This window comes from Pleurodeles waltl, chromosome 11, assembly GCF_031143425.1.
Source record: "Pleurodeles waltl isolate 20211129_DDA chromosome 11, aPleWal1.hap1.20221129, whole genome shotgun sequence".
Lineage (NCBI taxonomy): Eukaryota > Metazoa > Chordata > Amphibia > Caudata > Salamandridae > Pleurodeles > Pleurodeles waltl.
In genome coordinates this window covers 189,435,469-189,723,826 of record NC_090450.1, presented here as the reverse complement: position 1 = coordinate 189,723,826, position 288,358 = coordinate 189,435,469, and positions in this window count along the sequence as shown.

Below are 288,358 nucleotides of genomic sequence, written 5' to 3'. Positions count from 1 at the left end.
CATATCACTCAACTAAATGTATATTAACCTGCCTCCTGTTTTAAAAGGCTGGAATTATGTACAGTGGGACATTGTTAGAGAACAAAAATCAGACCCATGCCCAGGTCAACAACATGGGATCACCGAATAAGGGTCGACGCATATTAGGTAGAAGCCCATTAAAAAAATGAATGCATTGTACATTGAAAATAGATGAATGTGAAATTCCCCTTGTCAGTTTCATGGAGACATACTGTGGCTCAGTCCCTTCTCACATATAAATGTACAAGTGCCAGTCTCACCAGAGAGCAGTAAGGAGGTTCAAACTAAGTGATAGCCTCTGCCATCCACACGAGCCACATCAGCATTCACAAGGGTTTCATCTTCCTACCCAGGTTAAAGGCCCATCGTCACTGGTCCTCAAACACTTATTTATGCGTTTTCACTCCCACTAACAAACACACCTGTTGGGCCCACTGCAGCGTGTCCTTGAAGGCCCCATTGACTCCCCCAGGAGGTGCATTGGAACTGGAGCTGGGTGATGGAATGGTAGAATAGTCAGCCATAGCAAGAGATTTGCTCCTTCCTCTCTCACTGTTTCAAATATAGAAGGAAATTGGCTGATGCTAGCCCCCCTACACATCCCAACGAGACGACATGAACCAATCTTGTGAAGCGGCACAGAAATACCACATGATGTGTACTACCTATTCACTACCCCTTTGGTGTAATACATAGCCTTTGGTGTAATACATAGCAAAGAAAGAATACTGCGTTGTCTTGTGTTGAAATAGAGAGAGGACAATAGATCAGATGCAATAAATAGAAACAATAGTTTGTTAGACCCATAGGGACTGGGTAGGGGGTGGTTCAAAGGGGAAGTCACATGAAGAAACAGTGGGTGGGAGGGCAAATCAGTAACATTTCAAACATCAGCTGCACAAGTTTGCTGAGAACGTGAGCCAAGGCAATGTAAAACAAGGATGAGGAAGGGGGTGGTGGGAAGGGGACAGCACAGGGAGAAACAGTGAGTGGGAGGCTGAAAGCAGTAATGATGCAAATATCAGCTGCACGCGCTAGGAGGTAATCCCCAAAAATAGTGGGGGGAGCCAGAGAGGGGGCATGGAGGAGGAAGTAATGGAATGCACAGCAAATGTGACAAGATAAGCGTTACAACTCTGTTTACGGGAGAGCTTGGAATGACAAGCACTCCTCTCCAGTGCTCCAGAATGAAGGTCAAAGTAGTCCCTGAAAAATCTTAAAATAGTAAGCAGGGTATTTAGATAGTATTTGGTTTGATCTCCTGGGAGGAGTAAAAAAAAGAAAAAGAGTAAGATTACCCAGAGGCAAGCAAGGATCTAAAAGGTCACTTGTATACACAAATCACAATGACTGGGTGGAGCTGAACCTCACAAACCATCTACAACAGGTCTCTAAGTGACAGTGCAAGTGCTGTCTATGCTTAACCTATAAATTCAAGTTTAAGAATATTTTCTCAGTAGAACATTAATCAGGCAAGCATGTAAGTGGTTGTGCACATTTTCTGTAAAGGTAAACTATGCTGTGTACTGGACCTTAAGATTGTTTATCAAACAATGTAATAAATTCTTCTTTTTTATGGAAACGTGGTGCAACATTAAATCTCACTAATATTTAAGCCACAATGCTCTGGACCAATAAGCAATCAAATATGACACAAACAAGCACCTGAGTCCATCTAGGTTTTTTGTCATGTCAGTCAGACCTAAAAAAGAAAAGATTAATGATCTGTTGTTCCAAGGGACAATAAGTCTCATCTGAAGAAAGAATGTATATTTGTTCAGATATCCCCTACAAACTCTCAAGAAGATAATAAATGAAACCCCTCTACCACATCACAGAGGCTATAGTGCTGGTATGGCAACATGGACAAATATGTTTTTTATATTTCATGACATAAGGGCGCTCTACCTGAAAGAATGTTTCCTTTTATAATGCCTCTTAGATCTCTTCTAACTTTCAAGTGGTTGAGCCAGAAGATGAGGAAGGGAACAAAAACATGATGTTTTAGCAGCTGATAGTAGCTCTGTTGTGGTTATTTGGAGTGAGATGTACTTTTGAAAAAATACCACAATTTGGTATTTGTGTTACTGCTTGGCATTATACTGTTTGATTGTACCAGATATATATGGTTATCCAGATATTAAAATGTGGAAATGTATTCCCACTTGTCTTTCAGTATTTAAAGTTTGTGAAGGGTGGACAGGCTGCAACAACATTTTGCAGGTGCTAGCAGCCATTGATTTTCCTTTAATGCAGTTTAACACTTCACTCTAATTAGAAAATCCAACTGAAGGCTCAAATATCTTATTAGAACAGCCTAGCACACTGTTCTTACAAGAAAACCTGCTCAGGATTAAGACTCTAGGGGCCAAATTTACACGTTTAACGATGGCTAACGCCATTTCCTTGCATCAAATTTATATTTTGACGCTCCGTGGCGCAAACCATGGATTATGGTCATTTTTTTTTTTACTCAAACCATTGCGCTACGTCGGAAAGCAAAACAATGTTCACGCAGGGCAAATGACTTTAATCCGGTTTACGACGCTACAAACCGGATACGTGCCATTTTTCCCTGCAATAGCGACAGAAATCGGCGCAAACACAGCAAAATGTGCAAAGGAGCCCCAAAATGCATCCCAGAAGCCAGGAGAGACCCCAGGAAGACCCCAATCGACCAGGAACCAGCCAGGAGGACCCAGACAAGACCCAGGGGAGGGAGAAGGAAAGTGTTGTTTCAGTGCAGAGGAGCAGGAAATACTGGTGAAAGAGGTGACAGAACACCAGCATCAACTTTTTGTCACCTCAAAATTGCCAATTGGGAGGAGACAGGCAATTTGGCAACAAATTGTGGACAAGATCAACAGTGTGGCAGAAGCACAGAGAACAATCACTGAGTGCAAGCAACGCTGGCATGACTGCAAGTGCAGGACCAAGGAAAAAATGTCAAGGAACAGGAAGGCAACACTGCAGACTGGAGGTGGAAGTCCAGCACCGCAGGAGGCCCCGGACAAGATGGAGGAGATGGTGGCAGCCATCATCCCAGAGGATATCGTCACAGGGATTCAAGGAAAGGACAGAGCAGACTACCAGGAAACAACACAGATGCAGGGTAAGTTGCGTGGGGGCCAAAAATGCACAAATGTTACCTGCAAGCAGGGGGGGACATACCTACTACACAATGCATGTCATCCATGGAAATCAGGTACTAGAATGTGCAAAGGGGCACAGCACGGGTGCATGGGCTGTGTAGGGAAACCAGGGGCACAGCACAACACAAAACCAACAACCTTTGCATGGGGGTATTTCTGCCATGCCAAGGCTGTTGGAAAGGCCAATCCAGTCCAGGAGGGTAGGGTACAACGTAAAACTGGCCTGCTGTCACACAACAGCTGGTATTGTCACAACATGAACTAGGGCTCAATTGCCATTCTCAGGCCATATCCGCAAGTGGTATTTAACATTGACAACAGTTGCCACTACCACCTGTGCTGTGTGTGCGTGTCAAGTAGCTAATGGCAGTTAGGTGCCCATGGATCAAACACACCCAAAATAGAGGGTTCAGGAAGACAACATTATCAATCCCCTGTAATTCCTAACAAAGTGTAAATCCTGTCAAATGTTCATGTCTATATGCGCAATAAACATCAGGTATTGTTACTTACTTTATGAAATACACAGCAGTAATGTCATACCCATGCTGCCCATTCCAGGGTCCACCCTGTGTCTGTATTACAATAGCTGCAATGCCACCTTGCAACATCCCAACTGTCATACTGCTAAGACAACAGCATTGAGGGGGAGGACATATGTGTCTAGCTAGTTAAACACACCCGCACAGTCATAAGAGGAAATGGAACACTGCCAGGCCCATCAGTGCAATCCAATGTAGCACACATTCCCCAACATCAACATGACACACTACCAATGCTGACACCAGTATCATGCCATGCCAATGCTATACATAGTATGTGCTTGGTCTCAGCAACATATAGGTGTATGTGAAATATCCAAGACTGGGTCAGTTTCCCAAACTGCCCACACTACATATGACATGCAGGTGAGGCTTTGGCCTGTGAGAATGCTAATATTAATGACAGAAACAATGAACAGGAACCAAGATTACAATGTATCACTAATTGAAAGTCAGTGATGTCACATTACAACTGCCACAACACAGACACACTAATTGTACAATATCTCTTTGCAGAGGATGATGGCTCTCCTGTGGATATGCCTGTCCTGGACTTCCCTGATGACTTGGATGACGAGCTGACAAACATTAGCCAGCAGACTCTCCAATATGTCCTTGGAACCCTCCAGACCCCACCTTCAGTCGCAAGGAGGAGTACTGATGCAGCCATCACAGAGGACCCACCCACCACCCCAATAGTACGACCTGCCAACTCAAATCCGGCTGAGGACTCTGAGGACACTGGCGCCACCTTTGAGAGCACAGTAGTGGAAGTACAGTGAGAACTGGCGGCCAAGGAGGTGCTGGTGGGGATGCAAAATATGGCAGCCAGCCTTGAGGGGATGCACATGTGCATGATGTCATCTGCAGAACAGGCAGCAGCCATGCAAGCGCTACCAACCCTTCTGCAAGGTCTACAACAATGTGTGAGGGATTTCACCACACCAGTTAGGGAGTTGCAACATCACCTGGCATTCCAAACCTTTCACTGCATGCACGAATGCAATCATGACCCCCTCAGGGTCGAACTGGCTGCCTAGCACAGTGATGTAGTTGCTATACTCAAGAACCAGCAGCTCCTCCTTGCTGCAGTAATGCCCTTAATAGCCCCACAGTTGGAAGCTACTGGGAATTCTGAGTCCACGTCTTCAAACACTGAAGTGTGTGTTGCCCCTTCAAACCCACCACCACCAAGGGCAGAGGAGACGGCACACACATCAGAAGATGAAGACGTGGAACATACCACCTTCACCTGTAGTAGTACCCGGTACCACAAGTCCATGCCACATGGCCACTGATTTCCTAGGTCCTGTGCTTGTTGGCAATTCATGTACCTCTGCACTGAATGACACTTCACCCCAGCATGTCCAAGGGCATGTCCCTCATCATTGCACTTGTGTTGCATCACAATAGAAGGTGTCACACTAATGGACTTACAATCCTGGACTATGTAAATATTGCACTACAGCACTTTAAAATTAATAGCACTTACACAACCACTTTGTCTCTGTGTAATGTGACACTTCAACTGTGTAGGAGATTTGGGATGTATGTAACATGTCAATGGCCATAGCATGTCAATACAACAGTGTGGAAAGAATGTGGACTTGTAACTATGCACTGGGGTCTGGATTTTATCATCATCTGTGCTTCCTTAGGCTTATTTCTGAAGTGAAATGAGAACAAACAGTATAATGCTGTGTAGAACTGAAAAAGTCAGATCCAAAGTATGTGTAAGATGAAACTCAATGTGGCCAACATTCCCTTCAAGACAATCTTTATGTATGTGACTATAAACTTTAATCACACACGCACACCATGCAGCAGGAATGGATGTGTATGAGTGTATGGACAATTATGCAACCTGGGAGTACAATGTAAGAAATTATAGGTGTGAGTTATGTTTACAGAACTTCATAGGATCATAACAACACTCAGCTTATCAGGGTTCACACAAACATCAGGCTGCAGGCAGACGTCCCACAGTGCCCAACATTCCAATACAGGACTCAAACAATGACAGATTTAAAAACACACCAAAGTTTACAGTAAATTGGGAACCATAGCAACCGTGAGTGGTGGGTGCAATGGATGGCAGATGCATAGAGAAGTAGCTTTGTTGTACCTGCCAATGTGACAGCTCATTAGGAATAGGGAATAACCATGTCAATAATAGGATTCTGATACAGGATGGAACACAAATGCAAATACTAAATTGACACTGTACACCCATGCCAAGGCCCTGATCCCCAAACATGTGACACATACTGTAAAGGAGTACCTAAAACTTTATTTGACAGTAATAAAGGAAACTTAAACTAAGGAAACACCTTAACTAACCTAACCTATCCTACATATACATTACCCACAACTGGCCCTAACTACCCTAAGCTAAACTTACTTACCACATTTAACTAAACACTCTAAACATCAACCCCCCACCCCTCTTATATGACGGGACACATGTAGGACAACATTAAGTAACCTAAACACATACTAACTTATCCTAAACAAATATATATATATTTTTTATTTTTTTATTTTTTTGTATTTTTTTATATACACATAAATCCCAAAATCATCCCCCACCCACAAAAAACATGTACAAATATAACACCCTCCACCCACCACCCTTATACTAACTAACTCTAACCTAACACTGAGCCCCCTAAACTCACTAAAGAAAAGAACAAGGAAAGAGGAGGGAGGGGACGGAATCATGGGTGAGGATGCAACATTTACAAATTGACCCTCCGCAGAATCTTTTTGATACTCCACAGTCTCCTGCCATTGCAGGACACCTCCTGCTGCAGCCTGTCCATCCTGCGCAACATTCGTTGCATGTCACGTTTCAGTGTCTGCAAGTCCTGATTGTCTATCACAGCAGCTGGGGTTGTCTGGGTACCACTTGTAGATGGCATTGCTGCTGCCGGTGCCGCGGTTGGAGGGGGAGGTGCAGGAGGTGCTGCTTGTGGGGCCGGAGTAGATGAAGTCGAGGGACCTGCTACAGTGGCTGTCATCCTTGGGGCCACTGTGGTCTGTGCTGTGGTGGTGGTGGCTGTTGTGGGCAATGCTGGCCCCCCTTGGGCAAATGCCCTCCATGCCCCTGTGGCTCTCTCATGGCGATATCAACGTGCCATATTGCGGAACCCAGGCTCCACATCTAGTATGTGGTGGTAACGCACTGCCAGCCTCTGGAATTCTCTTATCTCCTGGGCATTCATGTTGGCAGCTGTAAAAATAGAGAAGGTCAAACATTATTGACATCATTGTGTGATACATCTACAGATGATATTCTAACACTTAATAAAAAATAGCACATACAGTCCAAATCACAGTACAGATGATAGAATGTCCCTAAGGAATGACATGCCAACACAGCCTACTCATCAACTATCTAACAGCACATCAATGCACAACAAGGTGATTCAGAAAATGGCAGCTTCTAAGCAGTTCCAGCCAGCAGCAAGGGCAGGTCAGCATGGAAGTGCTCACAGGTGTGTGCACCTTCAGTCTCTCACAAGTCCTGGAGTTGAGAATCAAGTTCAAAGGGCCAACTGGGCCTTTCACATGGGAAGCAATGAACAGCTGATTACAGGTCCTACCGACTACCAGGCAGTGCATTATCGGACCTGAAGTCCATGCAGACTGATGAACTATGACTATGGCATGCCATACTGAAGAGGGAAGCACACAGGAGTCAGAATGGGAGTCTGGGTGTGTGTAGATGAAGATTCTCAAAATACAGATAGTCCATTTACAGGTCCCCCTAGAGAAGGGTAGACTGAGACTGAAAACTTGGCAGTGGCAGGACTTACAACCTGGGATGGAGTGCGCAGGGCATGTCTTGTGAGCAATGCTTGTCATACCTGGGGAACTCGTGCTACCCATTTTCAGCTTAGATGGACATCTTGTCACACATGCTCCTTGCAGAGATTGCTGATGTCACAGTTACTGCTGTAAAGGGTCTGGTCATACATTCCTGTTACCAAACAGTAGCACATCCACTGCCTCATGTATGACACACTTTTTTACCTTATGATTGATGGTGTCTTAGTTGTGTGTCATTTACTGCAATGGACCATGTTGGCAACATGGAGGTGTCACATAGCTGTGGTCCTCGGATATTGCCCTTCAAATGTGAAATAGACAGGATATATGTCATTCCCACTGTGTGTGTTATTTGCTGTACATTCATACCCATCAAAAGTGATGTGGCTTTTTCAGTATCCTAATCTGTATTTCTGCAATGCTCCATGAGGCTAAACTCTGATTATGATTCCTAGGGATCATGTGATGCATTAATAATTACCTAGAGCATGTTTGAGTGATGAAGTGAGGTCTTTAGTTAGATATGATAACAAAATGGTGATGGTGACTACAGTTAGAAGAAGTTTTGTACGATGTGTTGTCTCCTACGCAATCCTGCAGCTGTGTTTGGATGTTCCCCCTCATTTTCACGGATAGCCTCCTCCTCTTCAGGCATTTGTGGATCTGGTTCATAGAGGGGAATGTTCCTCCTCACACAAATGTTGTACAGGATGACACAGGTCAAAATGATCTTGCAGACCATTTCAGGGGAATATAGGAGGCTGCCTCCGTTGATGTCCAGGCACCTGAATCTGGACTTCAGGATGCCAAATGTCCTCTCAACTATGGTTCGTGTCCTACGATGTGCCTTATAATAGGCACGCTCTGCTGCTGTGCTTGGGTTGGCAATTGGGGTCATGATCCTTGGCTGGATCCCGTAACCCTGATCAGCTAAAAGAGAAAATGAGGGTAAGTATTTTGTTGTTGGTTGCACCATGACTGTCACTTTGCATGGCAGTTGTTATCTTGTGTCGTCTGTGACTCATCAGTGTTTGTGGTATTGTGTGGGGTCCTAGTCTTCTGTGATGTTCTTTCTTCATTGGCTTGTTTAACTATCAAAACTTGTGTTTGGCTGATTGACATGATATCAGTGGTATATTTAGAAACTTGCAGTTCAGTGTGTATCTCCAATGCGTTATGTAATGTGAAAGAAGTGTCCGTTTGCCTTCACTGGAGGTGACATGATACTTCCACACCCACAATCAATTCCACTGTGGTGGTAATATGGTTGCCTTATATGGCATGAACAACCCATCCAATTTGACATTTATGATTGCAGGTGAAATGCAACAGTGAGGCCCTTTGATTTGGTTAGGTGACAATGCACAACACATCTCCATAAGTTGGCAGCACTGAAGTGTTCACAATTGACAATGCACAATTATCCCATGTGTGACAAGTTCTATGCCAACCTATTTTTGTGGCCTCACCAAGTTGGCTCATGTGCAAACGTGTACCTACACTACTGAACCTGCTCCAGGTAAGCTGGCTAACTTGGTTGTAGGGGTGAAAGTTTTAGTGTTGGAAGGTCCATCTTCCTGTACATCTGTTATGTATATGGGGGATTGTCTCAATCTGTATGTGTAGCAGTGTGCACTTTGCATTAGTGTCACATCCACATGTTTACATAGCACAGTCCACTTCCTTATTGCTAGCTGGCAATGTCACCCCAGGATTGATGTGAGATGTTGTTACTGCCTCAATGATTCCATGTCACCTTCATTAGAGTCAGCATCATCATGCTATGTGTCTCATGGTGTTTGACCAGGAGCAACACACACAACACACCCCTTACACAGGACATATTGATTGGAAGGGTGTGGGATTGAGTGTTATTGATGTGATATTGAAAGGTTCATCTTCCAACTTGTACTGCCAGTTAAGGCCATGTCATTATCACTGTGTGGTTTTAAATTGGTCCCGTGTGGCTCTAGAGTGGCATCTGTTGTTAGTTGCATCTGTCATTTGTCCATAGGTGTGAATCCCATTGTGTCAGGATATCAAACATGACTACCAGTGTCACAACCTCAGTGCCTTCCTGGCCACGTGTCAATGTAGTGGTGTATGTGTTGTGTGTCCTACAAGGTTGCTGTGCTGTGTGTAAATAACTAGGTTTCTGTACTTACCAACAAGTAGGCCATTGCCATATCGTCCATCCTGGAAGTGCTGATTGATGGTGCTGTGGGGGAAGATGAATGAATCATGTACACTCCCAGGATACTTTGCCATGATGTTGGTGAACAATCCACGGTGATCCACAATGGCCTTCAGATTGATGGAGTGTGTGTGCTTCCTGTTGCGGTACAGATGCTCCATTGCAGCAGGTGGCACATTGTACAGTCAATGGCACCAAGGATGTGTGGGAAGCCATGAATTTGATAAAACCCCTGTTTGGTCTCCTGCTGCTTCTGCTGTGTGTTGGGGAAGCTGATGTGGCGGGGTGTGAGGGAGATGATGGCATCCAGTACCTTGGGAAGGAAGGCAGAGAATGAGGGCTGTGAGTTCCCGGCAACCAGGGCACCAGTGGTTTGAAAAGAGCCACTTGCTAACATGTGCAGGACAGCTAGCAGCTTAGTCTCCGTTGGAATGATGTGGAGTGTCTGCAAGCTGGGTGCCAACTGTGGCTCAATGTGGCACAGCAGCTGCTGTATGGCTTGCCAGTTTAGTCTGTACCTCTGGATGATGTCATGTTCCCTGAGGCCCTGAAGGGTTGTCCTGATCCTGCATATCCTCTCCTGCCTTCTGCATTGCCTTTGGGGTCCCTGTTGGTGTGGTGGTAGCTTCTGCTGTTGCTCCAGTGCTCTGCGTCTTCGTGCATGCTGGATGAATAGCACCTCCATGTCTTCCTTTTTGAGCTCTGATGTTGCTTCTGTGTGTTATCCTTAAGTAGTGGTGTGTTTTCCCCATTTTAATGCCTGCCCTGACCCAGGCGTTAAATTTTGGCGCAAATCGGGATTTGTGCCATTTTTCGGCCCGCCTACAAGACGTGCGCCTTTTTTGTACCTTTGGATAAATATGGTGCACGGGTGTTTAAGACATTTTTTAGACGGGAACTCCTACCTTGCATCTACGCATCCAGAAAATGGCGCACACTGGGATATTTTGACGTTAGACGGGTCTAGCGTCAAAGTATAAATATGGTGTTAAGTTTGCGCTGAATTTGCGTAAAAAAATGACACAAATCTGGCGCAAAGGGAGTATAAATACGGGCCTAGAACTCTTTGTAGTATATTGGCAATTGACATAGACATCCATTTGCATTAGCAATGCCTATTGGCTCATTTGCTTCTTAACTGCATTATAAGCAATATTTTACCTAACATGTCTACCACTGTTTCAGGTGGCTAGTGGATGGGTAAGAACACTAGTCAGCTTCAGTATTCTTATGTTGCAGTGAATCCAGTATGGACCAGAAAGGTGATTAGCAGTTTCTGGACAGGGCCTGCTTTAGAGTTAGAGGTGCCTGGTGTGATAATCGTTTTTGGTGCTCCTGTCCCAAATAACCTCTATCTCCACTGATTCCCTCACTACTACCTTCCAGTAGTGTCACTCATCTCTTCACAGCCCCTTTCTTACTTGCATTTCTTTTATTTTATAGACCTACCGATACCAATCCTAGGGTGTCAGAGCACTTTACATCACGCACACGTTTTACAGAGGCAATGAATCTTATGTCTGTGAACCATTCTATAGGAAATATTACAGAAAACACTGTGGAATATCGTTCTGTGATCTCGTGATACACGTCCTTCGATGCAGGCACATTAACCCTCTGCACTGCATTATGATGAGTCAAAACTGCCACACTCTCCAGCAGAAACATTAATCACCAGCGTTATCTTGACATTTTTATTGCTGCCCAAAAACTGCTGGATGCAAGGAACCAGCAGGTGCTATTAAAAGCGAAAGTTATTTCTGAACACAGAGCCTCGCCCCACGACAGCACCAGAAGTGGCTGCGCCATTTGCACAGCCCCAAAGCCAGCCCTGCTGCTGAATTAATAGTTATCACTCCAAATTGTACTGCAGTTCACATACCTAGACATCAGGGTGTTTGTTATCTGGCCACAGTTGGTAACTACATAGTGAAAAATAAATGTATAAATTGCTGCAAGAGTCTTCTTTAAATGTGAGGCTTGCATCAAAGATTTATCAAATAATAAAGAAAAGCAAACAAATCTTTCAAGAAAGATTCTGAATAAAAACAATTAAATTAAACCAATCAACTCAAAATACGTTCCTAGGAGAATACTCTGGGTTTGCGCTTGAAAGCCTCCAGATCAAAAAGACCAGTCTGTGGTATGAAATTAAATAGGCATCTACTGGCCCGAATGTGTGTCAATCCGCTGCAATTCCAAATAAGTCAATAATATGATGGCCTGATTCTTGCCCTTTGTGTATACGAATCAGCAAGAAACCCAGTTATCGCCTGTTCTTTTTTGGTATTGCTCAAATGAATCAACAGTCTTAACTCAAAGCCCAAACTATGGCCATGATTACGACCCTGGCGGTGGGTGATAATGTGGTGTTAATACCGCCAACAATTTGGCGGTAAGTACTGCCAAATTATGACCATGGCGGTGATATCTCCCAAAGACAGCCAATGTACCATCCCAAGCGCCAGGGCAGAAACAACAGCCACTACGGTGGTAGCCGCCAACAGCCAGACAGAAGTCAAAGTTCCGCCCACCATATTTTGACCCTGCAAACCACCACCCTTTCCGGGGTGGTACCAATGCCAACAAAAGCCTGGCGGAAACAGAGCACAAAAGTGAAAGGACTCACCATTGGAGACACAGGGAAGAACCATGCCGCCATGGAACCAGAACTGCAAGTTTTCCCGATGATCTTCTACGTCATGCTCCACCACGAACACCAACGTCGACGAAGACGACTATGCTGAGTACAGCCTCCTAGCACACAAGGGAGTGTGGGAGGAAAACTAGAGTGACACGCATACAAGCACCACACACACCATTCACACACACACCATACACACAACTAGCTGCACTACAAAAAGAATTTGACCCTGAAAATCAGCAGAATAATGCAAGGAGAACAGGAATTGATGAAAGTGACTGTAATCAGTTCAACATCAAAATTAATAATCCAATTTGGCAATTAAACAGATATGTTCAGATGTATAAAAAAGGGACACTGCCCAGTCCAAAGTTCAAACTGCCCACATGGCCACAGGGCACAGCTGAAGGCCCAACTCGAATCCTGACCACATCCGGATAGAACACTGCAGGGGCATCAGTTTGCAAATAGACAGGCACCTCAGGGGGGGGGAGCACCTCAGCCGGATGCGAGAACAAGCCCACTGGTTCTGGAGGGGGCAACATGCCCATTGCTTTGTCCTGGGGATTCCAAGGCCACAGTCTCTCGAGTGGGTGTCTTGCCCACTGGTTCGGGAGGGGGCAACATGCCTATTGCTTTGTACTGGGGAGTGCAAGGCCACAGTCTCTCAAGTGGGTGTCTTGCCACTGGTTCTGGAGGGGTCAATATGCCCATTGCTTTGTCCTGGGGAGTGCAAGGACCCAGTCTCTCGAGTGGTGACTTGCCCACTGCTTCTGGAGGGGCAGCCTGCACAATAGCCCCTGGAGGGTGGACTACATGGCATTCACTGATGATGGCTGCATGCTGGTGGTGGTTGGGGGAGGCTCCTGGGCATCCCCTTCACTCAAGGATGGCTGCATGCTGGTGGTGGTTGGGGGAGGCTCCTGGGCAGCCCCTGCACTCATTGATGGTTGCACGCTGGTGGTGGTTGGGGGAGGCTCCTGGACAGTCCCTGCACTCACTGATGGCTGCACATCCACGGCTGGCGGTGGGGGCCCCGTGACAGCTGCTGGTGGTGGCGGTGTTTGCCTGACAGCTTCTGCTGGTGAAGAGTGCCTCTTGTCCTCCTGATCATGGGTTGGGGATCCCTTACCCTTCCCAGAAGGGGTGTATGGGCTCTTCCCCTCTCTGCCTGGTGGTGCAGGCTCATTCCCCTTCCTCAGAGCTGGTGCCGGACTCTTCCCTTTCATCCCAGGTGGTGCTGGTTCTTTCCCCTTCAGTGTTGTTGGTCTTGTATCTCTACCACCATGAGTAGGTGGTGCATCCGCTGTCCCCGTTGACTGTTTGGCTGAAGTGCTGGGCTGTGTCATGGCTACCCTGTCTATACATGCACGACGGGGGGGTAGGGAAGTGGTCTATCTGGGAAAGGAAAAGCTCTCTAGGGACGCTGGGGTGGGAGTAGGGAGGAGTAATGGGAGTGGAGGATGAGGGAATGGTTGTTGGAGGAGTATGTCTACTGGATTTGGGTGCAGGTGCATGGGCTGTATGCTGTTGTGAGGTGGATGGCTGTTGGGTGTCTGAGTGCTTACATTTGTGTCCTTTAGGAGGGGGGACAGACACGTTGGGAGAGGACACAGGGGACATGTGCATGGATGTTGTGGAGGTGTCTGCCAGTGAGGTGTGTGTTCTGGTTGGTGTGAAGATGATGCTAGTAGTTGATATTGATGCAGTGCATGCAGGTGTGAGTGTGGATGTAACTGGGTGGGAGGTGGAGGAGGAGGAGGAGGGGAGACTGTGGATGTTGTTGTGTCTGCAACTGCATGGTGTCTGTGTGTGTGCCTTTGGGATGAAGCGTGGTGCTTGTGTTTGCCTGTGCCACTCTTGTGTGTTGTCTTGTGTGCACGCTCGTCTGCCTGTGTGCTTAGAATGGGTTGGGGTTGAGGAGAATGGGACTGAGAAGTGGAAGTTGGTGCAGGGACGGTTGAAACATGGATAATGGCTGCATCAGAGAGGAGGCCAGAGCCTAAATCGATCTCTGTTGGGCCGCCAATCCATTGAATGCATTGCATTGCTGCATCTGGGATGCCAGCCCCTGGATGGCATTCACAATGGTTGATTGTCCTAGAGAGATGGATCTCAGGAGGTCAATAGCCTTCTCACTCAGGGCAGCAGGGCTCACTGGGGCAGGGCCTGAGGTGCCTGGGCCAAAAGAGATGCCCACGCTCCTGGGTGAGCGGGCACGGGCAACTCACTGAGGGGCTAATGGGAGGGCGGTGCTGGTACGGGGGATGGCTGCTGTACCTGCAGCTGATGTGGTCACAGAGGTGTCTGCCACCACCCAGGTGCTCCCATCTGAGAAGGTATCAGAGTCTGTGTTGTCTCTTCCAGTCTCTGCCGTGGTGCTCCCCTCGCCCTCAGTCCCACTGGTTCACTCGGTGTCGGTGGACTCTGCCTCCAGGGTCCTGTGGGATGCAGCTCCGTCTGTCACCAGTGCCTCTGCCCTTCTACCAGATTATGCTAATGCACATAAGGACAGGATGAAAAAACAAGAAAGGGGGTAGAGAGTCAAAGGATATACTGGGTCAGTGACTGCACCAACACCACGGTTGACGTACACAGCACCCTCACACACAAGGAACAGGCCTACGCACTATGAATTGCACTATCAGTGAAATGGCTAGTCACCAAGGCATGAGGAGGGACACACATTGCCAACTGCAGCACACCTGGGACCCATGCAGCCCTGCCTAGAAGTGAATACTAACAAGCTAGGTAGCCAGTATTTTCTATTCAACCCTTAGCCTCCAGAGGACCTAAGCTGCTATGTCTGGCCTGGCCCTAGGGTCACCCACTAACACACAACCACCACCCGGATACCACAGCACCAGCCATAAGTTGTAATGATAGCCACTGTACACACACTCTTGAGGCTGCTGTAATGCCCCTCCAGCTCAGGGTAGGCCACCGCCAGAATGCGGGCCATCAGGGGGGTCAGGGTCCAACGGGCACCCCTTCCTCGTTGGGAGGCCTTCCCCAGCTGGGCCTCGGCGGTCTTCCTTGCCCAGCATCTCAGGTCCTCCCACCGTTTCTGACAGTGGGTACTACGCCTGCCATAGACCCCCAAGGTCCGCACCTCCTTGGCGATGGCACACCATATTTCCTTCTTTTGATGGGCACTGACCTGAAGATGCAATACAGACAGAAAAACACCATTAGACACACAGTCTAGCCTGTCACACAAATGGCCAACCATACCTGTTTCCATCACCATTGGCACACACATAGCCCAACGCACACTATGGGGGTCATTCTGACCTCGGCGGTAAAAGGCCCTTACCGCCGGTCAGAACTCCGCCATACTACCGCTGCGGCCGCGGTAAACCGCCACGGTCATTCTGACCACCAACTGTGAATCCGCCAAAAACCCGACATCCAAGGAAGGCCGCCTCATCAGCGGGCCGCAGAAAACTGGAGATGACCAAACCTCCACCGCCACGCCAACACAAACACGCCCATGCCATTCTGACCCACAAATCCACGCGGCGGTCTTTCAACCGCGGTATTCCATTGGCGGTACACACCGCCGCGGTCAAAATACACACACAGCTCCAAAACACAGCCACATTGGACAATTTGAAATACACACACTTGACACACATACAAACAACACTCCCACACATCCAATCAACTATAAAACACACACGCACATCACCCACAAACCCCTACGACCGAAGATCAGAGACGAAGGAGAGAGAGACACATCACAGAATAGAGAGCTACATCACACAGAGGCACACTACACCATCACACACACCACATAGAAGCACAAAGCACCACACACCAACACACTCTTCACCATATACACCACCCCACACCTCATCCACACCACCCCATGGCACCCCAAAGGCACCCACGCTTTTCGGACCAAGAACTCCGGGTCATGGTGGAGGAAATCATAAGAGTTGAACCCCAGCTCTTCGGCTCACAGGTGCAGCACACCACTATAGCCAGGAAGGCGGAGCTATGGCAGCGGATCGTGGACAGGGTAAACGCGGTGGGACAGCATCCCAGAAATCGAGACGTCATCCGCAAACGCTGGAACGACTTACGGGGAAAGGTGCGCTCGATGGTCTCGCGACACAACATCGCAGTGCAGAAGACTGGTGGGGGACCCCCACCCACTCCACCCGAATTCACAGCATGGGAGCAAGAGGTACTAAACATCATGCATCCTGATGGCCTCGCTGGAGTACACGGAGGAATGGACTCTGGTAAGTACAATCTCAACTACTTCACCCCCCCCCAGCATGCTAACCCCCACCACCACCCTCACCCCCAACCCCCCATCACACATCCTCCCTGAGAATGTCTCTCCAGCACAACCCACCCAACACCAACCCCTGCATGCCACCACAAACTATGGACACCCATCACCTAAGCATGACCACTGCACATACCCCCCCCCAAACACCCCCACAACACCTCCCCCAAGGGAATGACAGCACTGGGGGACAAGGGCACACATAAATCGCACACAATAGCACACACAGAAACAATAACCATACTCTCTTACCCCATGCAGGACCCGAACGCCAACACACCGGCCAGGAGGGTCCAGAAATGTCCATCCCCCCCCGGAAGAGGCCCCCAGTGATGACAGCAGCTCTGTCGACCTGGAACCTGATGACCAGCCCGGACCATCGGGGACCTCTGGACAGTCGGTTCCCCACACACAGGCCACAGCAGACCCAACCCCCTCTGGGAACAACAGCACAGCTCCCACCCAGCGGGCCCATGCCTCTGTCTCTAGGACAGGTCAATCAGCGGTGTGTCTGCCACTACAGGGCACCCAGGCTAACCCACCACCCCAACAATAACAGGGACCTGGGGGCAGTGGTAGTGGGCACACCGTCCAGGGGACAGAGGCCGGGGGAAACAGGGCAACTCGGAGGGCTGCTGTGCGACAGGGGGGGGAGGAGAGGCCCAGGGAGCCGACTCTCCAAGAGGCCCTCACCACCATCATGGCAGCCTACCACCACTCCCAAGAGACGATGGCGACGGTACTGGCCAGGTTCCAGGAGATCCAGGTACAGCAGGAGGAACGCTACATGGGGTTCACCAATCATCTCACCAACATCTCTACCGCTATGGGGAGCTTAGTCCAGGCCCTCAACCGGATAGAAGACACGTTGCGGGACCATGTGGCACCACACAGGGCCCCTGTCACTAGCCCGGACCAGGAACAGCCTACCACCTCCGCCGGCGCTAGTGGACAGGAGGCCCCACCACAACGACAGGCCACCAGAACCCCACCTCCTGCTGAAGAACAACCACCCCGCAAGAGGAGCCTGAGATCCAAAAAAAAGACAGAGTAGGATGTCAAGACCCCCGCCAGCATGAGATACCCCCTGAAGTCATCCCACTGTCCCACATTGCCACCCTGTCCAACCTTGAACTGCCCCTGCTCCATCCTTCCACAGGCATATGGACAATGCACCTGTGAGACTGAGAACTGGACTCTGTCATGGACATTACTCCACCCCCACCCATCACCGTGTTAATATCATGTACCATTATCTAGCACCAAAAATAAATCACTCAATGCACTGAAATCATGCTGGAGTCAGGCTGTATTATTTACAATGTACACATTACCGATCAATTATGTTCTGTTAACTTTGTGCTGAACACATACCAAGATCAATAAGCATTAGTCCATGGGCTAACCAAGCAGAAGTCACGCAGTGGGTCATACAGCACTGAAAAGGGAAGGGAAAATCAAACATCAGTTTTAAAGAACTGGGGGGTCATAGACAAAGTTGAGAAGCTGGAGGCTTTCAGGAAAATTAAAATGGCGTGTGTGATTCTTACCTGTGTGCTACTGAAAATACTGTTGGATAACTCTGTCCCTGTTGTCTGTGTCGTCCTCTGAGTCTTCCTACTCTTCACTCTCCACAGGCTCCACAGCTGCTTCAACACCACCATCTGGACCATCCTCCTGCAGGAAAGGCACCTGACGTCGCAATGCCAGATTGTGAAGCATACAGCAGGCCACGATGATCTGGCACACCTTCTTTGGTGAGTACATCAGGGATCCCCCTGTCATATGCAGGCACCTAAACCTGGCCTTCAGGAGGCCAAAGGTCCTTTCTATGATCCTCCTGGTTCGCCCATGGGCCTCATTGTACCGTTCCTCAGCCCTGGTCCGGGGATTCCTAACTGGGGTCAATAGCCAAGGCAGGTTGGGATAACCAGAGTCACCTATTAGCCACACACGTTGTCTCTGTAGCTGTTCCATCACATAAGGGATGCTGCTATTACGCATCACATACGCGTCATGCACTGAACCAGGGAACATGGCATTAACATGGGAGATGTACTGGTCAGCCAAACAGACCACCTGGACGTTCATAGAATGGTAACTTTTCCTGTTTCTGTACACCTGCTCATCATCTTTTGGGGGGAATAAGGCTACATGGGTCCCATCAATGGCACCAATTATGTTGGGAATATGTCCAAGGGCATAAAAATCACCCTTCACAGTGGGCAAATCAACCTCCTCAGGGAATATAATGTAACTCCGCATGTGTTTCGTCAGGGCAGACAACACTCTAGACAAAACTTTTGAAAACATTGGCTGAGACATTGCTGATGACATGGCCACTGTTGTCTGGAATGAGCCACTTGCAAGAAAATGGAGGACTGACAGCACCTGCACCAGAGGGGGAATTCCTGTGGGTTGGCGGATGGGGGACATCAGGGCTGGCTCCAGCTGGGCACACAGTTCATGGATAGTGGCACGGTCAAGTCGGTATCGTAGTATGATGTGGCGTTCTTCCATTGTCGACAGGTCCACCAGCGGTCGGTACACGCGAGGATTCATCCTTCTCCTCGCAAGTCCCAGCGGACGGTGCCTAGGAATGACAACATGGAGCACAGAGTCAAGCCAATCACTGGTACGTTCACCACAGCTTGCATAGCACACGGTTATCTATGTATTGAAAGGCGTGTATGTGTGGCAATGCAAGGCCTAGGCCTGTGTGTCGCAGTAGAAATTATGCCATGTGGGCCCTTGAAATGGCGGCTGCCTGACCTGTGAAGTGGGACAATGGGATGTGAGGTCAATGCGCTGGCGGAGCACACCGTGGTGGTAGGCGGTCGAAGACCGCTATACGGAGCCGCATTGGATAACATTGAAGCCTATGGGTTTCAGGAGCCAATGACGATGTGCGCCGGCGGTCGCGGTACGCACCGCCGCGGTACGCACCGCCGCGGGCGTGACCGCCATTTTATATCTGCTTAATCACTCAAGACCTGATCATCCACAGGAGAGGACCTATACTGCAAGTGCTGCTGTGAACTCGGTCTGGAAGAGACAATGGCTGCTGCGACTGGGGAAAGGGCCCCTGCCTTCACGTCTGAAGAGTTGGAGAAGCTCGTGGATGGTGTCCTCCCCCAGTATGCGTTACTCTACGGTCCTCCAGACCAACAGGTGAGTACACCGGGTGCACATGGAATGGGCGATGCCTGTGTGGAGTGGGGTGGATGTAAGTTGGTGGGGTGGGGGGCGAATGAGGAGTGCAACGCACGACAGATGAGAGCATGTGCTATATTGCAAGGTTGGGGAGGGGGGGCCAATCACATCCAACATGCAGTAAGTTGATTAATGTTTCCTTTCCACCCTGTACATGTCACATAGGTCAGCGCCCATCAGAAAGTCGAGATTTGGCGTGCCATCGCCAAGGAAGTCCGGGCCCTGGGGGTCCACGTCAGACGGGGCACCCACTGCCGCAAGAGTTGGGAGGACATCCGCCGCAGAATCAGGAAGACCGCCGAGTCACTGCTGGGGATGGCCTCCCAACCTAGGAGGGGTGCCAGTCGTACCCTGACCCCCCTGATGTCCCGGATCCTGGCGGTGGCCTACCCTGATTTGGATGGGCGCTAGAGAGCATCACAGCAGACACAAGGGGGTGAGTATCAGCACATTCTGCTATCTTTCTGCGCAGTGGAGGTGTCTGGGTGGGGGAGGAGGGTTGTGGGTGACATTAGGCCAGGGCGCTTTCTGTAGTGTAGTCCTCTCCCTTAGGCATGGCCCTGTGCTCCCGGCCCCCACCTCTGTAGGGTGACAAGTACAGCTATTGATGGTCCAGCCTCACACATGTGCGCGTTTGTCGTCTCTTGACCTGTTGTCCTAGTCAGAAGTACTGAGTAGTGTACCCCGAATGCGCGGCTTAGTGCATGCGGCTCCTGTGTCTGTCCTCTCCGCCAACGGTGTTGACCTTGCATGCACTCAACCAGGTCTTCTTTTTCTCCCCCCACCCATCTTCTTCATCTTCTTGTGCATGTGTGCATTAGCATCATCAGGCGGAGGAGATTTGGCATCGGAGCACGAGGGAGCTGCAAGCCACAAGGCCCCGGTGGGCCCAGGAACAGACACCGAGGGCACCAGTGAGCCGGAAGGCGAGGGGAGCACCACAACGGGGACCGGTGGTGAGAGCAGCGACACAGACACGTCCTCGGATGGGTGCTCCCTAGCGGTGGCGGCAACATCCGTGCCCCCCGCCTCTACAGGTACAGCCGCCACCCAGTGCACCAGCCCCGCCCTCCCTGCAGCCCATCAGCCTACGCTCCGTGCCCGCTCGCCCAGGAAGGCGGGCGTCTCTTTCGCCCCAGGCACCTCAGCCCCTGCCCCTGTCACCCCTGCTGCCCTCAGTGCGGAGCTCATTGACCTTGTGAGGACGCTCATTGTTGGGCAGACTACCCTTTTGAATGCCATCCAGGGGGTAGAAAGGGAGGTGCATCGGAGCAATGCCTACCTGGAGGGCATTCATTCGGGTCAGGCTGCCCATCAACGATCGTTCACTGCTCTGGCCTCAGCACTGACGGCAGCCATTGTCCCTGTTTCCAGCCTCCCTCTTCTGACTGCCTCCACCCTGTCTCTGTCTCCTGTTCCTCAGCCTATCCCATCCACACCATCTGACCAGCCTGCACACACCTCAACACCCAAGGGCAGCTCATCCAGACACAAGCACCACAGATCCCACAAACACTCACCCAAGCAACACCCAGATGCAGACATTCCAACAGTCACTACCACCTCTGTGTCCCCCTCCTCCTCGTCTCCCTCCTCCCTCCCTGTGACGTCTACACTCACACCTGCATGCACACCAACATCAGCCAGTGCTTCCATCACCACCACACCCTCCTGTACAGTCCGCACGCGTGCAGTCACCACCCCCACTGCCATTTACACGTCCCCTGTGTCCTCTCCCACTGTGTCTGTCACCACCTCTTCCAAGACACACAAACGCAGGCAGCCACCCACCCAACAGACATCCACCTCACGACAGCCTACAGCACCAGCACCTTCACCCAATGACAGCACACCTGACTCTCCTACAACCACATCCTCTTCCTCCACTCCCATCACCACTTCTCCTACCCTTTACCTTGGCCCTAAAAAACTTTTCCTGGCTAATCTTGACCTCTTTCCCTCCGATGACCTACCCCCTCCATCTGCAAAGAGTCCCAAGAGCACCACAGCCACCACCAGCCCAGCTTCGGGTGTCACTGTTGTGCATGGGTTCTGGAGTCCACCCTTTGCCAGCAGTGACACCTCCATCAGCAGCAAGGACACATCCAGCCCCCCCCGGCAAGAGGACCAGGAAACACAAGGGCCGCCGTGCGAGGACTGACACGGCTGCCCCCAAGGAGCAGAGTTCGCCCACTTCACCAGCCACAACATCTAGGGGAGGCAAGGGCCCGAGAGCCCCATCTAAGGAGCGTAAGGGCAGCAGGGCGGAGAAGTCAGCCAGCAGGAGCGCGGAGCAGGTGGGCCCCACATGCCACATCCCAGCTGTAAAGGAGGACACCAAAGGGCCCAGGACTCCGTCACCGAAGGGTCCTGAAACATCACGGTCGGAGGGCGACTGAGCAGGGAGTCCAGCCCAGGTCTGGCTCCCTTGAACCTACTGGATGTGCACCGCTGAACAGGGCCCGCCGTGCAGAAGAGCACCGCTGAACAGGGCCCCGCCGTGCAGAAGAGCACCGCTGAACAGGGCCCGCCGTGCAGAAGAGCACCGCTGAACAGGGCCCGCCGTGAAGATAGGCACCGCTGAACAGGGCCCGCCATGTAGAAGAGCACCGCTGAACAGGGCCCGCCGTGAAGATAGGCACCGCTGAACAGGGACCGCCGTGCAGAAGAGCACCACTGAACAGGGCCCCCCGTGCAGAAGAGCAACGCTGAACAGGGCCCGCCGTGAAGATAGGCACCGCTGAACAGGGCCCGCCGTGCAGAAGAGCACCGCTGAACAGGGCCCGCCGTGAAGATAGGCACCGCTGAACAGGGCCCGCCGTGCAGAAGAGCACCGCTGAACAGGGCCCCGCCGTGCAGAAGAGCACCGCTGAACAGGGCCCGCCGTGAAGATAGGCACCGCTGAACAGGGCCCGCCGTGCAGAAGAGCACCGCTGAACAGGGCCCGCCGTGAAGATAGGCACCGCTGAACAGGGCCCGCCGTGCAGAAGAGCACCGCTGAACAGGGCCCGGCGTGAAGATAGGCACCGCTGAACAGGGCCCGCCGTGCAGAAGAGCACCGCTCCGCTGGGCCCCGCCGTCTCAAGCACCGCTCCGCTGGGCCCCGCCGTCTCAAGCACCGCTCCGCTGGGCCCCGCCGTCTCAAGCACCGCTCCGCTGGGCCCCGCCGTCTCAAGCACCGCTCCGCTGGGCCCTTCCTGTCATGCACCGCTCCGCTGGGCCCTTCCTGTCAAGCACCGCTCCGCTGGGCCCCGCCGTCTCAAGCACCGCTCCGCTGGGCCCTTCATGTCATGCACCGCTCCGCTGGGCCCTTCCTGTCAAGCACCGCTCCGCTGGGCCCCGCCGTCTCAAGCACCGCTCCGCTGGGCCCTTCATGTCATGCACCGCTCCGCTGGGCCCTTCCTGTCAAGCCCCGCTCCGCTGGGCCCCGCAGTCTCAAGCACCGCTCCGCTGGGCCCCGCCGTCTCAAGCACCGCTCCGCTGGGCCCTTCCTGTCATGCACCGCTCCGCTGGGCCCTTCCTGTCAAGCACCGCTCCGCTGGGCCCCGCCGTCTCAAGCACCGCTCCGCTGGGCCCTTCCTGTCATGCACCGCTCCGCTGGGCCCTTCCTGTCAAGCACCGCTCCGCTGGGCCCTGCCGTCTCAAGCACCGCTCCGCTGGGCCCCGCCGTCTCAAGCACCGCTCCGCTGGGCCCTTCCTGTCATGCACCGCTCCGCTGGGCCCTTCCTGTCAAGCACCGCTCCGCTGGGCCCCGCCGTCTCAAGCACCGCTCCGCTGGGCCCTTCCTGTCATGCACCGCTCCGCTGGGCCCTTCCTGTCAAGCCCCGTTCCGCTGGGCCCCGCCGTCTCAAGCACCGCTCCGCTGGGCCCCGCCATCTCAAGCACCGCTCCGCTGGGCCCCGCCGTCTCAAGCACCGCTCCGCTGGGCCCTTCCTGTCATGCACCACTCCGCTGGGCCCTTCCTGTCAAGCACCGCTCCGCTGGGCCCCGCCGTCTCAAGCACCGCTCCGCTGGGCCCTTCCTGTCATGCACCGCTCCGCTGGGCCCTTCCTGTCAAGCACCGCTCCGCTGGGCCCCGCCGTCTCAAGCACCGCTCCGCTGGGCCCTTCCTGTCAAGCACCGCTCCGCTGGGCCCCGCTGTCTCAAGCACCGCTCCGCCCCGCCGTCTCAAGCACCGCTCCGCTGGGCCCTTCCTGTCATGCACCGCTCCGCTGGGCCCTTCCTGTCAAGCACTGTTTATGGTTCACTGTGCCCACCATGCCTCCTCCTTGACCAGTGGAGACTGTCATCCATCTGATGGACTGTGGCTTTGCACTCGCCAGGATGGCAGAGTGGGCAAGCCACCCACTGTAGAGACTTGAGAGACTGTGGCTTTGCACTCCCCAGGATGGCAGAGTGGGCAAGCCACCCACTGTAGAGACTTGAGAGACTGTGGCTTTGCACTTCCCAGGATGGCAGAGTGGGCAAGCCACCCACTGTAGAGACTTGAGAGACTGTGGCTTTGCACTCCCCAGGATGGCAGAGTGGGCAAGCCACCCACTGTAGAGACTTGAGAGACTGTGGCTTTGCACTCCCCAGGATGGCAGAGTGGGCAACCCACCCACTGTAGAGACTTGAGAGACTGTGGCTTTGCACTCCCCAGGTTGGCACAGTGGGCAACCCACCCACTGTAGAGACTTGAGAGACTGTGGCTTTGCACTCCCCAGGTTGGCACAGTGGGCATGGTGGCCCCTTCGTGGATCTGGCGTCGTGGACTCATGTGGCTGTGGTGCCCCCCCCTTCCCTTCCCCCTGAGGTGCCTGTAGTTTTTTCATCAGATGCCCCTGCAGTGTTCTCTCCAAAGGACTCAGGTCTCCTGTGTGGGCTTTGCCCTTGTGTCGCTACACTGTAGCCCACGGGCAGTTCTATTTAACTTGGATGTAGAGGACTAATTGCCTCGGTTCTCCATGGCAGTGTGTATAGTTTTATTTTGTTATGGATATTTTGCATAGTTGACCGATACATATCAGAGTCTATTTTTTATATAAATTTTTCTTCACCATTTAATTATGTCTTTGCATTTTTCAGGGGGGTTTGGGTGGTGTCACTGTGCATTGTTGCTCTGCATTGGTGTGTACATAGTTTGGGGGGGTGGGGGTCGCATATGTGTGTGCCCGTAACCTTTCCTCCTCCCCCCTCCCGTGTGTCGTAGGTGCAGTACTCACCGTTGTCGTCTGCGCCGGCGTTCGTACTCGTGGTAGATGAGAAGGTAGACGAGAGCAGGTAGGATGTTTAATTCGGGTTCCATGCTGTCCTCCGTACTCGTGGAGTGTGTTTTGGTGAACGTTTTCCCGTCCGTAGTCTGTTTCCGCCGTGTTTTTTTCGGCGGGGCTCCCGCCCCGGAAAAGGTGGCGGATTGGTGAGTTGTAATACTGTGGGCGGTACATTGTCTGCCGCCTGCCTGTTGGCGGTGACCGCTGCGCTGTTTGTCTGTACCGCCGTGGCGGTCGGAGTGTTAATGTGGCAGGCTGTGTTGGCGGTTGCCGCCAGGGTCAGAATTCCATTTTTTGGACCGCCGGCCTGTTGGCGGGTTGGCCGCCGCTTTATCACCGACCGCCAGGGTTAGAATCACCCCCTATGACTGTTGCCAAGAGGAAATCCACCCCCCCTTACACGGTGCCTTTACACACAACTCCATGCATTCATGCCACATGCATCGTGCCCACAGTATACTTACCTGTTGGACTGGAGGCCCATACAGCTGTCCATACTGGGGTAGGAGCCCATCCACCAATCGCTCCAACTCCTCGGAAGTGAAGGGTGGGGCCCTTTCCCCGATCACACAGGCAGGGTACGTTCTCTCCTTTAGAAGGTCAGGAAACAAGTGAGGAATGTGAAATAAAATGGCAGTCACATCCGCGGCGGTGTATACCGTCACCGTCGGCATAGATCCCCTTTGGCCACTGTACCCCATAGGGACCAATATAAACCAATCAGGAATTGCACAGCGGTTTACACCACGGCGCGCAACGTCGGAAGCATTACTTCACTTCTACCTTCCCTCCACACAGGACAGGCGGTTGCCATTTCAGGGATGGTGAACAGGCCTATCGATAATTTCTGCGTCACAGGATATATGGTACATACTTTTAAATTACACTGTCCCAAAACATGGTTGCACAATGTGGACTACTGTTGTAGTATAGTCGTTCAAATTGTGACAGCCTACTCACTCTTGTGTCCATTAGATACCTACCACTGCGGATGAATAGGAGATGGAGACATACCCCCGTGCACAGACCCCTGGTGGACTTGGCCACACTGGAGGACAGGCACATTATACTCACCTAAAGACTGGACAAGGCCACAATCACAGAGCTGTGTGACCAGTGGAACCTGACCTGATCTCAGCTACCTGTCATCTGACTGGGATCCCCCCTCTTGTGCAAGTTCTGTCAGTGCTCTATTTCCTGGCAACTGGTTCTTTCCAAGTGGCAGTGGGCTTGGCAGCAGGTATGTCAATAGTGCTGGCAAGAATCTTGTCTGCCCTGATAAAAAACGTGTGCAGCTACATTGCTTTCCCCCATGTGGAGGATTTGGCCACTATGAAGGCCGGGTTTTATGCTATGGGACATTTCCCCAATATAATTGGGGCGATTGACAGAACAAATATTGGGTTTGTTCCCCCTGGCAAAATGAACAGGTGTACAGGAATCATAGGAGTTTCCACTCCATGAATGTGCCGATAGTTTGCCCGGTGGACCAGTACTTCTCCTACATCCATGTTAAGTATCCTGGGTCGGTGCATGATGCCTTTATCCTACGGAATAGCAGCATCCCAAATGTGATGTCCCAACTACAGAGGCACAGGGTGTGGCTAATAAGTGAGCCTTGGTCCCCACCCAGTGTATGTTGGTGTATGCCTATGCTGTTGGCCAAACAGGATAGTGTGTGGCTAAATGTTGTCCCTCAATATTTGCAGGTGACTCTGGTTACCTAAACCTTTCGTGGCTGCTGACCCCTGTGACGAATGCCAGGACAAGGGCAGAAGAACGTTATAATGAGGCACATGGGTGAACCAGAAGGATAATTGAGAGAACCTTTGGCCTCCTGAAGGCCAGGTTCAGGTGCCTCCATCTGACAGGTGGATTCCTGTGCTACTCACCCGAGAAGGTCTGCCAGATAGTAGTGGCATGCTGCATGTTGCACAACCTTGCCCTCAGAAGCCATGTACGTTTTCTGCAGGAGGAGGAGGCTGGAGATGCCCCTGTGACAACAGTGGATCCTGCGGACAGTGAGGATGAGGAGACAGATGATGAGGATGTGGACAACAGAACCTTAGTAATCAGTCAGTACTTCCAATGACACACAGGTGAGACAGTACAACTTCACATTTCTATGACTATCGGTGTATTCTGTGTGGCTCTGGCATGATGGCATTACCCACTTCTTTCCCATACTTACTGTTACCTATGGATATTCAGTTTGCAGATGTTGGTGATATGAGAACAATGTCCTGATGTGATCAAAACACAAAAGGTAATTCATTCTATGCTCACACTATGTACAGTTGATGCTGCAATGGTTGTAGCTGTTTCAATCAATACAAATTTGCAATACATGTGATACTAGTAGACGAGTTTTATACAAGGGTGTTTATTGTTGTGCTAAAATATAGAGGGGACAGTGCAATGGAATGGGGTGATGATGGAGGAACGTCCAGGGTATTGTTCCAGTCTGTTTGTAGCACAGGTGCAATGTCAATGGTGACATAGGAAGGGGAGCAATGGCAGTTCAAGGTGGACAAGGTGGCTAAGTGGGACACAAGGGGGACAATTTGGAGAGTCCCATTTCCTGGTGGTGGTCTTGGCAAGTGTCTCTGGCTTCTGTCTGGTTGGCAGGGAACGTTTGCTGGGTGGTTCACCTTCTGCAGGGCGAGGGATGATGGTGGCCTGTGGGTCCTGTGGCTGGGCCTTCTGACCACTAGTGGCAGCAGAAGTGGAGGGCTGTTCAGATGACTAGCTAGTGGTAGGGACTCACTGGTGTGCTGTTGTCTCCCTCATGATGTTGGCCATATCCGCCAGCACCCCTGCTATGGAGATCAGGGTGGTGTTGATGGCCTGCAAGTCCTCCCTGATCTAATACTACTGTCCCTCCTGCAGCCGCCTGTTCTCCTGCACATTGTCTAGGATCTGGCCCATCATGTCCTGGAAATGTTGGTAGGATCCCAGGATCTTGGTGAGTGCCTCCTGGAGAGTCGGTTCCCTGGGCCTGTCCTCCCCCTGGTGCACAGCAGTCCTCCCAGTGTCCTTGTTGGCCTGTGCCTCTGTCCCCTGAACAGTGTGCCCACTGCCACTGACCCAGGTCCCTGATTGTCTTGTGGGTGAGGTGTGGCCTGGGGTCCCTGTACAGATGGGCACACTGCTGATTGACGTGTCCTGGGCACACAGGCGTGGGTTCTCTTGGTGGGCGCTGTGGTGTTGGTTTCTGATGGGGGAGGCTCTGTGGTGGTCTGTGAATGGGCTTGGGTGACTGGCTGTCCAGTGGTCCCTGATGGGCCAAGTAGGTCCTCAAGATCCAGAAGTCCAGAGTTACTGACATCATTGGGGGCCTCTTCTGTTGGGGGACTTGATTGTGATGGCACCTCCTCCACACTGACATTGGTTGGGCACCTGTGGGGATGTAAATGATGTATTATGCTTCAAGTGTATGACATTTGTGCTTCCACAGCTTCCCCTCTATGGTTGGTGTTACCCTGCCAGCTTTTGTGTTTGTATGTTGGTGTATTGTGGGATTGTTAGTTTCTCTATGCTGTGCATGCATTAGTGATGGGTGTCCATGCGTGGCTGGGAGGGGTGCCTTTGCATTGGTAGCGCATGCAGGGCCTGGCTTTGGGATTAGTGAGATGTGTTGGTGGAGTGTGTGGGATGTAGTGGAGTGATGGGAGTGAGGGTGAGGGTGTGTGATGGCATGCAGGTATGGGGATGATAATTGTTAAATGTTGGCTTACCAGTGTCCAGTCCTCCAGCAACTCCTGCGAGTCCCTCAGGATGCAGTAATGCCAAGACTTTCTCCTCCCATTCTGTGAGCTGTGGGGGAGGAGGTGGGGGTACACCGCCAGTCCTCTGTATGGCGAGCTGGGGTCTTGCTGCTATGGAACGTACCTACCCCTGTAGGTCGTTCCACCTCTTCCTGATGTCGTCCCTTGTTCTTGGGTGCTGTCCCATGGCGTTGACCCTGTCACGATTCTCAGCCATAGCTACAACTTCCTTGCTATATATATTTGCTGTACCTGTGCTCCAAAGAGCTGTGGCTCTACCCTGACGATTTTCTCCACCATGACCCTTAACTCCTCCTCAGTGAAACGGGGGTACCTTTGTGGTGCCATGGGTGTTGTGTGATGTGTGTTGGTGAGGGTGTGTTGTGTAATGTGGTGGGGTGTGTTATGTGGAGTACGTAAGGGGTGTATGGATGTATGTGGTGTGTGTGTCTAGTTGTCTCTCTGCTCTTCTTCTCAGCCTCCTAGTGGCAAATGTTGCTCATAAGGGGTTATGGGTAATGTGGATGTGTATTTTATAGTGGTATGGGTGTGTGGGTGTGGTTTGTGTAGAATGTCAGGTGTGTGTATTTGGTATTGGCCAATTTAGTCTTGTTTTGTATGTGGGTGTCCATTCTGAGCGCGGCCGTGTTTACCACCAATGGTTTACCGCCGTTGAATGTCCGCCGTGGTGATTTGTGGGTCATAATGTGATGGGCGTTGTTTTGTTGGCATAACAGTATTGGTTTTGAGACCACCACTTTATCACTGACCTTTGGTATGGCGGATTTGTGAATGTGGCTGTCGGACTGGTGTGTGTGTGTGTGTGTGTCATAATATGGTGAATGGATATTTGCCAGTGCGGCGGTAAGTTGGCAGCTGTCAGCATGGCAGTAAGCGGGATTTACAGCCAATGTCAGAATGAGGTCCTACATCTCCTGGAAATACAAGTTGAGTGGACTGGTATTCAAATACCACACAGAGGAAATCATTAATATTTTGAAGAAATAAGGCATTGGTAGTACCCCAATTAAAAATATAGGTAGTAAAGTACAAAAACGTTTCTGAAAATTCATTAGTTACAGATACTGGATTTACTCTGGAAAAACTGATTCCCGCTATCAAAAAATTCCTTTTGGCCTGCACTTAATATTTTGAGGAGAAAAGGTGTTTGGAGAAAAATAAAAAACACAAAAATGTATGAATTGTTTAAGAGATGGCCACTTTTTTCTTTCTGATCACTTTTTCTACTTCTAACCAAAGCAATGGGGTTAACAAGGAAACAGGATCAGGAGCAAAATTTCTCCATATACATCTACAGGGGCATAGATTACACACAAGCCGAGAAATCAAAACTCCAACAAACACAAAGTGATGCCCAGATTAAATTGAAGGTCTGGCAGATAAAGATAAAGATTAGAAATCACATGATGCAAAATAGCTCGTGCTCTCAAGGACCAACGTTCACTTAGATGTCTAAATAAACATCTACTCTGAATAATCTCATGTAGACTCAATGATATCCGGATTTGATACTTCTTCCCTGAACTACTGCTTACTTCATTCCCTTTCTGTAATAGACACTGAGGCCCGTATTTATACTTTTTGACGCTAAACTGCGCTAACGCAGTTTAGCGTCAAAAAAATTTGCGCCGGCTAACGCCATTCTGAAGCATCATGCGGGTGCCGTATTTATTGAATGGCGTTAGCCGGCGCAAGCAGACCGGCGCTGCCTGGTGTGCGTGGAAAAAAACCACGTACACCAGGCAGCGCCGGCGTAGGGAAAAATGGCGTTAGGGCGTCTTAAAAATGGTGCAAGTCAGGTTGACGCTAAAAAATCGCCTCCACCCGATTTGCGCCATTTTTAACGACGCCCAGACGCCATTTACATGACTCCTGTCTTAGTAAAGACAGGAGTCATGCCCCCTTGCCCAATGGCCATGCCCAGGGGACTTATGTCCCCTGGGCATGGTCATTGGGCATTGTGGCATGTAGGGGGGCACAAATCAGGCCCCCCTATGCCAAAAAAAATGATACAAAAAAAAAAAATTATACTTACCTGAACTTACCTGAATGTCCCTGGGATGGGTCCCTCCATCCTTGGGTGTCCTCCTGGGGTGGGCAAGGGTGGCAGGGGGGGTCCCTGGGGGCATGGGAGGGCAGCTGTGGGCTCATTTTGAGCCCACAGGTCCCTTAACGCCTGCCCTGACCCAGGCGTTAAAAAGCGGCGCAAATGCGGGTTTTTTTGACCCGGCCACTCCCGGGCGTGATTTTTGCCCGGGAGTATAAATACGACGCATTTGCGGCGCAGTCATTTTTTTGAACGGGAACGCCTACCTTGCATCTCATTAACGCAAGGAAGGCGTTCACGCAAAAAAATGACGCTCTTTCCTCCTACTTTGGCGCTAGACGCGTCTAACGCCAAAGTATAAATATGGAGTTAGTTTTGCGCCGAATTTGCGTCGAAAAAAAAGACGCTAATTCGGCGCAAACGGAGTATAAATATGGCCCTGAATGCCACATCCCCACTCCTGCTTTCCCCATGTCTTTTGTTATTAATTTCATTTTTCTTTAAAGTTTTTATTTCTGTGAATTGTGATGGTGAATAAACAGATTGAAAACCATACGATAGATCCTCACGTAAAGTCTATAGCAGCACCAAGTTTGTAAGATTTTCAATATCTCATAGAGGGAATTAACAAATGATAACATTCATAAAAATAAAATATTCAAATGACCAAAGCAGAAGAGCCTTTTAAAAACACAGAATTTTCCATAAGAATTATCTCAATGTAAAGGTTCAGCGACTGCTCATTGGATGTTGTTCTAGACAGGCTAACATGTTATATAAGGTCATGAGCTTAGACACCAAATACACAACAGCTACAGGTATTCATCGTATGGCGTCAAAGTGTTAAAAAGGTACCAGAGTGTAAGAGTGACCTGGGTTTTTATCGTAAGGCCAGATGGAATGTGGTTGAGGAACAGTTAGAGGTTCCTCGCAGCTGGATGGTTGTTGAGCTGCCTGGTTCCTGTAATAAATTTATGCCTGAACCTTTGTTGGAGCCTTCTGCATCTCTTAGGATACCACAAATTTTTGCGACGATCAGGGCAAGTGTGTGTGGGCAGTGTTCGCTTATCACGAGCATTGCTGTTGTACTGCAAGCTGGTCCCAGCTGGTCCCTTGCTGGATTGCACGCGCTGACACTGGTGAGTGTCACCACTGTACCTACATTGCTGATTGCGTACTTCATGAGAGCATTTTTCTACCCATTACTGGGTCTGGAGGTAGTTGTTCAACACAGTGTGCAAGTGCTCCCACGAACAACCAGCCATTTCACTGGGCAACTGCGATCGAGCCATTTTGGAGCTTGTGGGCTCATGACAACAAGCATTCCCATAAATCATAGCATGTGTGACATCACACATGCGTTGCTATTTTGGAATGGGCTCATCTTTTTTGGAAGTGCAGTGAGGTCAAACACAAGCCATTTGTGAGCCCTGTATGTCTAGATTACTATTTTTGGCACCATCTTGATCTTACTGTGTGCATTTAGCTGTTAAATGAACTAGCTTCAGAAAACATTTAAAAATAATAATAATTTATACAACCAACATGTCCAACATTTCGTCTCCATCTCTGCTTCTGCAAACGGTTGGTGAATGGGAACTGTGGTTGCCCATGTTTTAAGTGTTTAAGAAGAAGAATTGTTTTTTTGAGCAAACAAAATTGGCTGTGTTAATCTGAGGAATGGTTTTAAAGGATATTTCACAGTCTACCTCTTTTGGAAACAAGCGGTGATTTGTATGTTATTAAGCAAGTGATGAAAAGATTGAGTATCAGATTTGTAAAGGCAATAAAGATGGTGATAGAAAGATTCAATTTTATTTCTGTGCTCAGAAAGATGATGAATCTATAGAAGACTATGTTTCAGCTTTGAGAACTTTACCTGGGTTTTGTGAATTTGAAACGAAAACATACAAACAAATGTTATGTGATTAGATAATGATGAAAACAAAAAAGTAAACAAAATACAAGAAAGGCTATGGGTGAAAACTGAAACTTCTTTGCTATTATAAATATTTGCAAAGGGGATGGAACAGTCTGAGAAATTTGTAAACAAAATAAAAGGTCAACAAATAATATCTGTTGAAATAGGCACTGAGGTTTGTTGATGGTGTGTCAGACCTTATTTGTTGTTATATTATTATGATAAGGTGTCACATATAGGGTAAGTCATCTATTACCCTTAGAGATTGACTCAAACCTTTTGACTCAGACAGGAGTGTGAAATCATTTAATCAGACAGTGTGAACCAATAGACATTGCAATGTAACAGCAAATAACCAATATAATCAATTGGAGTCAGTAATTTAAACACACCATGACCTATGTGGTCATGAACCACCATACCAATTTAGTAAAGTTTATACATGTATTGCCCTTTCGATTAACAATGCTAAGATCACCTAAATCATGTGCAAGACCAAATGATAGAAATACAGAAACATCACAGGTGGTCCAAAACACCTTAAGAATCTAAATCTAATTAAGAAATTTAACATTAGACACTCCAAAAGAACACTACAGAATAGCAACAGAATCAAGTGAAAAATAGAAACAGAATACATTTATTTTGTGCAGTTGAATACACAATAATTAATCAACAGTCAAATTTAATCACTAGGTCAGTCATCCCTAACTAGCACTCTAATTAGAAAAGCATCTGTGGGATCCATGCAAAAAGAAAAATGAGATAAATTAATTTGGCAAACATCTAACTATGGGGCTAACCAAAATAAGCGGGTGGATTTTCTAAATAGAAACACAATTTCTAAAAAGAAAACACAAATCCACATTGGTTATACTTCTCCTAAATTGATCAGCAATCAGTAGAATCTTCATCAACAGAGCACAGGAACATCAGGTCTTCAGATAACAGCATCAGGACATGGAAGGGAAACTGTTCAATAAAGTTGGGCCTAACATATCTGAACTGTTAGAATCATAGGCAAAGAGCTAAACAGCATCTTAACAGAACTCAGAAAATTACGAACTAGCAGAATCTCTCTCTAAATGGAACTGAACTTACATCATTTAAAACATTGCTATATTAAAGTCCCAAAAGTTACTGGCTAAGCTTCTATCGGACATGACTATGAGGTGGTTTTGTTTGTGGGCAAAAATCATCACCAGTGCATCAGATGTATCTCTTCACATTTTCTACAGCCAGGATTAGATTATGCTGTCACTGCTATCATTTCCCCTGACATCAGCTTCTGTACAAAAATTACATTCAAACATTAAACATTACATGAGATTCCTGCCAAATATGAAACTCGAACAGGACAAATATGCAACATGAAAAACACCACATTGAGCACTGAGGCTCTTTGTTAAAATAATAGTTTTTATCTCAATGAAATATGTGATACCAGCAGTAAAAGCAAGAGGGAATTTCCACTGTGCAAGTCATACAGGATGTTAGAAGAAACATTATTTTGCAGAGTTAGCACTCTTTTAAACATCGTGCCTCTGGAAAATTACAAAAACATGATCCCTTTTAAACTAGTGCTCAGCAAGAAGAATAAAACATTTCATTTAAAGTTTAAACCATAAATCTTTTAGTACATACTCATAATCATCTCTTTCACTACATTTAATTATATTGAAATGCCATTTTCAGTAGACATTATTTAATTTCATGTCGAACTTCATTGTGGCTGATACCAGAGTGATCACATTTCAAAGCTCACATTTTATGTTTCTGACATACATTTTCAATTAGGACTTCTAATACGCTTTATTTCACATTTTGTTTTAGTGACACAATTTTATTGAAAATGTTTATACTCCAACAATCCCTTCTCTGACGACTATATGTGTCATCACAAAAGAAATACTTATTAATACTTATATTAATACGAACAAGACAATTCAAAACTTAGTTAGTTTAGTATATCTACTATTTCTCGGTTTTCTCCAGATTTCAGAATTTCCTAAATCAGGAAAATATTTGCTTCTCATCCTTTCCATTTTAATTTCTTCTCTCCTCTGTTCATTTTTCAACTTGTGTCTTTGTATGAATCTACATAATTTGTAAAATCTGATTTGCGCATGAAAAGTACAACCACTATTAATAATGATGTCAGTAACATTGCCAAAACAACCTCACCAAGGTTTTACAACCAATTTTTCACTTTAGTAAAACTCTTGCCTATATTGTCTCATACACCTGTTATTTCATGTCTTTTAGATCTGAGTTTAAATCTTCAAATGTTTAATGAAATTTCTAATTTGTTTACTGTTATCAGGGATAAATGTGCAACAATATTTAATTGTAAGCATCCCTCAGACTCTGTCTTCCTTTGTTAAAAGGATGTCTAATGCAAGACGGTTCTGACATGTTCCCACAAACTCAGTATCAGTTCTGGATTGAGGTCGGTATATACAAAGCTTTCCTATATGTTGATAATCTAAAGTAAGCTTCCCTTGTGTGTTAGTTACACTATATGCATAAGCATTCTTGTAAGTGTGTTTCATTAAACTCTATCTTCTCCTTCAATTCATTTCTTCTATCATCAGTCGGATCCAGGAAAGGTTTCTCAACTTGTGAAACTGTATATGTGAGGTTGTTATTATGGGCAAAGGCTGTCCCAGATGTTAGTGTATGCTCAAAGAAACCTCCTACAATGTCAATATTCTTAGCTTTATCAATACTACTCAAATGCTTGTTCATTGGAACAAATGAAAAAACAACATCCATATTGGAACAAAAATATTGGATGTATTCTTGATTATCGAATCTTACTAACAAAGGACTGCAACTAATTCCATATGTTAGTAGTAAGCTACAATATGCAATTCCTTCTTGCACTGATGAAGGAATTTGTGTACACACATAACATTCTTTCACATCCATTGTCTCAACATATTCATACAATATGTGATAGAAAACATCAAAAGAAAGATCTCCCTGTGAGTTGTCTAAGTGTAAGTATTTCTCATCCCTATTAAACTTCCCTAATTTAGAAAGTGTAATAGTCTCTAGAGGAGGTGTATAGTTAGTTTCAGCTTTATTAGAAACACTCATATTTACAATCAACAACAAACATATCAACACAAATACAATATAAACTTGCAACACCGATTGTTTTTAATGCAACTGTGATTCAATCCATGACCTGTAAAGAATCAGAAAGCGAAAGAAAAAGAAAAATGGATTTAACCATGCAGTCAAACAAAATCAAAAATAATCTTTAGTTTTCTTTGTGAATATTTATAGCAGCTTTTGACTTTTCTCCAGAACTTGTCACAAATCGGTTTAGCAGCTTTGTCAAAATCAGTTTCAAATGTCTTTTGTTAGATCATAATCTGTTGATCACTAACTATTACTTTCATTGTATAATATCTTGCTTTTCAATTGGCAATGTGACTTGAAAACTCAGTACAAATGCAATTTCAAGTTCCAAAATGTAGAACTGTATTCTCACTGTCAAAACAAAAAGACATAACATCATGTTCCCATTCATCAGCTGCGAGATATGCCCATTGAGGACCTGTGCATCTTTGACTTTAAACTCTCCTTCTCTTTGATCATCGATTTGCACTTGTTTCTCCTTCACTCAGATCTGTTCCTTCTGTTGTTTCTGCTTCATCATTTATGCTAGACAGTACATCAGGGACCTTTTCAGTTTTATGCAATGTAGGTCACTTGTCTCTTTTCACAGTTTTTCTAGACAATGATGGCAAAACTTGACTTACAATTTTTATTTCAGCAGGATTTTGACATGCACTTCTTTGACTTTCTTCATCTGCACCATTAGCCACTTCAGGTGGAATCAAATCTGCATGATTTTTGTTCAACTCAACTCCACTTTCAGCTTCTTCAGGTACCGAGATCTGCTTTCTCTCTTTTTCTCAATCATCTGCTTCTGGGAGAGTCCTCCTTAGACTTGACTCTCCTGCTACATCCGTTTCTGATTCTACTGATAGATGAATATCACGATTGTCGCCTATTTCATCTGTCAAAGGTGTACCTGGATCTTGACCAGTTTGCACTGTCTTTACTCTTGCAGTCTCCTGCTTTGTCTTTGTCACTTGCTCTTCTTGAGACTGTACAACTTCTGCTGGTGCTCTCAGCAACACTAGATCTTGTTCCACAGGATATGTCACTTTGCGAGTTTGACTCACATGGACCCAGTTCAGAAGCCTAGCTTACTTCACAGCAGTCGTCATCACCAGAATGATCTGGTAAGGGTCTTTCCACCTAGGCTTCAAGCAAGTCTTCCTCACAACATCTGCAAGTCTTGATCACCACCCAATCATCAGCTCGGAGACTATGACAATGGACTTGGGAGGTTGGCACAGCTATTGCTTCCATCTGGTGAGACAAAGAGCGAACCACATCAGCTAGACCCTTGCAGTAATCTAGCACCAAATCATCTGTTATGTTTACCACTGCCTTTGCAGGAACGGCTGGCAATCTCATTGCTCTGCCCATTAAGATATTGTGGGGAGAGAGTTAAGTCTTGCTGTCAGGTGTACTTCTCATGCTCATTAGAACCAATAGTAAAGCATCAGCTCATTTCAGATTTGTGGATGCACACATTTTTGCCAATCAGGCTTTCAAAGTTCCATTCATTTTTTCTACTAAACCAGAAGCTTCAGGCAGTAGCTACAATGCAGCTTCTGCTCAATGTTTATGGCTGAACATAGTAATTTTATCACCTCATTGTTGAAGTGACTTCCTCTGTCTGATTCTAAAGAGGCTGGAAATCCAAAACAACAGATCAACTCTCAAAGTAACAGTATAACTACTGTGAGGCTATCCTTTCTACATGTGGGTAGGCTTCAATCCAGTGAATGAATATACAGACAATCACCAACACGTATCTCAAACCACCACACACAGGAATCTCAATTAAATCCATTTGCATTCTGTTAAATGAACCACCTGCTCTTCCAATGTGCCTCAAAATAACAACAGTTCTTTTTCCCACGTTCATTTCTAGACTTGTAATGCATCTGTGACAAATTGCTTAAGCAACCTGTCTAAACTTTGGATTGAACCAGGATTGCTTAAATGTGCGAATCATTGCATCTTTGCCAATGTGTGTTTGACCATGATGGTATCTAGTATGTGTGCAACCCAATGTTATCCAGCCTTTCTTTTCATCTTCTGGAACCTCATCTTAGAGTCTTTTTATTTCCTGCCAAGTGTCAAATACTGTAATCATTTAACTTTTACTTGTCTCATCAGTTTTCATTGCATCAACATTTTTTTTATTCTTCGTTAAATATCACACTATTCAATGCAGTGAAGTAAGCAACCTGATCCGCATAGGTTTTTCCCATGGAGATTAATTCTCTTGATCACTGGTGTGCGGTACACTTGAGCACTGCAATTCTTTCAGGCAATTGTAGTGCTTGTAACAAATCATGAATTCTATCACAATTTCTAACTTGTGAGCCAGAGGAGGTCATGAAACCTCTCTGGGACCATAATTGCACAAAATCAAGTACTACACCAAATCCATACTGGCTGTCTGCAAAAATCATATTTTTGAGCTGTGCAGAAATACTGCATGCTCTAGTAAGAGCCACCAATTCAGCCACTTGTGCAGAAAATACTCCCTGAAACCATGACGTTTCGAGTATGCTAGAAATAGTGCACAAGCATAGCCAAATCTCAAAGTTCCCGCATTGGCTTTTAAACAGGAACCATTGTCCTTTAAACAGGAACTTCTATAAGTGTATGAGACATGTGGTTGTTGTAACTTGTTTGTTGTGTGGTCAATAGTGCCTGGTTGACAATTATTATTTATAATGTGCATGTTAAGGAAGTGTTAGTTTGAATGATACCTCGTGATCCCTGGAGCATGGAGGGAGAGTGTGGTTTTAGGCAAGGGTGAAATTTGCACAGAAAGATGATGAATCTATGTAAGACTATGTTTCAGCTGTGATAACTTTACCTGGGGTTTGTGAATTTGAAACTATCACATAAAACAAGTGTCATGTGATAAGGTAATGATGAAAACAAAAAACAAACAAAATACAAGAAAGGCTAGGGATGGAATCTGAAACTTCTTTAAGTGCTATTATAAATATTGCAAAGGGGATTGAACAGTCTGAGAAATTTGGAAACAAAATAAAAGGTCAACAAGTAAAATCTATTGAAATCATCACTCAGTTTTATACTATAAAAACAATTCTAAGGCTAAATTTAAAAGAGATTTTGAATATAGAAATTTCAGCAGGAATGGTTGTGGTAGAGTATGTTTCCGCTGTGGAAGTTCTTACCATGTTGGTAATTTCAAAGGGTGAAGAGCGAAGGATAAGGTTTGCATAGAATGTAAAAAGAAAGGACTCTTTGGAAGAGTGTGCAAAACTTATGTGACTAGTAAGATAAATAGGGGGTCATTTTGACCTCGGCGGTCTTTTTTGAAGACCACCGAGGGACCGCCGTGCGGAAGACCGCCATTGGTGGCGGTTTGCCGCTCGGCCTATTATGACCGTTGGCAGCTCTCCGTCCTTTTACAGACGGAGAGCCGCCAACAGCCCTACTGGCGGGAGGCGGGGAAGTGGAGGTTGCTCCACCTCCACCGCCACACCAACAGAACACCGCCCAGCGAATCACGTCCTGTGATTCGCCGTGGCGGTGTTCTGTTGGCGGTGTGGTGTCGGCAGAGCTGCCCCCATGGCTCCCGTCCCCTCCCGGAGGATCGTCGGACCAGGTAAGTCGATCATCCGTGAGGGGAAGGGGGCGGGGGTGTTGTGTGTTGTGTGGGTGCATGGGGGTGTGCATGTGTGTATGTAGAGGGGGTGTGTGAGTGCGTGTATGCCTGCGCGGGTGTTGTGTGTATGGGAATGAGTGCGTGTATGTCTATGGGAATGTCTGTATGGATGTGTGCGTGTATGTTTGAATGTGGGTGTGCGTGTATGACTGTGTGTGTGGATGTAGGCATGTATGTCGGCGTGTGTGCGTGTAAGTATGTAGATGGTGCCTGCGTGCGTGTCGTGTGGGTATGGGTGAATTGATGTTGGGGGTCGGGGTGGGGATGGGGGCCCTGCCACCTTTGAGGGGTGGCAGGGGTGGTGGGGGGGTAGGGGAGGGAGTCGGGGTGGGGGCAGGGGGTGGGGGAGACCCCTATCATTGCCACGGAAGAAATTCCCTGGCACTGATAGTGCTTACCGCCATGGATTTCATGGCGGTTCAAACCGCTGGAAATCCACCGCGGTAAGCCGGGTCCAAATACCGCCGGCGGTATAGTGACGGCCGCCGGGCTGGAGACCCAGGTCTCCAGCCCGGCGGTCGTCTCCGCCCTGGCGGACGGAACGGAGAACAGGCGGATGACCATGGCGGTAACCGCCATGGTCATAATTCCACAAAGTAACACCGCCAGCCTGTTGGCGGTCTTACCGCTGGTTCTCCGCCTTCCGCCAAGGTTGTAATGACCCCCATAGTATTACTAGTAATGAGTAGGAAGAGGAAATGTTGAACACGAATTCCATTCTGACTAAATATGTAAAGGGTTTCCAAAATGTATTCTCATGTTGGATTGGAAACCTGTTTCATTAATGATGGATTCTTGTGCATTGAATGTCATCATTGGTAAAACCATGTTTTGTGAAATGTGGTGTAGACATAACTTGCTACAACCTGATATACAGCCAGGTGGATACTGTGGTCATAAAAGTGATCTGGAAGGTTATTTTGGTATGAAATAGAATTAAATGGGAGGAAAATGTTGGGGAGGGGAAAATGTATATAGCAAAATAAGGGGCCATTACTCGTGGTTGGCCTCATCAGCAGGAGTTAGGCATGAACTTAGATCCTAATGCATCTCCACTTGTATATGTTGTCATGTCTAACATACAGGTGTTGAATTTTATTTCTGACATTACATTTTGTTATCCTAACTTTTCTTAGGAGAAACTCTGATTATTCTAGGGATATAAGCATAGGATAATTTTGAAAAGGGGAGCTGTTCCTGTTAGACACGAGGTTAGGAAAGGACCTTGTGTCTATTGGGATAAAGTAAAGGACTTTTTGAGAGATTTGTGTCATAACAGAATCATTTAATCAAATTAATCCTCACCATGAACATCACCTGTGGTGATTTCTGTGAAGAGTTTGGGTGAGCTACAATTATGTGTTGATTTTCACTGCTTAAATAATGAAAGTTTGATGCACATATATCCTCTTCCTAATCTGCATTAAATAGTTTCAATATTTGCAGGAGCTACTGTCCTTTCAACTTTTGATCTTGCAAATGCATATCACTAAGTCAAATTGGAAGAGGATTTGAGATACCTTACAGCTTTGTGATTCGGAAGGAATGTTCCAATTGTTGAGAATGCCTTTTGGGTTAGTGAGTGTAGGATCAGCGTTTCTGCAACTTAAGAAGCTTATGCTTGAGAATGTTACAGTGCAGTCGCATTTCAGGAAGATATTTAGGAGGACATAGGAAGAGCACAATAAGAGCCTGAGGATAGTATTGGAGAAACGACAAGAAAAAGAGTTGACTGTGATAGTAACAAAATGTTGCTTCTGCAGAGAAGAAGTTGAGTGTTTGGGACATGAAATCTCAACAAGCGGTATTAATCCCAAACAGAATCATGTGGGAGCAATTGTCAATGCTGCTGCTCCAGCTACCAAAGAGCAATTGTTATCATTCATAGGTTTAACAAGATTCTATGAAAAGATTGTACAAGATCATGGTACAAAAGTAGATCCATTAATAATTCTATTGAAGAAAAATATGAAATTTGCATTGGATGAAAAACATCAGAAAGAAGAATGGATTGCGTCATATGCATCTCACTCATTAAAACCTTTAGAAATAAACTATGTGGTGATTGAAAAAGAGGTATTGGCCTGCACTCGGGCTGGTCAGCATTTTAGACATTTTTTCAGGGAACAATATTTCTTTCAAGAACTGACCACAAACCTTTGGTAAATATGTTGTCTGCAGGAGGGCATTGACTGCAATATTAGCCAGTTTGGCAGCTAAATTGCAAGAGTAGCAGTGTGTTGTTCACTACGTTCCTGGTCATGAAAATGGGCATGCTGAATGTATGTCATGTTTTCTTTCAGAGAGTGACAGTGGGTTAAATAAAGAATGTAATAGTGATGTGGCATAGACAGTGATGGATTTGGGAGAAGGATGAGTACATGGGGTTTCATTGTGTTCTGTTCCTGAAAAAGTATGGGAGAAAGCTTTAAAATGTGATAATACTCAAAACGCAAGGTACAGGAATGTCTCATTAAATGGTGGCCTGAAGAGAGAAAATTGAGGGAAGCGTTATGATCATTTTATAAATTTAGATATGAAATAATGTTCAGTGATGGCATTACCATAAGAGGTAACAAAGTTATCTTGGCTCATGTTTTAGAGAAGGAAATCTCTTTGGCGTGAAGCACATCTAGGTATGTCTTCTACTAATTGAAGAATTCAAGAATTCAAGAATGTTATTGGTAGTTTAAAATGGATAGCATGATTGAGAAATGGGTGAGGAAGTGCACACTGTGTGCTGATAGTGACAAGTACACTATGTGACGCCACGCTTAACCGCGGCGTCTCTGTTTCCGACCGCTGTCAGACCGTGACTCTGATTATCAGAGCGCCTTCCTCTGTGTTTTTTGCCCAGCTTTTGCGACGCGTTCCAGGAAGCATTTTTCATGCTCCTGGTCACGTCGTCCTTACCTGTCTTTGTAATATTTTTTATTGCCTGTCGGTGGTGGACTCCTTTTCTTTTCTTTTTCTTTTTCTTCTTTTCTTTTGTTTTCTATGCACTTATCTTTTTTCCTTTTTCCTGGTTTCCATGCTGTCTTCTTGCAGGGTTCCATGTTGTCTTCTTCCTTTCTGTTTTCCCAGCATGCCCTTTTCTCTTATACTGCTACTTTTTTCCCATTCATTTCTATGGGCCTTTCCCAATCCAATATGGTGTTGTTTCTCTTTCCTGTGTTGTCACTTCCAGTCTTCCAGTATATAAGTCACTCAGTCCTGATTTGTCTTGCGTTGCAAACACTTCATCTTGGTGGTGCTCTTCGCTCCTGTTCATCGTGCTTTTTCCAGTTCCTGTTGCTCTGATTGTGATTTTTCCTCTTTTTTCCTTTTTTTATTCCTGTTTTTTTCCCTCTTTTTCAGGAGTTCCTGTTTTTGAGGTTTTTCCCATATTTTGGTTTTTTTCCCTCTGGGATTCCTTCTGGAGGGTATGGTCTGCATAGGTGTTTTCCTGTCAAGCAGCATCGTGGCTACTAGTAAGCATCACCCCTATCTTGGTCTATCCAGAACCAGCAGAAGACTGGGTGCTCTATCAAATCCTGCAGTCAAAGGTGAGAAGCATTGTGCAGACCATGACACATTAAGCCGTGTGTTGTGTCTGAACCGATTGAGCTGCCTTAGCATCCCTGGAGGAAACTTGGTGTCAATATTGTTGCACCTTGTACTGTTCTTCCTAAGAGATCTGCTTTTGCTCTAGTTTTGATAGATTATTATTTTCATGGGTCAGATGTAAGAGTGGTGGAAAGAGTGGACACAAATTGTATAATTGACTTTCTGGTCAAGATTTTTTGCAGAGAAGGTTTACCTGAAAAACGTGTACTGGACAATGGCTCCCAATTCACAAGTAAGGAATTTGATGTATTTTGGACTAGACATGGGGTGGTACATAAAAGTTGCACTGAGACATTATTGTGAGCCTTGTAAATGTGTTACAGAAATCATTAAAACCAAAGTAATGGTGTTCGGTAGCAAAACTGTGAAACATTAATGGTCATTGTAATGTGTGAAACTGGAAAAAGATAACAAATGCACCTTCTTAACTATGATCTTAATTTAGTTCTGGCATTGTGCAAAGCAAATCAAGTTGAATACTTGGCAAGCTTAAATAATGATGGCAGGCCTAAGCTGATTCTATTTTATGGAAGATGGTCGGTCCATCCTTCCACTAAAGAAGGCATTTCTGTCAGGCGTATTTCTAATTAGTTATGTATTTTTACCACATATATTTAGGTGGTACATATACTTATGTGTGCCAACTGTCTGACCATTATAGAAAAGTCATTGGGCTTTCTTTGTTCAGCTGTATTGTAGGCAATAAGGTCAGGGTTTGGCCTGTTGACCCTTTGAACCTCATTTCCAAGAATCTGATGCATCGGCTTCGATGTGTCAGATTTCTTGCTTGCCCTATGACCCCCTAAAGACACCAAGGATGCATTGTATTTACAATACAGAGCTCCATGGCACATGTTTTCACAGATGTGCCAGAAATGCTGATGAATGTGCGGCATTAACTCAGGCATTGCTGGACTAGCGTCCAAAAGAAATTGTTACTCCAGCAATACACCACGAGGCCCCCATTGAGAAAAGCACTGCATCAGTTTTACACCTGCTCTGAGCAGGTGGTAAAATTTCTGATGCAGTAAAGTCGCAGAATGACCCAGTGAAATGTTGAATATTTAATTGCGTCAGTTCTGCAAGGCTTTTTCCGTGGGAACACCTACCCTGCATACATTATAACTGGTGCAGGTAAAATGCAAGGCTGTACAAACTGACGTATTGGGCCCAATGCGTCAGTTTGTAAATGTGGAGCAGAGTAGAGCATTGCTTGCGCCACCATTGGGTAAAAAAAAATATGCAACGGTGGTGCAAAGACTTTGTAAATGAGGCTCTTAGGACCAGATTTATGGTGGACTAGCACCATTTCAATGCCACATTAGCGACATTTTTCTGTACGCTAATGTGGCATTGGAAGGCAAAAAAGTCACACCATATTTACAAAGTGGGGCAATGCTTGCATTGCACCACTTTATAACCCTTTGCACCACAATATACCTGTGCCAGGCATAATGTATGCAAGGGGGGTGTTCCGGCGCTGGGGGGGGGGGGGGAATGTGACAAAGGAATCTATGATATTCCTTTGTGACATTTTAATCTGCATTTTTTAACGCCTTCTAAGTGCAAACTTTAAAAAGAGGCTCTTATTGTGTTCACTGGGCCTCTGGGTGCTTTGCAGAATTAGCGTCAATGTTTTTGACGCTAGTCCTGCAAAGTGCTGGATTAGCGTAAAAAATGATGATGCTAGTCCCCCTAACTACTGCCATGGTGCGCCATATTTTAAATACGGTGCACATATGGTGGCATTTGGGGGCAGTAGGGGGCCAAGAAAAGTGGTGCTGCACTGGGTGCAGTGCCACTTTTCATAAATCTGGGCCTTACTGTTTTAGCTGAAACTCTATATCAAAGTTGTTGGCCAAAATGGAAGGAGAAATATAAAATTCTCAACCAGATTCATGTGCGGGTGAACTGCTAAGTAATGGCAGTGGGTTTACAGCGCGATTTAGACCAACATATTTGTGTGATCTATGTAGAAGAAATTATATTTAAGGTGTTTGTATAGCACAAGAACAGCCAAGCAGAATCTTCAAAGCACAAAAAAGTGGGACTTTGCAGGCAGGGTACAAATGTAACAGCCTTTTGTTGGACCAGGTCCAGAGGCTTGATGGAGTTTTTTTCAGACATATGCCAAACATTTTGGAGTTTTCCAGTCATGGAAGCAGATAGAATGTGTTCCTCATTAAAGAGCCTTGTAAATTAAATGACTGATCTATGAAACGATGGGGCATATGTTTATTTGGTTTCTGGACGTCCTTACATGCAAAGAGGCAAAGGCTAAGCAAGATACTCCTTATTTATAAGAGTTGAATAACAAAGCCTTTTGGGCTCATATATCAGATTTACAAGAGCAAAAGGATGTTTTAGAACTGCACAGGATTAAAAAGAGGCAATGAAAAGCAATTTCATAGCATGACTAGACTTGAGAGTTTTTAAACACTTGAAACCATGTCAGTTTTGTGACCATTTACAAACTCTTTTCTGACATTTTCCTCTCTGGAAACAGTCAAAGTTTTAATCCAGTCAAGGACTGCAATGAATCAGTGGACTGGATGGGAAAGGGTAAAACCCCTACAAGCATCACAGGCCTAGAGACATGGGTTTCTTCACAACAAACCTATTTTCCTTAGGGAAAGCAAGAAAAGGAAAAATGCTTCTTTGTACCAAGGGGATGGCCTTTCAAAATGCACAACTGTACTATTCTAATTGAGTAATATTACAATTTTTGTATAATTAACAATTTCAAAACAGCAAGTGAAAAATACTTAAAACTAACAATGATGCAAAATAGTGTAAAACCAAATAGCTGAGTAAACTATAAACTGAATACCAAATCAGCACATCTCAGCACAGCCCTGCTCTACCATATAAAAAAACGGATTTAGTCAAGAGGTGCATTGAATAAAAAAGTTTACCACTATATTGCTCGTTATATGGTGCAACTCACCTTTTTTACAATATTGTTTTTTCTTGTTGTGGCTTTCCTATTGAAATAAATGCTACTCAGTAACTTTCATAAATTTGACGAACCTAGATGTCAACAGAACATGAATGTTCCATCCAGCAGCTAATACCTGTTTGCTGGAATGCGCCTATGTGTCGGTGCTTTCATTGATCACTGAGCCATCTTTTGTCCTCAAGTAAATGCACAGGGCAGGCACAAAGAATATGCGTCAATAACATATCTTTATGGGTGCTTGATCTACAAGTCTTTCGGGGGTCGGGTTACAGTGCATGTCACTTAAAAATCAAATGTTGGTATTAGGTCAATTTGCAATGTCATCAATTTCACATTAAACCTTGCTGGGAAAGTTGCTTCTGAGTATTGTTGCCCATGATATTGATTGTATGAATGCATGAATACACAGACGTGAGACATTTTACTGTAAGCAACTTTTGCCCATATTTTTACTTTTTTTGCGCCGCATTTGCGCCGCTATTTGACGCAAAACGGCGCAAACATACAAAATACAATGAGCCATATTTATACTTTTTGACGCAAAACTGCACCGACGCAGTTTTGTGTCAAAAATATTACCGCCGGCAAACGCCATTTTGGTGCGCCGTGCGGGCAACATATTTATACTTTGACGCACGGCGGCGCAAACAACAGGTGGGAGTCATTATTTTTGACGCACACCGCGGCGTCAAGTCATAAAGGAAAACGACGTTAACACGGCGGAAATGACTGTGGGTCGATTTACGACACCGCAAACCGGATATGCGCCGTTTTTTTTTTATGCAATAACGTCAAAAACCCCAGCGAACACAGCCATTTCACGAGAGGAGAGCCAAAATGGATCCCAGATGCCACTACAGACCCCAGAAAGATGACAGTAGACCAGGAACCAGCCAGGAGGACCCACACAAGAACCAGGACACTTTTAAGAAGAAAAGAAAGTGTCGCTTCAGTGCAGAGGAGCAGGAAATCCTGGTTAAAGAGGTGACGGAACACCAGCACCAACTGTTTGTCACATCAAAGTTGCCAATCAGTAGGAGAGAGGATATATGGCAACAAATTGTCGACAAGATTAACAGTGTGGCTGAAGTACGCAGAACTGTCATCGAGTGCAAGAAACGCTGGCATGACTGCAAACGCAGGACCAAGGAAAAGATGGCCAGGAACAGGAAGCCAGCACTGCAGACTGGAGGTGGGAGTCCAGCACACCAGGAGGCCCTGGACCACATGGAGGAGATGGTTGCAGCCGTCATCCCTGAGGAGATCGTCACAGGGATTCAAGGACAGGACAGCGCAGACTACCAGGAGACAACGCACATGCAGGATAAGTCGCATGGGGATTTAAAATGCACTAATGTTAACTGCAAGCGGGGGGGGATACCGACCACTAAATGCATGGAAGTCAACATATACATGGAGTGGCATGGGTAAAGGGGCATGGCATTGGGGCATGGTCTGCACAGACATAAGCTGGGACACACCATTACACTACACCAACAACAGTCCCATGGGGGCATGCTGTCATACCAACGATGGAGCAAAGGGAAAGCCACGACAGGAGGGAAGGCCACTACGTCAAAATTACATCCTGGCACTCGTCAGCCAACATACCTCCTACATTAACTAGGGCCCTATTAGCAATCCTCTAGCCAAACCGACAACTGCAATGTAACTGCGACAACAGTTGCCACTACCACCTCTGATCTGTGTGCAGCTCAAGTAGCCAATGGCAGTAACCTCCCCATGGATCATACACACCAAAATTAGGGGCTGAGGATCACATCTGCAACAATCCCCTGAAACAAGACAAAGGCCCCAGTACACTCAAATGTCAATGCCTATAGTTGTCACAAACATCAGCCAAAGTAAACAACAATAGGAGCGACACAGCACTAAGGACACACCCATGCTGCATATGTCAGGGTCCATCCTGTGCCTGGGTAACAAGGCAACATCCCAAATGTCATACTGCTCAGACAACAGCATTGAGGAGGGGACACATGTAACTGGTCACTGAAATACACCTGCACAGTCAGAGGATGAAATAGGACACTGATACGACTATCAGAGCAATCCAATGTAACACACATTACCCAACATCAGCAGGACCCATTAACAATGTCAACATCCATATCAGATCATAACATTGCCATGCATAGGATATGCCACATGTCAATTACATTTAAGTCGATGTGAATGATCAGGGATTGGGGCAGGTCCAGATTGTTAAGTGTGCTGCCAGGGCCATCAGAACACCCACAGCCAGTGAAAGGTCTCACCATGAGAATGGATATACACGGAGGGTCGAGTAGGACAAGAAGGAGGCAATTCTCTCTTTGGCATAAACCAACACCTAGAGGCGATGAGGCTGACAAGTCTGATAACTCAATAACATACATGTGACACACAGGTGGGCCATAGGCCTGAAACAATGCCCATCTGAAGTACTGCAGATATTAATACAAAACAAGATCACAAAGTGAATTCATCAAAAGGCAGGCACGTCACATCAAAATGGTCACAACACAGACACACTAATTGTACCCTGTTTCATTGCAGAGGAAGATGGATCTCCTGCCGATATGCCTGTCCCGGATTTCCCTGATGACATGGATGACGAGCCAATAAACATTCCCCAGGAGACTATCCAATAGGTCCTTGAAACCCTCCAGTTGGGCGCCATGTCGCGTGGGCTCTCATTATTCTAAATGAGACTACTGGATTTCTAGGTAGCAGGATCTATAACGGTGTGGGGGACTGAGTCTGACCCATGTGTAAAGAACTCTGTCACCCTAATCCGGTTTTTGCTCCGGCTAACTAGCAGTGCCTCATTTCTCACAATGTGGAAGGAATGATTCGGCAGCCGAGCGCATAACATCTTTGGAACTTCTCAGGGAAGTCGTGGTTACTCAGATCCAAACCAACTCTCTTATTTCCAATATGATCTCATATAGAAATGACAAAGACAGTATAAGTTTTATATAATGTTTTTTAATAAAACGACTGTATTTTAGATATTAAGGCGTGAGCCGCAATAACCAGAACGATACAACACAGTAGGATTGTAATAGTTACCAGGAGAGTAAAACATAAGAATAAAGCTATCATATTGACAAACAGTTTCTACTCTCCCTCTGCTTGTTCTATCTAGAGCACAGCATGTTAAGCTTCTAGCTTGCCTATTAGAATCACTGTGGAGACACCAGCCCTCATACCTGAGTAAAGACCTGTGATCTTGGTTCAGCATCTGCAACGAGGCAGTCAGCGTCTAGTTGTGGTTCCCTGGTCGGAATCTCCCTCTTGCGTGTATTGGGACAAGGAAGTGATTTTATAACTAACATGTCATCGTGATCACAAAATGTCCCTACGCAGGAATGCCAAGTCTAAACTCCTACCACGTCTATCGGCAATGTACCAGACTGTATCCTTGACTGAAGCACAGAGTAAATATGTTATGGAGAACTCCAGTGCTGAAGTAGGCAAAACAGTGTGATATGAATAAAAAACAACACCGTAGAACTGGCTATTTGAAAAATAACAGTACGAAGCCTAATAAAAAGCATATAGAGCAAAGTGCACAGAGGCTCTAAGCTGTCAGCAAATGAATAAAATATATTCAGGGCAAAGTGCACAAAGGCCTAAAGCCTGAAGCTAAAGCGCAATGAATACGTAAAACTAACCACACTACACCACCTTCTGTCACAAGGAGGAGCACAGAACAAGCAGCCATCACAGAGGAACCACGCGCCACCCCAATTGTAAGACCTGCCAGCTCCAATACAGCTGAGGACTCAGACGACACTGGCACCAGCTTAGAGAGAACTGTAGTTGGAGTACAGCGGGTGCTGGCCAAGGAGGTGCGGGTGGGGATGCAAAATATGGCAGCCAGCCTTGAGGGGGTGCGTTCGTGCATGATGTCATTTGCAGATCAGGCAGCAGCTATGCAAGCCCTAACATCCATCTTGCAGGAACTGCAGAAAACCCAGAAGGAAATCAGAACAGCTTTAATACAGTTGACCCAACACCTACAAAAGCAATCCGGTCAACGCGTGCACGAATGCAACATTGAACCCCTCAGGGCCAACCTGGCAGCCTACCATTGTGATGTGGCTGCTATTCTCAAGAACCAGCAGGTCCTCCTTGCAGCAGTACTGCCCTTAAGACTTTCACAGGGAGCAGCGACCGGGATGTCTGACTCCACGTCTTCTAACACTGAGGTGCGCGTTGCCCCTTCACAACCAACAACAACAAGGACAAAGCAGGCAACACACACATCAGAAGAAGAAGACATGGAACAGATCACATTCACAAGGAAAAGTACCCGGAAGCACTAGTCTCTGCCACATGGCCAACTATTACCAAAGTCCTGCGTTTTGAAACATGACAGTCTTACAACAAATGTACTCAAGCACTGTTCTGCTAACCACTGTATATCTTGTCACCCAGCCCAGTGATTGTCTCTCTCCTACTCATTGGCTAAGTCTGTCCCTCTGCACTGTCTGAAACAGCAACCCCAGCATGACAAAAGCATTTTGGTAAACCCTTGTGTTGGATCACAATGGAAGATATCACTATAATGGACTCACAATCATGGACAATGTACATATAGCACTACAGCACTTTTCAATAAATAGCACTTACACAACAAATCTGTCTCTGGGTAATGTGACATATCAACTGTGCAGTAGATAATTGAAATGTGCCTACTATCATATAACGTAGCTTGTCAATACAACTGTCCAGATATTATGTAGTTAGAGAAATCTGCACAGTGACCATGATTGTATCATACTCTGCCCATCCTGAGGGAATAATCTGATGAAGTGAGAAACCATACACCACCATGCTGTGTAGGACAGAAGAATGCTTCCTCAGGGGATAAGTAAGTCATCAAATAGTGCCCGCTAAATGTTGTCAACATGCAGAAATAACACAATAAACATGCCACACTAATCTAAGTAAATACAAACAAAAAAACTGCACAAATGAAGGTGTCTGAGTGAACACACAAATAGGTAATCATGCCGAACTGTGTCACAAATGATGTATGAGGGTCATGTAGACAAGAATACAAGATTGACAATGAGAACTCATCTTATAAGGGTGTGCATGATCATCACACTGCAGTCAGACCTAAAACTGTTTCGTCACTATCAAGTCTGGAAGCACTGTTAGTGACTTTGAAAACACACTTATCAACAGAAACACATTGGGATCCATATTAGCTGTGATTGGTGGTTGCAACAAAGGGTAGACACTTTGCAAGGTAGCTCTGGGTTAGCTGCCCATCGTACAGCTCAGTTGGGATTTGTTTGTAGCATTGGACACAGATGTTATAGTACAAAAGAGATGTACACTGAATCCAAACCCACGATCAAGTACCATTCAACACATACTATTAAGGGGTGACCAAATATTTATTAAAAGCTAACCATAGATGAGGAAACTGAAGGAAAAATCTTACCTACCCTAATCTACCCTGACTACTCATTACCCACAACTGTCCCTAACTAACCTAAGCTACACTTACTTATCACATGTAACGAAACGTTCTAAACATCTACCCCCACCCCCCTTATGAGACGGGACACATTGAGGACAACACATACTAACCTAAACACATACTATACTATCCTAAACAAATATATATTTTTTTTGTATTTTTTTTTAAATAATTTTTTTAGCTTTTATGGGTATTTTATTTTTTTTTACACACAAGAACCCCAACATAGCCCCCCACCCACCCACCCACACATGTAATAAGTCAAAAAAGAAACAAGCAGGACCCCCTACCCCCCACCCACTAACACTGACTAAACTAACAACCTATACTAACCTAACACTAAGCCCCCTAACTATAAGAACCAGGAAAGAGGAGGGAGGGGAGGGTATCATGTCCATCTATTCAACTGTCTAGAGGTTGGCCCTCTGGAGGGTCCTCTTTATATCCTTGACCCGTCGTTTAATGTGCTGCACGTCCCGGCTCAGGTGGCTCACCTTGCGCAGGACTTTGTCCATCTTGTGTTCAAGTCTATTGAAGGCTTCAGGGTCAACAGCTGGAGTAGTGGCAGTCTGGGTACCGGTGGAGGAGGTCTGTGTGGGCTGTCCTGCACCAGTGGCAATGCTGGGGCAAGGAAGTCCAGCAGATGTTGAATCAACAGAGGCAGCTGTGGGTGGGGCCACCTGGCTCTGATTGGTGGTTGTTTCTGTAGTGGCTGTGGTGGGCACAGTAGGCCCACCCTGTGGGAAGGCTCGCCATGGCCCGGAGGCACGTTCATGGCGATATCGCCGGGCCATCCTCCGGAACCCCGACTCCACCAGCAGGATGTGCTGGTATCGCATGGCCCGACGCTGAAATTCACGGACCTGATCTGTTAGCTGCTGTGAAGACAAATGCTGATATGCCACATTAGTAACTGCATTGTGTGAAACGGCACAGCAAGTTAATCAGACATTACATCTACTGTACTTGTAACAGCTCATATCACGATACAGAGCATCGAATGTCCCTGAGGAAGTATATGGCAGGCCAGACAACAAAGGTGACATTACACAAAGCACATCCATAACCCACAAGATGGGTAACAACTGGCCTTGACTTGCTATCTGAGTTCTGACAGTTAACATCTAAGAATCATGCTGCATATCCTCCACCAAGAGCTGTGCTACAAATGTCAGTGTACGGAAAGCAAAACTAAAGCCACATGGTCTGCAAGTTGTAACTGGACTTTCCAGTATGGTACCAAGTGCCAAACCTGAGTGTGTATATACTACTATGCAACCAAACCGTCACTTATTCACAGGTATGTGTAACATACTGGTAGCATCAATACTAGGTACCCCATTCACAAACCCATGGCTGTGAGGGGGGGCGGTGGATACACAACTATAATTTGACAACAACATGTACACCGAGGAGTGTATAGGCATCTCCACACATGTTTGTCTCTACAGACACACCACAGGTAAGGTCTATCTACAATTTGGAGTCAGCAAACCCTAGAGCACTCATAGGGTCAGACATGTCAGGAAATGCGGAACTTAGTACACAACATATACTTCCAGTGAGGCCTGACTTACATCAGACACAGAGTTGCTAGAACACCCATGATCATGAATTGCATGCACACGTAGGACATTACACTCAGGTTCCACAGACTTGATACACTACATGTGGAAGTACATGCTGCTAGGAGGTTCTACCTACTGTTTCAAACTTACGTAGGTAAATAGTGAAGCAGATGTGTATTGGGAAGCTATTAGCTCCACCAATCTTAGAGAATGTGGGTCTGACAGGCTGACTAAATACGGGCTGACTTCCATTGTGACTCTTGGTGATACAAGTGTCAGACACATGACTATCCCCTGTACTCACAGTGGGGCCTACAGGGATGTCCTACAATCCCTACATGATACCATTGGATACGCATTGGCTAACTCAAAACATTTGAGAACTGCATTCCCACTCATGGAACAAGTGAAAAACTTGCCCAACGCATCACACCTTGCTATGCGTCCAACTCACACGAGTCCATAACCAGCAAACACAACACATAACAGACATATCAACACTTACTGGAGTGGTCGGGGTCCTCAAATATCGCCACCTCGCCCACAGTGTAGGGTGCCGGTCCACCTTTAAGGTATGGAAGGAAGAAATGTGCTCAAAATCTGTGCACAGTGCAACAATTTCAATATCATTTACAATGTGTAGGCTGAATAAGGACATGGCAGCCATTCAGACATGATGGTACCGCATCTGATATTTCACGGCCAACTTGTACATAGCATGGGTCTCCTGTGACAGTTACACACATATCTGCATACATACATTGGCCCTAACTATCATGTGGTTGCAAACTTGCCCCATAATTGGTGAGCACTAAAAAATATGGAGTGTAATCGTCTCATCATGTGCATCCAAGAGAAACATCCAACGCCTGGTTACTTGAGGACTGCATTACCAGTCAAACATGCCTTGTGGCCATGACACATTTATTGCACATAGGCCCAATGTACAGAGGGAGGGGCAGGGACTCCTGTAAGCGATCCTGTTGTTACAGTATAGTCAATTGATGTGGCCCAGCTATGGTGATTTGCACCAACCATGGAGATGTGAAGCCATGTGCATACACTTGGACTGCCATCCATATTTGGATTGTGGCTCAACCGATTCCAACAAACATCTTGAGATGTTAGCTGAGGGCACCTTACACCTTTTGACGATGTTTTCAAATCATTAACTGACATGTATCCAAAAAGATCAAGAAACACAGTAATCCCACACATTCATAGTACTTCTGTGAACGCTTTTCTTCCACATTCACCAGACTAACATGAGACCAATGTTTGAGCCACTTTGCTATTATCATTTGGCGTGAAGGCAGCACTCATTTTCAGCATCATGTAGTGATTCTAAAGTCAGTCTAGCAATTGCATCAACATTGTTGGCCTAAATGTTGGTACATCTGTACTTCTATGTCAATAATACCCTATATAGACATGATTGGCTCCTATTTTGTTAGCTGTGCTGACAAAAAGGCCGCACAAATTTCCTTCATGGTAAAGTTACCTGTAAATTTGCTGAGCACGTGCTATCTGACAGCTAGCAATTGTGATCCTTGCCATAGTGCATCAATGATCCCCTTATATTTCCCCAGCATTACACACAGTCAGCAAGTTAGCTGGCAGACATTGCACTAATCCCCTGATGTCACTACAGAGCATTTAATCGTGCCCAATAACAATAGTCCTACTCACCAACAGTGCCACCAATCATGATTCCCAGGTGGTCCAAGAGATCCTGCTCCCTGGTGATGAGGTCAGCCCACCGGTGCGTCAGCTGGTGGTCACTCCTCTGGCTGGCATACACACACTGCAGGATTCTGCGCACCTCTGTCGGGTACCCCTGTATGACCCTGCCCCCTGCCTGGATCATGAGTGGCAAGAAATGTGTCTCCAGCCAGATGAAGCCCCCCAACTCCTCTTCCCCCATCCTGCCAAGACGTGGCCTACCAGACATACTTATAATTGAAGAGAAGGAATATGGGTAAAAGAAATAGAAAGGGGAAATGGGTGAAAGTAGGGGTAAAAAGACAGAAAAAAAGTAAACCTAAACAATAAAAGAGCCCAACTATCCCCAAACTAACACTACCCACAACAGACTCCCACAAACAAGAAATACACAAGATAAATGGACAAATGTAGACAAAACACAGTACTACATTATATACAAACAATATTTATTTCACAAAAGGACTTTACAGATATCACACAGGACAAATACAGCACAAAATCTCTGGACAACACTCTCTACACAGCCACACAGTCTAGAAGGATCATAGACTGCAAAGTGAAAGTGAAAGTACACCCACTGTACATGATCTGTAAACAGGATATCCTATTGCATCACTTCCTGTATGAAAAGTCCCGCCTTTTTCGCGTTATGCGTAATTTTTTGTTTCCCAAAACTGTATTTGCATCATTTTTTTTGACGCACAGACGTGAATATTAACCCGCATCCACATAATGATACATGGACTGTACAAATATCTGGATGCGGGCTACATTTCACTCCTGTGCGTCAAAAAAAATGACGCAAATACAGTTTTGGTAAACAAAAAATGACGCACACCGCTAGGGACGTCAAAATTACAGTGCACTAACTGGTTTGGGGCATTTTTACATCTTTTTTGGTTCTTTTACATTTGGAACACATCAGAGATTGGTTAATTGAAGACAGTATGGTGTTGATGGTGTATGTTCACATGTGTGACATCACACTGCAGCGGAACATCATCCACTACACCCTTCACAGTATGTTTACAGTTGGCTGACGTCATAGATGGTCATAAGTGTGGCCTACATATATGTATGGCACAAATTGTGCATGTTTGCCATAAGGCGAGGATAGCAATGTGACGCACATATGTACAATACCTAATTGCCTTTGGCTCAAAGTGTGTGCTTTGACAACTAATTTGTTGGTTGACCAAGTGGGGGTGTATATCACATGAAGCATTATTGTGCATTTGGCTGTATGAATGTGATGTCCATGTGTCCAACCCTAAGATGCAAGTCAAAATTGGAATGAGTAAGGGCATGTGTTAGTCATACATGTAACAACACCCGTAAAGTATACTTCCAAGTTTTAGGGTCACGTAGACACCACATGTGACATAGCATGCACCAGATGGATGGCAGACGCATGTTCATGTCAAAGGTCCACATTTTCTACATCCTATGTCCCAGAGTATTGGTAAGAGCTTCCTAGGCACTAGTTGATGAATCCCACAGTGAGTCATACACATGCATTGAGGAAGTGGGTACCATGTTGTTTGCACAGACAGACAAGGGTCAATCTCATATGTATGATGACACCACAGTTGAGGCCATAGAAGTAAGGCCCAACTATCAAGTGGCTGTGGTGGACCAGCATACAAGACAGCACGTGTCCACATATTTCCAGTGATCAATTGCACATGGGTGTCTTGTTCATGTGTGTGGTCCAATGATGATCCTGTAGATTGTTTGGGGTGTAATTTGTCACAGTTCGGACCAGGACTCATCATGAGTCAGTGGCAGCTATTCCTGTAACTACTGAGTATCCTTTGTTGATCAATGTGAGTAAAGTAGATGTGGACATGTGAACCAACATGTGGATGGTCCCACCCTATCACTAAAGACATGTAATGAGACAGTCAACAGGGCAACCTTGGTGTGCTGAGTGAGATAATGTCTCAAATGTCATGTTCCGGCGGTGTCATTGCAACATTTGTACACAGGTTGGCCTCTGCACTTCCCACTGCATCTGGGAACATCATAGCCTCTGTGCTGTTTATTCTCGCAGCTATTCACCACACACAGCCCATCACTAAGTTGTATGCACTGTGATGCTGTGTGTGAACTGTCATGGTTCTGACATTTGTGTATTATTCATGTACATTTTCAGAGGTTGCTGGTTGTGCTGAAAGCCCCGTACCCAATCCCTGCCTATGACCCTGGGACACTGTCACACTTTGTCATTCTTGAATATATGCAACCCAGACAAGGGATGGGCCATGAATTTTGCATTTCCAAGAGGAAGTAACTCAAATGGTACAGTTAAAAGGCAGATGATGCTATACAATGTATTTGTATATGCATGGAAGAAGCCCATGCCCAATGCCCCCTGATGAATGTCAGGTTGGCTAATGCAAGTGTGGTACATATGTAGACACAGGGATACTTTAGTGTGACGCACAGACAGTTGCCAGTCAGGCTGACAGAATGCAAGGTGATTCAGGAGCCAGCTACTGGACAAGTTACATAATCAGTGGTCTGACTGAGACTGTTTGGAGGACAAACTAGACAGTTGACATGTCAATCTGTGTACGTCCTGTGTTTTTGAAGGTGACCAATGAACCCAAAGGCTGTGTTACACGGCTTAATTAGTATCAATGGTTGACGGTGTATTTGACATAATGGCAACTCCTATGCTGTTCCAGGTATCATCAGGGGCAGTGCTTTTTTAAATGGGTGGTGTGCATGGAGGTGGTCACAGGTGTGGGTTGCATCTGTTTCTCACAAGTCCTGTAGGTGAGACTTGCATTCTAAGGGCCAACAGACATTATCACAAGGGGAAGCAATCTACATGTGCTAACAGGGCTTTGAAACTAGAAGACTGTGTATAAATTGACCTGACGTCCATGCAGTCAGATGTTATATGACAATGGCATACCTTAGGAAAGGGTGTAGCACACTGGATTGCTAATGTTGGTCTGTGTGTGTAGAGGAGGTATTATCAGGATACACATCTTAGTATTCCAGGGACCTCTTCCGACAGGTGGGTTGGGACCAGGTGCATGGGTGTGTCAGGAGTTAGGAAATGGGCTGACATGTGCATGGAATGTCATGTGCGCAATGCATGTCATATGTGTGGCACTTGTGCTGTCTGTGTTCTGCTTCTATAGAACTCTAGTCACAGATATTCCTTGCAAATATTGGATGCAGTTGGACTAACTGCTGTCAAGGGTCTTGTCAGACATTCCTGTTAGCGATGCCAAAGCACATTGACTGCCTCATGTATAAGGCTTGTTTTCCCCTTATTGAGTGATGGTGTCATAGTTGTGTGCCATATGCTGCGTTGGAGCTTGATTTCAACATGTATGTGTGAAATAGTTGTGGTCCTCTGCTATTGGCCTTCAAAGGAGATATGTACATGATATATGTCATTAAGAGTGTGTGTGTATGTGACCATTGTATGTTAGGCATCACATAGGCTCTGGGATGTTCCGTGTCCTACTCAGTATCTCAGCAATGCTCTGTGAGGCAACACTCTTATTCTGATAAGAAGAGATGAAGGTGTGTAAAAAGGAATAGCCAGACCATGATATGGTGATTAGAATAGGTGTTTATTTAAATTTGTTAACTAAAGTGGTGAAGGTGATCATATTCAGAAGAAATTATTTACAATCTGTTGCCGCCTGCGTATACCAGCAGCCGTGTTCTGTAGTTCCCCCTCCTGTTGCAGGCCAGCATCCTCCTTTTCCTCCTCTTCAGGCATGTGTGGCTTTGGTTCCAGGAGGGGAATGTTTCTTCTGATGCAAATGTTGTGCAATATTGCACATGTGAGGATGATCCTACAGACCATCTCGGGAGAATATAGGAGGCTACCACCAGTAATGTCGAGGCAGCGGAACCTTGACTTGAGGATGCCGAAGGTCCGCTCGACAATGCTGCGTGTCCTCCTATGGGCCACGTTGTATGCACGCTCTGCAGCTGTACTCGGGTTGCCAAATGGTGTCATAATCCATGGTTGGATGCCATACCCCTGATCAGCTGCAAGAGAAAATGAATGGGATCATGTTGTTGTAGCTGGCACTATTGAAAATACCTTTCATGGCAGTAGTTGTCTTGTGTTGTCTGTGACTCTTTTGTGTACTAATGTGACATCCTATGCTTGTAGGCTATACCATCTGCATTGTGTTGTTTCCTTGGCTGAATGAGTGTTTGTCTGCTAACCGTTTGTCAGCAGTATGTTTTGGGATTTGCAGTACAGTGTGCCCTCCCTAGCATTATGACTTGTGATACAAGTGTCCGTGTGTCTTCACTGGGGGTGAGATGATGGTTCCATGTACAGTTAAATTTGAAAGTGTTGTTAACACATTCATATCAAAGTACCCTGGACATCCCATACCTTTAGACTTATGCAATGTATTAATGTAAAGGTCATTGGGACACTTACAATTTGCAAGGTGACATTTCGGCAACCACACTCATTGACGTCTTCACATTAGGCTGTACAGTAAATTCCGATGTGTGACAGGTTCAATGGTGACTTAAGAAACATGGTTAGTGAAGTCACGACCTCAGTGTGTTCCTGTTGACATGTTGCTGTTGTGGTGTATGTGTTGTGTGTCCTAGAGGGTTGCTGTGCCGTGTACATATAAGTAGGTTTTTGTACTTACCAACAAGTAGTCCATTGCCATAGCGTCCATCCTGGAAGTGTTCATTGATGGTGCAGTGACGGAAGATGAATGAGTCATGGACACTCACAGGATATTTAGCCACGATGTTGGTGATCAATCCCTGGTGATCGACAATGGCCTGCACGTTGATGGAATGTGTGTGCTTCCGGTTGCGGTAGGGGTGTTCAGTTGCAGCAGGTGGCACAAGGCGTACATGTGTGCAGTCGATTGCACCAAGGACGTGTGGGAAGCCACTGATTGCGTAGAACCCCTGTTTAGTTTCCTGCTGCTTCTGCAGTGTGTTAGGGAAGCAGATGTGGCGGGTGTCAGTCGAATGATGGCGTCCAGTACTTTGGGCAAAAAGGCAGAGAATGATGGTTGTGATATTCCGCCAACTAGGGCACCAGTTGTTTAGAAAGAGCCACTTGCCAGCATGTGAAGTACGGCAAGCAGCTTTGTTTCTGTTGGGATGGTGCAGGGTGTCACCAAAGTGGGGGCCAACTGCTGTTCAATGTTTCGCAGCAGCTGCTGAATGGCCTGCCAGTTCAACCGGTACCTCTGTATGATGTCGTGTTTCCTGAGGCCCTGAAGGGTTGTTCTTGGGTGGAATATCCTCTCCTGCCTTCTGCGCTGTCTTTGGGGTCCCTGCTGGTGTTGTTGTAGCTGCTGTTGTTGCTGCTGGGCTCTGCGTCTGCGTGCATGCTGGATTAGAATCACCTCCATGGCTCCCTGTTGCTGCTCTGCTACTCTGCTGTTTGTTCTGTGTGTTCTGATTAAATGCAGGTGTGTTTGCCCCATTTTAACGCTTGCCCTGACCCAGGCGTTAATTTTTGACGCAAATCGGGCTGTGCGTCATTTTCTGGCTCCGCCTCCCAGCCGTGCGTCATTTTTGCCCGAAAGCATAAATACGACGCACGTCCGTTTAAGCCATTTTTTGGACGGGAAAGCCTACCTTGCATATAATTAACGCAAGGCGGGTTGCCGCATCCAAAAAATTACACACACAGCGGAATTTTGTCGTCCGCGGGCTCGGGCGTCAAAGTTTAGATACGGGGCAACGATTGCGCTGATTGTGAGTCAAAAGTTTTGACGCACAATCGGCGCAGAAGGAGTATAAATTTGCCCCAATGTATTTTGCAAGTTAGTGCCGCATTTTGCGTCAAAAAAATTATGCAAATGCGGTGCTAAAAAAGTATAAATATGGGTCTTTATCTTCAATTAAGGAAATGGGTATAAGAGCTTTACTTATTACAAATGGAAGTGTTGAAGATGCCTCTGCTCCAATGATCTATAACTTGAAGAAGATCTAACACAGATTGTAGATAGGTATTGCATGGGTTTTGTCTACCATATCGCCCTAATCATAATATCAATAAAATGCTTCAGGGGCACGTCAGGGGGATTTTTTAGTTTGTGACACATTCTCACATATGCAACTCCTAACAACTGTACTTGTTTGTTCAGACAGTATTCCAACCTTGTTTCCGCTTCCGATGTAGAGTTTGGTAAGTAGGAAAAGGAGAATTCTATCAGTGTTAGATTGGACCAAATCCAGAATCTTCACCACTCTCCCCAATGATTCCTCAGACTCATAGGTCAGAGATGGCAATAATTTACTTTTAACTGCTTTCCGGAGTCTTTTCAATGAAGGGCTGCTAATTGTCTTCACTAAGGTGCAAAAGGAGAAGCCAAAAGAGTTGGATTTATAACAGCAGGCGTTGTTGGCAGAAGCTGACTTTTCCCATCTAACAAAATACCCAAATACTTATAGCATAACACCATCCCAGATTTTCTATTTATGAACCATATTTCTTTTCATCCTATTGATCATCATTTTTATTTATCCAGATGTAGCTCCCTGTAATTATCGCCACAGGTTATACAATTCGTATAATTCAACAGTAGGTGAATGTCAATTTATAAAAAAGGAAATCACATACCTTTTCCAGGATTACACCTGAAAAACAATGAGGGACAGAATACCAAAAGTACTCCTCCAACATTTTTTGACTTCCATAAGACATAGCTATACCTTAGCTAAATTACTAATCTATGGTTGTAATTTAACGACGGTATATTCAGTGAAGAGTAGAAGGATAGAGTTAGGCATGCTAATGATTTGGTTTTTTTGAGTTGCCCAAGAATTCTAAATGAGTTGCTCTGTAAAGGCGTTTGAAAGGAGGAAAGGACAATAAAAGGATTAATGCAGTGGATGTTGAAATGTATTTATTTAAAAATCTGAACGTTAATGATGAATGTAATAGAAGAGTCTCACATTTTAATATTGACACCATGATTATTTGGAACGAACATAATTGAAATGACAATATATTGAGCTATATTTTTGCAATTATTTGTTATCCAATTAAACAACATTATATTATTATTTTTCAAATGTAAAACTTTTTTTAAACAAACGTTCGTCTGTTTCATTGGTTTCACACTAAACCGAACTACTCAAAAGCACTTTCATGTAGGCAAGTTTGGCAAAATAAATGCACTGCGAGGTGTCATGTTTTTCAACTATGTAACTTTATTGATTGCCCAGTGAACACTAACGGCAGGAGCAAGGGGTGGGAATAGGTTATCAATTTATCTTGTGGTGATAAATGGGCTCTGTTTTCTCGTCGAAGACGAAAATGTATCAATCCATGCTGTGGTGACACTGGCAACAATTTCTCCTACCAAGGTTTATGGTGCTGCAGAAAAAAAAAAATTCCTTGACAACATAAACACCAACGCTCGTACAGGGGGCGTCCTAATGATAGAAAATGCATGAATAATTTAGTGAAAAACGAGTATGGGTAGTCAATCAGATTTATCGAGGAAAGAAGAAATACTTCAATTTGTTCAATAAACATGTTGAGCAAAAATAAAATGTTTTTATTGCCAACATTGTCTTCATCTTCATTGATTTCATCTCTAATTCACTGAAATAGTAAGTGAACGAAATAAATTTGCTGTTTACAACTTACCCAAACATACAGATAACTATTATTTGTGTTGTAGTGATTATCTCAGCGCATAAAAAATAGTCTAAAAGAGACTCACTGAACCACAAAGTGCTCTTTTTTAGGACCCGGTAAATAATTGTCATCGCTTCGGATTTTAACAGAAGATTACCCCGTCTCTATTTTAGCAGTATTATTTTTCAGACTCACCCAACATTATTAAAGAGTGAGGGATTTGAAACTACTTGTGCAACTCTAGAGGTCTTCTTTGAAGCTAGAAACTTGTGAACAAACACCTCTTCAGACCAGTTGCATAGGCAAAACGTGCTTATTAATTCAGCCAGGCATTTGATATCAGGAAATCATGTACTCTTGAGATGTACTCTTGACTTCAGAAAATGCCAAAAATACTTATTTCAAGGTTTTCCGCCACTTTTGCAATGAGATCCGTCAATTTGCATCTATAATTCTATAACAGAGTTCCTACTTTGGAAGGCACAGAAATTCGAGACATTATCGATACTGTGTATTTTTTTTTTTACATATTCTGTGCACTATCAATGAACACAGAGTAACTAATCTGGAAATGCAAAGGTCACGAACCGCCTGTGCTACTATAGACTTCATTATGTATGCGTGCGAAAATGATGCTTATTTATGCAAATCTACCCAGTGCTTCACGCAGATAAACATCGGCAGCTACAGCAGCCGAAGTCTGCGTGGGACATGATAGTAATCCCGCCCTTTCTTTTCACGTCTAAATTATCATAGTGAGTCAAGCGCCAGAACAGAACCATGGGCCATAAAATGGACACACTCCTGTTCAGCTACATTAGTATATAACGCTGTTTTACCATTTCTACATGTATTTACAAATATTCTGGGTATATTAATTTCAAAAAGGTCAGGACTGATCCCTCTCCGGTGCACCGTAGGATACTTGAACAGGATTTCCTAATTGAATCCAGGAACATCTGTTAGTCAATATCGATGTTCTGAATCACGCAGAGGGCTTGCTAGAAAGCGTATTTTGTAAATGTTTACATATTTATATGCACAATACAGCTATTTGGAGAGTAAATGTGCATTTATTTTATAGTTGTTTTGACATGGGTACTTTAATGCAATTTTCTACACCTACTGTAAAATGTTTAAACACTCCTACCCCTCCGGCTACCATACTAATTTTTATTTGTGAGCCAAAACCTGCTAAAGCTTGTCAGCAGAGCCTATGTAAAATACACCCTGCTATCAATTTGCAAAAACCCAAACTCCAGCAAAATGATTTCCTCTGCCTGGGGAATAAAAAAAAAGATGAAGCATGCATACATGCATACACCCAAATAATTGAACCACAACCCTAAACAATGAAGTATAACCATACAGCATAGCCTTTTCATCATAAAAACTTACCACACGTGCTCAACAGAGAACTCATTATCAGTATCCACTTACTCCACATTATCCTTCACTCACTCCCCTTAGCAGAGCTAAGGAAATCAAACACGTTAACAATTAAAAGAAGTGGTTTTACCTTATGGGGCATCCCAAAACATTCCCCTTTCTCCTGTAGCATGTGATTTAACCTCATTCATGCATCAAACTTTCATTCACACTATTTGTTCACCATTCACCCTTCCTACTACACTTTGACTTCCATGCCTGAAGTCCACATGCGACTTATAACCCAGTTGTGCCCAGGTCACAGGGAAGCATTCCTTTTTTAATAATACTCCGCCTTTATTCCCTGCAAGCTAGCATACTAGAGATGAAATCTACAGGTTGGTCTAGTTACTCCACGTTTACCTGTGATAAGACTGCCCCCATGACATATTCTGAGGCATTAGTCTGCACAAATAATTCCTGAGAAAAGCCAGGGTCCATGAGTACAGGGTTTCTGACAGGCATCTGTTCAGATCAACTTCTTGGGCTGCTTCTCTTAAGCCAGCTCAGTTAAGGGGAAGCGATAGTGCCATACCCCTTAAGAAACCTCCAGTAGTAACCATTAAGTCCCAGGAAAGCCTTCACTTCTGTCTGGGTTGTGGAGGGCTCCCAAGCCAAGATAGTCTCTATTTAGGCCTGGAGGGCTGCTCATTACCCCCTGCTCACAAGATGTCCTACATACACCACAGAACCCTGCCCTATCTGGCACTTACTGGTCCTGATAGTCAGGCCTTCTTGTTGCAGGGCCTTTTGCACTTCCTGCAGCTGGAACAGGTGGTAATTTGAGCTCCTACTGAAGACCGCTATGTCGTCTTGATAAGTGGCACTGAAGGCCTCCATCTCAGCCAAGACCTTATTCACCAACCTCTGGGCAGTCTTCAATCCAAAGGGAATCATTCTAAATTGAAAGTGGCCCTCTAGGGTAGAGAATGTTGACCTATACTTGCCCCCTCAGTTAGGGCAATCTGCCAGTGTCCAGATGTCAGGTCAACGGTACTCAGGAGCTTGACAGCTCCTAACCGATGGGTATTGGGTGAGCATTAGTGTTAGTGACTGATTTGAGCCCTCTGTAGTCCACATAAATCATGGTTCTTGGGGGGTACCCAATAGGGCAGCTTTCGGTTCCAGCACCACCGGACTGGACCAGGGACTAATGGAATGCTCAATCACTCCCAACTCCAGCATCTTGGAGACCTCCTCTTTGTTACTGGGCCTCACCTTGCCCGACAGCCTGTAGACTTTTTTTGACAGGCAGGCTATCCCAGAATCAATATCATGGATACATAAATGTGTAAGCTTAGAAATCAGGGAAAACAGCAAGGCAACCCATTCCAGCAACTGTTGACAGTCACTCTGCTGTTCCAGGATCATGGAAGGAGAGCTGTTGACAATTTCTACTGACCCATCATTCTCTTTTGATGAGAGGACGTAAGGGAGAGGTTTACTCTATTCTTCTTCTCCATCATTTGTCACCAAAAATATGATGACCTCAGAGTTGTCATAACGAGGTTGGAAGCAATTGAGGTAGAGTACCCTGAAGGGGTTTCTGGAGGTACTGAGGTCCACCAAGTAGGTGACCTCCCCTTTTTCTCAATGATCTCATAGGGCCCAGTCCAATGGTGGTCCCTGGGATCAACAGGATCCATAACCCACACTGTCTGTCAAGGATGAGACTCCACCAGAGTGGCCTTCTGGTCATACCAGAGTTTCATGACTTACTGGCTAGCTCCCATTTACTCAGAAGCTTTCTTCCAGAACTTGGTTATCTTGTTTCTGGGGGTGAGCATGCAACTAACCACATCTTGCAGGGGCTTCTTAGGAGCTTGCTCCCACCCATCCTTGACCAGACTGAGAGACCCCCTACCAGGATGTCCAAAAAGAAGTTTAATAGGCTAAACCCAAAACCCTTGTCTGCAAGTAGGCGTGGCAAGAGAACATCCCACTTCTGCCTCATTGGTTTAGGCGGGTCCATTGTCATGCCATTATTGAACTTTTTCACAAGTCCACTGGTTTGAGGATGGTAGGGTTTGGGCAAATGGTAGGCTACCACATACTTCTCCCACATGGACTTCATGTATGCTGTCATGATGTTGGTAACCCTGTCAGATACTACATCTTTGGGGATCCCTACCCAGGTGATAAATCTCCATCAGAGCCTTCACCAATACCTGTGCAGTCACAGACCTCAGAGGGATTACCTCTAGGTATCTTATGGTATGGTTCATCAACACCAGGATAAACCTGTTACCTAAGGAATATCTTGGATGAAAGGGTCTAACAATGTTGATGCCTTCCCTTTCAAAGCGTGTGCCAACATCAGGTAAGGGATTCAGTGGAGCCTTTAGCTTTTTCCCTGTTTTCCCACTGGCCTGGTAGGTGAGACTGGCATTGAAAAAAGTATCTGTGACTATCTTAATCAGGGGATAATAGAAGTAGGAGACAAGTCTGGCAGAGGTCTTCTCCTGCCCCAGATGTTCTGCCAGGGGAGTCTCATGGGACACACCCAGTTAGAAGGCCCTGTAATATTGGGGAACCACCAATACAAGTTTTGCCCTATGCTCAGGAGCCTTAGGTTCACTATACAAGAGGTCATTCTGCCAATAAATGAGGTGATCTCCAGAGGTATCACCAGCTTCCTTGTCTTCAGCCTAACATCTCATGCCCTCTCAGATAGGGCACTCCTTCTGTGCCTTACCTAACCCCTCCCTGGTTGGCCCACATTCTATTTGCCATCCTGCAAGTTCAGATAGGTCTCTAAGGGAGGCAGTGTCCTCCCTGGTGGGAACTTAGGTGGCCTCCTCTGGCACCCCATCCACCTGTACCATGGGAGTTTCAGGGGCTAGTTTGACACAACCCCTGTCCTTCCCTTTCTTGGCTGCTGCCTGGGCCATTCTTCAAGGCTTCAGGCTTCCTTGACTCCCCTCATGGACAGCATTGTATGTTACGCTGACAAAAGTAACCATAACATTACCAGGTGTGACCTGAGTTCCACTTTCTTTCAGGCAGTGCGCTCAAGGTAATGCCCAAGCAAACCCTTCATGGCAGGTCTCACACCTATCCTAAGAGAACCTGAGACCCCAACCCCCATTCAACAGACATTAGCACCACAGGGTGATGGCACTCCCTGTCTACTATTACAACCTGGTGGAATGTATTGGGTACCACTTGCTCTCAGCACACCACTTTCCATTGATGATAACCCACTGCCTGTACTTGAAAGTATTTGAAGGTATGTGGGCTTTCTGCACTCTCCATCACCCATGGACACTAGGGTAATCTCAGCTATCAGCCCCACACTAACTGGGGCCATCCCTTCCCCAAGTGCAACACTGGCCAAACAAGGGGTGTGCCCACCACTGGGGGCTGTGCCCTCTTGAAAGACATAATTTTCAAAAATGAGGCAAAACCCAATAACCCTTGGAACTGGGTAGATAAACAATTAACACAATATATGGTCAACGGTTGCAATTTGGCATCTTCCTGCGGGTCCTACGGCTATTAATGAAGGTTGAGGACAAAACGTCCATGGCCTTTTTACTACCGTTGCTGTAATTCAAAGAAAGACAGAGTGCTGAGCTGACAGGTAGTCTCTAACCTATGGTGGAGACTTTTAAGATACGGCGTTCCTTTTTTTACAAGATTGCACTTTTAAGACAATTTGATTGATGTTGCTTACCGCCGAAAACGATCAATAATATTGGCAACCACTACCAAGAAATAAATGGAAGGATTAATATAGATACTCTTGGAACAAATAGGTGCTACCAATATAGAGAGATTTCCAGTCCTAATGATGACCCGCTGTTGATTTATATCTGTACAAAGGGTCGAAACGTCAACAAAATATTCAATGTGGATTGATGTAAAATAACATAGTGACTTCAAGACTCCTGGATTGAAGGAGCCTTTAGGAAGTTCACTGTAACCACATTTTTGTATATGTTGTATAGAACACTGGCACTTTATGCATCACGATATTCACTTTCACTGTGTTTTTATTTTAGGAGCACCTAGGGGCATATTTATACTCCGTTTGCGCCGGAATTGCGACGCAATTTCGACGCAAAACTAACTCCATAGTTATACTTTGGCGTTAGACTCGTCTAGCGCCAAAGTCCATGGAGTTAGCGTCATTTTTTTGCGTGGACACCTACTTTGCGTTAATGAGATGCAAGGTAGGCATTCACGTCTAAAAAATCGACTCCGAGGCATGTGCGTCGGATTTATACTCCCGGGCAAAAATCACGCCTGGGAGTGGGCGGGTCAAAAAAAATGACGTACGGCCGCTTTTGCGCCGTTTTTTAGCGCCTGCAAAAGGCAGGCGTTAAGGGACCTGTGGGCTCTGAAGGAGCCCAGAGGTGCCCTCCCATGCCCCCAGGGACCCCCCTGTCACCCTTGCCCACCCCAGGAGGACACCCAAGGCTGGAGGGACCCATCCCAGGGACACTAAGGTAAGTTCAGGTAAGTATTTTTTTTTGTGGCATAGGGGGGCCTGATTTGTGCCCCCCTACCTGCCACTATGCCCAATGACCATGCCCAGGGGACAGAAGTCCCCTGGGCATGGCCATTGGGCAAGGGGGCATGACTCCTGTCTTTGCTAAGACAGGAGTCATTTCTATGGGGGTTGGGAGTGAAAAAACAAATGGCGCAAATCGGGTTGCGGCGCAAAAATTGCCTCAACCTGACTTGCCCCATTTCTTGACGCCCAAGCTCCATTTTCCCCTACGCCGGCGCTGCCTGGTGTACGTCGTTTATTTTAACGCACACCAGACGGCGCCGGCGGCTAACGCCGGCTAACGTCATTCAATAAATACGGCGCCCACATGGCGCTTCAGAATGGCGTTAGCCTGCGCTAATTTTTTTGACGCAAAACTGCGTTAGCGCAGTTTTGCGTCAAAAAGTATAAATATGGGCCCTAGTACTTATCAAAAACTACAAAAAATATTTGTGATTGAACTCAAAGGTTATAGTGAGTGATTTTGTAAAGAAATAAAATACTAATTAATTTAAGGATGCCAGATTGAGTAAATGGGGTTCCTCTCTTTGATAAATTAATTTTGCTGTGGAAATCAAGGCATATACTTCCCTCTTGAAACACTTGGCATCACCCTTGGTTACCCAAACTGGTAACATTCACAACACTTGGGGACAAACCTACTAGAGTTCTTGTCAACAAAACCCTTTTCTGGGTAGATTGGGACTGGGACCCTTTCCCTGAAGAACCTTTTTTGGGTCCTTGAGAGAACTTCCTCATATTTTTATCTCCCCCCACTTCTTCTAGAGGGAAACCTGACCACTCTTCCCAGAGTTCACTCCAGATATCTCTTTGTGGACCCTGGTGCCGGTTCAGTAGTCCGCCTCCTTAGCAAGCACCCTGGGGTCAATGAGCTTGTTACCTACAAGGTGTTGGCATAGCTCTGTAAAAAAAAGACTGAACATGTGCTCTCTAGCAATTAAGTTGTACAGCCCCTCTTGCTCACTCACTTCACTGCCCCCCCCAACCATCCAGTAGCAGAAATCTTGCAGAAATTATCCACACAATCTACCCAGTTCAACTGGGGCTGCTTCTGGCTGTCCCTAAACCTTTGTCTGCATCTTTCCTGGGTGAGCCCATATTTCCTGGTCAGGGCCTCTTTCACAAAGACATACTTTATTCTGCCCTCTTTCCCTAGGGCTAACAGGGTATCCCTCCCTTCATTGGGAATGTGCCTCCAGAGGTTGTCTCCCCAATCCTCTTCAGGTACACTATACATCTCTGGGGCAATCTTATAGGCCCCCAACCAGTTGTCTATGTCATCTCTCACAACACAGTTAGGCACCAGATATTTTGGGATATAGACTCTCTTTCTCCAGTGGACACTGGAGTAATGCTGCCACCAATACTGCTGGACTCTACTCATTGGTTCTAATGTCCAGCTCCTTGAGACTGAGCTCAGGGGCTATCCTCCTTTCCTCCATGTACTGGACATCACCACTGAGCACCAATATGAGAAGTTGGGCTGTTGGTTGAATCGGGAATAAACCTTGTTCAGCATCAGCCACAATTCCTGTCAGGGTGAACCACAAAAGTCCCTAAATTAACCTGTGAATAATCTGTGGCTGCTTGGCATAACAGTAGTCAAACTTAACTTAGAGCCAATTTGCAAAGTATGTATGCATAACACACACAGTAATAAAGTAAAAACACAGCATGTGAAAAATAGAGCAAATTTCAGTACATCATTTAACACCAAAACAACAGAAATACAACCAGTAGAAAAATGGAAATTAAATTTCAGAGATTTAAGGTAAGCATCTATTGATGCTGTAGCACGAAGTTCACCAGAGTTTCACTTTGGCACGCAGCACAGTTGGCAAGTTTCCTGTTGTAAGAACCCAAAACCTCAGGATTTCTACTTTGCTTGGTGAGTGAGCTCCATTGATGCCACATCAATGGTCCAGGATCTGATGGGCAACTCTTGGGAATCAGGAACTCACATAAGCAGACACCAGCAGGGGTCAGGCAGGGCCAGTTGCAGGTCCAATTGCAGGTCCAGGTAGCAGTTCAGCTGGGAAGATGCAGGTAGGCCTTTGGAGCTTGTTATGTCCCTATAGCTAAAAATCGGAGGTCAGTCAGCTGAACCTTGAAGTCTCTTCAGCCGGAGATGAAGGGTGCAGGTCCAGCTTCCTTCGCACAAGAGGGCAGCAAATTAGCAGGGCAGCCAGGTAGTAGTCCTTCTGACAGCAGAGCAGCACAGCAGTTCTTCTGTTGTATCCACAGGTCTAGAGGTGGGTCTGAGAGTCCTACTTTTATACATGGTGCTTTTGAAGTGGGATATTTTTCTAAAGAATTCCCTTTCATCCACCGCCCCCCATCCTGTGAGTTGATAGCCCATCTAGGCACACCTAAAGGCACACCTCTATTGAGTCGCTGTTTGGGAAGAATAAACAAAGTCCAACTGTCAACTACAAGCAGTCATGTGACCCAGTGACAGACTGAAGGCACCAATCACTTATGGCAGAAAAATTTTAACTTTCTAAAAGTGGCATTTTCAAAATTTCAGCTCAAAATCCAACCTTATCATTAAAGGGGATTTTAATTATAATTTTCAGACACCAAACATGAAATGTTCATCTGTTCCCAATCAAACGTTAGCACTTATTAAATGTATTAAAGCAACCCAATGTTATCCTATGAGAGAGGTAGGCCTCACAGTAATGAAAAACGAATTTAGGAGCTTTTCACTACAAGGACATGTAAAACTTACAAATACACGTTTAATCTTTTATTTACAATAGACCTTGCCCTATGGGCTACCTAGGGCCTATCTTAGGGGTGACAAATGCAATAAAAGATTTATTTTGGCTTGGCCGAGGGTCTTTATTGCTAAGTTAAATTGGCAGTTTAAAACTGCATTCAGACTGAAAAGGCAACCCTGGGACATGTTTTAAGGTGCTACCTAAGTGGGTGGCACAATAATTGCTGCAAGCCCACTAGTAGCATTAATTTAGATGCCCTGGGTATATGGTATACCACACTACAAGGAATATATAGGTAAATTTAATATGGCAATCAGGCGCCAGCCAATTGTACCATGTTTAAGAGCAAACGCACTTTAGCACTGGTTAACAGTGAAGTGATGCACATTGACCTTGAGTCAACAAACTTCTTCATTAAATCAGATTTTAAACATCAAATAGAATATAATTTAGAAGCAGTTTCTACCATTTCTCCCGGAAGTGGTAGGAAAAAAATATTTAAGCAGACTAAAGGCTTGTTCGAGGAACACTTGGCAAAGGCCATGCAGTGAAAGAGCTTTTGAATTTTATTTCACTGTGAAAGCATACTAACCCCAATATGTAGCAAGCACAACTTTTATATATTAACAGCCTACCTTGTTGGTTTACAAATCACACTTTATGGGAGGCAGGGGTCCTTTTGTAAAAAAAAATTCTATACAGAAGAGGCACGTTTCCTTGTCCACATGTTACTGCTAGGCATTTGAACTGTAGTGTTCCTGGTAGGCAAATACCTTTGGTATAAAAGTGACACATGTACATAAACACTGCAGCCTGCACATGGGAGTTAATTGTGCATACCATAGATACACTTTAGGCGCCATTTAAATGGGCATATAGGGAACTTAAATAAGCCAAACAGTGCGCTCCAACGTATAGTACATGTTTAGGTGGAAACACAGGTGCTCTGCTGCTGTGTAACAGAGGTAAATTGCAGAGTTCTAAAGCCAGCACAATCACGTAGGGCAAGTGGAGGGATCACAAAAAAATAGCAGTATTCTTTACATGCACTAAGGGGGGCATCTACGTACCATTTTCCCTGTTGCAAACGGCCCGATACGCAGAATGGTTACGTCCTGTGGCACAGTGCTCGTGCTAGCGCTCCCTCTGTGGGCTTCCATCCCACCCCCCCAAGGCAGGGATGGAAGGAGAAGCCCTTCCCCTTCCACCCCCCCTCATCCCCCTGTAATGACGTCAGCGCGCGATCACGCGCTGAGATCATTACAGGGTGCCGGTCGCACTGGAAGCCACACTCAGTGCAGATGAAGGGCCTGTTTTAGAGGAGGACACTGATGTGCCATTAGTGCAGCAACCTGGGGCTGAAAAGATTCCCATTAAAAGACCTGAATTCTGGGTTGCCCCAAACATGGAGCAGCCAGAGTTGCCTGCCTTTACTGGTTTCCCAGGGTGTAGAGTCAATACAGAGAACTTTTTGCCTGTCAATTTCTTTGAGTTATTTGTGGATGATGTGTTTTTGGAAGAGATTGTTGAGCAGACTAATTTGTATGCGGAGCAGTATTTGAGGGACAATGCTGCTAGACTTAGGCCACACTCTAAAGCTGTCCAGTGGATTCCCACAAATTTGGAGGAGATGAAAAGGTTTTGGGGCTTGAATCTTTTGATGGGGTTGATAAGGAAGCCGTCACTGGCTTCTCATTGGTCTACTAGTCCCTTGATGGCAACAGCTATATTTCCTGCAACCATGAGTCGTAATCGGTATTTGCTGCTTCTTACGATGCTGCATTTTGTTGACAATGCATTAGCCTTGCCACGAGATCACCCTGATTCTGACCGTCTTTTTAAGATTAGGTCTGTCCTTGATCATTTTGTAGATTGTTTTTCAGAGATCTATGTTCCAGGCAAAGAAATAGCTGTGGACGAGTCTTTGGTCCTCTTCAAGGGTCGTTTGGTTTTTAGGCAGTTCATTCCTAGCAAGAGGGCACGTTATGGAATTAAATTGTATATGCTGTCTGAAAGTAGTACAGGATATGTGTGTAGTTTCCGTGTCTACACTGGTAGGGATTCCAGTATTGACCCCCCTGGTTGTCCTCCCACTTTTGGAGTTACTGAGAAAATTGTGTGGGAACTTGGTAGACGACTGTTCAACAAAGGTCACCTTTTGTATGTAGATTACTTCTACACTGGAGTGCAGTTGTTCAAGGAATTGTTTAAAGTAGAAACTGTTGCTTGTGGCACAATTCGTTGTAACCGGAAAGGCTAACAAAGGGAGCTTGTCTGTAAAAAACTTGAGAGGGGACAATGCAGTGCCTAGCGGAATTATGAGCTGCTAGCTTTAAAATTTTCAGACAGGAGGGATGTCTATATGCTAAGTACCATCCATGATGAGAGTACTTCCCCCGTGACTGTTTGGGGCCAGGTTACTGAAGTGCGCAAACCTGTGTGCATTTCAGATTATAATAAGCACATGGGAGGTGTAGATAGGGTTGATCAGAGGTTGGAACATTATACTGCTATTCGTAAGTCATACGTTTGGTATAAGAAGTTAGCAATTCACCTCTTCCACTTAGCAACGTTTAATGCTTTCATTGTGTTTAAGGATAGATCTCCAGAGCCAAAGATGACATTTGTGAAATTTCAGGAGTCTGTGATAGAGAGCCTCATTGTGGTGGAACAGGCCAGAGTTCCTAGAGCAGTGGTGGAGGATGTGGCTAGATTGAAAGATCACCACTTTGCTGAGCACATTCCACCCACACCCAAAAAAGACTTTCCAGCTAAGAAATGTAGAGTGTGTTTTCGAATAGGTATCCGGACGGAGACCCGAATGTACTGCCCAGATTGTCCTTCAAAGCCTGGGCTGTGTGTGGGTGGTTGTTTCAAGAATTATCACACCCTGAAGAATTACCGGGAACAACCATGAGGGTAAAATGCCTGTTTTGTATTTCCATGTGTTCAGTTTCATGGTTGGTATTTCTGTCATGTACTTAGTTACAGCTTTTGTGTTTGTAGTTTTGTAATTATTTCTAATTAGTGGTTTCTTTGTTAAAAAAAAAAAAAAGTGATGCCATTGTGTGTGGAGTGGCGCTTGGCTGACGGTGTACATATTGACTTGCTGTTGGCTACTGCAACACACTGCCAGCCAAACACCAGTCCACACACTCCCATCAGCTGGTGTGATTGCTGTATCAGGCATGTGGGCGTATGTAAGTGATGGGCCCTTGAGTGGCGCTGTCTGTTGATGCGAGTGTTGTAATGTGCTAGGCCCGTGGCTGACAGCGTGAATGGTCTTGTGCATGTCATGTATGAAAGGTGTGTGAATGGACTGTAAAGCGGTTGGTGCTTGCCGTGGCTTTAGAGCTCACGAGCTGTGAGTCATTGGTTCAGTTTTTTGGCCTTTCAGTTATGAACAGTGCATTTCATTTTTGTGAAATCTCTTGTTAAGAAAAATTTTATCCACTGAACCATCACTCACCCTCGTGCCAAATCCAACCAGTATGTGTGGTAAAAATGACAAAACCTGCTCCGCTGTAATCAGGCGTCGCAGCACACCTGTGACACGCTAGGTGCCTCGAGTGGGACCCCGATGATGAAGCATGCCACCAACTTAGTTGGTGGGTGAGGAGTCTTTTTAACATAACCTAAGTGCATTTCTTTTCACAATTTTTGAGTTTGGAACATCACATAAGTATGTGGACATACCAAAATGATCTATTGTGAAACTACCTGTGTTTGGGGGGGGCATCTATGGTTTTGGTCCCCGGTGCGGCCTTCATCTAGGGAAACCTACCAAACCCAGACATGTTTTAAAAATAGACACCCCAAGGAGTCCAAGGAGGTGTGGCTTGCCTGTATCACCCAACATTTTCTTACCCAGACCCAAAATTTGCATAAAAAAATCATATTTTCCTCACTTTTCTTTATAAGATCACCGCTGCGGCACAAATTTCCTACCACCCAGCGTTCCCCTCAGTCCCTCAAGTAAAATGATACCTCACTTGCATGGGTCCCCAAAGTAGAGTCAGACTAAAAGATGTATAAAAGAAAAATATGTGCTTATCAACTTGCTGTGCTACCCCCCAATCTCTACAAGTTTTTGGCCTTTTTCTGTTGCAGACACCTAGCCCACCCCCACAAGTGAGGTACCATTTTTATCTGGAGACTTGGGGGAACGCTGGGTGGAAGGAGATTTGTGGCTCCTCTCAGATTCCAGAACTTTCTGTCACCGAAATGAGAGGAAAAAGTGTTTTTTTGGCCAAATGTTGAGGTTTGCAAAGGATTCTGGGTAACATAACCTGGTCAGAGCCCCACAAGTCACCCCATCTTTGATAGGTTTCCCCAGGTGCCGGCTGAGCTACAGGCCAAAATCCACAACTAGGCACTTTGCAAAAAACAGCTCTGGTTTCTTTGTGAAAATTTGATGTGTCCACGTTGTGTTTTGGGGCTTTTCCTGTCACGGGCGCTAGACCTACCCCCACAAGTGAGGTACCATTTTCATCGGGAGACTTGGGGGTACGCTGGGTGGAAGGAAATGTATGGCTCCTCTCAGATTTCAGAACTTTCTGTCACTGAAATAAGAGGAAAAAGTGTTTTTGTTGGCCACCTTTTGAGGTCTGCAAAGGATTCTGGGTAACAGAACCTGGTCAGAGCCCCACAAGTCACCCCATCTTGGATTCCCCTAGGTGTCTAGTTTTCAAAAATGTGCTGGTTAGCTAGTTTTCCCCAGATGCCAGCTGAGCTAGAGGCCAAGATCCACAGGTAGTCACTTTGTAAAAAACACCTCTTTTTTCTGTGAAAAAATTTGATGTGTCCACTTTGTTTATTGGGCCATTTCCTTTCGTGGGCGCTAGGCCTACCCACACAAGTGAGGTACCATTTTCATTGGCAGACTTGGAGGAACGCTGGGTGGAAGGAAATTTGTGGCTCCTCTCAGATTCCAGAACTTTCTGTCACCGAAATAAGAGGAAAAAGTGTTTTTTTGGCCAAATTTTGAGGTTTGCAAAGGATTCTGGGTAACAGAACCTGGCCAGAGCCCCACAAATCACCCCATCTTGGATTCCCCTAGGTGTCTAGTTTTAAAAAATGAGCTGGTTTGCTAGGTTACCCCAGGTGCCTGCTGAGCTAAAGGCCAAAATCCACAGGTAGGCACTTTGTAAAAAACACCTCTGTTTTCTGTGAAAAAATGTGACATGTCCACGTTGTGTTTTGGTCCATTTCCTTTCGTGGGCGCTAGGCCTACCCACACAAGTGAGGTAGCATTTTTATCGGCAGGCTTGGGGGAACGCTGGGTGGAAGGAAATTTGTGGCTCCTCTCAGATTCCAGAACTTTCTGTCACTGAAATGAGAGTAAAAAGTGTTTTTTTGGCCAAATTTTGAGGTTTGCAAAGGATTCTGGGTAACAGAACCTGGTCAGAGCCCCACAAGTCATCCCATCTTGGATTCTCCTAGGTGTCTAGTTTCCAAAAGCGCACTGGTTTGCAAGGTTTCCCCAGGTGCTGGCTGAGCTAGAGGTCAAACTCCACAGGTAGGCAGTTTGTAAAAAACACCTCTGTTTTCTGTGGAAAAATGTGATGTGTCCACGTTGTGTTTTGGGGCATTTGCTTTTGCGGGCGCTAGGCCTACCCCCACAAGTGAGGTACCATTTTTATCTGGAGACTTGGGGGAACGCTGGGTGGAGGGAGATTTGTGGCTCCTCTCAGATTCCAGAACTTTCTGTCACCGAAATGAGAGGAAAAAGTGTTTTTTTGGCCAAATGTTGAGGTTTGCAAAGGATTCTGGGTAACATAACCTGGTCAGAGCCCCACAAGTCACCCCATCTTGAATTCCCCTAGGTGTCTAGATTTCAATACTGCGCAGGTTTGATAGGTTTCCCCAGGTGCCGGCTGAGCTACAGGCCAAAATCCACAACTAGGCACTTTGTAAAAAAACAGCTCTGTTTTCTTTGTGAAAATGTGATGTGTCCACGTTGTGTTTTGGGGCTTTTCCTGTCACGGGCGCTAGGCCTACCCCCACAAGTGAGGTACCATTTTCATCGGGAGACTTGGGGGAACGCTGGGTGGAAGGGAATTTATGGCTCCTCTCAGATTCCAGAACTTTCTGTCACCAAAATGAGAGGAAAAAGTGTTTTTTTGGCAAAATGATGAGGTTTGCAAATTATTCTGGGTAACAGAACCTGGTCAGAGCCCCACAAGTCACCCCATCTTGGACTCCCCTAGCTGTCTAGTTTTAAAAAATGAGCTGGTTAGCTAGGTTTCCCCAGATGCCAGCTGAGCTAGAGGCCAAAATCCACAGGTAGGCACTTTGTAAAAAAAAAACTCTGTTTTCTGTGAAAAAATGTGATGTGTCCACGTTGTGTTTTGAACCATTTCCTTTAGTGGGCGCTAGACCTACACACAAGTGAGGTACCATTTTTATCGGCAGACTTGAGGGAGCGCTGGGTGGAAGGACATTTGTGGCTCCTCTCAGATTCTAGAACTTTCTGTCACCGAAATGAGAGGAAAAAGTGTTTTTTTTGGCCAAATTTTGAGGTTTGCAAAGGATTCTGGGTAACAGAACCTAGTCAGAGACCCACAAGTCACCCCATCTTGGTTTCCCCTAGGTGTCTAGTTTTCAGAACTGCACAGGTTTGATAGGTTTCCCTAGGTGCCGGCTGAGCTACAGGCCAAAATCCACAGCTAGGCACTTTGCAAAAAACAGCTCTGTTTTCTTTGAGAAAAAGTGATGTGTCCACGTTGTGTTTTGGGGCTTTTCATGTCACGGGCGCTAGGCCTACCCCCACAAGTGAGGCACCATTTTTATCAGGAGACGTGGGGGAACACAGAATAGCAAAACAAGTGTTATTGCCCCTTGTCTTTCTCTACATTTTGTCCTTCCAAATGTAAGACAGTGTGTAAGAAGACGTCTAATTGAGAAATGCCCTGTAATTCACATGCTAGTATGGGCACCCCGAAATTCAGAGATGTGCAAATAACCACTGCTTCTCAACACCTTATCTTGTGGCCATTTTGGAAATGCAAAGGTTTTTTTATACCTATTTTTCAGTTTTTTAATTTCAGCAAATGAATTGCTGTATACCCGCTATTGAATGAAAACCCATTGCAAGGTGCAGCTCATTTATTGCCTCTGGGTACCTAGGGTTCTTGATGAACATGCAAGCCCTATATATCCCCGCAATCAGAAGAGTCCAGCTGACGTAATGGTATATTGCTTTCAAAAATCTGACATTGCAGAAAAAAGTTACAGAGTAAAACGTGGAGAAAAATTGCTGTGATTTTCACCTCAATTTCAACATGTTTTTATTTCAGCTGTTATTTTCTATAGGAAACACTTGTAGGATCTACACAAATGTCCCCTTGCTGAATTCATATTTTTGTCTACTTTTCAGAAATGTTTAGCTTTCTGGGATCCAGCATTGGTTTTCCATCCATTTTGGTCACTAACTGGAAGGAGGCTGAAAGCACAAACAATTGTAAAAATGGGGTATGTCCCAGTAAAATGTCAAAATTGTGTTGAAAAATGGGGTTTTCTAATTCAAGTCTGCCTGTTTCTGAAAGCTGGGAAGATGGTGATCTTACCACCGCAAACCCTTTGTTGATGCCATTTTCAGGGAAAAAAACATGAGCCTTCTTCTGCAGCCGTTTTTCCCCATTTTTTTGAAAAAAATGAACTTTTCACTGTATTTTGGCTAATTTCTTGGTCTCCTTCAGGGGAACCCACAAAGTCTGGGTACCACTAGAATCCCTAGGTTGTTGGAAAAAAAGGACACCAATTTGGCGTGGGTAGCTTATGTGAACAAAAAGTTATGAGGGCCTCAGCACAAACTGCCCAAATAGCCAAAAAAAGGCTCGGCACAGGAGGGGAAAAGGCCTGGCAGCGAAGGGGCTAAGGGTCATTTAGGAGTCCATACCTAAATGTTCCAGAAGCTCTGAGTTGCTCCTTGACGGTTAGGACTCCAACTCCCAGAATGCACCTGGCTCAAATCCAAAAATTACCACTAGACAGTGGTCAGATGGGCCATTTCTTCAGGTTCTGATGCAGGGGACTCTGAATAGCTATTTTCTACCTGCATCAAACAGGGAGTCCCTTCTTGAACCAGTTGAAGCCAGGCAAAGTCCTTTTTGTGGTGAAGCCCAAGTGTGCATCTGGTGCAGTCCTTCAGAGTGCAGTGTCCAGGTGCAGGTCAGGGGTCCAGCAGGGCAGTCCTTCGTCTTCTTGTCTCGTTCCTGGTAGGGATCTGAGGTGCGGGTGCAGCTCTACCATATTTAACCTTGGTCTTGGGGTGGAAAGCGGAGGGGGCAACTTGAATGACCACTTCCTGGGAAGTGTGGCAGAAATCAATCCCAGGCAGCAATGTTCCTAAAAAATCCAAAATGGCAGAAATTCTATTTTGGAGGTTTGGTCTGGCTGAGTCCACTGACAGGTGTGGCTAAAATTCTTTACCACACCCCTTTCCTGCCCTCTCCTAATCTAATGAAGTGGGCATCTGGTTGACTGGGTGTGCAAGAATTGCATAAATTGCACTACTTTGTAAACCCTTTGCGCTACATTATTCCTGCGCCAGGCATAATGTATGCAAAGGGAGCGTTCCCCCATTAGCATCTAATAGATTTCCTTGCATCATTCTTACGGCTCTTCTAACACCTTCTCAGAGCAGGCGTTGAAAGGGAGCTTCTATTATTTATAATGGGCCTCTATGTACTCTGCAGGAGTAGCACCAATATTTTGGCTACTCCTGCAGAGTACATCAATAGCATCGCCAACAATGACGCTATTGCCCCCTACCCTGTGCCATGGTGTGCTCTATCTTAGATATGGTGCACACATGGTGGTGGTAGGGGAGTGCTAAGGGGCACCAGGAAAGTGCCGCTGCACTAGGTGCAGCACTGCCACTTTCCTTAAATGTGCACCACAAATCTCAAAAGCCCTGATATCGGACACTCTCCTGAAAGAAATCAACCACAACAACATTGCTAACTTCCAGGCCAATTCCCATACACCTAGATATTTATTTCCTGGCCAACTGTCAAAAAGTTTGAGTACTACATCTACATCCCATAAAGTCTGATACTGAGCCTTTGGTGGCCTTTTTAGCGTAACTCTTTTCATCATTCTGTGTACCAAAGGACATTTTCCAAAGAAATTCCTTCAACCAAAAAATGGCCTGTCGCTATAGCCAACCTACAGCAATTAATAGCCCTGTATAATAATTATTTTTCAAACAACTCTGCTAGAAAATTAACCACTTCTACCTCATCCTCTTGTATGGGATACAAATTCCTTTCCATGCACCAACCTAACCAAACTCTCCAAACTCCTGTGCCCTTCTTTCTTGTTCCAGGTGCCCACATCTTATTGAGCAGTTCTGAAGCTGCTCTTAAAAGGCCTGAGAATCTTCCTGAGTTCCTGATGCCTTCCACACTAGAATGTTGAATAAACTCACCGATACTAAAGGATGTTCCACTTATTCTACTTCTTTCAAAAGACTTTTGCAGAAGAGAATTAAATATGGAATTTCAACTGCCATCTCCAACAAAGTTGGAAACCTAAATTGAGTTTTCCAAAACGGGGTCAACAACACTGTTTGACACTTCTGTTTCCTCACCTGAACAAACACCCTCTGTACCAGCGGAAAACAGGAAAAGTATAACCCTTCTTTCCCCTCCAATCTTGAATGAAAGCATCCACTGCTATCGCGCCTGGATCTGGTCTCCAACTTATGTAATTCTCCTGAATTCTCTGAAACAAATCCTCCCTTAGATTTCCAGTCATTGTAATCTGCCAGATTCCCTGAATTCCAATCTGCTTCTACATAGTATACAGCAGGTAAATGCTCTGCCTTCAGAATAATTTTGTGTTCCAAACAAAATTTCACATTTCCTGAGTTAAATCCGACAACCTCTTTGATTTGATCCCTCCCAATTTGTTGATATAGGTCACTGCTGATATATTGTCTATCCTTGAGAGAACGGAATGACCTTCCAACTGTCTGTTAAAACTCTGCAAAGTAAATAATCCTGCTTTCTTCTCCAGACAATTTATATGACATTAATTTTCTAATGCATTCCATACACTTCATGTTTTCTGACCTGAGGAAAAAGCTCCACATCTAAAATTGCTTGTGCCCGATTCCAAAATGAAATCTGGTTCTATTCCAAATATATTATATTTCCATTCCATGCTTCCAAATTTCCCTTCCACCACTACAAGTCTACTTTTGCATCCTGACTCAAAACTAGCCTGACAATCCCAACGTCGTCAATAGCTGAAATGCTCAGTAATGTAAAGGTCCTGGAAAAGTCATCTGAATTGATGAAGACAACAAACCAATCACCTGAGCTAGCTCCCTCAACATCACCTCATCTTTCTTCAACAAAACATTCACTTCTTGTCTTAAATTTCTCACTTTTTTCTCTGGTAACTGCAACTGACAATTGTGTTCACTGCAAAATCCAGAAACTCTAAACCCGAGTTCTCCTTGTTCAATATGAATCCCAAATTCCCCATGTTTACTATGAATCCCACATTCTCCAACAAATCTTCATTAGACCCAAATGCCTTTTCAAATCCTCCTGACCCTGTACAATCAACAGAATATCATCCAAGTACATTATCATCCAAACACCTCTTTTTCTTAAGTACCCTACTAATGGCTTAAAAACATTTGTAAAACACCAAGGGGCTGTGGACAATCCAAACAGAAGACACTGAAACTGGTACAAAACCCCTTTTCATTTTGAAATGCCTTGACACTACACATTGATTCAAATTCCTTAAATTTATTACTGGCCTCCATCCTCTGTTCTTTTTTTCCCCAAGAAACAGTGTATTCACAAAACCTTTCTTCTCCACTCCTACTTCGACTATTGCTACTTTTGCTAGCATCTGCTTCATTTCCTCCATTAAATATCTTCCAACTCTTTGTTTAACATCAATTCATTGAGTTCTCTTACCTGGTACGGCTGATTGACAAACTCTATCTGATATCCTCTGATATCCTCTAAAATCCAAATATATTTTGCAATTTGTCTCCAAATGATCGTGGAACAATCTGAATTTGCCTTGTCCTGAACTGTTTGCATGCTCTCAACCTCTATTCGACCTTTATCTTCCTCCTCTTCTCCTCTTCTCCTTTAGGGATAGAAACCTCCTAAATTTCCTCCTGATCCATAATTTCCACTTGCTTCGTGACCAGAGTAATGGGTCTTATAACTTGTCCAGCTGAAGGGTTGCTCTCTGCTTCCAGCCCATCCAGAAAAACTACTCCTATTGAAAACTCTATTCATATTGAACTGCACCTTATTCAAACTAGTAAGTGTTTGCACATACTTTTCTTAGGATTTCACCATGCCTTCACCAAATAAAAGACCCTTGGTGTCCTCACTCGTCTCCCTTTTGGCCAAATCACCCAGCTTTGAGTTTATGCGCATCAGTACAGTTTTGCATTTCGTTGCCAGTAGGCCTGCATTTGTGTTGCCTAAAAAACATATTGCACCTTGGCACCAACCCTTTAACACATCAATATTCAGATCCTTTCCTTCAAGATAAGCCTCTTCTACAGGGTCAAACATCCTTGCCAATAGCCCCAGAATATCTAAGAGCCTATCTTGACATTGTTTGAGAGATCTTACCAAACCTTTTCTAGGATCTCACCCCAACTTAAAAAAAAACAATCAGCTACAGATCTAAATTCATAGTTATTGTCACTTTGCCATTGATTACCATCTTGGAACACTCTACCCTCATTATATTGCACTCCTCTTTTCCTAAGGGCCTCCTAATCCAGTGTCAAATGTATGCAGACCCATGTTCCAAATGCCACCAAAGAGAATTTCCCCCATAGGATCTGCTACTTTCTTTTTCTTTCGTGACCTTTCATCCACTTTATCTGCAAATTCCTCACTGAAATTATCATTATTATCCAAGTCCAGTACATATTCATCCACATTAGATGAACCTCCTTTTCACTCCACCACATTCGATGGTACATCACTTGCAGTGCTTTACTGCCACTTCTGTGTGCCACTTTGGGCAACCTCTCCTTCTGAGCCACCTGGGATTTTTTTCTATTTGATGTTACTTCCACGTGTTTTCTCTTTCTTGGGCATTTACCCTCTGGGCCTCTCAACACATCGTCTTCATCTGAGAAAGAAAAATGTCTTGAAGAAATATAAGCGTTGCTTAGATTTTGGCCCTGCTCCTTTAGAAATATTTGCTTGTGCTCCACTGTGCAGGAGTCTCAATACTGGACTTGCTCAGCTGAAGGGCGCCTGTGTGAAGAGAGATGAATCTCTCCCTTGCACTCTGCAAACAAAGGTGCAGTTTCAATGCACCCGAACACACGGAAGCAAAAAAAACAGCACTTCTCGCACTCAAGCCTGCAGGTAAAATGTCAGTTTTCCCTCAGATAACAAAAACTGTCTAAGAATTATTCCTTTCGATACTCAGCATGGGGAAAATAACATAAACCCCATAAAAACACTGCACAAACAGTGCTCTACTCATAACAATACATTTTTTAACAAAAACTCTTCATAATAACAAATAGACAACCTAAACCAAACTAAACACTTCTACCCATAAATTGAGTAAGCTTAACACAAATTTAAACATTCTAATCAATATACATTTCCCAACTACAGTATCCTATTAGGAAAGCCAAACATACTTATCTGCTCAGAAGTAGCAACCAAAAACGGAGAAAATGGAGAACAAGGAGCTTTTATGGGACTGAAAGTTCTATTTTATTGTGATATTTCAAAGTTCTATTTAGGAATCATTTAAAGTGCTGCTCAGAAGAGTAAATAATGGGTTTATGCATAATGCTAGCCTCTTGTTTTGTTATAAAATCCTGCATTCCTCATTCAACCACCTGTGGCTAACCTTTCCTTTCGTGGCATTTCATCTGCAGATGAAAGACACCATAGCTTGAGTACTCTGTTGACCAAACCATGATCCAAGCATGCCGGTGTTTCTGCACTGATAATTTATCTTCCACATAAGATAAATATTTAAGAGATTTGTTGACTGTTTCATATCAATCATTCACCATATTAGAATTCCATTGTTTCTTGATGTCAAAATGTGCAATCACTGCTTGTAAAAATGATTTCTATAGACTGGCATGACTCTCTTTGTTTAATATTATTTCCTTCAAAATGAGAGTTTCTAATGAACCCCAGGTGTAGTGATTTCTTTTTAGGAAGGAAGCTTGTTGTGACTTAGCTTGTTTAGTGATATTGAACTCTACGGATCTGGGATTTCAGGGTGGAAAATCTTTAGCAATTTAGCATCCTATGTTCACTGCATTTTGCCAGTCCCTACAAATTTGAAATATTTTCAAGCATAACTTCAGCACCATAAGATATAGTTGTCATAAATTTGGCTTTGACAACTTGTTGCAGTGGAACTAATGATGGACATCACCATTTTTTACCAGGAAATTTGCTTAAGTTGCAAAGCTAATATAGCTCGCCCAAAGCTTGTTTTTCCTCAAATAATATGCCTAGATACTCATAGATGGAAGGTCGAACATTATTGTTAGAATTAATGATCCATAAGCTAAGTTTCTTGATTTTTCAACCAATGACTACAACATTGTTATTTTCAAGGTTTATTTACATATAATTGTTTGAGGAAAAAAAGGGAAAGTGCATTAATAAGCACCAGCAGACGTTCTGCCAGTGTACTTAATGAAACAATATCATCAGCATATTGGGGAGAGGTAATTATTTGTCTTCTAATTATTTGGTGAATGAGAGGGCACATAGTTCATAATCTTATAAGGATCTCAAATGTATAGCTTAAACAATAATGGCGCAAAGACATCCCTGTTTAAGCCCAATTTGGGTTTTAATTGTACAAGGAACTATGTTGCCCAATCTGAATTTAACCTTTATCGAGATGGAATTTAGTACTTGCATTGTATGTAAGAGGGGAGTCAGACACATAGGAAGGGGGTTGATTACCATCCATCCCTTCGCCTTCCAGATATAAGTTCCATCCATAGGGCAAGGCAACAACTCTACAACACCAAAACAGTGGCAGCTGTAGCACTAGATAAGTACCACATGACAATTAGCTTCATAGTTTTGCCTTTGATACGGTCAAACATGACAGCCTCCTAGACCTACTTGAACGATGGATGGGCCTTCGTCATCCATCCTTAACTGGTTTGCTTCTTTTCTCCACAACAGCACCCAAAGATTCAAGGTAAATATGTCCTTATCTAGGATCCACACTCTTACCCACTCATTTTAATCTGTTCATGAAACCTCTAACTGAATTGTTGAATTTATCTAACATACACTATCACATTTAGGCTGATGACACCCAACTGCCTTTAAAAAATCTCTTCCCCCAAAAACATGAGGTCTCTCAACACAACCTTACAAAAAAACTAAAACTCGCTGACTTATACCCACCTCATATTTAACACTCTCAAAATGGAATTCCCCTTAATCGCCTCACCAAAACATACTCTGGACATCACAGAATGGATGAAACAACTAACAGCTCTTAACTCCATACCTCACGTTATAGATTCAGCGAGATCTCTGAAAATAACTCTTGACAAGCACTTGAACATGCAGGAGCACATCAGCTCTGCCACCAAAAGAGCAAACCTCCACATGAATATCCTAAGAAAAATAAAACCCTTCATACAGCCTGATGACCTCAAGTCAGCTGTTCAAGCCCTAGTGATTCCTAGGCTGGACTATGGAAGTGCAACCCTCAGCGGCCTTCCCAGATCTAAGTTGACACCACTAAAGGCCTATCTTAACTCGGCTGCTCGGCTCGTCACTGAATCTAAAAGAAACAATCATGCCTGATCTGAAATCACTAAATTGGCTCTCATATGAGGTAACGGCTTTGTTTAAAAATTGCCTGCATGACCTACAAAGCCCTACACTTCAACAGTCCAAGGTACCTTGCACAAACACTGGATCTATCTGGTGGCTTTAGAGTATCTAGAGGCACTAGTACACTACTGTTAAAACCACCTAAATTCTATAAAAAGAAAACATATAAACAAGCCTTCTCAGCTATTGCACTGAGAATCTGTGACTCCCTATCCCCTGAAATCAGACTGAACCTCTAAACCGCCTCTTTCAAGAAAGAAGTTAAAATGATACTCATAAAAACATTTATGCTGTATCTCATGAACTCTACTTGTTTGGAATTAGAGGTGGTAATTTTGTAGATTTAGTCTCACCTTGTTTCATCCTTTCTGATGTTTTAGTTCTCTAATACTCGCAAGGGTCATGTTCGTGCTATATGAAACTTTATAAATGAATACAAAAATAAATAGCTGTGCATCTTCCACTTCTTCCTTATTTAAAAAGGTGATGATTTTAAAAATCTACTTCCCATCTTCCTTGCAGCATCAATTGAAACTAGCATTGGCAAAGCCACTTGTTCTCTGTTTGACAATGCTCCTTGTTTTCGCTTATTAGCTTTGCCAGTGCTTGATGCTTTTACAATATGCAGGCATGATGCTTTTACAATATGCAAGAATTGCAAAAGCCAATAGCAGTAACTAGCCATCTTAAAGTAAATAAAACATTGTTATCATTCTTTCAAGATTGCCTGATGCAATGCGATGCTATATTGAAATTATTCAAGACAATATCTTTGTACTTTCAAGAACGTTGCATCATGCAACGTGGCCACACACACGTGTGGCCACGTTGCCTTTAGGGGTATATTTAAGAGCCTTTAGGGGTATATTTAAGAGCCCCTAGCGTAACCAAAACATCACTTTTAAAAGGTGGTGTTAAGCCACTTTTTGTGGCTTAACGCCACCTTGTACATATGGCCCCTTTACATGCAGCCCTTTGCATGGTATGGGTGTGCTATGGGTGTTGCTGTGGGTGTGCTACAGTAACACCCATTGCATTTTGATGCTGCCTCAGATTTAGGAGATTTCATAAACCTGAGGCAGCACCAAAATCTAACGTCACCCCAGGGGTGGCGTTAGCAAGGCACAATGAGGAGGAATACCATTATTCCTTCTCATTTTTTGCTTTTTCTATGTGTGCTGCAATCTGCAGCACGCATAGAAAGAGCAAAATGCCAGAAATGATTGTTTATGTGCAGGAAGGTGTCCCTTCCGGAACATAAACAATCATTCAAAATGGCTCTTTGGCACTTCTGTGTGTGCTGCATTCTGCCAAATTGCCATCAGTGATTGTTTGTGTGCAGGAAGGGATATCTTCCCTCACATAAACAATCAAACCTCTCAACACGGACATCTTTGCACGATGGTGCAACGATCCCTGCAGTGATGCTAGGCAGCTCAATTTAGCGCCAGGGCAGGGGACAACACAGGGGTGAGTCGTATTCAATTAAATATGGCACATCCCTGCAGTGTGAAAATGACGGAGCGTGGCGCTACCAATTTTGGCACAGCACTGTGCTGTGCCATTTTCTGTTAAATGCGGACCTTAATGAATAAAAACATTGTTTTGATACTTTCACAATAACCACCAGGTTACGTCTCCATACTGCTTTACATAAAGTGGCAATTATTTTGAAAGTATAGAAAACATGTTTTTTTATTGAATTAAGGTGGTCAGTTGCCAATATTAGCTTTGCCTTTGCCTCCCCAATTTAAAACCACCCTGCATTGGTAAAGCCAGTAGCAATGAACGCTGTGAAGCAGGAGCCAGGTGAGAGGTATTTAGAGAAGATGAGGGAAAGGAAGCACTGCAAGCCATAGGAAAGTGCTACATAAGTAAATCTGGGGCTTCACTACCCCCAACATCCAATGTTTGGAGCACAACAGAAAAGTAATAGCTGCGAAGGTGGTAGGGACGAGTCAGGATGGGGAAGGTTTGAGGCTGCTTGACTACATCCATAGCATCATCGAACCCACCATCTTGTTCCTGTGGTGCTGCAGAGAAATAGTAAACTAGATGGTAGTAAGGGTGAGTTGGAATAAGTAGGCTGGGATTTGAAGCAAGGAAAGGGCTCAAGAGCACACTGCAATTCTCATGACGTGCTAAACAAGAACTTAAATTTAAAAAAATCAAGTTACTTACATGATGTCAGCAGTTGACGGCTACACCTTATCCAATCCAAATCAAAGGTAAAGAAGAAGCAGCCCACAATCGGAACAAACACATAAGGAAGGAAAGTCAGGCAATAAAGTGCAGGGAACTACGGTAGATAAGAGAGCTATCCACCTATTCTTTGAAGTATTGTATACCATGCTGTCTGTGACAGGCAGCTTAAGCTGAAACTGTCTCGATGAAACTGTAAATAGGCAGGGCAGGTACATTGCTAAGTTCCACCATTAGATACTTTTCTCAAATAGGTCACATTATGACTTGTGAGATCATAGTGTCTGTAGCAGTCATGATTTTTTGTGTTGTAATAGAGGGATGTATTTGGAGACACGGTTTCAATTGCTTTGACAAGATCGTTGTTAGTGTCAAATATTTGAATTAAATGGGAAACTATCCTTGAAGCTAGCTGCACAATTCTGGCACAGTTATATTGCAATTTTTGGACAGGTGGCGGTACTGTACCCAGTAGGAGCAAGTTATTGCAAGTTGATGCTATTTTTTCATGCGTTGAAGCTGAAATTAATTTGCACTTACTACACTAGCATTTAATTCGACTTTTTTTTTCTAGGTTAATATGTAACAGTGAGGGGTTAAACTAGTGTTGCTGGTATTACAGCCTACTTTCTTCCCCTGATAAATGCCATGCACTATTTACCTTTCAATTGATTTTATTCTCCAAATTATATACCAAATTGTCTCATGGGTTTCTTGAATATATGGGCGCTAACAATGAAAAATGTGCATAGTTTTAATGCCAACTTTGTAAATGGCCTTAATAATAGCTTGTGTAATGTAATAGTATTTGCAACCAGTACTTTTAATTTCTAGCTCATAAAGCCTTTTTTCATTGAACCCCAAGGGGCTAGCTATAAAAGTAAGATTTAATTTTGTATATAATGCGGCTTAAATTAGCTTTAAAGCAATAGGAGCAACATGCGGCTCAAAGAGATAAAGTTGAAATTATGACTTAATGAAATTTCCCACAGTCAAAATTAATCATGAATGCTGTTTTAACATAATTGACAAAACTAAAAGTCGGAAGTTGAATTTATCCTAATATAAATTTTCAAGTCTTTCAAAAGTGTGAGCTTCACTGAAAATAAACGAGAGAGCATTAGCGTCCCAGTTGATTATGCATAGCTGTAAATTGCCTTCCATAATGTAAAATAGAGAAAGAGTATTGAACTCACAAGTGAAGGTAGCTGTAAGTGTATCTTCCTTGACCTATTGGAATGCATTTGTAGCCCATGCCAGAATATTTAGTAAATGGTCCCAAGACTTTGTTCTGATAATAGAATGGAAAATTCTGAAAATGTAATTGTTGACAACGTACGTGCACGCGCGCACACACACATGGACGTGCATAGATATATGTCATTCATAATGCACGTGATATTAGGAAAACTCCTTTATTTGGGGCCTTTCTACCTATCCAGCATCCATCCATTTTCCCAGGAAGGTCAATGCATTAATTGAGTCAGTGTCTTTTTAAAGGCGAGGACGTGCCGGAATTCTGACACTGCCACATGCCTTTAAAATGATTGTTCTGTACTCAACTACTGGTCTCATGACATACACAGACATGAACCTTTTGAAGAAAGCTTTGAGGCCTGGTTACTATGAAGTGATTTAAATACGTTCGGGTTGTTTCGTAGTAGTTATAAAACGCCACACTACCGAATTCTGCTGTTTCTTACAATTGCTGCATTGATTAATTGTTCGGGAGCATTCTTTGAATGGAAATAGTGAAGCGTTACCTTTATAATTTGCTCAAATGCAGCCGTAATAGAAATTGCCACAGAGAACGAAAGGTTTAATTTAATAGATACGTAAAAACCAATTGTAGTTGTATTGAAATAATAATGTGGACACTTTAGATAGGCGTTTTGGGGGTGAAAAAAAAAAGAAAACGACCCTGAAATGTGATCTGTGTCTAGTCTTAGACTCCTGCAACTAACTAGCGTCAGGAAATGTTCATTTTCAGCCTTTATTTTATTTTATTTTATTCTGTTCTATTCTGTTACTACGTTAATTCATTTATTCATCCATTTTTAAAGTGCATCTGCTCTCACCGTTGTCAAGGCGCTATATTTTTAAACTGGAGAATAAAGTAAAAACTATTTGCACAAAACAGTGCTAGGCTCCCCACAAATTCCAAGTGCCTTTGTGTAGTGCTGCATGTATGTATGTTGCAGTGGGCAAAAGGTGTTCACACTGCAGGACCTATCACGTACTTATAGAAAGAGGGCATTTCTCTCTGCTTACAGCTCTATGGGCCATATTTGACGCATTGCAGCATTGTGGCAGCAATGCATCAAAAACAGTTACAATGCACAGAAATCCGCTACGACGCCGTGGATGAGCCACATTTACAATATGGGGCACCATGGTGCAAGGACCTATGGTGCATCAGAAATTCCGATGCATCTGTGGGAACTCTGACGTAATGATTCTGCTCAAAATGTGGCGCACCTCTGAAGTTGTTCTCAGAACTGACACAACTTTAACGTTGTTCAGTTTTAAAAGACGCAAGTAGCCTAATCTTTTGCGACCAATATAAAAGACTGAAAAATGGTGGAATGTCACCATCTCAACTTTAACATTGTTCCTGGACATAAGAGGATATGCATGCAGTATTTCTATGTGTCACATTACAGTGGGCATAGTGGACATATGTGTATGTATGTAGAGCAGTGGTTCCCAACCTGTGGTCCGGGGACCCCTGAGGGTCTTTGAAGCCTCCTCAGGGGGTCCACGACTGCTTAGAAAATTAAATAGTATTAACAGATTAGGTCCCGTGCTTTCAGTAGTAATTCAGTGGTGGGTCCCCGGATTCCAATAATGATTCAGTGGGGGTCCCCAGGTTTCAGTACTGATAAAGGGGAGGTCCACAGAAGTCAAAAGGTTGGGAACCACCGATGTAGAGAATTGAGTATGTGTGCCACAGGGAGTGTAATGTAAGTGAATGCAAGTATATTTTGGAATGTGAAGTGGACATAAATGTATTACCTTATGTATGCACTTACCTGTTGTCCTTTCAGAGTACGCAGGCCTGGACTTAGGGACCCCTTCCTCCATATATAAGTGACAATCATGACCTGTCTCTTGAAAACAATACACAACATCACATAGCCTTGCTGCACAAGATGATGGAATCATAGGTGCCATGGTCCCTGCTTGGTCAAGGGGTCCTACACCATGAGTGGCACATGTGTGGACCCTCTACTAATGGAGGGGAAGTGAAATACAGACATATTCTGGTCAGATCACTATTGAATGCCAATACGTTATTTTTACTCCTGTGCTAAGAGGGCATATGAATTTTGATGCATTTTGGACATTTGTCAATGATGCATCACTTTCCTAAAAACTTGCAAATATGGAAGCATCAATACTGCATGGCATTTTAAGAGGGAACGCCTCCCTTGCAAATGACTAGCTTAACCTAACGCAGCCGGTTGTAGCGCAGATAAAAATGATGCACCAGAGACAAAAGTGATGCATTTCACCGAATGCATCCCTTTGTAAATATGGAGCAAAGAAAGTGCCATCTCTGCATCAAAAAAAGTGGTGCAGCAGTGGTGCAAGCCCCTTGCAAATATGGGCTCATGTGATTTGAAGCCTGACTCCAATCCATGTCTAGGGTTGAGTGAATGTTACACTTTGTTCATACTTTCCAGAAAGCCACAACACAGGAAGGGTTGAGTGTGACAGGAGATACATGTACATTCATCTGCATACTGATAGTCTTCCTAGGCTGGGAGATGGAGAGGTAATTCACACCCTACATGTCAATAGGTTGTGTCCTTCCCTCACACAAAGGGCTGATTTACCCCCTTCTGATGTCTGAGCCAGGGCTGGGTTGAAAGGGGTTGGTGTTACAATTCAAAGGGTTCCTTTAAAGTCACCCTGAACATCCAAGACATTTTTGAGTATATGTACATAAATTCAGAGGCTCTTACCTCATGCTTTCAGAGCACCTTTGGAACTGGGACTGAACCTCTGTCAGAAGAGCTGCTGCGCTACTCAAAGGACTCATCAGGACTGTTCTTCTGCTGTTGCTCTGCTGCCTGTTACTTGCCTGGTGGCCTAAAGAACTCACTGGAATGTGTTTCTGCTTGTTGTCTTGCTGCCAACTGTTCCCTCACTTTGTTTGACTAGGACACTGCATCGCTGCCCAGAAAGATCACTATTGGAATCACTGGTTTTGTGTGTTGGTCTGCCAGCCCACTGCTGTTTTCTCATGTCCCCCCAAGTATAATCCCAGGATCCCAGACTGTAGAGAGCACTGGTTGTCACTCTTGGCCTCTGCAATCACAGCGCATGGTGAGTGTCTTATTTGTCACTTTCTGCTGGCCTACGCATGGTGTGCATTTCACTGTCCACCGAGTGTCCTCCAAAGTGCACAGCACACAGGAGGGCACTAGTTATGGCTCCTTGCTTTTCTAGAATTAGCTCATAGTGAGAACTTTAACTTTAATTTTTACAGAACTAGCGGGAGGTGAGGGCTGTCTGCCTTCCCTGATCTCTCTGAGGAGTCAGCCCATGCACCCCCTTTACTGGCACCTTCGGAAATGGTGCAGCGCCAAGTGGCATAATGGCACATTGCCCTGGAAATAAGCGTCTCCCATGAGCTGGGGTAATCCCTTCACCAGTCTGAGGAAGGAACATGTCACACGGGAACCTGCATCCTCTTATTCCAGAGGGAGCACTATTCGACCTACCCCATGCCAAGTGTGAGAAAAGGAACCTGTTGCTTCCATCATGGCCAGCTCCACCTGAGATATGCTGCTCGCCAGGCGGCCAACTTTCTGAGTAGCACTGGCCCCTGCCTATACCTCAGAGTGGGTAAGCCGCTACAGTGTCACTTCTAGACTCTGCATTTTCTGACATATAAGGTACTGTGCCTTTACTGCTACCTCACGAGCAGACAGCAGAATTTGGAACCTTGGAAACTGGGAGAGGTCTCTTGCATGCCGCTAATGTCTAAGTGCCACAACATAGTGAGTAATTATTGTTCACTGATAAGTGCTAGCATTGCTCACCCTTGGCTCACCCCTCTCTTTTGATGACGTGCCCACTCTGCTTAGGAGGACCTGAATCCTCCTTGTGACCCATCTCAGGAGCATTTGTTCTTCAGCGGCATAAAGGGGTGAGACCGCAACGGAGGATCCCGGTTGCCACCAGGAGTCTAGTTGGCTTACGACCCTGGCCAGAAGTATCATAATGTGGGTAGAAGGAGCTCAGGGATTCTTTGACCTACATGTAACTCCTGGATGCAGTATAAAATTTAGGAAGAGCACAGTTGCACTGCTGTCTAGATGTTCCCTTAGTAATGTAGCGATTCATATGCTCTAATCTCATCACTTATGAAGTGTTTACTGATATATATCATCCTTATCTGGCATCGTCCAAGATAGCGAGTACTATGTCAGTAGTTATGTAAAATGCACAATATTTATGATTTATGACATACTTGGTCAATGATATATTTACAATATTAGAAAAATATTTTATACTATCTTGTGTGGAGTTTCTTTTGTGGTGTAATCAGTGTGTTACTGGTGTGCATGTGTTGTGCAAATGTTTTACACTTTGACTCTGAGGATAAACCTGAACGCTCTGGACCAAGCTACCAGTGAGTGAGCATAGTTTATACTTTGTGTGTAACTTACTTGACTTGACTAGAGTGATGGGTTCTGTCTGGCTTAAATGCATACCCTAGCCCACCAGCAACCCCATTTCTAACAGACAGCCTGGGCATAAAGTGTACAAAAGGTGACACAGCTAAAGATAAAAACAGCAAAGCACGATTCAGGTTTGATTCACTAGAAGTACATTTGTGCATTAAAGTATATGTACACATGTTTTTGCATCTACTCTAGGCTAGGTGGGAGTATGCATATTCTTGTATTTAAAGGTGTTTTTCAACTAGTGCTATAAATATGGCTTTGATTTATAGCGATTGTGAATACACCTCTGAGTAGGACAGTGTGTTTTCAGGAAGGCAGTGTCTGGAAACAAAAACTTGTGTATACAGATGTTTGGGTTTAGGTGATTTTGGTGCACTTGATTCGCGAGGGCATTGTCTGGAAACATAAACCTGATATATATATATGTTTGTGTTAGGTGATTTTGGCGCACTTGATCTTGTAGGTGTGTTTACCTACGCAAATGTTATCCTACAAATTTATGTCAGTAGGGCATGTAGGTATGAATTCATGGATGGACTTAAGCACTCCACATACAGGGGTGAATTTCCTTTGTCTGCACTTACTGTTCAATCTGGCTAATCTGTTATCCATTTCTACCTTGAAACTAGCATCCTGTTAGTGGATGAAATAATGAAGAAATGGCGTAGAAGGCAAACACAGTCAGGCACAGTGCTATAAGTAGAAAAATACTCTGGAAACATATACATTGGGGTGGCAAGAATAGGAGAGAAGACATGGGGAGCAATACAGTGAGTACAGAGAATTACAGTCAGTCTGTGAAATAAGTTTGTACCAACTATGATTCCAAAGAATTTGGTAACAATCACAAATGTGATAGCAAAACTGCCTTGGATTACTCAACTGGTCACTATTACACTTATACATGTTAAGCTTGCCTAAGTGATAAAATGACCTCCTCTGGACATACAGCTCGGAACAGCAGGTTTTCAAGTACTCTACTGCTAAAAAATCTCTGGAGGCCAAAATAGCAATGAATCTTCTTCAATCACATGTATTCTTCCTGTAGGGCATAAGATTGAAACCTTAGAGATTTTAACTCAATCTTTCTTCTAAGATTTCTAACATGCATTCCAATTGGCGTCAACCAAAAATCAGTTTTCAGTATCAGCTGTATTAATAATTATTATTAATGTAGTACACACTTAGAAAGACATACCTCATATTTTTACGGGCACTCTACATTCTAATCTACAAATCTTATTTAACACAGAGCATGATAAATTAAAAACACTTTGAACTTTCACTTATGAATTAGTGATCACACACTGCAGAGGGGTCTTTGTTTGACATGATGGGTTTCTTGATATGGTAGTCAAATCTGATGTTCTAGCTGAGTTTAATCTCTAATTGTTCCCAGCAGAATGTTATGTCTTCTTCTCAGCTCAACCTGTAGGTGTAGCATCTTAAAAACGGTAGGTGGATAAATCTTTCATTATTAGTACCCCACCAAATCCATTGTATCCACACCATCTCTCCACCTCTTATTGATGGAACTCATCCTTGGACAATATGCTGGGAAAGATTCAAAATTATATATTTTTCTAGCATATGGTCACTTCACCTTTGCTGTCCGTAAATCCACCCAAAAAGACTTTCCTTCGAAAACTTTAGAAACGTCTTCTGTTAAGCACTGATGACAAATGTTTTGCCCTCTACCTACTGATATAGTTGGGAACTCACTCTGAACTATTTTTTTTTATAACAAACTTTATTTTTTGTGACAATAAACTTCCTCCGCATCCAGCTGTTGTTGGTTTACATTAGAAAAGCAGAACGACATAGTTGCAGACAAGGAATCGAATCCAGTAGAACTAGTCCCCTCAAGAATGTGCTGAGTGTTTTAAACGGAGCACCAAAACTATCTCTATGCAGAGAAGCAGCCCAGGAAATAATTTCCTTAGTGGGAGACTCATACAAACGTACTTCATATAATAGTACGTGAAAGAATATAGCTATAGTAAAATCTATCCTTACATCTGAATTCCAGAATAATGCAGGTCCTTCTTCAATGTGCCATTCAAAACCTATAATTTTACAACGTGCAATGTGAAAAACGTCACAGATTAAACACACCACCCAAAAGGTAAGGTACGTCATTTTGTACCCAGACAAATTAAAAACACCTATCATCACCTTGCATTAGACCACACATAATTTAGAGTGGGGCTCAGTTGGGTACCTCGGCATAGATGACAGGCTGACATACATGTTAAATATTCAACTTAAACATGTTCACATGTATTATGCACAACTTGCTAAAGACCTCATACCCCAGCTTTCTACGGGGCAGGTGACCTTATGCAATTAACTGTGCCTTGGAGGTGCAGCTCAAACCCAATTTTTTAAGAAGCTTTACTGTAAGCACGACTTACTTCGGGTGTCTCAAAGCACAGCCTATGTAAACAAAATAGAGGTCCAAAAGCAAAAATATGTGTGGGTGTAGTTCATTGATAGAATCCATCTCCTACACCAGCAAACGTTTTAATTTCTGTCTAGCAAAGATGGAATGATCATATTGAATTTTTCTTTTTGGGAAAGGCGGGTCGAGTTTGGGAAATGGAAAACAACTTGAAAGTACATGATTTGTAAATATATAGGTAGGACGGTGTTGAGTTCTGTGTTTGTCTGGGCTTTGATGTAGATAACATAGTCTACAAAAACACAAGTAGGCACAATTATTAAATGGGGATTAGTCTGAAAGGTTCTGTATTGACCAGGTCTGTGGTGTGTATTTCTAGGGGAAACTCTGGTGTATGGTAGGATTACTCAGTGAAATGCCAAAACAAGGACTAAGCATGTATAATACACCCATGTGATCTCTCATGGTAGTCGACAGGAAAGGACACAATTCTTTACGAGGAAGCAAGCGCTGTGGCCAAAATGCCCCATTCAATCCATATCTCAATAATATGAGTCAAACAACTGTTTTTTTAGATCTATACTTTTCCAAAACCCCAACCATAGAAATATGAGTACAAGGATTGAAAGTTGAAAATAGTGAATAAGGGTGCAACTGAAAGAAAAAGGGTAAGCACACTTGGTCAGGTCAATAAACGTTTGTATAATGGGAGAGAAGCAGGGAGTAAGGAACTGCATTGAGAACTGGATGAATAAAAGCTTGGTGGAAGGCTGGCATGACAGAGCCATTATATGTGGCAATCATATAAGTAAATTGTACAGACGTTCAAAACGTAAAGGATCTTAGACTGAAGCTGAGACAGATAGGGAACTATGACGAGACCCTCAACAGTGAGCCTATTAGAAGCATTTGCAAGTCTATTATTTTGAAATATGTTTGTTATATATCAGGCAATATTTATATGCATTAAACAACCAAAAAGGGATACATAATCAAGCAATACCTTAAGAGTTCATTATGTAACCACAGTCACAGATAAATACAGGTTAATATCTGCTTAAGTAGACAATAGATAGTAGATAGATACTAGAAAAATATTAGTAATAAGTGATTGCTGGAAAAAATAGAAAAACCATTATTTAATTAGTACAAGAGACATAGGGCCTGATTACGAGTTTGATGGATCATCGACAGCAATGCCGGCGTCGGTGGTCTGACTGCCGTTGGGTTGGAGGTATGGACTACCAGATTACATGTCATGCGGGCCTATGGAGCAAACACCGCCACAGCCCGCCGGCACTGCCAGGCAGCACAGACCATCACGGTCCACTGCAGTACAAACAGGCCAGCAGAGCCTGTGTTTCTGCCAGACACCTTATGAGGTAGCACACCGCCAATGTGACCGTGGCAGTCCAATCACCACATCCAAGCAGGTGGGAAAGGGGGCTATAAAGGGGGATAGTCATGTGCAGCCAGCCTCACACATCTGGTACCGCCATGGAGCCCATCACATATATCTTGCCACTGCTGCTGCTCATTGAAGGTGCCTAAAATCCACGTTGCCATGGATGCAACAAAGAGGCAGGGGAGGCCATGGAGGTGGAAGGGACGGGCAGGGAGGTGGGTGGGGGCCTCTTGAGTTTTGGACAGGGGTGTAGGGAACATGGAAAAGGTTAAGGTAAAGGTCAAATATAAAACATTTCTTAGGGACACGGGCACGGTCATCAGAAAAGGGTCGGGATTTGGAGGTTGAGGGAGTAGTTTTCTGCTGTGTCAGTGTTGATGTTGTGAGTGCCTGCTTTCGGGAGGTATGTTTGTGTTTGGTGGGTGCCTGTTGGTTGGATGAGTGAGTGCGTTTATGTGTCTTGATGGTCTGGGAGGTGGAGGTGCTGGGGATGGAATGGTGGATGTATGTGTGTCTTTTGGGGTGGTGACTAGAGGTATGCTGGATGTGTTGGATGACTGAGTATGGTTGTGATGTCTGCAGCTAAGGTGCTTGTGGTGGATGTCTGGGATCTTTGGGTATGATGGTTGTGGTGGGTGTGCCAGCGACTGTTGGTGTGGCGACTATGGGTACGCAGGATGTTTTGTGTGTATTGCTGTGGGTGGTTGTTGTGTCTGGGGAAGTGGTGACTGTTGCTGTATCTGCAGGTGGCTGTTGTTTGCTTGCATGCCCATGTGCTTTGTAGTGCTTGTGTTTGTGTGCTCTGCTTTTGTGTGTTGATTTGAATGCTTGTGAATCTGTCTGTGTGCTTTTGGTAGGTGGGGAAGGGGGTTAAGATTAGAAGGAGAGAGTTAAAGAGCGGTCCGAAGGTGGGGATGACTGGCTACCATCAGTGGGGAGGCCTGAGCCTGAAAATATCCCTGTAGGTAAGACATTGCAACATGAATGCCTTCCATGAATGCATTGGTCTGTTGTAGCTGAGTTGCCAATCCCTGGATGGAATTCACAATGGCTGGCTGACCCATCCCTCCATTTCAGGAGATCATTAGGCTCCTCACTGAGGGCAGCAGAGGTAACAGGGGCTGCGGCAGAGGTGCCTTGCGGAAAAGGAGACGCCCAGTCTGTTGGGTGGGCGGGCACAGCCAAAAGGTGGGGAGCAACAGGGAAGGCAGCGGTAGAACAGGGGGTAGCGGACAAGATGGTACAGGGGATTTCCCCAATGAGTCCGCCACCACTAGGGAGTGTCCACTGGAAGAAGAATCTGATGATGATGAGGATGTCCTGGTTTCCCACATGGCACTCACATCGCCCTCCTGGTGGGTCCCAACGTATTGGTGTTGTCTTGAGCTGAGTTCCTGTGTCCATATGTTACCCCATTCGACTGTGTCTGTCTCCTTCACTTGCTGGTGCTGATGTTGCAAATACAAAGAGAAATAGCGTCATCACATGTCCTGATCACCCTTGAACATCAGTTGTGATTAGCAAACATCACCAGGATATCAAGTAGGCCCCAGCAAAAAACTCTACTTAAGTGGCCCCTAACCGACTATACCATATGCATGCATGCCATCTGAGCTGTCAACAGATGCCCACCGAAAATTAATGATCTCAGACAACTACGATTGTATGGCTGAAGTTGTGCAATCACAATGATCATTCAACAAGTGGAAGACACCATCCCCCTCAAACCTTTTCCAATGGAGCAGACCTCAGTTACCTGTTGACATATACTAGTAGGCCAATGCCAAATGCATTTCCACAGATCCAACACAAGGTCATGCACCATCAATTTGTCACATACATAATGACCCAACAATAAGAAATGATGACACAAAACCTGCCATGTTGATGACAAAGTACAATAACCTAGAGAAAGTGACATAGAAATACCTGTGTCACACTGAAAACATTTCAACAATGCACACTTCACCAAGTGATAAATGTCCCAATAGGGTCATGGAGGTATCATAAATGTTGCTCACATAGACCACACATGTGGCATGGAAATGGACAGTGTAGACATTAGATGCAATATATCAGGGAGCGTTGTCCTCAAAATCCACAACACAATGAATCAGCAAAGACCCAGGCTAATCACCATTAATGTCTGGCACCCCTTACAATGACATACTCTGAGTGCTTCAGTAGACACCATTAGTCCCTTGGATGTTCGAGATGCCCAGAGATTTGCAAGTAATCATTGAAGTCCCTCAACACTTTGCCCAATTGGAAGCTACATCATTGTCTCTGTTATGGTCATGCGTACCCAGATGTGTGTCTCTTGATGAATACTTGTACCAAGGCACATCTTATTTCAACATAACTGCAAGGCACTCCTTGATGCTGGGTAACAGGGCACAAACCTTACCCATGTTCAGTGCACTTTTCCATGAGATCCCTCATTAAGGGCATAGATATTCACATTGCGGCTCTGAACTCTAGGCCTACCTGTCATGCTCCTCATTGTTACTGCAGCTGTACATGCCAAATGACATGCTATGATGGGTGAGGGTATGTGTCAGCCAATAAACAATGCTGACACACTCATGTCTTTGGCACATGAAATGTGCCCCCATTGTAAATGTACTATTCCAGAAACAGTTTGCCATGCACATATATGTAAGGGAACACAGACATTATCCCAACAACATAGGTAGACCATGCATGAAGGAGAGGTTTACAAATGGTTTTCAAAAGAGAAAAAGACACATGCTGACATGTAGGCACAAGGAAGGTTGGCAACAGTGATGACACATAAGTCATGTCAATGGACATTCCCCACTTACCAAGGGAAGGTAGTGACCTATAGCTTCATCCAAAGAACAATGTAAGCTCTGTCACATGTACGTTGGACATCTTCACATTACAGACTACAGTGAGGCAGCAGTACCCATCATATGCTAAAGACAACTAGCCTCTAGGAGGCATATACCTTTATACACATTTGCCCAGACACATGGCTGAGGACAGTGATCCATTACCTACTTACCTTTGGCCTGTAACATTTAGGAGTAGTAGTCTGTTGCATAGAAATTACACACAGTATAACAAGCAGTAGTTGTTTGATCAATGTACCCAGCCATATGTTGTCCCTGCAGAGCAAGTAGTTTGTGGATTCTACCCAGTTGTGCCCGAATTCTCTGGGCCAACATGCAAGGCACATCATTATGCATCACATGACATGTCTACACAAATAATCACTCATCTACTGTGTGACACATAGCTTATCCCTAACTGTCAGGGGGAGCTGTCAGACCCTAAGTCAATCACTTGGCAATGGGACAGGCAGGAATATGCCCTATACTCATCCCATTGTGGCTTCTGTGCTGCCCTCAACCACCCATCATACTCCAGATAGGTCGCCACCAGAATGTCGGCCATTGGGGGGGGGGGGGTCTTGGTCTGGTGGGCATCCTGCCCACGTTGGGAGGACATCCCCAGCTGGACCTAAGCAATCTTCTGGGCCCAGAGTCTTAGCCCACCTTCTCCTGCAGTGGGCACTCTGCCTTCTGTGGACCCCCAGGGTCCACATCTAATTGACAATGGCTATCCATAATCGCTTCTTTTGATGGGCATTGACCTGCAATGATGCAAAAGACAAATCAAGAGATCATAATCACAAGTTTCATCACAAATGGTTGAGTCACATACATTTCAGTAACATCAATCTCGGATTTTCCTATTTGTCAATACCCCCCATGTGTGCCACATACAAGCCAATAAGTACAGGGACATGACTACAGACATATATTTCTCCATTTGCAAACTAACACACTACACTGCTCAGGCCCTACAATGACTATTCAAGCTTACTGGCATTATATAACCCGTGCTCTAGTAATCTGACTGTGATATGAGCCACTATGGAACACATCACACCTATGTGGCTTCTGATGGGTAAACTCCTTAGGCATTAATGGACCAAAACATCCATACTCTAAGAATGATTCTCTGCATTATGTCCCTACAGGCAACTGCCAGAGTACAAACTCAAACACTGCACATTGGTAATAATGAAAGGACTGGCATGGTGGGTACATAAAGTGTCTTCCCTGTCCATGTGTGGTCATGTGCCATAAATAATCCAGACTCGTGTCACTTTAGGGGAAGAGGTTTGCTGTATATACCTGTACCACAGAACACTCCTTAAGACATATGTGTCCATCCTACGTAGATGGCATCCAACAAACAAAGGCATGCATTGTACAGTTTCTGCTATGTGACCAAGCAACTAAGTCACAAATCATGGACTCCCAGGAATCAGCACACTGTCTCACTGTGGGACTGTCACCTACGCAATCAGCCTGTACAGGACAGATATGACCTATGGGAAGGTGACAACAGGGCTGTGGGAATAAGGGACCTGTCATAAGTCAAAAAGCAGACATAGACAATGATGCTAATTGCACATATGGATTAGATTAATAAATTACCTCAGTACCCATTCCTAATCAAATTAAAGGAATGAGGCATGCAAGGCAGGATTTGCCACCAGAGCCACATATTGGCCACCTGACAGGATCTACTGGGGTTCAGGGACTGGGCACAGTGCCACAGTTGCATAGCCAAAGCGCCTCTACCCCAGCCTAGACTGGTACCTATACTGGGAGATACATTTGACAGGCCCTGGTCTCTGCCGGCTGAGCATACAGAACCTACTTGACATTCCATTCCCATTACTTCCATGCATGACAGTGCATAATATAGCCAACAGCGATTTGACATGTGATGTATGTGCAACCTGAAGGGCAGAGTGAGTCATAACTTGCCTCCAGGCAACAGTTTAGCAAGGGCAGATGTGTCAAGAAATCTCTGTAGCACCATACTCATTGCTCACATTACTCTCAACTAACTCATACACCACACATACTTTACTCATGCTGTCATGCACATACATGTTGTGTGACATTTACAACAATCTTGAGGAAATAGATATTCATTGAGTGGCAGTAATGTCTCCTCCCCTAGTTATGTTCATCCAACACAAGGAGGAGCCAACATATAGCACTGGTCACCAATACCTGAAAATTGCCCCTCCCGTTGATGCCACACAGATTGCAACAACAGGCACATGACTAGTCAAACAGACACACATGGTAAGATTCTATCCTGTGAGGAGGGAAAGGATGGGGAAGTACAGAGAAAACTGTGAACAAGAGGTACTTACCTGCTCCTCTGGTGCATTATAGAGCTGTCCATACATGGGTAGGACCTCATCCACTACCCTCTCCAGCTTCTCTAGAGAGAAGGCAGAGGCCCTCTCGCTTGCTGGATGTGGCATGATTGCTCCCAGAGGCAGTACACAGTAGCTCAGGTACTGGAGGGCCTGTTGGCAGCAGTGTTTGGAGTCAAGTGAATGAATCTGCAGAACGTGGCAGTCACGTCTGCCACTTACGCTGTTGTTACTGCCAGCAGACACAGCAATTGACCTGCAGCCACCACTGACAACATCATTAGCCTATGGCTGTGTTTGACACAATTGCAACTGCCTACTGCCATTGACGACCTCAACCTGCAGTCGCTGGTGGTTCCTAATGTCCAGGGGAGTAGGTCAGACAGCCACCATTTTGGAGGCCTGAAATGCTGTATTGGGCTTCACAAACTGGGTTACACCTAAAAAATATTGTTTTGAGCTCACAAACATGCTTATCCTATCTTGTTGTGTAGGCCCTACTAATCAAACACCATTGTAGTATGTTACAAGGCACAGGTGGCATCTATGAGTGGACAGGGCCGGCTCTGGGGCAGTGTGACTGGTGTCCCCACTTTTGGAGGGGGCACTGTGTTTGCAACTATATAATCGTTTTTAAAGCCCCTGCTGCAGCATTCCTTGTCTACAGGAATTTTCAAGCAACATTGAAAATGTAAAGTTAACTCAGGAGGTTAATGTTCTTCCTGAAGAGAGTTTGGAGTTTTCTCTAGTGGAAGTGTTAAGGTAGCACAGTGGGTTTATATGCCTCCTACAAAGAACATGTACCATGTAGATCACAAAGACCATATGACACAAATGGGTCAGTGGGTTAGTGCTTCTTTAGAAATGGGGTCTTCTGTTGGCAGTCAGGTTACCCCCTGTCCAAGCAAAGACCCTCACTCTACTCAGGTAAGACACACACAATCCAAATTATCCTGTGCCCACCCTCTGGTAGCTTGACACTGAGCAGTCAGGCCGAACTTAGAAGGCAATGTGTAAAATATTTGTGCAATAAATCGTGCAATAACACAGTATAGCACCACAAAAATACACCACACAGTGTTTAGAAAAATATATATAATATTTATCTGGATAAATGCAGGTCAAAACAATTAAAATGCAATATGTATAAGTTGAGATATCACTGTAAAAGTGATATAAAGTGTCTTAAGTCTTTCAAAGCAATCAAAGTCTCTTTCAAGCACAAAGTACCTCGTTCGCATGCAAAATCCCTGCAAAGAAACACAGAGGAGGAGATGCGTGGAAACAAAGGGGTGTGCGTCGATTTCTCTGGCTGTACACGGCAATGCGTCATTTAGTTTTCACGCAGGGACAGCTGTGCGTCGATTTCTTGTTCTCGGTCGTGGATCCTCTTTGGGTTGTGGGGCTTTCGGAAGCCCCGGTGTCGATGCGTGGATTTCCTGCACTTGCAGGACGAAGTCGCAGGAGCTGCATCAATTCGGTGTGTGTTGGGTCAAATTTTCTACAGCACGACAGGTGCTGCATCGATTCCTCTCTAGAATTTGGACTGAGTCGTTCTGGATCGGGTGTGCGTCGGATTTCTATTCGCTACGCTGGCACTGCATCGATCTTCTTGATGTGAAGTGGGGCTTCGTCGTTCCGGTGCAGGCTGTGCATTGAATTTCGTGCACAAGGAGTCCTTCTTGTAGAGATGAAGTCTTTTTGGTCCTGAGACTTCAGGGAACAGGAGGCAAGCTCTGTCCAAGCCCTTGGAGAGCACTTCTTCACCATAGCCAGAGAGCAGCAAGGCAACAGGGTAACAGCAAGGCAGCAGTCCTTCACAGAAAGCAGACAGGTGAGTCCTTTGAGCAGCCAGGCAGGTCTTCTTGGCAGGATGCAGGTTCTGGTTCAGGTTCTCTTCTCCAGGAAGTGTCTGTGAGGTTGAGTGTCTACCCTAAGAAGTGTCTAAGTTGGTAGGGTCAGAGACCCTGCTTAAATACCCAAATGTGCCTTTGAAGTGGGGAAGACTTCAAAGAGTGGCTTAGAAGTGCACATGTTCCCCTTTCAGTTCCATCCTGTCTGCCAGGGTCCCAGTAGGGGGTGTGGCAGCCATTTGTGTGAGGGCAGGCTACTGTCCTTTGACATGTAAGTGTCCAGCCCTCAACCCTCCCAGCCCAGGAAGACCCATTCAGAATGCAGATGTTTTCAGGTGAGGCTGAGTATCCTGTGTTTGGGGTGTGTCTGGGTGAATGCACAAGGGACTGTCAACTAAACCCAGACAGACGTGGATTGGAAGGCACAGACAGATTTAAGTGCAGAGAAATGCTCACTTTCTAAAAGTGGCATTTCTAAAACAGTAATATTAAAGCCATCTTCCCAAGTCAGCAGGATTTTGCATCACCATTCTGGCCATACTAAATATTACCTTCCTACTCCTTTCAGATCAGCAGCTACCACTCAAATAGTATATGAGGGCAGCCCCGTTGTTAGCCTATGAAGGGAGCAGGCCTCACACAAGTGTAAAAAGGAATTTAAGAGTTTTACACTACCAGGACATGTAAACTACACAGGTACATGTCCTGACTTTTGCCTACACAGCACCCTATCCTATGGATTACCTAGGGCATACCTTAGTGGTGCCTTATATGTAGAAAAAGGGGAGTTTTAGGCTTGGCAATTACTTTTAAATGTCAGGTCCAATTGGCAGTGAAACTGCACACACAGGCCTTGCAATGGCAGGCCTGAGACAAGGTTGAGGGGCTACTTAAGTGGGTGGCACAATCAGTGCTGTAGGCCCACTAGTAGCATTTAATCTACAGGCCCTAGGCACACATAGTGCACTTTACTAGGGACTTATAAGTAAATTAAATAATCCAATTGGGAATGATCCACTTTTACCCTGTTCAAAGGGAGAGAACATATGCACTTTAGCACTGATTAGCAGTGGTAAAGTGCGCAGAGTCCTAAAGCCAGCAAAAATGAGGTCAGAAAAAGAGAAGGAGGAAAGCAAAAAGTCTGGGGATGACACTGCAGAAAGGCCATTTCCAACAGTGCTTTTGTCAGAAAGAGTTGAATCCTAATATAGAACAGTAGGTTATCAACAGTCATCAAAGAACTGTATGCATTCCTCAAAGTATAGATTAGAGCATTTTTATTTTTTCCCCAGTCTTTCAAAATCCTAACATTGCAGAAAGATTTAATTTGGGTATGATTCAATTCTCATTATTGAAGAGAATCCCAACCATGCCTTCACATTTAAACATCTGAGTGATTCTCCAGACTGAGCACTCCTAAACTATATAGCCTCCCAGTATGGATGACATGTGACACCTACACTATTTATTGCTCTGTCTTATGTAACATTTCTTGTACACTGATTTCTAAACATATGACTGATTGTCTCTGTGTTATATGTGTGTGATGTAAAGTGCTCTGACACCCTACATTGAAATGAGTGGTGCTAAAAAACTAATGAAATGCACCTGAGAGAGAGTAGTTATGGAGACTTGAAGGGCACTGTTAAAGGGTGGTAATGAGGAAATCTTTGGCATAGGTAGGCATTGGGGGGTGCCAACAAACATTGTTGCACAGGATGCTGCCAGCACTAATGCCTGCCCTGAAAGTGGGCATAGTCCTCCACCATTGGTGGTCATTTTGTTCAGTTGGAATATCCAGTCATATTTGAAGGGGCAATTGTGTTGCACATCTTTGAGTTTGGTCCAGATATATATTGTGGACACGTGTGGAAAACCATGGGGGTCACATGTGACCCTTGTGTTATTTGCAGCTTTCATGTGTACTGGTTGCCATATCTACTTTCTGAAATGCTTTGTCACATGATATCATTGACATGTATCATGTATGTTCCTGTGGACACAATGAGTAATGTTAAAAATCATGTCTTGTCATTCATAAGTATTCAGGGAGAGGAAGGATGCGACAAGCTCCTGTCTACCGTCCACTGCCAGACCTTCAGTCCATGGAAGAATGACACATCATCCTTATTTACCATCTGAATAGGCAAACACTAGTGCACTTATGTCACCAATTGGAGCCAGTTCTGATGCCAGCTAATAGTGATCCAGCTAGCATACCACCCATTGTACAAGTCATATCAGTATTGCACTTTCTAGCCACAGGCTCATTCCAACATACAGTGGCCCTGTCAGGTGGCATGTCCCAACCTATGGTCAGTGTGGTGTTGAAGGATGGCCTCTCAGCAATGTTGAAACACCTGAATAGCTCCATCCAGTGTCCCCGACATCAGGATTTAGCCCATGTGAAGGATGACTATTATGGTTTTGCAAGCCTCCCACATGGGGAGGGGGATACCAATGACACACATGTTGGCTTAGTCCCACCGAATGCCAATGAACAAGTATACCACATCAGAAAGAACTTCCATTCCATCAACATGCAAGTTGTCTGTTTGGCAGATCTATACATTTCACAGGTCTGTGCCCATCATCTGCATTCAACTCATGATTCCTTCACAATGCAGAACAGCACCATATCTCAGCTGATGTCACAACTGTACCCAGAGAGGGCCTGGCTGTTTGGTACGTCACATCTATCCTGTTTGTGTTTGTGCAGTGTCAGGTGCTACAATCATGAAATAAGGGACTCATTGTTGCACATATGCCCCATTCCTTAATAGGAGACTCCGCATATCTAAACCATCCTTGGTTGTTGATGCCAATAAGGAATCCAACTATGCCAGGGGACATCCACTTCAATGAGGCCAATGGAAGAACAAGGTGGGTAGTTGAGCAGGCTTTTGGGCTCATGATGGCCAGATTCAGGTGTATTGACCAGACAGGTGGAGCCTTCCTCTACTCACCCAGGAAACTGTGTCAGGTAACTGTGGCATGCTCCACAACATCGCCCTGCGGAGAAATATCCTGTACATCCCTGAGGATGGGGAGCCTGCAGTGCCACCGGGCGATAATCCTGAAATGCAAGTGAGAATGACAGTGGTGAAGTGGAAGGAGCTGACTTGCAGGAAGATCTCATTGATAGCCACTTTTCATGAGTGTAAGTATGTCATGTGATATGATGACTGTGACTGTACGAAGACTGTAGATGTGAGAATGTATTGAATTGAGTGTTTTGGAAAGAACTAGGGAGCAGATACTCTGCAGTATTCAGCTAAAATGTGCTTGAAGAGTTAGCCTTTGACATATTACAACCTTGATTTAGCTACTTTGTTTCTATCAGTCTCATTGCAATGCGATTTCCTTTCCTGATGCTTGCTATGTGATTTGTGTTATAGGTATGTTTTAAAGCATAGACTCCTTGTTTTGTCTTTGTACAGGTATCTTCACCATGACATCCTTAAGTGGGCATTTCAGAGTTGTGGCATTGACAGGTATCTGGTGCAGTTCTGACAAGGTGCAGTTCTGACATGCAAAGTGGGCATGGGTTGTTCCAGGTAATGTAGGGCACAGATTTGGGGTGTATGAGACCTGTGACAAAACAGATTGAACAGTGTTTGAGTGGAAGGTCTGAAGTGCACATTGTACTTGTTTAGTGTACTGTGTTGGACCGATTGCATCATGTGTGCAATCATGTGGGAATGAAATATGTTGTCATCTATTGCAAGCACCGCATTCTCCCTACACATAGGATAATCTCTATTCTTGTATGACCTGTATACAGCAGTAGATAAGTTTCATCATTGCAGGCCACAGTGTCTGTGCCACAACACTGATATTTGTTTGTGTCATACCACCAGATGCATGGTCATTGGATTATGATAGGCCTGTGATCAGGGACTGTTCTAATTCCCCCTGTCTGTACTTTGGTTTATGTTATGTTAGATTTCATTCTTGTGGTATGTGATGGGACTCAAGCTGGTGATACCATCTACATTTCTGTTTGCCTATTCTGCAGGAAAGTGTCTAACAAGCCCTCCCTTCCGTGGGCTGGGGGGCTGTACCTTGGTATTTATACCTTGACACAACATGAGTCAGCCATTTTTGGCTATGACAGTCCAGAAATTCCAACAGCCTATGTGCTGTACAATAGAAAAAATGTTTGGTGTGACCAGACACTTGTAGCAATCTGTTTGTGTGTGCTGGTAGTAATCCTTAGCAGGACATTTTACCTGTAACACATCCCTCCTAGCTCTAGTATCCAGTGTCTTCCTCATTTGCGTCACATGGCCTTACATCTCTACATGGCAAAATGTGGAACAGAAACAAGCAGACAATGACTTTGTGATAGGGTTTTTTATTGAAAATGTGTGCATAAAAACAAAATTGGGGCATCATAGAAAAGGAAAATGAAGGGATCAGTCACAGTGGATGAAATCGTTGGAGTAGATGCCATGCCATTGCAAGTCCAAAGTCCAGTGTACTCCTCCCATTGGAAATGGAAGATGGTTAAAAAACAGTCTACAGAGTGAATATGTGGCACACATAGGTGGTCATTTTGGAATAGGTCACTTGTGGGTAGTGGTAGTTGTCTTGCCATCCGCATCTCCTGGAGTCTTTGCTAGACATCTCTACTTGTGTGGTAGGGGAGGGATCTGCTGCTACAGAGAAAGGGGTGTCTGGGGCTTATTCTTTCCCTGACAGGGCCTCCCTTCTAGTGGCTGGCACCAATGAAGGGCCTGGTATAGATGTGCCAAAGGAAAGGGTAATGTGTTGTTGTGGATCCCTGATCAGGGTAGAGTTAATATCCCTCAGCACCCCTGTTAGGGAGGCCATGTTGATATTGTGAGCCTCCCGCTGTTCATGCATTTCCCGATGGAAATCCCTCTGCAGCTGCTTCATTTCCCAGAGTACAGCAAGTACCTGGAACATCATGCCTTTTGACTCCTGATAGAGCCCCAAGACGTGGCTTATGCATCCTGGCCAGGAGCATCCAAAGTGACCTCATCCCACTGGCACACAGCATCCCTCCCACACACCATAACCCCATGGCTCTGTGCCCTTGTCATAGGATGCCCCTCCCACTGGTTCCTGGACCCTCATTGTCACAGGTGAGATCCTGCGACTCAGGATCCTGGACTGGGGGCACAAGGCGGTTTCCACTGTCCTGGGGACACGGGTTCAGGGGTGAAGGGCTTCCTGTGATCTGGAGGCAACAGGGCTGGGAGGTGATGTATTGGTCACAGTGAGACTCACTGTTGGTGTCTGACCAGGTTGTCTAGATGGGCAAGAACCATCCTCCACGTCCAGATATCCAGGAGTTTCATCGTCACAGAAGTCTTCATCGACGGGGCTAGTAACAATTACATCTGTGTGCTCTGTGTGGCCAGCTGAAGCTCGACCTGTTGAGGTCAAAGATACAATCTTACTGGTTGTATTGTGACATGACATCTACCTTCAAACGTTTACAGTGACATTTCGCAAAGCCCTTGTACATAGTTGATTTGCAGGTTAGCCTATTGTAACCGAAACTCATGGTATTGGTTGTGTTGACCTGACATTTGTGAAGAATGCCAATTCCATTTAAATCAAGCAGCTGTTGAAATGCGCAAATCATTGGCCCTTGGGAGAATGACCTGAAAATGCAATCTTGCCACCAGTGCCATCAAAGAGTATCTAGGCAAGACATATCTTTGGCCATTTTGAGGACTAGTTGATCATTATGCAGGCAGACCCAGGAGTTTGTTGTATGTGTGAATGGTGTCAATACCATTCTGGTTATGCATCTTGGGACCTTTGGGATCATTGTTTTGCACACTGGGTAAGGTGCTCTTCCTGTCCTTAATAGTTTCATCTTGGGTTAGCAGGTCAAGATGGAGCTATATAGCCAGACACATCTCAGAGTTGAACATGATCTGTATATTGGTCCCTCCCAGGTGAGTAAACTTTAAGTGGGTTTAGCAGGCAAGAGTATTTGGACAAGTGAACACTGTCCTGTTGTTTGGAGTTACTGAAACAGTGCCTCCTGGCAGTTGCAGTCATGTCACTCTCCATTCTACACTTACTTGACGGATGGTATTTATCCAGGTGAGTGAATTTCAAATGAGATTTCATAAATCGATGGAATTGGGCAAGTGAATATTGTTTTTGTGTTTGGCGTTAGGAACACAGGTCCTATTGTGTTTTGCATTCCGGTCACTCCCTCTACTTCCCCCCACCATAGACATGTCATGCTCCCAGATGAGTAAACTTCATCATAAAGTTAAGACACAGGGCTATTTCAGCATGAGACTACTGGGCTTGTGTTTGGCATGGGAGAGACAGAACCTCCTGGCCTTAGCAGTCATGTCACTCCCCCCACATCATACACCTGATAACTGTCTTCCCCACAGATGCGTGCACCTCATTTGTGAGTTCAAAAAGAAGGGTGTGTGGAGAATTGAACACTGGGCTAGTGTTTTGAGTTAGTGAAACAGTACCTCCTGGGAGTTGCAGTCAGATAACTCCCTCTGCTACACACACTATACAAATGGTATCCTCTCAGATGATTCCACTTCAATTGAGAGTACACAAACAGGGGTATTTAGACAAGCGGACACTGATCTGGAGGTTGAAGTCAGAGAACAGTACCTGTTGGGAGTTGCATTCATGTCACTCTCACTACTTGACAAATGTCATCCCCCAGGTAAGTAAACTTCAGTTGACAAACACTGGTATTTAGAGGGGAGAACACTGGGCTGGTGTGTTGAGTTACTGAAACAGGGTCTCCATGGAGTTCTAGTTGTGCTACTCAGTGTACCGCACACACTATATAAATGTTATCCTTCCAGGTAAGTGGACTTCAAGTGTGAGTTAACAAACAACGGTATTTGGAGGAGAAAACACTGTTCTTGTGGTTTGAGTAACAGTGCCTCCTGGGACTTGCATTCATGTCAGCCACTCTGATTCCCTAACCCTTGATACTTGGTATCCTCCCAACTAAGTACACTTCAATTGAGAGTTCACAAACAGGGATATTTTGACAAATGACCACTGGGCTGGTATTTGGAGTTACTGAAACAGGGCCTCCTGGGCTTTGCAGTCAGATCACTCCCTGCACTACATGCTCTATACAAATGTTATGCTCCCAGGTGAGTAGTCTTTATGTGTGAGTTAATAAACAAGGGTATTTGGAGGAAGAAACACTGAACTGATAGTTTGAGTAACAATAACAGCTGCAGTCATGTCACTCTGGCCCCACTACTTGACAAATGTTATCCTCTCCAGGTGAATAAACTTAATGCGGGAATTGAAAAACAGTAGTCTTTGGAGAATAGAACACTGGAGTTACTGAAACACAAAGGCCCGTATTTATACTTTTTTTGCGCCGCATTTGCGTCGTTTTTTGACGCAAAAACGGCGCAAACTTGCAAAATACCATTGTATTTTGTAGGTTTGCGCCGTTTTGCGTCAAAAAGCGGCGCAAATGCGGCGCAAAAAAAAGTATAAATACGGGCCAAAATCTTTGGAGTTGCAGTCATGTAACTCCCTGTACTACACACACTTTACAAATGTTATCCTCCAAGGTGAGGAGACTTCATGTGTGAGTTAACAGTCATGGGTATTTGTAGGAGGAAATACTGTCCTGGTGGTTTTAGTAACAGTAACAGTGCCTCCCGTGAGTTGGAGTTATGTCACTCTTTCTACTCCCCAACACTTAACAAATGTTATCCTGCCAAGTGAATAAACTTAATTTGGGAATTGACAAACAGTGGTCTTTGGAGAAGTTGCCACTTGGCTGGTATTGGAGTTACTGAACAGGGCTTCCTAGGCTTTGCAGTCAGATCACCCCTGTACGACACATTTGATACTAATGGTATCCTCCCGGGTGCATCCTCTTCAATTGAGAGTTCACAAACAATGGTATTTGGACAAAAGAACACTGGTATGATGGTTAGTTTAACAGACACATGGCCTTCCTGGCCTTACTAGTCATGTCACTCCCTTTACGTCCCACATTTGACAATTGGTATCCTTCCAGCTGAGTAAACGTACATTGTGAGTTGTCTGGAAGTGGTCTTTGGACAAGTGACCACTGTTCTGGTGTTTGTATTTTCTGAAACGGTGCCTGCTGTGAGTTGCAATCATGTCACTCCCTCGAGTACACACACACTTGACCAATGTTCTCTCCCCAGGTGAGTACACTTCAATTAAGTGTTCACAAACAATGTAGTTGGGCAAGTGACCACTGTGCTGATGGTGGTGGGAGTTACGGAAACAGGGCCTGCTGGGAGTTTTAGTCATGTGACTCTCTCTAGTACACACACTATGCAAATGTTATCATCCCAGGTGAGTCCACATCAATTCAGAATTCCCAAACAATGATATTTGGACAAGAGAATCACTGGTCTGATGGTTAGTTTAACAGACACAGGGTCTTCCTGGCCTTACTAGTCATTCCACTTTCTCTACTTCCCACATTTGACAGATGAATAAACTTAAATTGTGAGTTGGCTGACAATGGTCTTTGGACAAGTGACCACTGTTCTGGTGTTTGGAGTTGCTGAAACAGTTCTTGCTGGGAGTTGTGGTCATGTGTATTGTGTAGTATACACACTATACAAATGTTATCCTCCCAGGTGAGTACACTTCAATTGGAATTTAAAAAACAAGGGTATTTGGTGAAGGAAACACTGGGCTGCTGGTTTGGGTGACAGTAACAGTGCCTCACAGTAGTCATGTGATTCCCTGTATTACACATTCTATACAAATGTTATCCCCTCGGATAAGTACACTTCAATTGAGGTTTGTCAAACAGGGGAATTTAGACAGGTAAACATTGGGCTGGTGAGTGGAGTGACAGTAAGAGTGGCAAAAGGTGAGCTATGGGCATGCATGACATAGCAGTTTGTTGACATTTTTAGTGTTTTGACTTACCAGACTCCACTCCCTCAGGTATTTCAGTCAAGCCCTCAGGGTGCAGGATGGCCTAGACCTTCTCCTCCCATGGAAAGAGATGTAATAGGGCAGTGGGAGGGCCACCACCAGTCTTCTTGGCCTGCAGCTGGTGCCTGGAGACCAGGGAATGGAGCTTTCCCCTGAGGGTGATACACCTCTTCCCAATATTCCTCCTTTGTTTACAGGGTGGTGGCTGCAGCATTCACTCTGTCGACTATCATGTCCCACATTTCCATTTTCCTACTGAGAGGAGTGTGCTGGACTTGTACTCCAAACAATTGTGGCTCTACTCTTATGATTTCACCTACCATGACTCTCAAATCATACTCAGAAAAATGTGGATTTTTAGAATGTGACATGCTGGAATTTGACAAAAAAAGCAACAGTGACTTACTAAAGAGAGGAAGTGCAAAAGGGTGTGACTGGACAAAAGGGTGTGCTGGGTGTGAAAAAAGTTGGTGAGAAAAAGTGGTACCTAGTATCTGTGCTGCTGTGTTGTATTATTGGCTCTGACTTCAGTGTGTTGAAGTGTAAATGCAAAGGATTGTGGTGTGTGAAGGTGTGTGTTTTTAAATCCATCTGATGTGCCGTTGTGTATTACTTTGATGACCGGGAACTGCCGTGGTTCAGACCACAATTGGCTGACTGCTATGGGTGCCCTCCACTGAGACTTTGGCCTTGAAATACAATCAGTGACTGGTCGCTGTGTTTTCTGGACTGGAGGTTGTAGTGCCTATTTCTGGGCCTCTGCACCGCTGCCAAACTGCCTTTTTTGGTTGTCGGTTGGCGGTCCCGCCTGTTTAACTCATAATAGAGCAGACTGATTGCCTGCCAACATGCAATCTTTTTAGGACCGCCAACATGGTGGTCATTTTAGGACTGCCAACATGGAGGTCTGGCGGTCTGACCACCAAACTCGTAATGAGGCCCCTAATGATCAAATTGTTTCCAAAAAATACAAGATGTTATGATGAAAGAGAAAAGTTACATCTGCCATTTCAACAAGCCTGTGCAAAATGTGAGTCATTTCCTTTGCAGAAATCATGCAAAATGCTCAAACATTACACAAAACTAGCAGCAAAGGTTTCTTCATGAGGGCGGAGGAGCATCGCCCCTCCACCCGCTGCTAGTAGCGATAGGTGTTAAAAAGTAAATGGCAAATCAATGATTTAATTCCATTTTATTTATAACCAAGGCGCGCCCCAGCCACCAGCCTGCTCCTGAGCCAGGAGGGTGTGTCCTCTGCCGATTAGCAGCATGGAGCACTGGAGTAGTTGTGGCCAGACACTTCAAAGTGCGCATGTCACTTTGGCCGGCTGACCTGCGCTTGCCAAAGTAACAAGCACCCTTGGAAGCTCTCTACCCAGCTGTCTTAGATAGCTGGGCGGAGACCAAGCACAGGCCTGTAGGACCTTAAGGAGTGTCAGGCTAACCCCTTCCATCCAGTCCTGGTGCTGCTCTGATGCTAGTTGAGTGCATGATAGAAGCGTCTAGATTGGTTAGTTGGTGTTTGCCGTTCCACAGTCTTCGGAAGAACAGCGAGGAGGACGAGGAGGCCGTGGGTAAGTAGAATTTAATTTCATTTAATTAATATAAAATGTGGAATGCATGTAGTTTAGTTTGTGTTTGTTTCAGTTTGGAGGGAGAAGTTGTTATTATTTGGGCTTTTGAAGAGGGATTTTGTTTTAGTATGAGCTTTCGTAGAGAGGGAAGTTTTGCCTTTGTTTTTTTAAAGGTGGTGGCGCACTTCACTCGTCCCACTACTTCAAAGTTCACTAGCCACTCCTGAAAATTAGGCTTAATTGTGCAAAAATCTGTCTTGTATTTTGAGCTATTCTTTGCCCAAAATGCATCCCCATGTTCTCTCGGGATGGAAAGATGAACGTCATGCTACAAAAATAGTGTAAATCATGTGTCAAAGGGGAAGATAGTTTCCATACTCCCGTTATTCAATCTTTACTCAAACAAAATCTCAATTATGTGTGGCGGAATGGTAGCTTTTTGCCTACATAATAATCATACCAAGAAATTACAAGAGATTACCAGGCTTAAATAAAACTTCTCCCAGGTTTAGTGTAGATCTCCGTTTATCAAGCACAGTCAATTTAATTACATTGGATTACAACAGTGGATTTCTCATGAATCTCGTTGGTGATATTAAAATTTACAGTCCTTGTTTTCTCAAGAAAATCCGTTCCTTTTTACCCAACTAATTTCAAGAAACGAAATTTGATTTGCATGAAAAGAAAGGCCTTGTACCAAAGCATGCATAGTCATCTATTTCAAGACAACGATAAAATAATGGGACTATACGTTTGCCTATTTTTGTCAAATAAAACTGAAAGGTAAATGCAAACCGCGCTGAACAGGTGCAAGACAGCAAATGCACTGCCACGAAATAAATTTAGAAAGACATGCAAATAAGCCTCTCAAATAAATAGGCAACCTGCAATGATAGATTGTAAAGAATATATGTGCAACCTTTCTCCAAACGCAAGAGGGTAACTGAAGTCAGCATTTATCATACAGCATTAGCTCTGCAGCACATCGTTCATTCAGTGGCATTAATTGCCACATGGGGTAATTTGTAATTAACATCAAGGGCAATTCTTGTAACATGCAGTCATTTATCGAGGGCATAGACGATTGTGCAAACGAGGAGCAACCTGGCCTTCATCTTTAAACCACTTAGGCCTCCTATACGGCCATAAGGAATATGGGCTTCTGGATACTGAGCTGGTAATGATGACTGGTACGTGTATTTATTAGAGGTTTTCATAACATAGATATTGTATTATGAAAATCTAACCATAGTTAGCCAAAATATAGTACACAATGAAAAATAAACTATTTGGAAAAAAGGTTTAAATTCACCCTACAAAGATGTAAAAGGATTGCATCAGTTGAAAGAGAAACTTTAAGGCCAGCTAAAACAACAATTTTTGCTCACCAAAAGCCTTCAGTGCTTGAAATTGAAGGCTTTCGGATTACAAAAGATAGTCTTATTATATAAAACTAACATGGAGAGTCCCGAATTTGTGATGCCTTCCCAGGAAAAGGTGGAGTGAAAGGATCACCCCTCTTCTTTGCGAGAAGTATCGACATGTATTAATGGTTTGGAATCTCAGAACCCTTTGCAAACTATTGACATGGAACACCTTCAACTGAAAGCTGTCTATTAGGGACAACTTCCACTTCATGAATGTCAGCTGTGCAGATGGGGAAGTATGCAGCAGTCCAAAGAATCCCTTCATGATCCCTTCCAGCATGAAGCGGTCCTTGGAGCCACTTCTTGGATCTCTTATGTTCTTTCATATCTGAGCACATTTTTATGGTTGAGCGCGCAAGCGCTCTAGCCTGCTGTAATTTCTCGGTGGGCTTTTAACCACGCCCACTGCGCGCCATTCAGTTTTGTTGGTTTGTGACCTTGCTTTTTAAAAATCGCTTGATTTTATTTGCGAACGGCATGCATATGTCATGCCTTTTGTGGTGTTTAGCCCTCCTCAAAACGAGGCTCCATGTTGTCAGCATGGTTTATCAACAACTTTTTCTTTTTATATCCTAGGCAGCGTGATCTTGCTGCACATTTGCCGATACGTTTGACTGCGAGCGAACTTCTGTTTCGTATTGTGTGCTCCTTCACGCTCATGGAATGGGGCTTTACATCGGGTGGCTTATGTAAAATTGTATTACTTTTCATTGTATGTGGCAATAAACGTCCGGTTAGGACTTTACAACACTAACAGCTCTAAGTCGAACAAATGAGAAACACATTGCATTGCAAATGCTTGTTAAGGTTGTCACCGTTGTCACTTCAAAGGACAGGGCCTGCAGTCACACTAAAAGAAAAAAATAAATACATCGATGGAGGTCTGCTGGACCTTGAGGACCTCCATCCCTGCATTTGTAGCCATTCGTGAGGAATTGCAAAGGGAATCCTGCCTAATTAGTACAGAATAGGCAAAACTTTGGCAACTCCTTCTGAATAGCTATTTTGGACTGGGCTATATTAGTACATTCAGTGCGATGCAAAAAATTATTAGTTTCACTTTCTCATCAAGTTTGGAATCCCCACAACTAATTTTGTTGACAAATACAAATCAATCAGATTTTTTTTGCATCATGCATTAAACATTACGCCATAATTGGAAGCGATCTATAAAACTTTAAATAATGAAAACTACTAAACTAAATTTAAAAGATTTTCTGAAGTTTAAATAAAAAAAATGCATTTCCATGTAAAGACAAAAACAATCATGTTTCTTGTGCATTAACATTTATTTATAGTGATGTTTAGCATTAATTAATAGTAATTTAATTATATTTTAATAAAGTGTATTGTTATTTTTTTGAGTAAATTCAATATAGGTTGTTAAATTAATCACAAATCTATAATATATATATAGGTATATATAGGTGTGTGTGTATATATATGTGTGTGTGTTAGTGTATGTATGTATGTGTGTGTATATATATATATATATATATATATATATACATATATATATATATATATATATCACAATGTACAAGAAAATAAAGTCAAGTACCCTTCTGGGATCAACGTTCCGGTTTATTGGATGTCAACAATGTGTTTCGGCTATTATGGATGCCGCAGCCCATAAGGAAGCACCAGCATGTGAGTGGACGTGACTGGTACATTGTGAATCTTGTTTGTGTGCAATATATATATATATATATATATATATATATATATATATATATATAGTCCAAACACAAGTCCCGGAATACAGGAGCTCATACAGCGGTCCTGGATGGGCTCCGAGAAGCCCTAATATATCTTCAAACACTCCCTTGAAATAACAGGAGAACCAGGACACCTCCAAAATACAGTATTCCTTGAATTAATTTATTCCAGCATGAAACATCCAACGCGTTTCGGCATCCGCCTTACTCATGGATAAATTTTTTCTAAAGTGCTCACCTTAAAAACCAAATTGATCACAAACATAGATGACGGACAATTCTTAAATACATCAACCATAAAACACATAGTGTGGCGGCCATCTTAAAGTGTCCAAAGAATTGATTCACACATTAATTTGTACCCCATTTTTTTACAAAATTGCTCCAGTTTGTTCTAATATCCATTGCCATCCTTTCGTAAAATGTATCATGATGTTATTGCTCAACATATAGAATCTAAAAGGAAGAATACAATATTAAATGATGTTAATAGATTCTAAAATTTGTTAATCCAACATTAAAGTATACAAGATATAAATATTCCATAAAGTTAATCATCCTCTTAAAAAACTATAAATATTCTCAGATATTGTAACTATATCCTCTATTGGCACCCAAATCGGAGTTAATAGCATTATTACCATTTAATCCTACAGCGCCCAAGTGGGTATAAATACATTTAAGTATTGCTATATTCCTTATAGGTCTTCGGTAATTTAAATATATTAAATATTTGTACCAAATTTAGAATGAATACCATTGATTGACATACCATCTTGATGGACATATATACTTTAAAAAGATTTCTTTGGACGATATCTTGCTGCCCTAGATGTTATATCAGCAGATCTAACTCATATAGTGGACCTTTTCAAATTACATAGTCAGATATACATGTTCTTTTACCACTGAATATTTTTCAAAAAAATATATTGTTTTTATCTTCCCATACATGTCACCATTCATCAAAGTGTTATTCTAAAAAAATGCCGCCTCACTTCCTCACCTTGTATCAAAAATTCTATGCCAAATAACTACCCTAAATGGATACTCAACTCCTCACTTGAATTCAGCCCGATAGGTTCCAACGTCTCAAAGTCTATTATATATCTAGACTCTAAAATACGTAGCAGTTTTTCTCTGTTGCCACCCCTTTTGCTGATCTTCACTTGATCAATGACTACAAACTTAAGTAAATTCTCGTTGCCAAAGTGTTGGTTAAAGAAATGCCTAGCTACTGGATAATTCTTATCATAGTTTTTAATAGCTCGTCTATGTTCCAGAACTCTCTTCTTCGCATTGTGAATTGTACTGCCCACATATAGCTTATTGCATGGGCATATCAGGCAATACACACAGTAAGATGTATTACAATTGTAACTTCCCCTGATTGCAAAGGTGTCTGATCTACCTGGAACAGTCAATGTCTTGCAGCTATTGCTGGTTTTACACGCTTTGCATTTCATACAACAAACAAAACCATCCACTATGGTGTTCTGTAGGCAACCTCCCAATGTCACATCGTTGCGACATAGATTGTCTTTGAGAGATCTACTTTTCCTAAAAGTTATTTGAGGATTATCTTCAATCCAACTTATCAGATGGGGGTCTGTCTGTAAAATATGCCAACTCTTATTTAGAATGGTGCGTATTTTATATGACTGATTGTTATAAGTTGTAATGAATCTAATGGAGTCATTCTCCTTTACACGACCCCTTTTAGTCCCATACAGGACATCAGCTCTATTCAAAGATTCAACTTTCCGTCTAGCTTGATCAATAACCTTCGCCCCATAACCTCTCTTCCTAAACCTCTCACACATGACTTCACATTCTAGTTGGAAATCAGCTGTCTCACTACAGTTTCTCCGAGCTCTCAGTAGCTCCCCGAACGGTATACTGCGTATCAAAGTCCCCGGATGAGCACTATGAGCACATAGCAAGTTATTACCAGCTGTTGTTTTCCTATACAATTTAGATACCAATTTGTTGTCTCTTACAGCGATTTCAACATCGAGGAATTCAATACACCTCGGGTTTAGATGCTCAGTAAATCTCAAATTGTACTCATTAGTGTTTAGATCCCGCACAAATTGTAGAGCTGCTTCCTCATCACCTCTCCAAATTACAAAAATATCGTCAATGAAACGACACCATAGGACCACATTGGACTCAAATTGGGTTAATTTATCTGACACCTGCTCCTCCCACCAGCCAATAAACAAATTTGCATAGCTGGGGGCAAAGCAGGTGCCCATAGCTGTCCCTTGTAGCTGCCTATAAAGATGGTTATCAAAGATAAACAGATTATTTTTAAGGCAGAATTCTATCATAGTACACAACATCTCTGAATGGAAAAAGAAGGACAATGATCTAGCTCGAAGAAAATGTCTAATAGCTTTTACCCCCAGAGAATGATCTATGCTGGTATAAAGGCTGGTCACATCCAATGTTAACAATAGGAAATCATCTTCCCAATGAATGTCATCAATAATCTTAAGGAAGTGTGTAGTATCCCTTATATACAAAGGTATTGATTCCACAAAGGGACGTAAAAAATAAATCAATATATTTTGATGTGTTCTCTAGGAGAGACTCCATAGCTGAAACTATAGGTCTCCCTGGGGGATTGACTAACTCCTTATGAATCTTAGGGAGAAGATAGAGTATTGGAATCTTTGGATGGTCACACTTGAGAAACAGGAATTCATCCCATTCTATCAATCCTTGATCTCTCCAATCAATAAGCATGTCATAGTATTTAACATTCATTAGTTTGACATCTCCCCAGCTTATTTCTTCATAACACTGAGTGTCACTGAGCTGTCTCATTCCCTCTGCCACATACTTTATGGTGTCTTGAATTACTACATTGCCCCCCTTGTCAGATTGTCTAATGACAATAGCATGATCTTCCCTCAATCCCCTGAGAGCTTGCCACTGTTCACCTGATAAGTTGCTCTTCTTTGCATTACTTGCACCATATCTCAATTTCTTCAATTGTTTAGTCACTGTTCGTTCAAAAACATCAAGTGCATCACAATGAATAACAGGTAAAAAAGTGGATTTCGGCTTGAAATTACTCGGGCAAGTATTATCAAGGGCAATGCCTGATCCCATCAAGTTCAAGATGGGATCCTCATGGGCAACCACCCCCTCACAAAGGTCGGTTGCTGTATGTAGCAAATCAATATCAGAAATACATAAATTACTGACATTTCTCTCATTATCCTTCACATCTAACCTCACATCACTTTTAACCTTGGTATGATACCACTTCTTCAATTTCAATTTCCTAATGAATTTAAATGTGTCAATCCTAGTTTGAGTATAGTTGAAGCAGCCAGTTGGGCAGAATGACAGGCCAAGAGACAAGAGGTCCTCTTCCACAGCTGACAGCACTCTCCTAGAGAGATTTACAACATTCATAGCTTTTACTTGCGTGCCCGAGTCACCACTCCCAAGGGCCTTGTATCGTCTCCTACATCCCCTCTTTTTGGCCTGTTTGTTCCTCTTCCTCTTCCCCTGGCTCCTCGTCCTCTGCCCCTCTGGGGGTAAGCTTCTTTGTGTTGTCCCATCCTTCCCTGGTTCAACAGTCTGAATTGTTTTAAAAAATTCATTCTATCCACTTCTTTATCTGATATTGCAGCCCCCGATAGGGCCGTGTCTGATATATCCGAAAGGTTTCCATCCGAGATGTCACTTTCTACCTGTTCTTCAACTGGTTGGTTAACCCGTTCAGATTCCCTTATGTGTATTTCAGTGGTTTCCCCACTATACATATGGTCGTATTTTCGATGGAAAGTAAGAATCCGACCGTCTTGATAATCCTTGTAGTCCCGTATGAATTTTCTCTGTTTTTTACCGGTGATCTCTTCCTCCAATTTGTCGAGTTTCATTTCTAAATTCTTCATATATTCATCAAATACTTCTTGTTTGACTAATGACAATAGTTCAAGTCTAACTTTTTCTATCTCATCTAAAATTTTACTCCTATCCTTCATCGCATATTTGCTCAGTATACGCATCATGTTCATTGAGCTCTGTTTCGAATTCTCAGCCCACTCCTCGAGCATCTCCGGATTGGGATCCTCGTAAGTTGGTATAGTGTAAATCCTCAGTCCTCTAGGGACACGCTCCACGTCAATATATCTTTGTAGTGATTCAACCTCCCACCATTTGGACAATTCCTTTCTGTGCAGTTTTTCCATTTTATCATATAGGGTCTGTAATTTCACTTCCTCCTTCATACTGCCACGACCGGGCTGCGTGTTGGGTCCCTTATCCATCTGGGCAAAAAATAACTTATTTGATTTTTCTTTCCGTTGCGCTTCCCACCCGGAAGCCATAGTCACTGGAATAAATTAAATAATTCTATCAGTCACCAATAACTCTGCTAATATTATGGATGTGGAGTAAGCAACATAGATTAGAAGCTTCATCCACTCTGTTCTTGTATCGTGCTATTCTCAGGGATTAGTTCACAGCTTGGCGGTCTCCAACCTTATAGACTTAGGTGGTTTGGAAATTAGTTTAGTTTCGTGCATTATAATAGTTCGGAAAGTAGTTCAAAGTGCAAATGTTCTTATATAGGGAAAAGACGGGAAAAGTTGATAGGTATGGCCAAAAAATTAATACCATCTAATCGAAATTCACTTTACCGATGTCCTATTAATCCAGTTGCTCTCCCCTATATGGGCCAGCAAAGCTCCTCACACTCGCGGGCAGCTCATTGGAATAGTTGACCACCTTTTTCTTCTTTTTTCACTTTTCGCCGACGCCTAAGTGCCGATAATCAGACGCCGCCTAAAAATAACATCCTCTAACCAGATGGCGTTCTGAAATCGCACCGACGAACGCCTCTCGAACAGAGAAATAGCGTACTTAGTTATACGGCTTCAATTACACTTCCGTAGTGTCTGCCGTATCTATTTTCAAACTGCAAAATGAATTGTCGTTAAATCGTCCGTGCGTTATCACTTTCCGTGTCCTCCACAGACGCCGATTACAGTCTAAACATTCAGGGGTAAACCGCGCATACATGTACATCCAACTCTCGTTCCGGGGCTGAGAAACTCAACGCAGAAGTGCCCCTAGCTGCACGGTTCAGTGCATATAGATATCAAACCTCGATCGTAGCGCGTCTCGCGGATCCAGCCTTTCCCTCGGTCTCACGTCTGAACAGCAGCGCTCCCGTAACGGCACCTTGTTTCCAATATGGAGGCCATTCCTTTCCGCATCAGCACAACCTCATGTCTGTGACTTTTAACATCCCATTAGTAATCCGATACAAGGGCTCCCGTATTTACAACAAAATAGTCCAAACACAAGTCCCGGAATACAGGAGCTCATACAGCGGTCCTGGATGGGCTCCGAGAAGCCCTAATATATCTTCAAACACTCCCTTGAAATAACAGGAGAACCAGGACACCTCCAAAATACAGTATTCCTTGAATTAATTTATTCCAGCATGAAACATCCAACGCGTTTCGGCATCCGCCTTACTCATGGATAAATTTTTTCTAAAGTGCTCACCTTAAAAACCAAATTGATCACAAACATAGATGACGGACAATTCTTAAATACATCAACCATAAAACACATAGTGTGGCGGCCATCTTAAAGTGTCCAAAGAATTGATTCACACATTAATTTGTACCCCATTTTTTTACAAAATTGCTCCAGTTTGTTCTAATATCCATTGCCATCCTTTCGTAAAATGTATCATGATGTTATTGCTCAACATATAGAATCTAAAAGGAAGAATACAATATTAAATGATGTTAATAGATTCTAAAATTCGTTAATCCAACATTAAAGTATACAATAAGCTATATGTGGGCAGTACAATTCACAATGCGAAGAAGAGAGTTCTGGAACATAGACGAGCTATTAAAAACTATGATAAGAATTATCCAGTAGCTAGGCATTTCTTTAACCAACACTTTGGCAACGAGAATTTACTTAAGTTTGTAGTCATTGATCAAGTGAAGATCAGCAAAAGGGGTGGCAACAGAGAAAAACTGCTACGTATTTTAGAGTCTAGATATATAATAGACTTTGAGACGTTGGAACCTATCGGGCTGAATTCAAGTGAGGAGTTGAGTATCCATTTAGGGTAGTTATTTGGCATAGAATTTGTGATACAAGGTGAGGAAGTGAGGCGGCATTTTTTTAGAATAACACTTTGATGAATGGTGACATGTATGGGAAGATAAAAACAATATATTTTTTTGAAAAATATTCAGTGGTAAAAGAACATGTATATCTGACTATGTAATTTGAAAAGGTCCACTATATGAGTTAGATCTGCTGATATAACATCTAGGGAAGCAAGATATCGTCCAAAGAAATCTTTTTAAAGTATATATGTCCATCAAGATGGTATGTCAATCAATGGTATTCATTCTAAATTTGGTACAAATATTTAATATATTTAAATTACCGAAGACCTATAAGGAATATAGCAATACTTAAATGTATTTATACCCACTTGGGCGCTGTAGGATTAAATGGTAATAATGGTATTAACTCCGATTTGGGTGCCAATAGAGGATATAGTTACAATATCTGAGAATATTTATAGTTTTTTAAGAGGATGATTAACTTTATGGAATATTTATATCTTGTATACATTAATGTTGGATTAACGAATTTTAGAATCTATTAACATCATTTAATATTGTATTCTTCCTTTTAGATTCTATATGTTGAGCAATAACATCATGATACATTTTACGAAAGGATGGCAATGGATATTAGAACAAACTGGAGCAATTTTGTAAAAAAATGGGGTACAAATTAATGTGTGAATCAATTCTTTGGACACTTTAAGATGGCCGCCACACTATGTGTTTTATGGTTGATGTATTTAAGAATTGTCCGTCATCTATGTTTGTGATCAATTTGGTTTTTAAGGTGAGCACTTTAGAAAAAATTTATCCATGAGTAAGGCGGATGCCGAAACGCGTTGGATGTTTCATGCTGGAATAAATTAATTCAAGGAATACTGTATTTTGGAGGTGTCCTGGTTCTCCTGTTATTTCAAGGGAGTGTTTGAAGATATATATATATATATATATATATATATATATATATATATATATAAATGTGTGTGTGTGTGTGTGACACGCAGCTGTAAATTATGTATGTATGTATATATATATATATATATATATATATATATATATATATATATATATATATATGTATGTATATAGATATGTGTATATATGTGTGTTTATATATGTTTCTCATGATAATTTCCATAGACTCTTTAGACACACCTGCATCCTGATCAGGTGGACAAAATTACACCACATTTGGCAGAACGATAGCATTTGGTCTGGCAATCACGCTTTTTGTTATTTGGTGTAAATCCATTCAGCTGTGTTAGAGAAATTGAAGGAAAACCACATTGGTATACCTAGAAGGGCGAACCCCTTGCAAATCCACTAACGGTGGTCCACAACAAGGCTCTTATTGGCTCACCGCAACCTCAGCAGAAAGTTGTTGCTGCTTATTTATGCAACATGACACGGTCCCTGGGGCTGAAAACAAATATGAAAAGTGTGACAAAGTGTCAGGGTGGAGATAGCTTGACCCCATGAGTGAGATAAAGGTGTGTTTGTCACAGTGCTCAGCACAACTCAGCATATAATGGTGCAATGAAGTCATGAATACAAAAAAAGCAAGATTCATTCATTCACAGACCCACTAAAACACTCATATTTCCACTCATTCCCACTCAGCCACCTATGCCACCCACTCAGAAACTCATGTACCTACTCACAGACCCACTCAGACATTTATGCACCCATTCAGACACTCATGCACCCACTCACAATCTCACTCAGAAACACATGCACCCCCTCAAAGACCCACTCAGACATGCATGCACCCACTCACAGGCCCACTGAGATACTCATGCACATATTCATAGACCCACTCAGACATTAATGCATGCACTCACACACCCACTGAGGTACTAATGCACACATTCACAGATCCACTGAGGGATTCATACATGCACTCATAGACTCAGACACTCATTCTCCCACTCACAGACTCACTCAGGGACTCATGCATCCACTCATCAACTCACTCAAAGACTCAAGTACACACTCACCCAGAGACTCATGCATGCACTCATAGACTCAACTACTCATGCACTGGCTCACAGGCACACTCAGAGATTCATGCACTGACTCACAGACCCAGTCATTGACAATTAACCCACTCACACACTCACAGACTCACAGAGGTACTTATGCACACACTCACAGACACACTCAGAGACTCATGCCTAAACTCATTGAATCAAAGACTCATGCACTGACTCACAACCCCACTAACGGACTCATAGACTCGAAGTCTCATGCACCAACTCACAGACTTACTCAGAGACTCATACATCCACTTACAGACCTATTGAGACACTCTTGCACATGCTCACATACCCACAAATAGACTCATGCAAACATACAGAGACTCAGAGACTCATGCACCCCATCACAGACCCAGATTGTGATGGACAGAATCACTTAAGCACTTGTGAATTTTAATTGTGATGGGGTGCATTGTTTGTATGTTTTTGTGTTGCATATTTGTGACCTGTTCACAAACTTTGAAAAGGTATAAAAAAGATGTTAAAATATAATGAACCAGTGTTTGAAAAATAAGATGGCTTTAAGAAGAGCCTTTGTGTTTATTGTGCAATGGATGAAAACTAGACATTAAAAAGGATGCAGTGTTTCAAGTTGGTTAGAAACACCCTGTTTCCTTTGTCTGTGGAGTGAACTCCATCACATCTATACATACTATCCATCTCAAAGCCCATGTTGTTGTTGAATGTTAAGGTCTCTGAGGAACGCAGAAGCAGTTTTATTAACATCTTTATTAGATTTGTCTATCTGTGGACAGAATTACGGCCTTTTCCCAATCGCTTGGAAGAATGCCTCTGTGCTTCTCTTGTTAAAAAAGGCCTCTCTGAATCCTAAAGAGCCAAAAATCTATTGCCCTATTTCTTGCTCAACCTTGCACGCAAAGGTTGTAAAAAAATCATGAACTCAGAACTTACAGAGCACATCCATTCAAACAATCTTTTGGATACTACCCAATTTGACTTCGGTAGAGGCCATGAAGACAGCCCTGATCAAGGCCACTGAGGAAATCAGGCAGGTGCGCGATCAGGGAGGTGGTGCTGCCCTCATATTGCTTGATCTCTCAGCGGCCTTTGACACGGTCAGTCACGCACTGTTGCTGGATCATTTAGCCAAAAACAGAATTTGAGATTTAGCTTGGGATCTGCTGAAATCCTTTCTTTCTGGTCGTGAGCAGTCAGCAAGAATTAAGGAGCTTGTGTCCCACCCCTTTCCTTACTTAGTCTGAGCATGCGCTTCATTTTTGGAATGTTTCTTTTAAATTTTAAGGTGAATCCACTAGTCCACCGTCACTTCATCTGTAAAAAAAATGTACAATGTTTTTTTTGCCAAGGGGGGGTCCCTTTTGGACCCTACCACCAGAGATTAGGGATCTTTACTTTTAACTTTTTTCTGGGTCTCGGCTTCAGCCGAGTCCTAAGATGGCCGACAACACTTTAACGGGTTCTATTGTTGAAGTGTTATCAGCCAATCTGATCTCAACATGAGATCGGAAGAGGTTGAAAATCCTGCGTGTATCTATATATTCAAATTTGTTTTTCCCTTAATTTCTCAAAAACTACTTTACGGAATTACACCAAACTCTTTCTGGACCAGGACCTACCTTTCTGCCAAAGTTGGTGTAGTTCCTTCCAGTAGTTTTGGGGCTATTGCTGTTCAAAATCTCTATGGAAAAATCAATGAGTAAAATGTGTTGTAGGACTCCCCTTTTTTCTCACCTCCCCCCCCATGGATCACTTCGAGACTTTCCAGAGAGCAGTTGAAATGCCTGACAAAGTTTTGTGGAAAGTTTTGTGAAGATTCCTCAAGGGGTGCCAAAAATAAAGGCAAGTAAAAAATGATTTTTATATAGAAACTAGGTCCTAACTATAACTACCTAGTGCCAACTGCCAGTAGGTAATATACTGCCATAACCTAGTTGCTGATTGAAACAATTAGTCCTGTAAACATGGTTCAGGCCTACTAATGGTGAGCCTCAGTGTGCAGTTTGCACACTTGGTATTAGAGAACATACTTCACAAGTGTTACATACCCCTTTACTATTCAATACTCAACTTTAGGTACATTGCAGGTATCCCACAGAGCAGGGTGCTTTCTGAGAAAGAGGTGAAACATGTTTTTCTGACTCTAACTGAGTTAGATGTGCACTTGCAGACCCCTATGCCGAGGAATGTATGCACTCTGCTACCCATGCTGTAACTCATGTACCTATTAAGAAAGGGATAGAACCACACATCCAGTGAGATACTTAGAGAGCCACATATAGATTCATTCACACATCCAACCAGTAGGTGTATATACTGCAATGTCAGAGCAAGTTGGTAACTGATACAGTAACTTCAGAACATAGTCAAGTACTCTCAAAACGTAGTCTCTGATTCAGACACGTAGTCCTTTAAACATGGTTCAGGCATATTACTGGTGAGCGTCAGTGTACAGTTTTACCATCAGCTACACTTGGTAGTGGAAAACATACTTCACAAGTGTTAGATTCCCTTTTTACTACAGAAAACTCAACCTTTAGGTAGATTGTAGGTAGGCCCCAAAGGGTGATTATGATTAGGAGATGAAACATGTCTTAATAACTCTGAGTTGGATGTGTACTTGCAGACCCCTATGCCTATGTGTATATGTACTGTGCCATCCTACTGCAACACACCCAATGAGACACTTAGAGAGCTCCTTATAGATCCATGAACACAATCAGCCAGCAGGTGTGTATACTGCAGCATCAGAGCCAGTTGGTAACTGATAAAGTAATCCCGATATGTAGTCAAGTTCTGTCATAACCTAGTTGCTGATTCAGGCAGGTAGTATTTTAAACATGGTCCGGGCCTGCTACTGGTAAGTATAAGTGTGCAGTTTTACTGTCAGCTAGACTTGGTATTAGGACACCTGCTTACAAGGGGTAGATTCTCCTTTTACTACATAAAATGCAAACTTTCAGTTGGTTGTAGGTAGGCAAAAGAGCAGGGTGCTTTCTGATTAAGACGTGAAATGTCTTTCTAACTCTCAGTTGGATGTGTACTTGCAGACCACCATGCCCAGGTATATGTGCACTCTGCCACCCATACTGCAACTCATACCTATTAAGAAAGGGACAGAACCACTCACACACCCAATGAGAACTGAGAGCCACAGATAGATTAATGCACATGTGCAACCAGCAGGAGTGCATACTTAAAAATGAGAGCCAGTTGGTAACTAATACAGTCACTCTGGTTTGTAGTCAAGTACTCTCAGAATGTAATCACTGATTCAGACAACCAATCCTTTAAACATCGTTTGGGCCTACTACTGGTGAGTGTCAGTATGCAGTTTTACTGTCAGGTAGAGTTGGTATTAGAAAACCTGCTTGCCAAGTAATAAAGTCCCCTTTTACTTTAGCTAGGTAGGTGATAGAGCAGGGTGGTTTCTCATTAGGAGGTGAAACATGTCCTGACTTTAACTGAGTTAGATTTGCTCCTGCAGATCCCTATGCCTAGGTATATATGCACTCTGTCACCCATGCCACAACTCAAATACCTATCAAGAAAGGGATACAGCAACTTAGAAACCCAGTAAGACACTGAGCGAGCCACGTATAGATTCATGTACACATCCAACCAGTAGGTGTATATACTGCAGTATCAGAGCCAGTTACAAACACAGTTACATACCCCTGTCCTCATCAACTCAAGCAGCAAGTAACTGATATAGTCACTTACATGCATATGTAGAAACTTATATATTTAGTAAAATAGCCAGATTTATACTGCTATCTTTACTTAAACATCTAGTGTTCATCTATAGAGGGACTAATATAGTCAATCAAACATGCAGACAATTATTGGCATAACCTAGGTACGTATTTAGAGAAGTAGTCCTTTAAACATAGCTTGGGGCTACAACTGCACTTTCTGAGTGAAAGCTATTTATAAAACGAATAAACCAACTGATATACCTACTTGGACACAGAAAGAGTCACTTATACATTCATGCACACATCCACACATAAGCTATGTATTCTGCAGTACAAGACCTAATTGGCAACTGATTCAGTGCCTGTATGTTTATGTTGATAATTAAATATTTACAATATATAATATAATACTACATAGCAAAAAGTGAAATGTATGTATTCGTTTATTCTTGACATGAAATGAAAACCAAAAATCAGACAATGAAGCAGAGAGTTTAACTAGAAGACAAAAGCAGTTTAAGGAAATCTGAGTCAGAATATTTGGTACTAGAGTAATTCAGAATCTCATAAGACCTATGAAGGGGTATACAAGAAGAGAAGTAGACAGACAAAAAGAATGTATTGAGACTGTAGTCGATAAAGCCTTTGCTCTTAAGAGAAAGCTATTTATTTTAATACTAAACAGAATGATGACACTGGATAAAGCAGTGTTCTGTACGAGAAACATTTTCAGTGGCAAATGAAAACATACTTCCAGTACTGAGCCTTTCTTCAATGAAAAAAGCTACTTCCAAGAGAACACATTGGTGCATGCAGTTTAAGAATCTGGATGTTGTTATGAGATAAAGAATGACACTCATATTTCAAAAGACAAGATGGTAGAAAGGTAGAGGAAGTGATAGCTGAAGAGGTATATGGAAGGCATAGACAGGAACTGATGTACAAATGGAACTGTAACAGTTGTTGCAGTGTACATCAGAAATCAATCGATATATTAAGAACTTTCCTTAGAATATTTTCTGGCAAAAGTCTGAAAAAGAAAATAGGTATATTGTAAGATTAGATCAATGCACAGTAAAGAAGTATACAAATTTACATGGTCATTCACTAGCATGTCCATTGAAGAAAGTGTGCCAAAGCATCTTTCATCATTTTAGAATGTTATCTGTACACTACTCAAAAATGCAAACATTAGTTAGGATTGAGGTTTTACTATATACCCATTCCTGTGCTATGTTTAGGAGAAATGAATAGAGCTCATTTGCATGGCACAGTAGAAGAGGTGCAAAGAGTGTGTCACGTTGTTGAATTTAATTTCCTTGGTCCTGAACAGCACTGTATGGAAAATTAGGAGTTGGTATTTCCAGGTGTATAGGAACAGCATACAGGGATTAGTGTTGATTACTTTGCAGACAATATTAGGAAGTTCAACACAGTTTCTTCAGAGAAACCAAACTTTGTTTGTATATGTTCTTGCTGCACTTATCACAAAAGTCAAACTCATAACGTTGTTGTGCATTCAAAAACTGAAGAGGAGAACAGAGGTGAGTGGCAATAATTTGATTCTTATTTGTAGAGGAAGAGTTTGGTTTATCTACACAACAAATGATATGTTTGTACTGCTATGACAAGTTACAAGATACTAATATGCCAGCTAGAGAAGTACCTACCAAGTTAGAATTAGTTTCAGTACCTGAAGAACTTAGAGATCTAAATTTGTATGAATCAGTTCTGATACAATATGTTAATCCAAGCTATAGTGTGCATGGAACCAAAAACTGGGAAATTGACTCCAACAGAGCTACAGCGAGATCTTCAGGGTAGTGTTGTGTACTCACTATTAGATGTCAAAAGGAATATTTCAACTATAAGGGTAAAGAAAGATGTTAATTAAGCTCTTATCATTTTAGTAAATGGCGCATATACAAAGAACAAGAAAATATGGCAAGAGTTGGTGGATGTTGAGAAAGTAAAATAAAACAACATCATACCTGGTACAAAACAGCATTTATTATAAAAAAGAATGATGTTGTTCAATAAGGTTTATGGGGAAGTCACATGGAGCTCCTGTCATGCTCCGTGACTGAGAGTCCTATGAGCAGCAATATGGCGGGCGGAGCGGGTGGAGCGCGCGGGTATTGGTGCGGCTCCATGGAAATCAGCATCTGCACTGGGCCCTCGTCTTTCCCTCATCGGAAGAGCGCTTCTCCAGCCGACCATTAGACAAAAGGTAGCTGCTCTCAGCCACTGTCAAAGAAGAATGTACAGCGGGATCCAGTGGCAGGAGTGGAACTATCTCACGTGCACTGGGACTTGAGCGGTGCGGTGCAGCGTGTGTGAAAGGCAACCGGAATCAAAGTGTACCCCACAGTGAGCCTTGCATACCGCTCCGCACACCACTATCTTATTCCCTGCTGGATGCCCTAAATATGGTCCAGCAACACGAGAAGCATGACAACTGCTGAGAAAGCAGAAGGAAGGGGAGAAAAAAAGAGATAAGTACCTGGTTTAATATGTGCATCATGAGGCAGGGGTGACAGTCTGGAACCCTCTGCCTCTGTTGTGAGCATTTGTGGAGATGGCAGACAATATTTTTCTAGTACAAGGGGTGAAAGAGATGGGACATTTACAAACAAAAGTATGATAGAAAGACTGTCTAACTTTCAAAGCTAGCTGTGCAACTAGCTCTGTAAAAAGATGGGAGATCACCACCAATAGAGGCACCGACTGCTTGAGACATTTTTGTGGCTTTGCTGATCTAAAATTCTAATATCAACGGGACCTATGATTAAAGGGAGATTGAGGAGCTTTTCATAGTAGCACTAGGTAGCTCAATAGTAAGGGTGCGACGGAAGCGGTTCGCATTAATGCAGATGTGGCTTGTTGCCCCCTTGCTTTCCCCATTTAGGATTTTCATCTCTAGCCTTTTCTAGTCTCATCTGGCCTCTCCTTACTTTATTTCCCCCTATTGCAGCACCTTTGATTCAATTTTACAATGAAACGTATGACATGCGATGCAGGGTATAAGGCGCAGACAATGGGAAAACTCCCGAAAGGGCCCAAATCTAAGTCGTTGACTCCCACCACAAGAAGACAAAGACATAGCTCTGAACATCAAGACGTAGGAGGGTTTTTGAGAGAATCCGCAGGAGCACACGACCTACTACCTCCCTCTCCAGTCCTTTCTGCACTGCTGAAGTCCAGTCTGTCAGAAGGTAATGCGCAATGAACATCGCTGCCAATGCAACTTGTTGAACTACTCTCTCAACCCTCCACCCCCATGCTGAACAAACTGATCAAGGAGTTGCATACTTCTTCATCTGTTCCAGCTGCACCTAGTAATCTCCTCCTCGCAGCATCTACTGTAAACCTGCAACATAAGGAGAAATCTGCCTACCCCTTGTTTTCAACTACTAGCAACAATGTTAAAGGGGCACTAAAGGCAATTGAAAGGGATAAAGCGAAGAGGTAGGACAAGAGAAAACAATCTTGCTGATCAAAAAAAGTGTAATGGGCAGCAGACTACTTTCTGTTATGGATTCAAATCTTGTGTCAGAAGGCTCCTGCTCAGATATCATCTAATGCTACTATACTACCTCAAACTCCCCGCCCTATTCCTAGGTCCCATATTTTGGATAGCTCGGTATGCAGGGTAACTGGTATTCCTTTAATGGAGTAGTGGATGGGGCAGATTCTAGAGGAGTTCAAGCAATAAAACTATCTCAGGAGGAGGCTCGCAAGGAGACCAAGGACCAGCTCAGCCAATTGAATACTCACCTAACCCATCTCTCTACATGAATATCCCAAGTGGAGCAGAGGGTCTCAGATCTAGAGGAGGCTGAAAATCAAGCAGAGTCGGCAGCATCTTGTATCCAGTTAGAACTCGAGGAGCTTCAATAAAAGCTGGACGAAATGTAAAACAGGTCTTGGTGCTTGAATCTTAGGTTTGTAGGAGTCCCTGAAGAAACTGAAGCAGCTTAATCCATGACCAAGGTAGTCTCTGATCACATCTACCACTGCATCCTTCTGGACAAGGCAAAAACTGAAGCGGAGCTCTCATTTATGAGAGCACATAGGGTACCATTTATGTGCCCTGTGAACTCAAAGTATCCTCGTACTATATTAGTCAATTTTGGAGATTACAGGATTAAGGAACAAATTATTTCTATAGCCATAAAATTGAGGAACTTCAAGGTGACAGCTTTAGCTTTCACGTGGTCTCCGATATGTCTGATAGATGATTTTAAGAGATTGGGGGCCCCGGCTGGTATTGTGCAACTAGCCAAACTCAAAGTGTTCCATAAAGGACAAGTGCATATTTTTAAGGGCGTAAAGGAAGCAAAGAACTTTTTAGAATTGCTAAAAAAATGATGATCTGGTTTGTTGCGAATGATGAGGGAGGATGTCAGAACAAAGAAAATGAACAGGGGAACAAAAGGGGAGAAAGCTGTAATATGTCACCTCGCTTTTTGGGAACATCTTGATCATTTTGAACTGGCATGCCATATGATTTTCTAGTCTCTCTCTTGTTTCCTCTTCCCAGCTACTTGCTGCTCTCCCTGAGATCAGGCTCTAGGAGTGCCATGTCAGCGCACTTGTTGTTTGGGTATGGGGGGGCTATGGGTAGGAGATGGAGCATGGCTTGGCAGGGCCATGATGGGTGAGTCCTGCTGGGAATGGGAGGGACAAGGGGGACACCAGGGTGACAAGGGAGGAAGGGGCCAGGATGCGCAGGGCCCTCAACGATGATGGGTGGGAGGGAATCACAAGGTAGAGTTAGGGGAAAAAATGCAGGTGAAGGTCAACCAACTACATCCTTTACCTAAGGACAGGATACAGGATTGAAACATGCTAAAAATGAATATAAAGTGCAATTGACTATGGAGATGGCTGGGCAGAACAATAAGGGCTGGGTGGGTATACAGTAAAAATAATTTCATGTAATCTAAATGGGGCTAATAATAGCGTTAAACTTCAAGCAATACTTAAATAGCTCGAAACATCTCAAGTACAAGTATTTCTCCTGCAGGAAATCCATCTGAAAGCTAATGCTATTCTACCTTAACTCCCTGGTTTAGTGCCCATTCATTCTTTGCATTGGTTAATGCCGCAGTACGGGGTGTGACTGTTTTGATTTCCAGAAAATGTTCAGGGATAGTAAAGAGAGTTTTTAGAGATGTGCAGGCAGGATGGATAGTAGTTACTGTAATAATGGTAGATAAGGAGATTCATTTTGTACGTTTTTATGGTCCAATAGAGGACAATGTAGTACCTATGCAGGCTTTATATGTGTATCTAGCTTCACTTTCAGGATATTTTATAATAGGGGGGATTTTAACATCATACCTAATACCCAAAGGGGCACATCATGGAGTAATAAAGTGCAGAATAAGCCAAGAACTCTTCAAATGCTCTTTAAACTGATTTTGGATCTAGTACTGATAGATGTGTGGTGGGCTGATCATCCTCAGGCAAGGGAACTTACATGTTATTCCAAAAGGTAAAATATTTCATCAAGGATCGATTATATGTTAATCTCCTTTGCTCTGATGAGACAGGGGTCAGGGGTACTTGCTAATCCCTTTTCCGACCACTCTGTTCCTTCGGCTAGTATTAAGAAACCAGGAAAACAATTAGATTGCCACAATGGAACTTGGATAAATCTCTCTTGACAGAGGAGGGCTGGGTTGCAACTCTCAAAGCATTGGTCACTGAATTTATATATATTATTAAAGACTCAGCCTGTCTCTTCAACATCTTATATATGAGGGGAGGCAATTTCCTTTGACGCCTACCTAGGGAAGACAGCTCGCAAGAAAAGTAATCTTTTCCAGCGAGAGCTAGAGAAGGTGTTAGAAATGGGGTTTTTGGTTGGCAGTCAGGTTACCTCCTGTCCAAGCAAAAGCCCTCACTCTAGTCAGGGTAAGTCACACACTATCCAAGATTATCCTGTGCCCACCCTCTGGTAGCTTGGCACGAGCAGTCAGGCTTAACTTAGAAGGCAATGTGTAAAGTATTTGTGCAATAAATCATACAATACCACCATATAGCACCACAAAAATACACCACACAGTGTTTAGAAAAATATATAATATTTATCAGGATAATTGTAGGTCAAAAAGAATAAAGTTGCAATGGAAAATTGTAGAAATATCACAGGGAAGTGATATAGAGTGTCTTAAGTCCTTTAGAATGCAATACAGTGTCTTTCAAGCACAAAGTACCTGGTTTCTGGTGGAAAATCTCCTCAGAGGGCCACAGGAGAAGAGATGCGTGGAAAAAGGGGTGTGTGCGTCGATTTCTCCTCAGCACACACAGACTTGCGTCGGTCTTTTCCACGCGGGGAAGTCGGGCGTCGTTTTCCGGCGCGCAGACAGTCTCTTTTTGTGGATCGCGGGGATTACCAGATGTCCCGGGTCTGTGCGTGGATTCTCCTGCTTGTTTTCCGGCTGCGCGTCGTTCTGCGGGGCTGCGCGTCGAAGTTTCGATCTCACGGTAGGCGTCGCGTCGATTTCTCCTTGGAAGTCGGGCGGCGTTGTCCTTGCGAGGCCGTGCGTCGAAAGTTTGGTCTCACGGCAGGCGTCGCGTCGATTTCTCCTTGGAAGTCGGGCGGCGTTGTCCTTGCGAGGCCGTGCGTCAAAGTTTCGCACTCACGGTGGGCGTCGCGTCGATTTCTCCTGGAAAGTCGAGCGGCTTTGTCCTTGCGAGGTTGTGCGTCGAAGTCTCGATCGCCCCGAGGGCGTCGCGTCGATCAGCGTCGGTGTGCGGCGTTTTTCTCGCCGCGAAACAAGCTGTGCGTCGAAAGTTTCGGCGCACGGAGCGTCCAAGTGAAAGGAAGAAGTCTTTTTGGTCCTGAGACTTCAAGGAACAGGAGGCAAGCTCTATCCAAGCCCTTGGAGAGCACTTTCACAGCCAGACAAGAGTTCAGCAAGGCAGCAGGGCAACAGCAAGACAGCAGTCCTTTGTAGAAAGCAGACAGGTGAGTCCTTTGAGCAGCCAGGCAGTTCTTCTTGGCAGGATGTAGTTTCTGGTTCCGGTTTCTTCTCCAGCAAGTGTCTGATGAGGTAGGGCAGAGGCCCTGTTTTATACCCAAATGTGCCTTTGAAGTGGGGGAGACTTCAAAGAGTGGCTAAGAAGTGCACCAGGTCCCCTTTCAGTTCAATCCTGTCTGCCAGGGTCCCAGTAGGGGGTGTGGCAGTCCTTTGTGTGAGGGCAGGCCCTCCACCCTCCCAGCCCAGGAAGACCCATTCAAAATGCAGATGTATGCAAGTGAGGCTGAGTACCCTGTGTTTGGGGTGTGTCTGAGTGAATGCACAAGGAGCTGTCAACTAAACCTAGCCAGACGTGGATTGTAAGGCACAGAAGGATTTAAGTGCAAAGAAATGCTCACTTTCTAAAAGTGGCATTTCTAGAATAGTAATATTAAATCCGACTTCACCAGTCAGTAGGATTTTGTATTACCATTCTGGCCATACTAAATATGACCTCCCTGCTCCTTTCAGATCAGCAGCTGCCACTTCAACAGTGTATGAGGGCAGCCCCAATGTTAGCCTATGAAGGGAGCAGGTCTCCCAGTAGTGCAAAAACGAATTTAGGAGTTTTACACTACCAGGACATATAACTACACAGGTACATGTCCTGTCTTTTACCTACACAGCACCCTGCTCTAGGGGATACCCAGGGCACACATTAAGGGTGACTTATATGCAGAAAAAGGGGAGTTCTAGGCTTGGCAAGTACTTTTAAATGCCAAGTCGAGGTGGCAGTGAAACTGCACACACAGGCCTAGCAATGGTAGGCCTGGGACAAGGAAAAGGGGCTACTTAAGTGGATGGCACAATCCGTGCTGCGGGTCCACTAGTAGCATTTAATCTATATGCCCTAGGCACCTGGAGTGCACATGACTGGGGACTTATAAGTAGATTAAATAGTTCAATCAGGTATGATCCAAAGTTACCATGTTTACAGAGAGAGAGCATATACACTTTATCACTGGTTAGCAGTGGTAAAGTGCGCAGAGTCTAAAAACCAGCAAAAACAGTATCCAAAAACGAGGAGGGAGGCAGGCAAAAAGTTAGGGGTGACTACCCTAAGGCTGTCAGGTCTAACATGTGTCCCCCCCAGCTGAAAGTGGGGAGAGCTACCCGACCTCCTGGGAGCTCTCATCGCTAAGGCGGAAGTACCTGGAGAGACCATCAGCATTGGCGTGGTCAACCCCTGGGCGATGTTCCACCGTAAAGTCCATCCCCTGTAGGGAAATGGACCACCTCAGAAGTTTTGGATTCTCACCCCTCATCTGCATGAGCCATCTGAGGGGCCTGTGGTCTGTCTGAACTAGGAAGTGAGTCCCAAACAGGTAGGGCCTCAGCTTCTTCAGTGCCCAGACCACAGCAAAAGCTTCTCTTTCAATAGCACTCCACCTCTGTTCCCGTGGTAATAGCCTTCTGCTAATAAAGACTACCGGTTGATCTTGGCCCTCCTCATTTAGCTGTGCTAGGACTGCCCCTATGCCATGCTCTGAAGCGTCTGTCTGCACGATAAATTCCTGGGAGTAGTCAGGGGCCTTGAGCACGGGGGCCGTGCACATGGCTTCCTTTAGGGCGTCAAAGGCTTTCTGACAAGCCTCTGTCCAATTCACCAACCTAGGTTGCTTCTTGGACGTGAGTTGTGTCAAGGGGGACACAATGGTACCATAGCCCTTGACAAACCTGCGGTAGTAGCCGGTGAGGCCTAAAAAGGCCCTCACCTCAGTCTGGGTTCGAGGTGGTTGCCAGGCCTTGATAGTTTCGATCTTGGCCTGGAGTGGCTGCACCTTGCCACCACCTACTAGGTGTCCCAAGTACACCACGGAACCCTGCCCAATCTGGCACTTACTAGCCTTGATGGTCAGGCCTGCCTGTTGCAGGGCCTGAAGCACCTCCTTGAGGTGGAGCAGGTGTTCCTCCCAGCTGGAACTGTAGACAGCTATGTCATCCAGGTAGGCTGCACAGAAGGCATCCTTGCCAGCCAGGACCCCGTTAACCAACCGTTGGAAGGTAGCGGGGGCATTTTTCAATCCAAACGGCATCACCCGGAACTGGTAATGGCCGTCAGGGGTGGAAAAGGCGGACCTTTCCTTAGCCCCCTCAGTCAGGGCGATCTGCCAGTACCCTGAAGTAAGATCAAACGTACTCAGGAACTTGGCAGCGCCTAGCCTGTCCACGAGCTCATCAGCTCGGGGGATGGGGTGAGCATCAGTCCGTGTGACTGAGTTGAGACCCCGGTAGTCCACGCAGAACCGGAGTTCTGGCTTCGCGCCTGGGGCAGTAGCCTTGGGGACCAACACCACTGGGCTGGCCCAGGGACTACTGGACTTCTCAATAACCCCTAGCGTCAACATCTTGGAGACCTCCTCCTTGATGCTGGCCTTCACCTTATCTGACAACCTGTAAATTTTGTTTTTCACAGGGAGACTGTCACCGGTGTCAATATCATGAACACAGAGGTGGGTCAGTCCCGGAGTAAGGGAGAAGAGGGGGGAGAACTGCTCTAACAGCTCATAGCAGTCTCCTTTCTGGTTTAGAGTCAGGGAGTCAGACAGAATGACCCCGCTTACGGACCCATCACCTTCTTGGGCAGAGAGGAGGTCAGGGAGAGGTTCACTCTCCTCTTCCATTCCTTCATCTGTGACCAGAAGCATGTTGATCTCCGACCTCTCAAAATGAGCTTTTAGTCGGTTCACGTGGAGCACCCTTAGGGGGTTCCTAGGGGTTTGGAGGTCCACTAGGTAAGTGGCCTCCCCTTTCCGCTCCTTTATTTCAAATGGGCCAGACCAGCGGTCCTGGAGAGCTCTGGGCTCTACTGGCTCCATTACCCACACTTTGTCTCCAGGTTGAAACTCTACCAGAGTGGCCTTCTGGTCATACCATTGTTTCATCACCTCTTGACTGGCCTCCAGGTTACTTTGGGCCTCTTTCCAGAAGCGGGTCATCTGATTGCGGAGGGCCAACATGTAGCTGACCACGTCCTGAGGGGGTGTCTTTGGAGAGTTCTCCAATCCCTCCTTGACAATGCTTAAGGGTCCCCTGACGGGGTACCCATAGAGAAGCTCAAAGGGACTGAACCCTACCCCCCTCTGGGGGACCTCTCTGTAAGCAAAGAGAAGGCATGGTAAGAGGACGTCCCATTTACGCCTCATGGCCTCAGGGAGGCCACCAATCATGCCTTTCAGGGTCTTGTTGAATCTCTCCACAAGCCCATTAGACTGGGGGTGATAGGGTGTGGTGAACTTGTAGGTTACACCACACGCATCCCACAGATGCTTCATGTACGCGGACATGAAGTTAGTGCCTCTGTCAGACACTATCTCCTTGGGGAATCCCACACGGGTAAATATCCCCATCAGGGTTCTGGCTACCACCGATGCAGTTACGGTCCTCAGAGGGATTGCCTCTGGGTACCGGGTGGCATGGTCCACCAAAACCAGGATAAACCTGTTGCCTAAGGCAGTTTTGGGGTCCAAGGGGCCAACAATGTCGACGCCCACCCTTTCAAAGGGGGTGCCAACGACAGGGAGTGGAATCAGGGGGGTTTTAACCCTCTTTCCTGCTTTACCACTAGCCTGGCAGGTAGGACAAGCCCTGCAGAACTTGTCTGAGTGTGTCCTCATTTTGGGCCAGTGAAAGTGGTTGACAAGCCTGTTGAAGGTCTTGTCTTGTCCCAAATGTCCTGCCAGGGGAATGTCGTGAGCCAGACCCAGTAGGAAGGCTCGGTAACATTGGGGGACCACCAGCACACGTGCTGCCCCAAAGACCGGAACCCTAGGCTCACTGTAGAGGAGATCATTCTCCCAATATAGGTGGTGATTGCCAGAGGCGTCACCTGCTGCCTGGTTTAAGGCTTGTTTCCTCAACCCTTCTAGAGTGGGACACTCTTTCTGCGCCTGGCAGAATTCCTCCCTGGTGGGTCCACCCTCAACTTGCCAGCCAGCAAGCTCCGGTAAGTCACCTAGGGTGGCAATGTCTTCCCCAGTTGGCTCGGGAGTCTCCTCCTCAGGAGCCCCGTCAGCCACTGTGGGAACTTCTGGGGCCGGTTTCCCGCGCCCCTCGTCCCTCCTCTTGGCAGCTCCCTGGGCCATCGTTCCAGGCTCCAGATGCCCTTGACTTCCCTCTCGGTCAGCCATGGACCGGGTGGTCATGCAGACCCACTCAGGTAACCCTAACATCTCCAGGTGAGATCTGAGCTCTACTTCTTTCCAAGCAGTATGCTCTAGATCATTGCCTAACAGACAATCTACAGGCATGGCAGGACTCACAGCTACTTTCAGAGTACCAGAGACCCCCCCCCACTCAAAGGGAACCCGAGCCACCGGTAGGTGACTCTCGCGGTTGTCAGCGACTATGACCTGGTGGAATGTATTCGGGATTATCTGCTCTGTGGACACCAGCTGACTCTTGATAGTAGTCATACTGGCTCCTGTGTCACGCAGAGCCTCCACCTTCTGCCCATCAATGAGGACCCACTGCCGGTACTTGGAAGTATTTTTAGGCATGTGGACCTTGGACATCATTTCTCCTTCTCCCAGGGACACTAGGGAAATCTCTACCTGCTCCCCAAAGCTAGTGGGGTCCATCTCCCCCCCGAGTGCTACACTAGTCAACCCAGGCGCCTGTCCGGTAGTGGACGGTGCCCTCTTGGGGCACTGTGGATCGCCTTTGTAGTGACCATATTGGTAACACTCCATGCATTTGGGGCTAGATTTTCCTGACCTGTCAAATGTCCCTGGTTTCTTCCCAAATTTGGAAAAGGAAGGGTTGCCACCCCCTCCCTGGGAATTCTTTTGGGGGCCTTTAGAGAGTTCCTTATCTGTAAGTTTATCTCCCCCCTCTTTCTTCTGTTGGGAACCCTGACCACCTTTGTGGGAGTCCCCCCCAGGTACCTTTTTGGACACTCTGGTGCTAACCCAGAGGTCCGCCTCCTCAGCAAGCTTCCTGGGATCAGTCAGCTTACTATCCACTAGGTGCTGGCGCAAATCGGTATAAGTAACATTAAGCATATGCTCTCTCAGGATCAAGTCATATAAACCTTTATAATCTGCTACTTTGTTGCCCCGCACCCATCCATTCAGTGCCTTACTAGAGAAATCAAAGAAATCTACCCATGTTTGTGTGGTTTGTTTGGTGCTGTCCCTGAACCTCTGACGGTATCCCTCAGGGGTCAGCCCAAACTTGGCAAGTAAAGTGGCTTTCTGGAGTGGGTATGTGTTTTGATCCGGTGGATCCAATGTGAGAAGTGTGTCCCTCCCCAATGGCGGCACATAACCCCACATAGCTACCCCCCATTGCCCTTCAGGAACCTCATGAGCCCTTAGTGCAACTTCATAAGCAGCTAACCATTTATCTATGTCATCTCCCACCACAAAACTGGGCACCACATTTTTGGGTATACGAACCTTCTTTTCTCCAGCAGGTCCTGTCTGTATGCTGCCACCATTATTGCTGGATTCAGACTGTCTTGCCTTGATCTCCAGCTCCTTGAGACTCAGTTCATGAGCCAACAATAGTTTCTTTTCAGCCAACGCTCATTCAGCTTCCACTTGTTTGGCTGTTCTTTCAGCTTCAATCTGTTTGGCTGCTCTTTCAGCCTCAGCTTGTTTGGCTTCTCTTTCTGCCCTCTTCTCCTCCTGTTGTGCCTCAATTTTCAGTTTTGCCATTTGCAATTGGAACTCCCTTTCTTCTCTCCTTTCCTCTGCGGTCAGGCTTTGCATGGAGACACTGCTCCCTGGTCTGGAAGGGTGCACAATTGCAGTGGTAACACCATCCATAGATAGTGGAAATCCTTCTGAGGGGCCATTTTCTGGCTCCTCTTCCTCATCATCCTCTAAATGGGCTTCTGCCCAGGCCCTCAGCGCCACTTGAAAGTCCTCCTTTCTGGAGGCCCCTTGGGTGGGTACCCTTAATGCCCTGCAGAATCCTCTTAGTTGTTTGACCGTGTATGTATCCAACTGGACTAGGTCAAAGTCCCCTGTCTGAGACCCAGTCAGAGACATGTTGAGTGAGGATTTAGTTTTTGAAAATTGTCAGGAAAAAAACGGATTTTCAAAAAGAGATAAAAACCAAGTTGACCTTCAACTGTGGGTATGTAGTGAAATACTTAGCTACTGTATGTCACTGCGCAAATACAAGTCCTATCCTCACCGCTGATCACCAATGTTAGAAATGGGGTTTTTGGTTGGCAGTCAGGTTACCTCCTGTCCAAGCAAAAGCCCTCACTCTAGTCAGGGTAAGTCACACACTATCCAAGATTATCCTGTGCCCACCCTCTGGTAGCTTGGCACGAGCAGTCAGGCTTAACTTAGAAGGCAATGTGTAAAGTATTTGTGCAATAAATCATACAATACCACCATATAGCACCACAAAAATACACCACACAGTGTTTAGAAAAATATATAATATTTATCAGGATAATTGTAGGTCAAAAAGAATAAAGTTGCAATGGAAAATTGTAGAAATATCACAGGGAAGTGATATAGAGTGTCTTAAGTCCTTTAGAATGCAATACAGTGTCTTTCAAGCACAAAGTACCTGGTTTCTGGTGGAAAATCTCCTCAGAGGGCCACAGGAGAAGAGATGCGTGGAAAAAGGTGTGTGTGCGTCGATTTCTCCTCAGCACACACAGACTTGCGTCGGTCTTTTCCACGCGGGGAAGTCGGGCGTCGTTTTCCGGCGCGCAGACAGTCTCTTTTTGTGGATCGCGGGGATTACCAGATGTCCCGGGTCTGTGCGTGGATTCTCCTGCTTGTTTTCCGGCTGCGCGTCGTTCTGCGGGGCTGCGCGTCGAAGTTTCGATCTCACGGTAGGCGTCGCGTCGATTTCTCCTTGGAAGTCGGGCGGCGTTGTCCTTGCGAGGCCGTGCGTCGAAAGTTTGGTCTCACGGCAGGCGTCGCGTCGATTTCTCCTTGGAAGTCGGGCGGCGTTGTCCTTGCGAGGCCGTGCGTCAAAGTTTCGCACTCACGGTGGGCGTCGCGTCGATTTCTCCTGGAAAGTCGAGCGGCTTTGTCCTTGCGAGGTTGTGCGTCGAAGTCTCGATCGCCCCGAGGGCGTCGCGTCGATCAGCGTCGGTGTGCGGCGTTTTTCTCGCCGCGAAACAAGCTGTGCGTCGAAAGTTTCGGCGCACGGAGCGTCCAAGTGAAAGGAAGAAGTCTTTTTGGTCCTGAGACTTCAAGGAACAGGAGACAAGCTCTATCCAAGCCCTTGGAGAGCACTTTCACAGCCAGACAAGAGTTCAGCAAGGCAGCAGGGCAACAGCAAGACAGCAGTCCTTTGTAGAAAGCAGACAGGTGAGTCCTTTGAGCAGCCAGGCAGTTCTTCTTGGCAGGATGTAGTTTCTGGTTCCGGTTTCTTCTCCAGCAAGTGTCTGATGAGGTAGGGCAGAGGCCCTGTTTTATACCCAAATGTGCCTTTGAAGTGGGGGAGACTTCAAAGAGTGGCTAAGAAGTGCACCAGGTCCCCTTTCAGTTCAATCCTGTCTGCCAGGGTCCCAGTAGGGGGTGTGGCAGTCCTTTGTGTGAGGGCAGGCCCTCCACCCTCCCAGCCCAGGAAGACCCATTCAAAATGCAGATGTATGCAAGTGAGGCTGAGTACCCTGTGTTTGGGGTGTGTCTGAGTGAATGCACAAGGAGCTGTCAACTAAACCTAGCCAGACGTGGATTGTAAGGCACAGAAGGATTTAAGTGCAAAGAAATGCTCACTTTCTAAAAGTGGCATTTCTAGAATAGTAATATTAAATCCGACTTCACCAGTCAGTAGGATTTTGTATTACCATTCTGGCCATACTAAATATGACCTCCCTGCTCCTTTCAGATCAGCAGCTGCCACTTCAACAGTGTATGAGGGCAGCCCCAATGTTAGCCTATGAAGGGAGCAGGTCTCCCAGTAGTGCAAAAACGAATTTAGGAGTTTTACACTACCAGGACATATAACTACACAGGTACATGTCCTGTCTTTTACCTACACAGCACCCTGCTCTAGGGGATACCCAGGGCACACATTAAGGGTGACTTATATGCAGAAAAAGGGGAGTTCTAGGCTTGGCAAGTACTTTTAAATGCCAAGTCGAGGTGGCAGTGAAACTGCACACACAGGCCTAGCAATGGTAGGCCTGGGACAAGGAAAAGGGGCTACTTAAGTGGATGGCACAATCCGTGCTGCGGGTCCACTAGTAGCATTTAATCTATATGCCCAAGGCACCTGGAGTGCACATGACTGGGGACTTATAAGTAGATTAAATAGTTCAATCAGGTATGATCCAAAGTTACCATGTTTACAGAGAGAGAGCATATACACTTTATCACTGGTTAGCAGTGGTAAAGTGCGCAGAGTCTAAAAACCAGCAAAAACAGTATCCAAAAACGAGGAGGGAGGCAGGCAAAAAGTTAGGGGTGACTACCCTAAGGCTGTCAGGTCTAACAGAAGGCATTAAACAGAAACCAATCACTATCTAATCCGGAGACGGTATCCATATTGGAAAGGGCTCAGGCCACATTAAGGGGCTTCTATGTGTCTCAGGAGATACTCAATTGGCATACAAGCTTTCAGAGGCAATACGAAGAGAATGAGCATGTAGGTAGACTCGTGGCCTGGGCAGTTAAAAAAAATCGAATTCTAATTTGATAAAAGCTATCTTAGATGAGGAGCAGGGCATAATGGTTAGCCAGCCCAAAGAGATAGAGAGAATATTTATCTCGCATTATCGAAAGATATACACCGAGACAATGCAAACTAATCCATTACAAATCAAACAATATTTAGATTCAGTGGTGCTGCCAAGTTCAGATCACGAAGCGCAAATTGTACTAACGTCCCCTATCACTCTCGCTGAAGTAGTAGAGGCAATACCAGGAGTCCCTAACGGAAAAACCCCTGGAAAGGATGGTCTCCCGGCAGAAGTCTATAAAGTGCTAGAACGCCAAATAGCTAAAATACTAGTTCGGCTTCCAAGGGAAGTTTATTCAGACACTACGAAGGTTATACATGAGTGCCCAAGCCAGGGTTTCAATAAACCCACAAGTAGCAGGGCTAGTACATATATCACAGGGCACGCGGCAAGGCTGTCCTCTGTCTCCTGTGCTTTTTGCACTTTTTATTGAGCAACTGCCAGCAGCAATCCTGCAGGACCATCAGATAGATTCTCCGCTCCCTCAAGTATTTAGGTTGAAGTTATTTGCCAATGATATGATATTGTATCTTCATACGGATCTTTCCAACATTGACAGAGCTTTCTCAAAGATTAAGGCCTTCTTGGACTTGGGTGGATAAAAAATAAATCAGACCAAGTCAGAAGCTCTCTTATACAATGCAGATACATCATTTTTACCAAAGGATATTCAGGTGGTATCTTCATCCTCTAGTCCTTTTAGATATCTAGGCATATATGTGTCCGATAATTTGGCTGATCTGTTCCAGTTCAATTACATAAAGGTTTTTAAAAAGATTCAAGGCTGACTCCTGAAATGACAGGAAGCTACCCTGATAATTATAGGGAGGACAGCACTGGTGAAAATGAGGGTTGTCTAGTATAATTTGGAGAGATCCTGAAAAGTTTTTCCGGGAGCTGGACTCACTGTTCAGACAATTCATATGGACCCATAAGAAACCTTGCTTACAGTCAACGAAGTTTACTCAGTGGAAGATGGGGAGCTGGCACTCCCCAAAGTTCAAACTTACTATGAAGCTACTGTATTAGATTGGGCTTCAAGAGCAGCGTTAATACTGAATGCCAACTTCTATTTTAATCAGATGTTAGCGGATACTGGTACACTGCTCTTGCGATTTCTTAAATACCCTCGCCTCCCGAAGCGGTAAGGTATAAACTACCAGTAATGATCCAGACTATTATATTGCTTATTGAAGCCAAATAGCAAATTTGTAAGATTCATCCGTCAGTCAGACTTCGAGATGCATGGACGGTGGGATTTGAACTTAATCAAGGATATGTTCAGAAGTGGGAAGAAGGCAGGGCTCTAGAGCTTTGCTGATTTTCTAATGGGCAATCATAGTAAGACATGGACGCGTGTGCAGCGAGAAAAACTGCCATTTCAAAAAGCCTTAAGTTTTCCTATTGTCAAATTCAGCACTGCTTGCAAACAACGGAAAAAGTAGCTGATGGCCCTAAGCGACCCATCTTTCAGGCTTTCTATGAAAACTGATTGGGCATTGGCAATTGGTATAAGACGCTCCATGATGGGTATTCAGCTGAGGCAATTTCCCAATTCTTGGTTAAAGTAGAAAACTTTATAGGGTGTGAAGTGAGGTTACAGCAATGGAGAAAGCATAATGATTTGACACAAAAAGCACTAGGGGGCGAGTTTGAAAAAGACAGCATTCTATTCCAAATGGCTTCTTTATTATAACCCTGCTTGATTAAAGTAAATGTATCCGGAGACATCAGGCTTATGTTCTCGCTGTCAGACGACTCAGCATGATTGGCTCAATATGAGCTTTTCATGCAAGCATCTGACAGCGTATTGGGAGAAGATTTTTCAAAGGATTAGCGTCATGATATCCTACGAACTAGTCCGAAACCCACTGGCGGCACTATGGGGCATTTCACAACATGCAGGCTTATCTATTTATTCTAAGCAAATTATATCGGTGGCAAAAAAAAAGATGTTGGTCAATATATAACACATATAGAGGATGAAACATTAAGGTCAAGTGGTCAGATTAAAAAGGTGGATCGATGGAGATTAGGAGAAATGTATGAACACTACAGCATCTATCCTCTGCATTCTAAAGAATGTATTGGTGATGCTATTTATCTTTTTAAAATGAAGCAAGCAAAATATGCCCCCGTGAGTGTTTGGGAGAAAGGCATGTTGTTTTCTGCAAATATTTCCCACTGGAGAAGGAAGATGCTATGAAGACTGCCCTATACAGATACCAGTAGCTGAATATCAGTCAGCAAAATTATACTCAGAAGATTCTAGATTTTACCAGTCTATTCATACGTATTTCAGATTTGCTTTGAGAGTGACTTGTCACGACTATCCTACGCTGTAAACCATATTCTAAAGACAGAAGTGAAACTTCAGAATATCTGCCCAAAGGAATTTGTTTAAAAAGTTCATGGAAAGCTGAAAAGTTGGAGTACAGCTTGATTAATTTGATGGCATGTCAACTTGGCACCAACGAGTATTGGTATCATAACCACAGAGAGCTGAAATGTATGTTGAGAAACTTAGGGACACCTACTTGGTTCCTGACACTCAGTTGTGCTGAGTATGCTTGGGATGATCTGCTTGAATATTTGAGAGATGCAAACTCTAACATTAAACTGAAGGCAGCAGGAGAATTGTGCTCCTTGGATCCTACCAATGTTTGCAGATATTTTAACCACAGATTTTAATCTGTGCTGACTTTCACCTGCATCAAAATAAATCCTCCTGTTGGTGAAGTAACTGATTTCTTTTTGTGTAAAGAGTACTAAGCAAGAGGCGCTACTCATATACAAAGATGCACTGAAATTTGGAGCAAACAGTGATGGGCCTGTCCCGTCTTTCATAAAAAAGAATGTGACATGCCCCATTCAAAAAGATAGTGGTGAAGAAAGTTTGAGACATCATGTTTTGTGATTCTGAACTCATTGATGTGGAAAGTACTGCAGTCGAAAGATACAAAGGTAAATTTTATTCAACATGTCGTTTTGGACTCCCTTAATTCCTGTCATTTCACAAGGAAGAGTAAACAGCTTTCTGTCAGCAGTCAGGGATACACTGACATGAAAGTCACATAAAAATACAATCTGGAAGAAACAGAGGCTTCAAAGTACATTAATGACTATAATCCAGTCATTTTAAAGATGTGAAATGCAAACATAGATATATAGTTTATTATAGATAACTCCATTGCTATAGTTCAGTATGTTACTTCATATATCATAAAATCTCAGAAAATAAAAATGAAAGACATGTGGGAGAAGATTTCTATAGAAAAGAGTCTTACTAAGAAATTGTACACTTTCAGCTTGAAAATGATTTCCTCAGAGAAATTGGACCCTATGAGTGTGTGGACAGGTTGATCTCAACTAGGTTGTTCTCAAAGTCAAGGGGAATTGTTTGGGTAAGTCTAGGATTTGCAAACACAAGAAATAGAGCATCAAAGTATTTCCTGTATATTAAGCATCTAGGAGAGTTTAACCCGGAAAGTAGAGACATTGTAAAATCTAATATGCTGGACACATACTACCACAGGAGTCCACATCTGGAAAACATGCGCCTTTATGAAGTACTTCAATACTTCACCTTTATGAAGTACTTCAATACTTCAGATATATAAGCAATGTAGCAGAAAAAATAAATGAAGGGACATTTGTGGCACTTAGATGTGACAGTTGTTTGGAGAAACACGCAAAAGGAAATCTAATCAAGCAGAGAAACCTTAGTTGTTAAACTGAAGACAAATGAGAGTTTTTCCACATGTCACTTCTACAACTGTTTAAGCCTTGGCATGCTGAATCAAAATTATTTAGAGGCTATGAATGCTATGAAGATTCTTCCACACTGTAAAAGACTGCATTCAGTGTTCAGTCTTTCCAAATTACTTACAAATGTTGAAAAATTAAATTGAACAAGAAGTAACTATTTCTGCTGTGATAGCTGAGGAGGGTTCACAGACCAGCCAAAGTTCTGGACAATTAATTCAAGATCCTCTTAGAGAACCTGTTATTCATAATGAAGCAGCCATAGCTATGAATGAGGTGGGGATTGCAGTGCAACAAGCAAGAGAAGAAATTGTTTAATTAGAACAGTTAGTAAAACAACAGGATGATCAACAGAAATACATTTATGTTGAAGTAAAAAATAAAATGGAGCATGGATTTCTGCATGAAACAAAAGAATGTGGATGTTCTTCATTTAAACCACTCTTACTGTACATCAGGTGTCAAGCTGCGACCAGGATGAACGTTCTAATTAAAGTTCTCACTGTTCCATTGGAAAATGACTACAGAGTCAAACTTATCATGTGCAGTGACAGCACCAACAGGATTAGATGCCCACATCATTAAAGGAATTACTATACATCATCTACTTATCCTTCCTGTTGAACATGATAATAAACTGGAGTACCAGAAGTTATCTAATGGAGCTTGTCATAAGGTGTCAAGATTATTAAAGAAACTCAAACCTTTAATCGATGAGGTGAGCATGGTATCAAACTTAATGCTTGCCTTTATACACGTAAGAATGCAGCAAATTTAAAATAAAATAGAGTATGACAGGAAAGCATTGTTTTCAAAACACATCACCATAATAAAAAAGAGATTCTTTGGAAATAATTGAGAATGTAAAGATTTGGTTAAAGTTTGAAAACAAGGAACTAGTGAAGAATACACAGCAACCATCCAATATAGAATATGGAAATATTCTGAAGGACATTGGAGTAGGAGTTATGACAAAGGATGGAAAACGTGTTCTAGAAGTCGCCTTATCAAGAAATTATTTTCATCAACCAGCACAGCAGCACAACTAATGTTCAAATTCATTCAAGAAGACAAGACAAATCTGTACTCTGTTTAATGCCTACACGTCAAGAGTGTTCCATCTTTAACAAACAATTATTGAAATTGGAGAAAGAAGGGATTTTGGAAATGACAGGCTGCAGAATAAGAAAAGTGCTTACGAGTGTGCAAAAACTCCTGAGCCATTTTGCAGTGTAATTTAAATGTTGAGGAAGGGTTAGTGAATGGCACAATGGGTAAAGTTATTGATTTCATTAATTTTCCAAATAGAAATGAGGTTGAATTTTTGGCTACAAAATGTTATTAGATTGATGGCGTGAAGCACATTGGCCATTGTATTGTACATTTTTATCTAGTAAAAGACTTATATGTCCAGCGGCAACAGTTCCCAGTGTCTTTAAAATATGCTGTAACTATCCATATATCACAAGGTTTCAGTGTAGACACAGATTTTATAAATAATGGAAGTGCAGTATATAAAGAAGGTATGTTGTATGTAGCATTATTGATTGTTAGAATATTATCCAGTTTGTTTTTGGTTCAATTTTAAAAAAGCAAAGATAGTGCTGATGTAAGCTGTGTGAGAGAGTATAATCAGTTAAGGTGTTTATATGCTCCTCACCTACGTCAATATCCTATTTATGAGAAATGGATAATCTGTCCGGAGCGGAATCTTACAAAAAGAGTTGACAGATGTTCAGGAAAAGAAGAAACAGACGGACAATCTAGAAAATGTTAGAAAAAAGTGGAAATGAGGGATATATTGTAGGTTACCAGTTGGAAAACAGTTTGGGTGTCAACTGCTTTGTAAGTGCTGTTCTCCATGTCCTCTTTCACTTACCACATCTTATAAATGCAATTTAACAGAAAACAGGTAAGAAATTTTCTTCTGCACTGTATTATGTGTTACAGCGTTTCCTCTAATACATTCTGCGTCAGCCATTTGAGACCTTGTAGATACATGTAGTTGATCTGTACTATTCATTCTCAGAAGTCACAGGATGCATAATAATTTAGAATGGTTATTATGGGTATCCTTACAGTATTTAAAGGAGAAGAAGTCAATATGGATAAGTTATTGGGACTGGTTTAGGAATGGAACCATGACTGTTAAGATTGTTCTTTTACATCCAAATTTCAAATAAATTCAGAGCTTTTTCTCTACTTAAGACTACAAGATTGCAAAAGCTGTAGCTTTTGAAAAAACGATTTGAAAAGCAAACCAAAATATGACTCCCCTAAATTGTAGATCAGATATTATGGCTACATTGCATCTACAAAGAACTGGAAAATACCTTATACTAATGTTATAATTACGCAGGGATGGTGGATCTAAAGTAGAACCCAAAATTACAAACTTCAAAGCTGGAGCAGGAGCAATTTCTGAAAAAACATATATAACTGTAGCTAGTATTTTTCATGAAGGAGTTTACATAACATCTGGACACTACACTCAATCAATCAATCAATCACTATATTTATAAAGCGCACTACTCTCCCGTTAGGGTCTCAAGGCGCTGGGGGGTTGGGGTGCTACTGGTCGAAAAGCCACGTTTTGAGGCGCTTCCTGAATGTGAGGAGGTCCTGGGTATGGCGTAGCTGGAGAGGTAGTGAGTTCCAGGTCTTGGCGGTGAGGTGTGAGAAGGATCTTCCTCCGGCGATGGTGCAGCGGATGTGGGGGATGGCGGCAAGAGCAAGGTTGGCGGAGCGAAGATGGCGTGTGGGAGCGTGGAAGGCAAGTCTGTCGTTGAGGTAGGCTGGACCAGTGTTGTAGAGAGCCTTGTGTACATGGGTCGGGAGTTTGAAAGTGATCCTTTTTGGTACGGGTAGCCAGTGTAGGTCTCTGAGGAGCGGGGAGATGTGGTTGTGGCGTGGGACGTCAAGGATGAGGTGGGTGGATGTGTTCTAGATTCGTTGTAGCTTGGATTGTAGCTTGGCCGTTGTTCCTTCATATAGGGTGTTGCTGTAGTCCAATCTGCTGCTGACCAGGGCATGGGTGGCGGTTTCCTGGTCTCGACGGGGATCCACTTGAAGATCTTGTGGAGCATGCGGAGAGTGTTGAAGCAGGAGGAGGAGATTGTGTTGACCTGTTGAGTCATGCTCAGAGTAGATTCCAGGATGAAGCCCAGGTTGCGAGTGTGGGTGGTGGGTGACGGTTACGGTGCCTAGGGAGTTGGGCAACCAGGAGTCCTTCCATGCAGAGGGGTTGAAGCCGAAGATGACGATCTCTGTTTTATTGGTGTTTAGTTTGAGGCGGCTAGATTCCATCCAGTTGGAGATGGCATGGAGTCCGTTGTGTAGGTTGATTTTGGCACTGTCTATTTAAAGAGTGAAACTGGATGACCGGAATGCAATGTTAGCAACCTTATATGCAAACGAAAAGTAGTTTTCAAACTATGAAATTCTTACCTTCTGTTTTTTCAACAAAATTTATAAGGCATATTTATGAAAAAATAATGAGCAAAGTTTCCTCAACATGGAATCTCAGTGTTTTAGACATCATTCGGCCAGGGGTGATGTCAATGAAGTTATTAAAAATTGAAGAAACATTTTCTCTACCACAGAGACGTTTACATAACATCTGAACACTACACTTTCTTATTGAAGATTGAGACTGAAATTGAAGATTGATACTGGATAAACACAAAATAATCATTGCAACCCTAAATTTATATAATATTGTTAACTTCTGTTTCTTCAGCTAAAGTTTAAAGAAATATTTCTGGAAAAAAAGTAATGTAATGTAATGTAATGGTATTTCATCTACAAGGATCATCAGTGTTTTAGACATTGTTCGACCTATCAGGGGTGATGTCTCTAAAATGTTCTCCAAAACTAAACAGACCTTTTATCTTTCATAAAGGGGTTAATATGACATCTGAACACTACGCTGTCTAATGGAAGAGTGAATCTGAATAAAGAGAATGTGATCGTTAAAAGCTTGCATTGATACAGAAACTACTTGTTAGAAATGGGGTCGTTGGTTGGCAGTCAGGACCCCCCTGTCCAAGCAAAGACCCTCACTCTAGTCAGGGAAAAGGAGAATCACCCTCAGTTAACCCCTGCTCACCCTCTTGGTAGCTTGGCATGAGCAGGCAGGCTTATCCTCAGAAGTAATGTCTAAAGTATTTGTACAAACAAACACAGTAACTCAGTGAAAACAATCCAAAGTGACACAACACAGGTTTAGAAAAATAGATAATATTTGTCTAACCAAAACAAGAACAAAACAACAAAAATCCAACATACACAAGTCAAGTTATGAATTTTACAAAGAATAGGGGCCTGATTACAACTTTGGAGGAGGTGGTAATCCGTCCCAAAAGTGACGGTAAAGTGACAGATATACCACCAGCCGTATTACGAGTCCATTATATCCTATGGAACTCGTAATACGGCTGGTGGTATATCCGTCACATTTGGGACAGATTAACACCTCCTCCAAAGTTGTAATCAGGCCCTAGAAGTCTTAAATCGTTAGAAAACAATGAGAACACTTTTAGCGCACAAAAGTACATGGCTAGCATCAAAATAAAGTTGCAAGGGTAAGTGTACGTCAGAAAAGGGCAGCAGTGCGTCTATTTCTCACTCACAAGCGACATCGTGCATTGTTCCTCCTCTGGTCGGGTTGGTGTGCGTCGTTTCTTCTCTCCCGCAAGAGAGCGATGCGTCGATCCAGACAGGCACCTCAGGTCCGGGCAGGCCTTCCATTGATTTTCCACACCTAGCAATGTTGCTTTGAAACCAGTCACACGATGTCAAGAAACCGTGCTGCGTGGGGGCTTGCGTCATTAACAGCATCCGCTGCGGATGTTGCACATAGTTTTTCTAGCCTTGTTGCATTGATTCCCCAGCTGAAATGTATGTGGAGCATCCATTTTAGCAGCGAGGCAGGCAGCACGTTGTTTATCAGCAGCAGTGGGTGTTGCGTCAAAAGTTTCCCTGCACAGCAGTCTTTAGATGGATCTCTGACATTTTCCACCAGCTGCATATTTCAAGGGCCCAGAGACAGGTTAGGGCACCACTTGGCAGCCAGGACTCTCAACAGAAAGCCCAAGTGCTGGCAGAGAGAAGTCTTTAACGTCCCTGAGACTTCAATGACAGGAGGAAAGCTCAGTTCAAGTCCTCGTAGATGCTTCACTAGTGGGAAGTCACACAAAAGTCAGTCTTTGTCCTCTCTGAGGCAGAAGCAGATACTGCAGGCCAACCCAGAAAAACACAGTCACAGGCAAAGGGGCAGCACTCTTAAGAGACCACTCCTCCACTCCCCTGAGCCCAGATGGCTCATCAGGGTATGCAGGCTACACCCCAGCTCCCTTTGTGTCACTGTCTAGAGGAGAGGTGCAAACAGCCCAACTGTCAAACTGTCCCAGAGAGGGAATACACAAACAAGCAGAGTCACAGAATGGTTTAAACAAGAAAACGCCCACTTTCTAAAAGTGGCATTTTCAAACACACAATCTAAAAACCAACTTCTCTAAGAGACCCTAAACTCCACATTTCTATCTGCTCCCAAAGGGAATCTGTGCTTTAATCACATTTAAAGGCAGCCCCCCTGTTAATCTATGAGAGAGCTAGACCATGCAACAATGAAAACCGAGTTAGGCAATATTTCACCTTCAGGACATGTAAAACACATAAGTACATGTCCCACCTTTAACATACACTGCACCCTGCCCATGGGGCTCCTAGGGCCTAACTTAGGGGTGCCTTACATGTATAAAAAGGGACGGTTTAGGCCTGGCAAGTGGGTACACTTGCCAAGTCAAATTGGCAGTTTAAAACTGCACTCACAGACACTGCAGTGGCAGGTCCAAGCAATGTTTACAGGGCTGCTAATGTGGGTGGCACAACCAGTGCTGCAGGCACACTAGTAGCATTTGATTTATAGGCCCTGGACACTTCTAGTGCACTTTATTAGGGACTTACTAGAAAAGCAAATATGCCAATCATGGAGAAGACAATGTACACATATAATATATACAGGGAACACTTACACTTTAGCACTGGTCAGCAGAGGTAAAGTGTCCAGAGCAAACAAAAACAGAGTCCAGCCCACAGAAACAACCAGGTAAGTAGAGGCAAAAAGTTAGGGGAGACCATGCCAATGATGCCAAGTCTAACACTACTACTAAAATTACAAAATATTGACCTTTTCTTTCTTCAACTAAAGTTATATGAAATATTGCTGAAAAAAAACAGTGTGTCTGATTTCATGTAGAAGGATCATCAGCATTTTAGACATAATTCGGCCTACCAGGGGTGATGTCTGCAATATTTCTTCATAATACAAATCTCCTTTATATATATTAGTACTATTATACAAGGTATTATAGTGGGAGAATTAATGGGTATGTCAGCAGTGTATCTGATTTCATGTAGGAGGATTATCAAAATGTAAGACATCATTCGGCCTACCAGGGGTGATTTCTGCAAAAAGTTCTCCATAATACAAATCTCCTTTATAGGTATTAGTACTATTGCACTAGGTTTAATAAGAGAGTTATTTTTTGGAATCATTTGTGTAGATTACTATAGAAATTATACATAAAACAATTCAATGACTGCAGTGGGTGCAATGCATAGCGCTACTAATTTGTAGTGAAATACTGTGCAGTTTTTTTTTTTTCTACAATCCATACAATTGATTTTCCTCACTGTTCAATGATGATTCTTTATACAAAACAACATTTCAGTTGTACAAGTATAAAAGCTGAGAACAGAAAAAGAGGAAAATACCATGTTCAATATAATGTTTTATGCTGTTACTGCTTAGATGTTGACCACTGTTCTGTTTCTGGAATGTTGTAAAGTTAATACTAATTTATAGTTGAAAAGAAGAAAAACCACGGCACATCACAGAATCGTAGTGAAATCAATTTATTCCTCTGTGGTGTCTCAGGAAACAAGTCACCTGATCCAGTAAAACACACTAGGCATGATGTCTGAAAGCCAATACAGTTCTCATGAATGAAAGGAAACAGCCGACACATGTTTAGTCAGAATTGACTTTTTTATGGTTGTGAACATATACAGATGGAATGCGTCAGTCACAAAAATTGTGGGTAAAATCAAAAAATAATAAAAGATTCAATTCTAGTGTGAGCTGGAGATAAAACCAAGTATTGTGAATTAAAAAGAGAGGCCCGGTACCGCAAGTTGATAGTGTACTTTGTACGTGCCACGGATGGAAACATGTCCTACTATAACGCCCGTAAAAGGTAAAGACATTCCAGTGATAGTAAATACATGTTGTGTTGGCAACAAAAATGCCAGTGCAAATGTGTAGATAAATATATAGATAGACAGAAAGCAGTAAAAAATGCATAATACCCGAAAAGAGATACCATAAATAGTAGCCAGAGTTACAGATTCCCCCGGCGTTCTGTGTGGAGATATGGTAATATGTGCAAAATAAAGGCACATATGCATGCACGAAAAAGAGGGAAAACAGACATACCTCCAAAATTATGGAAGTGTTCAGATGTATTGAAAGGCTCCAATTCTCAATGATGTTAAAAAGTGCCTTAACATGAGTTATAGAAAAGTCCAAAGACCATGGTAAGTCTGAAATGTAAAAAAGAAAATAAGAAAAAAGAAAAAAGGAAGAAGGAAAAAGAGCCATGCCAAGAGGGTGATACAGAATAATTAATGAACATGGCTCTAAAAAGTAAATTATCAAAGTCCGGAACAATTTATTGATGTCAAAAAGTATTCATACTTGTTCATAGCGAGAGGGACATGTGTTACCCATCTCCCTTTAAGAGAGTTTATGTTGCCCTGTTACCAATACTACAGCTGGCCATGAAAAACAAATAACGTGCAATTGCACTGCCAGCTCCAGCTATCGTGTAGATAGATGTCATGTAAGCATGAAAGACCATATAACAAAACTATATTTAAAAATGAGAAGGATATTAAATAGTTAATTAGGTGAAGAGAACAAAGAAGAAAGAAGAAAAAGAAACGGCCCATTCTCTAAGGCGTAAGCCATTTTCAGAGATGCTATGTGCTAAAAGCCATTGCAAAACTATGATGTAGCACTTGATAATCTACGAACATTGATGCAACGCGAATAAGCGATGACCGCGAGGACGAGGGAAAAAAACCAAGCGCACAGCCGCTTGTAAGCTTGTGTGCTGACTCACCTTGTCAATGGAGACCGCTGTGGTTATAATAGCGTGTCTCCAAAAGGGGTCTGAAAAAAGTATAGGCTGGAGCCCTCTTACCTTCATGAGGCCTGAGGTTTAGTCAGTCTGTGAACGGCATCGCATCTGAAACGCGCGCCGGTGCACAGCTACTTTTTAAGTTTGTTAAAGACTAGAAATAGAAAACGGACTCAACAAAGTCCAATTGTTGTGTCCGCCATCTTGAAAGGGGGGAACCACAAGTAAAAATATACATAAAGAGATGCTGCATGTGTGCACAAGCAAGGAGACAGTGTAGTGCAGATGTAAAGTAAGGCAACATATCAAGAAAGAAAGAACATATACCCCAAAGAGCATGCAAATGCACAAGTTCACATATATATATTAGAAACTCGTTGTCAAGATTACTGGAAAAGACGAGAACAATCACGTTTATGCAATAAGACATGGTTGCAGCATGAAAATACAGATACATGAATTGAGATATATAAATTGAACAGTCTTATTTCATGGTTACTGGAATAAAGAACACAAAAACAGTCACATCTATACAATCAGATAGAACTGTGGCATGAATAGCATTATTTGGATGCCACCAAGTATAGCGCGTGACAGATTGCATTGAGAAAATCCCAAATTATACATGTGACAAATGTCATGATAATGGTGACAATTCTAGACACAATGAACTGGTTGATGGTGGATGGACTACAGAGACACATGTAGGTCTTTATCAGAATTGAGACCCTCCTCTACTGTCCGTAGTCTAATAGTCCATCTACTCTCAAGTTGCCTCAGCCTCTTGCAATGGGTGTTCCAAATTATAATGAACTGCAAAGAGATAGTCATTGTTCTTATTTTTGATTGCCTGGATATGTTCTTGTAGTCTTTCTTTAAACGGTCTGATGGTACTACCAACATAGATATTTTTACATTTACAGATAATGCAATATACAGTGAACTTGGTGTTACAATTCATGAATTGTTTAATGGTATGTGTCATATTTGTGATGTAACAGAAATTCTTCGTTTTGTCCAAGGCAAATTCGCACACATTGCAATGACCGCATTTATAGAAACCCAATGGTGGAGAGGGTAACCAACTGTCATTCATGACCATTGGTAGAAAACTGTGACACAATTGGTCCCTCAAAGTACGACCCCTGCGATGGATCATGTCTTGTCTGTTTTTGAGACCTTTCTCAAGGGTCTCATCTAATAATAATATGTGCCAGTTGTTCTTGAGAATCTTAAATACTTCTGCACTGGCACAGCTATACGTTGTTGTGAAAGCTGGGGCCTTCTTTTTATCAGCCTGTTTGCGTGTTTTTTTGGAAAATAGGGATGCTCTATTGATCTTTGAAATCCTTTCACGTGTGTTACTCAGCAATTTCTTGGAGTAGGCTCTGTTTAGAAAACGATACTCTAGTGATTCCAACTGTTTATAAAATTCTAGGTCTTCTTGCCAATTGCGTCTGATCCTCACAGCTTCCCCGAAGGGGATAGCTTTGATTTGGGAATATGGGTGTGCACTGCTGGTATGTAAGATCGAATTTGAAGCTGTTGACTTTCTAAATAGCTTTGAACAAATGTGATTCCCTTCGGTGTACAGTGTGAGATCTAGAAAGTCAACACTCACTGTACTAGAATGGCTGGTAAAATGTATGTTATAGCGATTAACATTTAGGTACTTGATAAACAAATCTAAAGAAATGGAATCGCCTGACCAGAAAAGGAGGATATCATCAATGTACCAACCCCAATATAGGATGTACTGCGTGAGCTCTGGCAGGCCTTTGGTCCACATGTGGTGATGTTCATAGTGTCCCATATATAAGTTTGCAAATGTAGGTGAAAATTTAGCCCCCATGGCAACCCCTTGTTTCTGTCTGTACCAAACCCCCTCGTGTAGAAAGACATTGTTGTCCATAACAAGATTAATCAGATCCATTAGCATGTTGGAGTGTTACAGAAATGTTGCTTCTCTTTTATCCAAGAAGTACTGAATAGCAACCATACCCTCTTCCTTAGGTATGCAGGTGTACAGGGAAGTAACATCAAGTGTTGCTAAAATGTGACCTTCAGTCCACTCATAGACAGCAATGAGACTGAGGAGATGTGTTGTGTCTTTAATGTATGAGGGTAGGTTACACACAAAAGGTTGTAAATAGAGATCAATGAATTCAGAGAGTTTTTCAGTGGGAGAATTGATGCCAGAAATTATAGGTCTGCCAGGGGGGAAAGGTGCTGATTTATGTACTTTGGGGAGAGTGTAGATACATGGAAAAATGGGTGTTGGATTGAAAAGATATCTGTATTCCAGATCTGTTAGGAGACCTCTGTCCCTCCAAAAGTTCAGTTTTGTCTCCATGTCCTTGGTGATTCTGCCTATAGGGTTACTATAGAGCTTACAATGGGCTTTTTGATCTTGAAGTTGCCTATCAATTTCTCCAATGAAGTCTTTTCGGTTCATAATGACAATGTTTCCACCTTTGTCAGCCTCTTTGATTACTACATCTGTGATATGATCAAAGGAGCGTAAAGCCTTGTACTCTTGTGGGCTCATATTGTGTGACCAAGTTTTGCATCCAAGTGCATATTGATTTTCCAATTTATAGAGGTCTTTAGTTACTAATTTATAGAAGACATCAATTGAATTGTCTGATGAAAGGATTGGTGTGAACCTAGATCGAGGTTTAAGGCCACTATTACAAGTTGCTAAGGTTGTGATACCCAAATCTATTAGAATGTCATCACAAGTAGGTACATTGCTACTGTTGTCAATATCTTCTAAAGAGAGTAGGGTCTGTACATCCCTTACATGCCCAATAGAGATTTCACATGAAACTGTATCCTCTCTGTTGTCTAAGTTGGGTTGCTGTTTGTGGTTGAAATGTTTCAATAGTTTACATTTGCGTACAAATTTAAAGAGATTGATGTGCATCCCTGTAAAATCCGGAAATGACATTGGCACAAAGCCCAAGCCCTTCCTAAGAACACTTAGTTGTTGATCATCCAGTACTTTAGCAGATAAATTCATGACACATAAATCATCCCTATGGGTTGTGTGGTTGCCTAGTTCTTCATATTGCATGCGACTGAGCTTGTGGTCACTCCTGTCCTGTTTGTTACCGGTTCCGCCCCTTTTTCTCTTCCCCCTTCTGGTTCTCTTGGATGTGTGGCCTGCGCCATTCTGTTGTATTTCTGGCCTCTGCGGAATCTTTCCATTTCTAACAAAAAAGTAGATTTATTGTGAGTGATACTTCTTTGTTCTTGCAGGGAGCTACTAGCCTCCTCGCTAGTGATGCTAGAGCAGCTGGAAAGGTCAGTGTTGCTAGTTGTGATACTAGACACAGTTGGAACTAATGATAATGATGCCCCATTGTCCTTATTATCCATATTCATATTGTCAAACTTATGGGCAAAATAAAGACCCTGCCTGTAATATAATAATTGGCATTGCGTCTTAGTTTGCGCATCTTCTTCTCCTTGATGTATTCCTGGTGTTTCAAGAGTACATTTTTTAAGATGTCATAGTTTTTGCCTATTGCTTCCTTAAGGTTTGTATCCTGAATCTCCTTTTCTAGTATCTCAATGTCTACAAGTAGTCGTTCTCTCTTTTCTCTAGCGTCTCTAATAAGTATATCCATAATTCCGAAAGAGGAAGTAATCAATAACTGTTCCCGTTCTTCCTAATTTATAGTTATGTTCCTTTTCTTTTTCAACAGTGGTTGGAGTTATATGTCTTCAGATCTGGCTACATACATGTAGTGATATATGAGTATTTGTTTGAGGTACTCCTGCACAGGGTCTTCTCGTATACACTGACACACCCTTAACATACTCATAGAAACACTAACACGCTTAGCAAACTCTGATACAGTCATTGACACACCAACGCACCCTCATGCATACACTAAGACACCCAGACAAACAGTAATTCACAACCAAACACACCCAGACACACACTGACACTTACACTGACATAGCGAGGCGCACACTCATGCATATAGTGACACACCCATGCACTCAGTCATACATACATAGCCATAATGATACATACAGTATTACACTCATAAACACACTGGTGCATACAATGACGCAGCCAAGCACACAGTCATGCATACAGTAACACACCCATGGAGACACTGATGCAGATGGTGACACACCAAAGCACACCCTGTTGCAAACATTGAGACACCCAGGCACATACTGACGCATACGCTCACAGACCTAGGCAGACACCGACAAATACACTGACACACTGAGGCACCCACAGATGCATACACTAAGACACCCAGGCACACACTTATACATAGACTGACATAGACTGACATAACCCAGTTCATACACTGATGCATACACTAATACACCCAGGAACACACTGCACGCATACTGACACACCCAGCACACACTGATGAACACACTAATACACCTAGGCATACACTAATGCATACGCTGATATATCCAGGCACCCACTAAAGCATATACTAACACACCCAGGCACACACTCATCCATAGACTGATATACCCAGGCACATGCTAATGCATACAGAGTCACCCAGGCAGACACTTATGCCTACACTGACACATCCAGCAACCCACTGATGCATGAACTAACACACCACAGCACATACTCATGCATACACTGACACACCCAGGCACACATCAATGCATACATTGACAGACCCATGCACACACGGGCATACACTGACACGGCCACATACTGATGCATACAATTAAACACCAAGGCACACACTAAAGAACACACTGACATACCCAGACACATACTAATGCTTAGACTGACATATCCAGGCACACACTAATGCATACACTGAGACACACAGATGTACATGTTGACACACCCATACACACACTGATGTGTACACTCACATACCGAGGCAGGCCCTGATGCATATGCTGGCACACCCAGGCACATACTAACACGTATACTAATACAGCCAAGAACAGACTCATACATACGCTGACACACTCAAACATACTAATATATACACTGACACAACCAGGCACACACTATTGTATACTACTGGCACAACCAGGCCCACACTAATGCATACACTAGCACACCCAGGCACACATTGTGTACAGTAACATATCTAGGTACCAGCAGATGCATACAATACCACACCCAGGCACAACTCATGCCTAGACTTACAAACCCAGGCACACACTAATGCATACTCTAACACACCCAGACACACACACTAATCTATACACTGACACACCCAGGCACAAACTAATACATACACCAAAACACACAGCGCACAATGATGTGTACACTAACACAAGTCTCCCAGGAAATGCATACACTAACACGTCCAGGCACACACTTTTGCATAGACTGGGAGAATCCCAGGGACACACTAATGCATACAGTGACTCACCGAGGCACACATAGACATATAAGCTGACACAACCAGGCACACATCGACCAATACACTGACACACCCAGGCACACAGTGATGCACACAGTGAACACACCCAAGCAGACACTGATGTATTCACTGACATAACTAGGCATCCACTGATGCATACACTAACACATCCAGGCACACACCGATCTATAGACTGATATACCCTGGCACATGCTACTGCATACACTGACACACCCAGGCACACCCTAATCTATACACTGACACATCAGGGTCACACTGATGCATACACACCTAGACACACACCATTGCATAGACTGACAGACCCAGACATTAAAAAACCCAGGTACACACTAACATTCACACTTACGCACCCAGACACACACCGACACATATACTAACACACCCATGCACATATTCATTCAAAAAGTAACACACCCAAGTAAACACTCATTCATACACAGACATACTTAATCAGGCACAAAAACCCATACAGGCCCCTTTAGTCAAACATGTGCAATTACTCAAACTTTCATTCAACGAACAAAAGACACCAACTAACAGGTGCATACAAAGACATACAAGCAAAACATAGATACTTAATCTTACTTTTAACCAGACACAGCGGTTCTAAAAAAGACCCTTTTTTTTAATTTTCTGCAGCATTTCTTTCTTTCTTTTTGGGATTTTCTAACCTTTTTTTTATTTTGGGGGTGTTTGTTTCCTTTTCAAAATACAGAAACTGTAACAAAAAAATTGAAAAACAATGTGTACAGAAGTGGTACATATGAATCAAATATAGCAAAAAATAAATGAATACTTGTGGCAACATATGGCTGGTAGGATGCCAGGATACAGTATGTCCATCACACACATATTAATAATAAATTCTCTTATTTTATTATGTTAAATGAATATAAATCAAAAGCTTTTGTATTCCACTGATATATAAAAACTATAATCAAAACCCGTCCCACAAATAAATCAACGACATTCAACATCTCAGGCACTACAGTCATAACACAAACCCCATTTGCCCCCTAAAATCAATGTCTCTTGAAACTCAACTCAAAAGTTCAAAATTAAATCAAGATTTCACTAATTTCATGGGATAAACACTCAACATTCTATTACACTGATTCACCATCTTCCATTTTGTAGTCCCGGCTGGTAAGGTTGCTCATTCAGTTGAAATCTCAATGCCTCAATTGTAGTCCAAATTTCAATGCCCATTTCGGTGCCAAGTGGCCCTAAAGACAGGCACCTTACTTAGGGTACAACTGAAATCCACAATGTTAAAAACATGGACCTGGGAGGTGTTCCTTTCTCAATGTTAATCCACACTAATAGCAATACCTCTCAAAGCGCTTCTATCTTATTTTGTTTTCAAATCTAGTCCCCCCAGAGTCACAGGACTGTTTGCTCCAAACGTCCTTCAAGGTTTGATATAGTATCATAGATGTTAGCAATCACCTATATGCATGGACAAGAACCTCTCCTGTGGTCTCAACCTCAAAATAAGAGGAAAGAGAAGGGGTTTACACCCATCAATATACTTGCCATGGGGCATATCACAATCCAATAATTCCGAAGATGCCTGTATTCAGCTTCTCCTGGTATGTTTCACTGATCCGGAAAACATGTCATCTGTTTCAGCCTTCATCCTTCCAGGTTGCCCATCTTCAGAAGAAAAGGATGAATTCTCCTGAGGATCTGGCACCTGAGATTAAGTTGAAGCAACCTTTTTAAAAAGAGAAAAGCATTCCTAACTGGTGTCAAATAAGCTCTCAAACCTGATAGCAAATGAAAAAATGGGAAGAAAAGTGGGAGTGGACTTCCTCTCTTTACACATGAAATCTATTTTAGCCAATCAGATGCCTTTGTCACATGATATTTGTGAAGATGTTGTGTTTACGTCACCACAAATACTCAAATATGTATTTAAATGTACTGATGAAGTTATGTTACCTATATATACTGGGCCTTAGGCCATCAGATGTGTGTGTACACATGAATGCGATGGGTTAGGCACAGGGTGTGGATGCAGGCCAGGCCTTGTGGGCAACCTTCCACTATGTTAAAAACAAGTAGAAAATCACAGAAAAATCCAAAGCTTACAGGGATGTTATAGATAGGGAATACAATATAAAAAAACATTGAAATTCACTGATAAAACCAATGGTTAGAGGGATGTTATAGTTAGGAAATAGAATTAAAAAAACCTTTGAAATTCACTAAAAAAACAAAGGTTACAGGGATGTTATAGTTAGGAAATATAATTAAAAAGCCTTTGAAATTCACTGAAAAAAACAAAGGTTACAGGGACATTATAGTTAGGGATCAGAAGATCAAAAACATTGAAATTCACTTAAAAAAACAAAGGTTGCAGGGATGTTATAATTAGGTACTGAATTTATTCACACAAAACCATAGAAATATAGTTGTTAGAGTTACCAGCCCTAACTATAACTGATGCCCCCATAATGCACGTATGACCTCATATATTACATGACTCATGACATGGTCAGTGACATCACTGGTGATGTCTCTGATGACATCTCGAATGACATCACTGATGACAACGCTGATCACATCATCTACCTGAAAAATCTGACAACCCACTCACATGCCCATAGAGCATTTTGCACACACACTCACACCCTCACATAACTGCTCACATACCCATTCACACAACCACAAAACGTCACACAAAAATAGTCACTCATTGTAAAATACACTAACACACCACAATCGCTTACTCATATAGCCAGTGTCACAGCCACTCACTTTGCCACAAAATTATTCACACACCGACTTATACACCGAGAAAGCCATTAAGACAGCTACACAGCCACCTACACAGCTAATACAATTTTTACTTATTCCTGTATACAGCCCCTGACTGAGCCACTCACACACCCATTTACCTACTCATGCACCCACTTACTCAGCAATGCAGTCACACAGACATTCAGTCATGCAGACATACAGCCACCCAGGCAATGAGTTATTCACCTATAGAAGTGCTTGTACACTCATCACTCCCTCATATAACAAATAACACAGTCACTTACCCACACAGTTACTCACACACCCACTCACCTAGTCATAGATATACTAAACACATATACTAACTCTCATATATAGTCACTGATACAAGTACAAACTCACCCATACGTTCACTGACACACTCACTCATGCACACAGTCACTAGCACACCCACTAACCTACCCATAGAGATACTGACATAGCATCTAACTCACTCAAAGAAACACTCATACAGCCATTCACTCAGCCATAGAAGCATTCTGTCACTCACTTACCACTACAACTACTAAAACCATTCATTCACACAAAGGACTGCTCACACAACCTCTTGTTTAGCCATGCAGCTATACAGAAACCCACTCACTCAGTAAAACAGTTACTGACACAACCAGTCACCAAACTGTACAGGCACTCATACAACCACTCACACACAATTGCACACACACACATATCAACTCAAATGACATACATTACCAATACTATCACTGATCAGTAGCTCTGGAAGAGTCTAATTTAACTTATACAATACTTTAGTATGTATGTTTAACTCACAGAGTGAATGATGTCATCCATGATGTCATCAGTGATGTCACTAGCCATGTCATGAGTGATTTAAAATGTGATGTCATGAGCAGTACATTGCAGGCTGTAAGTTATAGTTAGGGATGGTAAATATGTCTGCTGAATTTCTATTTATATAGGTTTTGAACAGAACCCCATTCCTAGTGAAAGGGAAGGAGCACAACAATCTTATGGGATCTTATTTGTGATTGAAAACTTTAAACACACTTTCCTCCCTTGATTCTGACACCCTGTACCATGATGATCCATTTATTAACTTGGATAATTTGAATATTGATGTTGATATGAGCTGCTCAAGCAGGTTAAAACCCAAGTCCGTCTTTACACCAACTGGCTCATATGAAGCGATTGATGTGTTTGAGAAGGGAGTGATACAAGACTTAAAAATAGATCAGGTTCAGACCCTCATTTGGTAGGAATAATTTAACTATAAGACAGATGGCACCTATAAAAAATATGACACAATAATTGTACTCTGTCTATCAGATAGAGGTGGAAATGCAATGGTATTACCTATTGAGAACTACATACAGGAAGGTATGAGGCAGTTAAATCACCGTACTTGTTACCAAAATGTAAATTAATAAGAGATTACATAGTCCAACTGTACTTCTTTGGAGAAGCTAATAGATTGGAAAGACCAGGAGCTCCTGGAATTGGAAGAGCACTTATTCCTGAAATTTGACCACCCCAAATCTCTTTACTATATTTGTTGCCAAAATTAAATTAGGACACCATCAGTCCTCAAAGGAGACCTACTTACAGCCTTTTGTCACACCATTACCCATATATATGTGTAAAACATGTTACTTCCTTTATTATCATTAAGAGGTTTCATTGGGAAAGAGACTTCCTTTTAGTCACCAAGGCCTTAAATAGCTTATATGCATGCATTAAACATGAACAAGGGGTGGAAGCATTAAGATATTTCATGAGAGCGAGCTCATTAATTCTCTGAGTACACACAGAAATGGACTTAGAAATGATCACATACTGTCTGAACAATAATTTTAATAAAGATTTTTACAGACAGATCTGTGAACAGCTATGGGCACCTGCTTCGCCCCCAGCTATTCAAACTTGCTCGTTGGTTGGTGGGAGGAGCAGGTGGTATGAAATATATTTCGGATAGTGACTGTGATTTGATGTGGGGAAATATAGCATAGAACAACACATAGGAATTATCTTTTGCTTTGTTGGGATCATTGATGACACTGTATTACACCTATTTAGGCTAAATTCACAATTTATACTATATTTCTCTGATATTGACTGTGATGTGATGCAGGGAAACATATCATAGAACAATGCATATGTATTATCGTTTGTCCTATTGGAAGCATTGATGCCATTAAATTATACAAAATTAGGCTGAATTATGATTCATATTGTAGTATCCTAAAAGTTGTGCATAATATCTGTATATTTAGTTTTGACATGTAATTTTTTGTGATTAGTATTGAGACAATATGATTTCTAATGCTGATCACATTACTGAACCATTGATTTCATACGTATGTGCTCCACTCTATGCTGGCCGACACTTTATTTGTATTGGAGACGCAAATGAAGGTATTATCTTTTGTTGTTTTGCACAGTTCTATATCAGTGTTTTTTAAATCTCTATCACTTATGACCCATAAGAAAGGACACAAGGCCGAAGCGTGTCTGGTAGAAGTTGCTTGAATAAAAAGATTTGCTTCTGAAGTACGGGCAGCTGTTTTTTGATGTAAAGGACTTTGTGGTGTGACATATATACCCGAAATATTACTTCCACCAAAACCAATATCCAAAGACATCACACACTCAGGATTTCTCAGCAAATCTTCATCTTTATTGGCACCAATCCATGTTTTGCCTTTCGCATAACAAGCCTTGCTCACGCTCACATGTTCTTACACAAGCCACCATTTAAAAACAAGATAATAGTAGTGATAAAAAGACTACGTATTTAAAAGGGCACAAGGAGGCGAGGAAAGATCGGCCATCTTAGAGGGATATGGAATATACACTTATAAATGCCATACAATCATTTTTGTGAGTTCCTGCTTTAAAACCTTTCTTAAACTCATACATATTGTTTGCAATTTCTTACCAAAATACGCTTAAACAGAGAAACAAATACCTCAAAATGTAAGCCTAAGTACAATTTGGTATTTCACTCTATGTCATTTCAGCCCGTGTAGGAAAAGGTAAACAAAACAAACAGTAGAGATTTAAAAAAATCAGTTACAACATATCATAGTACAGACAGGCATCAAATAATTTCTAAATCGCAATGCTCAAAAGCAAATCTCCATTACCTCAATGGGCTATCCAACCCATAAGAGGTTTTATTCTCACCCCTGAGTTCACAAAAACGATGAAGCCCAAATGGGCCCACTTTCTAAATGGTCCTTAAAGTGAACTCGAAGAGTCCTATACTTTCGTTCTATACCCTTAATCCCACTGCACCGTATGTGAATACCCCTAAAAATTAATCAACTTTAATTTGTCAAGACTAAATAACAAACATATAAAAAAATATATAATTAATAAAGTTGCTTAATTGAATTTGTTCACTTTCGCCAATAAGCCCCGAGTATTGAGAAGGTTCTGTGTATTGCTGTCCTTGAACCAATGCAGCGGCAATTACTTATATGACTTCCTGATTGATTGCCTTGACAGGAAGTCTTGTGAACTGCCATTCTTTAAAACCTTTTTGAAATAGACTTCTCTACACGGGCGGGACACTGTTGTAAGATGTCTGGTCATATAGGCCCTTATTATGACATTGGCAGTAAATCCCACTTATCGCCACGCTGACGGCCGCCAACTTACCTCTACCGCGGTGGATATCCATTTACCAAATTATGCCAAACACACAACAATCCATCAGTATTCAGCCACATACCTAAATTTGCCACACCAAAAGTCAATGATAAACTGGCAGTATCAAAACCCACACATTACGCCAAAAGAACGACGCCCACCACATTATGACCTACGAATCACCATAGAGGACACTCAATGGCGGTAAACCATTGGCAGTACATACCGCCGCTCTCAAAATGAACACACACAAACAAAACAACACCACATTGGCCAATTCAAACAACACACACCTGATACCCATACACACACCACACACCCACGTCACCCACAACCCTTTACCATTACAAACCATTGCCAGAAGGAAGACACCAAGACCACAGACACAACTAGAGACACACACTATTCACACCTATACACCACTCACCACTACACATCACACACCCCTAACACATTACCCAACACACCCTCACCAACACACCTCACATAACACCCATGGCACCACAAAGACACCCCCGTTTCACAGAGGAGGAGCTAATGGTCATGGTGGAGGAAATTGTCAGGGTGAGCCACAGCTCTTTGGAGCACAGGTGCAGCAGATATCTATAGCTAGGAAGACGGAGCTATGGCGGGGAATCGTGGACAGGGTAAATGCCGTGGGACAGCCCCAAGAAATAGGGATGACATCAGGAAGAGGTGGAACGACCTATGGGGCAGGGTACATTCAACGTCAGAAAGACACCAGCTCGCGATCAGGAGGACTGGCGGTGGATTCCCCACCTCCTCCCCCACAACTCACAGCATGGGAGGAGCAAGTCTTGGCAATACTGCATCCTGAGGGCCTGGCCGGAGTATGAGGTGGACTGGACTCTTGTAAGTCAGCTCTCTACTATTATCACCCCCTACCTGCATGCTATCACATACCCCCACCCTCACCCTCACTCCCATCACTCCACTACTTCCCACACACCCTACCATCACATCTCACTCATCCCAATGCCAAGCCCTGCATGCTGTACCAATGCATAAACACCACTCACAGCACTGTATGGGCACACATTACTAAAGCATGCCCACCATAGAGAATTAACTACCCCACCATACACCAACATACAGATGAAAGCTGCCAGGGCAAATCCAACCAAAGAAGGCAAGCCACAGATGCACAATATGTCAGACACAGAAACGATAACACTACATTTACAGCCCCACAGGTATCCCAGCCAATGTCAGTGGAGAGGAGGTGCCAGCAATATCCAGTCCCCCAACTGAAGAGGCCCACAGTGATGACAGCAACTCTGGTCTTCAAGATCTGGATGACCTATCTGGCCCATCAGGGACCACTGGACAGCCTGTCACCCAGGCCTAGTCACACACCACCACAGAGCCTCCCCTATCAGGAAACACCACCGCAGCACCCACCCAGCATACCCACACTTCTGTCCCCAGGACATGTCAATCAGCAGCTCCACCTGTACAGGGACCCAAGGCCAGACTTCGCACACAAGACAATCAGGGATCTGGGGTCACTGGCAGTGGGCACATGGTTCACGGGACAGAGGCACAGGCCAACAGGGAAGCTGGGAGGAATCCTTTGTGCCAAGGAGAGGACAGGCCCAGGGAACTGATTCCCCAGGAGGCACTCACAGAGATCCTGGGAGCATATCAGCATTCCCAGGACACGATGGGCCAGATCCTGGACAATGTTCAGGAGAACAGGTGGTGCAAGAGGGACAGTACCAGGGGATAAGGGAGGACTTGCAGGCCATCAACAACACCCTGATCTCCATAGCAGGGGTGCTGGCAGACATGGCCAACATTATGAGGGAGGCAGTCTAACACCAGCAGGCCACTGCCACTAGCCAGACATCTAAACAGACTTCCACTTCCGCTAGTGGCCAGAAGGCCCTGCCACAGGACTCACAGGCCACCAGCACCCCTCCCTCTGCAGAAGGTGAACAACCCCGCAAGCCTTCCCTGTGATCCAGACAGAATGCCAGAGACACTCGACAAGACCCCTGCCAGGAAATGAGACTCTCCTGATTGTCATCCTTGTGTCCCACTCAGTCACCCTGTCCACCTTGAACTGCCATTGCTCACCTTCCTATGTCCCCATGCACCATCCACCTGTGCTACAAATAGACTGCAACAATACCCTGAACTTTCCTCCATTATCACCCCATCCCATTGCACTTGGCCCTCCATATTTTAGCACTTCAATAAACACCCTCCGAAAAAAATAAATTTGGGGTATGTCATGTATATCAAATATGGATTCATTGAAAGAGGTACAGACATTGCTAATCAACTGCACAGAGAATGAACATAGATAAAGGACCTGTAACTGGCTGTAGTGATCACACCAGGTGTATATGTCAGGTCCCCAACATCTGCAAAAGGAATTGTCAGAGGAAACAGTAAATGGGCATAGAAGTTGGAATTATCAGCATGTCATTGCCACACTAATAAAAAAAAGTCATTGAAATGTGAAGTAACACTGTCCTACCTGTGTGTCATTGGAAGTATTGTTGGATCACATATGTTCTGTTGCCCTCATCCTCACTGTCCACAGGGTCTACTGCTGCCACACTGGCATCTCCAGCCTCCTCCTCCTGCAGAAATGGGATATGGCATCTGAGGGCCAAGTAATGCAACATGCAGCATGCCACCACTATCAGGCAGACCTTCTTTGGTGAGTAGCACAGGGATTCACCTTTTAGATGGAGGCATCTGAACCTGGCATTCAGGAGGCCAAAGGTCCTTTCAATTATCTTCTGGTTCACCCATGTGCCTCATTATAATTGTTCTTCTGCCCTTGTCCTGGCATTCCTCACAGGGGTAAGCGCCATGAGAGGTTGGGGTAACCAGAGTTACCTGCAAATACTGAGGGACAACATTTAGCCACACACTGTCCCATATGGCCCACACCATCCCCATACACCATTATATACTGGGTGGGAACCAGGGCTCACCTATTAACCACACCCTGTGGCTCTGTAGTTGGCCATCACATTTGGGATGCTGCTGTTCCTTAGGACAAAGGCATCATGCACCGACCCAGGATACTCAGCATTGACGTGGGAGATGTACTGGTCCACAAGGCACACCATCTGCACATTCAAAGAGTGTAAACTCTTACGATTTGTGAACACCTGTTCATTCTGGCATGGGGAGACAAATGCAATATGTGTTCCATCAGTCATGCCAATTATGTTGGGGATATTCCCATTGCATAAAACTCGGCCTTCACTGTGGTCAAATCTTCAACCTGGGGGAAAACAATGTAGCTGCACATGTGTTTAATCAGGGTAGACAACACTCTTGCCAAGCACTATTTAGAACATTGGCTATGACATTGCGGCTGTCAAGCCCACAGTCACTTGGAAAGAACCAGTAGCGAGGAAATGGAGTGTAGATAGCACTTTCACAAGAGGGAGGATCCCAGTGGGGTGACGGATAGCAGATATCAGGTCAAGCTACAATTGGGCACACAGCTCTGTGACTGTGGCCCTGTCAAGTCTATAGGTGAGGATAATGCACCTGTCCTCCAGTGTTGCCAAGTCCACCAGTGGTCTGTACACAGTGTATGTCTCCATCTCCTCTTCATCTGCAGCGGTAGCAATCTAAGGGACACAAGAGTGGGGATCAGGTCACAAACTGAACAATGGAGCTACAACAGAACTTTGCATCCTGTAAACATGTAATGGGTCATTGTGATATGTCCAGTATGTGCTGATATCTCCTGTGACTCAGCATTATTCAAGGGCCTGACCCCCCTGAAATGGCGTCTACCTGTCCTGTGTGGAGGGACAGGTAGAAGTGAGGTAATTCTTCTGACGTGCGCTGTTGCGGGAGGTAGTCTGGAACAGCCACGCAACTCCTCATTGGTTAACATTGGGCCCTATGGGGTACAATGGCCAATGGTGATCTACGCCGGCGGTGACGGTATGCTCTGCTGTGGACATGACCACCATTTTCTATCATATTCCTCACTTGCTACCTTCCTTCCATGGGAGAGGACCTACACTGCATGCGCTGCTGTGACCTGTGTCTGGAACCTACCATGACCCCTGTGACCGGGGAAAGGGCCCAAGCCTTCACCTTGGAGGAGTTGGAGAGACTGGTAGATAGGGTCCTACCACTGTAAGGACTGCTGTGTGGGCCTCCAGACCAACAGGTGACTACATTGTGAGCTTGATGCATGTGGCATGAATGCATGGAGTTGTGTGAAAGCCTTGTGTAAGGGGGTTGGGTGGATGTCCTCTGGGCGGTGTACAGGTTGTGTGCTGGGCCATGTGTGTGTAAATGGTGATGGAAATGGGTATGATTGGCCATATGTGGCCACATGTGTAACAGGCAGGACTGTTTGTCTAAATCTATTTTTTTGTGCCTACTGCCTCTGCAGGTCAGCGCCCATCAAAAGAAAGGTATAGGGCGTGCCATCACCAAGGAGGTGTGGACCCTGGGAGTCTATGGCAGGTGGAGCACCCACTGTCGCAAATGGTGGGAGGACCTAAGACGCTGGGCATGGAAGACAGAAGAGGCCTAGCTGGGATTGGTCTCCCAACGAGGAAGGAGTGCCAGTCGAACCCTGACCCCCCTGATGTCCTGCATACTGGCGGTGGCCTATCCTGAGCTGGATGGGCACTTGAGGGCATCACACCAGCCACAAGTGGGTGAGTAAAGTGCACATCTTTACAACATATGCATGGTAGGGTTGTATCCGGGTGGGGGATGTGTGTCAGTGGGTGCCCCAGGCCAGGCCTGACTTTGCACCTGGTGGCTAGGGTTCAGAAGGAAAAATATTGCTACCTAGCTCGTAGGCATCCACTACCCAGGAGGGTGAGTATCTCCTTGGCTCCAGGCACCTCAGGCCCTGCCCAAGTTAGCCCTGCTGCCCTGAGTGAGGAGGCTATTGACCTTTTGAGATCCATCTCTGTAGGGCAGCCAACCATTGTGAATGCCATCCAGGGGCTGGCAACCGCCATCTCCCTACCAGCACCAACCTCCCAGTAGCCCCTCAGAGAGTTGCCCGTGCCCACTCACCCAGGAGGGTGGGCATCTCCTTTGTCCCAGGCACCTCCGGCTCTGCACCAGTGAACCCTGCTGCCCTGAGTGAGGGGGCCATTGACCTCCTGAGATCCATCTCTGTAGGGCAGTCAACCATTGTGAATGCCATCCAGGGGCTGGCATCTCAGATGCAACAATCTAATGCATTCCTGGAGGGCATTCCTCTCTGATGGCAGCCATTGTCCCTGTTTCTACGATTCCCCCTCCAACTTCCACTGCACAGTCCCATTCCCCTCAACCCCACCCTATCCCAAGCACATATACAGATGAGCATGCACACAAGACAACACTCAAAAGTGTCACAGGCAAACACAAGCCCCACACTTCATCCCACAGTCACTCACATAAACACCATCCAGTTGCACCAGTGGTCTTGTTACATCTCCCGGCTGAGGTGGCCCGCGTCCCCTTCGCCCTGAGGTGCCTGGCTATTTACCAAGTGATGCCCCTGCAGGGTTCTCCCCGTGTTGAGGCAGGTGACATGTGTAGCCTTGGACTTTGGCCTGTGGCCATATGGCCCACGCAAATTGAGAACTGGGCTGTGTCCCTTTTTCTGTAAATATGTATATATATATATATATATATATATATATATTATCTTGCATAACTTATTATTTCTACTGTGTTGATCTTATTACAGACACTTTGGCAAAGTCATTTTTTCCTTGCATTATTCAGACGAGTTACGGGGTCAAATTGTTTTTGTAGTGCATCTGGTTGTGTGTATGGTGTGTGTATGGAGTGTGTGTTGTGCGTGTGTCTCATTCTTTTTTTCCACCCCCCCTCCCTTGTGTGCTAGGCAGCTGTACTCACCATTGTCGTCTTCGCCGGCGTTGGTGTTCTTGTTGGAGCAGACAGTGGAATATCATTGGGAAAACATGCAGTTCTGGTTCCATGGTGGCAGGTGTCATGTGTCTCCAATGGTGAGTCCTTTCCCTTCTGAGCTCAGACTCCACCAGGCTTTTAATGTTGTTGGTACCGCCCCAGAAAAGGTGGTGGTTTGACATGTCATATTATGGTGGGCGGAACATTGACTTCCGCGTGGCTATAGGCTGCTACCGCAGTGGTGGCTGCTGTGTCTACCCTGGCGGTCGGTGTGGTTCACTGGCTGTCTTTCAGAGATCTTTCCGCCATGGTCATAATTTGACGGTAGTTACCACCGGCCTGTTGGTGGTATTACCACCACACTTTATCACCGCTCGCCAGGGTCATAATGAGGGCCATAGTGTTTTAGCATGTTTAGAGTTATAGTTATTTGAAATAACTCTGACTCTACCTATTGACTTTCTATGTTTTTGTGCGAGGAAATTCAGAACCTAACTGTAATGTTGCTGTGGTCTTTGTTTTTTTAAGTGAATTTCTAAGTTTTTTTTAATTATATTTCCTAACCATAATGTTGATGTAACATTTGTTTTTTTCATTGAATTTCAGTTTTTTTTTTTAACATAAAGTAATTTGAATTACTAAGGGAAGATTTATGAAAAGTGGCATTGCACCTAGTGGAGCCCCACTTTTCCTGCACCCCTTAGCACCCCCTAATGCCAGCATGGTAGCACTGTATTTAAATATGATGCACCATGGTGATAGTTAGGGTGACTAGTGTCATCATTTTTTACGCCAGTCCGGTGCTTTGAAGGATTAACGCAAAAAATAATGACGCTAATCCTTCAAATCACCCAGAGACCCATTATAATCAATGGGAGCCTCTTTTTAATGCCTTCATTTAGCAGGCGTTACAAACTGCAGATAAACAGTGGTGCAAAGGAATCTCATAGATTCCTTTGTGCCATTTTTATGGCCCCCCTACTGCTAGAACACCTTCCTTGCATCATGCCTGGCGCAGGCATAATGTGGCGTACAGGGTTACAAAGTAGCGCAATGCAAGCATTGCACCACTGTGTAAATAAGACGCAGCGTTTTTGGCTTCATTGGGCCATATTTGCATTAAAACAAATGACGAAAATATGGCACAAGGAGGTGACCAGGGTATCTTAAATATGCCCCTATGTGTTAATCCAACCAACACTGTGCACCGCCAACAGCTGGGGCAGTAGGGGCCAGTCTCTATGGGAAGCCCCTATAATCACCCAACCCCACAGTGGGCAGGGCCTCTGGCTGAAGCCGAGTCTCAAATTGGCTGCCAACCCTTCCTGGTTGAAGTGTTGCTTGCCTATCAGATCTTTGCATGAGATTGTCAGTATTTTTTAATTTGGCGTAACCCTGGATATCCAATTTTGGATTTCCTTTAATTTCTCTTAAAGTCTTGAAGGCTTTACACCAAATAAGAACAAGGCTCACCTTCAGACCAAGAGCTACCTTTCACCTAAATTTGGTGTATTTCCGTCCAGCGGTTTTGTCTGAATGGGTGTGTAAAGAGTCTATGGGAATTAACAAAGGGAACACATGTTTTTTGACCCCCTCCACCACTGTTTTCTCAGACCCTGCTTGACGGATCACCTTGAAACATTCCATCCACAACAAAATTCTAGGGAGCACTTTCTTGGAGAAATTTTGCAAAGGTTCGTGATTTGTCAAGCGGTGCCAAGGATACAAGCAAGTCAAAAAATGCTTTATCAATGGAAACTAGGTCCTAACTAAAACTACCTATTGGTGACCACTAGCTATATATATATAAAAAAATCACTGTGAGTTGCTGGCTTTGCTTTTTCTTCCCGTTTATATAACCTGTTGGGAGTGCGCTTTCACATGAGGACAACTTCATTTTTTGATATATATATATCCCACCACAGCCACTGGTTTTACAACAACCTCTTCTATAAAATGTACATATATATATATATATATATATATATATGTATATATATATATATATATATATATATGTACATTTTATAGAAGAGGTTGTTGTAAAACCAGTGGCTGTGGTGGGATTGTTATGATTTTTTTAAAAGTAATGTAACACTCAGAGTTTGTGAATTTTGAAAAGTAGTAAACTTACCCCACAGTGTAAGTTGCCTTTGCAAATCAGTCTACTGCCTCCATATAAACTTTATTGGTATGAGCTTCACTGCTAACATTATAATTGGTCATATGGCATTAAAATGCATATCTGTAGTGAATAGGATGTATGCCAGCTTTAGGTTTTTGGAGTTTTTAGTCTATAGTTTTATAACATGTATCTAGTTAATTAGTTGGTGTCATTTAGAAGACTTGACCATTTGCTATTGTTTTTGATCAAATACAAGAGGAGCTATTATTAAGACTATAACATTCATCTTTTAGATTTCCGTAGTTTTAGAATGTATTGCATTTTTTATTCTGATAAAATGTTTATGCTATTGATTGATTTAAAAAAGCTGATATTGAATAAAAGATCATACATTCTTGGTCAGGATCCAATTTTGGATTTCCTTTAATTTCTCTTAAAGTCTTGAAGGATTTACACCAAATAAGAACAAGGCTCACCTTCAGACCAAGAGCTACCTTTCACCTAAATTTGGTGTATTTCCGTCCAGCGGTTTTGTCTGAATGGGTGTGTAAAGAGTCTATGGGAATTAACAAAGGGAACACATGTTTTTTGACCCCCTCCACCACTGTTTTCTCAGACCCTGCTTGACGGATCACCTTGAAACATTCCATCCACAACAAAATTCTAGGGAGCACTTTCTTGGAGAAATTTTGCAAAGGTTCGTGATTTGTCAAGCGGTGCCAAGGATACAAGCAAGTCAAAAAATGCTTTATCAATGGAAACTAGGTCCTAACTAAAACTACCTATTGGTGACCACTAGCTATATATATATAAAAAAAATCACTGTGAGTTGCTGGCTTTGCTTTTTCTTCCCGTTTATATAACCTGTTGGGAGTGCGCTTTCACATGAGGACAACTTCATTTTTTGATATATATATATATATATATATATATGTACATTTTATAGAAGAGGTTGTTGTAAAACGAGTGGCTGTGGTGGGATTGTTATGATTTTTTTAGAAGTAATGTAACACTCAGAGTTTGTGAATTTTGAAAAGTAGTAAACTTACCCCACAGTGTAAGTTGCCTTTGCAAATCAGTCTACTGCCTCCATATAAACTTTATTGGTATGAGCTTCACTGCTAACATTATAATTGGTCATATGGCATTAAAATGCATATCTGTAGTGAATAGGATGTATGCCAGCTTTAGGTTTTTGGAGTTTTTAGTCTATAGTTTTATAACATGTATCTAGTTAATTAGTTGGTGTCATTTAGAAGACTTGACCATTTGCTATTGTTTTTGATCAAATACAACAGGAGCTATTATTAAGACTATAACATTCATCTTTTAGATTTCCGTAGTTTTAGAATGTATTGCATTTTTTATTCTGATAAAATGTTTATGCTATTGATTGATTTAAAAAAGCTGATATTGAATAAAAGATCATACATTCTTGGTCAGGATACCTCTGACCAGTAAAGAATTATTTGTCTTACTCAAGTTGTGCATTAGTATCAGTGTTGTTTTTTCAGGGTTCAAAATGTACCTACCAATGTTGTTAGTATTAGACACAAATGTGTTGCTACTATGGTTGGCAAGTGGATTGAGTTCTCCTGGCTAACTACAATCACTGGAGTCATCATGCTAGTAACTTGGGACATTCAAATATGCTACTTGCAGGATTGTCTGTGCTCATACTAAAAAATTGGGTGATCATCCGCATGTGGTTATGCATATAAGGTTTCCAGACATGTGCAAGACTTCATTTAATGGACAGTCCACCACCATAGAGATCACATTTCAAAAAAGATTTTTCACCTGTCATGCTTAGAAATACATTTCATAGTAAATCTATATGCTATGCAGGATGTGAGCGGCATACTGACAGAAGAACATTGTTATTTTCAGACCAATGTTATGTGTAACCGAAATATGTTAACACAATGATGAAGCACATTGTTTGTGCTATTCTCCTATATTGTAGAGCTATGTGAACATCAGGCACGTAAGTGTTGTGGTTCTCTCTGACTGGTATTCTATTGGTTGTATGCAGTGAGTGCTAAACAGGGATGACATAATACTAGTCAACAACCAGTGCAAAATTACTCGTAAGAGCAGACCTAGATTGCTATTAGAAGTGTCAAATCACAAGAATAGGGAAGCAACATTTCTGACTATAATTTTGAAAATTATTGTGTGTCTAGGTTCAATGACAGTGATGGTAGCATAACCCTTAACTTTAGCTCCATTGATAGTAGATAGACAATTTTCACATTCTCGTTCACATTACTATTGTTGGAAAATGGATTACTGGTAAGGGCAGGTAAGTACCTACACTTAGCAATAGACCCCTAACCCCCACTAGGTCCAGTTAGTATCAATAAATTAACCCCAGCTCAACCCTTAGTTGCTTGGCAACAGGCAACAAAGCTTGGTTTAGGAGACAAGGTGTGTAAAGCATTCACCACCATGGAAAGGCTGGCGGAATGGGGGACTCGGGGGGGGGCCTTGGCATGGGCGGTGCAGGGGCCCCATGCACAGCCCCATCGAGCATTCACCTGCCCAAATTACGGGCAGTGGAATGCGCAACAGGTGCTGCTGCACCCGCTGCACCGCCACATTGCCGCTTGCTCCATTAGGAGCCGGCTGCAATGCTAAGGCCCAGCGGGGAAGCCATAATAGGGTTTGCAGGGTTTCGGCCGCACATGTGGCCTGATGGCAGGATGGTATTGGTGGGCGGCCACTGCCGCCCACCAATGTCAAAATGAGGTCCAAAATGTGTAAAGCATTCAAATATCACAAAACAGTAATTAAATAAAACACAGGAGACAGTTTAAAAATCCAAAACCAATTTATAAAATTGGGAAATATTTTGTTCTTTAATTTGACACCAATACAAATAAAATCTGATAAGGGGAACCAGAGATATGAATTTTTAAAGAATACATTTTTTTTAGCTCTTAACAACGTATAGTACCACTCAGGATATCTGGCCGTATCTTGACCGGGGCAAAGTCAAAATTTGAGGTTGACCGCAGTGGAGCTCTGATTGGCTACAGCAAGCGGGAGGCCTTGGTCAAAAGTTTACCTTCGGACTTAGGCCCTCATTAAAATCCTAGAGGTCGGTGGAGAAGTGGCGGTAATACCGCCAACAGGCCAGCGGAAAAAAATGGCATTACAAGCATGGCTGTGACCGCCATGCTAAACCACCACTTCTCTACTCCGACCGCCTGGGTGGTAACGACCGCTGGGCTGGAGACTTCAGTCTCCAGACCAGCAGCTGTCACAACACCGCTGGCGGTATCACAAACCTGCATACCTCCATGGTTTTCGTGGGGTTCTGTACCGCCACGAAATCCATGGTGATAGGCCCTATCAGTGCCAGGGAATTCCTTCCCTGGCACTGATAGGGGTCTCCCCCACACCCATCCTCTCCCCAGAGTCCTCCCCCCAAACCCCCAATCCCCCTACAGCCCCCCCAAAGGTGACAGGACCCCCCTCCCCACCCCCCTAAAATCAAAACATACCCCACCCTACACGCACACAGACACTACCATTACACATACCTGCACACATACTAAAAAACATACCAACAAACTCACACACAGTCATACACGCACACATACATACAGACATATACGCACACATACTCACAGACATACAAACAGAAAGACATGCACACATTTTCAAACACACAACACGCCCCTCATGCATAGACGCACTCACACACCCCCTCTACACACTCAAACTCACACTGCCATGCACGCACACAACACACAACACCTCCCACCCCCTCCTCTAACGGACAATCACCTTACCTGGTCCGGTGATCCTCGGCGGGAATGGTATCCATGAGGGCTGCTCCGCCGCCAGCACCCCGTCACCAGAAAACAGCCACACCGAATCCTGGGACGTGATTCGGTGGGTGGTGTTCTGATGGCGTGGCGGTGGAGTAGCCTCCACTTCCCCGCCGACCGCAATATGGCTGCTGGCAGCTCTCCATCTGAAAAAGGACGGAGGGCTGCCAGCAGTCATAATACGCTGTACGGAAATCCACCTGCATTGGCAGTCTTCAGCACGGCTGTACCTCAGCGGTCTTCCAAAAAGACTGCCGAGGTTAAAATGAGGGCCAAAGTCTCTTTTTTTAATATTTTTCTCACCAGGACGAAGTTGCATATTGTATCCAACCTCCCTGGAGCCCTCTTCAGACACGCATCGGAGTAGACTTTCGGTGGAGAATTCTACCTTTTGACTTGGTCGATTTTTCAGGGTGGAAATCTTCGTACCGACCAAAATGAAAATTGGATCAGACGTCCCTGGAGCCATCTTCGGATACGCTCATGGAGAAGTCCCGGTCAACTTTTGACATTTTGACTTTGTCCGTTTTTTTAGGTTTCTCTCCCTGACAGCAGACAACAATCCGCAGCAAGCTGATTTTGAGTTGATGTTGTCAGATTGCCTTTCCAGGAGCCCCTGGTGAAATCCTGGACATCTGGGGCCCCAGAGCTTTTCAGCGGGACAAATCTGCAAGTCAGGCCAGGTCGCAGTTGATGTAAGCCGCCTTGACTCATGACGTCGGGTCATTCCCTTTATGGAGCTTTTTTCCAAAAGTTCTCCAATCTTCTCCATGCTTCCAGAAGGTCTTTGAAGGTCCTTTAGGAGGCCACGGCTCACCGCAAGGTTCCAGAAGCTCTGAGTTGCTCCTTCAGGGTTAGAACTCCAACTCCAAGAAAACACCTGGCTCCAATCCCAAAATGACCACTGGACGGTGGTCAAATAGTCAGTTTCTTCAGGGTTAGATGCAGGAAACACTGGATAGCTATTTTCTACCTGTAGCAAACAGGGAGTCCCTTCTTGAACCAGCTGAAGCCAGGCAAAGTCCTTTTTGTGTTAAAGCCCAGGTGTGCAGCTGGTGCAGTCCTTCAGAGTGCAGTGTTCAGGTGCAGGTCAGGGGTCCAGCAGAGCAGTCCTTCTTCTTCTTGTCTTTGTTCCTCCTAGGGATATCAGGGGTGGGTGCAGCACTGCCATATTTATCCTTGCTCCTGGGGTAAAAAGCAAGGAGAGCAACTGCCCAATTACAGGCACGGCAACTACCCTCTTGGATAAGCACTTCCTGGGAAGTGTGGCAAAAATCAATCCCAGAGAGCAACATTCCTTAAAAATCCATAATGGCAGAAACTGATTTTGCAGTTGCCACCTTGCTTTTTACCCCAGGAGCAAGGATACATTTTGCAGGGCTGCACCCACACCTCAGATCCCTGCTGGAAGAAGATACTGGAGAAGAAAGACTGCCCTGCAGGACCCCTGGCCTGCTTCTGGTCACAGCACTCACTAGGTACTGCACTAGCTGAATACTTTGGGCTTCAATTAGAAAAGGACATTCCCTTGCTTCTGCAACTCCATGAGTGGACTCCCTGTAAGCTACAGGTACAAAGAAGCTGCCCAGAGTCACCTGCATCAAGTCTTGCAAGAAGAGCCCAGCTGACCTGCGTCCAGTGGCTATTTGAGGATTCTGATCAGCTGCATTCTGGGAACTGTAGGCCCAACTCCCAAGGAGGACACTTCAAGGACCCAAAAAGGACCTCTGGAAGAAGATCCAGAAGTTTGGAGACGTTTGGAGCAACTGTTATAAAAAGCTCCATAAGTTGAAGAGCTGCATTGTGGGCTTTGCAGTCCCAGACCCCAAGGGGCAAACCAGAGCCTCTGAACAAATGGCTAGTGCTGTGGACCACTTTCCTGAATCAAGAAAAACTTCTGAATGTAAGTGTAACAGTGTTACCTTGTGGGTGGCCTGAACTCTTGATGTTGCCCCTGTCCACTGTGACCTGGTTTTTTAACCCTTTGAGCGCAATCTTTCAAAATTCATATCTCTGGTTCCCTACATTGGATTTTTGTCTTTCTAGTGTCATTTTAAAGATAAACTAATCTATTTTTATAAATTAGAGTTGGATTTTTATTGTGTTTTGTGTTTTACTTATTTTCTGTTTGTGTTTTTTAAATGCTTTACACACTTGTCTCCTACGTTAAGCCTTCTGGCTCCTTTGCCAAGCTACCAAGGGTTGCCCTAGGTTCAATTTACTGAGACCTAACTGAACTTAAGTGAGGATTAGTGGCCTATTGCTCAGTGTACGTACTTACCTGCCCTTACCAATAATCCACTTTCTAAAAATAGGGAGATCTCTGCTCAATTGGAGAGGTCCAGCTATGTGTTTAACATTACAGGGAGTGCAGAATTATTAGGCAAGTTGTATTTTTGAGGATTAATTTTATTATTGAACAAAAACCATGTTCTCAATGAACCCAAAAAACTCATTAATATCAAAGCTGAATATTTTTGGAAGTAGTTTTTAGTTTGTTTTTAGTTTTAGCTATGTTAGGGGGATATCTGTGTGTGCAGGTGACTATTACTGTGCATAATTATTAGGCAACTTAACAAAAAAAAATATATACCCATTTCAATTATTTATTATTACCAGTGAAACCAATATAACATCTCAACATTCACAAATATACATTTCTGACATTCAAAAACAAAACAAAAACAAATCAGTGACCAATATAGGCACCTTTCTTTGCAAGGACACTCAAAAGCCTGCCATCCATGGATTCTGTCAGTGTTTTGATCTGTTCACCATCAACATTGCGTGCAGCAGCAACCACAGCCTCCCAGACACTGTTCAGAGAGGTGTACTGTTTTCCCTCCTTGTAAATCTCACATTTGATGATGGACCACAGGTTCTCAATGGGGTTCAGATCAGGTGAACAAGGAGGCCATGTCATTAGATTTCCTTCTTTTATACCCTTTCTTGCCAGCCACGCTGTGGAGTACTTGGACGCGTGTGATGGAGCATTGTCCTGCATGAAAATCATGTTTTTCTTGAAGGATGCAGACTTCTTCCTGTACCACTGCTTGAAGAAGGTGTCTTCCAGGAACTGGCAGTAGGACTGGGAGTTGAGCTTGACTCTATCCTCAACCCGAAAAGGCCCCACAAGCTCATCTTTGATGATACCAGCCCAAACCAGTACTCCACCTCCACCTTGCTGGCGTCTGAGTCGGACTGGAGCTCTCTGCCCTTTACCAATCCAGCCACGGGCCCATCCATCTGGCCCATCAAGACTCACTCTCATTTCATCAGTCCATAAAACCTTATAAAAATCAGTCTTGAGATATTTCTTGGCCCAGTCTTGACGTTTCAGCTTGTGTGTCTTGTTCAGTGGTGGTCGTCTTTCAGCCTTTCTTACCTTGGCCATGTCTCTGAGTATTGCACACCTTGTGCTTTTGGGCACTCCAGTGATGTTGCAGCTCTGAAATATGGCCAAACTGGTGGCAAGTGGCATCGTGGCAGCTGCACGCTTGACTTTTCTCAGTTCATGGGCAGTTATTTTGCGCCTTGGTTTTTCCACACGCTTCTTGCGACCCTGTTGACTATTTTGAATGAAACGCTTGATTGTTCGATGATCACGCTTCAGAAGCTTTGCAATTTTAAGAGTGCTGCATCCCTCTGCAAGATATCTCACTATTTTTGACTTTTCTGAGCCTGTCAAGTCCTTCTTTTGACCCATTTTGCCAAAGGAAAGGAAGTTGCCTAATAATTATGCACACCTGATATAGGGTGTTGATGTCATTAGACCACACCCCTTCTCATTACAGAGATGCACATCACCTAATATGCTTAATTGGTAGTAGGCTTTCGAGCCTATACAGCTTGGAGTAAGACAACATGCATAAAGAGGATGATGTGGTCAAAATACTCATTTGCCTAATAATTCTGCACTCCCTGTATATATGGTTGCAAATTCACTACTAGTGGTAAATTTACAACTTTGCATGATGTTTTTACTGGCTGCACTTCGTGTTCCAGGGATGGGGACGTTCGTCTACACCTTTGAGTAATTTTACTCTGGAATTTTGTGACTAGACAAAAGCAGTACATTACTCACAAGTGTTAGTGTAAATTTACCACTAGTAATCCTAAACCTGTATGACTAGTCCCTAAATCACCACTTAGGATATCTGAATGGAAACAATAATAAACGGCATCATTTATTACTGTGGCTTTTTCTCCAAACTCATTTTTTAACCTGGTATCAGATTGCATGCATGTGCTGGTAAATAATACTTTCCTGCTTGCATTGCAGTAGTGTGATGTGACACCGAAAAGAACGTTCTGCAATACAGTTAAGAAATATGAGTTCCTAAACAGTATTTCGTAAACTCCAGTTATTCCTCAAATCATTTTCCACTACATTTGTTAACCTGTCTCGAAGCTGTTAAAACACCTAGACGTGTTAATTAATTTTTACACTAACACTGTACAAGTTGCACCGGCGAAAACCCCTAAATATTGCTAATGTTAACATTTTCCATTCGCGATCCTTGATTGGTTTTAGAAGGTGGTGTCTGGAGCATTGTCTGCTAAGAATGCCGGTGCTGATGCTTCTGGTGGAAACGCTGCTTACACCCTCTCTGAGCAGCCTTCATATCCGCTTCAGCTATTTTCAGTGCATGTGTTTTTTTCAATCAATTAACCCCTTTGCTAACAAGCAGATTTATAACTTCATTTTTTATAATTAATGCTGTCGCGTCTACCGAGAGAGAAAGAACCCTGATATTGTAGTTAAAGTAGACAGTCGAAGTGCTTCAATGTTTCAATAACCCTCACAGAATTAATCAAGACGTTCTGGTACAGGAGCATGTGTCTATAAAGTCTTTAAGGCGCAGTAAATTAGATCCCATCCCTTTTTCAGCACAAACATATGGCAGCAATGTCTCCAAATCACTGTTGTGCATTGAGGTGCGTTTAACCATATTGTGAGGCAAATACTTTGGGCTTCTAGCAGTCCCTTTGCAGAGATGCTTTGACCATTTCAAAACTGCGCAGAACTCTCTTTTATCATTTCACAAAGGAAATGTTTTCAGATTGATAGTGAAGCAGAAATGCGTGGTAATTTATAAAAGTCCCAAAACAATGTGAAATTAGAAAATGTTAAACTGTCGAAGACGTAATTCTTTCCCCGGAGTATGCATGGCCAAACTGTGGAATCAAAAGCAACCCTGGCAAAAATGATCAGACCAGCCCCGCTCTCTTGGTCTCCTCGTCTTATAACTCTCCTTCAAATCATCTTTTCTCTCTTCGCACTTCACTTCTCTCTCTTCTTCCTCTCAGATCTTTCTCTCTACCTCACTCCCTTCACTTTTTGAATACTCACTGGTCTGCTGCAGTTAACCTTCGGGGGCTGGTGAAAGTGAAAGAGGCATTAGGTGCGGCCCAGAACTTTCAAAACCCCACTCCAAGAGCTCCTGCTCTACTCTGGTGAAAGAAAAATAACAGTTCTCTTTACCAAGTCTTGTATCTCTAACAATTACCAAACTGAATGCCTAGGCATTTTGTGTGAGAATTTAAGGGCCAGATTTACGAAAATAGAAATAGCAATTATTTAATTGGGATTTTTTGTGAGTCAAAATTAGGAAATTCCTATTCCTAATGTATGAACTTTGTTGAGGTTCATTAGTGATATGTAGTGAATTGCAAATAGCCCACCATATGAATAATAATGAAGTAGGTTGCAATATGCCACACGCTACAATTGTTCTGCCAGCATGCCATCACAGAGACAGTGGCCTGCTGGGGGTCAGCAGACCACCATGTCTGTGACTGTTTTTAAATAAAGCAACAATGTTTTAAATGCTTCCCTTGTTTTTAATCCTTCTGAAAGGGAAAGGGGTCCTTTAGAGACCGACAAAGTGTGACATTCTTTATTTCCATCTTTCCTACGAGTCCTTTTTCTATTACTGTTCTCTCCTCTCTCCTTTTAATGGCTGTGTAACCACTTATCCCCCAGAGTTCCGGGGATTAACAGCAGGCGTAGGTGGTCCAGTACCCTTGTCTCCACATTGAGTAAGTGCTCTTTTATGAGCTTTTGGATGTTTGCATATTTACTTGCATTTAGACGCAGTTTTAACTTTTTACCTGCGTCTTTGAAAATTGAACTGCCTTAGTGTTTACAGCATAACGTTTCCCGCGTTTACATACGAGCCTCAACAGGGACACTATGGGATCCCTAGTTCAGTAGCGCGCTAAAATGTCCAGCATGCGCACCCGTTCACTATCCTTTTTTGTAATGAGATGAGACGCGTTGGGTTTTCTACGCGCTCGCTCTTCTTCTATTTTTTCCTTTTACGAGCTGGGAGCGCGTGTTATACCTCGCGGTCTCCCAGCGTGTACAACTGAACTCTAGGAGGGTTCTGGGTTCAACGCCCGGATGAGCAGGGACGCACTTTCATTACTGTGCGCTGACACATCCGGTATTGATCTGTTAAACGAGTCTCGACACGCTGGGATTTCCGCGTGCTCGCTCGTTTATTATTATTTATTATTTTAAGCTGCAATGTACTATGAGTTTTACGCCCACCCCGCTTAGAGAGAGAGAGAGAGAGATATATAGTCATATGTTCTTACTTTATGCACCTCTGTGGCTGTATGCAATACCTTTGTAGTGACGGCCTTTATTCTCATTTCCATGTATATTTTATGTCCTTATACACACTCTTGTGCTTTATACATATTTTTAAAGACAGTAGTGACATTTTCTGTCAAAATGTGATATAGCCATTGCATTTATTTTCTTGACACTTCTCTCCATGGAACATTTTTTCATTCTGCGAATCAATGTCCATACTTATATGCATGAAAGTTTGACACAGTGACTTCTCTGTTTCTTTTACTTTATGAGTACATCAGGAGCATCCACCAGCCCCCATGCTCTTTTTCCTTTCACGTTAACCTGCTCTGAGATGTTAAGAGGCCGTGTAAAAGTTCTCGGTGATAGAATTTGTCTGTTTTCGATAACTCTCCGTGCTTGTTATGGTCCTCAGATTACGCTACGCGAACAGATCCCTTATTGAACTAATGTATCATCTATGGATCTTATGTTCTCTGTGTACTAATTTAGACCATAGTGGATTTTCAAAGCCTGAAGTCTCCCCGATGAGGCCCTACCTTTAATATTTGGAGGGTAAGCATTGTGGTCTTTATTAAATTAGCTTTTTTTGACTTCACTAATATTGTATTTCCGTCACATGGCACCGTGTGGGATTCCTCACAAATGTATGGGATAATTTCTCTGGATATTGTGAATATTCCACCTCTGACTATTGCGAGCTGCTTTGACTCTGGTTTCTTTCTTTCCTGTTTTTACTAGGTTTTTGGATTTCCGTACTGTGGAAGTCCTGATTACTTAAAGGATTAGGTATGTACTGTGGTCCTGAAGAATCGCATTAAGATCATTATTTTACTTTAAAAAAAGGCGAGAAACATGTTGACCGATGATATTGAGTAACACAGGGGATCCTGTGTTTACTTTTCTTTTTTTACCACTCTCGATTGTGAGAATTAGTACTTTATTTATATGGGGAGTGTAGGCATTAATCTACTGTATCCCTATGTATTGTTTTTAATCATGTCAGAGGTTCCAGCATTAGAATAAACTTGCATAACTGTTACCTCTAGTCATTTTTAACTATCCTTACACCAATCCTTCATATAATTTTTTTTTGACCGGTTGTACATCACTTCCAAAAGATCTCTGGCAAAGAGCCCCTGTGTGGGGCCCGTCAGGTATTGCAGTGCTGTCCTGACGAGGAGCTTGGCCCTATTATGAAGCATGTCATCAGTAGGTGAGTGAGGGCTCTTGCTTCGATCATTTTTGGTTCCCATCGAATGCTGAACCATTTAGTGTGAAAGAAACCTTCTGGCGTTTTTTGGAACCGTGTGTACCTTTTTTGATTTATTGACTGTCGGGAGCTTTACACACGGGACCAGGAGTATTTTCTCCGTATCTCCCACGTTTGCCCCTCCTTTTTGTTGTTTTTTGATGGTCCTTTAGAGACCCCTTCCTATTAGAAAATGGGTGACCACCAACTCTCAATTGGCAGTACATTGTCCAGTCTCTGCGACCACATGTCAGTCACAAAACATTCGTACATTCCATTTTAATTTTATAATCGGAAGGGATGACCTCAACACTCCTCGAATCACAAAACCCAAACTGTGATTTGGTAACAAGCTAACAAATTGTGAATTGGGCATTGTACCTCACAAAAAGCATTTTTGCGGTCACAAATGATTCGATTTGCAGTATTGGGCCATTTGCAAGTACAAACATGCTGCATTCATGTAGCCCTATATTCCTTGTGCAAAATATGGCAACAAAAAACATTTCCTCAAGTTGACTGGTTTCAACCCAACCAAATTATACCAGACTATTGTACATCAGAACATCAAGGTTAAATTTATGAACATGTGACAAGATTGAGTCCACAATACTGATTGCCTTCATATTTTCAAGGTAAAGAATAGTAAGTCTATACCTCCCTATATACACTTTGGTAGAATAATGGTAGTCTTTAATGTGGAGTCAATATTGTCACAGGTAGTAATTAAAACCTTGATATTGTTATGCCACAATCACTAGACTCTCTGCAGGCATTTTAGAGTTCGTAACTCTACAATGCATACTATTTCTTAGAAAGGTTGATTTGGAAGCTCTCCAGCAACTTCCGTCCTGCATAAATATGCACATCAGACTGTGCTTATCAAACAATGAGATGTAATAATTTACAAATACTCTAAACAAAAACAAAAACAAATAAACAAAAAAAGTATGAGATTTCATTAGTGAAAAAATATGCTAAATGCTACAAATCTATACATAATTAATTTACTTGTTTCCTATTGTCCTCTCTCCTTGTACCTATAATATTGTTAAATTAGTTATTTTATTCATAGCACACTTCAGCTGGTCATTTTATGTACCCAGACTAGGAATTTATCGGGATGAGGAAACAAAAAAAAGAAATTGGGAAATGGACGTGAATGTAAAGTAAGATTAGAATGGGTTATGTATGACTTTTGTCTCGAATCTCAGCTTGTGTATTGAGCTGAGATTCTAGGAGTTGTCATTGGCCTGGGCTCCCGCTCCTTTGTGGAGCTAGATATGTATGTTACAAATAAACATTCCTAAAGATAATTATCCCCACTCCTGTGATCCTGTGAAGACCTAGATACCATACTGACAACAAGTGGGCAATACGGAGGCAAGCCTGGAGTCCTGTGGTGGTGTTTTGAAGCAGAGTGCCACAGATCATGAACTGATGAAGAGAGTGCAGATGGATCTAAGTGTGTTATTTATTCCGCAACTGTCTCTTCCACACATTTGTCAGTGAGGTGCAATTTTCTAAATTTTGGAGAGTTAAGGTAAGCGGATTTACCACAGGGCAGGGCGTGAAATGGCACTAATCAGGAGCAATGAGCGGGAGTGTGGAGCGTGAGCAATAAAGTTTAGGAAGTCTGCAGTTCTGCGAGGACTTCATGACGTGGAGCGTGACTAGTGTGAAGGTAGAGCATGAGACAAGCACAGGCAGAAAGTCTGCAATTGTGCAAGAAGGACACCACACACGCGCCAGCTTGGTGTCCAGTTATTTGGTACAATTACAGGGGACATGCACACAGCAGCAGCATTGGATTCTGTGCTGTGCAGTGGCCATATTGAGAGAGGTTCGTTAACCTTAAGTAAATGAAAAGTTGTGGAAGTTTCAAAATGGTTTCTTGGCGATTCACACACCATTTTTTATATTTTATGTGAATACTTGTTATTTATTACATTAAATAATATTTTTTGTTTTTAGATATGTGGTGATTTGCACACCAGGTATTTGCATTTAATCCAAATCTGATTTCATGACATGCCAGTTTGTTAACATTTCACATTTAATATGTAAGGTTTTACGGTACCTGTTTCTTTTTATCCAAGCCTGGTGATCCTGGAATAGACAGTGTAGAAAGATGGTTATGCGGCGTTCTTGGAGGACATTCTTGGGAATGTGCATACAGATAAAAGAACGTTTGCTTATATTGAACCATTGTCTGGCTCCTGAAGAGAGACAGATTCTCCAACATTTACAACCATTGACTTTGGTGGAAGAGGATGATGAAGAAGATGATAATTATGGTACAGCTATAAAACAACTGGATAGGCATTATAAAAAAATAAATGAGGTGGTTGTTAGGAATACATTTATGGAAAGCGGTCAGCTGCCTAATGAATCAACTGATGCATGAATCAACTGATCCATTTGTCAGTGATTTATGAGTTTTAGCCGCTAAATGTCACTATGGGACATTTTGTGATACATGACCAGGTGGTATACAAGACATCTGATGTCAAATGCCAGGAATTTTTTTTATTGGTTGAAGATTTGGTATTGGAAAAGGCTATACCTATAGCACATCCACTTGAGAAAATGAAGTTAGGTATGAGAGGGTTAGCTAGTAATACAGCTGATGAATTACATTCAGTAAAATTAGATGGTGTTGGAAAAGAAAATAGGGCTGTGAAATCAAAAGGGATTTTGGTTGGACACCTGTGAAGAATAAATCATTGACTTGTATTAAATGTGGGCAATCTGGCCTTGTGGCTAACAACAGGTCATGTTCAGCGATTGGTCAAATTTGCAATTTTTGTAAAAATAAAGGACATTATGCAGGAATGTATAGGAGAAAAAACAAAACTATAAATGTTAAGGATAATTCTGCTGTCAGACAAAATAAGTCACGTCACATCAAGAAGAGTATGTTTTAGGTGTATATGAGATAAATGAAAGACAAAAATATTCTCTTTTTTGTATGGTGAATATTGGTGGTAAAAAGATTAAAATATTGGTGGACTCGGGGGCAAAATAAACTTTGATTGGTGATGATTTATTGCATCTGTTTCCCAAGGTTGTTTTATCGCCACCAGACATCAGGCTTGTAGGCTATGGAAATAAGACCATAAATGTGATTGATTATTTTATCTCAGGATTTGAGGGATCTCAATGAATGCATGTAGGTGGATCGCCACCCATTACCCAATACTTGGGAAATGTTTTCTCAATTGGATGGTGCAACCTTAGACTTGTCTAGTGCCATGTTATGTCTACGAATATAATTCAGTTTATGAGGGAGGTTTTAGAGAGAGAGAGAGAGATTTCCAAAAGATAGAGGCCCTGGTAAATGTGGCAGTCCCATCGCCAACAGGCTGGAGGTGAAGACCGTCACATTGTGAGTGTGGCGGGTTGGCCGCTGGCAACCCACCACATCTCCACACATACTGCCATGGCGGCTGGAACCGCTGGGCCGGAGATGATCATCAGATCCTCAGAAGGCTGCCGGCGGAATAAGGAGCTGCCTGTCCACCATAGTTTTTGCGGTGGTAGCATCACCATGAAAACCATGGCGGAAAGGCTACCAGTGACAGGGAATTTCTTCCTTGTCACTGGTAGATGACTACCCTCACAGCAAGCACTAAACCCCCTCTCCTCCCCTAGCCTCAGTGCCCCCTCTCCCCTCAACACCCACCAACCCCCTCCAGACACAGAACCCCCCCTCCACATTCATGCACACACCCAGACACCCACCACTCATACACTCATTCACCTACACTTACATGCACGCATTCACTCACACGCTTCTATACATGTATTCACTTCAACATTCATACACGTATTCACTCACATGCACCCATACACGCATTCACTTCAGCACTCGTACACACATTCAACCACGCATACTCACACCCATCCAAACACGCATACTCATATGCAGACAAACATACATTCACCACAACACTCACATTTGCATACACATATGCATACACACTTCCATGCATACATGCACTCACTTCAAAATTCAGACACGCATACAACCATGCATACACACATTCATGCACACACACAAACACCACACACTTACATACGCACACACAACAAATCCCACCCTACCAACTCCCTCCCCTGTCGGACAATCGCCCCACCTGGTCTGGGGAGAAGGTCGTCCGGCAGGGAAGGAGTGCTTCCCCCGCCCGCAGCACCCCGCCAGCAGGACACTAACAGGCCGTATTATTGCACACAATACGGCTGGTAAAGGCCTACTGGTGGAGCGGGCTGATGGTGGAACCGCCACAGCACCTCTGACTGCCAGCACAACTAATGCAGGATTTCCACCCAAATTGTGGCAGAAATCCTGCAGTACTCATAATTTGGTGGTTGGAAGACCACCAGCACTGGCAGTCTTCTTGCACCTGCAGCTTTGGTGGTCTTCTGAGAAGACCGCCAAAGTCATAATGAGGGCCATGGTGACAGGCAGTGGTGTGCAACAAACATCTATGGAATTAAAATCATTTTTGTCAGAGTATGGTATTGTACTTATTTGCACATCTGTTGATTAGCCAGAGAGTAACAGTTTTGTAGAAAGATGGATAATAGCTTTGAAGAGGGTTTGCCAGTAGCAATAACTAATTGAAGAAATTATTATCAAAGTATCAAGGATTTGCTATGGTGTTATTTCACTACACCAGTAACTAATGGATATAAATCTCCTTTGAAAAATTGAGAGGTTTAGAAGCTATGTGCAATCCGAAACATATGTGGTTGTTGAATATAAAAAACATTCTGGAGAAGTGGTGAGGTACCAACAAACGAGATGGGCTGTGCGAAAATCTACTTCTGAATGTACTGCCAATTCGAAATGTGTCAGGGTTCGACATACTTTAAAGTAAGGCAATTAGGCCCAGGTAATGAAAGGCAAAATTGTAAGAACTGGTGAGGAAAAAGTTTTGGAACCTTTGAGTATAATCAGAGTTGGTGATCAAGAGTAGAATTGTCAGATGTTAATTTGTAGAGTATGAGTAAAGTGTTAGGAGTGCTGCGGTGCAAGTGTGATATAATGAATGACAGATCTAATACAACAGAGTTTCACACAATGGTACGCATCAATCTTCAGACACGTGAAACAGTCACCTAAATAACTTTAGGCTTATCAAAGGTATTAACCTGGTGCTCCTATTTCAAGATGTATAAAATACCCTTTTAGATGGTATTAGGTTATTCTATTGTTTAAATAATAATGTTCTTTTGAATGAATAGAAGGTAAATAGCTTATGTTTAGATGCATGTTAAAAAGTAAAAGGTTGACAATTAAGTGTTTGTAATTGTGCTCTGATGTAATACTAGATTAACCTTTAATGTATTTAATTTATTTTAAGTTCTGTGTTTGTTTTCCTATTATCATTTTGTGAGTTGCAATGGAGGGGAATATGTGATGTATTGTCTGGATTACTAAAAAGAAAGAGTGAATTCCGCTACCACATTCTACAGTAACACTTTGTTTTTGCCCCATCATATGTCCTGTGTCCTTCTGTTTATCCACAGCTTCTAGCACTGCAGTTGTACCTGGACTACCTTTCCTCGTAGCAATGCAAACACTTTGTATGTCAGTGCCTCCATTAATTTGTTCCTTACAGACTTCTTCACATTTGTTGTGTTTGTCATGTACAAATAATTCAAAACTCCTATAACCAACCTTGACAATTAGGTGTTGAAACATTAAAATATTACCCTTTTGTGCTTCTTAGTACCATGTTGATTGCTCAAAATCAAAGCAATGGGGCATCTGTGGGTGTAGTGACGTTTGATTTATCTTCAACTCAGTAAAACCGTTAGGAAGGTTAGGCTTTTTCTGGTGCACTTTCCCTTTGATGACACCAGACTGAGCCATGTGAACCTTCACATCAAACTTGGCTCTGAGGCCAGTCAATATGGTCAGTGTGGCTTTACCCTCTGGGGGAAGTATGATGCCTCTTCTTTAATCCATAATTCTCTCTATAAAATCTCCAAACGTTCACAGCGGTCATACCTCTCCTTCTCTCCCCTATTGCCTTTGCTGCCAGTCTGTTTATTATTTCCTGATTTGGGGCATCTCTGTAAATGCTCAAGGAACATTAAAAAACTGTTTGTGTTGGGATATGGAGGAGGAATGTAAGATACCTCCATGTTGTTACCCTGTAAGACATTGTTGACATCTGAAATATTGCTTGGTGGTATTTTTAATTATAAAAAAATAGGAGTCACTGACCTGATGATGATCATCTTGAGCCTTTTGGGAATCCAAGTTAGTCCCATAATTCGGGGGTTTTAGGTTTTTTCAGGTCATTCTATCTTTCATTGTGAGGATGCTCACAGTGAGGTATTTATACAGAAAGCTGAAATAGTGGCACCAAGGTTTGACTCTCAGTCCCCTTTCTTAGTTCACTTGTTTAATCACTCTTATTTATTTTCGGTGATAGAATTTGTGTGCATGTTCATAACTTAAAATTGCTCAAGAAACATACATGCAGTGAATACAGGGCATGGCCTTCGTTTTTCTAAGCAATAGACTGAAAGTTGAGAAACAGACACTGGCACCGCTTAGTAGTCACAAGCATAACACATAAGCTGTAAAGTGCTTTTGCATTACAGGAAATAGTACGGGAGCTATTGTGTTCTCTTAAGCTGTGTTAAAGCTAAAGTATTATTTCTTAAGTGCTTATTTGCAGGACCTTACGTAGGTCCCAATATAGATAAACCAAATTAAATTAGACCAGATTGAATGTCAAAACCATGAAAATGTATTTAAAATTCAAGAATCCTTACAGAAGGCTAAAGTTGTTAGTCCTTTCAATCAAAATGTTATCATATTCACAAAATGAAAATACATGGGAATTACCCTTGGTTAATATAGACTGAGCCCTATTTCAGTTAAACAACCAGAACAAGATAGGGTCTATCACGAGGCAAATAATGGAAAAATATTTCAAGTTTGGTGTAAAAAAACAAAATACCATAGGGATCTGCTCAAAAGAAGTCTTAAAAAGTCTGGCCAAATTACAGAAACTGTGTTTTATACATGTTTTAAAACAGATAAATCACACAGTGAGAATGATGTGAAAAAAATGATACATCAAAACATACAAGGGAAAATCAGAAAACAAGTCACATAGAAAATAAAAACACCACCCTGAAATAGTAATGAACAGTACCCTAAAACATAGTGAACAGTCTTGAAGATTAAAACAAATGCACATTTGAAATTGCATACACAACCTCTGTTAGTTAGCCAGAAGAAGTGTCCTTGTAAAGATATAGTCAACCTCTGTTCCTCCTCCAGGAAAAATAGAAACATGAAGATATATACAATACAAAATGCTGAAGAAGTCATTATCGCCAAATAAAGCCATGTTTTTAAAATGTGCAATGTCCACCTAATCTAGTGGAGCTGAGGCATGACTAGACCTGACAACTTAAAAGCATTGTTAAATACAACTCAATTACATTATTTGTGACCCATCACCTTTTACTAAATACACTTAGGGACTGATTTAGATTTCGGTGAAGGGGTTACTCAATCACAACTGTGGCAGATCTCCAGTCTGCCAAAATCTAAATCTAATTGTTTCCTATTGGATTTAGATTTTGGTGGACAGGATAACCTTCACCGTTGTGAAGGATTAACTCCTCCATCAGAATCTAAATCAGCTCCTTAGAGTCACAACTCCATCTTGTGCTCAGTGTACATTAGTTGCTGGCCTTATGTCATTCCTTTCCCTGTGGTGCTCTTCCATCTCAAGTACTCCAAGGCTCCCCCTCCCAGAAATTCTGAACCACTGATACTTATGTTCTGCTGCTATGTAATTGTAGTCTAGTTGGCACCTGCAAATAATAAATGTCTATTCAGAATAGTCATGTTTCCTCTGTGAACCATTGAATAGTACCATCATGCACTTGTGTTCTATTGTACTTGTTATTGTTGTCAATTACTATTTTCACCTACTACTGCTAGGCCTCATATCTGTTGTGTGTAACATATGACCTTCCTGAGGTTCATTGGATTGTTCAAAGCTTCCACATGGGACACATGCTTTTCCAGAACACTCCTGCTTTCTGTATAAATACCTCACTGTGCCACATTAGCGTAATTTATTTTGCACTAATGAGGCCCAACCAGGCCAAAATCACAGCGCCATATTCACAATGTGGCGCAATGCATGCACTGTGCCACTTTGTAACCCTTTGTGCTACATTATGCCTGCACCAGGCATAATGTATGCAAAGAGTGTGTTCCCCCGTTAGGGGGGCCAAACAAATGGTGCAAAGAAATCGAAGCGATTTCTTTGCGTAATTTTTTCGTCACTTTTAACGTGTGCTCAGAGCAGGCATTAAAAGGAGGCATGCCATTGATTTTTATGGGTCTAAATGGGCTGCGCAGGAGTAGCGTCAACATTTTTGACGCTAATCCTGCAAAGCTCAGGACTAGCATCAAACATTGTGATGCTAGTTACCTAACTACCTTCGTGGTGCGCCGTTTGTTAAATATGTCGCACACATGGTGGCGTTAGGGGGTGCTAAGGTGCACAAAAAACGTGGCACTGGACTATGTTCAACACCACTTTTCACAAATATGCTCCTAAATTTTTATAGTAGTAGCAGGCCTGTCTGACAACCTCTACAAGAGTCCAGACTTTGCTCCAGCTCCTCCGTAATTTTCCTTTAGCACTCTTTTCTTGTCTTTACTCTGGACCCTCTCTCCAAACCTTGGCACTTGAACTGTATTGCTCATGGAAATTTGAATGAACCTTGTAACTTCAACCGATGTACCTAGTGTACTCTTGGGAGTGCCTGTAACTCCAACCCATGCTTTGTGTACAACCTTAAAAGTGTCTAGTAACTCCAACCTAGTGTTCAGCATAACCTTGTACTGAGTATACCCTTGTTCCAAGAATAGACTTGTTCCTATCATTACCTTCTTTCGAGTGTAACCTATGCACTCAGTGTAACCTTGGGAATGTCAGTAACTCCAACCTATGCATTGAGTGTAAACTTGTCTCTAGCATGCCTTCAGAGTTTGCTTAGGCTCCAACCTATGTGTCGAGAGCAACCTTGTTTCTAGTATGCATTGAGAGTGTTCCTGACCCCAATCCATTTATTGAGTACCACCTTGGGAGAGTCAGTAACTCCAGTTTTTGTTCTGAATGTACTATTGGAGTGCCATAGACTCCCATCAGTATTCCAAGTTCTTCCTCAAGTTTCCCAGAAGATTCTCATTCAAGAATCTGGTTATTCTGCTCTTCTGCTGAAATGTTAAAGATCATGTAAGTTTTGTTTTTGGAAGCAGGGTATTGCAAATTGTGTAGAGGCCTTTTGGAGTAATGATGGTAATTACCTCTTCTTATAGCTCCCAGAATATTGAATCTTTATGAAACCTGAGGAGCTGTCCCGTAAATGTTTGCCTTCGCAGTCCAAGAAGGTCTCAGGAATGTTGCATCCTGCTAAGCAGAGTGGTAGTGTTACTGAGCTGAATCAATACCACACATTTTCTTTTGTTATTTTGTCCCTTCCCCGCTTCTCCTTCTGGAAGCCAGCTGGATTGAGGTGTGCTGCCCCTGGGTCCTGCATCTTCCTGAGAGGGAATGGAGGTCCAGCATTGGCTCCAGTGTCGTGCCTAGGGTTGGAACCAAGTGAGCCCCTTGACACTCATAGCCATATATATCAACCTTTCATGCAACACAATGCAGCAAAACACCTTGCTGTGCTGCAGGAACGAGGGAGGGCAGAAACCACCATATCTAGCAAAATATGCTGCATTCCTTTCCACTGTCTGTGCTGATGAACAATTGGCAGCCTACTGACAACACGCAACACTGTGCCATGGTACAAGTGTGCTTGTCTTACAAGCAGGATTGCTCTTGTGCAGAAAGAGACACCTTCTATCCTTAGAGGCATAATCCTCTATCTAACTGTCCCGTAGAATGTGGATCACTTACATAACATCAAAGCATACATTATTGAAACACATTAACCCCTTCACTGCGGGCGTCGGCTCCCTGGTGCGGGTCACGACCAGTGGCCGACACCAGGGAGGGGGTTAATAAATCCTCGGGTGCGTCACACTCGAGGATTATTATTATTATTTTTTCTATCCCCGGGAGACACGGAAGGTTCCGTGTCTCACCCCCACCCCCGCTTCCTGCTCCAATGGGGAAAACAGCCTTCCCCACGTTCGGGAAGGCCTCGTAAGAAAGGGGAGAGTCTCCCCTTTCTTACGAGGCCTTCCTGAAAGTGTTTCCTGTGCAGCTGTGCTGCGATCGGAGGCCAGGAAACACCACTAGACGCCAGGGATTTCATTTAGGGGGTCGCCCCCCTCGGAAAACGGGCCGGCCTACCCCGGGTGCATATTTAAAGGGAATAAAAAAAAAATTAAAAATAAAAATAAAAATAAATGGACAGGGGGTCGCCCGTGGGCAGGGCGACCCCCTGTGGGGGCAATTTTTTTTTTTAGATGTTGTAGGGTATATATATATATATAGATCTATATATATAGATAGATATATCTATGTAGATATATCTATGTACATGGATATATCTATAGATAGATCTATAGATACATATAGATATATGTGTATATATATATATATATATATATATATAGAGAGAGAGAGATAGATCTATATATATATCAATCAATCAATCAAAGAGATTTATAAAGCGTGCTACTCACCCGTGAGGGTCTCAAGGCGCTGGGAGAGGGGGGGAGGGGGGGAAAGAGGCTGGGAGGATCACTGTTCGAAAAGCCAGGTTTTGAGGCCCTTCCTGAAAAGAAGTAGGTTTTGGGTCTTGCGAAGGTGGGTTGGGAGGGCGTTCCAGGTTTTGGGTGCAAGGTAGGAGAAGGATCTGCCCCCGGTGGTGGTGTGTTTGATGCGGGGGACAGAGGCGAGAGAGAGGTCAGCTGAGCGGAGGTTTCGTGTGGGGGTGTGGAAGGTGACTCTCATTGCGGTAGGCAGGGCCTGTGTTGTGGAGTGATTTGTGTGTGAGGATGAGGATCTTGAAGGTGATCCTTTTGTCAATGGGGAGCCAGTGGAGGGATTTGAGTTGTGGAGAGATGTGTTCGTGTCGGGGAGGTCGAGGATGAGTCGTGCTGCTGAGTTCTGGATGCGCTGTAGTTTGCGCTTGAGTTTTAGAGTGGTGCCGGCGTAGAGGGCGTTTCCGTAATCAAGTCTGCTGCTGATGAGTGCGTGAGTGACAGTTTTTCTGGTCTCTGTGGGGATCCATTTGAATGTTTTTTTCAGTATACGGAGTGTGTTGAAGCATGAGGAGGTGAGAGCGTTAATTTGTTGGGTCATCGAGAGGGAGGAGTCTAGGATGATGCCGAGGTTGCGTGCGTGGTTGGCGGGGATGGGTGCAGGGCCTAGCGTGGTGGGCCACCATGACGGGTCCCAGGTGTTTTTGGGTGGGCCAAAGAGGATTATTTCAGTTTTGCATGAGTTGAGTTTCAGGTGGTTGGCTGTCATATATATATCACTTTTGTCAATATGTGTGTGGTTTCCCTGGGGGCTGCGATCGGCCCCCAAGAAAACCAGACCCATATATAAAAGTGATATATATATATATATATATAGATTTGCCGCCAGTTGTCTTGCAGTTGCAGCTTGCATCTTCAAAGCAATGCACATACTTCAACTGACGCTTTTCAACTGTAGCTTTTAGGCAGCAATAAAAAAGTCAAGTAAGTATTGTGACTATGTTTCTGCTACAAAAGGGTCAGACTTGTCTAGTGGCAGTTTTAGTGCCATAAAGAAGCGAAGAAGGTTTATATGCCTACTGCAAAGAGCAAATCTGTATTTTATGTAAATAGCTGAGTACATTAGTAAAGTCAGCCATTACTTGTGCTATAATACCAATGAAATGTATGTACGGGGTGGAGGGCGGCTATGGAGAGATGAAGGGCACTTTTGCTGGGTGGTAATGAGGGAATCCGAGGAGGAGGGAGTGGGAGCACCAATAATGATTGTTGGACTGGGCGAAGGAGGTGCTAAAGACTGTGACGAATGGTATGTGACAAGGTGTTTTTTGAGTGTCTTGAAAGAACGTGCTGATTGAGGGAAGAAGCGCAGTTAAGGTGGCCTCTACTGTTGCACGTATCTCACACACACCATAGATTTTGTGACTGTCTACATAGGCTAGTGTTTTAGAGCAACAGTTTAGCCAATAGCAGAGATGGCATCTTGATGGATGACTGCTGCCGGCACTCGGGTTATAGAGGACAGCTCTGACATAGGATCAGAGACTGAGACATCAGATACTGAGACAGCATCTGAGGGATAGGACAATGGCGCAGACTCTGGGAGTGATTTTTCAGTCGGAGGAGTCCCATTCGATAACTCCTCTTCCAGTACATTATGAAGGAGGTGATGAGGACAGTCCTGCTGTCCCTTCGCAAGCTGTTTGTGCAACTGGGTAATAGTGGGTTAGCCCAACCCAGAGAGCAGGTGAATGCGGCGGCAAGCAGAGAGAGAGAGAGTGCTCTCTTGGGAGCTCCCCAATTTAGTTCAGCCCCAAATTCTACCGCCCAAATCGTTTTGTGGAGACATCAAAATTATCTATGGCAAAACAAACTGGTTTTGTAAGGCAGGCACCTTTGTTTTTGGTCCTGGGTTCGGCGGCCATATAGAGAAACACACTAAACCCAAACATTTCTGGAAACTAGACATTCGGGGGAGTCCACAGAGGTGTGACTTGTGTGGATTCCCCAAAGTTTTCTTGCCCAGAATACCCTGCAAAGCTGAAATGTTGAATAAAACTCTATTTTTCTTGCATTTCGGTCACACAAACTACAGGAATATGCTGGGATCCACAAAATTCCTACCACCCAGTGACTCCTCACCTGTCCTGATAAAAACACTACCCCACTTGAGTGCCTACACCTAGTGCCTGCGTCAGGAATGGATCACCCCAGGGTCAACAGCTGCCACATGTAAGGACCAACATTGACCGTTGTGTGATCTATTCCTGTCGCGGGCACCAGGCCTACCCACACTAGTGAGGTATAATTTTTATCGGGAGACTTGGGGGAATGCTGGGTGGAAGGAAATTTGTGGCTCCTCTCAGATTCCAGAACTTTCTGTCACCGAAATGTGAGGAAAACGTGTCATTTTAGCCACATTTTGAGAGTTGCAAAGGATTCTGGGTAACAGAACCTGGTCAGAGCCCCACAAGTCACCTCATCTTGGATTCCCCTGGGTTTCTAGTATTAAAAAATGCCCTGGTTTGCTAGGTTTCCCCAGGTGCCGGCTGAGCTAGAGGCCAAAATCCACAGGTAGGCCCTGTTTTCTATGTTTCTCCTTGTTTCCCGAGTGCGTGGCCCCAGAGTGCCCGGTTCCCCTCTTTTATTTTGTACCCCCGAGTGCCTGCCTCAGAGACTGCCTGGTTGAATGTAATTCCACCTTTTTTCTGTATCCCCGAGTGCGTGCCCCCCCCCCTGTGCGCCCGGTGCCCCTGCTCGTTGTGCTTGTTTTTCTCCTTTTTCCGCCTTTCTCGTCGTCTGCATCGCTCTTCCCCTGTTTTCTCGCCACCCTCCCAAAGCTGTTTTTCCCTCGTTTTTTCCCGCCGCCCGCCTCCCGCTTTTCCCGCCATTTCTGTGCTCCTCAAGCGCAATCCCATTGGCTCACCTACCCTCCTGCCTCCCGCCTCCCAGCTGACCCCTCCTCCCCGGCTACCCCATATATGGCGGCCGCGCCCAGCGCCCGAACCCCTGGTCCCCGCGACCCCCACCCCATCCGCCACCCCCGCCTGACCTACGACACCACCACCCTCACCGCCCTCAACCCCGGCCGCACGCCGGGCTTCTACCGCGCTACCCTGAAGCGGACCCACGGATCCTTCACCTGCCGCAACTGCCGCTTTACCTGCCTACGAACACACATCGCACCCGACAAGAACGACTCCCCCGGAAACAACCTCGACTGCATCCTGATCAACACCCGATCCGTCCACAGGCATGCCATCGAACTATGGAACCTCATCGACTCAACAACACCGGACATCGCCTTCCTCACCGAGACCTGGATGAACCCCTCCTCGACACCCGACATCGCCATAGCCATCCCCGACGGCTACAAAATCATCCGGAAAGACTGCACCAACCGCACCGGAGGAGGCATCGCCATCGCACACAAAAGCTCCATCCGCATCTCGACCCACGTCGACGACTCACTCCCCGACGCCGAACACCTCCACTTCGCGATCCACAGCGACCCCAAGACCACCCTCAGAGGCACCCTCATGTACAGACCACCAGGACCACGCACTAAGTTCAGCGAAGACATCGCAGACTTCGTCAGCCCACACGCACTCCCGTCCACCGACTACATCCTCCTAGGGGACCTCAACTTCCACCTGGAGAACCACACCGACAACAACACCACCGCCTTACTGGACAACCTCGCCAACCTGGGACTGAAACAGCTAGTCAACACCCCCACCCACCACGCCGGACACACGCTCGACACCATCTTCTCCTCCAGCAAACACATCTCTTTCAGCCACACCACCGAACTCGCCTGGTCGGACCACAGCTGTGTCCACTTCAGCTTCAAGAAGACCACCGTGCACCACCACACCCAGCAACCACCAAGAAGACAGTGGAATCGAATCACCACGGAACAACTCACATCGACCCTCTCTCAGAACCAACCCACCAGCACCACAGACCCCAACGAAGCTGCCAACAACCTCACGAGCTGGATCTCCGACTGCGCCAACCTCCTTGCCCCCCTGAAGACCCAAGCAAACACCAACAACCACAAGAAAAACTCCTAGTTCACCCCCGACCTCAAGGACTCCAAAAAAGAATGCCGCACCCTCGAAAAGACTTGGCGCCTCAACCAGACCGAGGAGAACATGTCTGCTCTCAAGAACACCACCCGCCAACACCACCAACGCCTCCGCGCCGCACGAAAATCAGCCTTCCAGAACAGACTAGACAACAACGCCCACAACAGCAAGGAACTATTTGGCATCGTCAAAGAACTCTCCAACCCCGACGCAGAAAACAACTCCATCCCTCCCTCACAGGACCTCTGCGACTCCCTCGCAGCCTTCTTCCACCACAAGATCACCGACATCTACAACAGCTTCACCACAACCAACACGAACCCACCACTGGAACCCGCCACCGACAACACCACCATCCTCACCTGGAACCCAACCACCACCGAGGAAACCACCCGCATCATGAACTCCATCCACTCAGGATCACCATCCGACCCCTGCCCGCACCACATCTTCAACAAAGCCGACAACATCATCGCACCCCACCTCCAAGACATCATCAACGCGTCTTTCACCACCGCCACCTTTTTACCGGAGAACTGGAAACACGCCAAACTCAACGCCCTCCTAAAGAAACCAACAGCAGACCCCACCGAACTCAAAAACTTCCGGCCCATCTCGCTCCTACCGTTCCCCGCCAAAGTGATTGAGAAAATCGTCAACGCTCAACTCACCACCGCCCTGGAAACCAACGACTCACTCGACCCCTCACAGTTCGGCTTCAGAGCTAACCACAGCACCGAGACCGCCCTCATCGCAGCCACGGACGACATCAGATCCCTGACCGACAAAGGAGAAACCGTGGCCCTCATACTCCTGGACCTCTCTCCAGCCTTCGACACGGTATGCCACCGTACCCTGATACGTCGCCTCAGCAACGCCGGCATCAGAGGCAAGGCCCTGGAATGGATCATCTCCTTCCTCTCCAGAAGAACTCAGAGAGTCCGCCTCCCCCCCTTCAGATCCACAGCCACAGAGATCATCTGCGGCGTCCCCCAAGGATCCTCCCTCAGCACCACCCTCTTCAACATCTACATGACCCCCCTGGCGAACATCGCACAAAAACACGGACTCGACCTCATATCCTACGCCGACGACACCCAGCTCATCTTATCCCTCACCAACAACCCCACCTCAGCAAGAACCAGACTACACGAAGGCATGAAGGAAGTAGCGAACTGGATGACAGACAGCCGGCTTAAACTGAACACAGAAAAGACGGAGGTCCTCATCCTCGGCCCTACACCCACCGCCTGGGACAACTCCTGGTGGCCTCCCGCCCTGGGCAGCACTCCCCAACCCACCAACCACGCACGCAACCTCAGCTTCATCCTGGACTCATCCCTCTCCATGAGCAGACAGGTCAACTCGGTGACCTCGGCATGCTTCAACACCCTCCGCATGCTCCGCAAGATCTTCCGCTGGATCCCCACCGACACCAGGAAGATCGTCACCCACACCCTCGTCACCAGTCGCTTGGACTATGGGAACACTCTGTACGCCGGCATCACCATCAAGCTGCAGAGGAAACTGCAACGAATCCAGAACGCTGCCGCACGACTCATCCTGAACATACCCCGCCACCACCACATCTCCGGACACCTGAAGAAACTTCACTGGCTCCCAGTCAACAAGAGGATCACCTTCAGACTCCTCACCCACGCACACAAAGCCCTGCACAACCTCGGACCAAAACTCATCAACCACCGCGTCTCATTCTACACTCCTCCGCGCACCCTACGCTCGACCGGACAAGCCCTGGCAGCCGTACCCCGCATCCGCAAAGCCACCGCCGGAGGAAGATCCTTCTCTTTTCTGGCAGCGAAGACCTGGAACTCCCTTCCCAGCCACCTTCGCGCCATACAGGACCACCTCCCCTTCAGAAGGCAGCTCAAGACCTGGCTCTACGAGCACTGACTCCCCCTCCCCCCCAGCGCCTTGAGACCCTTACGGGTGAGTAGCGCGCTTTATAAATGTATCTGATTGATTGATATGAAAAAATGTGATGTGTCCATGTTGTGTTTTGGGGCATTTCCTGTCGCGGGCGCTAGGCCTACCCACACAAGTGAGGTATCATTTTTAGCGGGAGACTTTGGGGAACGCTGGGTGGAAGGAAATTTGTGGCTCCTCTCAGATTTCAGAACTTTCTGTCACTGAAATGTGAGGAAAACGTGTTTTTTGGCCATGTTTTGAGGTTTGCAAAGGATTCTGGGTAACAGAACCTGGTCAGAACCCCACAAGCCACCCCATCTTGGATTCCCCTAGGTCTCTAGTTTTCAGAAATGCACAGGTTTGGTAGGTTTCCCTATGTGCCGGCTGAGCTAGAGGGCAAAATCTACAGGTAGGCACTTTGCAAAAAACAGCTGTTTTCGGTCAAAAATAGGGGATGTGTCCACGTTGTGTTTTGGAGTATTTCCTGTTGCGGGCGCTAGGCCTACCCACACAAGTGAGGTATCATTTTTATCAGGAGACTTGGGGGAACATAGAATAGCAAAACAAATGTTATTGCCCCTTATCTTTCTCTAAATCTTTTCCTTCCAAACATAAGAGAGTGTGTAAAAAAGAAGTCTATTTGAGAAATGCCCTGCAATTCACATGCTAGTATGGGCACCCCGGAATTCAGAGATGTGCAAATAAACACTGCTCCTCAAAACCTTATCTTGAGTCCATTTTGGAAATGCAAAGGTTTTCTTGAAACCTATTTTTCACTCGTCATATTTCAGCAAATGAATTTCTGTATACCCAGTATAGAATGAAAACCAACTGCAGGGTGCAGCTCATTTATTGGCTCTGGGTACCTAGGGTTCTTGATGAACCTACAAGCCCTTTATATCCCCGCAACCAGAAGGGTCCAGCAGACAAAACGGTATCTTGCTTTCAGAAATCTGACATCGCAGGAAAAAGTTACAGAGTAAAACATAAAGAAAAATGGCTGTTGTTTTCAGCTCAATTTCAATATTTTTTTATTTCAGCTGTTATTTTCTGTAGAAAAACCTTGTAGGATCTACACAAATGACCCCTTGCTGAATTCAGAATGTTGTCTAGTTTTCAGAAATGTTTAGCTTTCCGGGATCCAGCATTGGTTTCACACCCATTCATGTCACTAACTGGAAGGAGGCTGAAAGCACCAAAAATAGGAAAAATGGGGTATGTCCCAGTAAAATGCCAAATTTGTGTTGAAAAATGTGGTTTTCTGATTCAAGTCTGCCCGTTCCTGAAAGGTGGGAAGATAGTGATTTCAGCACCAAAAACCCTTTGTTGATGGCATTTTCAGGGAAAAAACCACAAGCCTTCTTCGGCAGCCCTTTTTCCCCATTTTTTTGGAAAAAACTAAGGGGCATATTTATACTCTGTTTGCGCCGGATTTGCGTAGTTTTTTTGTACGCAAATCCGACGCAAAACTAACTCCATATTTATACTTTGGCATTAGACCCATCTAGCACCAAAGATCTTGGAGTTTGCGTCATTTTTTAGCGTGGACACCTTCCTTTCGTTAATGATATGCAAGGTAGGCGTTCCCGTCAAAAAATTGACTCCGAGGCATGTGCGCCGTATTCATACTCCCAGGCAAAAATGACGCCCGGGAGTGGGCGGGTCAAAAAAAATGACGTCCAGCTGCTTTTGCGTCATTTTTTGGTGCCTGGTCAGGGCAGGCGTTAAGGGACCTGTGGGCTCGGAAGGAGCCCAGAGGTGCCCTCCCATGCCCCCAGGGACACCCCCTGCCACCCTTGCCCACCCCAGGAGGACGCCCAAGGATGGAGGGACCCATCCCAGGGAACTTACGGTAAGTTCAGGTGAACTTTTTTTTTCTTTTTTTTTGTGGCATAGGGGGGCCTGATTTGTGCCCCCTACATGCCACTATGCCCAATGACCATGCCCAGGGGACATAAGTCCCCTGGGCATGGCCATTGGGCAAGGGGGGATGACTCCTCTCTTTGCTAAGACAGGAGTCATGTCAATGGAGGGTGGGAGTCAAAAAAAATGGCGCAAATCGGGTTGAGGCAGATTTTTTGCCTCAGACCGACTTGCCCCATTCTTTGACGCCCAAGCTCCATTATCCCCTACGCCAGCGCTGCCTGGTGTGGGTCATTTTTTTTTACGCACACCAGTCAGCTCCGCCGGCTAACGTCATTCCATAAATAAGGCGCCCGCATGGCGCTTTGGAATGGCGTTAGCCGGTGTTACATTTTTTGACGCACAACTGTGTTGGCGCAGTTGTGCGCCAAAAAGTATAAATACCGCCCTAAATTTTCACTGTATTTTGGCTATTTTTTTGGTCTCCTCCAGGGGAAACCACAAGCTCTGGGTACCATTAGAATCCCTAGGATGTTAGAAAAAAAGGACACAAATTTGGCGTGGATAGCTTATGTGGACCAAAATGTTATGAAGGCCCAAGCGTGAACTACCCCAAATAGCCAAAAATGTGCTCAGCACTGGGGGGGGGGGAAGGCCCAGCAGCTAAGATGTTAATTTCAGAAAGTAAATTTCGATCAACAACAATTCACATCGCTCGTACAGGATCCTGCTGCCAAGAGAGGTGGAATGCATAACCAGATGAGCACACTGGTGAAATATATCTAAGTCCAAAATCCTTAATGAAGCACTCACTCTGGCGTTGAATAAATCACAAAAATAGAATCACCCTCCATGTCGTGTTTCGGCCGAACAACGCCCTGTTCACACAATATCTGTTGTGTGAAGGGCATACATAAACTATATGGTAAGCCCAACAGTGAAAAAGGACTCAACTAATGAATCCATTGAAATACATATACATCGCAATCTTAGTATGTCTCGTATTCACTAGAATAAGTGTTCTTTTCAAAATGTTCTATTAATTTCTCCAATATATTTTGTGATCACATTTCAGTATTTCATCAAATTATCAACTTACAAGTTTCTTCTTTTCTATATGTTCTCTTCAATCATCTCTCCGATATATTTCTTAATCATATTTCAGCATTTCATCACATTATCAACTAGCAAATACATCCAGTATTCTTCATTTAAACCCAGCATTTATCCCTATTGAAAATAAATGATGCTGATAGGGTTTTTTACATAGACTTCCTAGAGGAGAAAACTATGGGGGTAATTTCAACCTCGGCGGTCATTTCACAAGACTGCCGAGGGACCGCGGTGCTGAAGACCGCCAGTGCTGGCGGTTTTCCGCTCAGCGAATAATGACTGCTGACAGCCCTCTATCCTTTTCCAGACCGAGAGGCGCCAGCAGCCATACTGGCAGTCGGCGGGGAAGTGAAGGTTGCTCCACCTCCACTGCCCGTCAACAGAACACCACCCACCGAATCACGTTACGTGATTCACCATGGCGGCGTTCTGTTGACGGGGCGCTGGCGGCAGAGCAGCCCCCATGGATCCCGTCCCCTAAAGGAGGGTCAACGGAGCATGTAAGTTGATCGTCCGTTAGGGGAGGGGGTGGGGGGCATTGTGTGTTGTGTGCGTGATTGGGGGTGTGCGTGTGCGTGTATGAAGAGGGGGTGTGTGAGTGCGTGTATGCATGCGGGGGTGTAGTGTGTTTGGAAATGTGTACGTGTCTGCCTGTATGTATGCCTGTATGGATGTGTGCGTGTATGTCTGAATGTGGGTGTGTGTGTATGACTGTGTGTGTCTGTTGGCATGTTTGTTTGTGTGTGTGCGGGTATGTGTGTTGGTGGTGTCTGCATGCGTGTCGGGTGTGTGTCTGTATAGTGATGTCGGGGGTCGGGTGGGGAGTGGGGTCCTGCCACCTTTGGGGGGTGGCAGGGGGGTGGGGTGTGTCGGGGAAGGACTCGGTGGTGGGGGTGGTGGAGTCCCCTATCAGTGCCATGGAAGGGATTCCCTGGCACTGATAGTGCTTACCGCCATGGATTTCATGGCGGTGCCCAACCCCATGAAATCCATGGCGGTCAGCTGGGTCATGATACCACCGGCGGTGTTGTGACGGCCGCCAAAATGGAGACCCAAGTCTCCAGCCCAGCGGTCGTCTCCGCCATGGCGGTTGGTACGGAGAAGTGGCGGATGACCATGGCGGTAACCGCCATGGTCATAATTCAAATTTTTTCACCGCCAGCCTGTTGGCGGTAAGACCACCACTTTTCCGCCAGCCGCCAGGGTTGTAATGAGGGCCTATGTCTGGAAAAACCTGCCAGAAAATAGCAACTATCGCAAACAGCAAAAAGATATCCAAAAGTATAAATAAATTAATAAAAAACTATAAACTCACCCAAATTGCACGCCAAAATATACCTAATGACCTCAACCACTACAAACTACCAACAAAAACTTGTGAAATGTCTAAACAGAAAATACATGTATGTAAGTATACAAAATAGAAGTAGTAAATACCACACATGCAAACTTTAAATATGATGGCCCTCATTACAAGGCTGGCGGTCATCAGACTCGCGCCGGCAGTCTTACCACTGCGGACCTGGCGGTAAACAACGCCACATTACAAGTTGTGGGGTTTGGCCGAAGCCAAACCACCACAACGCTGCCTGGCCCGCCGGTGCAGTCGCACCAACGTGGCCAGCGGTGACGCTGGCGAAAACACACCTGGTGATAGAAATCCCCATTCTTGTAGCTGGCACACACACACCCACCCCCATGCACCCCCTCCCCTGTCCACTCACCTCCAAGCACTCCCCACCCATCCACACACTTGCAAACACCCTCACCCAACCACACATATCCATGCCCCACCCGCTCTCACACTGACATACACACACACTGAGTCGCACTCACACATAAGCACCCCTGCAATCATTCATACCTCCACGCCCTCTGCATCCATACACAGCCACACCCCCTTCACACATGCATACATTCACAGACTCCCCCTCTGCATCCGCACACTTGCAAACACCCCATCTGCACAGTTGCACACCTCCCTTATCTGCACACTTGCACACAGACACCTCTACTCACTTGCACCTCCACTCACATACATCCCAAAACACACACCTACACACTCAAACTCTGACACTCCCCTCCCCTGCGCATGCATGCAGACACCCCCCCAACCGCGTGCATGCACCCAGACACCCCCACTCGCTCGCTCACAAACACGCACTCAGACATGCCTATTCACACACATGCACGCACTAAGACAGATACCGCCACCCCTCTGCATACAAACACACATGCACTTGCACCTGACACACCCCCTCCTCTCTGCATACATGCAGACATACACAGCCTCCACGCACACATACATACACACACGCACTCCCATGCAGGCACACATACATGCACACACCATACCCATGCATCCAACACCCTCCCTTTTTGGATGATCAACTTACCTTTTTTTTCGACGAGGTGGTCGTCCAGGAGGGGATGGGTCCTGGTGTATTTCATCACCAGCACCGCACAACCGACAGGACTCGTAATACGGTGGTCGTTGTCTTGTTGCCCTGGTGGTGCTGGTAGTGGAACCGCCTCTTCAACTCATCGGGTGGAAGTCCTTTCATGTCTCCCAATTTGGCAGTCTGTTGACTGCAGCGGCTTCTGGGGTCTTTGACAAAGACCGTCAAATTCGTAATGAGGGCCTATATATTTAGATTATTACACTAATTTCAGATACAATGACAGAGGCTGCAAAGTATATCTCTTCACAGAGATGAAGGCAGTTGCTGAATCACCTGGGATATACCTACAACCAAGACAGTGCATCATCAGAACATGTAAACCGGAAATGTACTACATTTTTTATTATTGCATGATATAGGAGGGCAACTACAATAGATGATGTTGTAATTTATGTAAGAGAGCACAACCACCCCCAAATGTGCCAAAATTAGAAGTAATGGAGATTTTTCAGGATATAAGAGAGGCAAGCACGAGCTCCTAGGAACCCACAACCAAAATCCTTAAAGATATACTAACTAAAGTTCAGGAACACATAACTGGCCAACTACCACCTACACATTTTAAAAGATGTAATTGCATGAACTAAAAAAGACAACTGTGATTCCCCACCTGCCCCTAGAAGATTCCAAGACATACATATACCTGAACATTTAGTAGTTACTCATAATGAGAAACCTTTCCTTTTACATGACAACCTTAATAATGAGAAACAAATCCCAATATACTTTACAGCAGATAACTTTAAAAAAAACATACCTAATGTCAAACATGGATGATGGATGGGACCTTCAAAATGTGTCCCAGGCCATTCACTAATTTACACCATACATGGTGAGTATCAAAAGACAAATATCTCTTGAATATATTCCCTACTACAACAAAATCAAAGCAGCTCCTACTACACCCTGTTAAGCCATATAAAACATAAAATAAATAAACAATATCTCAAAAAAACTATCATAGATTTTGAGAAAGAAATTAGTCAAACCATTACAAGGATTTATCTGCATGCAGCGGTATAGGGCTGTTGCTATCATTTCATTCATAGTACATGGAGACACCTCCAAAATATAAGTGTTGAATACTCTATGAGGAGACAATTTGCCTTTGAAAATAAAAACATGATGCACTTTTTCTCAATCTGGATAAAGAATCTTTACACAAACTACAGTTGATGCAGAATACTGCTGCCAGGCTATTATTAAAATTGCCTTGTGGGGCCTCTGTTAAGAGCTGCCTTAAAGATCTACACTGGCTGACGGTAATTCATCGGCTCTCTTTTAAGGCTCTCTGCATCACTCACAAGGCTGTCCATGGGATTGGGCCTATGACACTTACCACCAAGCTGCAATGGCACAGGCCGAATCGGCTGTTGCGCTCGGCCTATGCCTATCAAATTCAAATATCCCGCACTAAGAAAGTAAAGTGGGGAGACAGAGCATTTACCATTGCAGCTGCTAAAATCTGGAACTCTTTACCGCTGAATATAAGGCAAGAACATAACTATTTAACATTTAGGAAATTGGTCAAGACCTGGCTGTTTCCTCAATAAGTTTGGGAGATCTCCGGTCTAGTTACCCCGCCTCACCCAGTTAGCGCTTCGATGCCCTTGGGCCGGAATGTGCTTTATAAATACTCAATACATACAATACATACATACATGATAGCACTAGAATATGCCCCTGTCCCAGATTTAACCAACCATTACAATTTACTAAAAGAATAACTAATAGAATAACTTCTACAGACAAAATGGTAACAAATGTTGTCCCCAATTGACTATATTGAAGACACCTGGGTTGGCAGACTTCATTGCTCCAGGCACAGATGCCAACAAAAATTCAAAATACCATGGTGGAATGGCCATGTCAGTACCCTGGCACAGGAAGCCAAAATAAACAATGCAGTGGGAGGAAGGCACAATGGCTTCCAATGACCACTAGTCAGAACCCAACCTCCACTCTAATTTATAGAAGTGTTAGAGACTAAAAGGGTGTCATTTGTTATTCCCACTCCAATCTAAAACAATTTGAGGAAGGTATTAGACACTAAAGGGGCATATTTATACTCCGTTTGCGCCGGAATTGCGTCGTTTTTTTTAACGAAATTTTGACGCAAAACTAACTCCATATTTATAATTTGGCGTTAGACGCGTCTAGCGCCAAAGTCCATGGAGTTAGCGTCATTTTTTAGCGTGGACACCTACTTTGCGTTAATTATATTCAAGGTAGGCGTTCCCGTCTAAAAAATCGACTCCGAGGCATGTGCGTCGGATTTATACTCCCGGGCAAAAATCACGCCCGGGAGTGGGCGGGTCAAAAAAAATGACATACGGCCGCTTTTGCGCCATTTTTTTGCGCCTGCAAAAGGCAGGCGTTGAGGGACCTGTGGGCTAGGTGCCCTCCCATGCCCCCAGGGACACCCCCTGTCACCCTTGCCCACCCCAGGAGGACACCCAAGGCTGGAGGGACCCATCCCAGGGACATTAAGGTAAGTTCAGGTAAGTATTTTATTTTTATTTTTTTGTGGCATAGGGGGGCCTGATTTGTGCCCCCCTACATGCCACTATGCCCAATGACCATGCCCAGGGGACTTCTGTCATTGGGCAAGGGGGCATGACTCCTGTCTTTGCTAAGACAGGAGTCATTTCTATGGGGGTTGGGAGTCGTAAACAATGGCGCAAATCGGGTTGAGGCGTAAAAATTGCCTCACCCTGACTTGCCCCATTTCTTGACGCCCAAGCTCCATTTTCCCCTATGCCGGCGCTGCCTGGTGTACGTCGTTTTTTTTAACGCACACCAGACGGCGCCGCCGGCTAACGCCGGCTAACGTCATTCAATAAATACGGCGCCCGCATGGCGCTTCAGAATGGCGTTAGCCGGCGCTAATTTTTTTGAGGCAAAACTGCATTAGCGCAGTTTTGCGTCAAAATGTATAAATATGGGCCTAAATGGTGAAATTCACTATTTCCATTCCAATCTAAACCAGTTTGAGGAAAGAGTTGGACACTAAATGGGTGACATTTACTATGCCCACTCCAATCTAAACTATATCTAAACGATATTGGGTGAAGGTGTTGGACACCAAATGGGTGACATTTAATATTCCCACTTCAATCTAAGGGCCTAATTACAAGGCTGGTGGGCTGACCGCCGGCCCGTCAGCCCTGTGCTGAGGAGACCAGTCTTATTATGGTGTTTCCACTGGGCTGACCATATTAGGAGGTTTCTGCTGGTCAGCCTAGTGGAATCAGTGCAGTGGCATTGGCCTCAGCTCCTCATGGAGCCAGGGCCAATGCTGTCACACAGAGGGGCCTCCAGCACCCTTGGAATGCGCACTGTCTGCAGCAGAAGAAAGTGTGCAGACTGAGGTGCTAGACAGGGGGGTCCCTGCACTGCCCACGACATGGGGACAGCGCTGCCTTTCCACCAGCCTTTTTATAGTGGGGACCTCTCCATGAAAAGGCTGGCAGAAAGAGGACTCGTGATCAGCATGGCAGTGCTGAACTAGGCACCTTTTTGGCTGTCCATGACTCCGACTGCCACCACCCCTCCAGGATCCATGATCCATGATCCTAGGGGTTGCGGCAGTCCAACCGCCAGGGTAATAATCTGGTGGTTGGACCAAGAGGAATCCGGCTATCCGACCACCACCACAGCTTTGGCGGTCCTCAGTCATAATGAGGACCTAAGGCTATTTATAGAAGGTTTTGGATGGTAAAGAGATGCCATTTACAATATCCACTTCAAATTAAAACATTTTAAACAAGGTGATGAAAATTAAACATTTTAAATACACGAAAAATACTCCACACTTGCACATTTTTTTAACTTTAGAATTAAATAAGGTGTTATGTAAAAACACTGCAAGCCTATATATACATCTAAATATTAAAATATCAAACAAAAAAAATCAGTATTGATAATTAGATATTTTGGAAAATATTTACTACCATTCCCAAACTTAAAAGCATACAATGACAAATAAAATCATAAAGTAAAATTAGATATCATAAAATACAAAAATATTTAAATACATTGTATCTTTAAACTATATATATATATATATATCTACATATATATATATTTTTTTAATTCGTATAAATATATATACACATAGTTTGAAATTTTACAATATCTAATTTTGTTTTCTTCCAAATGTTTTTATTTCATACCATTAAAATATATCTTAGAGCCTGATTACGATCTTAGTCGATGGGATACTCAGTCACAAAAGTGACGGATATCCCATCCCCTGTATTACAAGTTCTATAGGATATAAAGGAACATGTAATTCTGTGGACAGGATATCCGTCACATTTGTGATGGATTATCCCATCTGGAAAGATTGAAATCAGGTCCTTAATTATTATGAAATTAAAATTATAAATATTATGAAATAATTGAAAATTTCTAAATCATTAATTTACATATTTTAAAAATTATTAACTTAGAATATCATTTAGAATATGCATTTTTTTAAAATCCCCTTATGCTTAAAACCCAATTATCTGCACTTAGGTATTAAACAGTTATTTATATGCAATATCACTAAACTAAAAATAGAAATGTCAAAAAATCCTAACTACAAAAATGATCTACTAAAAACACAAGTGAAAAAATAATAAACGTACTATCAAGCACACTACAATAAGTTAGATGCTAATTAACATTTATAAACAATATTGCGTACAACTATATTTTCTACATGCATACCTTACTACTGACTTAGTCCTAAATTTACGAAACTATGCCACACCTACCCAGGGAAACATTCTTTGCATGCCAGGCCTTAGAGAGCATAGATAGGCAGGGTAAATTAAATTAGCATATGCTTTCTTTCCAAATGTTTTCTAGATTCAGAAGAGAAAAGTGTATTTGAATACTTGCAAGTCATTTCTGTATTTTGTACCTCTAGCCACCAATAGCACTGGGCTTCACCTAATGAAGAGTGTAAATCATTGTATGACTCTGAAGTATTCCATGGTTTATCAAACTTTGATGGAGAAAAGTATTTTCTCATATGTAGAATTTATGAGTGATGGCAATCATTCATTCAGAAAATTTAGAGGCACATTTATCAAGTCTCTTCACTGGTGAAGCTGCGCAAAGGCTTGAATTGGGGTTCACTTTCCAGTGCAGATCCTATTGCACTGAAAAGTAGCTCTAAATCATACAAAGGGGGGGCGTGGCCAAGATGGCGGCATGCTAGGACGCGTTTCGTCCGAGCTCTGCAGCCCTGGCCCTTTGGAATGCCGCTTGGTCTGCCAGGGGGGTCGCATTGAGGCCCCCCACGGACTCAGACAGCCGCCGTGATCCGCGCGCTGCCGCCTGAGGGCTTCGATGCACTTCGAGTGGCTTCCAGCCGGAGGGAGCCGGCGCGGACCCGAGGAGCGACCTAGAATGTGATGCGGCTGGAGCGGTCGCCCAGGCCGGTGAGCGGATTCTCCTTCCCCGGAGCTCACCTGCCCTCGTGTTCGAGGGTGGGGGGCCGAAGAGCCCAAGCTCCTTTCTTTGCCTTTTTTTTATGGCATTTTGCTGCCCTCAACCTGCCGGAGGGCGCGGTGGATCCGGGCCCAGGGTCTGATGAGCCGCGAGGGTGGAGGGATTCCCCCCCATGCTGGCGCCGCCTGGGGTTGGAGGTGGACTCCTCCATTTTGAAGTGCATCACAGCAGGAAGTGGAGAGGCCTGAGATCCTGAGTGAGGACGGGGGAAGCCATTGCACAGCCGTGGAGATATCCTGCGCCCCTCCTATGACAGCAGGTGAGCGTGGGCCCGGGAGGGCACCGCGGCCTGGAAGTATCTGCGATAGATAAATGGGGGCTGCATACGAGTAGAGGCCCCGATCAGGAGACGTCCCGAGTTCGCCAGGGAGAGCGGGCCTGGCATACGAGGGCAGAGGATCCGAGAGCCACGTGTGGCAGGAAGCGCTTTCTGGGCACGAACCCCAAGCATAGGGGTTATTGTGCATTCCTGAGCCCGTCGTTGCTGGTGGAGGTGGTGTGGACACGGGGAGGGCTGATCCGGCGATCCGCACCTGGGGCTGTGAAATATGGCAACAGCTAAGACTAAGCGAGAGCGGTCAGTGAAAGACATGCTGGCAGGCACCCGTTTGCCTACGAGTGGCACGGCTGAAGACCCACCAGCGACAAGGCTTCCCGAAACTCATCTGGAAGTGGACTCTGATGGTAATTCGCCAGTCACGAATGGTTTTTTGACATCCTTTTTTGACTCACTCCGTAGCGATATACAGGATCTGCGACGGGACATATCCCAGGAGGTGAAGGAGTTGAGAGGAGAGGTGACCTCCTTGGGAGAGCGTGTCTCGCAGTTGGAGGAGGGAGAGATTCCTCGTGGTGAAGAACTAGCGGGCCTGCAGCAGGAGGTGGTCCGCCTTCGAGAGCAGCAAGACCATCTCCAGTTAACAGTAGAGGATCTGGAAAATCGCTCGAGAAGACAAAACATCTGCATCAGGGGGGCCCCAGTGGGGGCGGAGAAGGAGGACATTGGGGACTATGTGAAGGGCTTATTTAGTTCTCTGCTGGGCCCGGATGAGACGCAGGAGATAGCCCTGGATAGGGTGCATCGGGTCGGCAGGGCCGGTGGCCCTGGGGACCGCCCCGGGACATTCTAGCCTGCCTTCATGACTTTGTCCTCAAGGAACGGATCTTGCAGTGATCCCGCACTCTTCAAAAGGTCCTCTTTAAAGGGCATGAACTTCAACTATTCCATGACCTCTCTGTGCGCAAGTTGCAGAGGAGAAGAGAATTTAGACCGATCACAGAACACCTGCGGGCGCACAACGTCTCTTATTTTTGGGGTCACCCATTCCGCCTGGTCTTTCGATGGGAGGAGCAGCTCCGGCAGGTGACATCCATTGCGGAGGTGGCCCGGATCCTTGGCTTGGAGGATGAATCCCAAGGGTCGAGTGAGAGGTCGGCCTTGTCGGGGGTGGCCAGCCCCGGTGGCGACGAAGGGAGAGGAGGCAGAGGCCGCGGCGTCCGTCCCCCTTGGAGCTGAGATCGGAGAGGGAGTCCGCTCTGAGTAGTGTGGCAGCTGGAACTTCGGCGTAGAGTAGAGTGCCCGGAAGTGTCCTGCTTGGTGGCTGACCTTGCTGCGAACGGCATGTCGGAGGTTGGAAGGGGTCGGGTGGCGGGGGAGATGGGTGTGGATTATCACATATGACTGGTTCTACTGCCCTTTGGAGACCTTTCTTCGTGAGGAAGGAAGTGCGAGGACTGATATACTTTGTGCACATGTTGTGCGTGATGGTTACTTGTTGTTGGGTTTCCTGGCGGGTTTGGCATCTACATGGAGTTCCTCCCAGGGCTTGTGGATACAGGTGGGGTAGATCTGGCACCGGGGCTTCCCTCTGGCACCTTATCCTTCTCTTTGCTTGAAACTTTTAATATAGCCCATGCTTTTTAAATGTATGAGCTTGAACGTCCGCGGGCTCAATAATCCTACTAAGAGGTTGGCCGTTCTGTCCACCCTAGTGAGGTCAGGCTGTCACATATGTTTGCTTCAGGAGACACACCTTGTCCCAAAAGAAATCTACCGAATGCGCTCTAGGTGGTTCCCCAGGCAGCTCTGGTCCTCGGTTACAACAAAGCATGCAGGGGTGGCAATCCTTCTGGCGCGCTCATTCCCGGGCGAGGTGGTATCCAAGTTCCATGAGATACCAGGGAGACTTCCGGCCATGCGTTTGAGATTGGGGGGCTTTTCTTTCAACATTGCCTCTTTGTATGCGCCTAACTCCCAGCAGGGAGCTTTTCTAAAACGAGCCTTGACCCCGCTGTTGCAGTCCCCAGATGGTGCTATTCTGGTTGGGGGAGATTTCAACCTGGTGATGGATGGGGGACTGGATCGTTCGGGCCAGAGGTGGGGGCAGACAGGGTCCATAACTGAGGCTGGCAGTCATTGGCTGAATGAATGTGGCTTGGTGGACGTGTGGCGTAGGGTTCATCCCACGTTAAGAGATTATTCCTTTTACTCAGCAGCGACTAAGACGTATGCTCGCCTAGACCTCTTCCTGGCTTCGCAGGAATTTCTACCCCGGATTGGGGACTCTCTGATCGAGCCTCGGTCTCTTTCGGACCACGCCCCGGTTACTGTGGTCGTTCACACGAACATGGAATGAGTGAGTGCAGCGGGCTGGCGGTTTAGGGACTCAATGCTCCAGAACGATGCAACAGTGCAAGAGATCCGCAAGGTTATAATAGACTACCTCGATCGGAATGCCGATGGGTCCACTTGCGAGGCGACGCTGTGGGAGGGACTGAAGGCCGTAGTTAGGGTGGAGGTGATGTCGCTCTCGGCTAAAGATAACAGGGCACGGAGACTCCTAAGAGTGGACCTGGAGCAGCGGGTGAGCAAGCTGGAGCGTTCACATAAACGCACTGGGGCCCGAGGGTTTGACGCGAGTTGGAGAAAGAAAGGAAACAGCTGAGAGCGCTGGATTGGGATAGGGCAGAATATGCGGTGGCGTGCCTCAAACACAAGTACTATGTGGGTAGTAATAAATGTGGGAAGCTGCTGGCGCACAGGCTGCGAGCACAGCGAACTGCGTCATTGATACAAATGGTCCGCTTCCCCTCGGGGGCTGAGGAACGCACAAGTGACCAAATTGCGGACGCCTTTGCAGAGTTCTATAAGGCTTTATATCAGGCGGAGGAGCCCGATTCTTCTTCTCCAGAGAGCTTTCTGGAGGGTGTCGCAATTGAGCCTATGCCAGAGGGGGATTCGGCCTCTCTGGAGCAACCTATAAGGGCAGAAGAGGTTATATCAGCAATCTTGCGCTTGCAGTCCGGGAAGTCGCCTGGGCCGGACGGCTTCTCTGCACTTTTTCATGAGACCTTCTGCGTGGAACTTGTTCCTGTCTTGGTGCGACTTTTAAATTCCTTTCGACGCACGGGGACCCTTGCACCTAGCATGCTTGATGCCACCATTGTAGTAATCCCGAAGACGGAGAAGGACCCTGTAGACTGTGCTTCATACAGGCCGATCTCGCTCCTAAATATTGACGCTAAGCTGTTTACAGGTGTATTGGCGCACCGTCTAAACTAATATATGCCTGGCTTGGTTGACCCGGATCAGGCGGGATTTATACCGCGTAGACAGTGTAGCGATAATACCAAACGACTGCTCCATCTATTAGACAAAACGGAACGCTGTAGAAGGGAGGCACTTTTCCTGTCTGTTGACGCTGAAAAGGCGTTTGACAGGGTTCATTGGCCATATCTGTTTAAGGCACTAGAGCGTTTCGGGTTGGGCCCTGGGTTCATGGCCTGGATTCGATGCATCTACCAAGCACCCGTGCGGCGGTACGGGTTAACGGGGTGCTTTCTTTGCCATTTTCGGTTCAAAGAGGAACACGGCAGGGGTGCCCCCTCTCGCCCCTTTTGTTTGCTTTATATATGGAACCGTTGGCTCAGCGGCTCCGTGATGACCCTCGGATTGTGGGCATCAAATTCGGGGGAGATAAACATCTCATCTCATTGTACGCGGATGATGTGATCCTTACCATGGCCGACCCCGCGACCTCGCTCCCTGCGCTAATGCATGTGCTTGAGGATTTTGGACAGGTCTCGGGTTTCCGAATCAACATGCTAAAGTCGCAAGCTATGAGCAGGTTTATTAGCGCTGAACACGAAAAGGATCTGAGGGACCGCTTTCCCTTTATCTGGTCTTCCTCAAAGCTTCCATACTTGGGAGTGGAGTTGGGCCCGACAGTTGCCAGTACGGCATAGTTGAATTATGAGAAGCTGACGCGGGAGGTACAGCGCGATTTGGAGAGCTGGGGGAGGCTTAAATTGTCCAGGTTGGGCCGGGTGGCGGCCGTCAAGATGACCATCTTGCCGAGAGTGCTGTACGTTTTTCAGGCACTCCCAGTGGAACCCCCGTCGCGAACATTTGCAGTCCTTCAGACGTTGGTTCTAAGATTCATATGGGAGGGGAAAGCGGCGAGGTTACCGCGAAGACTGATATATCGCCCTAAGCGGGAGGGGGGACTGGCTGTTCCTTGCCTCCTGCGATACTTTCAGGCCGCACAACTGCGTTTCCTACTGGAGTGGAGCCGCCCGTCCTCTGAGAAGCACTGGTGTTTCATGGACCAGGCGGTGGTGGGCTCACATATTTGGAAAGAGCCCTGGTTAAGGCGCTGTCACAGAGCCCGTGGGTTGTATGTGTCCCCGGTCACGGAAGTGTCAATGCGAGTATGGGACCGTTTGGCCAGCCCCGTGGCCCTTACGACCTTTCCGTCTCCAATGACCCCTCTGGGGGCGAACCCTGACTTTGGACCGGGCCTTCAGGTCGAGGCACTTCGTCGTTGGTACCCGGGGGTTGTAAAAGGGTTGGCTGTTTCTTTGATGAGCAGGGTGTGATTCCCTTTGACCAGATGAGGGAGACATATGGCCTATCGGAGGCAGACAGGATGATGTATTATCAGATGCGACACTGGGCCCTGTCGCCGGCCAATAGACCATCAATAGATAGGCCCTTAACGCCATTTGAAAAATGGATTATAACAAAAAAAGATGACAAGCGATTGATCTCCGAGCTTTATGCTCTCCTGCGAGGGGGGGGCTTGACCGCTCAAAACTAAGGGTCAGCTGAGATGGGAGAGGGAGCTGGAAAGAGAACTCTCGGAGAAGGAGTGGGAGAGCATCTTTTACAGAACACATCACACTGCTTACAACGCAGCAGGAACAGAGTCAGCTTATAAGGTGGTGTCCTACTGGTACTTTACCCCGGCGAGGATCCATGTCTGGGATCCTGTTAAGTCAGACTTGTGCTGGAGAGGGTGTGGAATGTCCCGCTCGCTTGCACATCTCCTGTGGCATCGCCCTAAGCTCCATCGGTATTGGGAAAGTATTTTAGACACTCTTGACTCAGCCTTTGACACTCATATACCTAGATTTCCTGCATACGTCTTGCTGGGTCTTCCCAATGAGCTCACCTTCCCTTTGAGGTCAATGAAAGGTAGACAGATGGCCTTAGCGTTAAATGCAGCTACACAGTTGCTGTTGAGTATGTGGGGGTCGGACCAGATTCCGTCGCTAACATTATGGCTTCATAAGCTATGGTTCATTCTCGCCATGGGAAAGCTTACTCTGTCCTCTTTGCAGAATGGTGAAGAGTTTAAGGAATTGTGGCGACCCTTCTTGCAGATATTGTCGACGGAGTTTACGGCTCTGACATGTCCAACTTATTTGAGGGTTCTGAAGTTGATCTAGAGTGGGAAGGGGTGGGTTATGCTTGCACGTGTCCGGAGCCATGATAATGCAGACACAAGTCCTGGGGATGTAAGATATCGATGTGATCATGTAAGCCAACAGAGGGGAAACTATGTTTGATGCTTTTCTTTTTCTTCTTCTCTTATTATTTAGTTTTCCATTACCTTACCGATTTGCATAGAACACATTGTATGTTACGGCATCGGTCTCATTATGCAGGATTATAAATGCAATGTTTACATTGAAATATTAATAAACAGATTTGATCTATAAATCATACAAAGTACTTTGCAGTAAATGGATGTTCAATGGTCGGTACTTGGGCATTCCCCTTGCAACCACCCATTGATTTTCAATGCAAAGCCCTACACATTAAAATTTTTATAAATTGCTTTGTGCCAAGCAATTGCATCTACTCAAGGCAGCGGAAGTGCTGGGGAAATGTTTTCTCCAACCATTTTCAATTTTTCAGGTGTGCTGTATTGTACAACACACATACAAACTTGAAAAGCTTTTCAAGTATTTCCAAGCATAATATATATTAGAAGAGTATCTTTCCAGTACTAAATCTACGTGAGACATCATACAAACCCTTCCACTGTGGTGCAAGGGAATGGTTGTTGCATGACATTTCCTAAGGTTTGCCAATTTAGAGACAATAAAACAGTGCCATATCTTTGCAGATATGATGCTGTTCTCCTTTTTCCCTTAGATACAAATTTGATTGCTGAACTACGTTATGTCAGATGTAAGTAAATTTTGCCCAAAGTGTTCCTAAATATTATCCGATGAGCTCTGGTCATCAGTAGCTCATCTAATTAAATGTTTCATGACTGCAGTGTTCATAAAATATCAAACAGATGGTTCAAGAGCTTTACTGTAGTTGGAGGAATTGTAAGAGGGCAGGAAGCTTTCAGTAGCATATGGTCTCAACTCCAAAAAGGCAAACTGACAGGCCTTATAGCTTTCAAGGAAAAAGGAGGAAATCCATATTGTACTGAGACTTAGGAACTTAGGGCCTGATTTATATCCTGATGGTATTTGTACTCCATTGCAACGGAGCCGGAGTACACATACTGCCATGGTAAAATTCCACCTGCCATATTTAGATGCACGTGGGACATAGGTTTAAGTGGTTTAATCACGCCGGATACACAGTAGTCCAGGTTGTGGTTAAACCCCACCGAATGCCCGCAAAGTACGGGCCATCAAAGGCAGACCTCTAATTCCTCCCATTTTAGTTAGATGAGCTGAATTAGAGGGCAATGTTAACAGACTGTTACTGCTAGGAAAACCCAGTGAAACTGCTGAATACTCCCGTTGCCCTGAGATTCCTCTCCCAAGCATTTTCTTTTATACTTTCAAAAAGAAAATCCCCCTACAGGATTTTCTTTTTGAATGTAAAAAAGAAAGTTCAATCAAGTTGATGGAACTGTGCACCGAACTTCAAAAAACTTTGAGAGGAACTACTGTGATAGCTGTTCCTAGCAGTGCTTTAGAAGATGACTACCTGCTTAGTGGTCATTTCTCAATTTGTCTGGTGACACCACCCTTCGGGCAATAGAGTAACTTACTTTGGCTACCGGATGGAGAAATAGGCCATACACCAACATCTAAATTAGGCCCTTAATCTGAAAAGTATACATTTAATGTGATGGAAGCATCTTCTCCTCTCTGATATCAAAAGCAATGATGTGATCTTGATATTTGTGGAAGATCATTTTCAAGACTTCTGCTACATACTTTGGATCTAGCAAACTGTAACCAATAATGAAAAGCATTAATTTTTGCAAATTGTAAACAATAATGAAAATCTCTTATTTTTGCATTATAAATGTTGGATAACAGTATCCCATGTTGACATTTTAAATTGAATGTCAAAGTAATAATTTGTCAATCTATCAGGTGGTTGCTGCTGGTCACCTTAAACATTACTAATAAGCCTTTCATACTAGCAAATCTATGATTCAAAAGCATTCACTAAATACTGACCTTCGAAGATAGATGAAATGTTTCATTGGCTCCCTCTTTAAATTTTTCTTTTGGAATAGCTTTAGTGTTAGCAGAAAGTATGCATATAATATTTGTGTGGCTCCTATCAATAAAGTAATCTGAAAGTATGTGAAAAAAACTATCTTCGTGTATATGTCAGGGATGTTATAGGGGAAAATACCTTAAAACCAATAGGGAGTATTGCTGATATAGTGTTCCGGCTGTCAGAATTCTCCTAAATAGTAAACATGCTGAATTTTCACTCTAAAGCCCTCTATTTTGTAAGGGAATTTCCTGACTGACTGGCTTTGTAAACCACATTGATAATGTGTATCATTCTTCTTACATCTTTCCCCTATGTAGGGTGTAAAATATCATTTGAACCCCATAAATGCAGGGCTTTACATCATGCCAGGAACCATGGAAATCTTCTTGAGTCATTATGGGTAATGAGGTCCCCTTTCTTTTTCCTTACTTTTGCTTAATTTGTAATGATTGGATGACAAAGGCTGAGATAGTCAATAGAGAGTCTATAAATATATAAGCATATCATGCTGCATCTGCCAGACCCCTGTATATTATGGCAACTTAAATATCTTCTGACAATTAAGTTTTTGCTTTTAGTTTTCAAATTGAATGATGCAATCAAAATGGTCTAAATTTTCCCTAAATCAGTGCAGCAAAGGTCCTGGATCCTTCCCCCGAGCCATGGTCTGACTGTCTAAATTAAAAGTCCCTGCCATATCAGAGAGAATTTTTCTTCTATAAAATAATACATTTTTAACCTTAATATCTCTAAACCATATGAACAGATTTATACCAAGTCTCAAAAAAATGCATTCTGAGTAAAGATCTTAGGGCTGATTGTGGGTTTGGCGGTCCGAGTACCACCATGTTGGTGTGGCAGTGCGACCGCCAATGGGCTAGCAGAGTGGACCACTGTATTATGAGTCTGGCAGTCACACAAATAGAAGATCACCAGTTGTCCACTGCCACCGTCAAGCAGCACAGACCGTCACGGTCACCCAGAAGCATAAACAAGCCAGCAAAGACCATGATTCCGCTGGACCTATTACAAGATTGCACAACGCCAATGTGACCGTGGTGGTCAAACCACCACTTACAAGCTGGCGGAAACAGTCAGTATAAAGGGAGACACTCATCTGCAGGCAGCCATACCCATCCGGAGCCTCCATGGATCTCTTTGTAAACTTCATGCCGCTGCTCCTACTCACCGAAAGACAATAAAATCAATGCCAATGTGGACAACAGCAATAGTAAGTGCAAACACTCACCTGTATCATTAACCCTTTAAAAACAGCATGCCATGCAGGCAAACACATCATGGGGGGACACCATGGGCAGCAGCTACACCTATCATTCAACACTCACATACTGCAACACGGACAACCACACATTCTCAACATGCACACTTCAGCTAGCCCATACACACTGCACAGCAACACTACACATTTACGCACGGCTACACAGCACGGTGGCAGGGACACTGAAGGCCACTCAACATTCACACACACAACACCACCACCAAACACCCATGCCAATGGACAAACTCATCACACACACACACATAGCACAATGGAAGCGCAATGCCATGCACAATACACAGAGAGGCAAATAGACAAAAGAGACAGAGTGTACCACAACAACAACACATTCACAGCTAAGATGGGAGCATCAATAAATCAATCAATCAATCATGTATTTTAGAGTGCACTACGCACCCATGGGGTCTGAAGGCGGTGAGGGGTGTGTCCTTAGAGATCAGTTGAAGTGCCAGGTCTTGAGGTCCTTCCTGAACTGAGGCAGTGATGCTGACTGTCTGAGGTGAGGACATAAGATGTGCCAGGCATGAAAAAGATCTTCCTCCAGCTGAGGACTTTTTATGGAGAGTACGTTGGCGAATGACTGCTGAGATGCGTGGAGAGTTCTGGAAGGGGAATACCAGGACATGCGGTTGTTGAGGTAGCTAGGCCTGCTGTCATGGAGGGCTCTGTGAGCGTGTACAAGAAGTTTGAAGTTGATTCTCTTCTCAACAGTTAGCCGGTGGAGGTTTTTCAGGTGTTCTGTGATGTGTTCTCAGCGGGGATGTCTAGGATGAGTCTGGCGGCATTCTGAATTTGTTGCAGCTTGCTTAGGTTCTTTTTGGAAGTTCCGGCATAGAGGGTGTGCTGTAGTCTAGTCTGCTTGTGATTTGTGAATGTGTCATGGTTTTCCGGCAGTCAGTTGGTATCCCTCTGAAGATGCTCTATAGGAGTTGGAGGGTGTGGAAGCAGGTAGAGGCGATGAAGTTGATCTGTCTGGTCATGGTGAGCATTGAGTTGAGGATGACTTTGAGGTTTATTGTGTGGTCAGTAAGGGTAGGACCCTTCTAGGTGTTGAGGGCCACCACGAGTCAGCCAAGGATGATCGGGAGGGTCCCAGGATGAGGATCTCAGATTTGTCAGGGTTGAGCTTGAGGCAGCTCTCCCTCATCCAGGTGGCGACTGGTTCCATCCCGTCCCTGAAATTCTTCTTCGCTGTTGAGGGGTTCTTGTTCAGGGAGATGATCAGCTGTGTGCCATCAGCTTAGGAGACAATATTCATACTGTAGTTCCTGACGATGTTGGCGAGTGGGATCATGTAGATGTTGAACAGTGTGGGGCTCCGCGATGATCCTTGGTGTACTCCACAGCTGATGTCAGTGGGTTCTGACAGGTGTGGTGGGAGCCTGACTTTCAGAGTTCGTCCGATCAGGATAAGTGTATCCATTGGAGGACCTTGCCACGTATGTCGGCTGCGTGAGGTCTGGTGCATAGTGTGCAGTGAGACACTGTATTGAAGGTGGATGGAAGATCAAGTAGGATGAGGGCTGCTGTTTCTCCGCAGTCCTTGAGGGAGCTGATGTCATCTGGCAGCGAGGAGGCCGGTTTCAGTACTGTGGTTAGTTCTGAACCCTGATTGGGAGACATCCAGGATGTTATTGTCCTCGATGTGTTGGGGTAGCTGAGTGTTGATTGCTTTCTCTACAACCTTGGCTGGGAAATGCAGTAGCGAAATGGGGCAATAGTTCTTTTGTTCTGTTGGGTCGGCTGTGGGTTTTTTCAGATGTGGGCAGACCTCGACGCGCTTCCCGACCTTGGGGTAGGTTGCTGATTCTAGGGAGCAGTTGATGGTCTTGCAGATTTTGGGCACGGTTAAGGCGCTGGCCTTGTTGAAGACATAGGCCCTCATTATGAACATAGTGGTCCGTTCCGCTCCGCCGGCGGTGGTGGTAGAAACCGCCAACAGAGGAGCGGTCCAGATGCCAAATAATGATCCAAACGAAACACATGCATCCCACGATCCACTAACGAGCAGAGTCCGGCCCCAGGCTGTCGGAAAGGCCCAACCTGTCCATCAAATTATGAACCATCATTCCACCGCCAGTTCCAGGGGGAGCCACCGCCACACAAAGCCAGGCTGAAATGAACCAAATATAAGGAACCATGCACCAGAGTCCCACAGAACACGCTGTGGCAGCCATGGATAGAGAGCTGCAGCTCCTGCCAGCCCTGCTCCTTGCCATATACCTCCACGACCGAGACCGCCAACGAAGACGTCGACGGTAAGTACCGCAACCTATGAAACAAGGGAAGAAAGGGCACAGTTACATACCCACCCACTCCACCCACCCTGCAACGCCCCCTCAACCCTTCACAGCAGCACAAGTCATACACCCCACAGCAAGAGGTACTTACCCAACGCAAGCCTAATCCAACTTGACCATAGTACATACAAAAGTCCGACACCCATAAAAAGTGACTAGGGTTTAAAGGCATGCAGCCCAAACACAGGCCACACCGAAACTTTAATCACAAGTTCACAGAGCCAAACAGTCCAAACAGGGCCAATGGCCAGTCCGTATCGTGACAATTGTCATGGGCCACAACGGGCCCAACCTGACTCCCACAAGTGCTTGGTACTCCACATAATGGGGCATAATATGTGCATCCAGGCACCTCACGGAAGTGGGGCAGGGGGCGATGGGGGTGGGGATTTTTGGCGGGGTGGGCCTTTGGCTTTCTTTGGGAAGGTGGAGGGGGGTGGGCTTCTCCTTTGAAGGGGGTGGGGGCTGTTTGGCTCCGGTGGAGATGGATGGCCTAGGCTCTGTCCGGGCCTTTTTCTTATCTGGGGAAGGTGCACAGGAATGTGAAGGGCAGACAGGGGTTGGCTGTGATGTGGAAGGAGCAGAAAGGGCAAGGAGGTGAGCATGTTTGGGGACAAGATGGGGTGGGCCAGTGGGTTGGAAGAGGTCAGCACGGGAGAGGAAAAGTTTCTTTGGAGCAATTGGGGTAGGCGTGGATGAGGGCGTGGGAGTGGAGGCAGAGGGAGTGGATGTATTTGGTGCAGGGGTGCATGTAGTGGGTGCAGGTGACTGCTCAGTATGCTGTGGTGTGGTGGATGTCTGATGGGTGGGTGTCTTGGTGCGTTTGTGTGTCATGGGAGGTGGGGGGGTGGATACAGTGGGAGAAGACAGACAGCTAGTGTGGATGTATGTTGTGTGGGTGTCTGCAAGTCTGGTGAGTGTGCTGCATGTGTCAACTACAGTAGAGGTGGTGAGTGCAGATGTGGTGTATGGGGTGCATGTATGGCTGTCTGCTATTGTGGTGAGTGCAGGAAGAGGAGCAGTTACAGTGAGTGAAGGTGTAGTGCATGAGGGTGTGGATGTAGAGGGGATAGACAGGGAGGCGGAAGAGGTGGGCACACTGGGGGAAGTGGACGTTGTTGTGTGTGCAGGTGTCTGTTGGCTGTGTGAATGCTTGTGGTGGGATGTGTGGGCTTGTGTTTTGAAGTGTGCTTCTTGTGTGTTAATGTGCTTGTCAGCGTGTCTGAATGTGTACTTTGGACGGGTGAAGGGCATGGGGTGCTGGAAGGGGTGGAGTAGGTTGGAGGGGGGATGGAATGGCCCGGGAAACTGGCTACCGACCAAGAGGAGGCCAGAGCCTGAAAAGATCTCTGTAGGGCAGACACGGCACCGTGAATGCCAGCCAGATAGGCATTTGTCTGCTGCACCTTTGATGCTAGCCTCTGGATGGCATTGACGATGTTTGTCTGCCCTACAGAGATGTTCTCAGGAGGTCAATAGCCTGCTCTGTGAGGGCCGCAGGGCTGACTGGGGCAGGGGAGGAGGTTCCTGGGACAAAGGAGGCGCCCACCTTTCTGGGTGGGTGGGTGGGCACGGGCAACTCGGTGGGGAGCAGAAGGGAGGGCGGTGATGGAATGGGGATGGCGGAAGATGTAACGGTAGTGGTGTGTGCACTAGGGTCCGCCACTGCCGGGGGGCCCCCATCGGAGGAGGTCTCAGAGTCACTACCTCCTGTGGTAGTAGCCTCCCCCGTGGAAGTCTCCTCGCCCCCCCACCCACTGGTCCCCTGGGTGTCGGTTGTCTCTGCCTCGGAGGATCCATGGGCCACTGCCTCCCCACATCTGTGATGTTGATGCTGTACCAGACCAACACAAGAGAACAGGGATTGGGAGACAAAACAGGAGAGACACTTGTAAATAGCTGAATGCAGGTACATAATGGCCAGACCTACACCCACCCAGAAAACACACCCAACAGGCAGCACCGTTCACTATGCCCATGGCCATGCCCCTGACTACTGACCAGAATACTGCTCTACACCCATCCCCTGAAATACCTGAAACCCAGACTCACCTGTACCTCTGGCCTTCCATACAGTTTTGCATACAGGGGTGGGACCCCGTCCACTAGCTTCCCCAGTTCTTCCTGGGTGAAGGCCGGGGCCCTTTCCCCTGCAACACCTGGCACATCCATGGCCAGAGGCAGTCCACAGCAGTACACAGAGTAGAGTACCTGTCCGCACGAGATCAGGGAGTCAAGTGATCAAGCAATGACGAACGTGGGTACGTTCCACAGCGGTCTGCACCGTCACCGCCAGCTGCGATCATGATACTCCAGGATTCCCCATTGACATCCATGTTAACTAATGACGGTACGAACAGTGGATCATAGGTAAGTTTGCCTGTCACTAACTGACACATTGCAAAAATACAGCCTGTCTGACTAAGGGACATAACAATGACGAGTCTGTATTGCATCATTTTGTAGGTGATTCTGGCTATCCAAACTTGCGTTGGCTCCTGACACCAGTGAGGAATTCCAGGCCGGATGCAGAGAGGAATTACAGTGAGGCCGATGGACGTACTAGGAGGGTAATAGAGCGAACTATAGGTCTCCTGAAGGCTAGATTCCGGTGTCTACATATCTCTGGGGGTTCCCTGGCCTATGGGCCTGATAAGGTGTGTAGAATAGTGGTGGCCTGCTGCATGCTGCACAACATGGCAGTGAGACATTCTATCCCCCTCTTGGAGGTGGAGGGTACTATAGGTCCTGATCAGCTACCTCAGACAGGTGAGGAGAGCGATGGTGAGGTTGAGGATGGGGAAGATGTCAATTCCATGAACCAACTGATACAACTCTACTTCCAATAACTGTGTGGGACTTAAGCCTGTCATTGGGGTTAGTGACTAATACTGTCAGTGTGCTCTGTCATATGGGGGGGGGGTTGGTCATGATAGGCGATACATGGCCCACTTCTGCATTGTACTGACTGAAACTATATGCATTCCTTCTTTGCCACCATTTGGGCACATAGGACTACCATCATGCACAGAATTTACAATAAAGTTGTTCTCTGCCAGTTGCATCCATACTCCACTTTGTTCACAATTTAAGACAGGGGACAGCGTTACAGGTGTGAAAAGTGTTTTATTGGTAGAAGTGAGTGAATTGTGCTATTTACAGTGATGGGAGTCATAAGGGTGGGGGGTCCTCAAAACCACCAACATGGTGGCAGCCTTGTTGGTAGTATTGATGGGTCCATTTTGTCAAACAGTACTTCAAATTGCCCTCAGTAAGTGTTGTTGGAAATGGGTAGGATGGTTGCTTTGCATTTGTAGCAGAGTGAATTGTTGGAGGGGGCCTTGTTCTTAGCTGGGTTTCCAGTGCCATATCTTGGTCTGAAAGTACGTTTGGGTGCCTGCTGTGGAGCTTCTTGGGCTGACATGGTTGGCCCTTGGGTTTCCTGGGAGGGTAGTCCTGGGATGTTTCTGCTGCTTGGGTCATCTGATGCTGGTTGTCTAGGGCTGTTGTGGGGGCCTCTTGTCCGGTGTGGGTGTCAGGCTGGTTTTTGACCAACTGTAGCAGTGCTCCTGCTATGGTGGCCATTGTGACATTGTGCTCCTTACACTGCTCCATGGCCTGTTGGTGTTGTTCCTGCTGCATCCTCTGACTTTGCTCCAGGGTGGACACAATCTGTGCCAACCTGTCTTGGGTATGTTGGTAGGCCCCCAATACCTCTGAAATAATGTCCTGGGCTGCTGTATCCATTCTGTGGCCTCCACCCTAGCCCACTGAGACCCTTGCACTTGCCCTATCCCCCTGTGCCTGTGTCCCCTGCACAGGTCTGGCAGTACCACTTGTACTGGGGCCCTCGCCTTCCTGCATGTTGGGAGTGGGAGATTGTGGCCTCTGTACATGTGTTCCACCAGTCTGTGCCCTGGGTACACTGGTGTGGGTACGCCTGCCCTGGGCTGCTGGTCTTGACTGGGTGTTAGGGGTGACAGTGGTTTCCTGGGTGGGGCTGCTGCATGGTGAGAGTCCAGGACTGTGTGAGGGGCCTCCCTGCTCATCAGTGTCCAGGGATCCTTCGTCAGTGTCTTGTGAGGTGCCTCTGTCTCCCTGGAGGGCAGTGGCACTCCTTGTCCCGCCCATTAGTGTTGCATGGGTGGTGGTGCCTGTTGGGGGATATAGACATGTCTGTTACATACCCATGAAGGTTTGAGGTGTACAGGACTGGGCTATTTTGTGCTGGTGTTACTTTAAGTGGCCTTCCAGGGTGCCTTTGTGAGGTTGACATTGCATTTAGTGCCAGTATGGGGTTGCATTGTGGTGGGGGTATTGTTCCATTGTGGGTGCGTGCAGGGGTGCGTGGCTGTGTACAGGAGGGAGTGATGTGGGCCTGTTAGTGGGTTTGAGGTCATGCAGGGGGGTGGATGTAGTGGGTAGTGGCTGGGTGGGGTGTAGGTCCAGGTGGGTGTGGGTGGGGTGGGGTGGTGCATGCATTGCAGCTGTGGTGGATATGGGGTAATTGTAGATGACTTACTCGAGTCCATTCCTCCAGTGAGTCCTGTGAGTCCCTCTGGGTGCACGATGGCCAGTACCTTTTCCTCCCAGTCAATATAGTCTGTGGTGTTGGTGGCAGTCCTCCCCCAGTATTCTGCACTGCGATGTGGTGCCTGGATGCCATGCCACGGAACTTCCCCCGCAGGTCGTTCCATCTCTTCCGGATGTCGTCCCTGGTGCATGGATGGTGTCCCACTGCATTCACCCTGTTCACAATGTTCTGCCACAGCTCCAATTTCCGGGCGATAGGTGTGTGCTGCACCTCGGCCCTAAGATTTGTAGCTCCACCTTCAAGATCTCGTCCACCATGGTCCTTAACTCCCTTTCAGTGAAGCGTGGATTTTTGGGGGAGACATGGTGAGTGTGGTGGATGGTGTCGGGACTGGGAACGAGGTAAGGGTGCTCTTCTGTGGGTCAGTGTGCTCTCCGTCTTCTTGTCCTTCTTTCGTTGCAAGGGATTGAGGGGTGTCTGGGGGTGTTTTATGGGGTTCTGCATGTGTGTCAGGTGTGTGGGTCGGACGCCTATCCAATGTGTGCACTTCTTGCCGTTAAGTCCACTTGCCGCCCATGGTGGTCACAGCCGCCAATGGTCGTCCGGCCTCCACAGTCCACCGAGATGATTTGTGCATCATTATTTGGAGGGCGGGATGTGGGTGTGCTTGGCAGTGGTGGGTGGGGTGGTCCGGGATTCCCTCCGACAGAGTCATGGTGGGGAGTAGTGGTCTGGGGATTTTTGGCGGGGTTGGGTTTTTCGCTCATTATATGGCGGGTTTCCATTCACCGCCAACGGCGGGATTCTATTCCCGCCATGTTCATAATGACCGCCATAGTGTGGGCAGGGGTCGGTTGGGGCTCCAGAGTGGATGCTGCTCATGATGGAGAGGGTCTCATCCATCGTGAGGGGAGTCCAGGTTTGCAGGAGTAATGGTGGTTTGGCAGATCCAGATAGGGGTGTTGTTTTGAGGTTAGATCATCTTGGGACCCGAAACTGTCATAGATGTCCTTGATGGTAGAAGAAGTTGGCCACTCTATCACAGAGATCCTGAGATGGAGGGATGTTGGTGGTCTCGGCTTGTGGTTTGGCGAATTCTTTGATGGCGTTGAAAAGTTCATTTGTGTTGTGTGTGGTGGAGTTGATGCGGTCCTGCATCAGGACCATACATGGAGGGAGTCTGCACTGGGACACATATCATGTTGGACAGGGCCTCAAACAACTTTCACACAGGAATTGGCCCTAATTGGATCTCAGGGACAAGTAACACCAAACCCAATTGTCATGCAGAACAACACAATGGGGAAGAGCAAGTCAACAAAGCACACACAACTCACACTCCATGGGACAAACCCCTACACCAACCAGCTACAAGGGACCTGCACCTAAATGGACACATGTACACTCAAATGCAAAGCAAACTATCACAACTCAACACACTCCATTTCTGCACTGACAAAACTCAAAAACAAACACACCACATGTAGACAATAGCCATAAGAGGCAGAGAAGTCTTACACCATACATGCCCACATCGCACAAAACAAAAAGAAACACATACCATAACAAACACAACACAATACCATGACACCAAAGTTGCTTCTACACACACATACCCATCACACAACAGACACACTTCCCTTGGGGGACAACAGCATTGCACAAAAACTCAAATTCTGCAAAAAAAAACACATGGAGCAGCAAGCAGGCCAAACACACACAACTACAGGCACACAATCAGTGTTAGCCAGGAACAACAGAAAGCTAGGGAAGAAAGTGCAGGACAAAGGTGTACCCAACAAATCAACAACTAATTGGGTTTATTCAATAAACTTTTCATAGTCCAAGGCCATAGGGCAGTCCACAAATGTTTGCCCAAAAGGTACAGTGTTGGGTCCCTACTTGACTCCTGACTGCCATGTAACCTCCACAGGTAGGGACATCAAGGGGGAGGACAGGCACCTCGGGGATTATCAAGGGGGTTCGAAGGGGGGGTGGGGGTTTAGTTTTGGTTTAAGAGGGGGGACCCTTCTTGTGAGGAGTGGGCTTATTCTTGGTGGGGGAAGGGCATGGGTACTTGCAGGGGGCACAGGGGAGGCCTTAGAGGTGGAAGAGATGGCCTTGGAGAGGGTCAAGGCCCTGTTGGGTGTTCAACGGGGGAGAACAGGGGTAAGGTCGGTCTCACACAGGAAACGTTTCTTAAACATACAGGGATAGGAATCAGAAGGGGGTTGGGATTTGGAGGCTGAGGTAGTAATTGTCTGGTGTGTAGAAGTAGATGTCTTGGGAGCATGCATGCTTCTGGGAGGTATGCTTGTGTGTGGTGGGTGTCGGGTGGGTGAGTGAGGGCGTTTATGGGTCTGGGGCTGAGGGGGGTGGAGGTGCGGGAAGATGCCATGGTTGGTGGATGGGTGTCTGTTGGGGAGGTGACTGCAAGTATGGTGGATGTGTTGCATGTAGGTGTGTCTGTGGTTGTATCTGCGGGGTGGTGGCTGGTGTGGATGTCTGAGGGTCTGCTGGGGTGGTGTCTGGAGGTAGAATGGGTGTGGTGGCTGTATTAGTGACTGTTGTGGTGGTGTCTGTAGGTATACCAGATGTCATGTGTGTGATGCTGGATATGGGGGTGTCAGGGCAAACCGTGACTGTTGCTGTGTCTGCAGGTGAATGTTGTTTGTGTGCATGCCGGTGTCTTGTGGTGCTTGTGTTTGTGTGCACTACCCTTGTCTGTTGAGGTGGATGCATGCAAGTCAGTCTGTGTGTTTTGGGTAGGTTGGGGAAGGAGGGATTTGTAATGGGAAGAAGAAGGTGGAGGGGGGAACTGAAGCAAAGGGGTGACTGTCTGTCATCAGTGTGGAGCCCAGAGCTTGAAAAGATCTCTGTAGGCCAGTTTGCACTTTGAATGCCCTACAGGAACGTGTTGCTCTGCTGGACTTGGGTTTCTAGTCCCTGAATGGCAATCACGATTGCGGACTGACCCAAAGGGATCATCCTCAGGAGGTCAATAGCCTCCTCACTGAGGTCAGCATGGGTAACTGGGGCTGGGACAGAGGTGTCTGTGGCAAAGAAGATAACCACCCTCTTGGATGAGCGGGCACAGCCAACTGGGTGGGGATCAACAGGCTGGGTGGTGATAGAGCAGGGGGTGGTGACATGGATGGTACTGGGTGGTCCCTGATGGGTCCACAGCCACTTGGGAGTGGCCACTGGAGGAGGAATCTGAGGATGAGGAGGGCCAGATGCTTCTCCACTCAGCTTGGCCCCTCCACCTTTTCCTGCCAGGTTTGATGCTGCCAAAAGATAGTGAATTAGGGTCAGAACATGGACATGAAGACACTTTAATCACAACTCTGAGAGATAAAACATACCATTATGTCAAGTGGCCCCCCTCATGAAGTGCCAGAAAAGTGGCACCATCAAGCACCGATACAAAACCATGCATGCCATTGGGAATTACAAGGTCTCAGACAACTACAATAGCATGGATGAAGTCTAGCTATCACACAATCCATACCACAACTAGGTGACGACTCAACCCCAATCCTGTGCCACGTGCAGCACACCTCAGTGAACCAGTAGCCAACAATTTGATCCCATTGTAAGGTATCCTACCAATTACACAGACAGAAGTCTGTACACACAACTGAAATGCACTGACGTAATGTAACAACAAAAACAGATGTTGCTAAAGAAATGCAGACAACACTGGTATAAACGTGGCAAACCTGGATTAGGTGACATGGAAACATCTATGTCACTATGGATACCTCCCAAAAAGTTACAGCTCCACAAGTGACACCTCCCCAAAATGAGTCAAGGAGGGAGGTAGTAGCAAGGCAACTCAAAATTGTCCAACATGTAGTGTTGCAAGGAACAACAATGAAGTCTGGTCCTCAACCTCATGGAGAGATGTCTCACAATGCACACAAGAATGATCCTGTAAGGCCTTGGAGAGTCCCCACCAATGTCTCATACCCACTTCCATGTTAACATCTGAGTGTGTTTGTTGTAGACAACTGTACCATGCAGGAAGGAGTGACATGGACCTTGCAATAACTAAATGTAGGACCCCAACTTGTTCTCCAATGAGAAGCAACATCACTACCCATATCTCAGACATGGCAAGCATGGCGTCTGTCTGTTGGTGAATCCCTGACCCAAGCACATGTGAACCAAATATCAGTGCAAGTCAATCCATGATGCATCCCAACAGTCACGACACAATCCCCAATCATCACACAGGTGCTGTGTACTTACAACCATCATTCCATTTCAAGGGTACAAATGATCATGAAGTAGATCCACACAGACTCTACCTGTCACGTCTCTCATAGCTACTGCAGTTACACATGACTAATGACATACTATGAGGCATAAATGTATCTGTCAGATGATGTATGATGGTGACACAGTCCTGTCTGCGACATCAGAGTAAATGGACAATCATTACAGATGTACCATTACGACAACAGGACCTCATGCACATATATGTGAGAGATTCCAAACATCATCACATCCGCATGGCTAGCACATGCCTAAATCTAATGCATAGCTATGTATCCTAGTGGGAATGGAGCAAATGCAGACATGTAGGCACAATGATTGCTGGCTACAGTGATGACACATCACCCATGGCAATGCACATTCCCCACTTACCAAGGGAAAGCAGGTTGCAACTGTTGCCAACATTTAGCCATGGAAGTCATGTCACGCATGATGGACACCCATGCATCACAGACTGCTGTATGGTACCAGCACCCGACATACAATGTAGAAAGCTTGCCCCTGGGTGACAGATGTCTCCCTACTCATATCCCCAGACACGTGGTAGAGGACAGTGATCTACATCCTACCTACTTTTGTGCTCTCACATTTGGGAAGAGTGATCTATTGGTGAAAACTAACACCCAGCAAAGTACATATAGCAGAATATTTGTACACTAAACACATCCATATGTGCTCCCTGCTGCGCAATTGTACCAAGGGTTCCCCACAGTTTAGACCTAGGTTCCAGCTCCAAAAGAATGAGCACACCTGTCTGAAACACATGGCCCTTCTACACCAATTTGATCCCAGATAATCTGTGAGACATGACACATCCCACATTATCAGGGGGAGCAGTCAGTCCCTCACTCAATCACCTGGCAAAGGGTCAAGTATGAATGTGTCTTGTACTCACTCCCTTGTGGCTGCTGTGCTACCCTCAAACTCCCATCCAAGGCTGAATAGGCTATCACCAAAATTCAGGCCATTAGAGGGGTCATTGTCTGACGGGCACCCCATCCTCAGTGGGAGGACAGCCCAGCTGGACCTCTGCGATCTTCCAGGCCAAGGTTCTCAGGTCCTCCCACCTCTTCCGACATTGGCCCCTTCACCGGCTATGGTCCCCCAGAGTCCAGGCCTTCTTGGCAATGGCTCTCCAGATCCTCTTCTTCTGATGGGTAATTACCTGCATGGATTCAAAAAACAAGACAGGTTGTCATGTCCACAAGTCCCATACAAAATGGCTGAGACATATATGTCAGTGCACCAAGTTAATAACATCTGTCTTGACAATCCTGTCCACCTGAGGCACATAGCAGTCATTGAACACAGGAACATGACTACAAACACTCCCGAGTAGGGTGCCCTGCACCCCCCAGCTCAGGACAAGCACTGACTAGGTAGGCCAACTGTGACTTTTGTGGGACATGAGCTAGTTACCTGACATTGACCAGGAACACTATGGTAAACATCACACAAAGTGTCAAGTGACAGGTAAACCAGTCAGCAAACAACGCACACAAACATCTACCACCTCTGAATGTCACCCGCTGCATACAGTCCCTACAGGTCTCAGCTAGCCTACAGACTGACACATTGCGCTTGGACCACAATGAAGCTAGTGACATGTTGGGCAGACAAAGAATCAAGCCTGTTAATGTGTGGACAGATACAGATGCAGGCAGGGGTGTTATGTTGTTGCCTATCCCTGCTCAGGATACTGTTAATGTCTCGCAGCAACCCTGTTTAGGGAGGCCATGTTGGCATTGTGGGCCTCCCACTGTTCCCGCATCTCATGATGGAAATCCCTCTGTCGCTCCTTGATTTCCCCGAGTTTGGTCCTCTGGCCCATCAAGCCTTGGGACGGTTGGGAGGCTCCCAAGATCTGGCTGATGGTATACTGGCCAGTGGCATCACCAGCAGCCTCTTGCCACTGGGCAACACCATCCCTCCCACGCACCATACCCCTATGTGTCTGCACATTTGGTGCACCCTGTCCCCTTCCACTGGTTTCAGGTCCATCATTGTCAGGGTTGGCAGGTTGTGACTCTGAAACCTGGACTGGGAGTCAGTGACTGTTGTAGGGACACAGGTCTGGCACGACTGGCTGACAGTGATGTAGAGTCCATGGGACTGGGAGGAGTTGATGTGGTCAGGCTGAGGCTGACAATGATGTCTGGCCAGGTTGCCCGGATGGTCAATCAATCAATCAATCAATCATTGAATTTGTAGAGCGCTCTACATACCCGTGAGGGTTTCAAGGCGCTGGGGGGGGGGTGAGCTGATGTTACTGATCGAAGAGCCAGGTCTTGAGGAGTCTTCTGAAGGTGAGTAGGTCTTGGGTCTGTTGCAGGTTGGTAGGGAGTGTGTTCCAGGTTTTGGTGGCGAGGTATGAGAAGGATCTGCCGCCGGAGGTTTTTAGTTGGATGCGGGGGACGACGGCGAGGGCGAGGTTTGCGAAGCGGAGCTGACGGATGGGGGTGTAGAAGGTGAGTCTGTCTTTCAGGTAGGTTGGTCCGGTGTCGTGGAGTGCTTTGTGAGCGTGGGTGAGAAGCTTGAAAGTGATTCTCTTGTCCACGGGGAGCCAGTGAAGGTTTCTCAGGTGGTGGGAGATGTGGCTGCTGCGGGGTATGTAGAGGATCAGCGGGCGGAGGCGTTTTGGATGCGTTGGAGGCGTAGTAGGTCTTTTGCTTGGATGCCTGTGTAGAGTGCATTGCCATAGTCTAGCCTGCTGCTGACGAGGGCCTGTGTCACCGTTCTTCTTGTTTCTATCAGGATTCACTTGAAGATCCTACGGAGCATGCAGAGTGTGTTGTAGCAGGAAGAGGAGACTGCGTTGACCTATTTAGACATGGTGAGGAAGGAGTCGAGGACGAAGTCCAGGTTGTGTGCGTGGTTGGTTGGTGTCAGTGGGGTTTCTAGTGCAGTAGGCCACCAGGAGTCGTCCCAGGCGGAGGGGGTGGGTCCTAGGATGAGGACCTCCGTCTTGTCCGAATTGAGTTTCAGACGGCTGTTTTTCATCCATTCGGCAATGGATTCCATTCCCTCGTGGAGGTTGGTTTTGGCTGTTCGTGGGTTCGTGAGACGATCATCTGGGTGTCGTCGGCATAGGTTAGAATGTTGAGGTTGTTTTGTTGGGCTCCTTGTGCGAGGGGGGCCATGTAGATGTTGAACAGCATCAGGCTGAGGGATGAGCCCTCGGGGACGCCGCAGATGATGTCGGTGGCTTAGGAGTGGAAGGGGGGGGAGGTGGACTCTCTGGGTTCTGCCGGAGAGGAATGAGATGATCCAGTCGAGGGCTCTTCTTTGGATTCCGATTTCGTGGAGGTGAGTTTTCAGGGTGCGGTGGCAGACTGTGTCAAAGGCGGCAGATAGGTCCAGGAGGATGAGGGCTGATGTTTCGCTGTCGTCCATTTGACCTCTGATGTCGTCTGTGGCGGCGAGAAGGGCGGTCTCAGTGCTGTGGTTTCGTCTGAAGCCGGATTGGGAGGGAGCCAGGATGTTGTTGTCTTCGAGGTGGCTGGTTAGTTGTGTGTTGACTATTTTTTCAATCACCTTCGCTGGGAAGGGGAGTAGGGAGATCGGTCAGAAGTTCTTGAGGTCGTTGGGGTCTGCTTTGGGCTTCTTGAGGAGGGCGCGGATTTCGGCGTGCTTCCAACTTACCGGGAAAGTCGCTGTTTCGAAGGAGATGTTGATGACCTTTCTGGAGTTGGGGGGATGTGTTGAGTCGGCCTTCTTGTATACGTGGTGGTGGCAGGGGTCTGACGGAGATCCTGAGTGGATGGAGTTCATGATCTTGCTTGTCTCTGTGTCGTTGACGTTGGTCCAGACCCATCCTCAATGTCCAGCAGTCCAGGAGTGTTCTCACTGAGGGCTTCATTCATGGGGGTAGCGGCAGTCTCCTCTTTTTTATTCGGTAGTAGCAGTTGCAGTGGCAGCACAACCTGTTGTTATGGTGAGACAATGTTAATGGTTGCACTAGGTGCAGCCCCACTTTTCATAAATCTGCCCCTAACATTTTATTTATGACAAAAGTGTGGCACACCAAAAGCTATGTTGAATGAATCATAGTTTACCGACTTAAAATTACAAAAATGAGGAGGATCTTTCTGTCATAGAAAATATGGTTTGTGCTGTAATAAGCAACCGTAAAACACGTTTTCTATGAAATCTCAAATATCTTCACATCCATTTCAGTAAAGCAATCTAACATGCATACTGGAACATGTATTTTCAACCCTTGGAGCAGCCTGTGAGTTAAATTCTTGTTGATCAACTGCTCATTAGGCACCACAGTGTTCTAATGAGCATCTAGAGGGCTAATGTTCTGTATTTATGACAGCCAAGTAGAACACCTGACACCCTTCTTAATAGAATCAAAGCTGTAACACTGAAAGCATTTTCTACAGAGGATAGGGCAGGAAATGAAGAACTGGGGGAGTTTGATAACATATAAGTCTCCCAAGATTACCACCTGAGAAAAAGAAGGCCAAATAAAGTCCCAAATTCCACCTACATGTAGCCCAAATATATCCCATGTATGAAATATGTTTCAGTAGCTCATGCAAGAAATGATCAAATAATCAATTGAATAAAAAACAGACCACACAGGGCAGATGGGAGGAACAGTGGCAGCACAATGAGTGTGGAAGGGAGAGGGACATGCACACAGACAACGGAGGGGAGGCTGGCAAGGTCAACAAGCTTCATACTACAGAGGGTTGTCCATAGGGCATGGTAGTACATACCTTATAATTGGCTAATCTATAAAAAGTTAAGCCATGATTTAAAATTCTATGTCATAGAGGTATTTAACTGACACATTTCATTAAAGTAAACATGAACCAAGCAATGTTTTTGAACAGTATTCAAGAATAAATAAGTTTCAGATTCTACTAATGTTTACAGAGACATTCCATTTCTTACACCTCGGTACCAACATGCATTTGCAATGCAATAGGTCTTGGATTTGTGAGAATTAGAGCAAATGGTGTTGGTTGTAAATGACAATGGCCCTCAATAAGACATAGACAGTAAATCCTGCTTACCACCACAGTGATGGCCGCCACATATGGCAGGAGGGCGAATATCCGTTCACCATATTATGACGCACACACACCAATCTGATAGAATGCTGCCACATACACAAATCCACCAGCCCAAAGGTCAGTATAAAAGTGTTGGTACCAACACCCATACCGTTACACCAACAAAACAACGCTCACTACATTATGACCCACGAATCACCCCGGCGGACATTTAGCTACGGTAAACCATTGGCTGTACACACCAACGCGCTCAGAATGGACACACAAATACTAAACTGCACAACATTGGCCAATACCAAAAACACACACCTAAAACTCATGCACACAACACACCCACCCACCCACAGCACTATAAAACACACACCTACTTTATCCACAACCCTTTAAGAATACAAATTATTGTCACCAGACTGACACCAAGACCACTGAGACAACTAGACGCACACACCACATACACCCATACATCCCCATTGCACCCCACTACACACACTCAACCATAGTACCCAACAAACCACACAAAACCCATGTCCCACAAAGGCACCTCAGTTTCACACATATTGACTTGCGGGTCATGGTGGAGGAAATAGTAAGGGTAGAGCCACAGCTGTTTGGAGCACAGGTACAGCAAATATCCATTGCCAGGAAGATGGAGCTGCGGCAGAGAATTGTGGACAGGGTGAACGCCGTGGGACAGCATCCAAGAGCAAGGGACGACATCAGCAAGAGGTGGAATGACCTACGAGGGAAGGTACGTTCCATAGCAGCAAGGCACCAGCTTGCCATACAGAGGACTGGTGGTGGACATCCACCTCCTCCCCCCACAGCTCACAGCATGGGAGGAGCAAGTCTTGGCAGTACTGAATCCTGAGGGACTCACTGGAGTTGCTAGAGAACTGGACACTGGTAAGTCATATTTATTGCTTATCAACCCCCATACCTGCATGCCATCTCACACCCTCACTCTCATCATTCCACTCCATCCCACACACTGCACCTACACATATGATTAACCCCAATGCCCAGCCCTGCATGCAATACCAATGCATGGACAGCCCTCCCAGCCCTGCATGGACACCCATCACTAAAGCATGCACAGCATAGGGGAAGTAACAATCCTACAATACCCCAACATACATAAACCAAGGTGGCAGGGCAACAACAATTATGGAGTGGAAGCGAAGGATGTATAATATGTCACTTAGATCCCCGCAGGTGCCCCAGCCAATGTCAGCAGAGAGTAGGTGCCACAACAAACCAGTCCCCCAACAGAAGATGGTCCCAGTGATGACAGTAACTCTGGACTTCACGATCTCGATCAACAACCTGCCCCACCAGGGACCACTGGACAGTTGGTCACCCCAGCCCACTCACAGTTCACCAAAGAGCCTACCCCATCAGTATCCAACACCATAGCACCCACCCAGCGTCATCCCAGCCACTGTCACCAGGACACGTCAATCAGCAGTGTGCCACCTGTACAGGAACCCCGTCCACACCTCACACCAAAGACAATTAGGGACCTGGGGTCTATGGCAGTAGGCACAACATTCAGGGGACAGAGGCACAGGGAAACAGAGACACTGGGAGGATCGCTTTGAGCCAGAGGGAGGACAGGCCCAGGGAACCAACTCTCCAGGAGGCGCTCACCAAGATCTTGGGTGCCTAGCTACAATCCCAGGACACGATGGGCCAGATCCTTGACAACATGCAGGAGAACAAGTGGCTGCAGGAGGAACACCATCAGGAGATCAGGGAGGACTTGCAGGCTCTCAGCACCACCATGATCTACATAGCAGGGTGCTGGCAGACATGGCCAACATCATGAGTGAATAGATTGAACACCAGTGGGCCCCTACCACTAGCCAGTCTATTGACCAGCCCACTCCTTCTACTGCAGCTAGTGGGCAGGAGGCCCCGCCACAGGACCCGCAGGCCAACAGCACCCCTCCTCCGGCAGAAAGTGAACCACCCCGTAAACATTCCATGCGACCCAGAGAGAAGCCAGAGACACTTGCCAAGACCAAGGCTACCATCAGGAAAGGAGACTCTCCTGATTGTCCCCCTTGTGTCCCACCCTGTCACCTTGTCCACTTTGAACTCCCTTTGCTGCCCTTCCTATGGCCACATCAGGCACTGGACCTGTGCCACAAACAGACTGGAACAATACTCTGGACTTTCCTCTACCATCATCCTATTCTATTGCACTTTACCCTCAATTGAATAGCACTACACTAAACACCATTGAATACAACTTGACTGATAGTATTTTATGTGTTGAGAATGTGCATTCAGGGGAACAGTCACATCTGGTGCAAATGATATGAAAATGACCTGTAACTGTCTGAAGGAATCACATCAGGACACCGTTGTCATATCACCAACATCTGTGTAATGACAAGGCAAAGGTGACAATAAGTTGAGATGCAAAGGAAGAGAATGCCACCATGCTACAGTCACACAGATAAAAGCAATAGTCAGAGCAATGATCAGTTTAACTGTCTCACCTGTGTCATTAGAAGTATTGACGTATAACTGATGTTCTGTTGTTCACATCCTCATCCCCTGCCTCCTCATCCTTACTGTCCTCAGGGTCCACTGCTGCCACAGGGGCATCTCCAGTCTCCTCCTCCTGCAGAAAAGGCACATGTCATCTGAGGGCTAGGTTGTGCACCATGCAGCATGCCACTACTATCTAGCAGACCTTCCTGGGTGAGTAGCACAGGGATCCACCTGTCAGATGGAGGCACCTGAACCTGGCCTTCAGGAGGCCGAAGGCCCTTTTGATTATTCTTCTGGTTCGCCCATGTGCCTCATTATAACGGTTCTCAGCCCCTGTCCTGGCATTCCTCACAGGGGTCAGGAACCACGATACGTTTGGGTAGCTAGAGTCACCTGCAATTATTAGGAAAAAACATTAGCCTAACACAATGCTATGGGGATAACACCTGAAGACGTAGTGGGTGTTGACTCTGGCTCACCTTTTAGCCACACCCTGTGCCTTTGTAGTTGGGCCATCACATTTGGGATGCTGCTATTCCTCAGAACAAAGGCATCATGCACCGACCCAGGATACTTGTCAGTGACGTGGGAGATGTACCGATCCACCAGGCACACCATTTGCACATTAATCGAGTGGAAACTCTTCCGATTCCTGAACACCTGTTCATTCTGGAGGGGAGAGGACGAACGCAATATGTGTACAGTCAATCGCCCCAATAACATTGGGGATATGCCCAATGCATAGATTCCTGCCTTCACAGTGGCCTAATCTTCCACCTGTGGAAAAACAATGTAGCTGCACATGAGTTTCATGAGGAAAGACAAAACCCTTGCCAGAACGATTGAAAACATTGGCTGTGACATTCCTGCTGCCAAGCCCACTGTCACTTGGAAAGAACCAGTTGCCAGGAAATGGAGCACTGATAGCACTTGCACAAGAAGGAGGTTCCCAGTGGGATGACTGATAGCTGATATCAGGTCAGGTTACAATTGGGCACACAGCTCTGTGATTATGGCCCTTTCCAGTCTATAGGTGAGTATAATGTGCCTGTCCTCCAGTGTAGCCAAGTCCATAAGGGTTCTGTACATAGGGGGTTGTCTCCTCCTCCTATTCATCCTGCAGCGGTAGGATTCTAAGGGACACAAGAGTGAGTAGGCTGTCACAGTTTGAACAATGGAACCACAATCTCAGTGTACATACAGCATCAATGTGATGGGACAGTGTGAATGGCAATGTATGTGCAATTTTAGGCAATGACGCAGTTATGGTTTATCTGATCATTGTCCCCCACCATGAAATGGAACCGCCTGTCCCGTATCTTGGGACAGGTGAAAGTGAGGTAATGCCACTGACATTGGGCGTTGTGGCGAAAGTTGGTCTTGTACTGCAGTGCAATTTCTCATTGGCTAATATGGACCTCTATGGAGTACAGTGTCCAATGGGGATCAGCACTGGCAGTGACGGTGTACATCGCTGCGGACGTGACCGCCATTTTCTATCTAAATCCTCACTTGTTTCCTGACTTTCCACAATCCAACACCTACACTGCGTGTGATGCTGTGACCTGTGCCTGGAACCAGCCATGGCCCGTATGACTGGGGAATGGGCCCCTGCCTTCACTTTGGAGGAGTTGGAGAGACTGATGGATGGGGTCCTACCTCAACTTGGGCACGATGCATGTGGGAAGGATACATGGAGATGTCTGCGCAAGCATTGTGTCATCGGGGGGAATGTCTGGTGGTAGTGAACGTGGTGGGTGCCGGACGATGTGTGTGCCAATAGTGATGGAAACGGGATTGGTGGGCCATATGTGTGACAGGCTGGATTGTATGTGTAATGGTGTACTCCTCTCCTCATTCCCTCTACAGGTCCGCGCCCATGAAAAGAAGGGATTGTGGCATGCCATCACCAAGGATGTGCATACCCTGGGTGTCCACAGCAGACGGAGCACCCACCGCAGGAAACGGTGGGAGGACCTGAGAAGTTGGGCACGGAAGACCGCAGATGCCAGGCTAGGAATGGCCTCCCAACGAGGATACCCCGATGGCCCGCATACAGGCGGTGGCCTACCCAGAGCTGGATGGGTGCTTGAGGGCATCACAGCAGCCAGAAGGGGGTGAGTACAGTGGGTGTTACTACAATAATTGGTAGGTGGCATGGGATCCGGGTGGTGCGTGAGTTAGTGGGTGCCCCTTAATCCCAGGTCAGACATTGCAGTGTGATCCAGCTCAAGGGTAATGGGTGTATGGCAAATGCAGGTAACCTAGCTCGTTTGCATTCCACGTCAGTCAAGGCTTTCTGGGTCCCAGGAGGTGTGCAGTTGGTGGTGTTTGGCCCTCATCTTGCTGTGGCATCTAGCCAAATCTGACTCAGATACCTCATCCGATGGAAGCTCCCTGGTGATGGCAGACACCTCTGTGACCACCCCAGCTGCAGGTACAGCCGCCACCCCTGTACCAGCACCAACCTCCCAGTAGCCCCTCAGAGAGTTGCCCGTGCCCACTCACCCAGGAGAGTGGGCATCTCCTTCGCCCCAGGCACCTCGGGCCCTGCCCCAGTGAACCCTGCTGCCCTGAGAGAGGAGGTTATTGTCCTTCTGAGATCCATCTCTGTAGGGCAGTCAAACATTGTGAATGCCATCCAGGGGCTGCCATCCCAATGCATCCCTGGAGGGCATCCACAGTGGACTGATGGCCCAACAGAGATCGATTCAGGCTCTGGCCTGCTCTCTAACGGCAGCCATAGTCCCTGTTCCTACCGTCCCCCCTCCAACTACCACTTCCCAGTCCCAGTCTCCTCAACACCAACCCATCCCATGCACACATACAGACGAGCGTGCACACAAGACAAAACAAAAGAGTGGCACAGTCAAACACAGGCACCACATTTCAGCCCACAAGCACTCAAACAAACACCAGACAGTTGCACACACAACAACATCCACTGCCTCCACTGTCCCCCCTCCTCCTTCTCCTCCACCTCCCTCACAGTTACATCCACACTCACACCTGCATGCACTGCTTCAACAGCCACCATCAGCATCACCACACCTAGCAGCACACACACCTCACTACCAGACACCTCCACAACATCCATCCATGCATCTCCTGTGTCCTCTCCCACCCTGTCTGTCCCCCTCCTAAAGGACTCAAACACAGGCACTCAGACACCCAACAGTCATCCACCTCACATCAGCTCACTATCCATGCACCTGCACCCAAGTCCAGCAGACGTACTCCTCCAACAACCACTCCCTCTACCTCCACTCCTATCACTTGTCCCTCATCCTGCCCCACTGCCCCTAAGAAGCTTTTCCTTGCCCAACTTGACCTCTTCTTTCCCCCACCCCTGTCATGCCCATAAGAGCAGGGTCCCAACGACCCAGCCCAGCACCTCTGCCAAACAGTTCACAGGGACCTCCTAGGTATGGAGGCAAGACAGTGAAGGATCCCACTCCACCAGCCAGGAAGGGTAAGGATCCCACTCTACCAGCCAGGAAGGGGAAGGATCCCACTACACCAGCCATGAAGGAAAAGAAACCCTAACCTCCTGCCATGAAAGGAAAGAAGCCCTCACCTCCTGCTATGAAAGGGAAGAAGCCCTCACCTCCTGCCATGAAAGGGAAGATGCACTCACCTCCTGCCATGAAAGGGAAGAAGCCCTCACCTCCTGCCATGAAAGGGAAGAATCCCTCACCTCTTGCCATGAAAGGGAAGAAGCCCTCATCCACTCGCCTCCAACAGAGTCTGCCCAGGAGGCCTCTTCACGTGCCGAGACACAGCAGCCCTCATCTCCTGCAGTGGCTGGCAGGGTACCAACACCACCACCACTAGTGGTCCCAGAGCCCTCATCTCCACCTGAGACGGTGCAGATCTCACCACCAGCAGCGGTCATCTAGGCTACCCTCCAGGGACTGCTGTACAAGGACCCCACTCCAGATGCAGTGGGCAAGTCCCCCACATAGTGACTGTGACCTAGCACTCCCCAGCATTGGGAAATAGGCATGGAGCCCCCTCAACCACCAGTAAGCACGGAGCCCTCATCCCCTACTGAGACTCAGCAGCCTTCACCTCCTGCAGAGGCTGTCAGGGTACCAACACCACCACCACCAGTGGGCATGGGCCCTCATCCCCTGCTGAGGCACAGCAGCCCTCGCCTCCAGCAGAGGCTGTCCAGGAGGCACCTTCCCCAGCTGAGACACAGCAGCCCTCACCTCCTGCAGAGGCTGCTCAGGATGTACCTTCACCAGCTGAGACACTGCAGCCCTCACCTCCAGCAGAGGCTGGCAGGGTACCAACACCACCACCACTAGTGGTCCCAGAGCCCTCATCTCCAGCTGAGACGGTGCAGTCCTCACCTCCAGCAGTGGCCATCTAGGCCACCCTCCAGGGACTGCTGTACAAGGACCCCACTCCAGAAGCAGTGGGCAAGTCCCCCACATAGTGACTGTGACCTAGCACTCCCCAGCATTGGGAAATAGGCATGGAGCCCCCTCAAGTACCAGTGGGCAAGTGTCCACCTCAGAGACTGTGACCTTGCACTCCCCAGCATTGGGAAATGGGCCTGGAGACCCCTCCATAACCAGTGGGCAAGTCCCCCACATCAGAGACTGTGACATTGCACTGCCCGCATTGGGAAATGGGCATGGAGCCCCCTCCAGAACCAGTGGGCAAGTTCCCGCCAGCTGTGGAGCCCCCCACGGCCCTTCTCCCTGAGGTGCCTGCTCACTTCAATAATGAAGTCCTTGCACAGTTCTGTGCGGATGTTGTCAGGAAAAAAGTTGGGCCTTGGACTGTGCCCAGTGGCCATGTGAGCCCTTAGTACTCTGGACTGGGCATTGGCCCTTTGTGGACAATTCTACATATCTCTTTGTTTTCCAATTGCTTCATATGGTGGCTTTTGCCTTGCAAATACATTTTCAGTACTTCTGAACTCTAGTCCTTCTATTATTCTGCTGTGTGTGATGTGCCATTATTTTTGTCTGCAGCTGGTTGTGTGTATGGTATGTGTGTGTCTGGTGTGTGTTTTGCGTGCGTGTGTCGCTCTCATTTTCCTCTCTTCCTCCCTTGAATGCTAGGGGCTGTACTCACCGTCGTCGTCTTCGTCACCGTTGGTGTTCCAGGTGGAGCATGACATAGAAGAGCATCGGGAAGACTTGTAGTTCCGGTTCCATGGCGGCATTGTTCTTCTCTGTGTCTCTGATTTGGTCTCTGTGCAGTATTTCTGCCAGGCTTCAGATGGCGTTGGTTCCGCCCTGGAAATCGTGGCTGATTGCAGTGTCATGATATGGTGGGCGTTACCTTGTCTTCCACCTGGCTGTTGATGGCTACTGCCGTGGGACACGGTGTTAACGCCCTGGCGGATGGTGTGGTACATTGGCTGTCTATGGGAGTTATCACCGCCATGTTCTTAATTTGGCAGTAATTACCGCCAGCCTGTTGGCAGTATTTCTGCCACTTTATCACTCACCACCAATGTCATAATGACCACCAATGTCTTTTAACTTTGTGTTTAGGTTTGAAGTGGATGATCTGGTGTGGTGTGGAATTATGTGGGTTAGATTTCAATTGTTAGTGGTTGTTGTGTGTGGTGAAATTGTGTGGTATGGGGTGGATTTGCATAGTGGAATTATGTGGCATGGTGTGCAGTGGAATTGTTTAGATAGTAATTATGTGGTACTGAGTGAGTGAGGAATAATGTGGAATGGGATTGTGTGTTATGGAGTGTAATTATGTTGAATGGTATTTTGTGTTGTAGAGTGGGATGTAGTGGACTTTATTCATGTTGTGGTATGTTGAATTTTGTGGTAGGATGTGGAATTCTGTGCTGTGGATTGTATGTATGTGGTGTGTTGTGTAATTGTGTTGTTGAGTTGAATTATGTGGTTTGTTGTCAAAATACGTGGTGTGGAATGGAAATAAATAGAGTTGAATTGCATGGCTTGGAGGTGTTTGGCGTTGAGTGAATTATGTTGATTTGATTTATGTGGCATGGTGTGGAGTGTATTCTTGTGGATTGTGTTACCAAATTTAACAAGGACAGTAAAACAGATACCTGAAGACACCTACTATTTTTCTACTGTAAGAGAAAAAGAGCTATCAAGTTTCAAAGTGCCATGAGTGACTAACTCCTCCAAACCAGTTTTATATGCATTTTGGGATTTATAGACATTTTTCTCATGAAAAACTGTTAAAGTGGGTTTCTTCCTTCGGGTATGATGTGCCCACATATTTTTTTATTTTAATAAAAACAGTTTGCCCAACTTTTTGTTGAAAGACAACCGTCCACAGATGGATAATTACTACAGTTGATATGCTTCTGCTGAATTGGAAAGGAAGGAGTGTCCTGTGCTGTGGAGCAGAGGGAGGGACAGATAGCTAAACAGGAAATCTGCCTTCTTGACAGGGTGCCTGCTGTCTGAAACAAATGTAAGTGAGTGCAAGTAGGTAATCTGCAAATTTAAAGGTTGCTTGTGAGCCAGAATTGGCTTTTACTGAGTCACCTGAAGCTCCTGATAACAAATATGTATTATTTTTTCAGAGAATTGTAAGGGCGTTACCAGCTAAACAATGGAGTGTGTGATTTTAATGAACACATTTTTTTTGCACAAGGTACAGTCTGATTGTGTGTCACTGCAATCTATATTTTGAAATCACTTTTTTAACTTTGTTTTGCGCCTTCTTACCAGTAGACAGCATGTATTTTGATAAGCATGGCTGCAGGAAAGGATCACCAAACAGAGATCAGAGGATAAAAGTTATCTACTGCCAGCTCTCCAGTTTTCTATTAACAGTTTCGCACATGGGCTGCCTGGGAATTTAAAGGGGTGTCTACCAGCCCGCACAAGTGTAGATTAATTCATTTTACAATAAGAGGAGGGGTAGGGCTGTATCGACGAGTAACCAGTAAAAGGCAGGGGAGATGGGGTGGTTGGTCAATGACCAAGCAAGCCCTAAAATAATTTCACCTCTGACAGTTTTCCAAGAACATAGATGATAAATTAGATTTTATTAGCTGCATCAGCACCCCCCCCAAACTGCAAAGGTTGCTTCCAAAGACAGTTTGCAGTGTGGTGTTCTGAGTGACAAGGCGTTGATTGAATGCTACAGGCTGGGCTCCTAGAAAACCGGATATGCGCATTTCATGCTGCTGGGGAGATGCGATCTTTGGCTGGGGATGGAGCGTCCCTGTAGTAAGAACGGCTAGGGATCATTGCGCATGTTTCATTTCTAAACAATAAACAAGAAGCCTGTACTTCCACGCTCACTCTCAGCACGTAGTGGATCCCTAGTCAATAAGCTGCAGAGCGGTTTCAGAAGCAAGCTGCATGCACACACTTTATTTACTTCTGGGCTGCCAGCATCTATAGTATGTGTCTCCAAAAACCATGAAAATGAGATTAGAACCAAGCAGCAACTGGGGGAAGTTGGGACGAACAAGCAGCAACCTGGGGGGGGGTGATGCAAATGGGCAAGCAGTATTTATTTTCTTTTTTTCTTTTTTGATCCTCATTTACCTTCCAAATTTCCCTCACATGACCGGAGTGGGGAAGGTGGGGGGGAGCAGCAAAAGTTCTCACACAACTGCTCACCACCCATCTCCAACCTCGTCGCCCCTGTCTGGGACAAACTTTCCACCCAAGCTCCACTGTGGAAAGCAGAGGAAAGAGTATAATCATAGGATCACATCCTACCTATTCATACCTCACCACTTCCCAACCATTGCTTCAGCGGATTCCAAAATCTGATCCTCTTACAAACTTTATGACAGTCTAACTTAAGTTGGTAAATTAGTGAGTTTTTCCATTCGACAAAAGTAGGGGGGAACAGGGCTGATCCATTTCCTACAGATCTCCCTTCTTCCACAAGCATCATATAAAACAATAGTTTAGCTCCATCTCTACCCATCTTCTGCGCCTCATATGAACAGCCAAACATCACTATCAGAGGTCTTAACTTCGGGCTTGTGGGAAGAATCTCCTTAATTGCATCACCCGCCTCTTGCAAAACTTACGGAGCAGAGGGCAAGCTGATGCAGAACCACACTTCTTACACCTCACCACGTTATCCTGTCTCAGCCTGGACAATTTATTGGAAGTCCAAAAGGCGCTGTGAATAGAAAATAAATGATTTTTCCTTAACGCAGCAGGTTTAACAGTATTATACAGAAGTGTAGTGGATTCTTGCCAAATGTCTTTAAGCTGCAGCTCCGGCAAGCACTCCCTCCAGATTTCTTCTGGAAGGTTAAATTCACCATCCACTATGTCCATCATCAGCCAATACCATCTAGCCACTTCTTTCTTCAACAGAGTATTCAGCTGCATCTGGTCCTCAAGTCCATTAGTACTTCCCACCTCCTCTGTCACATTCCCTACCCAAGTCTTCATCTGAAGGTATTTAAACTTGGACAGCCTTCCTCCTACCTACATATTAAGATTATCAAACTCCCTAAATTCACCATTATAACAGAGATGTCTCCATTGCACAAAACCTGGCTCTTACAGAGGAATAGCCAGGGCGTCTTTAGTCTACTCCGGGGAGCCAGGAGAATCCCAAATCGGCGCATACTCATTATAATATGAGAACCTCATGATCTTCCTCACCTCATACCACAACACTACCCAATCATGCAATACCTTAAATCGATTTTTTTTTTAAACTTCGGATCCCCAAACTCATACAAAAAACTTCTCTGGACCTCCTGACCTTTCATCATAGCAATTAACACCTGCCCCAGCTCTGAATGATCTAGTGCATTAAACCTCTGTCTTACATTTTTTAACAGATAAGCCCATGCGTAGTACTGCATATCAGGAGCCGCCAGACCACCTTTTTCTTTCTTCCTCTTGAGCCTTTTCCATGATATATGAACACCTTTAGATGCCCACTTAAAACTGTTAAATTTCCCCTGCAATTTCTTTGAAGCAGCCTTGTTAAACATTAATGGCAATGCATTGAAAATAAAAGTTAATTTGGGAACAATCACCATTTTTACAACATTAATCCAACCTATTATAGTTAGTGAAAGATTAAGCAATTTTTTCAGTAAAAGGTCCACCTCCCTCATAACCCGAGCAAGATTTGTTTCCGCCATTTTACATATATCATGTGTTACAGTGATACCCAAATATTTAACTTCTTTCTTTACATTCACTACATCATTTAGTTCCATATTCCATGCCATAATTTCGGTCTTTTGATTTTTAACAGCATAATCAGAAATTCCCCCAAAATCCTCCATTAACTCTTGTAGAACTGGTTTGGCCTGACTTAAATTCGCTGTATAAATCATTAAATCATTCGCATATAAATAAACCTTCCTGACCAGATCTCCACACCGGAAAGGAAGTATTCTCTTATCTCTCCTAATTCTACTAGCTAACGGTTCAATATAAAGGTAAAATAATAATGGGATAATGGGCACCCCTGTCTCATCCCTCTTTCTATTTTTACCGGAGGAGTGAGCATACCATTAACCAAAATTCTTGCACGTGGGTCATGATAGATTTTTTGCAATGTTCTAATAAATTGGCCTCCAATTTTATATGATTCACATACCGTAATCAAATAACTCCAATTAACCCTGTTGAATGATTTTGTTGCTTCCACCATTACCACCGCTAAAGGCATATGCATAGAAGTGGCTAAATCAATCCACCCTACCAATCCCTGTGTCAATTCATACATATGCCTACCCTTCAAAAACCCTTTCTGGCCTGTGTGTATGAGTTTCCCCATAACCATCCCTAGTCTATCAGCCAGGAGTTTGTCAAAGATTTTATAATCACAATTTAACAGTGATATTGGAAGGTGTGAATCACACTTCCTGGGGTCTTTGCCGGGTTTTAAAATGAACATAATAATTGCCTCTTTCCAAGAAGGATGAAGAGTCTCATCCCCCCCCATAATATTATCACATAATTGCTTAAGAACTTTAGAAGTACTACTACCCAGAACTCGATAAACCTCCATGGGTAACCCATCTGGTACATATGCCTTCCCCAATTTGCCAGCTAAAATGACCCATTCTACCTCGCTCTGCTGAAACAGATCATTAACCGCACTTCCCTCTTCTTCATTCAGAGTAGGTAATTCTAATTCCCCAAGCCACCCCTTCAATACCTTTAAAGGCAGCTTCAAATCTTCTGTATACAAGTCCTTATAGAAATTGAAAAAACCTTCTTCCACCTGCTCGCCCCCTTTTCTAATCTCACCAGAGTCTTCATCTAGAATTTCTGTCACCCGATTCCGAACCCTATCTGATTTTAACTTCCACACAAACAATTTACTGCTGCTCTCTCTATACTCAAAATGTATCACCCTATTAGCTTCACATCTCAATCTAATCCTGCGTTCCAAAAGAGCTGCCAACTCCAAACTAGCTGTCTGACGTTGCTTATATAAATCGGCAAATTCTTCACCCTGTTCCTTACTTAACATTCCCTGCTTGAATTGTCGTATTTGACTCTCCAACCTGCTTATTTCTTCATTACATAATTATCTCCTGTGTGCAGCTATCCTAATCAGACATCCCCTCAAAAAGGCCTTAAATGTATCCCAAACTATCGCTAAGGGAGCTGAACCCAATTTTACCCTAAAAAATTCCTCTAAATTCACCTGCAATTCCGTAACCACCTCATCTTCCAAAAGCAGAGTTCTGTCTAAAGTCCACCTTTTTTCCCTCCTTTTCGTTGGCAACCTAAGATCTAAACTGGCCACCGAGTGATCTGATAAATGGGCCCCAATATGTACTACTGACTCAACAAAGTCCCTCAAAACAGTATCTAAAAGGAAGTAATTGATGCTGGACTGATGCCAATACTTCTTCTTATTATTATAAGAATAACCTCTCTCTGACCCCCTCTTATCCCTCCAAACATCATATAACCCCTACTGGGAAATCATTACCCGAATCTGACCCTGCATTTTCTTGTTTATTTTGTACCTACTACCCGCTGATCTATCTAATTCGTAGTTCAATACAACATTAAAATCAACTGCCCATATTATTGGATCTAAATATTGTAAAAGAAGATCTGAAAATTCCCCTTAATGGGCCTACATCATCCCTATTAGGACCATAGTATCCTACCAAGGTAAAGACATATTCAAAAGCAGACAGCTTCCCCAACACCCACCTCCCTGAGTTATCTATGGGACCTTCCAGAAAAATAATATTGACATGATTCTTGATTAGAACAGCAACCCCTTTACTACTACTCAAACAATTTGAGCTAGCTATCTGCTGAACCCACCAGCATGACTTAAAAACTTCAAAATATTCCTCCCTAGAAACATGGGTCTCTTATAAGATCAAAACATCAAACGGGGCGTTCTTCAAATATTGCACCAGTATTTTCTGCCTACTCTTTACCCTAAGACCATTTATATTCCAAGACAGGAGTCTCAAATTCTTTACTGCCTTTTTCTGAAGTGAAAACCACCTACCTTCTTCCACCCCCCCACCCATCACTCCCCCACCCCCAGGTCTACCCACCACAATGAGGATCTTTTTTTTCCTTATTATGCTCCCCACCTAGTGCTCCCCACCACCATCCCCTTCACCTCGCCCTTCCCCCCTACTCCGCAGGGAACCCACCAAATCATTAACCTGACCAAAGTCAGAGGAGGGTCCGTACCTAACTTGGGACTTCGAATTTATGATGGGTCAAGGCAAAGCAAAACAAGCTTCCACAAACAGCAAACAAAAAAAAAAAAATCTCCTTACCGGGAAAAACAATAAAAGCTTAGGTCAGACCTTTCTCATTCCCGCTCCCTTTCTCAATTTTCCTGATTAGCTCGTCCACCTCCTTCCAGTCCGTAAAATTATACATTTTGTTATTCACCATAACCCTTAAGGAAGCAAGGAATTTTAACTGAGCTGTTGTACCAAGTTTTTTCAACATGTCTATTCTTTTACCCAGCTCCCACTGTTTAATTAAAGTCACAGACGCTAGGTTTGACCTAATTTGAAATGTGGATCCGTTTATTGACAATGATTTCTTTTTTAATGCCAGAGCCAGAATATGGCCCTCATTCTGACCTTGGCGGTCGGCGGAGAGGCGGCGGTCGGACCGCGAACAGACCGGCGGTCAGAAAAATGGCATTCTGACCGCGGCGGTCACCGCCGCGATCGACCGCCACTTCCCCACTCCGACCGCCACGGCGGTCATGACCGCCGGGCTGGAGTTTGCGCACTCCGGCCCGGCGGTCGTCCCGAGACCGCCAACGGTATCATGACCCTGCCTACCGCCGCGGTTTCTGGTGGTCGGGAACCGCCATGCGAACCATGGCGGTAAGCACTATCGGGGCCAGGGAATTCCTTCCCTGGCACTGATAGGGGTCTCCCCCATCCCCCACTACCCACCCGAGTCCTCCCCCCACACCCTCCACCCCCCTGCCACCCCCCAGAGGTGGTACGAACCTCCTCCCCACCCACACCCCGACATGCACATACATGCACCCCGACATGCACACACCCCCAACATGCACATATACACACCCCCTACACACACATACACAATGGGGACACATACCCGCACACATACATGCAGACATGCGCACCTGCCGAACAGCACACATTACCCATAGACACAGCAGCACCCCCCGCCCGCATACACGCACTCACACACCCCCTCTACACACTCACACGCACACCCCCATACACGCCCACATCACACAACACCCCCCCTCCCCCTCCCCTCACGGACGGTCAACTTACCTTGTGCGTTGGTCCTCCGGGAGGCGACGGGAGCCATGGGGAGGTGACCGCCAACAGAACACCGCCAACAGAAGACCGCCACACAGATATGTGGGTCGTAATTCTGTGGGCGGTGTTCTGCTGGTGTGGCGGTGGAGGTTGACCAGTCTCCACTTTTCCGCCGACCGCCAGTGTGGCTGCTGGCGGTTTCCCGGCGGAACGCTCCCAGCGGTCGGAATGCGCACAGCGGCATACCGCTGCGGTCGGCGGTCTTCACCGCGGCGGTAACTCGGCGGTCTCGCGAAAAGACCGCCAAGGTCAGAATGAGGGCCAATGTTCCTTCAGTGAGTATGTTTGAAAATAAACTAACATTTACCTTGGTCTATCCCTGTTGGAAGGCATTTTTGCCGGGACCCGGTGCACCCTCTGAATATCTTTAGCAATGTCCTCCTCTGATTCTTCTACATTCACCTCCTGCTTTATTAATCGGACCATGAAGCCTTTTAAATCACCTTCTTCCAACCCTTCTGAGACCCTGAGAAACCTCAGATTATTTCCCCTCTGATTGTTTTCTAGGGATTCCATTTTAGACATTACCCCTGCCTCCCCTTCGTTTAAATTTCTTATTTGCTCTTTATTTTCTTCCACCACCATCCTTAACTCGCCCACCTCCACCTCCAAAGCAGCTGTCCGGCCCGCCAGGTCCTCAATTTTCTTCCCTAAGTCTTCACAGAGACCCCTAATATCTGCCTGGTTGGCATTAGAAGTCTCAAAGCCACCCTTCAGTTCCACAGATGATGCTTTCAACATATCCCCAATTGAGTGCACCTGATCTTCTCCGACAGGTTGAAAATCTTGTACTGCATTTACCTCCTCTTGCCTCTCTACAGATCTCACAGAAAAGGAATACTGCGAAACACCTCTCCCATCCACCCGGAGGTCTGGGCCGATGCCCTCTGAACTAGCAGCAGACTCTAACTTGGCCGATTTATCCAGCTCTTGCATACTCGCACCCCCGGTTGACATTCTAGGTGATCCTGGCAATACTCGAAAATAAGTCCTTACTGATGGGGTAACCCAGACTTTTCTATAGTTCAAACCTCTAACACTCTTCACATCTAGTCTATTTGTAACAGAACTATTATCGTGTTCTGCCTTACTTCTCGCTGTAGAGGGTTTCTGGAGGGGGACCAGACTTTCAACTTCCACTCTTTTCTTACTTTTTTAGCGCTGCGCAGGGAATACGCTACTTGTCCCGAAATATTTTTAGATGCCACCTTCCCCCCTTCCTTTCTGGCCCCCACTAGCTCCTTTATCCTGTCCACCATATGGTCTGAATGAATTTCTACAGTGATTATACCAAAAGAAGCGTGTCCTTGATGCACAAAACCTTCAAACCCTTCAAATCTTGTTTTTTCCCCTTCAGTACTTGAAAACACCAAATCCTCGATGTACTGAGGAATCCTCAAAATCCTGCTCTTCTTTCCTGAAGAATCCGGCCCTGTACTGGCTCTGCCCTGGTTTCCCCGGTAGGGAACACGAGCCGCCCTGACCCGAAAGACCTCCATGGAGGCTCTCAACAACGGCACCACCCGTGCTCCAAAGCGTCCTGTGCTCCCGCCAGCTCCTTTGCCTCCCTTGCTCCACCGTAAAACCAAAAATGCAAGCGGACCTCCACTGCCGACCCGTCAAACCTTCACGTTTCCCCGGTAAGGCATAATTATTTCACCGCGTCATTCACGGAACGGAGCCCTCCGCGACCGGTTCCTTTAGACTGCCGCCATGTTCCCTGAACCACTTCGACCCCACATACACTCTTGAGCTAATAAAGCACAAAATACAGCTGAGACTTCACCGCTGTTGCTGAAATGTGACCATACACTCTAGTACACTCCTTAAGGAATTCCCACATTCGCAGCAATGTCTAGGATTGCCACGTGACAGGTTTTCTCCTGGCACCACCAGTATTTTAATGTCCTGGTCGATACAAAGATAAGGAGAATTATCTAAAGCCACTATTTTTAAGCTTTACCTGTACATACGTTAACAAAACATATAATTAGAAGGTACTTTAAAAGGGTTATAGTGCTGAGCTAAAGATCTTTAACTAATAATTAAAGAATAATAGAGAACAGGCCGGTTACAGTTTACAAAGACAGATTTTTTTTTTAAACTCCTATGTAGCATAATGTCTGGGTCTTTGTAGATTTCCTGTACTCTATTCACCGATTATTTCCATTCCTCTATGAAGAAAAACACAATTTTTAAATCTCACAGAGGAGAAATTGAATCCAGTGTTCACTTCTCTCACACATAGCACATTTTGGCGCCGCACACACAAAGAATGGCGAGCTCCTGTTTTTTAAAACAAGGTGCGGCGTTTCCCCAAGCTAAAAAATGTGAGGAGGTGGAAAAAAAAAATCACATCGGCTTCCCTTTGCGCCCCTTCCCCCTGACCCACCATCCACAAATCCCAACAAAACAGAGCAATGGTTTCTTCTCTCCCTCCCTAGTGAGCTCAGCCCGAATCTGCACAGTGTCCGTGCAGCAGAACTTCTCTTCACTCCTCCATCACCGTGCTTCAAGCCCTGCTTGTTACCACTCGGTTTCCGCTTCCATTACGAGGCCAACTATAGTGCCTTCTCCCGCTATTCCCAGAGCTTCTCTGTGTCTTTGCATGCTGTAGCCGCCCACCACTCTCACAAGTCAACAGTTGAGCATCTTGTACATGGTACTTAAAATGCCTCTTTGGCCTACTGGATTTATTAAAATACAGACCAACAAAGGGTAGATGCTAGCTGGAGAATGTTGCCATAAACGTGAAATCCTATTAAATGAGTTGCTTTAAGCAATACAAAAGTAGCAAGTGTTTTCAAACTGAGAAAACTTAAGGGACAAATGCTTGCTTGGCATCTGCATTGTTTCAGGCCTGGGGCCAGTTGCAGAGACTATGACATGCAGGCGGTGGATCAATGCTGTGCTGTAGGAATATTCCTGACCCCGTAGCCTTGGTGCTAGGGTCCCGCTGAGACCCTGACAGTGCAAGAAACCATTTTTTTAAACGTTTCAGAAAAGTTTGCTGAGTATATATTCACTTAAAAAAAACAAAGGTCAACATCTTTGATAACATCATTGACAATATCAGTGCAACATTGCAGTAAAATTACTGATGAGAAAACTGTGCATGGTGGAGGCGCACTTTATCGTTACCTTTGGACACAAGTTATAGGGCCATATATACCAACACATTTTCCCATAGACATAGAATGGGTATATCCCTTTGATACATCTGGTCCATAGTTACTTGAGATAATTCTAACTATAACAGGTGAATTTCAATGGTTTTTTATGTTTAACAAGTGAGTAATATATAAATATATAATTCATATATGCACACACACATACATATATGTATGAATGTCCACTGAAAGTAAGAGGCACTTTCAAGATTCAGTTACTCATATGTATGTATTAGTTTATCAGTCAGGATGCCTTTCAGTTCTCATAGAGCCTATGCCCAGGGATATACCCCTCACCCCTTCAAAACAAATATCTGTCATATCATAGACACATAAGAAAAACTTGTGAATTCATCATAAATCATCTTCCGAGCATAAAGAATTGCATTAGTATGATAAGTACAATTTTCCTTACTGGCAGAAACATGTTTCATATAATATTCCCCCTTAATTAGTTTTGGGTTAGTGAAACATTTTAATGTTTATAACTCAAACTTACTCTTTTGTCAAAAATGTTAGACCATTTCACCTTCGGTAAAAAAGTGAAACCATATAAAAGGGAAACTTGGGAAGTTGACCGGGGGCAATATTTCCTTATTCATTAAATGTTGATTGATGCTGTTTATGTATCAAGTCATACTCTACTCTGTTTTGCACCAGTGGGTTTCTGATTTTTTATCCCAGTAACTTGTTTTATCCATTGATTCTATCCTTTTATCATAATTTGAGCTTGGATTATGAGGAATGTTTACACGTACTAAATAATAGACAATTGTCAATTCAGTCAAGGGTCTTGCAGACTGTCAGCTAAGGTATATGTTTTTTTTCTCAGCTGTATTAGACATCTTTGTGATCTAAATTCTCTGAAGTGTACACATCTTATTTGTGGCCACATTCAACTTTATCATTTCAATCAAACCTTATGTTATTTTGTCTTGCTATCATTTCTCATTGTTAGACCTGTCACCCTTAGGGTGGTTCAACCTTTTGTCTTCACACCCTCTAATTTTTTGTGACCTTGCATTTTGCTGGCGATGGGACTCTGTGTATTTTACCACTGTTAGTCAGTTTTAAAGAGATTATGCTCTCTCCCCTAAAACATGGTAACATTAGCTAATACTCAATTGCCTTATAAGTTCCTACTAAAGTAGCACTACCTGTACTCAGTGTCTGTGAATTAGATGCTACTAGTGGGCCTGCAGCACTGATTGTGCCACCAACTTACATAGCACTTCAAACAAGTCTCAGGCCTGCCACTTCAACCTGTGTATGCAGTTTTAAAATGGCATTTTATCATGGCAAAATAACCCTTTGCTATCGCTAAACCCTCCTTTTTAATACATGTAAGTCACCCCTATGATAGGCCCTGCATAGCCCAGAGAGCAGGGGGCAAATTAATTAAATGTAGCAGATATACTTTTAAGTTTTACATTTCTTGGCAGTCAAAAAATCTCAAATTCATTTTTCACTACTTCAAGTCCTACCTGCCCTTTAGTGTAACATTGGAGTTCAACTTTTTACATTTAATAAACTGTAATTTCCAAATGGCAGCAGATGGCCAGTTTCTTATTTGGTGTCTTTGGAACTGTAATGAAAAATCCTGACTTATGTTGAAGTTGGATTTTAAATTGCAATTTTGGAAATGCCACTATTAAAAAGTTCAAAGACAACAATGAGATGGACGGAATGCTTGAGATCATCGCAGTCACTGGTAATTGCTTGAACCACATCCCAATCCATCTTTTTTTGTCCATCATGCCACCTCAGTTTGGACCCAGCCATATGCAAATCAGTCTTGACACTGGTCCTTATGGGAACAGTGCAGCCCAAACTGCCAGGCCAGATCCTCCTTGAACCAGAACACAAGCAACCTAGGACCATTTTGCCATAGTTTGAAAACTTCAGCCAGGTATAGCGTTGTTCCAGTAGCACAGTGAACACAATAATCAGAATCTCAACCTAGATGTTTCCCAATTGTCCACAGTATTTTTATGGTCCATCCTAAAATGTTGTTAATTTCCACTTGATTGGCATGCTTTACATTTATCACATTTATTTATGCATGTTTCGGTACAAGCCATAATTCTCTGTTCTTTTTTCATAGTAATTGTGAATGATTGAGTCTCCCAAAATGTTATTTTTCTGTAAGTGATTAGCAGTATCTGACCACCTTTCTTCCTATATTTGATCAGTCATATCACTACCAGTGTGTATTTAAGACCCTCTTGGGAACTCTTATACCATATTGTGAGCAATCATATCTCTGTTGGCTCTGAATTCACCACCCTAGATCTACTAAAATATAGCTAATTCCACAATGTCATCTCTGCATTTTTGGCTGTATTGTTTAATGTTCTTCTGGAATGCCCTCTCTGAAAGAATATTTCATTGATAATTTCCTTTTTACTTCTATATCTATCATCCATGCTGTATCTTACTTTTGTCCTGAACATTTCACCATACTGTATGCAGTCCTTTAAAGTATCAGGGTGATTGCTCTGGGCATGTAGTATACTAATTCCTGCTGTCTCCTTTCTAAATAACCTGGTATTTATCTGATTCAATGCAACTTCCCAGGTTATAGATGGAGAATAGCTCCTTTATATGGAGCACACTGCAGCATCACTAACACTACAAATTGACTCCACTCACTTGTCTCCTTTTATAGCTGAGTTTTAGGCATAGGATTATCACAGTGCCACTTACCTGAGCTAAAAAGTGACAAAGCCATTTGCCATTTTCATAGCAAAGTATTTAGCCACACAGAGATGAAAAACTACAAAAGCCTTTTACCATTCAAGACACAGTATTACAGTTTTGGGTTGGAAAAATACCATCCAAGCCTACCTGAAATACAAAAAAAAAACCTTGACAAGTGTTTAACTCTTATTAGAGCTCATCAGAGAGGTACTGTTTTGTCCATAAACAAGTGATTGTGAATAATGCCCTTTGAGGCTTAAGAGCAGCCTTAAGAGCCCCTAGTGCCTCCTTGAGCCACAGTAGCATCATTGTTTTACGCTAATGTGGCCCAATGAAGACAAAATCGCCCCGCCAAATTTACAAAGTGGCGCAATGCATGCATTACCTCACTTTGTAAACCTTTGCCCTATATTGTGACTGCGCAAGGCATAATGTATGCAAAGGGGGCATTCCCCCATTAAGGGGGGGCAAAATTTGGCGCAAAGAAATCTAAGACATTTGTTTGCATCATTTTTTTCAGGACTTCTAACGCCTGCTCAGAGCAGGCATTAAAAGAAGGGATGCAATTGTTTACAATGGTCCTCAATGAGCTTTGCAGGATTAGTGTAAAAAATCTTGATGATAAGCCTACAAAGCACTGAACTAGCGTAAAACATTATGATGGTAGTTCCTTATCTACCGCCATGGTGCGCCACATATTAAATAATGTGCAAACATGGTGAAGTTAGGGGGGGTGCTAAGGAGAGCTAGAAAAGTGGCTCTGCATTAGGTGTAGCACCACTTTTCATAAATCTGCCCCTTAGTGTGGTACATAAATGATGTAAAAATTAGCAGAGAAATCTGGGTAGTTCCCAAGTACTATAAGTAAAGCAGCTCTTTTAAATGAAGCACTGTGCAACACTACCAACACTCCAAACTTGCTCCCCTGAAATTTCTTTTTTTGTAACAGTTTTAAGTATAGGATTAGCTCAGTGCCTTCCACATTTAGCTAGAAAGGGACAGCCTTTTGGCATTTTTACAGGAAAATATTTAAGTATAGAATTAACAAGTGCCATTGATACAGAGCTGAAAAATGACATATGCTGTTTACTATTTGAGGCACAGTATTACTATTTGAGCCACAGTATTATGGTTTTGTGTTTTTATAATACCATCCACATCAAGCAGGAATGAAAAAAAGCAAACCTTGATACATGTGTTAGTCTCCCATTAGTGCTTGTCCGAGACATAGGGGGTTATTACAACTTTGGAGGAGGTGTTAATCCGTCCCAAAAGGGACGGTAAAGTGACGGATATACCACCAGCCGTATTACGAGTCCATTATATCCTATGGAACTCGTAATACGGCTGGTGGTATTTCCGTCACTTTTGGGACGGATTAACACCTCCTCCAAAGTTGTAATAACCCCCATAGATTTGTCCAGACACAAGGGAGCAACGAGCATAAGTAAAAAAAAAACAGTTCCCTTTTTGGCTTAGCCTACTGCATACATTCTGCAATAAGGAGAGAGAGATATACCACCATGGATGGCACTGTGCTAATCCTTAAAACTCTGAGTGAGAGAGAGATCTGCATGATGGTGTTTGGTTGAAAGTTAGATAAATGTGTTTTTCAGTGGTAGCTCAAGTCTTTGTGTCAATTCCTGAAAGTGGTGAAAATTTAAAAGGGGGCAAGACAGTATACATTTGCTAATAGCTTTGGCACTGTTTGATGAATATGCATGAAATGTAGCAGGCAGTTAGCACGTTACACCTACTGCATCTATTTTAAATTTTATGCAGATCCTACATTGCGGCTAGATAAATGGCAGGCCTTAAAATATGACTTATTCCTAATAACTTTGCAATGTTTGATGTCTCTGCATGAAATTTGGAGAACATCTTTAGCTTCCTCTGGGGTGTTTTATTTTGATCTATCAAGAGTGGACACATTTAAAGGTGTGTCAAAGGTTTGTTCATTTGCTAATATATGTAGCACCATTTTATTCATGAAATTTGTCAGACATTTAGCATGGTTACTTTACTGTTTGTATCTCACATTTTGAGAAGGTCGGTCATGGGGAGCAAAGATGAATGTGGGTGCAATAAAAGTTTAATTCACTAATGCCATTGGTATTGTTTAATAAATCTAAATGGAATTTGGAGGACAGTTAACTAACTAAACCCTTTGCAAGAATGTCAGAATTCATGTAGATCAGACACAGGTTAAGTTAAAGGGGTGGGAAAGCGTTAGACCTGTCGGCCTTATGGTGGTCTTTCCCCAAACGTTTTGCCTCACTGCCTCCATTTTTGCTGCACTTCTTTTTGTTGGTCTTTGGACTTTGTGCATTTTACCATTGTTAACCAGTGATAAAGTGCTAATGCTCACTCCCTTAAAACATGGTTACATTTGCTAATACCCAATTGGCATTGTAGTGTGGTATACCTTTACAGCCAGGGCCTGTAATTTAAAGGATACTAGTGGGCCTACAGACCTTTTTGCACCATCCACTTAAGAAGCACTTCTAAACATGTCCCAGGTCTTCCACTGCAGCCTGAATGTGGTTTTAAACTGACATACTGTTTTGACATTTAATTCTCATTACCAAGGCTTAAACTACCCTTACATTACATAAAGGTCACCCCTAAGGTAAGCCCAAGGAAGCCCATAGGGCAGGGTTTTGTGTGATTAAAAGACTGGATGTGTACTTTTAAGTTTTACATGTCCTGGTAGAGAAAAACTCTGAAATATGTTTTTCACTACTGTGAGGGCTACTCTTCCCACATGATAACATTGGGCATATATCAAGCCGTCCATTCCATTTGAGACCTGGTAGCTATTTTATGTTTTGTGTCTTTGGAATTGTGATGAAGAACCCTATACAATGGCAAAGTTGGGTTTTTTATCACTATTATAAAAATGCCACTTTTAGAAAGTTGGCATTTTTCTGCCCTTAGCCTTTTGTGTCTATAGACTGGTATCGGTCATATGATTGGGTGTAACTGACACTTAGGCCCATATTTATACTATTTTTTCGCCACATTTGCATCATTTTTGGGCGCAAAAGTGGTGCAAATGTACAAAATACAATTGTATTTTGGAGGTTTGTGCCACTTTTGCATCAAAGAATGACTTTACTTTATGAACTTTGAGTACTTTATGAATTCTTCTCAAACAGTCACACAATTGAGGGATTTGGTGTGCCTCAAAGGGCCCTGTTGGAAATGACCATCTCTATTGGGTCACCACCAAACCTTTTGCCTTCCTGCGACTAATTTTTGCTGAATTTACTTTTGCTGGCCTTAGGATTCTATGCCCTTTACCACCACCAACCAGTGATAATGTGTTTGTGCTTATTTTCTAAAACGTGGTTTGATTGGTATGTACCTAACTGGCATATTCAATTTACTCATAAGTCCCTAATAAAGTGCACTACATGTGCCCAGGGTCTGTATGTTAAATACTATTAAGGGGCCTGCAGCACTGTTTGTGCCACCCACTTATGTGCTACTTTAAAACATAATCCATGCTGGCCATTGCAACCTGAATGCCGTGTCACACTGCTATGTCGACTTGCTATTTAAAACCCCTTGCCAAACCTTAATTTCCCCTTCTCTTACATATACGTCACCCCTAACGGAGACCATTGGTATCCTATAGGGCAGGGTACGATGTAATTAAAGGGTAGAACATGTATTTTTAAGTTTTACATGTCCTAGAAGTGAAGAAATCTCAAATTAGCTTTTTCACTACTGTGAGGCATAACCCTCTCATAGGATAATACTGGGGATTCCTTATTACATTTAATAAGCTACAAGTCATGATCGAGAGGAGGTAGATATGTCATGTTTAGTACATATGGAATTATAATGATTAATCGTCTTCAATAGTAAAGTCAAATTTATTGTTACAGTTTTGAAAATGTGACTTTTAGAAAGTTGACCCTTTCCTGCTCTTAGCCTTCTGTGCTTGCAGCCTTTCTCATATACTCATCTGGGATGTTGACAGCTGGGCTTTGTGCATTCCTTGTAGCCAGCCACACACAAAGAGAGTGGCTGGCTACTGATGGGCCATCCACATCCTGGTGGGCCATCCTTGGCAGGATGGGTGGGAGGAGCTGGCCGCAGTCCCATAGGTGTACCTGAATAGGCTATGTCCTGTCCACACATAAGGGACCTAATGACCCTGTATTGTTACTCCTGCCAGTTTGGTGGCAGGGGAGGAAGGTAACAACCTCCATTTCAAACCCACTGTCTAGAAGCGTATCCCATCTTCAAGGACCAGGGCACCAAAATATAAGTACTGGAACTCAGGCACCACAACTTCAGCACACTTCTGGGCCTCTGGATACTCTGCCAGAAAGAAGGACTCCTGTACTGCTACATGACTGCCACCCTGCTGGACTGATGCTCCACAAGACTGCTAACTCACTTGATTGCTGCCATGATTGTCCTGATGCTCTGCTACCTTCTGCCTAAGGACAAGGACTGGATCTTCAACTGTCCCAGGATCCCCAGTGTGACTCAAAAGGCTTTCTCCATCTTTAACCCGCTACAGGACCAAACATGAATGAGTCCTGACTCTCCAAGTGGCACCCTTTCAGCCCTGGACCCTTGGAAGTGGTGCTAAAGATGTCCTGATAGCCAAAATCCAAAAGTGGGAATTTAGGACATTTTTGGCTCACAAACTGCTATTGGGATGGAAAAGTCCTTTGCATATATCTCTGGACAGAGAGGCCAACTGTTTTATTGTCTGGATCCATAATTTGGATTTGTTTGTTATAGGTGGATACGGATCACGCATGTACGCCATGACATAGGCCTGTCTCACAGAGTGCGGTCTTGTTGGACTGAAAGGGGTGCCCAAAGCGCTACCTTCATGGTGGTGGAAGGATACAGACTTCACGTGGATTTAAGTAGCACAGGCACAGTGGTGGCAAGATATACCTTGTAGTGAGCAGTAGTAGTGAACAGATCTGTTTTACAATGTGTCACTGGAGGGAGGCCTATAGGCTCACTGAACTTTTTAAATGTTCTTCTGCTGTGTGTTTAACTTACCCAGGCCTACATCAGGTTGATGTGGAAGTGGATATGTGATGAAAACATGAGCTGATTGCAAGTGTGCTCGCAAGGAATACACTACACTTAGCTTAAGTGTGGTACAGTGCACACATGGTAAATGTGCATGTGCTGGAAGGGTGTGCTTTTAAATAACACATCATGCTGCAGTAAACAGAGACTGCAGTAGTGAACAGTGTGCACAGACTGAATGTGTCTGCTGCATGTGGGGATGCTGGTGGTAGCATAGTACATGAGGACAACAAACCTAGGCAGTGTGCTGCTGTTGATGTACACTGAGTGCAGAAGTGCCTGCTCTAGTACATAAAATGGAGGGCCTTGGATTCCATTTTGGGAAGCCCAGGCCTGCTTGGTGAAAGCATAAGGAGTAGAGGAATCCCCAAAGACACAGTTGTATATTGCTGCATTCCTTTAAGCTAGATGGGACAAGCACTTGATGAGTGGGAGCCAGACTCTTTCTCTGCATTTCAAAGGGCTTTTTGATTCAGTGACAGATTACATGGAATGGGGCCTGGACACATCTCAGGAAGAGGGAGGTGGGGCTGATAAGGGAATCATAAAGAGTTGGACTGCGGGCCCAGGATTAACCTTTATCACTGTGACTGACATCCAGGTGTGAACGCTGGTCACTCCCATGAATCTTGTGGCTGCTTCAGAGTCCTTCCTAATGTGACAGACAACCTTCAGGAGGAAGAATAAATGGAAAAGATGGCAATTTCAACCCCAACATAAAACTTAAAAGGTCCTGACCCTAGATCACATTTGGGGGCATATTTATACTCTGTTTGCGCCTAATGTGCGTAAAAAAGTTTGACGCACATTAAACGCAGACCTTGCCTCATATTTATACTTTGACGCTCGACCCCGCGGTCGTCAAAATTCATCAGTGTGCGTCATTGCGTTAATGACATGCAAGGTAGGCGTTCCCGCCCCAAAAATGACTTTAAGGCCTGTGCGCCTTATTTATACTCCTGCATCATTTTGACGCACAGGAGGAGGTGGGCCTTAAAAAATGGCACCCAGCCTGATGTGCGCCGTTTTTTAACGCCTGGGTGAGGGCAGGCGTTAAGGCACCTATGGGCGCACTTACATGGTCTCTGACCATGGAAGCAGTCCAGAGGGGCCCTTGCCTGCCCCCAGGGACACCCCCTGCCACCCTCGCCCACCCCTGGAGGACACCCATGGATGGGGGACCCATCCCAGGTAAGTACCGGTAAGTTCAGGTGAGTATTTCTTTTTTTTAAAGTGGCATAGGGGGGCCTAATTTGGGCCCCCCTACATGCCACTGTGCCCAATGTCCATGCCCAGGGGACTGAAGTCCCCTGCACATGCCCATTGGGCAAGGGGGCATGACTCCTGTCTTTGCTAAGATAGGAGTCATTTCAATAGGGGTTGTGCGCCAAAAAATGGCTCAAGTCTGGTATGAGTCATGATTTTTTACTCAAACCTGACTTGCACCATTTTTTGACGCACAACCCCTTTTTTCCCCTACACCTCAAAAAGTATAAATATGGGCCTTGATGTCCTGAAATAGAACTATAAGAAGAGGCACTGGATACCCCCAAGTTTATCATCTTCTGAACAGTCAGCTGTGTTGCATGAGAAGGGGAGGCTCCCCAAGCTTTCTGCCTGTGACCAGGACTATCGGGTCAGCAGTCTAGTCTCCCTACTCGATGAGGGGCAATCACCCAAGGAAGTGAGGATCTCCTGCCTAGAATTTGGAGCTCCAGCACCTGCCTGCTTGGCAAGACCACTGTGCCCGTCAGGAAGAGGTGAGCACTGGAGGGAGTGAGGTCCAGAAAAGAGGCCTGGCATGAGGACTCTGAGCGAGGTGTGAGGAATCCAGCGTGTATCAATCAGGCCATAGCTCATGTTCTAGACTTCATTGACGACCCTGTATGCCAGGAGAGGCTACCTTGAATTGGCTTGCAGGAGCGAAGTGGGGAAGCCCTCTCCCACACTGATCGGACTATTGCCCGTGTGCCTACTTTAATTTGGTGACCCTGTATGTCAGGAGAGGTCACTGTTGAGTGGGGAAAAGTGTTTGTGGCAGGAGAAACCAGTCTCCACACCGATCAGATGTGACCAGTGTGTCTACTTTGACTTGGCAACCCCATATGCTAAGAGGGGGTGCAGCTGCATGGATCAGAGCCTGTGGTGAGAGAATCCTTCCCAGCATTAATGATCCTTTGCCTGTGTGCTGAGGTGGCTTGGTGATCCTGTATGACTGTACGGGCCACCATGATCATCCATTTGAGGGTATCATGACAGGAATGTGAAGGGAGAGGGGCAACCCCATGTGCCAGAAGGAACAGCTGGAGGTGCTGAAACTGAGAAGTCTGGGTCATCGTTTGGGACCAAGGAACTGTTGTGACCAAGGCAGACTCAACCACATCTTGTGGATTGCACCCACTGAACATTTTGGAGTAAGGAAACCACCCCCACCCTCCTCCAAGGGAAGGAAAGACTCACTACATTACTGCTGGAGTCACAGCACATTAATCACTTGGATTCTGCAGGTAGTGCGGCTCAGGGAAGAGAGCCAGTGCATGCTGATCCCGCCACATGTGACTGGGAGTGGCTCAGCTCAGCCGATCCTGAACAAGACCACACTGTACCACTGCAAGGTGCTTGGCTGTGGCAGCAGGTATGCCGAGATCTGAGCCTTCTGGTCCCCGAGGGATATAGATTCTAAAAACTGAACATATTTGTAGAGTTCAAGGAAGGAACTCTTGAGTATGGTCTTTTAGCTTACTTTCCTTGGATCCAGCCATGAGTGAATGGGGAATAACAGCAAACCCATTGCACTAGAGGTGGGAGAACAAGGAGTGGCTTGACAGCTACTAGAGCCCCTACCTCCAGGAACTTGTGATATTGCTTTTTGAATGTCATTTAGGTTTGCATGTGTAAAGTTAGAATTAAAATATTTCTTTTTTGTAAAAGAATTATTATTTGATGGGACATTGATTTGTTTTTGCGCTGCCCACACATTGAGTTTTGAGTCATGTTCACTGATCTGTGTCTGAGCTTCCCCTGAAGGAGACTTGACCACTTGGGTTACGGCACTACCCAAAAGTGAGTCAGGTGCAGAAGGGGGTGCTTGACCCATTTGAGCTCAGTTCATAGTCAGGTGGGCCCCTGGACCTCAAGGGTAAAAGGCCTCAGCTACCTGGGTGTGCCCAGTAACTACTGTGTGCCCTGTGGCCCCCTGAACAGGGTACTGACAACTGCTCTGAGATGCAGGAAGAGATCAGGACCAGCCTGCTCACCTATATGCCCGAGGTGCATCGCCCATCAGATTGACTTTGTTGCTTCTCCCACTAAGGTCTTCTCTGCAGCAGCAAATCCATTTCAGCTGTTCTACCCCAGAGGCGGTATCTGATCTCATAGAACTGTCTTCAGCTACAGCCCTCCTCCTTATCCCACTGGAGATTTTTGACTTCCATTTCAGAGACCACTCTATTTTTCTAACTTAGTTTGGAATTTTTCTTCAGTTGTGTTTTTACTTTAATGCTATTTGTGTGCTTCATAAATAATGTATACATAGCTTCCAAATTAAGCCTAACTGATTTTTGTGCCAAGCTGCCCAGAGTTAAGCACAGGTTAATTTAGTGACTTCTTGTGGTTCACCATACAAGGGATTGTGGCTCACTACTCAGTCTACCAAAAGCCCAATTTCTAACAGGAGGAGGCCAGTACCTGTGGCCAACCATGGATGCACATGGCTGAAGGCCTTGCATAGCGAGGGTTGCCTGAAAGCAGGACTTTGGAACAAGGCCTGGCCAAAATCTGGCCTTTGCAGTGATACACACTGATCGCAGTAAATCTATGTGCATAGCAGAGGCTGGCCATCTTGTCCACCTGCGAGCACTGGCGCAAGGCCTGGCATAATGCCAAGCCCTCTAACTGCAGCTACACACAGCTGAAGGTTGTGCATGGAATGGTACAAGGGAAGTAAATGCAGCACACTGTAAATAAATCCTTAATATAAATGAACAGAACTCTAGTTAATGATTTGTTATGGTTCAGCTAACTCCACTGGTGTAATGAAACTTGAGGCGGCCGCCTTCAAAGTACATAGGCCCATAAGTATGCTTTTTGCTGCAAAACTGCGATAACTCTGTTTTGCTGCAAAAAGTTTTGTGCCGGCTTGCATCATTTAACAACGTCAGCTGGGAGCTGTATTTAATGAATGGCACAAGTCAGTGCTAAACTTGGGCTAGTGTCTTAGAAGAAGACACTAGCCAGGTGGGGGTGGCTGTAGGGAAGGAAGAGGCTGTTCGTTAGAAAATGAAGCAAGCCTGGTTAGAGGCAAAAAAAATTCTCTAACCAGAATAGTGCCATTTTCTGGCGCACAACCACCAAAAACATGACTCCTGTCTTAAAGACAGGAGTCATGCCCACCACCCTAATGGGCAGCACCGGGGACAAGTGTCCCTGGGGCATGGTTATTGCACCCTGTGCAGTGCAGGGGGCCCCAAACCAGGGCCAATTGCACTTAAAAAAATATATTAAAACATACTTACCCTACTTACCTAGGATTGGGTCCCCCATCCTCTGGGGTCCCTCTGGTGTGTGTAGGGGTGTTACTGGGACTTGGGGAGGGCACCTGTGGACCCATTTCATGGTGTTTAACCATGGAAATAGGTCCACAGGTCCCCTAACGCCTGGTCTGACCCAGGCATTAAATAATGGTGCAAAGCAAGCTTTGCACCATTATTTAGCCCCTCCTCCCATCTGTGCATCATTTTAGCAAGGGGGAATAAATAAGGGGCTATGGGGATAGCACCATTTTTTAGATGGGAATGCCTACCTCGCATCTCATTGACGCAAGGTAGGTGCACGTATCCAAAAAATTGTGCAAACTCCTATATTTTGATGTTAGATGTGTCTTACGTCAACATATAAATATGGATTTAGGTTTGCCCTGAATTTGCGTAAAATAAAATTATGCAAATTCGGCGCAAACATAGTATAAATATGCCCCTTCTCCCCAGACCCACCATCTAGCATCTCCCAGACCCAGTCAGTGTACTGTGCTGAGGCCTCTCCCTGGAGCTCAGTGGGTCATCTGCACCATGGGGGCTGCAGGAGCTAAGGTTATTCCACTGGCTAACGCAAAACTGAAAAAGCCCTTAAGTGCACAATTTCCAGTATGCAGTGTGCCATGCGCACCATTACTAATGCCTCCTGCCATTCTCAGTACACAAAGTTGCTGATGACATGTGATAAAAAAGATGAACCACAAAAAAGAAAACATGGGAGGAGGTGTGAGTTATGGTGTGCAAGGTGTGTTGTCCACAATAACTGGTGAACTTCACAACCTTTTCAGTTTTGTTTTTGCTGAATCATAACTAACATTTAGCTGTGGCTTTTCAGTGAATACAGGCAAACATGCAGGGTTTCAATGGTCAGTCCAAGTGGTGTTTCTATCTTACTTCCACCTCCGCACCATAAAGACTGGGATAAAAGGCACCTCTTTTCAGCTATTGGTTCCTTCGCAGTGAGTGCCAAAAATGTACTTCTGCAAAAGGTCACCCACCTCAGTGCTAAAACGGGTGGGCTATTCACTACATTCATTTCTGCTTTCATGTCATGGTTTTATTTTGAATGAAGATTTTTTTTTTTTGTTAGCAAACATGCACACCATCTTTAAATTGTGACATTTTTACTTTTGTTATTGCTTTTAAACGTTTGCAGTGTCGTGTGAAAATAAAATACATTTAAAAAATCGCAGGCTTACCTGTTAACTTTGCCAATGCTTGCTCTTCTTGTGAGCCCATCTCAAATGCATCATTCAAATAGCAATCAATAAAGCATGCACTAAGCTCATTCAGATCCTGCAAACTCACATTTTCATTGTCCTTACTAGAGGTGGCATTCAAAACAAGCGTGCATTGATTCACCCATCTCAGAATGTAGCAGAATTCTTTCTATAGCCTTGGTACTAAAGAGTTGTGATCCTCATTCATGTCTAGCTCACCATTTTGTGAAACGCTCTCCACATTTGATTATAAGTCCCTGTTGTGTTCCTAAGTGCATAATCAAGCGGAGTCACGCCTGGAGAGTCTCCCCAGTAGAGATGTTCATTATACACACAGTCAGGTTCCATTTTACACCATGGTTATGAGAAACACACTGCATTTTCCAAAAGTAGATAGCCTCATAACAAGCTAAAAATGTAGGAAACATTAGATAGAACTATCTCCATTAAAAATATAACCAGGTGCATACTTCACAAGACATCACACTAAATACCCATATCCAATTTGGATGCAGAAGGAGTTCATTTTATTGCTAAGCATGACATTTACTAACTGCAGTCATAGGTCTTATAGTCTACCAACATTATTTGTAAGACCCTTTTTGTCTCACTTTGTTGCACAAACAAGAAACACATTTTGGTACCAATTCCTTAAAATATATATTGAGTGAACTTTGTTTTCACCTAGAGAATTATTACTGTCTCTGCACATGCTATTGGCAGATTGATGTATCGTTCTGCCTGCCAAAAAATGCTTCCTTTGGAATGCATTGGTTGTTATTTTACAGATGGAAATTAAAATAATCATGCTGTCTGTCACCTTCAGTTCTTTATCTCCCACATTCATTCCTTAGTTGAAAACAGGGCCTGATGTACAATGAATGCATTTACGAGAAATGGTTGCTAATTGTGCACTGACTTTTTGTGAATGCAGCCTTATTTTGTGAACCAAAATATGTTCAAATTGGTTAGTTCACATAGCACTAACTCGCAGGGGGTAAAAGAACGACCTGCCCAAATAATACATTTAATAATATTCATGAGAAATGTGACCATTTGAGAACTCCTGCAATTTCCCACCATCACAAGGATGCTGGCCTGAAGGGTCAGCAGACCACTATATCTGTGACTGTGTTTAGATTAAGAAAACCTTTTTTTAAACATGCAGCCCTTAAAGGAAACTGGACTGCATTTCACAAACAAGTCTCCTTTAAAAAAAAAGAAAAAAAAAAGCTTCTCTGGGGCATGGCTGTTGTCCTGGCGATCAATGCCTACTCTCCTTGAACTTATTCCAATCATCCAAAAGGATAAGGGGTCCAATGGGGACTTTTTCCCTGTTGTGAATCGTTACCACCCCAGTTTGGGAGTCAGGCAGCACTAGCACACCGGATGCAGCAGCAGGTGGAGGGAGAGAACTAGCAGCAGCAGGGACAGGTCCTGGTAAGTCATATTGCTCTTGCTCATTGACAGTTGCTAATATATTAACTACAAGGGCATTGCTTGTAAATCACTTGGTTTAATAGCTGCAGTGAGGATTGAGATCTTAATGGCCTCTTCTCTCTGCAAATCTGTAGAAAAAAGCTCATCATAATGATTGAATGGAGGCTAAAAATGATGGCTTGATGGAAAAGGAAAGGATGGATGGCTAAAAGGAAAGAATGGATGAAATGGTATATTAATAAAAGGATGTGTGGGTGAAAGGGAAAGAAAGATGCATAGTTGAATGATCAATGCATGTGTGGTTGAAGATAGATGAAGGGGGTGAAAGGATGCCTCAGTGAGTGAAGGAAGGGTAAATGAGTATGCTCAGGTGAGGAATGGGAGGAAGGTAATGAACGAAACATGGGTAAATGAACGGATTGGTGAAAGCAGGGTGTTTGAAAGGTGGATACTGGATAGGTGGGTCCATAGATGGATGGGTTGATACATATGGATGGGAGGATTGGGATAGTGAAAGACTGGATGAGACAGTGTATACTTAATTCAAATGGTGGGTATCAAAGTGAGAATAGAATAGATGAATGAAAAGGTGACTGTATAATTGCTCTGGTCAAGAAGAAATGAAGGAGCTGTTGTGGAGAGGGACATGTCTGTTGTTCACCTAATTCACTTGGTTGGTTTGTATGGTTATAAAAATGTTTGGTTCAAAGTCGGGGTATTTTAATTTTCTGTCTTCTCCCTTAAGTCCCTGTAGTTGAAGCAAGGCAGATATGTATCCTTTCACCCATCTTGGTCATACCTCCCTCCCCATTAGTCACCAATGCTACTAAGATGTAACTGCAGCGTGGCAGTGTACAATAGTGTTTTCTGTGCTGTATGTGCATCTGCTTCAGTTAATGCACCATTTACAAAGTTACAAATGCATTCAAACTTAAAAAGGTGCTTTCCTTCCATCCTAGTGCCTACTCCTACCACTTCAGTCCTTTATTTTTTCCAAAGTTCTGTCCCAGCTACCCCAAAAAAATTGAAATCCCTTTTGACATGCACCAAATTTATTTATAAGTTAATATTTTATGGCATCCATAACGGATTCATGCCAGTTCAAATTTTTCCCTTTTGACATTCAGACTTCAACTCAACTACATCTGGGCATGTGTGGGTAAAAAATGGCCCTGTGACTCATCGTAAATAATCAGCCATATCAAATTATAATGGCCCTAAGGGACCAGCAATTTACTGCCACTGAGCCACTGTACATTTTAAAAAATTGTCTGAACAAAGCACAGTTCACAATTTGTCATTTTCCTTTTTCTTCCCTGCTATAGTTACTCCAGGTGGATATCACCCAACTCGCCAGGAGATAGCAGCCCGGCTCTGGCAGCAGAGGCTGGAAGGCCTCCAAAATGAATATTGGCGATGGTAACCCTCCAGGAGAAGAAGGAGGAGGCTGAGGCAGCACTCACGATTGCCGGACCTAGCTCCTCCAGCCAACCGCCAGCACCTCCAGCCTTCAACGCCGCGTCCTACAACACCTTGCATGACTGGATTGCCAGTGGCATGCATTGAGGTGGCCCTCAATGATATCCAGACGCTACTCTAAAATTGGATGCGCCCTCTTCAGGTCCTTTTTTTAACTTTTTTGTTTTTGTGGGAGGGACACTTGTGGGTGGAGAGGGTAGAGAGGGAGTTGAGACAGGGTTTGGTGTCAACTTGGACTTTTTGTTGGTCTTTTTTGGGGATGGTGTTATTTCTTTGGGGAGAGGGGTGGACCTGGTGTGGGTGGAAAGGGTGGGTGTTATATTTTGTACAATAATAAAGGGGGTAATTTATTTTACCTTATTTATGCCTCAGTCAAATGCTTTAGTTTTAGTGTAGCCTGCGTTTTAAATCTGCTGAAAGAAAGTGTATGTCATTTCCTTATATGGTTACCCTTGCTCCAATGCCCTCTGCAACGGAACTATATTGACCACTAGTGGATGATTGCCATTGCCTATTTTGTCTAAAAAACCTAGATACACATAGACAAGTAAGAGAGCATCGTATTTGATAGGAGTTATAATTACTAACTAAACAAGTTAACTAATACAATCCATAGTTGGTATCTTACCTGAATAGATGAAGCCAGAGAGTCATCTTCTTCTTACTGCAGGGTTTTTTCCACAATGTTATCTTAACTCTTAAGGGGTGGTAGAAGTAGCAGGCTAGTGTGCTGACATCGAAGACAGAACTTCGCAGAAGTTACCACTCCACCTAGAGGATTAATCAAAGGGTTATGCATCACTGTCAATTCGATTAAAAGAAAAGTAGAGTTAGTGGGTCATCATATGTTCATAACTTTAGGAAGACTGAGGTCAGACTACCACAATAACAGTACTTGACACTCAGCAAAGAAAACCTGATATGATAATAAAATCTAGCAATATCACTTTCTTCTGAGCAAAGGTGGGGAGCTATAAAAACGAAACTTAAGAAATGAAATCATGGAGTCAGGAGAAGTGGCCTAAGACTTGAGTGGTTGGACCAGGTTAAGCATTTACGAAGTACACACACAAGGAATGAATGATGATTTGATTGGGCTGGTGTGGAATATTACTCAGGCAGAAGAAGGCAGAAGGTCATGCAGTAAGCTGGTGTTACTTTCACCACATCCACCCCAGCAAGTGTGTGATTCATTTATGGTATAAAATTAAGTCACACCTCAATAAATCATACAGTCTAGGGGAAGAGGGTAGGGGCTAGATGAATGGATGGGAAAGGGGATTGGGGAAGGGGATATGGGGAAAGGTATAACAAAGACAAGCGCTACATAAAAAAAGAAACTACAAAAAATGTTCACTGAGGTGCTAAGCAGCACACCATCATCAATCTCTTGTGGAAAGACAGTGAAAACAAATGGATAAGTATGACACAGTTCAGTTAAATGCATGCAAACAGCCCCTCTGCCCCAGAGATGCCCCAGATAGTATATTTTAATTGTTCAGTCTTCTATTTTTGAAAATAGAAATTATGGAAGATTGAAGATAACCCACACAGTTCTAAAAATTATGATTGTTAAAATGAAAATAGTACTATATCGTCAAATTGGGTGATGCATCTCCTTTCTTCTTGGAATGATGGTCACTCTTGGGTCCCTGTCTGAAGTCTGAACCTGTCCGGTAGGTAAGCTATAGTCTTGAGCTTTTCCCAGTTTTGTTCATGCAGGCGAGGACTAGGAGAAGGCCTGTGTATTGAGAAACAACAGTAGCTGTATTATAAAGGAGAAGGGAAAAAAGGAAGCAAGGAAGCTTCATGAGGAGTCAGGAGTGTACCAAGAAGACTCAGAGGTAGAGCAAGAACATAAGGAGTTTCATGTTTGAGCCAACAATGCAGCAAACACATACTCAGTAGTATTTCCAAGTCAATGCACCTCCCCCCAGTTCACAGAGCTGAGTGTTTACTGGGCTTCAGAGCCTTCACCATCATCATGGTTTCTCTTTGAAGTCAATTACTTTCTCCTTCTAGAGGGTGAAGTAGTCCCGCCCTGAGTTCTTCCATCCTCCTCCTCCAGAGTCTGAGTAACTCTGTCCCAGTCCCAAACCGAGCAAGGTAAATCTGTGAAGTGCACTGCAGCTGAAATGAAGAACAAATAGCGAACCAGAACTGAAGTATTTTGTATAGATTTCTGTTTGGTAGCTAAAGTGGCTGGTCGGCTCTGAGGAACGAGAAAAAAGGAGTGGACCCTGCATGTAAATTTGACTAAGTTAGACAGGCCAATCACTTTCAGGAAAAAATTAACATACATTAGCCCCCAAACATGGCAATCCTCAGTAACAAGTTTACAAATTTCTTAAACTCCCTCCCTCACTGTCAGGTACCACATAACTCAGTCATCACTCACAAATTCACAAACACTAAATATATCACCACTCATTGGTACAAAAAGAGTTATTTTAGTAGTATCAGTAGTTACCTCTTCCAATCCAAGCACAGTGGTTGAACTAAATATTTCCTCTTTGATGGTATCAAGTCAACACATTGGAATTTGACATTTAACATTGACACTGACAGTCTTTTGTCTTAATTATTGATCTTCTAGGACATCCCTGCGAGGTGATGTAAACGAATAGGATAGGCAATGGCATGTGAGGGAGGCAGGCATTGTCTGCACACATGTCCAACTCTAATCCAGGCTTATATGTGACTATAAAATAGTGGGGCAGCATAAATCAGACACAAACATAATGTTCCACTTTTTATGCAAAGAAAGAAAGATAAAAAGAAGTTCAACAAGAAATAATTAAGAAGTTCTATGGTGGCACTGGCATACTCAGTCTGGGAAGTAGAGTTTGTCCTCAAACTCTGATGGTTCACCCAGAGGTTGGTCAACTAACACACTTGATTCTGACCAATCATTCTCTTCCTCCTCCTATGGTGTTTCGGGAACAGTGTAATCAGGTGGTATTAGAGGCTAGTTCATTATAATCATGGTTAATATCTCCACGTTTTGAGGTGAGAGACCGGTCCTTCTCAATGTTACAACTGCACCAGCTGCACTGAAAACACGTTCAGCAGGCACACTGGCTACAGGACAAGCCAGATACTTTATTCCGAGCCTGCTGACCTCTAGCCATTGGCGCATCTTCCCATACCAATACACCAATGGGTTTTGATCCACATACACCTCAGGTCATCCAGATACTCCTGGAACATCCTCTGAATAGTCATTGATGCTGTCACCTGCTCGACTCAATTTCCTTCACCTCTGCATTGGACTTCAGACCTGCCACTTGAAACCAAGAAAATTCAGTGTACGAGTTTGAGTCTTCTGTTGCTGTTGTCGCCAGCTTTCTTGTTGGTGGGATTTGCAGATGTGAGACAAGTCTGCAGTCTCTGAAAGTTGAAAGCAGCACCCCAGAACTGCGAGTGGGACTCTAATTTCTGGCTGTTCTTCTTCCATTCTCCTGCTTGCTCAACAACCCACCTCTTGCATTGTGAAAAAGGAATGCTAGCAGAAATAATTTGTTGTCGTGTGGATCAAGTAGGCTGGCACACACGTAGTATTTGGACGAGATGATCACATTTTGCAGCCTTGCATTACAAGTTTAATCGATAGCTTAGGCTATTAACCAAGGCATGCGCTTCTGGGTTTTCATTCACACCCCCAAATGCAAACCTTTCAGATACCTTCTTTAGTTGATGCTGTAGCAGATGCAATAATGGGATAGCTTGGCCCACTGTACTGTCCTCCTTGCTAAATATTAAAATAAAAACAAAAATTGAAAAATGAAATAAAAAATGGCATTAAAAATTAAAATTAAAATGCAAAAATTAAAAAAGGAAAATGAAAAATAGAAACTTAAAAAAACAAATTATCAATAATTAGCAATGTTTGTATATAAGCCTATGTTAAAAACACACTGGCTGCACAGTGTATGCACAAAAGGGCTGCCAGTCAGTCACATGGTCAAACAACAACAACAAGGAGCAAGTAGGAAGCTCTGAGCCCAAGGAACACATGCAAGCCTATGGCAAGGGACACTAGCTGGATGGACAAACTGGTTGCCAGCGAACCACATGGTCAAACAACAACAACAAAGATCAAGGCGGCATGGCAACCAAAGACCACATGCAAGCCTATGGCAAGGGTCACTGGCTGGATGAACAAAATGGCTGCCAGTCAGCCACATAGTCAGAAATAGCAACAAGGAAAAATGAGGCATGGCTTACAAAGAACACATGCAAGCCTATGGAAAAGGGACTGTGGCTATATGCACAAAACGGATGCCAGCCACATGATTGTGTAACTAGATGCTGTGGTTGCACTTTGTTCTCTTAGGTACTAGTTTTAACGTTAAACTTTAAAATTTGCTAACTGGTTTTACTGATTGGAGTTTTGTCGTTTTGGTGTCAAATAATGTATTTAAATTTACTCTGTTGTTCTAAATTGATTTGCACTTTTTCTTGTGTTTTCACTTTATTACTGTTAGTGTGCTGCAAAATTACAGCGCACATTGCCTCTAAATTAAGCCTGACTGCTTTGCGCCAAGCTACTAAAGGATGAAACACAGGTTAATTTAGTGACTTTGGTGGTTAATGCTGATGAGGATGTTGATTGAGTAGGGTTGACACCTCACTCAACTAAAAAAAAAAATTCACAGGCATATTTCAACAACAAATTACATTTTTGGATTCAACATACGTTAAAGTATGTGTGGAGTGCCTTTATCATGCATTTGTTTAAGCATGAAAGCTAGATATGTTGGCTTTACCAGTGCTAGTTATGTTAAGCAAGATCAGTTCAGTGATATTTTGCCATTTGTATTGTCTCGTGGCAATGTGGTTATATGATCTTTACTACTTCAATCTTCATTGAACACCATGCAGTTTTTTAAAAGTTGCGAAAGAAAAAGAGTGAAATTAAAGGGTTGAAGTAAACCCTAGGGGGAGCCAGGGTAGGATAACGGGGAGGGTAGCTATCAATAATGCAGCAGGTGCAGTGGCACCAAGCCAGGAGTACAAAGGGATCTTATGGACTTCGAATATGACTGTCTTTTGCAAATTAACTGTGGCTTGGCAGGTCTAATTGCAATGCCTGAATGAGGCTAGAGCATGCCCTTGCTACGCCACTGCGTACCACCTCGAAATACATCATCTGATATCAACGGGGCAAATCCTGCTTGAATCAAGAGCAGGAACTGAGAGTGTTGGAGCTGTGTGAATGTGAACAGTGTAGGTTCTCACATGGTCCCATTCACAGAACAGTCACAGTCTCCATATGCGAATGGTCTTTTTAGGTGTGTGGTTTCTGATCTTTGAAACACTGGCTCTCTTCTCTTGAACATGCTGGGATCTGCAGAGACGCATACCACTTAAGACAATAAGGGTCATATTTATACTGTGTTTGCACTGGATTTGCATAATTTTTTAATGCAAATCCAGTGAAAATTTAACAGTATATTTATAATTTGATGCCAGACCTGCCTAACGTCAAAATAATGGTGTTAATGTAATTTTTCTGATGCATGAAACCTCTTTGCGTCAATGAGATGCAGGGCAGGCGTTCCTGTCCAAAAAATTACTCAAACACCCTAGCGCCATATTTATCCACCCAGGCAAAAAAAGACTCACGGGTGGGAGGTGGACCCAAAAAATTAGGTCAACACCGATTTGCGTAAAAATGTAACGCCTGGATCAGGGCAGATGTTGAAATGAGGCAAACACACCACTACTTAAGGAAAACATACAGAAGCAACATTACAACCCACAGGACAAGATGGAAGTGATACTGATACAGCTTGCTGGCAGCACGGAGGACAGAAACAAATCCAGCAATCACCACCACTACAACTCGGCCCACAAAGGCAACACAGAAGGCAGGAGAGGCTCTTCCGAATCAGGACAACCCTCCTTGGCCTCAGGGAACTGGACATAATTAGGACTTATAGTCTCAACCGGCAATCCATACTACACCTGCTGCAACACGTTGAGCCACAAATTGTAGCCAGCCTGCAGACCCCACACAACATACCAATTATAACAAAGCTGCTCGCTGTCCTGCACATGCTGGCAAGTGGCTCATTCCACACAAAGCGTGCACTGGTTGCTGGTATCTCACAGCCGTCATTCTCTGCATTCCTGCCAAAGGTCTTAGACGACATCATCTCCCTGACACCCCCCACATTAGATTCACAAACACCCAGCAAAAGGAGCAGGAGAAAAAACAGGGGTTCTATCAAATCCATTGCTTCCCGCATGTGGTCGGTGCAATGGAGTGCACTAATGTCTGGCTCGTACCACCTGCAGCAATTGAGCACTTATACCAGAATCTCAAGCACACGCATTCCATTAATGTGCAGGGCATAGTGGACCACCGCGGATTACGCATGAACATTTTGGCCAAGTATCCTGGGAGTGTCCATGACGCCTACATATTCCGGCACAGTACGATCAATGAACAGTTCCAGGATGGACAATTTGTGGATGGAAATGGCCTACTTGTGGGTAAGTCTACAGATTTAGTAATGTACACACAACACCCCAAATCTGTCGGACACACAAGACAGACACCACTACAGTAACATATGGCCAGGGTTACACAAATGTGCAGGTGATAACACATATGCAGCCTGCTGTGGTACAGCACAATCAGTGCACAACACCAATACACACACCCACATGTACGTAACACACCCACAACTTGACAGGCACACCCCAGGAGGGACAGGTGCAGATATGAACCCTTTGAAAACAGCAGAACTAAACCAACCACTACAAGTGGCTTCAGGGTGCCCACTATGTACACATCACACACACTATACCAAACAAACAATAGCACAGACACATCAAAGGCATACACCATGCCCATGTCATGTGACGTCCAAATAGGCACAGATGTCTCAAGTCATGTTGTGCTAATCACTGCCAAAACAAATATCAAACACAACACAACTTGCGCCAATACCTACTGCATCTCATCAACACATAAATAACTTACCTGTAGTGTGCAGAGACATCTACCTGACACAGTGGCTGACACACACACAGGAATACAAGATCAATCACCAACACATACAATGTGCTAGATGTGTTAGAAGTGGAACCACAGTCACTGTAGTGCAACCTCACATGCAACATTCACTGACTCACAACACCATCATGTCTGTACCAGATACAAGAAATGGCCTAACAGGGGGCAGAGACACAGTCAGACAGTGCAGCTCATGGATGTCATAGTGGGACCCCGTAGGAGCCAACAGGGCATCACTGACCTCACATGCACTGTGCCAAGGGACACATTTGTTAAGTAGCTGAGCTACATTCCACAGCCTGCACTGTGCATGTGTCGACAGTAGAAATGGACATTATTGTTTTGGAAGATAGGAGAGACACTGCTAGTTATGTTGATCATCCAGTGACAATGGAAAACACACTCTTGAACTCCTCATGGCTGACACAAACATTAGCTGCCACTCTGGAACACCAAGGGAACAATGTAGTAGCTCACAGTTCCATAGTCACGGCCTGTAGTGTATGTACATAGATGACCATCTCTACATTACTTTAAGCCACATTCTAAATTGCCACCCTACCATGCTGCATGTATCATGGAAGGGGTGTGCAATGTTTCTCGCTGCAGGTCTGTCACTACAAGATACATAGCATGAAGGTGCAAACTCACATGTTGCTGTCCCCTAAGACCTGAGGAAGTGGCAACAAAAAAATACCACTGCAGGGGTGCAGTATGCAGTTTGCAAATAAGAGGTAGACGGTGCCATGAACTCAGATGAATGTGGCACAAATACATCCTGCACATGGCTGCACACACGGAAAGAGACAATTGGCCATTAAAAAAAAGCATATGTACAGGGCAGTGTACTGTACAGCACAGATACATCCACCTCCACATGGCAAATAGCCAAGTACCCTGGTGTAGGGTAGGTAGAGTTGGTGCACGGCTACACATGTGCAACTTGTGCAAGGGACAACAAAGTGTTGCCAAGAAACATGTCACACATGGGGCATCCTTGCATTGTTGAAATGTTGCAGGACAGAGCAGCTAATTTAGGAGACATGTTGTGCATTCACGCTAACCAATTTCATAGGCCCTAAGTGTCACACCTCATCTGCAATGACACATGTCAAAAGGGAAGGGATGTCCAGGCAATGTAGTGCTACCATGTTGCCACCACATCTGATCCCATTGTTTTGTCAGGATGTGTCATGTCCCCTCTACTGATAGCACACTGCTTCAAAAGTACACTACAAAACGCATGGCACATACATAATGACTATCACTGTGGAATCCAAATCAAGTGTTTTAGGTCCTTGACCCATACACAAGATTGTCATGTCCAACAACCTAGTGCTGAGGAAAGATCACACAAGGTTGGGAACTCATACCAAAATACAAATACATATGAGCCACAAACAGATCCTAATATCAACTGCCTTTCTTCAATACTTACATCAGTCAAGCCCTCACAATTATTTACTCCTGTAATCTTTTGCAAAAAGACAAAAACCCAATTTCACAACCCAAGCACAGCAGCAGAGCGTGCATATAATGAGCAACATCAAAGGTCATGGACCATTGTGGGAAGGACATTGTGGAGAGGACAATTGCCATCCTGAAGTCCAGAATCAGGTGCCTGGCATCAGTGGAGACAGCCTCCTTTATGCCCCAGAAATGGACTGCAAGATAATATTGACTTGTGCCATCCTGCACAACATATGTGTACGGATGAACGTACCATTATATGGGCAGGTTGATGATCTGCCTGAGGATGAGGACGATGGTGGAGAAGTAAATGAGGGAGAAGACGACAACACAGCTACTGGTATACGCCGCAGACTGCAAATTGTACAGAACTTCTTCACATGATCATCATGTAACTCACCTTGTAAATTTTGTCAACAAACATCTCACTCAGCCACACAATCTGGCTTTGGTGTCTTCAATCTCTCCAACATATGCTTTAGGATTATTAGTCTAACCTCAGGAGTATGTCTCAAATACAAATCTGAAGAGTACTGTAGCAACATCACATGTGAAGCATAAGAGTGAACTTCTACCAACATACACATCACAATTAGCCCATCACTTGAATGTGACAACTGAAGGACACAGTTTATGGACCACAACATATAATTTACATCCATGTTGCCAACTTGTTTAACAATAGCACATCACACACAACAACAACATGTTTCAAAATGACCTAAATAAGGGGTCTACACATGAGGCAGTGAATGTCAAAATTTGGTGAGACTGTAATGTTTGAACAGACCACTAACACAACTCATTGTGAGATTTGAAATGGCTACATGGAGCATGTGTGACAATGTGGGGACATCGTTGGTGTCAATGCCTAACATGATTTTCCCGGGTATGAAAAGCAATGGGAGAAATGGAGCATGCGCACTACATCCATGGAAATCACACCTGCCACTGCCATGGTGCCCAATCCTGCCACAGGGTACACATGACCTCCCACTTTGCACGGACATGTCTATGGAATGCACATCAGAATGGATGAGAACATATAAAGCTATAGCTGCAGGTCCACCACAAAGTAATTGTAATTGCAAAGCAAAATTTTATGATTTTCAACTACTGTGTTCAATACATGAAATGGTTGGAATGTAGGCAGAGTGTGTCAATCACAGTATGTGGCAAAGATGTACACATGTCAAACATATGTGTAGTCCACACACAAGTCATCCATATACTCAAGAACTACATATGGAGACATGTGTTGCATAACATTTGCCAATTTGAAAGCATCAGCCATCATCAACAATCCCTGAGCTGTGAATGTCGCATGAAATGTGATGCTCTGTAAGACAACTAAACACAGCACATAAGTGAACACAAATCACATACCTTGATGCTTGCATAGTACTGATTGCCATACATATGTGGATAACTGTTTTCACACATACAGACATATGCATGACCTGTATACATTTGCATGCTGTTGATTCTGTAACACACACATTGGTGTAACACAAACATCACACACAAATCACATTGTACAATGGACTACCACATGTGGCCATACGCAAAATGCCATACTGCAGCCCTGCACACACAATTATAATGTTGATAGATGGTGCATACATCAACAAATCTCAAAATCATGCAATCACGATTAGAGCCAAAACAAAATGACACAAATGCGTCGGAAATATCCGCAAACGCAAACTTCATGACCCATGGGCCCTTAGCGTATTTTCTACTTTTGTACTCCTCGCATTGCTGATTTACTGTGAAATGAATGCATAAGGGTAATGTGTTCATGTAAACTGACTAACGTAAGTAATGCATCAGAAATACTCACGCAAATATCAGATGCATCAAAAAATACACGCTTAACGGAAATCGTGTTGCAAGGGCAGAGGAAGTGATGTGATAGGATGTCCTGTTTACAGGCATGGTACAGTGGGTGTACTTTCACTTTCTCTTTACAGCCTGTTCCTCTTTTGACTGTGTGATTGTGTTTTGGAGCTGGTGGTGTCTTCTTGAGATTTAGTTTATCTTGTGCTGTCCCTCCTGTCATGTTTACTGTTGTATTTTATTGTCATTTGTCCCAGTGTCTGTGAATGTGTTGTGTATAGTGTATTTTACCTTGTACATGTGCGGTCGGGTGTCTGTCTGGGTTAGTACTATAGGTGGGTTAGTTGGGTTATTGAATTTTTGGGTGTTAAGTTTCCTTTCATTATTTCTGTTCTCCATTGTACTGTATAACATTTTTGTCTACCTGTACCCCAGTGCAAGGTCTGGCAGGGGGAGGCTGACCAGAATGGGGAAGGGGAAGCTGGGAGGCTTTATTTGGCTGGTAGTCCACTACCTCCCATTGATGCTAGAGAAGGGTGGCCCTGTGATCCAAGGCTACCGTACGGAGGCAAGGCAGCTGCTTTGGAGAAAG